This window comes from Haliotis cracherodii, unplaced genomic scaffold, assembly GCF_022045235.1.
Source record: "Haliotis cracherodii isolate W230 unplaced genomic scaffold, xgHalCrac1.p SCAF_14, whole genome shotgun sequence".
Lineage (NCBI taxonomy): Eukaryota > Metazoa > Mollusca > Gastropoda > Lepetellida > Haliotidae > Haliotis > Haliotis cracherodii.
Genome location: NW_027266269.1, coordinates 5,186,805 through 5,415,054, shown reverse-complemented (window position 1 = coordinate 5,415,054; position 228,250 = coordinate 5,186,805). Strand labels below are relative to the sequence as shown.

At 42.8% G+C, this 228,250-nt stretch overlaps 9 protein-coding genes and 2 pseudogenes across 9 annotated transcripts; 10 read left to right on the top strand and 1 right to left on the bottom strand.

Annotated features, from left to right (window-relative positions):
• The first annotated feature begins 2,581 nt into the window (after positions 1 to 2,581).
• Positions 2,582 to 11,766, top strand: LOC139460471 (BTB and MATH domain-containing protein 36-like). Its single transcript, XM_071241952.1, has 2 exons — positions 2,582 to 2,688; positions 10,576 to 11,766. The coding sequence occupies exons 1-2, from the start codon at positions 2,654 to 2,656 to the stop codon at positions 11,186 to 11,188; spliced, it is 648 nt and encodes a 215-aa protein (XP_071098053.1). The 5' UTR covers positions 2,582 to 2,653; the 3' UTR covers positions 11,189 to 11,766.
• Positions 11,767 to 21,816: 10,050 nt separating this feature from the next.
• Positions 21,817 to 22,833, top strand: LOC139461374 (BTB and MATH domain-containing protein 36-like). The gene is made up of 2 exons (XM_071242980.1): positions 21,817 to 21,964; positions 22,260 to 22,833. The coding sequence occupies exons 1-2, from the start codon at positions 21,936 to 21,938 to the stop codon at positions 22,831 to 22,833; spliced, it is 603 nt and encodes a 200-aa protein (XP_071099081.1). The 5' UTR covers positions 21,817 to 21,935.
• Positions 22,834 to 29,741: 6,908 nt separating this feature from the next.
• LOC139460470 (BTB and MATH domain-containing protein 36-like) lies at positions 29,742 to 32,571 on the top strand. Its single transcript, XM_071241951.1, has 2 exons — positions 29,742 to 29,770; positions 31,998 to 32,571. The coding sequence occupies exons 1-2, from the start codon at positions 29,742 to 29,744 to the stop codon at positions 32,569 to 32,571; spliced, it is 603 nt and encodes a 200-aa protein (XP_071098052.1).
• A 3,942-nt stretch (positions 32,572 to 36,513) lies between these two features.
• Positions 36,514 to 38,554, top strand: LOC139460469 (BTB and MATH domain-containing protein 36-like). The gene is made up of 2 exons (XM_071241950.1): positions 36,514 to 36,559; positions 37,899 to 38,554. Exons 1-2 carry the CDS (start codon positions 36,531 to 36,533, stop codon positions 38,470 to 38,472), a joined length of 603 nt encoding a protein of 200 aa, XP_071098051.1. The 5' UTR covers positions 36,514 to 36,530; the 3' UTR covers positions 38,473 to 38,554.
• A 1,833-nt stretch (positions 38,555 to 40,387) lies between these two features.
• LOC139460468 (BTB and MATH domain-containing protein 36-like) lies at positions 40,388 to 42,606 on the top strand. Its single transcript, XM_071241949.1, has 2 exons — positions 40,388 to 40,450; positions 41,919 to 42,606. The coding sequence occupies exons 1-2, from the start codon at positions 40,416 to 40,418 to the stop codon at positions 42,481 to 42,483; spliced, it is 600 nt and encodes a 199-aa protein (XP_071098050.1). The 5' UTR covers positions 40,388 to 40,415; the 3' UTR covers positions 42,484 to 42,606.
• Positions 42,607 to 49,149: 6,543 nt separating this feature from the next.
• On the top strand, positions 49,150 to 50,387 carry LOC139461373 (BTB and MATH domain-containing protein 36-like). The gene is made up of 2 exons (XM_071242979.1): positions 49,150 to 49,178; positions 49,426 to 50,387. The coding sequence occupies exons 1-2, from the start codon at positions 49,150 to 49,152 to the stop codon at positions 49,991 to 49,993; spliced, it is 597 nt and encodes a 198-aa protein (XP_071099080.1). The 3' UTR covers positions 49,994 to 50,387.
• Positions 50,388 to 55,619: 5,232 nt separating this feature from the next.
• LOC139461372 (BTB and MATH domain-containing protein 36-like) lies at positions 55,620 to 57,687 on the top strand (annotated as a pseudogene).
• Positions 57,688 to 63,883: 6,196 nt separating this feature from the next.
• LOC139460467 (BTB and MATH domain-containing protein 36-like) lies at positions 63,884 to 64,775 on the top strand. The gene is made up of 2 exons (XM_071241948.1): positions 63,884 to 63,950; positions 64,198 to 64,775. The coding sequence occupies exons 1-2, from the start codon at positions 63,922 to 63,924 to the stop codon at positions 64,748 to 64,750; spliced, it is 582 nt and encodes a 193-aa protein (XP_071098049.1). The 5' UTR covers positions 63,884 to 63,921; the 3' UTR covers positions 64,751 to 64,775.
• Positions 64,776 to 68,209: 3,434 nt separating this feature from the next.
• LOC139461371 (BTB and MATH domain-containing protein 36-like) lies at positions 68,210 to 69,192 on the top strand (annotated as a pseudogene).
• A 5,263-nt stretch (positions 69,193 to 74,455) lies between these two features.
• LOC139460978 (cilia- and flagella-associated protein 337-like) lies at positions 74,456 to 203,636 on the top strand. Its single transcript, XM_071242439.1, has 29 exons — positions 74,456 to 74,727; positions 78,910 to 78,988; positions 79,873 to 79,968; positions 80,496 to 80,650; positions 82,859 to 82,928; positions 85,409 to 85,565; positions 87,417 to 87,504; positions 89,485 to 89,618; positions 101,082 to 101,195; positions 103,296 to 103,413; positions 103,971 to 104,006; positions 104,551 to 104,615; positions 105,746 to 105,810; positions 107,044 to 107,203; positions 108,142 to 108,320; positions 112,336 to 112,500; positions 113,325 to 113,440; positions 114,801 to 114,873; positions 119,740 to 119,922; positions 124,934 to 125,071; positions 125,918 to 126,083; positions 128,051 to 128,185; positions 137,288 to 137,439; positions 138,639 to 138,704; positions 139,852 to 139,981; positions 142,727 to 142,845; positions 195,724 to 195,844; positions 201,384 to 201,478; positions 202,978 to 203,636. The coding sequence occupies exons 1-29, from the start codon at positions 74,636 to 74,638 to the stop codon at positions 203,125 to 203,127; spliced, it is 3,417 nt and encodes a 1,138-aa protein (XP_071098540.1). The 5' UTR covers positions 74,456 to 74,635; the 3' UTR covers positions 203,128 to 203,636.
• Positions 154,804 to 164,656, bottom strand: LOC139460977 (uncharacterized). Its single transcript, XM_071242438.1, has 2 exons — positions 164,502 to 164,656; positions 154,804 to 157,122 (listed from the first exon to the last, which is right to left on the bottom strand). Exons 1-2 carry the CDS (start codon positions 164,520 to 164,522, stop codon positions 155,008 to 155,010), a joined length of 2,136 nt encoding a protein of 711 aa, XP_071098539.1. The 5' UTR covers positions 164,523 to 164,656; the 3' UTR covers positions 154,804 to 155,007.
• Positions 203,637 to 228,250: the final 24,614 nt, after the last annotated feature.

Below are 228,250 nucleotides of genomic sequence, written 5' to 3'. Positions count from 1 at the left end.
TATAAATAGAGGGGTAGGTACCCGGGTACCCCTGTAGGGTTGGGTAATAGAGGGGTGGATACCCAGGTAGGGTTGGGTAAAAGAGTGGTGGGTACCCGGGTAGGGTTTGGTAATAGAGGGGTGGGTACCCAGGTAGGGTTGGGTAATAGAGGGGTGGGTACCCGGGTAGAGTCGGGTAACAGGGGGTGGGTACCCGGGTAGAGTCGGGTAACGGGGTGGGTACCCGGGTAGAGTCGGGTAACAGGGGATGGGAACTCGGGTAGAGTCGGGTAACGGGGGTGGGTACCGGGTAGAGTCGGGTAACAGCAGGGTGGATACTACCCGGGTAGGGTCGGGTTTTGTTTGTTGTTTAACGCTGTACTCAACAATGTTCCAGCCATAAAACTGCGGTAGTTCATCACCAAATTATATTCTAATCAGTCTAACCCTGCATACAATTGTGTATTTAATCCTCTTTATGAGGATCTGTACAGTAAGAAGTCCTCTCTTATTCCGCCTCTCGGAATAAGAATAAAACCTTTAATTTCTGCTGCCGATATTAAACTAGAAATTATATCTCCTTTCCGCCTGCTTTCGTCTCCTCCTTGGCAATTGGTAAAGCCACAGATGGATATTACCCTATCTAAACTAAAGAAATCTGACACTAATCAATTACAATATCAACAAGAATACAATCAGTTAAGGTGTGAATATGATACTTATAAATCTATTTTTACTGATGGATCCAAGGACGGTGTTGCCAGCGCCACCGTCATTGGATCCAGAACTATATCAACTAGATTACCGGATGAATCTTTAATTTTTACAGCTGAATCAAAAGCCATATTATCTGCTTTAGAATATATAAATAAACAATCTAAACATAAAGAATTTATTATTTGTTCAGACTCATTATCCTGTCTTCAGGCTATTAAAAATAATTCGTGTCAGCATCCAATTTTACTCGACATCATAGAACTACATAATAACCTTGCGACTGGCCAATATGACATCGTCTTTTGTTGGTTACCCAGCCATGTTGGAATTGTTGGTAATATAATGGCTGCTGCTGCTGCAAAAGCAGCACTCAACAAATCTGTGACACCACTTCTGATACCATACAGTGATTTTAAACCTGTCATTAGATGTTTCATCAGAGATCCACGCATTTGGGATACGATGACATGCATCAAACACGTCAGCGAACAACACCCGATCACGTCAGGCAATAAATATTTTCTTTTCATGCAAATGGTGTTAATGGCGGGCGCGACCGAGAGGGCAGGAATGCTTGCCCTTTTCGCGAACACCTGGTGTCATCACTGATTTTCAGTGGTCGATTCACATAATTTTCACAGCTATTAATTAATAACAAACACTCAATATGTTTCCAATTTATAATGAAGAATTTAATGTGGGTAATTTATTCGGAATAGAACATGGTAATAAAAGTGTATGAGTATGGTTTTACCCCGCTTTTAGCAATATTCCAGCTATATCACGGGGGGGGGGGACACCAGAAATGTGCTTCACACATTGTACCCATGTCGGGAATCGAACCTGGGTCTTCGGCGTGACGCTTTATCCACTAGACTACCCGACCGCCCCTGGTAATATAAAGCTCACATTTATTATGGTTCACAACAATAATATAAACTAAATCATATTCCGCATTTATATCGCCAAACATGTTACAGTTAACCGAAAGCATTACCGCAGTAAATGAGGTTTTATGAAATTGTGGACTGCTAATCCCAGTTCTGGTTGTATCCAAGTTCACTCCCCTACCCAGAGTTCTGTGCGATCAGCATGGTACCCCTGCCACAGGTCAGCGCCATGTGACGATTCGTCACATCTTACACAGCCATTCAAGATATTGCATATGTTTTTCATCTGTTTCATTTTTGACAAGTCTACATATCTAGATAAACACATGTCGTAGAATTGTTAACTTTTATTGAGAAAATATACTAAATGGCGAAAAACTATTTCCATTTGCGTAGTTATCCTATGTTTACATTGGTTGTACGGCTCCACGTGCTGTCATCGAAGCCCAACGGAGATCTAGCGATACGGTCACTTTGATGTATAAATATTAATTGTCATGCAACTCACTGTCGCAGTTGTAGAAGCATATCTATATAATTATGAAAATCAATATTAAAGCGCCTCTCCCCACACCCATACTTGCATTAGTCGGTTCTAGTCTGATTTCTGAATAGGGCGCGTTTGTTTACAAACAAGAGAAAAAAGTCCGGTCACGTGATATGCAAATTAGCCTGTTCCAGAGGTGTTATGTTAAGTCACCACTGCGCCGGAGTGTGATCCACTGAAATAGTGGAAATTGGGGACTGTTTAACTGTGTAGCGTTCAAAGCATATATGTAGCTTGATAGCTTGAATACACTCCATGAATGAATGGCGCCACGTCACAATAAGATGCGTGAAAAAGGCTCGTGAGTTACCTCCCTTACCGCCAGTGAGTCCAAGCTCCTATCCAGCGCGTGACACCTTCGTTGCACTCCCGGTAACATAGAGAGCTCCGCGAACGGGCTATCGCTGTGAGGAGCTTGCAGTGAGTCAGCATTCATTGAAAACGAAAATACAAACAGGACAGACCTGGGCCACAGCCATTTCCTGGTGTACGTTCTTCGTTTAACAAGTAACAGTCGACGATGGCCAGCGATACTTCCTCCGTTGCAATTGAAAGGTACATATTTGTGTTGTTAGGTACACATTTAGGATAAAGTTTAACTGACATTTTTATGACAATTTCTGATGATGCATTTATTACTAAGGGGATCAGACGAATCTGAGAGGTCACCCAAACAAGTGACAGTGTCATGACGCTTGATACACATATTTGGGGGGAGGTCACCCTAAACAAGTGACAGTGTCATGACGCTTGATACACATATTTGGGGGGAGGTCACCCTAAACAAGTGACAGTGTCATGAAGCTTGATTCACATATTTGGGGGGAGGTCACCCTAAACAAGTGACAGTGTCATGACGCTTGATACACATATTTGGGGGGAGATCACCCTAAACAAGTGACAGTGTCATGACGCTTGATACACATATTTGGGGGGAGGTCACCCCAAACAACTGACAGTGTCATGAAGCTTGATACACATATTTGGAGGGAGGTCACCCTAAACAACTGACAGTGTCATGAAGCTTGATACACGTATTTGGGGGGAGGTCACCCTAAACAAATGACAGTGTCAAGAAGCTTGATACACATATTTTGAGGGAGGTCACCCAAACAAATGACAGTGTCATGACGCTTGATACACATATTTGGGGGGAGGTCACCCTAAACAAATGACAGTGTCAAGAAGCTTGATACACATATTTGGGGGGAGGTCACCCTAAACAAATGACAGTGTCATGACGCTTGATACACATATTTGGGGGGAGGTCACCCTAAACAAGTGACATTGTCATGAAGCTTGATTCACATATTTGGAGGGAGGTCACCCAAACAAGTGACAGTGTCATGAAGCCTGATACACATATTTGGAGGGAGGTCACCCAAACAACTGACAGTGTCATGAAGCTTGATACACATATTTGGGGGGAGGTCACCCCAAACAACTGACAGTGTCATGAAGCTTGATACACATATTTGGAGGGAGGTCACCCTAAACAACTGACAGTGTCATGAAGCTTGATACACATATTTGGGGGGAGGTCACCCTAAACAAATGACAGTGTCAAGAAGCTTGATACACATATTTTGAGGGAGGTCACCCAAACAAATGACAGTGTCATGACGCTTGATACACATATTTGGGGGGAGGTCACCCTAAACAAATGACAGTGTCAAGAAGCTTGATACACATATTTGGGGGGAGGTCACCCTAAACAAATGACAGTGTAATGACGCTTGATACACATATTTGGGGGGAGGTCACCCTAAACAAATGACAGTGTCATGACGCTTGATACACATATTTGGGGGAGGTCACCCTAAACAACTGACAGTGTCATGACGCTTGATACACATATGTGGGGGAGGTCACCCTAAACAAATGACTGTGTCATGAAGCTTGATACTAGTATTTGGAGGGAGGTCACCCAAACAAAAGACAATGTCAGGACGCTTGATACACATATTTGGGGGGAGGTCACCCAAACAAATGACAGTGTCATGACGCTTGATACACATATTTGGAGGCAGGTCCCCCAAACAAATGACAGTGTCATGACGCTTGATACACATATTTTGGGGGAGGTCATCCAAACAAATGACAGTGTCATGAAGCTTGATACACATATTTGGGGGGAGGTCACCCAAACAAATGACAGTGTCATGAAGCTTGATACACATATTTGGGGGGAGGTCACCCTAAACAAAGGACAGTGTCATGACGCTTGATACACATATTTGGGGGAGGTCACCCTAAACAACTGACAGTGTCATGAAGATTGATACACATATTTGGGGGGAGGTCACCCAAACAACTGACAGTGTCATGAAGCTTGATACACATATTTGGGGGGAGGTCATCCAAACAAATGACAGTGTCATGAAGCTTGATACACATATTTGGGGGGAGGTCACCCAAACAAATGACAGTGTCATGAAGCTTGATACACATATTTGGGGGGAGGTCACCCTAAACAAATGACAGTGTCATGAAGCTTGATACACATATTTAGAGGGAGGTCACCCTAAACAAATGACAGTGTCATGATGCTTGATACACATATTTGGAGGGAGGTCACCCTAAACAAATGACAGTGTCATGAAGCTTGATACACATATTTAGAGGGAGGTCACCCAAACAAATAACAGTGTCATGAAGCTTGATACACATATGTGGGGGAGGTCACCCTAAACAACTGACAGTGTCAAGAAGCTTGATACACATATTTGGGGGGAGGTCACCCTAAACAAATGACAGTGTAATGACGCTTGATACACATATTTGGGGGGAGGTCACCCTAAACAAATGACAGTGTCATGAAGCTTGATACACATATTTGGAGGGAGGTCACCCTAAACAACTGACAGTGTCATGACGCTTGATACACATATGTGGGGGAGGTCACCCTAAACAAATGACTGTGTCATGAAGCTTGATACTAATATTTGGAGGGAGGTCACCCAAACAAAAGACAATGTCAGGACGCTTGATACACATATTTGGGGGGAGGTCACCCAAACAAATGACAGTGTCATGACGCTTGATACACATATTTGGAGGCAGGTCCCCCAAACAAATGACAGTGTCATGACGCTTGATACACATATTTTGGGGGAGGTCATCCAAACAAATGACAGTGTCATGAAGCTTGATACACATATTTGGGGGGAGGTCACCCAAACAAATGACAGTGTCATGAAGCTTGATACACATATTTGGGGGGAGGTCACCCTAAACAAATGACAGTGTCATGACGCTTGATACACATATTTAGAGGGAGGTCACCCTAAACAAATGACAGTGTCATGATGCTTGATACACATATTTGGAGGGAGGTCACCCTAAACAAATGACAGTGTCATGAAGCTTGATACACATATTTGGAGGGAGGTCACCCAAACAAATAACAGTGTCATGAAGCTTGATACACATATGTGGGGGAGGTCACCCTAAACAAATGGCAGTGTCATGAAGCTTGATACACATATTTGGGGGGAGGTCACCCTAAACAACTGACAGTGTCATGACGCTTGATACACATATTTGGGGGGAGGTCACCCAAACAAATGACAGTGTCATGAAGCTTGATACACATATTTGGAGGAAGGTCACCCTAAACAAATGACAGTGTCATGACGCTTGATACACATATTTGGGGGAGGTCACCCTAAACAACTGACAGTGTCATGAAGATTGATACACATATTTGGGGGGAGGTCACCCAAACAACTGACAGTGTCATGAAGCTTGATACACATATTTGGGGGAGGTCATCCAAACAAATGACAGTGTCATGAAGCTTGATACACATATTTGGGGGGAGGTCACCCAAACAAATGACAGTGTCATGAAGCTTGATACACATATTTGGGGGGAGGTCACCCTAAACAAATGACAGTGTCATGACGCTTGATACACATATTTAGAGGGAGGTCACCCTAAACAAATGACAGTGTCATGAAGCTTGATACACATATTTGGGGGGAGGTCACCCAAACAAATGACAGTGTCATGAAGCTTGATACACATATTTGGGGGGAGGTCACCCTAAACAAATGACAGTGTCATGATGCTTGATACACATATTTGGAGGGAGGTCACCCTAAACAAATGACAGTGTCATGAAGCTTGATACACATATTTGGAGGGAGGTCACCCAAACAAATAACAGTGTCATGAAGCTTGATACACATATGTGGGGGAGGTCACCCTAAACAAATGGCAGTGTCATGACGCTTGATACACATATTTGGGGGGAGGTCACCCTAAACAAATGACAGTGTCATGACGCTTGATACACATATTTGGGGGGAGGTCACCCAAACAAATGACAGTGTCATGAAGCTTGATACACATATTTGGAGGAAGGTCACCCTAAACAAATGACAGTGTCATGACGCTTGATACACATATTTGGGGGAGGTCACCCTAAACAACTGACAGTGTCATGAAGATTGATACACATATTTGGGGGGAGGTCACCCAAACAACTGACAGTGTCATGAAGCTTGATACACATATTTGGGGGAGGTCACCCTAAACAAATGACAGTGTCATGACGCTTGATACACATATTTGGGGGAGGTCACCCTAAACAACTGACAGTGTCATGAAGCTTGATACACATATTTGGGGGAGGTCACCCTAAACAACTGACAGTGTCATGACGCTTGATACACATATTTGGAGGGAGGTCACCCAAACAACTGACAGTGTCATGACGCTTGATACACATATTTGGAGGGAGGTCACCCTAAACAAATGACAGTGTCATGAAGCTTGATACACATATTTGGGGGGAGGTCACCCAAACAAATGACAGTGTCATGAAGCTTGATACACATATTTGGGGGGAGGTCACCCTAAACAAATGACAGTGTCATGATGCTTGATACACATATTTGGAGGGAGGTCACCCTAAACAAATGACAGTGTCATGAAGCTTGATACACATATTTGGAGGGAGGTCACCCAAACAAATAACAGTGTCATGAAGCTTGATACACATATGTGGGGGAGGTCACCCTAAACAAATGGCAGTGTCATGACGCTTGATACACATATTTGGGGGGAGGTCACCCTAAACAAATGACAGTGTCATGACGCTTGATACACATATTTGGGGGGAGGTCACCCAAACAAATGACAGTGTCATGAAGCTTGATACACATATTTGGAGGAAGGTCACCCTAAACAAATGACAGTGTCATGACGCTTGATACACATATTTGGGGGAGGTCACCCTAAACAAATGACAGTGTCATGACGCTTGATACACATATTTGGGGGAGGTCACCCTAAACAACTGACAGTGTCATGAAGCTTGATACACATATTTGGGGGAGGTCACCCTAAACAACTGACAGTGTCATGACGCTTGATACACATATTTGGAGGGAGGTCACCCAAACAACTGACAGTGTCATGACGCTTGATACACATATTTGGGGGAGGTCACCCTAAACAACTGACAGTGTCATGAAGCTTGATACACATATTTGGAGGGAGGTCACCCTAAACAACTGACAGTGTCATGAAGCTTGATACACATATTTGGGGGGAGGTCACCCTAAACAACTGACAGTGTCATGACGCTTGATACACATATTTGGGGGGAGGTCACCCAAACAAATGACAGTGTCATGAAGCTTGAGGAAGGATCATGAAGAAATGGTGATTTTGTATTATGTATTTTCAGGCAGGGACATGAAACACGTGCAAGGATACATGTTTATGCATATTGAAAGAAATAGAAATTGCATTATTTCAAGTAGTTGGGTCAACTGAAATACTGAAAGTATTGACGAAAATTATTATCTATTCATAGCATGGTTACAGTCATGAGTACGTACATGGAGAATATTCGTGCATGTCATCATATCAAAATTACGTGGATCGATGCTCATGATGTCAATCACTGGTTTGTCTGGTCCAGACTCGATTATTTTCCGACCACCGTCATATATTAAACAACAAACAAAAACATATATAGAGTGTATGTCATTATGTACCCTTTTGTAATCCTTTTGTGTTTTAATGGTTACACAAAGTGTACGACCTGTGAAGATCCGGGGTAGACTAGGTCTTCAGCAACCCATGCTTGCAGTTAAAGGCGACTATGCTTGTCGTAAGAGGCGACTAACGGGATCGGGTGGTCAGGCTCACTGACTTGGTTGATGCATGTCATCGTATCCAAATTGCACGGACCGACTATTTACAGACCGCCGTCATATAGCTGGAAAATTGCTGAGTGTGACGTAAAACAACCAGCCAACGACGGTGAAGCAGGTAGGGGAAGGGTTGTTAAGGGTCATTACATGATCTTTTCAAGCTGTATTTGAACCTATGACATATATATTTAGCTGATAGCAACATGTCATGCGTTCGACTATCAATGTCGGGGATAATGTAATCTGATCGTGGCTGTCATAATCCTGAACAGGGACGTGGCAACTATGTACACCCATGTCTACTGTATGCATATCGTCGTCTTGCATCTTCCCGAGGCAAGGCAGGGGGGGGGGGGGGGGGGGGGGGGGGGGGGGGCACACTGGTGGCCTAGTCGTGTAAGGCGCCGCGATTCGCTGTGCAGAGTTGCATCCCTTGGGCACGCCAGAAACCTATGATTGTGGGTTCGAATCCCGGTTCACCCCGATTATGTTTCTAGGTTTGTCAGCACCATACCCGTGCTCGTGGGTTTCAACGAAGTGTTAAACGTCTGAGACCTGCATCACTTCAGGCTTTCCTCCCACTCCTAAAAACCCAACTCACTCACTCACTCCCGGGGCAAGGGAGTTAACTGACTTTAAAAGTCCAGTTTCCACCCTTGCCGAACTAGGCTGGTATTATGGTGTTACGTTTTGGCTGGACTAACAAGTCTATGCATAGTCCAATCAAAATCGCGCTCCGAAATCGAAGTCCGGTTCGTAAACTGTCATGCAGAGTTCGGTCGATTGCAGGATTTGCAAAGCATGTACACCGCCATCTCGTTGTCAAAAGATATTATCCAAATCTTTTCAAGTTTTCAATCAAGATGCTCACGTGATTTGATGCACTTCCCGTTTTATCACAACATAGATCTTGATTGTCGATCAGATCGTCTTGTCTTTGCGCCGACATTTTGTTTGAAACAAATGCAAGTGATACGAGAGGTGGAATCTGATTGGTCCATAGAATAGGCACAGAAGGGACATAACTCGTAACAGCCACTGGTGGCGCTACAATCGAGCCCAGGAATTCCAGCCTAGTTCGGCAAGGGTGGAAACTGGACTTTTAAAGTCAGTTAACTATCTTGCCTCGGGAAGATGATCGTCTTGTGACTGTAAACTTGCAAATAAGGTTCTCCTCAGAATATATCCTGTTTTGCTCACTCCTAAAGACATCATTCTTAAACCTTCATGTTGTATACATAGCACAATGATCAAGTCAAGTAGGAGAATATCTAATGTCCCGGTAAAAACAATACTTGTAGTGCTAGAATCCTACGTTCGTGGACTGGAATCCTGGTAATGTTTCTTGTTTTTTCAGCACCATATCTGTGTTGTAGGGTTACAGCTGAAGTTTTACGAAATTGTGGACTGTTTAACTATATAGCTTGCAATGATATATATGCATGGGAACTGGCAGAAGCTACTCATTACCGTATTCGACGTAATAAGCGCCCAGGGCGCTCTCAAAATTATATATAGGGGGCTCTTATTATTATTATTATTATTGGTGGAAAAAACAGAGTTGAAAGTAAATTTCGTGGTTAATGCTGACAGCCTGAAATGTTTATATACGACAGATATATATTTCCAGAATTTAATTGCCCATAATTAAGGGTGCATATAACACACGAGTGCGTATTATACGCGAATAAATAAGTCTTGTGTACATTGATCAATCGGAAGGGGTGCTGATTGTGATTGTTCTCTAGCCAATATGTTAGCAATTATCGCCGTGGGGGCTTATTAGAGCGGGGCGCTTATTACATCGAATACGGTATTTAAACTTGAATACAGTCCGTGAATGAATGGTGTCACGTATTTATTTCAACCATAAGGGGCGTGAAACAGGCTCATGAGTTACCTCCCTTACCGCCATTTTGTAAACATTATCCATATTTGGTGTTGTGGGGTTTCAACAAAGTTGTAAATTCTAAGACTTGTATAATTTCGCTATACGTCATGATATAGCTGGGGCGGGCGGGTAGCCCTGTGGTTAATGCGTTAGCTCGTCACGCCGAAGACCTGGGTTCGATTCCCGACATGGGTACAATGTGTGAAGCCCATTTCTAGTGTCCCAGGCCGTGATATTGCTGGAATATTGTTAAAAGCGGCGTAAAACCATACTCACTCACTCCCTCACTCATTCATGATATAATTGTGAAAAGCGAAGTAAAATCCAACTCTCCAACTCAAAGTTTGACTAATTTTCTACCGTTGTGTTCTTTTCTGTCAGGAACACATCTGTGTTTGACGAACCCTCCGACAAGTCTGACGTTGTTCTGGTTGTAGAGGGCAGACATCTCCACGTCAACAAAACGATCCTAGCATCGGCGTCGAATGTCTTTGACAAAATGTTTAATGGGGACTTTAAAGAAAAGCAAGGGGGTGAAATTCCTCTTCCAGAAAAGTCGTATGATGACATTGTGGATCTGCTTCTCTGTATTTACCCATCAGAACTCCGACCTGTTACTGAGGACACGGTGGACAGACTGCTGGAAATGGCTGACGAGTACCAAATGGATGGCTTGAAACGTTGCTGTGAGGAGTTTCTTCTTGACCGCTGTGATCGCTATAAACTGAAAGTAGAGGCGTATCGCATATCCAGGGATGACATAGTACACTTCTTATATCTGGCTGATAAGTATGGATTGGACAACTTGTTGGAGAAAACAACAGACATAGCGTCACAATATGCCATGAATAAAACAAAACAATATGAATTTTATGTAGCAGCCCATGTAGACTATGTGAATATTTCATCTGCGGCTTTGAAAAAACTATTCGAGAAGCGTTTACAGTTCATTGAGGAAGTGTTTAAGTCATCCCATCAACACATATGCAAATAGATTCAGACTTGTTACACAATGGCTCAATGTAAATATGCTACTCAGTCATTGAAAGGGATAGTGAGATATTTCACTACATGTACATACACAGACAGACATATTTCCCAGTTACAAGCCCAGCAGTAGACACAGACTTTATACTTTCAGTCATGTTAAAACAGGAGGATCAAACTGCTAAACTGATCCTCTACCACATGGCGTAGTTTCTTTAGAAGATGGGCGGTAGGTAGCCTAGTGGTTAAAGCGTTCGGTCGTCACGCCGAAGACCCGGGTTCGATTCCCGATGTGTGAAGCCCATTTCTGGTGTTCCCCGCCGTGATATTGCTGGAATATTGCTAAAAGCGGCGTAAAACCATACTCACTCACTTCATTAGAAGACTATGCCCCATGATACGTTGTTCATTTCCATGTCGTTAGTGTCACGTGTGAAATTAAGACATTGTCGTTTTTAGTGTTATCAGTAACTGGTACATGGACATGCACATTTTTAACACTTTTTAAAAATGTATTGTTGATAAGTGTTTTATGTCGTCTGCTGTTTATAGATGTGTCTGTTTCAGTAAATCATGAATCTGTTACGTCTTTCTCTATTCCTTGATAATAAAGAAAAAGTAAAAAGATGTCATTTCTTCCAGGAGAGCATTTTATTGTATATCCGCATATGTATTTTTCTGACAATACCCGCCCAAACAACAATCTGCAAGTACTTGACTTCTGTGTGTAGTTCCCCCAATTGGGCTGTAATTAGAGTCTATACGAATAACCAAAACAGTATTGCTTTCAGCAGTGTCCAATAAAAAAACATATGTTACTGAATGAGATGTTAGCATCGGTTTTACAGTCCAATGCATTATTTTTATATTCAGCCTACTTGTGTCCTACATATCAATGCTCATGTTGTCTATCACTGGATTGGACCGCCTCCGTGGTCTAATGGTAGAGCGTCCGCCCGGAGAGTGGAACGTCAGGGGTTCGATCCCCAGCCGCGTCATACCAAAAGACGTTAAAAGATGGTATTTGTTGTTACCCTGTCTGGCGTTCGGCATTAAGGGGCTAAAACAAGGACTGGTCGGCTCGGAGTCAGTATACTGTGTCTGAGTGGGGTATTCATGTTAAACTGCGGCATGGTATCTCAGTGAGCTAGCACTATAAATCGGCATCAGTCCGGACTAGTACAATCAGCCACACAAACACACACACACGTACATGCACGTCGCTATATAAGTGCAATAATCTTGGACGCGACGTTAAACCCCATTTCACCTCACCTCACCTATCACTGGAATCGATTATTCACAAACAGCCGTCATATTGCTGAGAGGGGCATTAAACAACAAACAACGGGAACTACTTCAAACATGACAGAAAACTCTTCTTAATGTAGGTGTTACAGCAACCCTGTTGCCTGTTTTCCTGTTGAAACAATATTGCACCTCTTTATTTTGACATATCCTTTTGAAAGACATGTATATTTGGTAAGCAATTCAACTCAAGTTATCTTTTATTTGCAATTTAATAAAGAAAACGGACAAGACGAAAGTGGTTTTCGGTTTTATAGAATTTCTACAACGAATGTCTCGCACATATTCAGTTAACACTGGAACCGTGAAGATCCGGGATAGAATAGGTCTCCACTCTCCAGCAGTTTGGAAGCAGGAGAGTCTGTCCAAGATGTTGCCCGTCATCACAACGTTAACATAACCACAATTTACCGTCTCCTGCATCGATACAATGCTACACCACAGATGACCTTCCTCGGAGCGGTCGTCCTAGGGTCACAACATCTCGACAGACCCGTGAAGATCCGGGGTGGAATAGGTCTTCAGCAACCAATGCATATCGTAAAAAGGTGACTATGCTTGTCGTAAAAGGCGACTAACGGGATCGGGTGGTCAGGCGCGCTGACTTTGTTGATACATGTCATCGATTCCAATTGCGTGGTCAGGCTCCCTGAATATTGCAGAGTGCGGCGTTAAATAACAAACAAACAAACAAAACAAACGGTTTACAGTGGCAATGCTGTCTATTCCTTCCCTGGACGGACAGTCATAACAGATAGTACACACGTTATGTGTATTCATCACAATAACATTATGAAGGAATTTCATATCTACCATGTCAAGAGATGTATAGATTACTTTTAAACATAAACCAACAATTTAGTATGACTATTTTAATATTTAAGCCCCGTGGGGGTTTTGAAACAACCTCTGCTAGGTGTGAGAGGCGTCTTGGATGGTCACACTTGTCAACATGACCCGTGAAGATTTTGGGGTAAATAGGTTTTCTGCAACCCATGCTTGCCGTAAAAGGTGACTATGCTTGTCGTAAAAGGCGACTAACGGGATCGGGTGGTCAGGCTCGCTGACTTGGTTGATGCATGTCATCGATCCCAATTGCGTGGATCGATGCTCATGATATCAATCACTGGATTGTCTGGTCCAAACTTGATTATTTACAGACCGCCGTCATAAAGCTGGAATATTGCTGAGTGCGGCGTTAAACAACAAACCAACCAACCAAAAGCTTTTATGCGTGCCATCGTACCCTGAAGGTATGAATGGTTTCATGCAATGTCAGCTGCTGGTTATTTGGTCAAGTCTCAATTATGTACGAGCAGTCGTCATGTCGGTGACGCTGATTTTAGTACGGCGTTAAACAAATATACTCGCTTTTACAATAATACGTAATAGACAGTGGCGGTATATACATCGCTACGATTTCGCGGTTGTATCGGCGCGGACAGGCGAGGAATACCTCCTATGGCAACAAACATTGGCTTAAGCCCCAAGTGGCCACATTCACATTATTCACATTCTGCGTTCATTTGTAATCAATAGCGCATCCTATAAATAAACGAGTTGTTGAATGGAAACGCGAGAACCTGGCATGCGAGTTACCGCCTATTACTGTTTGTCTATTGTTGAAATCGAAACTAAAAACACAAGCGGGTATGCTTTCCGATCAGGATCTCGTTTCTTGTCCGTGTGGTAGCCAATTCTACTGCAAGCTGAGAATGGCCACTCATGTATCCCTGAAGAGAAGGTGAGTACCCGAGACTCCAGTGTATACGTCCGCGTGAGACCCCTGAGGATCCGGGGTAAAATAGGTCTTCAGCAACCAAAAAGGCGACTATGCTTGTCGTAAGAGGCAACTAACGGGATCGTGTGGTCAGTCTCGCTGACTTGGTTGATGCATGTCATCGATCCTAATTACGTGGATCGATGCTCATGATGTGAATCACTGGATTGTCTGGTCCAGACTCGATTATTTACAGACCGCCGTCATATAGCTGGAATATTGCTGAGTGCGGCGTTAAACAACAATCCTCGGACTTCAGTGTAACGAGCAACGCGGCTATTCCAACGCCCATCCTTTTTTCTCTGATAAGTGTGAGAAGATAAAAAATAATATGATTGTGATTTATGAGGATTCACAGTGCCACTGTTTCCTGTCAGATGAACCGAAGTGAGAATCGGTCACCTGCTATCTGATTTTGAGTGACAATTGGTACATCTTATATGGACTTTTTTCCAGGGATTTGTTATACCCAAATGACATGTGACCTTTTTGTTTTCCATCAACATACCTGTGTTGTGTTGCCGTTATTGACAAAGTGTGTGTATTTATAGACGACGTAAGATTACAAAAGCTGTGTAGATTTAGAATTCTGAACATTTCTGATATGTCCTCACACTGTTTAGACGTTTTGTATGCGATCTTTTGCTAAAATAAATATTCCCTTTATTTCAAAACGTGTTTTATAATAGTTTTACGTCCTCTTCATGAATAACAGACGAGTGCCAGTAAGTTGTTCTGTGATGAGGTTACTATGTCAACTGGTACTGTGGCTAGGGCCGATACGTGTGTGTCATCAAGCACTGGTCAGTTCGCATTTGGAGAGGTCAATTGGCACTGTAGTGAGAGCAGATTTGTGTGTGTCATCAACCACTGGTCAGCTCACATTGGGAGAGGTCAACTGGCACTGTGACAGCTGGTTAGTGTGTCATCAAGCACTGGTCAGCTCGCACTGGGAGACGTCAACTGGCACTGTGAGAGCTGGTAAGTGTGTCATCAACCACTGGTCAGCTCGCATTGGGAGAGGTCAACTGGCACTGTGACAGCTGGTTAGTGTGACATCAAGCACTGGTCAGCTCACACTGGGAGAGGTCAACTGGCACTGTGAGAGCAGGTTGGTGCGTCATCAAGCACTGGTCAACACACATTGGGAGAGGTCAACTGGCACTGTGAGAGATGGTTAGTGTGTCATCAAGCACTGGTCAGCTCGCACTAGGAGAGGTCAACTGGCACTGTGAGAGCAGGTTAGTGTGTCATCAAGCACTGGTCAACACACCTTGGGAGAGGTCAACTGGCACTGTGAGAGTAGGTTTGTGTGTCATCAAGCACTGGGAGAGGTCAACTGGCGCTGTGAGATGAGGTTAGTGTGTCATCAACAACTGGTCAGCTCGCATTGGGAGAGGTCAACTGGCACTGTGAGAGATGGTTAGTGTGTCATCAAGCACTGGTCAGCTCGCATTGGGAGAGGTCAACTGGCACTGTGAGAGATGGTTAGTGTGTCATCAAGCACTGGTCAGCTCGCACTGGGAGAGGTCAACTGGCACTGTGAGAGCAGGTTAGTGTGTCATCAAGCACTGGTCAGCTCGCACTGGGAGAGATCAACTGGCACTGTGAGAGCAGGTTAGTGTGTCATTAAGCACTGGTCAGCTCGCACTGGGAGAGGTCAACTGGCACTGTGAGAGCTGGTTAGTGTGTCATCATGCACTGGTCAGCTCGCAAAGGGAGAGGTCAACTGGCACTGTGAGAGCTGGTTAGTGTGTCATCAAGCACTGGTCAGCTCGCATTGGGAGAGGTCAACTGGCACTGTGAGAGCAGGTTAGTGTGTCATCAAGCACTGGTCAGCTCGCACTGGGAGAGGTCAACTGGCACTGTGAGAGCAGGTTAGTGTGTCATCAAGCACTGGTCAGCTCGCATTGGGAGAGGTCAACTGGCACTGTGAGAGCTGGTTAGTATCTCATCAAGCACTGGTCAGCAAGCACTGGGAGAGGTCAACTGGCACTGTGAAAGCTGGTTAGTGTGTCATCAAGCACTGGTCAGCTCGCATTGGGAGAGGTCAACTGGCACTGTTGCAAGTGCGTGAATCGATGCTCATGACATTAATCACTGGATTGTCTGGTCCAGGCTTGATTATTTACAGACCGCCATCATATAGCTGGAATATTGCTGAGTGCGGCGTTAAACAACAAGCGAACCAACAAACCAACCCAAATACCAAATAAATCAGGACACGTGGAAGTGCTTGGTAAATTCTGTCTCACTCCCAAATACCAGGCCCTCGAAAATTCGGGGTAGAATAGGTCTTCAGCAACCCATGCCTGCCGTAAAAGGCGACTACGCTTGTCGTAAGAGGCGACTAACGGGATCGGGTGGTGAGGCTCGCGAACTTGGTTGATCCATGGCATCAATCCAAAGCACGTGGATCGATGCTCATGATGTCAATCACTGGATTACAGACCGCCGTCATATAGCTGGAATATTGCTGAGTGCGGCGTTAAACAACAAACCAGCCAACAAACCAACCCAAATACCAAATACAACAGGACACGAGGAAGTACCAGGTAAATTCTGTCTCACTCACAAATACCAAATAAATAAATCAGTATACCTAAAGTCCAAATGAATCAGGAGACATATAATTGTCAAGTAAATTCTGTCACACGGAAAAAGAAATCAGGACACGTTTTAACGACGTCAGGTTCGAACCCACACGACCCTAACCATCCGACCCATTACAGCTTAAGTATTGATATTTCAATCTCAATTTGTAAGAAAGAAAAACCAAGCGAGTTACCTCCCTTAGGTCTACTGCTTCTCAGAAGTGTCAAATCGAAAGTGAAACAAGGGTTTTGCTCATCAAGTTACCGTGTTCGCTGTGGTCTCGTCACCTGACAATTATTATCATCATACAATCACGGTGCAGTAACTTCCTGGTGACAATGGCTACTCCTAAACATCCCAAGAATGAAATAAGGTAACAATCAGTATATTTGAAACTGGAAATTGAGCGTGACCAGAGACTGGGCTACCGTCTGCAAGGACAGCTAAATAAACTTGGAGGCTGGAGGCAATATTTGTTTTACTCATTTTTGCATAAACACTGATTGGTTAACTGTAAAGATTTCGACAAAGGGCGCATGTTAATTAATTTCTTCAGCCTAAACAAACAGACAAAAAGAACGACGGAGCTCATCGGATGTCGTCATTTGGAAATACCCTAGATGGTTATAGTTTAATACTAAAAAAGTACCCATGCAGTGAAAGCATTTTCGGATTTCCGATTGCGTCGATAATACAATTACTACTCCATTGTTGTCATTCACGTTTTCTCTTATAACCCTACACTAGTGTATTTGTCGTCATTCACTTGATGCTCAGTTAATGAATTTATTACAGGTACAATTAGTGGTAGCACCACTTAGATTACCAGACAAAGGTTCCCATTTGGCATTTATTGTGTCTGGGGTAATTATTCAATCTAAATCAAGGTTTGAAGTGAGATGAAATGTGTGTTATGTAATATGCACGTGGCAGCCCAGCAACAGATGAATGATCAGTTGATTTACTTTTTTTTGTAAATCAACGGATCGTTCCTAGTCATCAAAGGATTAACAGAAAATACGTTGATTGATTAATCACTGTTATCTTGCACAGTGGATATGTCAAAAGTGAGTGTTTACATTGTCTAGGTTTACTAAAACAAAGGGAATACACTCACATCATGGCGTGAAGTGACGATGTAAAAACAACATACTTTGTTCAAAGGGTTAACTGATAATACGTTGATTGATTGATTATTGTTATCAATCACTCAATGGATTTTTTAGGAACCGTGGACGTTATGAAAATAGTTGTCACGTGGGCTTTCTCAGCCGACCTTTGAGACTTGACACCTATGTGAAACACCTGAAACAATCCAAGTGATCAGTTTAGAAACGAACACGGGTTATAATATCCCGAAACGATATATATCTTTTAAAATATTTGATTGTTACTGAGACACGTGACATCGAATAAGTTTCTTTGTACAGCTGCAGACGAGTGGGATGTTGTTCCTTTGTGTGGATATTCACGGATACATTCCTCGAACACGGAAGCTGCTTAAAATTTATACACATAAATTTGGTAGGTTGTAATTATGGTATTTGCATTTTGTTTTCCTTCATTTGAACCGATTCGTTCTTGTTTCTCTACGTCTTGGTTGGGAAATTCTTCAATGCGCGATAGGCGTTGTTTTCACAGGTCTTTTCCTTTGTAAGCGTGTATATATTACCGTCAATTTGTAAAATGTGATTCTCTCAGGGTATTTATAAAATGTGTAAATATTTCAGTCATTTTGACAAAAATATCTGTCCATATTGATTAAGACGATCAAAAGGGCCTACAAACATTACAGATTATTATGTAGGATTAGAAGCCAAACAACATAGAAATGTACTTTTCAACGTAACATTTTCAGTTACGTTATCATAACAATACAGATGGAAATGTTTTTGAGTCACTTTGTAAAATAACTGAATATTTTGACGTTTAATAAATTTGTTACACATTTTGACAGTAAAAAAATATACACACTATAAAAAAAGCAATGCTCAGGTGAAATATTTACTTTGTGTTGCAAGTCGAAATAGTGTAAACAAAAATCGCAAAATTACCACGCAAGTGACTTATCAAAACTTCGTCACCATTACAGATGCTACCCACAAAGATACCTACATTTCCTTATTATCTCGAAAACTGTATTTCATTTTGTTGATCAATGTGACCATACGCCCTTATTACTACCCATAAAAGTGACTAATGCGCTTACGAATGGCGCAGCAGAGGTCGCGAACTAGTCTAGATTTCTGCTATACATCCGGGTACTCACTGGGAAAAAACAATAACAAAGGCAACAACCAGTCCCGGGGAATTGCGTTAGATCAGTGCCCCTTTAACTTCCCGGTACCGCAGACATTCGCAACTTACCATCCTGGTAACCACGTAAACAATATAACATATTATCCGGGGCTAGAGTTACTTCCCTTACGACCAGCGACAATCCAATGAAATGACGTTTCTTTGCATTACAAAGCAAATGATAATTTCATAATACAAGTATTTCATATAATGGATTTTGATTTTTACATGACGATTTCTTAAATACACAATGTAAGTAGTACCTTAATCATATTTACATTATCATAAGTGTGTTTAGTCACAGATCATACAGATCATAATTCATGTTTACAGGGCATAACATAATATAAAAAAATAAATGTAGTCATGATCAATACTCAAATCTAAAGAAGAAGACAAATATAATCCGCTCCAGTGTAACCATGGTTACATCTACATCTACATCTTAAATCTACACTACTGTATTAACACCGCCTCCTTCCTGTATAAATACTTGTCAGCCATACTATGTACTAGTTTGATGACAGTGTTAGAACCTACACCGAAACGTCGTTCCTGATTGCAATAAAGAAGTTGTTCATCCATATACCTTCTCCTTACTTTGCACTGTAGTGAGTGAGTTTGATTTTACGCCGCTTTTAGCAATATTCCAGCAATATCACGGCCGGGGACACCAGAAATGGGCTTCACACATTGTACCCATGTCGGGAATCGAACCCAGATCTTCGGCGTGATGAGCCAATGCTTTAACCACTAGGCTACCCGACCGCCCCACTTTGCACTGTAGGAAATACGAGATGATTGGGATTGATGACATGCATCAACCAAGTCAGCGAGCCTGACAACCGGATCCTGTTAGTCGCCTTTTACGACAAGCATGGGTTGTTGAAGACCTATTCTACCCCGGAATCTTCACGGGTCTCCCCCGATTGGGCTGTAATCAGAGTATATACGCATAACCAAAACATTATTGCTTTCAGCAGTGTTCAATAAAAAAAACCATATGTTACTAAATGAGATGTTAGTATCTGTTTTGGGGCGGTCGGGTAGCCTAGAGGTTAAAGCGTTCGCTCGTCACGCCGCACATCCGGGTTCGAATACCGACATGGGTACAATGTGTGAAGCCCATTTCTGGTGTCCCCCGCCGTGATATTGCTGGAATACTGCTAAAAGCAGCGTAAAACCATACTCACTCACTCTTATTAATGTAGGATTTTCAGCAACCCTGTTGCCTGTTTTCCTGTTGAAACAATATTGCACCTCTTTATTTTGACATATCCTTTTGAAAGAAATGTATATTTGGTAAGCAATTCAACTCAACTTATCTTTTATTAACAATTTAATAAAGAAAACGGACAAGACGAGGGTGGTTTTCGGTTTTATAGAATTTCTACAATGCATGTTTCGCACACATTCAGTTAACTGTGGTACCGTGAAGATCCGGGATAGAATAGGTCTCCACTCTCCAGCAGTTTGGAAGCAGGAGAGTCTGTCCAAGATGTTGCCCGTCATTACAACGTTAACATAACCACAATTTACCGTCTCATGCATCGATACAATGCTACACAGACCACAGATGACCTTCCTCGGAGCGGTCGTCCTAGGGTCACAACATCTCGACAGACCCGTGAAGACCCGGGGTCGAATAGCTCTTCAGCAACCAATGCATATCGTAAAAGGTGACTATGCTTGACGTTAGAGGCGACTAACGGGATCGGGTGGTCAGGCTCGCTGAATATTGTAGAGTGCGGCGTTAAACAGCAAACAAACAAACAAACAAAACAAACGGTTTACAGTGGCAATGCTGTCTATTCCTTCCCTGGACGGACAGTCAATACAGATAGTACACACGTTACATGTTATGTGTTTTCATCACAATAACATTATAAAGGAAATTCATATCTACCATGTCAAGAGATGTATAGATTACTTTTAAACATAAACCAACAATTTAGTATGACCATTTTAATATTTAAGCCCCGTGGGGGTCACACTTGTCAACATGACCGGTGAAGATTCTCAGGGTAGAATAGGTCTTCAGCAACCCATGCTTGCCGTAAAAGGTGACTATGCTTGTCGTAAAAGGCGACGAACGGGATCGGGTGGTCAGGCTCGCTGACTTGGTTGATGCATGTCATCGATCCCAATTGCTTAGATCGATACTCTTGATATCAATCACTAGATTGTCTGTTCCAGACTCGATTATTTACAGACCGCCGTCATATAGCTGGAATATTGCTGAGTGCGGCGTTAAACAACCAAAAGCTTTTATGCGTGCCATCGTACCCTGAAGGCGTGAATGGTTTCATGCAATGTCAATTGCTGGTTTACCTGGTCAAGTCTCAATTATGTACGAGCAGTCGTCATGTCGGTGACGTTGATTTTAGTACGGCGTTAAACAACACACAAATATACTCGCTTTTACAATAATACGTAATAGACAGTGGCGGTATATACATCGCTACGATTTCGCGGTTAGTGTGGGCGCGGACAGGCGAGGAATACCTCCTATGGCAACAAAACAACAAACATTTTACTTAAGCGCGAAATGGCCACATTCACATTATTCACATTCTGCGTTCATTTGTAATCAATAGTGCATCCTATAAATAAACGAGTTGTTGAATTGAAACGCGAGAACCTGGCATGCGAGTTACCGCCCATTACTGTTTGTCTATTGTTGAAATCGAAACTAAAAACACAAGCGGGTGTGCTTTCCGATCAAGATCTCGTTTCTTGTCCGTGTGGTAGCCAATTCTACTGCAAGCTGAAAATGGCTACTCATGTATCCCTGAAGAGAAGGTGAGTACCCGAGACTCCAGTGTATAGGTCCGCGTGAGACCCGTGAAGATCCAGGATAGAATAGGTTTTCAGCAATCAAAAAGGCGACTATGCTTGTCGTAAGAGGCAACTAACGGGACCGGGTGGTCAATCTCGCTGACTTGGTTGATGCATGTCATCGATCCTAATTGCGTGGATCGATGCTCATGATGTAAATCACTGGATTGTCTGGTCCAGACTCGATTATTTACAGACTGGAATATTGCTGAGTGCGGCGTTAAACATGCGTCATCTGATAATTTCGTATTCGTTGCAGGCCATCAGTCTTTGATAAACCCACAGCTAAATCTGATGTTGCGATTGTGGTGGAGGGAAGACGTCTCTACGTCAATAAACTGATTCTGTCAATGGCGTCAGATGACTTTGACTGCATGCTTAATGGCTACTTCAAAGAACAGCAGCAGGCTGAAATTCCACTTCCAGGCAAATCTCGCGATGACATTGTGGACATGCTGCTATGTATTTACCCATCAGAACTCAGGCCTGTCACCAGGGAAACTGTGGACAAACTGCTAGAACTGGCTGACGAGTACCAGATTGTTGGCCTGAAGAGGAGGTGTGAGGAGTTTCTATTGCCATTATGTAAAACGTCTATATATGAACATGTACATGACTGTAACGACACAGTGCACTTCTTATACCTGGCCGATAAGTATGAATTGGAAACTTTGTTAGAGATAGCAACAGACACGTTATCTAACGTTTCAATAAATCAGATTAGATATGGCTTCTCAATAGCGAACCATGAAGACTATACGAAACTTTCATTGAGAAGCCTTGCTAAGCTACTTCGTAAGCGAATAGATTGCCTTGAAAAAATAAAACACTAAAATGGGATATTGAGCTGATTTTCACTGTAGGCATGTGGGCAATACATCCTCGGACTTCAGTATAACGAGTAACGCCTTAACAACACGGCTATCCCAACGCCCATCCTTTTTTTCTCTGATAAGTGTGAGAAGATAAAAAATAATATGATTGTGATTTATGAGGATTCACAGTGCCACTGTTTCCTGTTAGATGAACCGAAGTGAGAATAGGTCCCCTGCTATCTGATCTTGAGTGACAATAGGTACATCTTCTATGGATTTTTTTCCAGGGATTTGTTATACCCAAATGACATTTGACGTTTTTGTTTTCCATCATGTTGTGTTGCCGTTATTGACAAAGTGTGTGTATTTATATTTATGTCCTCACACTGTTTAGACGATTTGTATGCGATCTTATGCTAAAATAAATATTCCCTTTATTTGAAAACGTGTTTGATAATACTTTTACGTCCTCTTCATGAATAACACTGTGGCTAGAGCCGATACGTGTGTGTCATCAAGCACTGGTCAGCTCGCACTGGGAGAGATCAACTGGCACTGTGAGAGATGGTTAGTGTGTCATCAACCACTTGTCAGCTCGCTCTGGGCGAGGTCAGCTGGCGCTGTGAGAGCAGATTGACGTGTGTCATCAACCACTGGTCGATTCGCATTGGGGTAGGTCAACTGGCACTGTGAGAGCTTGTAAGTGTATCATCAAGCACTAGTCAGCTCGCACTGGGAGAGGTCAACTGGCACTGTGAGAGCTTGTTAGTGTGTCATCAAGCACTGGTCAGCTCGTACTGGGAGAGGTCAACTGGCGCTGTGAGAGCAGATTGACGTGTGTCATCAACCACTGGTCAGCTCGCATTGGGAGAGGTCAACTGGCACTGTGAGAGCTGGTTAGTGTGTCATCAAGCACTGGTCAGCTCGCATTGGGAGAGGTCAACTGGCGCTGTGAGATGAGGTTAGTGTGTCATCAACAACTGGTCAGCTCGCATTGGGAGAGGTCAACTGGCACTGTGAGAGATGGTTAGTGTGTCATCAAGCACTGGTCAGCTCGCATTGGGAGAGGTCAACTGGCACTGTGAGAGATGGTTAGTGTGTGTCATCAAGCACTGGTCAGCTCGCATTGGGAGAGGTCAACTGGCACTGTGGCAAGTGCGTGAATCGATCCTCGTGACATTAATCACTGGATTGTCTGGTCCAGGCTTGATTATGACCGCCGTCATATAGCTGGAATATTGCTGAGTGCGGCGTTAAACAACAAGCGAACCAACTAACCAACCCAAATTCCAAATAATTCAGGACACGTGGAAGTGTTGTGAAAATTCTGTCTCACTCCCAAATTCCAAATAAACCAGGACTCGTAGAAGTGCCAGGTAAATTCTGTCTCACTCCCAAATACCAAATAAACCAGGAAACTTGGAAGTGCCAGATAAATTCTGTCTCACTCCCAAATTCCAAATAAACCAGGACTCGTGGAAGTGCCAGGTAAATTCTGTCTCACTCCCAAATACCAGGCCCGTGAAAATTCGGGGTAGAATAGTTCTTCAGCAACCCATACTTGCCGTAAAAGGCGACTACGCTTGTCGTAAGAGGCGATTAACGGGATCGGGTGGTCGGGCTCGCAAACTTGGTTGATGCATGGCATTATCCCAAGTACGTGGATTGATGCTCATGATGTCAATCACTGGATTAAAGACCGCCGTCATATAGCTGGAATATTGCCGAGTGCGGCGTTAAACAACAAACCAGCCAACAAACCAACCCAAATACCAAATACATCAGGACACGAGGAAGTACCAGGTAAATTCTGTCTCACTCACAAATACCAAATAAATAAATCAGTATACCTAAAGTCCAAATAAATCAGGGGACACATAATTGTCAAGTAAATTCTGTCACACGGAAAAAGAAATCAGGACACGTTTTAACGACGTCAGGTTCGAACCCACACGACCCTAACCATCCGACCCATTACAGCTTAAGTATTGATATTTCAATCTCAATTTGTAAGAAAGAAGAACCAAGCGAGTTACCTCCCTTAGGTCTACTTCTCAGAAGTGTCAAATCGAGAGTGAAACAAGGGTTTTGCTCATCAAGTTACCGTGTTAGCTGTGGCCTCGTCACCTGACAATTATTATCATCATACAATCACGGTGCAGTAACTACCTGGTGACAATGGCTACTCCTAAACATCCCAAGAATGAAATAAGGTAACAATCAGTATATTTGAAACTGGAAATTGTAAATCGGGAAACTCGAATCAATATCTGCGTAGAATGTTATGTGTGTGCTTGCTTTTGCTTCAATTCCCGCATGTTTTTCAAGACTGACATAACATAAACCACTGAGCGTCACTGGCATGGAAATGATATAACCCGACAGGCCAACACCCCTCTGTTAAAGGGGCACTGATCTAACGCAATTCCCCGGACTGGTTATTTGTTATTGTTTTTTTCCCCGTGAGTACCCGGATGATACGCAACGCAACTGAGCGTGACCACAGACTGGGCTACCGTCTGCAAGGACAGCTAAATAAACTTGGAGGCTGGAGGCAATATTTGTTTTACTCATTTTTGCATAAACACTGATTGGTTAACTGATTGGTTAACTGTAAAGATTTCGACAAAGGGCGCATGTTAATTAATTTCTTCAGCCTAAACAAACAGACAAAAAGAACGACGGAGCTCATCGGATGTCGTCATTTGGAAATACCCCAGATGGTTATAGTTTAATACTAAAAAAAGTACCCATGCAGTGATAGCATTTTCGGATTTCCGATTGCGTCGATAATACGATTACTACTCCACTGTTGTCATCCACGTTTTCTCGCATAACCCTACACTTGTGTATTTGTCGTCATTCACTTGATGCTCAGTTAATGAATTTATTACAGGTACAATTAGTGGTAGCACCACTTAGATTACCAGACAAAGGTCCCCATTTGGCATTTATTGTGTCTGGGGTAATTATTCAATCTAAATCCAGGTTTAAAGTGAGATGAAATGTGTGTTATGTTATATGCACGTGGCAGCCCAGCAACAGATGAATGATCAGTTGATTTACTTTTTTTTGTAAATCAACGGATCGTTCCTAGTCATCAAAGGATTAACAGAAAATACGTTGATTGATAAATCACTGTTATCTTGCACAGTGGATATATCAAAAGTGAGTGTTTACATGTCTAGGTTTACTAAAACAAAGGGAAAACACTCACATCATGGCGTGAAGTGCCGATGTAAAAACAACTTACTTTGTTCAAAGGGTTAACCGATAATACGTTGATTGATTGATTATTGTTATCAATCACTCAATGGATTTTTTAGGAACCGTGGACATTATGAAAATAGTTGTCACGTGGGCTTTCTCAGCCGACCTTTGAGACTTGACACCTATGTGAAACACCTGAAACAATCCAAGTGATCAGTTTAGAAACGAACACGGGTTATAATATCCCGAAACGATATATATCTTTTAAAATATTTGATTGTTACTGAGACACGTGACATCGAATAAGTTTCTTTGTACAGCTGCAGACGAGTGGGATGTTGTTCCTTTGTGTGGATATTCACGGATACATTCCTCGAACACGGAAGCTGCTTAAAATTTATACACATAAATTTGGTAGGTTGTAATTATGGTATTTGCATTTTGTTTTCCTTCATTTGAACCGATTCGTTCTTGTTTCTCTACGTCTTGGTTGGGAAATTCTTCAATGCGCGATAGACGTTGTTGTCACAGGTCTTTTCCTTTATAAGCGTGTATATCTTACCGTCAATTTGTAAAATGTGATTCTCTCAGGCAATTTATAAAATGTGTAAATATTTCAGTCATTTTGACTAAAATATCTGTCCATGTTGATTAAGACGATCAAAAGGGCCTACAAACATTACAGATTATTATGTAGGATTAGAAGCCAAACAACATAGAAATGTACTTTTCAACGTAACATTTTCAGTCTCTTGGTGATGACATTAAACCTCAAAATGTTGGAATTCGTTATCATAATAATACAGATGGAAATGTTTTTCAGTCTCTTTGTAAAATAACTGAATATTTAGACGTTTAATAAATTTGTTACACATTTTGACAGTAAAAAAATATACACACTATAAAAAAAGCAATGCTCAGGTGAAATATTTACTTTGTGTTGCAAGTCGAAATAGTGTAAACAAAAATCGCAAAATTACCACGCAAGTGACTTATCAAAACTTCGTCACCATTACAGATGCTACTCACAAAGATACCTACATTTCCTTATTATCTCGAAAACTGTATTTCATTTTGTTGATCAATGTGACCATACGCCCTTATTACTACCCATAAAAGTGACTAATGCGCTTACGAATGGCGCAGCAGAGGTCGCGAACTAGTCTAGATTTCTGCTATACATCTGGGTACTCACTGGGAAAAAACAATTACAAAGGCAACAACCAGTCCCGGGGAATTGCGTTAGATCAGTGCCCCTTTAACTTACCGGTACCGCAGACATTTGCAACTTACCATCCTGGTAACCACGTAAACAATATAACATATTATCCGGGGCTAGAGTTACTTCCCTTACGACCAGCGACAATCAAATGAAATGACGTTTCTTTGCATTACAAAGCAAATGATAATTTCATAATACAAGTATTTCATATAATGGATTTTGATTTTTATATGACGATTTCTTTAAATACACAATGTAAGTAGTACATTAATCATATTTACATTATCATAAGTGTGTTTAGTCACAGATCATACAGATCATAATTCATGTTTACACGGCATAACATAATATAAAAAAATAAATGTAGTCATGATCAAAACTCAAATCTAAAGAAGAAGACAAATATAATCCGCTCCAGTGTAACCATGGTTACATCTACATCTACATCTTAAATCTACTCTACTGTATAAACACCGCCTCCTACCTGTATAAATACTTGTCAGCCATACTCTGTACTAGTTTGATGACAGTGTTAGAACCTACACCGAAACGTCGTTCCTGATTGCAATAAAAAAGTTGTTCATCCATATACCTTCTCCTTACTTTGCACTGTAGTGAGTGAGTTTGATTTTACACCGCTTTTAGCAATATTCCAGCAATATCACGGCCGGGGACACCAGAAATGGGCTTCACACATTGTACCCATGTCGGGAATCGAACCCGGATCTTCGGCGTGATGAGCCAATGCTTTAACCACTAGGCTACCCGACCGCCCCACTTTGTACTGTAGGAAATACGAGATGATTGGGATTGATGACATGCATCAACCAAGTCAGCGAGCCTGACAACCGGATCCTGTTAGTCGCCTTTTACGACAAGCATAGTCACCTTTTACGACAAGCATAGGTTGTTGAAGACCTATTCTACCCCTGAATCTTCACGGGTCTCCCCCGATTGGGCTGTAATCAGAGTATATACGCATAACCAAAACATTATTGCTTTCAGCAGTGTTCAATAAAAAAAACCATATGTTACTAAATGAGATGTTAGTATCTGTTTTGGGGCGGTCGGGTAACCCATTTCTGGTGTCCCCCGCCGTGATATTGCTGGAATACTGCTAAAAGCGGCGTAAAACCAAACTCACTCACTAGTATCTGTTTTAAAGCCCAATGCTTTATTTTTATATTCATCCTACTTCTGTCCTACATATCAATGCTCATGTTGTCTATCACTGGATTGTCTGGTCCAGACTCGATTATTCACAAACAGCTGTCATATTACTGAGAGGGGCATTAAACAACAAACAACGGGAACTACTTCAAACATGACAGAAAACTCTTATTAATGTACAGTGTGTGAAGCCCATTTCTGGTGTCCCCCCGCCGTGATATTGCTGGAACATTGCTAAAAGCGGCGTAAAACCATACTCACTCACTCTTATTAATGTAGGCGATACAGCAACCCTGTTGCCTGTTTTCCTGTTGAAACAATATTGCACCTCTTTATTTTGACATATCCTTTTGAAAGAAATGTATATTTGGTAAGCAATTCAACTCAGCTTATCTTCTATTAACAATTTAATAAAGAAAACGGACAAGACGAGGGTGGTTTTCGGTTTTATAGAATTTCTACAATGAATGTTTCGCACATATTCAGTTAACTGTGGTACCATGAAGATCCGGGATAGAATAGGTCTCCACTCTCCAGCAACCCATGCTTGCTGTAAAAGGCGACTATGCTTGTCGTAAGAGGCGACTGACGGGATTGGGTGGTCAGGCTCGCTGAATATTGCTGAGTGTGGCGTTAAACAACAAACAAACAAAACAAACGGTTTACAGTGGCAATGCTGTCTATTCCTTCCTTGGACGGACAGTCATAACAGATAGTACACACGTTATGTGTATTCATCACAATAACATTATGAAGGAATTTTAAACATAAATCAATAATTTAGTATGACCATTTTAATATTTAAGCATGCTGAGTGCGGCGTTAAACAACAAAACAACCTTTTATGCGTGCCATCGTACCCTGAAGGCGGGAATCGTTTCTTGAAATGTCAATTGCTTGTTTACCTGGTCAAGTCTCAATTATGTACAAGCAGTCATGTCACACTCAACACTCAAATATACTCGCCTTTACAATAATACGTAATAGACAGTGGCGGTATATACATCGCCACGATTTCGCGGTTGAATCGACGCGGACAGACGAGGAATACCTCCTATGGCAACAGACCAGCAAACATTTCACTTAAGCGCGAAGTAGCAACATTCAGACACCAATAGTCGTTTTATGCGTTCATGTGTAATCAATAGTGCATCCTATAAATAAACTAGTTGTTGAATGGAAACGCGAGAACCTGACATGCGAGTTAACGCCCATTACTGTTTGTCTATTGTTGAAATCGAAACTGAAAACACTAGCGGGTGTGCTTTCCGATCAAGATCTCGTTTCTTGTCAGTGTGGTAGCCAATTCTACTGCAAGCTGAAAATGGCCACTCCTGTATCTCCAAAGAGAAGGTGAGTACCTGAGACGGGGAACGGGAAACAGGGACCCAGAGCCCATACTCCAGTGTATAGGTCCGCGCGACTTTGATAAATGTCATCGATCACAATTGCGTGGATCGATGATCATGATGTAAATCACTGGATTGTCAGGTCCAGACTTGATTATTTACAGACCGCCGTCATAAAGCTGGACTATTGCTGAGTGCGGCGTTAAACAACAAACCAACCAACCAACGTCCGCGTGACCTTACTGACTCACATTTCAACCAGAATGAAGTTGTCTGAATACCAACAATCTGGTAGTTGGGTGTTGTATGAATGAAGTCACGGATAAGTTACCTTTTTCCCTCATATGTTTTTTTTATCATATGTGACTACTGGGCTTTCCGATCAAGATCTCGTTTCTTGTCCGTGTGGTAGCCAATTCTACTGCAAGCTGAAAATGGCCACTCGTGTATCCCTGAAGAGAAGGTGAGTACCTGAGACGGGGAACGGGAAACAGGGACCCAGAGCCCAGACTCCAGTGTATAGGTCCGCGTGAGACCCGTGAATATCTGGGATAGAATAGGTCTTCAGCAACCAAAAGGCAACTATGCTTGTCGTAAGAGGCAACTAACGGGATCGTGTGGTCAGTCTCGCTGACTTGGTTGATAAATGTCATCGATCCCAATTGCGTTGATTGATGATTTGAGACCAATAATAGGATAACATTTGTCTGAAAGCCTACAAAAATCTAGAGTTGTGGTGTAATTATTTCGGAAAAATTCAGATTTAGTCGCATTTCTGGAGTCAAAATCAGAAATTTCGCGACCGCCCTATATTTGGCAAACAAAATGTTAACATATCTCCTTTTTATACAAACTCGGTAACCAATGACTTTCATTGCGAACTAGTGGCCGTTCTTTGCATTGTACACATGTTGGAATCGAGCGCTGATGCCATATTATAACAGCATTTCTATATCAATCTCCGAACAGGGAAAGGTTGGTGATTAGTTGTAAACAATTAGTGATTTAGTCACACGAAGCTGACTTGATTATTTAGTATTTTTACGCAACCATATTATTTTCATTTGACCCCACTTCTCCACTGTAAATGTATAATTACAATATTTAAGAGAGGAACGAGCCTCTCGTTTGTGTATATACAAAGACGAACGTGTGAAATATAAGCTCAAACGTAGCACCAATGTGTTTTCTAAGTATTTATACAGGTAGGAGGCAATGTTTATACAGTAGAGTAGATTTAAGATGCAGTTTATATGCTTCTCCGCTCCAGTGTTACCATGGTAACTACATCTTAAATCTACTCTACTGTATAAACGCTGCCTCCTACCTGTATAAATACTTCTCAGCCATACTCTGTACTAGTTTGATGACGGTGTTGGTATTCATCCATATATCTTCTCCTTACTTTGCACTGTAGTGAGTGAGTTTGATTTTACGCGGCTTTTAGCAATATTCCAGCAATATCACGGCCGGTGTACACCAGAAATGGGCTTCACACATTGTACCCATGTCGGGAATCGAACCCGGGCGTGACAAGCGAATGCTTTAACCACTAGGCTACCCGACCGCCCCACTTTGGACTGTAGGAAACACGAGATGACATCATATATAATATCCCTTACCTTAGTGGTTCTGTGATGCGCTGTGTTTCAGTAGATTACTTGGACTTATTTTCCTTAAGACCTCTGAAGATCCGGGATGAGAAGGTCTTCAGCAACCCATGCTTGCTGTAAATGGCGACTAAGTTTGTAGTAAGAGGCGACAGACGGGATCGGGTGGTCAGGCTCGCTGACATGGTTGATGCATGTCATCATACCCTAATTGCGTGGATCGGTGCGTATAATGTCAATCACTGGATTGTCTGGTCCAGACTCGATTATTTACAGACCGCCGTCACATAGCTGGAACATTGCCGATCACGGAGTTAAATGATAAACGAACAAACAAACAAACAAAAACCTTCCTTAACTTATAATTTGTCCAACAAGGTAGCCATTACACGAACTTTGAAAGATAAATAGGGAATTCAGCACACACTCTCGTTAGATACCATTTTTACGAAACGAGTGGACTTTCTATGGTATCTGACGAAGCGAAATGTAATGACGTAACTTACGTTGTTATGACAATGTCAAGATATGAAACACAAGTGTAGTGACGGGTATGTATTGTAACGATCTTGTTTTGTCTGATGTAAAGTGACCCATGGACTTGATCTTCTATGCTGGCAGGTCATCTGTGTTTGACGAACCCTCTGACAAGACTGATGTCGCTCTGGTTGTAGAAGGGAGACGTGTTCACGTCATCAAAGGGGCACTTTCAGCAGCATCGGATGTTTTTCACAGGATGTTTAATGGAGACTTTAAAGAAAAGCGGCAAAGTGAAGTCCCTCTACCGGGAAAAACATATGATGACATTGTGGACTTGCTTCTCTGTATTTACCCATCAGAACTCAGGCCTGTCACCCAGGTAACGGTGGACAGACTGCTGGAACTGGCTGACGAGTACCAGATGGATGGCTTGAAGCGGAAGTGTGAGGAGTTTCTGTTAACACTCTGTCGTGACGAATCTACTTTAAAAAGAGAGGTTCTTCACGCTTTATATCTGGCAGATAAGCACAGCATGCCTAAACTCCTGAATGCTGCAATACAAATTGCGAAATCGTTCAGATTTAGAAACCCAGATGGTTATGCGTTTGACATTTATCTTGAGGAGCAACAGGACTTTGTGAATCTTGGGAATGAAACCAAGTTTAAGCTGATGGCTGAAATGATTGACTGCTTTCAATCAGTGTTGTCGTTCTAACAAGTTCAGTTCCTTAAGTGCATTTTGATTCTTAGCAGAAATGATCGATTTTGTTATATTTGTTTTAGGGGTGGGTTTTGGATGTTTCAAGTGTATCACAATATTTCACAGTGCACAAGGACGTATTGCGATACGTATCACAATGTTTTGTATGATTCAAAATTGTGAATTCAGAAGCAATTTGAAACATCAATCAGGAATAGAAGTTTATAAATGGAACAAAACAAGATGCTGGGACATTCAATAATTACGCAAGGATGCACGCTCCGGGATAGTGATGACTTGGTGCTACATCATGCCACAGAAGAACTCCAGATTGTGAACTTGCATTTTGGAATTACGGAAACATAATGCAGATACATGTATTTGGCAAGTTAATACCATTAAACACATGATAAAAATCGGTATTTGAAATCATCTGATATTGTGATACGCATCATGCAAAGAATGAACCTCAATTTACCGATATACCGGTAAAACTGTCCACTCTTATCTTTTTTTGCTGATTCTGAATAAAATTTAAAGTCTGTAGTTGCAGAACTGTGAAATTTCATAATTTTTTTAAAAATCTGATTTTTTTACTCCGATGATGATGAACATGATGATGATGATGATGATGATGACGATGTTCGGGGATGTAAATTACATCATTTATTATATGTACATTATTGACAAGCGACGGGTGATAGAATTTGATCATCTTTTCGCGAACACCTGGTATCATCACAATTTGATAGTGATTCATAAACACATTCATGCTCATTATGTAGTTAATAAATGATCTTTTAATATTGGTAGAATAAATTGGATAACTAAGATTGTCAGTGGCTGTACCTCGAAGGGGGTTGAAGTAGTGTAAAAGGATTGTCCCCCGGAGATGGTATGTAAGTCCACGTCATTCACAGTATATTTATTACTACCACGTTTTTAATCGCAGAATATATGTTCTTTTAATTCGGCTAAATTGACAATAATCGCCAACCACTGAAGGGATGGTGTAAATCCTGCTGGGGTCCATGTAGGTAGCAAAAGTACTGTAAGTCCCCATGGATCCTAGCGTGGTGATCTACCTTCAGTTGTTGGCGATCTATAGCCTGTTTTTATATTGTGTTGCAAAATGATAGTATATTTTAACATGCTCTCTAACTAGTTTTATGTAAATCTGTGATATTCTAGTTATTATACTGCCCTTCGTCGGCAGAATTTTATACATTTTAAAATATATTGTAAATGTCAAATTTTGTTTCGTCACGATATGGCTGAAATATTGCCGATATGACGTTAAACTTTAATTCACTCACTCATCATTATACAGTCGGAACGTACAATCGACTGTTTCTGGCAGTAATTTCTCATGAATATGGAAAGAATTTTGACGCTTTTATTATGATAGGTGCAGGTGCGGTGAGGTGAAATTGGGTTTAACTTTGCGTCCAAGATTATTGCACTTATATAGCGACGTGCATGTACGTGTGTGTGTTTGTGTGGCTGCTTGTACTAGTCTGGACTGATGCCGATTTACAGTGCTAGCAGACTGAGATACCTTTTTCGCAGTTTAACATGAATACCCCACTCAGACACAGTATACTGACTCTGAGCCGACCAGTCCTTGTTTAAGCCCCTTTATGCCGAGCGCCAGACAGGGTAACAACAAGTACCATCCTTTAACGTCTTTTGGTATGGCGGGGATCGAACCCCGGACCTTCCGCTCTCCGGGCGGACGCTCTACCACCAGACCACGGAGGCGGTCGACGATAGACAGACGAACGCAAAGTGTGGGGGGGATAAATGGTAATTATAGTAATGGGAGAAACGACGTGAAGCATTCACTGGCCAAAAAGCTCGTAGCACTTTCGGGGCGGTCGGGTAGCCTAATGGTTAAAGCGTTAGCTCGTCACGCCGAAAACCCGGGGTACGATTCCCGACATGGGTACAATGTGTGAAGCCAATTTCTGGTGTCCCCCGCCGTGATATTGCTGGAATATTGGTAAAAGCGGCGTGAAACCATAATCACTCACTCACTCGTAGTACTTTTGGAAAAGGTGTTTTAATCAGTTTCTCGAAATGGTCCAAGGATGGTGCCAGTTTGATTTCTAGCGGGAGTTTCTTCCAGAGAAGTTCTGTGCGTAAGCTGAATTATAACTGGCCAAAGAGTTCGGTTTCCTCCTGGGAACAGTTAGTTGATGTCTGCTTATTTTGTTTATTTGTTTGTTGTTTAACGCCGCACTCAGCAAAATTCCAGCTATATGACGGCAGTCTGTAAATAATCGAGTCTGGCCCAGACAATCCAGTGATTAATATCATGAGCATCAATCAACGCAATTGGGATTGATGACATGCATCAACCAAGTCAGCGAGCCTGACCACCCGATCCCGTTAGTCGCCTTTTACGACAAGCATAGTCACCTTTTACGGCAAGCATGGGTTGTTGAAGACCTATTCTACCCCGGAATCTTCACGGGTCTCCCCCAATTGGGCTGTAATCAGAGTATATACGCATAACCAAAACATTATTGCTTTCAGCAGTGTTCAATAAAAAAACATATGTTACTAAATGAGATGTTAGTATCTGTTTTGGGGCGGTCGGGTAACCTAGTGGTTAAAGCGTTCGCTCGTCACGTCGAAGATCCGGGTTCGAATCCCGACATGGGTACAATGTGTGAAGCCCATTTTTGGTGTCCCCCGCCGTGATATTCCTGGAATATTGCTAAAAGCGGCGTAAAACCAAACTCACTCACTCACTCACTCACTAGTATCTGTTTTAAAGTCCAATGCTTTATTTTTATATTCAGCCTACTTGTGTCCCACATATCAATGCTCATGTTGTCTATCACTGGATTGTCTGATCCAGACTCGATTATTCACAAACAGCCGTCATATTGCCGAGAGGGGCATTAAACAACAAACATGACAGAAAACCCTGTTGCCTGTTTTCCTGTTGAAACAATATTGCACCTCTTTATTTTGACATATCCTTTTGAAAGAAATGTATATTTGGTAAGCAATTCAACTCAACTTATCTTTTATTAACAATTTAATCAAGAAAACGGACAAGACGAGGGTGGTTTTCGGTTTTATAGAATTTCTACAATGAATGTTTCGCACATATTCAGTTAACTGTGGTACCATGAAGATCCGGGATAGAATAGGTCTCCACTCTCCAGCAACCCATGCTTGCTGTAAAAGGCGACTATGCTTGTCGTAAGAGGCGACTGACGGGATTGGGTGGTCAGGCTCGCTGAATATTGCTGAGTGTGGCGTTAAACAACAAACAAACAAACAAACAAAACAAACGGTTTACAGTGGCAATGCTGTCTATTCCTTCCTTGGACGGACAGTCATAACAGATAGTACACACGTTATGTGTATTCATCACAATAACATTATGAAGGAATTTTAAACATAAATCAATAATTTAGTATGACCATTTTAATATTTAAGCATGCTGAGTGCGGCGTTAAACAACAAAACAACCTTTTATGCGTGCCATCGTACCCTGAAGGCGGGAATCGTTTCTTGAAATGTCAATTGCTTGTTTACCTGGTCAAGTCTCAATTATGTACAAGCAGTCATGTCACACTCAACACTCAAATATACTCGCCTTTACAATAATACGTAATAGACAGTGGCGGTATATACATCGCCACGATTTCGCGGTTGAATCGACGCGGACAGACGAGGAATACCTCCTATGGCAACAGACCAGCAAACATTTCACTTAAGCGCGAAGTGGCAACATTCAGACACCAATAGTCGTTTTATGCGTTCATGTGTAATCAATAGTGCATCCTATAAATAAACGAGTTGTTGACTGGAAACGCGAGAACCTGGCATGCGAGTTAACGCCCATTACTGTTTGTCTATTGTTGAAATCGAAACTAAAAACACTAGCGGGTGTGCTTTCCGATAAAGATCTCGTTTCTTGTCCGTGTGATAGCCAATTCTACTGCAAGCTGAAAATGGCCACTCGTGTATCCCCAAAGAGAAGGTGAGTACCTGAGACGTGGAACGGGAAACAGGGACCCAGAGCCCATACTCCAGTGTATAGGTCCGCGTGAGACCCGTGAATATCTGGGATAGAATAGGTCTTCAGCAACCAAAAGGCGACTATGCTTGTCGTAAGAGGCAACTAACGGGATCGTGTGGTCAGTCTCGCTGACTTGGTTGATAAATGTCATCGATCCCAATTGCGTTGATCGATGATTTGAGACCGATAATAGGATAACATTTGTCTGAAAGCCTACAAAAATTGTGTTGTGGTGTAATTATTTCGGAAAAATTCAGATTTAGTCGCATTTCTGGAGTTAAAATCAGAAATTTCGCGACCGCCCCATATTTGGCAAACAAAATGTTAACATATCTCCTTTTTATACAACTCGGTAACCAATGACTTTCATTGCGAACTAGTGGCCGTTCTTAGCATTGTACACATGTTGGAATCGAGCGCTGATGCCATATTATAACAGCATTTCTATATCAATCTTCTCCTTACTTTGCACTGTAGTGAGTGAGTTTGATTTTACGCGACTTTTAGCAATATTCCAGCAATATCACGGCCGGGGTACACAAGAAACGGGCTTCACACATTGTACCCATGTCGGGAATCGAACCCGGGTCTTCGGCGTGACAAGCGAATGCTTTAACCACTGGGCTACCCGACCGCCCCACTTTGCACTGTAGGAAACACGAGATGACATCATATATAATATCCCTTACCATAGTGGTTCTGTGATGCGCTGTGTTTTAGTAGATTACTCGGACTTACCTTCCTTAAGACCTCTGAAGATCCGGGATGAGAAGGTCTTCAGTAACCCATGCTTGCTGTAAATGGCGACTAAGTTTGTAGTAAGAGGCGACAGACGGGATCGGGTGGTCAGGCTCGCTGACATGGTTGATGCATGTCATCATACCCTAATTGCGTGGATCGGTGCGTATAATGTCAATCACTGGATTGTCTGGTCCAGACTCGATTATTTACAGACCGCCGTCACATAGCTGGAACATTGCCGATCGCGGAGTTAAATGATAAAACGAACAAACAAACAAACAAAAACCTTCCTTAACTTATAATTTGTCCAACATGGTAGCCATTACACGAACTTTGAAAGATAAATAGGGAATTCAGCACACACTCTCGTTAGATACCATTTTTACGAAACGAGTTGACTTTCTATGGTATCTGACCGAGCGAAATGTAATGACGTAACTTACGTTGTTATGACAATGTCAAGATATGAAACACAAGTGTAATGACGGGGAAAGTATTGTAACGATCTTGTTTTGTCTGATGTAAAGTGACCCATTGACTTGATCTTCTATGCTGGCAGGACATCTGTGTTTGACGAACCCTCTGACAAGACTGATGTCGCTCTGGTTGTAGAAGGGAGACGTCTTCACGTCATCAAAGGGGCACTTTCAGCAGCATCGGATGTTTTTCACAGGATGTTTAATGGAGATTTTAAAGAAAAGCAGGAAAGTGAAGTCCCTCTACCGGGAAAAACATATGATGACATTGTGGACTTGCTTCTCTGTATTTACCCATCAGAACTCGGGCCTGTCACCAAGGTAACGGTGGACAGACTGCTGGAACTGGCTGACGAGTACCAGATTACTGTCTTGAAGCGGAAGTGTGAGGAGTTTCTGTTAACACTCTGTCGTGACGAATCTACTTTAAAAAGAGAGGTTCTTCACGCTTTATATCTGGCAGATAAGCACAGCATGCCTAAACTCCTGAATGCTGCAATACAAATTGCGAAATCGTTCAGATTTAGAGACTCAGATGCTTATGCGCTTGACATTCATCTTGAGGAGGAACAGGACTTTGTGAATCTTGGGAATGAAACCAAGTTTAAGCTGATGGCTGAAATGATTGACTGCTTTCAATCAGTGTTGTCGGTCTAACAAGTTCAGTTCCTTAAGTGCATTTTGATTCTTAGCAGAAATGATCGATTTTGTTATATTTGTTTTAGGGGTGAGTTTTGGATGTTTCAAGTGTATCACAATATTTCACAGTGCACAAGGACGTATTGTGATACGTATCACAATGTTTTGTATAATTCAAAATTTTGAATTCGGAAGGAATTTGCAACATCAATCAGGAATAGAAGTTTATAAATGGAACAAAACAAGATGCTGGGACATTCAATAATTACGCAAGGATGAACGCTCCGGGATAATGATGACTTGGTGCTACATCATGCCACAGAAAAACTCCAGAATGTGAACTTGCATTTTGGAATTACGGAAACATAATGCAGATACATGTATTTGGCAAGTTAATAACATTAAACACATGATAAAAATCGCTATTTGAAACCATCTGATATTGTGATACGCATCATGCAAAGAATGAACCTCAATTTACCGATATACTGGTAAAACTGTCCACTCTTATCTTTTTTTGCTGATTCTGAATAAAATTTAAAGTCTGTAGTTGCAGAACTGTGAAATTTCATTAAATTTTTAAAAATCTGATTTTTTTACTCCGATGAGTGAGTGAGTGAGTGAGTTTGGTTTTACGCCGCTTTTAGCAATATTCCAGCAATATCACGGCGGGGGACACCAGAAATGGGCTTAACACATTGTACCCATGTCGGGAATCGAACCCGGGTCTTCGGCGTGACGAGCGAACGCTTTAACCACCAGGCTACCCGACCGCCCTTACTCCAATGATGATGAACATGATGATGATTATGATGATGATGACGATGACGATGTACAGGGATGTAAATTACATCATTTATTATATGTACATTATTGACAAGCGACAGGTGATAGAATTTGATCATCTTTTCGCGAACACCTGGCATCATCACAATTTGATAGTGATTCATAAACAAATTCATGCTCATTTTGTAGTTAATAAATGACCTTTTAATATTGGTAGAATAAATTGGATAACTAAGATTGTCAGTGGCTGTACCTCGAAGAGGGTTGAAGTAGTGTAAAAGGATTGTCCCCCGGAGATGGTACGTAAGTCCACGTCATTCACAGTATATTTATTACTACCACGTTTTTAATCGCAGAATATATGTTCTTTTAATTCGGCTAAATTGACAATAATCGCCAACCACTGAAGGGATGGTGTAAATCCTGCTGGGGTCCATGCAGGTAGCAAAAGTACTGTAAGTCACCATGGACCCTAGCGTGGTGATCAACCTTCAGTTGTTGGCGATTTATTTTATCAAGGTGGTTAAAACGACATGTACAATAAGTTGTCAACTGTCACTGAGGAAGGAGCGCGTGCACATTCCTTATTTCTAATAGACCTATGGCGGAAGTTATCCGGTATTCTAGCAGTGAATTTTTTTGCCTTTATTCACTACTGGAAATAATATTACAACCTGAAAGGACGTTCTGTTCATTCTGAAGTGAGCCCTGAACAGGGGGTCCCTGTATCGAGGCACGGTAGCCTCTACATAGTCCTCTATGCGTACTGTGCCAAGTGGGGCTTGGATCCCTCTTCTGTCTTGTGATAAAACACCGAGAGCAGTGTGGGCATAATCTAAATAAGTGGCATCCATTGCCTCCGCCGGCCTTGATAATTCCTCTAACGCCAACTCGAGTAGAGCAGTCCCGACACCCGGCGACGCCATTTTGAATGCTGTGCCGCGAGAGCGAGTTCGCGCCTTCCGTTCAGGAAGGCGTTATAGTGTCTCGCTGTTCGCTCGCGCGAGCGCCCGCCCTCCTGAACACGTCTCGGATGGAGAGCTCCGCGAACGGGTATCGCTGTGAGGAGCTTGCAGTGAGTCAGCATTCGTTAAAAACGAAAATACAAACAGGACAGACCTGGGGCACAGCCATTTCCTGGTGTACGTTCTTCGTTTAACAAGCAACAGTCGACAATGGCCCTCGTAATTATCTCCGCTGCAATAAAAAGGTACATCATTCTGTTGTTAGGATAAAGTTTAACTGACATTTTTCTGACAATTTCAGATCCACTTATTATTTGGGGAGGATCATGAAGATACCCAATATCATGGCGGGGGACACCAGAAATGGGCTGCACACATTGTACCCATGTCGGGAATCGAACCCGGGTCTTTGGTGTGATGAGCCAATGCTTTAACCACTAGGCTACCCGACTGCCCCACTTTGCACAGTAGGAAATACGAGATGACATCAAATATAATACCTTACCTTAGTGGTTCTGTGATGCGCTGTGTTTCAGTAGATTACTCGGACTTACCTTCCTTAAGTCCCGTGAATATCCGGGGTAGAATAGGTCTTCAACAACCCATGCGTGCTGTAAATAGCAACTATGTTTGTCATTGGAGGCGACTAACGGGATCGGGTGGTCAGGCTTGCTGACTTGGTTGATGCATGTCATCATACCCCATTTGCCTCGGCCCGCCTCAGTGGTCTAGTGGTAGAGTGAGTAAGCGAGTTAAAATTTTACATCGCATCGGCAATATTGCAGCCATTTTGCGATGAAAACAAGTTTATTATGATTAAATACCCGTCGATCTAGTGGAAGAGCATCCGCCCAGGGTGCGGAAGGTCCGGGGTTCGATCCCCGGCTGCGTCATACCAAAAGACGTTAAAAGATGGTACTTGTTGTTACCCTGTCTGGCGCTCGACATTAAGGGGCTAAAACAAGGACTGGTCGGCTCGAAGTCAGTATACTGTGTCTGAGTGGGGTATTCATGTACTGCGGCATGGTATCTCAGTGAGCTAGCGCTATAAATCGGCATCAGTCCGAACTAGTACAGGTAGTCACACAAACAGACACACGTACATGCACGTCGCTATATAAGTGCAATAATCTTGGAACGACGTTAAACCCAATTTCACCTCACCTCACCTCACCTCACCTCACCTCACCTCACCTCACCTCACCATTTGCGTCGATCGATGCTCATGATGTCAATCACTTGATTCTGGTCCAGGGGCCCGTTCCACAAAGTGATCTTAGCGTTACGACTGTCATAAGCTTATGTTAAAGTATGGAACTTACAATCAACTTAGAGCTGAGATCGCTTTGTGGAACGGGGCCCAGACTCGATCATTTACAGACCGCCGTCATATAGCTGGAACATTGCTGAGTGGGGCGTTATACAACAAACAAACAAAAACCTTCCTTAACTTATAATTTTTCCAAAATGGTAGCCATTACACTAACTTTGAAAGATAAATAGTGAACTCAGCACACATTCTCGTTAGATACCATTTTTACGAAACGAGTGGACTTTCTATGGTTTCTGACCGAGCGAAATGTATTGATGTAACTTACGTTGTTATGATAATGTCAAGAAATGAAACACAAGTGTAAAGACGAGTATGTATTGTAACGATCTTGTTTTGTCTGATGTTACGTGACCCATGGATTTGATCTTCTATGCTGGCAGGTCATCTGTGTTTGACGAACCCTCTGACAAGACTGATGTCGCTCTGGTTGTAGAAGGGAGACGTCTTCACGTCAACAAAGGGGCACTTTCAGTAGCATCGGATGTTTTTCACAGGATGTTTAATGGAGATTTTAAAGAAAAGCAGGAAAGTGAAGTCCCTCTACCGGGAAAAACATATGATGACATTGTGGACTTGCTTCTCTGTATTTACCCATCAGAACTCCGGCCTGTCACCAAGGCAACGGTGGACAGACTGCTGGAACTGGCTGACGAGTACCAGATTGATGTCTTGAAGCGGAAGTGTGAGGGGTTTCTGTTAACACGCTGTGTTGACAAATATATTTCACAAAGAGAGGTTCTTCACGCTTTATATCTTGCAGATAAGCACAGCTTGCCTGATCTCCTGCATGGTGCAATACAAATTGTGAAATACTACCAATTTAGATGTCCAGCGTATAACCCGAAGAATACCATGTATCTGGAGAACGAACAGGACTTTGTGAATCTTAGGAATGAAACCAAGATCAAGCTGATGGCTGAAATGATTTACCACTTTCAAAAGTGATATGCACGGCATTGACTCCACCTGAACACCATAACAATACTTGCCCCCTCTCTACGTGTTTTAAACTAATGTTTAACTTCATTGTTAAAAAACAAAAATCACCTGAACACCATAACAATACTTGCCCCCTCTCTACGTGTTTTAAACTAATTTTTTAACTTCATTGTTAAAAAACAAAAATCACCTGAACACCATAACAATACTTGCCCCCTCTCTACGTGTTTTAAACTAATGTTTAACTTCATTGTTAAAAAACAAAAATCACCTGAACACCATAACAATACTTGCCCCCTCTCTACGTGTTTTAAACTAATGTTTAACTTCATTGTTAAAAAACAAAAATCACCTGAACACCATAACAATACTTGCCCCCTCTCTACGTGTTTTAAACTAATGTTTAACTTCATTGTTAAAAAACAAAAATCACCTGAACACCATAACAATACTTGCCCCCTCTCTACGTGTTTTAAACTAATGTTTAACTTCATTGTTAAAAAACAAAAATCACCTGAACACCATAACAATACGGAGACATGTAGTTTTTGTTCAAATAGTATAGAATCTGTTTCCCATGCACTGGCAGACTGTAGCAAAGTGAAACCCATATGGCAAAAACTGGAAGAGTGGCTATCAGATGAGATTCAAGTTAAGCTCACATTAACAAGAAAAAACATTCTGCTTGGATTTCATCAGCAACACAACGATCCTATAAATGTAATTATCTTACTTTGCAAATTCGTACTTTTTAAATATAGATATAAAAAAAAAGGTACCGAACTTCCAGTTTTTAAAAAAAGAGATTTACAAATATTACATGCTTACAAAATACACAGCTCTCATAAGTAATAGTATCGATAAATTCTACAGATTTTGGTCATCTTGTCATCTTTTGTTTCCCACACAATAATTCTGTTCTCAACTTTTGTTTACTGCCTATGTATTACATTGTATAACCCATGTGTAAAAATGCAACAGAAATAAAAAGTTATAATAAAAAAAATAACAATACTTGCCCCCTCTCTACGTGTTTTCAACTTATGTTTAACTTCATTATTGAGTAGGTGTGAGGGTACCATTGCACTCACAGCTGAAAGGATTCTCGTTGTAGAACATCTGTGATCTATAAATATATGCGTTGTAGCTCTGACATGTTCAGTCCCTCAAAGTCAAATAAATCAAACGATATTTGATTCTTAGCAGAAATGCTCGATTTTGTTATATTTGTTTTAGGGATGGGTTTTGAATGTTTCAAGTGTATCACAATATTTTACAATCCACAAGGACATATTGCGATACGTATCACAATGTTTTGTATAGTTCAAAACTGTGAATTCAGAAGCAATTTGAAACATCAATCAGGAATAGAAGTTTATAAATGGAACAAAACAAGATGCTGAGACGTTCAATAATTGCCCAAAGGGTGCACGCTCCGGGATAGTGATGCCACAGAAAAACTAAAAAATGTGAACTTGCATTTTGGAATTACGGAAACATAATGCAGATACATGTATTTGGCAAGTTAATACCATTAAACACATGATAAAAATCGCTATTTGAAATCATCTGATACTGTAATACGTATCATGTAAAGAATGAGCCTCAATTTACCGATATACGGGTAAAACTGCCCACCCTTATCTGTTTTGCTGATTCTGAATAAAATTTAAAGTCTGTAGTTGCAGAACTGTGAAATCTCATTAAATTTTTAAAAATCTGATTTTTTACTCCGATGATGATGAACATGATGATGATGATGATGATGATGATGATGATGATGATGACGATGTACAGGTGGTAAATTACATAATTTATTATATGTGCATTATTGACAAGCGACAGGAGATAGAATTTGATCATCTTTTCGCGAACACCTGGTATCATCACAATTTGATAGTGATTCATAAACACATTCATGCTCATTTTGTAGTTAATAAATGACCTTTTAATATTGGTAGAATAAATTGGATAACTCAGATTGTCAGTGGCTGTACCTCGAAGGGGGTTGAAGTAGTGTAAAAGGATTGTCCCCCGGCCATGGTACGTAAGTCCACGTCATTCACAGTATATTTATTACTACCACGTTTTTAATCGCAGAATATATGTTCTTTTAATTCGGCTAAATTGACAATAATCGCCAACACCTGGTGATGGTGTAAATCCTGCTGGGGTCCATGCAGGTTGCAAAAGTACTGTAAGTCCCCATGGACCCTAGCATGGTGATCTACCTTCAGTTGTTGGCGATCTATGGCCTGTTTTTATATTGTGTTGCAACTAGTTTTATGTAAATCTGTGATATTCTAGTTATTATACTGCCCCTTGTCGGCAGAATTGTATACAGTTTAAAATATATTGTAAATGTCAAATTTTGTTTCGTCACGAAATGGCTGAAATATTGCTGATGTGACGTTAAACTTTAACTCACTCACTCACTCACCATTAAACAGTCGGAACTGTTTCTTGCAGTGATTTCTCATGAATATGGAAAGATTTTTGACGCTTTTATTATGATAGGTGCAGGTGAGGTGAGGTGAAATTGGGTTTAACGTCGCGACCAAGATTATTGCACTTATATAGCGACGTGCATGTACGCGTGTGTGTGTGTGTGGCTACTTGTACTACTCCGGACTGATGCCGATTTATAGTGCTAGCACACTGAGATACCTTGCCGCAGTTTAACATGAATACCCCACTCAGACACAGTATACTGATTCCGAGCCGACCAGTCCTTGTTTAAGCCCCTTTATGCCGAGCACCAGACAGGATAACAACAAGTGCCATCTTTTAACGTCTTTTGGTATGGCGCGGTCGGGGATCGAACCCCGGACCTTCCGCTCTCCGGGCGGACGCTCTTCCACTAGACCATGGAGGCGGTCTACGATAGACAGACGAACGCAAAGTGTGGGGGGATAAATGATAATTATAGTAATGGGAGCAACGACGTGAAGCATTCACTGGCCAAAAACCTCGTAGCACTTTCGGGGCGGTCGGGTAGCCTAATGGTTAAAGCATTGGCTCGTCACGCCGAAAACCCGGGTTCGATTCCCGACATGGGTACAATGTGTGAAGCCAATTTCTGGTGTCCCCCGCCTTGATATTGCTCGAATATTGCTAAAAGCGGCGTGAAACCATACTCACTCACTCACTCGTAGTACTTTCGGAAAAGGTGTTTTAATCAGTTTCTCGAAATGGTCCAAGGATGGTGCCAGAGAAGTTCTGCGCGTAAGCTGAATTATAACTGGCCAAAGAGTTCGGTTTCCTCCTGGGAACAGTTAGTTGATGTCTGCTTATTTTGTTCATTTGTTTGTTGTTTAACGCCGCACTCAGCAAAATTCCTGCTATATGACAGCGGTCTGTAAATAATCGAGTCTGGCCCAGACAATCCAGTGATTAATATCATGAGCATCAATCCACGCAATTGGGATTGCATGCATCAACCAAGTCAGCGAGCCTGACCACACGATCCCGTTAGTCGCCTTTTACGACAAGCATAGTCACCTTTTACGGCAAGCATGGGTTGTTGAAGACCTATTCTACCCCGGAATCTTCATGGGTATCCCCCGATTGGGCTCTAATCAGAGTATATACGCATAACCAAAACATTATTGCTTTCAGCAGTGTTCAATAAAAAACCCATATGTTACTAAATGAGATGTTAGTATCTGTTTTGGGGCGGTCGGGTAGCCTAGTGGTTAAAGCGTTCGCTCGTCACGCCGCAGATCCGGGTTCGAATCCCGACATGGGTACAATGTGTGAAGCCCATTTCTGGTGTCCCCCACCGTGATATTGCTGGAATACTGCTAAAAGCGGCGTAAAACCAAACTCACTCACTCACTGGTATCTGTTTTACAGTCCAATGCTTTATTTTTATATTCAGCCTACTACTGTCCTACATATCAATGCTCATGATGTCTATCACTGGATTGTCTGGTCCAGACTCGATTATTCACAAATAGCCGTCATATTGCCGAGAGGGGCATTAAACAACAAACATGACAGAAAACCCTGTTGCCTGTTTTCCTGTTGAAACAATATTGCACCTCTTTATTTTGACATATCCTTTTGAAAGAAATGTATATTTGGTAAGCAATTCAACTCAACTTATCTTTTATTTACAATTTAATAAAGAAAACGGACAAGACGAGGGTGGTTTTCGGTTTTATAGAATTTCTACAATGAATGTTTCGCACATATTCAGTTAACTGTGGTACCGTGAAGATCCGGGATAGAATAGGTCTCCACTCTCCAGCAACCCATGCTTGCCGTTAAAGGCGACTACGCTTGTCGTAAGAGGCGACTGACGGGATCGGGTGGTCAGGCTCGCTGAATATTGCAGAGTGCGGCGTTAAACAACAAACAAACAAACAAACAAAACAAACGGTTTACAGTGGCAATGCTGTCTATTCCTTCCTTGGACGGACAGTCAATACAGATAGTACACACGTTATGTGTATTCATCACAATAACATTATGAAGGAATACCATATCTACCATGTCAAGAGATGTATAGATTACTTTTAAACATAAATCAACAATTTAGTATGACCATTTTAATATTTAAGCCCCGTGGGGGTTTTGAAACAACCTCTGCTAGGTGTTAGAGGCGTTTTGGATGGTCACACTTGTCAACATAACCCGTGAAGATTCCGGGGTAGAATAGGTCTTCAGCAACCCATGCTTGCCGTAAAACCAACCAACCAAAAGCTTTTATGCGTGCCATCATACCCTGAAGGCGTAATTGGTTTCATGCAATGTCAATGTCAATTGCTGGTTAACCTGGTCAAGTCTCAATCAGTCGTCATGTCGGTGACGCTGATTTTAGTACGGCGTTAAACAACACACAAATATACTCGCTTTTACAATCCTACATAATAGACATAGGGGTTATATATATTGAACCAAATTAAAAACTTCACTATCCTAAAATTTTAACATTTTGACCAGTTATCATTGTGGGCCCTTATTGTGTATTTAAACAGTAATGGCCACGTGTTGTCTTCAGATAACACCCGTTTTTAGTGCAGGTGAATCGATCAAAATCATGTGCACAGCACTATAGCAACTGGTCACGTGGCCATAATACCGCACGTGTTTTCAGCCATACTTGTTAGCAGTCATTAACAATAAAAGAAAACCACAAGAAAACAAAATTCTTTACGGCCATTTGTCATGCCACGCCTTTCAAATGTGCAACGTGAACGTGCCATCGGCATGTTGCAGACGGGAACGTCCGTAGCTGAAGTCGCAAGGACGATGGGTTGTAGTCGACGGACTGTTTATGATTTACAGACGCGTCTGCAGCAAACGGATACCACCGTTGATCGCCCTCGGCCAGGTCAACCACGTGTGACGTTACATGCAGATGATCGTCAGATTGTCTTACGTCACCTCCGTAACCGATTTTTGACGGCTACATCAACCAGAAATGAACTGTTTAGGGGTAGACTGAGTGTGCAAACTGTTCGAAACCGTCTGAGAACTGCTCACCTTCGGCCATACTGCGGGCCGATTCTGACTCAATTACTCAGACGTCATCGTCAATTGTGGGCACAGCGACACTTACGATGGACTCAGAGGAATTGGAATCAAGTCGTCTTAAGTGATGAATCCCGATTTAATCTTCGATTTGCTGATGGTAGGGCGAGGGTGTGGAGGCGCCGTCATGAACGTTACGCCCAGTGTTGCGTACAGGAAGTTGACAGATTCGAGGCGGAAGTGTCATGGTGTGGTGTGCTTTCTGTGGCAATGCACGTTCCAGGCTGGCACCAGAACTTTTTATGGCAGCACATGGACCCGGTTTGATCTTCCAACACGACAATGCCAGACCCCACACAGCAATTTTGACAAGGAATTTCCTTCAGAATGCGGGAGTCAACGTCATGGACTGGCCGTCAAGGTCTCCCGACCTCAATCCCATCGAACACGTCTGGGATGCTCTTGGCAGAAGTCTGCGCACTCTCCAGAACCAACCACAGAATTTGCAAGATCTTGACACCATTTTGCAGCAACAATGGCGTCGTCTTCCCAATCACGTGTTCACAAGCATCACAAGCATCACAAGGTCCATGCGGAGGCGTTGTGTGGCAGTTGTCAACGCACATTGTGGCCATACACGCAATTGAACTTGTGTGCCATCAGATTCTTGTGCTTGGGACTTATGATTTAAACTGTTGATGTTATTTCCGAATACCGTAGGTGCTTGGAACAAATTATGGTTACCACCGTTAATTAACATCCTTCTTTGGACATTAATGATTAAAAATTACCTTCTCTGATACATTTGTCCGTTTTATATCATATACGGGATTACTTTTAAAAATGTGAAGTTTTTAATTTGACTCAGTATACATCGCTACGATTTCGCGCTTAGTGTCGGCGCGGACAGACGAGGAATACCTCCTATGGCAACAAACCAACAAACATTTGACTTAAGCGCGAAGTGGCCACATTCTCACACCAACAGTCGTTTTATGCGTTCATGTGTAACCAGTAATACATGCTATAAATAAACTAGTTGTTTGATGGAAACGTGAGAACCTGGCATGCGAGTTACCGCCCTTTACTGTTTGTCTATTGTTGAAATCGAAACTAAAAACACAAGCGGGTGTGCTTTCCGATCAAGATCTCGTTTTTTGTCAGTGTGATAGCCAATTCTACTGCAAGCTGAAAATGGCCAACCGTGTATTCCTGAAGAGAAGGTGAGTACCTGAGACGGGGTATGGGGAACAGGGACCCACAGCCCATACTCCAGTGTATACGTCCGCGTGAGACCCGTGAAGATCCTGGATAGAATATGTCCTTAGCAGCCAATGCTTGTCGTAAGAGGCGATTAACGGGATGCGTGGATCGATGCTTATGATCTTAATCACTGGATTGTCTGGTCCATTATCGATTATTAATGGGTGACAGTCATGACGTCATCTGATAATTTCGTATTCGTTGCAGGCCATCAGTCTTTGATAAACCCACAGCTAAATCTGATGTTGCGATTGTGGTGGAGGGAAGACGTCTCTACGTCAATAAAGCGATTCTGTCAACTGCGTCAGATGTCTTTGACTGCTTGCTTAATGGCTACTTCAAAGAACAGCAGCAGGCTGAAATTCCACTTCCAGGCAAATCTCGCGATGACATTGTGGACATGCTGCTGTGTATTTACCCATCGGAACTCAGGCCTATCACCATGGAAACGGTCGACAAACTGCTAGAACTCGCTGACGAGTACCAGATTGTTGGCCTGAAGAGGAGGTGTGAGGAGTTTCTATTGCCATTATGTAAAACTGATAAGTTTCGTGTTGTAAAAAACTGTAACGACATAGTGCACTTCTTATACCTGGCCGATAAGTATGAATTGGAAACTTTGTTAGAGATAGCAACAGACACGTTATCTAACGTTTCAATAAATCAGATTAGATATGGCTTCTCAATAGCGAACCATGAAGACTATACGAAACTTTCATCGAGAAGCCTTGCTAAGCTACTTCGTAAGCGAGTAGATTGCCTTGAAACAAGGTAAAAAAGGAAAAGGAGATATTGAGTTGATTTTCAGCGGACCCATGGCGGGGGACCAGAAATGGCCTGCACTGTAGGCATGTGGGCAATACATCCTCGGACTTCAGTGTAACGAGCAACGCGGCTATTCCAACGCCCATCCTTTTTTCTCTGATAAGTGTGAGAAGATAAAAAATAATATGATTGTGATTTATGAGGATTCACAGTGCCACTGTTTCCTGTCAGATGAACCGAAGTGAGAATAGGTCCCCTGCTATCTGATCTTGAGTGACAATAGGTACATCTTATATGGACTTTTTTCCAGGGATTTGTTATACCCAAATGACATGTGACTTTTTTGTTTTCCATCAACATACCTGTGTTGTGTTGCCGTTATTGACAAAGTGTGTGTATTTATAGACGACGTAAGATTACAACAGCTGCGTAGATTTAGAATTCTGAACATTTCTGATATGTCCTCACACTGTTTAGACGATTTGTATGCGATCTTTTGCTAAAATAAATACTCCCTTTATTTGAAAACGTGTTTGATAATAGTTTTACGTCCTCTTCATGAATAACAGATGAGTGCTGAAGAACTTTCAGAGACTTCAGTCGTTTTTGAAAGAGGTTCCGTTCAGTGCCAGTTAGTTGTTCTGTGATGAGGTTACTATGTCAACTGGTACTGTGGCTAGGGCCGATAAGTGTGTGTCATCAAGCACTGGTCAGTTCGCATTTGGAGAGGTCAACTGGCACTGGGGTGAGAGCAGATTTGTGTGTGTCATCAACCACTGGTCAGCTCGCATTGGGAGAGGTCAACTGGCACAGTGACAGCTGGTTAGTGTGTCATCAACCACTGGTCAGCTCGCACTGGGAGAGGTCAACTGGCACCGTGAGAGATGGTTAGTGTGTCATCAAGCACTGGTCAGCTCGCATTGGGAGAGGTCAACCCCCACTGTGAGAGATGGTTAGTGTGTCATGAAGCACTGGTCAGCTCACACTGAGAGAGGTCAACTGGCACTGTGAGAGCAGGTTGGTGCGTCATCAAGCACTGGTCAACACACATTGGGAGAGGTCAACTGGCACTGTGACAGTAGGTTAGTGTGTCATCAAGAACTGGTCAGCTCACACCGGGAGAGATCAGCTGGCACTGTGAAAGCAGGTAAGTGTGTCATCAAGCACTGGTCAACACACCTTGGGAGAGGTCAACTGGCACTGTGAGAGCTGGTTAGTGTGTCATCAAGCACTGGGAGAGGTCAACTGGCGCTGTGAGAGCAGGTTAGTGTGTCATCAAGCACTGGTCAGCTCGCATTGGGAGAGGTCAACTGGCACTGTGAGAGATGGTTTGTGTGTCATCAAGCACTGGTCAGCTCGCATTGGGAGAGGTCAACTGGCACTGTGAGAGCTGGTTAGTGTGTCATCAAGCACTGGTCAGCTCGCACTGGGAGAGGTCAACTGGCACTGTGAGAGCTGGTTAGTGTGTCATCAAGCACTGGTCAGCTCGCATTGGGAGAGGTCAACTGGCACTGTGGCAAGTGCGTTGATCGATGCTCATGACATTAATCACTGGATTGTCTGGTCCAGGCTTGATTGTTAACAGACCGCCGTGATATAGCTGGAATATTGCTGAGTGCGGCGTTAAACAACAAGCGAACCAACAAACAAACCCAAATACCAAATAAATCAGGACATGTGGAAGTGCTTGATAAATTCTGTCTCACTCCCAAATACCAAATAAATCAGTAAAATTGGAAGTGCTTGGTAAATTCTGTCTCACTCCCAAATACCAAATAAATCAGGATACGTGGAAGTGCCAGGTAAATTCTGTCTCACTCCCAAATACCAGGCCCTCGAAAATTCGGGGTAGAATAGGTCTTCAGCAACCCATACTTGCCGTAAAAGGCGACTACGCTTGTCGTAAGAGGCGACTAACGGGGTCGGGTGGTCAGGCTCGCGAACTTGGTTGATGCATGGCATCAATCCAAAGTACGTGGATGGATGCTCATGATGTCAATCACTGGATTACAGACCGCCGTCATATAGCTGGAATATTGCTGAGTGCGGCGTTAAACAACAAACCAGCCAACAAACCAACCCAAATACCAAATACATCAGGACACGAGGAAGTACCAGGTAAATTCTGTCTCACTCACAAATACCAAATAAATAAATCAGTATACCTAAAGTCCAAATGAATCAGGAGACACATAATTGTCAAGTAAATTCTGTCACACGCCAAAACAAATCAGGACACGTTTTAACGACGTCAGGTTCGAACCCACACGACCCTAACCATCCGACCCATTACAGCTTAAGTATTGATATTTCAATCTCAATTTAAAACGAAGCGAGTTACCTCCCTTAGGTCTACTTCTCAGAAGTGTCAAATCGAAAGTGAAACAAGGGTTTTGCTCATCGAGTTACCGTGTTCGCTGTGGCCTCGTCACCTGACAATTATTATCATCATACAATCACGGTGCAGTAACTACCTGGTGACAATGGCTACTCCTAAACATGCCAAGGATGAAATAAGGTAACAATCAGTATATTTGAAACTGGAAATTGTAAATTCGGAAACTCGAATCAATATCTGCGTAGAATGTAATGTGTGTGCTGGTTTTTGCTTGCAATTCCCGCATGTTTTACAAGACTGACATAAAATAAACCACTGAGCGTCACTGGCATGGTAATGATATACCCCGACAGGCTGACACCCCTCTGTTAACCTCCCGGTACCGCAGACATTCGCAACTGGCCATCCTGGTAACCACGTAAACAATATTACATATTATCCGGGGCTAGATTTACTTCCCTTACCCAAGATTTCCCTGACTACGACCAGCGACAATCCAATGTAAAGGACATTTCTTGGCATTACAAAGCAAATGATAATACAAGTATTTCATATAATGGATTTTGATTTTTATATGACGATTTCTTTAAATACACAATGTAAGTAGTACCTTAATCATATTTACATTATCATAAGTGTGTTTAGTCACAGATCATACAGATCATAATTCATGTTTACACGTCATAACATAATATAAAAAAATAAATGTAGTCATGATCAATACTCAAATCTAAAGAAGAAGACAAATATAATCCGCTCCAGTGTAACCATGTTAACTACATCTTAAATCTACTCTACTGTATAAACACCACCTCCTACCTGTATAAATACTTGTCAGCCATACTCTGTACTAGTTTGATGACAGTGTTAGAACCTACACCGAAACGTCGTTCCTGATTGCAATAAAGAAGTTGTTCATCCATATATCTTCTCCCTACTTTGTACTGTAGTGAGTGAGTTTGATTTTACGCCGCTTTTAGCAATATTCCAGCAATATCACGGTGGGGGACACCAGAAATGGGCTTCACATATTGTACCCATTTCGGGAATCGAACCCGGATCTTCGGCGTGATGAGCCAATGCTTTAACCACTAGGCTTCCCGACCGCCCCACTTTGCACTGTAGGAAATACGAGATGACATCAAATAAAATACCCCTTACCATAGTGGTTCTGTGATGAGCTGTGTTTCAGTAGATTACTCGGACTTACCTTCCTTAAGACCCGTGAAGATTCGGGATGAGAAGGTCTTCAGCAACCCATGCTTGCTGTAAATGGCGACTATGTTTGGCAACAGACGGGATCGGGTGGTTAGGCTCGCTGACATGGTTGATGCATGTCATCATACCCTATATTGCGTGGATCAGTGCTCATGATGTCAATCACTGGATTGACTGGTCCAGATTGGATTATTTACAGACCGCCGTCATATAGCTGGAACATTGCCGATCGCGGAGTTGAACAATAAACGAACAAACAAACAAACAAAAAATTTCCTGAACTTATAATGTGTCCAAAATGGTAGCCATTACACTAACTTTGAAAGTGAGTGAGTGAGTTGGGTTTAACGCCGCTTTTAACATTATTCCAGTTATATCACGGCGTGTCAGCTTAATGTGGGAGGAAAGCCCGAAGTGATGCAGGTCTCAGACGTCTACCACTTCGGTGAAACCCACGAGCACGGGTATGGTGCTGACAAACCTAGAAACATAATCGGGGTGAACCGGGATTCGAACCCACAATCATAGGTTTCTGGCGTGTCAAGGGGACGCAACTCTGCACAGCGAATGGCGGCGCCTTAGACGACTGGGCCAACCGTGCCCCCCTAACTTTGAAAGATAAATAGTGAATTCAGCACACACTCTCATTAGATACCATTTTTACGAAACGAGTGGACTTTCTATGGTATCTGACAAAGCGAAATGTAATGACGTAACTTACGTTGTTATGACAATGTCAAGAAATGAAACACAAGTGTAAAGACAGGTATGTATTGTAACGATCTTGTTTTGTCTGATGTAAAGTGATCAGAATGTGAACTTGCATTTTGGAATTACGGAAACATAATGCAGATACATGTATTTGGCAAGTTAATACCATTAAACACATGATAAAAATCGCTATTTGAAATCATCTGATAATGTGATACGTATCATGCAAAGAATGAACCTCAATTTACCGATATACCGGTAAAACTGCCCACTGTTTTGCTTATTCTGAATAAAATTTAAAGTCTGTAGTTGCAGAACTGTGAAATTTCATTCAATTTTTAAAAATCTGCTTTTTTTACTCCGATGAGCGAGTGAGTGAGTTTGGTTTTGCGCCGCTTTAAGCAATATTCCAGCAATATCACGGCGGGGGACACCAGAAATGGGATTCACACATTGTACCCATGTCGGGAGTCGAACCCGGGTCTTCGGCGTGACGAGCGAACGCTTTATCCACTAGGCTAACCGACCGTCCCTGGTAATATAAAAAGGCTCATATTTATTATGGTTCACAACAATAATATAAACTAAATCATATTCCTCATTTATATCGCCAAACATGTTAGAGTTAACCGAAAGCATTACCGCAGTAAATGGGGTTTTATGAAATTGTGGACTGCTTTCACAGTTCTGGTCGTATCCAAGTTCATTCTCCTACCCAGAGTTCCGTGCGACCAGCATAGTACCTCTGCCACAGGCCAGCGCCATGTGACGATTCGTCACATCTTACACAGCCATTCAAGATATTGCATATATATCTGTTTAATTTTTGACAAGTCTACATATCTAGATAAACATATGTCGTAGAATGGTTAACTTTCATTGAGAAAATGTCCTAAATCGCGAAAATCTTTTTCCATTTGCGTAGTTATCCTTTGTTTACATTGGTTGTACGGCTCCACGTGCTGTCGTCGAAGCCCTACAGAGAGCTAGCGATTACTTGCATTGGTCCGTTCTAGTCTGATTTCTGAATAGGGCGCGTTTGTTTACAAACAAGAGATAAGTCCGGTCACGTGATATGCAAATTAGCCTGTTCCAGTGGTGTTATGCTAAGTCACCACAGCGCCGGAGTGTGATCCACTGAAATAGGCTTGTGAGTTAGCTCCCTTACCGCCAGTGAGTCCAAGCTCCTATCTAGCGCGTGACACCTTCGTTGCACTCCCGGTAACATAGAGAGCTCCGCAAACGGGCTATCGCTGTGAGGAGCTTGCAGTGGGTCATTTTTCATTGAAAACGAAAATACAAACAGGACAGACCTGGGCCACAGCCATTTCCTGGTGTACGTTCTTCGTTAAACAAGTAACAGTCGACAATGGCCAGCGATACTTCCTCCGTAGCAAATGAAAGGTACATAATTATGTTGTTAGGATAAAGTTTAACTGACATTTTTCTGACAATTTCAGATGATCCATTTATTATTAGGGGTCATGAAGCTTTATATACATATTTGGGGAGGATCATGAAGATACCCAATATCACGGCGGGGGACACCAGAAATGGGCTTCACACATTGTACCCATGTCGGGAATCGAACCCGGGTGTTTGGTGTGATGAACCAATGCTTTAACCACTGGGCTACCCGACCGCCCCACTTTGCACTGTAGGAAATACGAGATGACATCAAATATAATACCTTACCTTAGTGGGTCTGTGATGCGATATGTTTCATTAGATTACTCGGACTTACCTTCCTTAAGACCCGTGAAGATCCGGGGTAGAATAGGTCTTCAGCAACCCATGCTTGCTGTAAATGGCGACTATGTTTGTCGTAGGAGGCAACTTACGGGATCGGGTGGTCAGGCTTGCTGACTTGGTTGATGCATGTCATCGTACCCCATTTGCGTGGGACCGCCTCCGTGGTCTAGTGGTAGAGCATCCGCCCAGGGTGCGGAAGGTCCGGGGTTTGATCCCCGACCGCGTCATATCAAAAGACGTTAAAAGATGATACTTGTTGTTACCCTGTCTGGCGCTCGGCATAAAGGGGCTAAAACAAGGACTGGTCTGCTCGGAGTCAGTATACTGTGTCTGAGTGGGGTATTCATGTTAAACTGCGGCATGGTATCTCAGTGAGCCAGCGCTATAAATCGGCATCAGTCCGGACTAGTACCAGCAGCCACACAAACACACACACGTACATGCACGTCGCTATATAAGTGCAATAATCTTGGAATCGACGTTAAACCCAATTTCACCTCACCTCACCTCACCTCACCTCACCTCACCTCACCTCACCTCACCATTTGCGTCGATCGATGCTCATGATGTCAATCACTCGATTCTGGTCCAGGGGCCCGTTCCACAAAGTGATCTTAGCGTTACGACTGTCATAAGCTTATGTTAAAGTATGGAACTTACAATCAACTTAGAGCTGAGGTCGGGGATTGTGGAACGGGGCCCTGACTCGATTATTTTACAGACCGCCGTCATATAGATGGAAAATTGCTGAGTGGGGCGTTAAACAACAAACAAACAAACAAACAAAAACCTTCCTTAACATATAATTTTTCCAAAAAGGTAGCCATTACACGAACTTTGAAAGATAACTAGTGAATTCAGCACACATTCTCGTTAGATACCATATCATTTTTACGAAACGAGGGAACTTTCTATGGTATCTGACCTACAGAAATGTAATGATGCAACTAACGTTGTTATGACGATGTCAAGAAATGAAAAACAAGTGTAATGACGGGTATGTATTGTAACGATCTTGTTTTGTCTGATGTAAAGTGACCCATTGACTTGATCTTCTATGCTGGCAGGTCATCTGTGTTTGACGAACCCTCTGACAAGACTGATGTCGCTCTGGTTGTAGAAGGGAGACGTCTTCACGTCATCAAAGGGGCACTTTCAGCAGCATCGGATGTTTTTCACAGGATGGAGATTTTAAAGAAAAGCAGGAAAGTGAAGTCCCTCTGCCGGGAAAAACATATGGTGACATTGTGGACTTGCTTCTCTGTATTTACCCATCAGAACTCAGGCCTGTCACCAAGGTAACGGTGGACAGACTGCTGGAACTGGCTGACGAGTACCAGATTACTGTCTTGAAGCGGAAGTGTGAGGAGTTTCTGTTAACAAGCTGTAGGGACAAATCTGCTTTACAAAGAGAGGTTCTTCACGCTTTATATCTGGCAGATAAGCACAGCATGCCTACACTCCTGAATGCTGCTATACAAATTGTGAAATCATTCAGATTTAGAACACAAAATAATGCGCGGTATTCCTTGCATCTGGAGAAGGACTTTGTGAATCTTGGGAATAAAACCAAGTTTAAGCTGATGACGGAAATGATTGACTACTTTCAAATGTGTTGTAGGTCTGACAAGTTCAGTTCCTTACGTGAAACCATTCCGGATTTTGATATTGAAATATTGCAGTAATGATCGATTTTGTTATATTTGCATTAGGGATGGGTTTTGGATGTTTCAAGTGTATCACAATATTTTACAATGCACAAGGACGTATTGCGATACGTATCACAATGTTTTGTATGATTCAAAATTGTGAATTCGGAAGCAATTTGCAACATCAATCAGGAATAGAAGTTTATAAATGGAACAAAACAAGATGCTGGGACATTCAATAATTACGCAAGGATGAACGCTCCGGGATAATGATGACTTGGTGCTACATCATGCCACAGAAAAACTCCAGAATGTGAACTTGCATTTTGGAATTACGGAAACATAATGCAGATACATGTATTTGGCAAGTTAATACCATTAAACACATGATAAAAAATCGCTATTTGAAATCATCTGATATTGTGATACGTATCATGCAAAGAATGAACCTCAATTTACCGATATACCGGTAAAACTTCCCACTCTTATCTGTTTTGCTTATTCTGAATAAAGTTTAAAGTCTGTAGTTGCAGAACTGTGAAATTTCATTCAATTTTTAAAAATCTGATTTTTTTACTCCGATGAGTGAGTGAGTGAGTTTGGTTTTACGCCGCTTTTAGCAATATTCCAGCAATATCACGGCGGGGGACACCAGAAATGGGCTTAACAAATTGTACCAATGTCGGGAATCGAACCCGGGTCTTCGGCGTGACGAGCGAACGCTTTAACCACTAGGCTACCTGACCACCCTTACTCCGATGATGATGAACATGATGATGATGATGATGATGACGATGACTATGTACAGGGATGTAAATTACATCATTTATTATATGTACATTATTGACAAGCGACAGGAGATGGAATTTGATCATCTTTTCGCGAACACCTGGTATCATCACAATTTGATAGTGATTCATAAACACATTCATGCTCATTTTGTAGTTAATAAATGATCTTTTAATATTGGTAGAATAAATTGGATAACTAAGATTGTCAGTGGCTGTACCTCGAAGAGGGTTGAAGTAATGTAAAATGATTGTCCCCCGGAGATGGTACGTAAGTCCACGTCATTCACAGTATGTTTATTACTACCACGTTTTTAATCGCAGAATATATGTTATTTTAATTCGGTTAAATTGACAATTATCGCCAACCACTGAAGGGACGGTGTAAATCCTGCTGGGGTCTATGCAGGTAGCAAAAGTACGTTAAGTCCCCATGGATGCTAGCGTGGTGATCTACCTTCAGTTGTTGGCGATCTATAGCCTGTTTTTATATTGTGTTGCAAAATGATAGTATATTTTTACATGCTCTCTAACTAGTTTTATGCAAATCTGTGATATTCTAGTTATTATACTGCCCTTCGTCGGCAGAATTTTATACAGTTTAAAATATATTGTAAATGTCAAATTTTGTTTCGTCACGATATGGCTGAAATATTGTCGATGTGACGTTAAACTTTAAGTCACTCACTCACTCACCATTATGCAGTCGGAACTGTTTCTGGCCGGGATTTCTCATGAATATAGGTGCAGGTGAGGTCATCATCATCATCATCATCATCATCATCATCATCCCTTGTATGGGTGAGGTGAGGTGATGTGAAATTGTGTTTAACGTCGAGTCCAGGATTATTGCACTTATATAGCGACGTGCATGTACGTGTGTGTGTTTGTGTTGCTGCTTGTACTAGTCTGGACTGATGCCGATTTACAGTGCTAGCAGACTGAGATACCTTGCCGCAGTTTAACATGAATACCCCACTCAGACACAGTATACTGACTCCGAGCCGACCAGTCCTTGTTTAAGCCCCTTTATGCCGAGCGCCAGACAGGGTAACAACAAGTACCATCTTTTAACGTCTTTTGGTATGGCGGGGATCGAACCCCGGACCTTCAACTCTCCGGGCGGACGCTCTACCACCAGACCACGGAGGCGGTCGACGATAGACAGACGAACGCAAAGTGTGGGGGGATAAATGGTAATTATAATAATGGGAGAAACGACGTGAAGCATTCACTGGCCAAAAACCTCGTAGCACTTTCGGGGCGGTCGGGTAGCCTAATGGTTAAAGCGTTCGCTCGTCACGCCGAAACCTGGGTTCGATTCCCGACATGGGTACAATGTGTGAAGCCCATTTCTGGTGTCCCCCGCCGTGATATTGCTGGAATATTGGTAAAAGCGGCGTGAAACCACACTCACTCACTCACTCGTAGTACTTTCGGAAAAGGTGTTTTAATCAGTTTCTCGAAATGGTCGAAGGATGGTGCCAGTTTGATTTCTAGCGGGAGTTTCTTCCAGAGAAATTCTGCGCGTAAGCTGAATTATAACTGGCCAAAGAGTTCGGTTTCCTCCTGGGAACAGTTAGTTGATGTCTGCTTATTTTGTTTATTTGTTTGTTGTTTAACGCCGCACTCAGCAATATTCCAGCTATATGACGGCGGTCTGTAAATAATCGAGTCTGGCCCAGACAATCCAGTGATTAATATCATGAGCATCAATCCACGCAATTGGGATCGATGACATGCATCAACCAAGTCAGCGAGCCTGACCACCCGATCCCGTTAGTCGCCTTTTACGACAAGCATAGTCACCTTTCACGGCAAGCATGGGTTGTTGAAGACCTATTCTACCCCGGAATCTTCACGGGTCTCCCCCAATTGGGCTGTAATCAGAGTATATACGCATAACCAAAACATTATTGCTTTCAGCAGTGTTCAATAAAAAAACATATGTTACTAAATGAGATGTTAGTATCTGTTTTGGGGCGGTCGGGTAGCCTAGTGGTTAAAACGTTCGCTCGTCACGCCGCACATCCGGGTTCGAATCCCGACATGGGTACAATGTGTGAAGCCCATTTCTGGTGTCCCCCGCCGTGATATTGCTGGAATACTGCTAAAAGCGGCGTAAAACCAAACTCACTCACTCACTCACTCACTAGTATCTGTTTTAAAGTCCAATGCTTTTTTTATATTCAGCCTACTTCTGTCCTACATATCAATGCTCATGTTGTCTATCACTGGATTGTCTGGTCCAGACTCGATTATTCACAAGCAGCTGTCATATTGCTGAGAGGGGCATTAAACAATAAATAACGGGAACTACTTCAAACAAAACTCTTATTAATGTACAGTGTGTGAAGCCCATTTCTGGTGTCCCCCCGCCGTGATATTGCTGGAATATTGCTAAAAGCGGCGTAAAACCATACTCACTCACTCTTATTAATGTAGGCGTTACAGCAACCCTGTTGCCTGTTTTCCTGTTGAAACAATATTACACCTCTTTATTTTGACATATCCTTTTGAAAGAAATGTATATTTGGTAAGCAATTCAACTCAACTTATCTTTTATTTACAATTTAATAAAGAAAACGAACAAGACGAGAGTGGTTTTCGGTTTTATAGAATTTCTACAATGAATGTTTCGCACATATTCAGTTAACTGTGGTACCGTGAAGATCCGGGATAGAATAGGTCTCCACTCTCCAGCAACCCATGCTTGCCGTAAAAGGCGACTATGCTTGTCGTAAGAGGCGACTGACGGGCCCGGGTGCAGAGTGCGGCGTTAAACAACAAACAAAGAAACAAAACAAACGGTTTACAGTCGCAATGCTGTCTATTCCTTCCATGGACGGACAGTCATAACAGATAGTACACACGTTATGTGTATTCATAACAATAACATTATGAAGGAATTTTAAACATAAATCAATAATTTAGTATGACCATTTTAATATTTAAGCCCCGTGGGGTTTTCGAAACAACCTCTGCTAGGTGTGAGAGGCGTTTTGGATGGTCACACGATTCCGGGGTAAAATAGGTCTTCAGCAACCCATGCTTGCCGTAAAATCAACCAACCAAAAGCTTTTATGCGTGCCATCATACCCTGAAGGCGTGAATGGTTTCATGCAATGCCAATGTCAATTGCTGGTTAACCTGGTCAAGTCTCAATCAGTCGTCATGTCGGTTACGCTGGTTTTAGTACGGCGTTAAACAACACACAGGTATACTCGCTTTTACAATCCTACATAATAGACAGTGGGGTTATATATACTGAACCAAATTAAAAACTTCACTATCCTAAACTTTTAACATTTTGACCAGTTATCATTGTGGGCCCTTATTGTGTATTTAAACAGTAATGGCCACGTATTGTCTTCAGATAACACTCGTTTTAAGTGCAGGTGATCAAAATCATGTGCACAGCACTATAGTGGCAAAAGTGGTTTTTCACGTGCAACTGGTCACGTGGCCATAATACCGCACGTGTTTTCAGCCATACGTGTTAGCAGTCATTAACAATAAAAGAAAAACACAAGAAAACAAAAGTCTTTACGGCCATTTGTCATGCCACGCCTTTCAAATGTGCAACGTGAACGTGCCATCGGCATGTTGCAGACGGGAACGTCCGTAGCTGAAGTCGCAGGGACGATGGGTTGTAGTCGACGGACTGTTTATGATTTACAGACGCGTCTACAGCAAACGGATACCACTGTTGATCGCCCTCGGCCAGGTCGACCACGTGTGACGTCACATGCAGATGATCGTCAGATTGTCTTACGTCACCTCCGTAACCGATTTTTGACGGCTACATCAACCAGAAATGAACTGTTTAGGGGTAAACTGAGTGCGCAAACTGTTAGAAACCGCCTGAGAACTGCTCACCTTCAAGCACGACGGCCATACTGCGGGCCGATTCTGACTCAATTACTCAGACGTCAACGTCAATTGTGGGCACAGCGACACTTACGATGGACTCAGAGGAATTGGAATCAAGTCGTCATCAGTGATGAATCCCGATTTAATCTTCGGTTTGCTGATGGTAGGGCGAGGGTGTGGAGGCGCCGTCATGAACGTTACGCCCAGTGTTGTGTACAGGAAGTTGACAGATTTCGAGGCAGAAGTGTCATGGTGTGGTGTGCTTCCTGTGGCAATGCACGTTCCAGGCTGGCACCAGAACTTCTGCCTTTTATGGCAGCACATGGACCCGGTTTGATCTTCCAACACGACAATGCCAGACCCCACACAGCAATTTTGACAAGAAATTTCCTTCAGAATGCGGGAGTCAACGTCATGGACTGGCCGTCAAGGTCTCCCGACCTCAATCCTATCGAACACGTCTGGGATGCTCTTGGCAGAAGTCTGCGCACTCTCGAGAACCAATCACAGAATTTGCAAGATCTTGGCACCATTTTGCAGCAACAATGGCGTCGTCTACCCAATCATGTGTTCACAAGCATCACAAGGTCCATGCGGAGGCGTTGTGTGGCAGTTGTCAACGCACATTGTGGCCATACACCCAATTGAACTTGTGTGCCATCAGATTCTCGTGCTTGGGACTTATGATTTAAACTGTTGATGTTATATCCGAATACCGTAGGTGCTTGGAACAAATTATGGTTACCACCGTTAATTAACATCCTTCTTTGGACATTAATGATTAAAAATTACCTTCTCTGATACATTTGTCCGTTTTATATCATATATGGGATTACTTTTAAAAATGTGAAGTTTTTAATTTGACTCAGTATACATCGCTACGATTTTGCGGTTAGTGTCGGCGCGGACAGACGAGGCAACAAACCAACAAACATTTGACTTAAGCGCGAAGTGGACACATTCACACACCAACAGTCGTTTTATGCGTTCATGTGTAACCAATAATACATGCTATACATAAACTAGTTGTTAGATGGAAACCTGAGAACCTGGCATGCGAGTTACCTCCCATTACTGTTTGTCTATTGTTGAAATCGAAACTAAAAACACAAGCAGGTGTGCTTTCCGATCAAGATCTCGTTTCTTGTCAGTGTGATAGCCAATTCTACTGCAAGTTGAAAATGGCCAACCGTGTATTCCTGAAGAGAAGGTGAGTACCTGAGACGGGGTATGGGGAACAGGGACCCACAGCCCATACTCCAGTGTATAGGTCCGCGTGTGACCCGTGAAGATCTGGGGTAGAATTAGGTCTTCAACATGCATCAACCAAGCCAGCGAGTTTGACTCACCATCACTGACTAATGTTACTGAGCTTAAACCTCGACCCAGTTCATGTAAATGTCGTGCGTCAAAGCCTGTTCATGTGTAATCAACAGTACATCCTATAAATAAACTAGTCGAATGGAAAACTGAGAACCTAACATGCGAGTTACCGCCCATTACTGTTTGTCTATTGTTGAAATCGAAACTGAAAACACTAGCGGGTTTGCTTTCCGATAAAGATCTCGTTTCTTGTCCGTGTGGTAGCCAATTCTACTGCAAGCTGAAAATGGCCACACATGTATTCCTGAAGAGAAGGTGAGTACCTGAGACGGGTAATGGGGAACAGGGACCCACAGCCCATACTCCAGTGTATAGGTCCGCGTGAGACCCGTGAAGATCCTGGATAGACTATGTCTTCAGCAGCCAATGCTTGTCGTAAGAGGCGATTAACGGGATGCGTGGATCGATGCTTATGATCTTAATCACTGGATTGCCTGGTCCATTATCGATTATTAATGGGTGACAGTTATGACGTCATCTGATAGATTCGTATTCGTTGCAGGCCATCAGTCTTTGATAAACCCACAGCTAAATCTGATGTTGCGATTGTGGTGGAGGGAAGACGTCTCTACGTCAATAAAGCGATTCTGTCAACGGCGTCAGATGTCTTTGACCGCATGCTTAATGGCGACTTTAAAGAACAGCAGCAGGCTGAAATTCCACTTCCAGGCAAATCTCGCGATGACATTGTGGACATGCTGCTGTGTATTTACCCATCGGAACTCAGGCCTATCACCATGGAAACGGTCGACAAACTGCTAGAACTGGCTGACGAATACCAGATAGTTGGCCTGAAGAGGAGGTGTGAGGAGTTTATATTGTCATTATGTAAAACTGATAAGTTTTATGGTGTACAAAACTGTAACGACATAGTGCACTTCTTATACCTGGCCGATAAGTATGAATTGGAAACTTTGTTAGAGATAGTTATAGACACGTTATCTAAAGTTTCAATTAATCAGATTATAGCGAACCATGAAGACTATACGAAACTTTCATCGAGAAGCCTTGCTAAGCTACTTCGTAAGCGAGTAGATTACCTTGAAATAAGGTAAAAAAGGAAAAGGAGATATTGAGTTGATTTTCAGCGGACCCATGGCGGGGGACCAGAAATGGCCTACACTGTAGGCATGTGGGCAATACATCCTCGGACTATTCCAACGCCCACCTTTTTTTTTTTGATAAGTGTGAGAAGATAAAAAATAATATGATTCTGATTTATGAGGATTCACAGTGCCAATGTTTCCTGTCAGATGAACCGAAGTGAGAATAGGTCCCCTGCTATCTGATCTTGAGTGACAATTGGTACATCTTATATGGACTTTTTTCCAGGGATTTGTTATACCCAAATGACATGTGACCTTTTTGTTTTCCATCAACATACCTGTGTTGTGTTGCCGTTATTGACAAAGTGTGTGTATTTATAGACGACGTAAGATTACAAAAGCAGTGTAGATTTAGAATTCTGAACATTTCTGATATGTCCTCACACTGTTTAGACGATTTGTGTGCGATCTTTTGCTAAAATAAATATTCCCTTTATTTGAAAACGTGTTTGACAATAGTTTTACGTCCTCTTCATGAATAACAGATGAGTGCTGAAGAACTTTCAGAGACTTCAGTCGTTTTTCAAAGAGGTTCCGTTCAGTGCCAGTTAGTTGTTCTGTGATAAGGTTACTAAGTCAACTGGTACTGTGGCTAGGGCCGATAAGTGTGTGTCATCAAGCACTGGTCAGTTCGCACTGGGAGAGGTCAACTGGCACTGTGAGAGCTGGTTAGTGTGTCATCAAGCACTGGTCAGCTCGCACTGGGAGAGGTCAACTGGCACTGTGGCAAGTGCGTGGATCGATGCTCATGACAGTAATCACTGGATTGTCTGGTCGGGGCTTGATTATTTACAGACCGTCGTCATATAGCTGGAATATTGCTGAGTGCGGCGTTAAACAACAAACGAAACAACAAACCAACCCAAATACCAAATAAATCAGGACGCGTGGAAGTGTTGGGTAAATTCTGTCTCACTCCCAAATACCAAATAAATCAGGAAGCTTGGAAGTGCATGGTAAATTCTCTCTCACTCCCAAATACCAAATAAATCAGGAAACTTTGAAGTGTTTGGTAAATTCTGTCTCGGGGTAGATCCGGGGTAGAATAGGTCTTCAGGAACCCATGCTTGCCGTAAAAGGCGACTACGCTTGTCGTAAGAGGCGATTAACGGGATCGGGTGGTCAGGCTCGCGAACTTGGTTGATCCATGGCATCAATCCCAAGTACGTGGATCGATGCTCATGATGTCAATCACTGGATTACAGACCGCCGTCATATAGCTGGAATATTGCCGAGTGCGGCGTTAAACAACAAACCAGCCAACAAACCAACCCAAATACCAAATACATCAGGACACGAGGAAGTACCAGGTAAATTCTGTCTCACTCACAAATACCAAATAAATAAATCAGTATACCTAAAGTCCAAATAAATCAGGAGACATATAATTGTCAAGTAAATTCTGTCACACGCCAAAAGAAATCAGGACACGTTTTAACGACGTCAGGTTCGAACCCACACGACCCTAACCATCCGACCCATTACAGCTTAAGTATTGATATTTCAATCTCAATTTGTAAGAAAGAAAAGCCAAGCGAGTTACCTCCCTTAGGTCTACTTCTCAGAAGTGTCAAATCGAGAGTGAAACAAGGGTTTTGTTCATCGAGTTACCGTGTTAGCTGTGGCCTCGTCACCTGACAATTATTATCACGGTGCAGTAACTACCTGGTAACAATGGCTACTCCTAAACATGCCAAGGATGAAATAAGGTAACAATCAGTATATTTGAAACTGGAAATTGTAAATCGGGAAACTCGAAACAATATCTGCGTAGAATGTAATGTGTGTGCTTGCTATTGCTTCAATTCCCGCATATTTGACAAGACTGACATAAAATAAACCACTGGCATGGAAATGATATACCCCGACAGGCTGACACCCCTCTGTTAACTCCCGGTACCGCAGACATTCGCAACTTACCATCCTGGTAACCACGTTAACAATATAACATATTATCCGGGGCTAGAGTTACTTCCCTTACCCAAGATTTCCCCGACTAGGACCAGCGACAATCCAATAAAAAGACGTTTCTTGGCATTACAAAGCAAATGATAATTTCATAATACAAGTATTTCATATGATGAATTTTTATTTTTATATGACGATTTCTTTAAATACACAATGTAAGTAGTACCTTAATCATATTTACATTATCATAAGTGTGTTTAGTCACAGATCATACAGATCATAATTCATGTTTACACGGCATAACATAATATAAAAAAATAAATGTAGTCATGATCAATACTCAAATCTAAAGAAGACAAATATAATCCGCTCCAGTGTAACCATGGTTACATCTACATCTACATCTTAAATCTACTTTGTACTGTAGTGAGTGAGTATGATTTTACGCCGCTTTTAGCAATATTCCAGCAATATCACGGTGGGGTACACCAGAAATGGGCTTCACACATTGTACCCATGTCGGGAATCGAACCCGGACCTTCGGCGTGATGAGCCAATGCTTTAACCACTAGGCTTCCCGACCGCCCCACTTTGCACTGTAGGAAATACGAGATGACATCAAATAAAATATCCCTTGCCATAGTGGTTCTGTGATGAGCTGTGTTTCAGTAGATTACTCGGACTTACCTTCTTTAAGACCCGTGAAGATTCAGGATGAGAAGGTCTTCAGCAACCCATGCTTGCTGTAAATGGCGACTATGTTTGTCGTAAGAGGCAACAGACGGGATCGGGTGGTCAGGCTCGCTGACATGGTTGATGCATGTCATCATACCCTAATTGCGTGGATCGGTGCTCATGAAGTCAATCACTGGATTGACTGGTCCAGATTGGATTATTTACAGACCGCCGTCATATAGCTGGAACATTGCCGATCGCGGAGTTGAACAATAAACGAACAAACAAACAAACAAACAAAAAACCTTCCTTAACTTATAATTTCTCCAAAATGGTAGCCATAACTTTGAAAGTGAGTGAGTGAGTTGGGTTTAACATTATTCCAGTTATATCGCGGCGTGTCAGCTTAATGTGGGAGGAAAGCCCGAAGTGATGCAGGTCTCCGACGTTTACCACTTCGGTGAAACCCACGAGCACAAGTATGGTGCTGACAAACCTAGAAACATAATCGGGGTGAACCGGGATTCGAACCCACAATCATAGGTTTCTGGCGTGTCAAGGGGACGCAACTCTGCACAGCGAATCGCGGCGCCTTAGACGACTGGGCCACCCGTGCCCCGCTAACTTTGAAAGATAAATAGTGAATTCAGCACACATTCTCATTAGATACCATTTTTACGAAACGAGTGGACTTTCTATGGTATCTGACCAAGCGAAATGTAAAGATGTAACTTACGTTGTTATGACAATGTCAAGAAATGAAACACAAGTGTAAAGAGGAGTATGTATTGTAATGATCTTGTTTTCTCTGATGTAAAGTGACCCATGGACTTGATCTTCTATGCTGGCAGGTCATCTGTGTTTGACGAACCCTCTGACAAGACTGATGTCGCTCTGGTTGTAGAAGGGAGACGTGTTCACGTCATCAAAGGGGCACTTTCAGCAGCATCGGATGTTTTTCACAGGATGTTTAATGGAGACTTTAAAGAAAAGCGGCAAAGTGAAGTCCCTCTACCGGGAAAAACATATGATGACATTGTGGACTTGCTTCTCTGTATTTACCCATCAGAACTCAGGCCTGTCACCCAGGTAACGGTGGACAGACTGCTGGAACTGGCTGACGAGTACCAGATGGATGGCTTGAAGCGGAAGTGTGAGGAGTTTCTGTTAACACTCTGTCGTGACGAATCTACTTTAAAAAGAGAGGTTCTTCACGCTTTATATCTGGCAGATAAGCACAGCATGCCTAAACTCCTGAATGCTGCAATACAAATTGCGAAATCGTTCAGATTTAGAAACCCAGATGGTTATGCGTTTGACATTTATCTTGAGGAGCAACAGGACTTTGTGAATCTTGGGAATGAAACCAAGTTTAAGCTGATGGCTGAAATGATTGACTGCTTTCAATCAGTGTTGTCGGTCTAACAAGTTCAGTTCCTTAAGTGCATTTTGATTCTTAGCAGAAATGATCGATTTTGTTATATTTGTTTTAGGGGTGGGTTTTGGATGTTTCAAGTGTATCACAATATTTCACAGTGCACAAGGACGTATTGTGATACGTATCACAATGTTTTGTATAATTCAAAATTGTGAATTCGGAAGCAATTTGCAACATCAATCAGGAATAGAAGTTTATAAATGGAACAAAACAAGATGCTGGGACATTCAATAATTACGCAAGGATGAACGCTCCGGGATAATGATGACTTGGTGCTACATCATGCCACAGAAAAACTCCAGAATGTGAACTTGCATTTTGGAATTACGGAAACATAATGCAGATACATGTATTTGGCAAGTTAATAACATTAAACACATGATAAAAATCGCTATTTGAAATCATCTGATATTGTGATAGCATCATGCAAAGAATGAGCCTCAATTTACCGATATACCGGTAAAACTGCCCACCCTGTTGTGTTTTGCTTATTCTGAATATAATTTAAAGTCTGTAGTTGCAAAACTGTGAAATCTCATTAAATTTTTTAAAATCTGATTTTTAACTCCAATGATGATGATGATGATGATACTGTTGTGTTTTGCTTATTCTGAATATAATTTAAAGTCTGTAGTTGCAAAACTGTGAAATCTCATTAAATTTTTTAAAATCTGATTTTTTACTCCAATGATGATGATGATGATGATGACGATGACGATGACGATGTCATGTAAATTACATCATTTATTATATGTGCATTATTAACAAGCGACAGGAGATAGAATTTGATCATCTTTTCACAAACACCTGGCATCATCACAATTTGATAGTGATTCAAAAACACATTCATGCTCATTTTGTAGTTAATAAATGACCTTTTAATATTGGTAGAATAAATTGGATAACTAAGATTGTCAGTGGCTGTACCTCGAAGGGGGTTGAAGTAGTGTAAAAGGATTGTCCCCCGGAGATGGTACGTAAGTCCACGTCATTCACAGTATATTTATTACTACCACGTTTTTAATCGCAGAATATATGTTCTTTTAATTCGGCTAAATTGACAATAATCGCCAACCACTGCTGGGGTCCATGCAGGTAGCAAAAGTACTGTAAGTTCCCATGGACCCTAGCATGGTGATCTACTTTCAGTTTTTATATTGTGTTGCAAAATGATAATATATTTTTACATGCTCTCTTACTCGTTTTATGTAAATCTGTGATATTCTAGTTATTATACTGCCCTTCGTCGGCAGAATTTTATACAGTTTTGTATCATCACGATATGGCTAAAATATTGTCGATGTGACGTTAAACTTTAACTCACTCACTCACTCACCATTATACAGTCGGAACTGTTTCTGGCAGGGATTTCTCATGAATATAGGTGCAGATGAGGTCATCATCATCATCATCATCATCATCATCATCAATCTTCCCTTGTAGAGGTGATGTGAGCTGAGGTGAAATTGTGTATAACGTCGCGTCCAAGATTATTGCACTTATATAGCGACGTGCATGTACGTGTGTGTGTGTTTGTGTGGCTGCTGGTACTAGTCCGGACTGATGCTGATTTATAGTGCTGGCTCACTGAGATACCATGCGGCAGTTTAACATAAATACCCCACTCAGACACAGTATACTGACTCCGAGCCGACCAGTCCTTGTTAAAGCCCCTCAATGTCGAGCGCCAGACAGGGTAACAACAAGTACCATCCTTTAACGTCTTTTGGTATGACGCGGCCGGGGATAGAACCCCGGACCTTCAGCTCTCCAGGCGGACGCTCTACCATTAGACCACGGAGGCGGTCAACGAAAAACAGACGAACGCAAAGTGTGAGGGGATAAATGATAATTATAGTAATGGGAGCAACGACGTGAAGCATTCACTGGCCAAAAACCTCGTAGCACTTTCGGGGCGGTCGGGTAGCCTTGTGGTTAAAGCACTGGCTCGTCACGCCGAAAACCCGGGTTCGATTCCCGACATGGGTACAATGTGTGAAGCCCATTTCTGGTGTCCCCCGCCGTGATATTGCTGGAATATTGCTAAAAGCGGCGTGAAACCATACTCACTCACTCACTCGTAGTACTTTCGGAAAAGGTGTTTTAATCAGTTTCTCGAAATGGTCCAAGGATGGTGCCAGTTTGATTTCTAGCGGGAGTTTCTTCCAGAGAAGTTCTGGCCAAAGAGTTCAGATTCCTTCTGGGGTCAGTTAGTAGATGTTTGTTTGTTTTGTTTGTTTGTTTGTTTGTTTGTTTGTTTGTTGTTTAACGCCGCACTCAGCAATATTCCAGCTATATGACGGCGGTCTGTAAATAATCGAGTCTAGACCAGACAATCCAGTGATTATTATCATGAGCATCAAGTCAGCGAGCCTGACCACCCGATCCTGTTAGTCGCCTTTTACGACAAGCATAGTCACCTTTTACGGCAAGCATGGGTTGCTGAAGACCTATTCTACCCCGGAATCTTCACGGGTCAGTAGATGTTTGTCAGCAGATCGTAAGGCTCTCGGTGGAGAGTGCTTGCTTGTGAGTCCGTTAGGTAATCTGGGCACATATGGGGTAACACTGAACCGCAAGAGTTAAGATCCTATGTTCAGTTTCGATATGATACCTTTCTGTGTGAAGATCTGACGAAACATCCAGTGGTCATCCACAGGTCACTTCTGGTGAACCATGAGTGACCTTTGACCGCCAAATCAAAATGAAGGATGCGTGGTTTCTTGAGCCAATCAGATGTCAGTTTTCTAACACAGCTCAGATTTATGTCATTTATTAACAAAAGGAAACCCACACAGAACACAAATTGTATATCCCTTCTATGGATCTCCCGTTCGGGTGTAGAGTTGGGTGTTTGGTGGCGCTCAGAAACGACATTGTGTGTAAAATGTCCACATCAGTTATAGCAGTAATAGCGCGGTCTTATTTATTTACATTCAATTCCCTCCTTGGAGTTATGTACAAGCAGTCTGGTCAAGAGTGAGTGAGTGAATGAGTGAGTGTGGTTTTACGCCGCTTTTAGCAATATTCCAGCAATATCACGGCGGGCTGATGAAGAGCAAGTGATGTGGACAGATTCAGTATGTATTACACAAATACCTGTGACAATTTAACAATTATCTGTGACAATTATCTGTGACAATTACAGAATCACTTGTAACAATGACACAATCACTTGTGACAATTTCACAATCACCTGTGGCAAATACACAATCATCTGTGACAATCACAGAATCACTTGTGACAATCACAGAATCACTTGTGACAATCACAGAATCACTTGTGACAATTACAGATTCGCTAATGCCTAGACACAATAACTTGTGACAATCACAGAATCACCCGTGACAATTACACAATCACTTGTGACAATTACAGGATCGCTAGTGACAATGACACAATAACTTGTGACAATCACAGAATCACTTGTGACAATGACACAATCACTTGTGACAGTTACAGAATCACTTGTGACAATGACACAATCACTGATGACAATAACACAATCACTTGTGACAGTTACAGAATCACTTATGACAATAACACAATCACTGATGACAATGACACAATCACTTGTGACAGTTACAGAATCACTTGTGACAATAACACAATCACTTGTGACAATTACAGAATCAACCGTGGCAATTACAATAAAAAGGAGAATTACACAATCACATGTGATAATTACAAAGTCAGCTGGCGACAGTTATATAATCACATGTGGCAATGACAAAATCATCTGGTATCAATGGCACAATCAGACAATTAGACAAATACTCTAGTGACAATTATACAATAATTTGGTGACAATTACACACCCATCTGGTGATACCTAAACATTCACCTGTGGCAATTATACAAAGCGGGGGATTTTACGTACGCTTTGTGTACCAAAGAGCATTTCCACTTCACTGCACCCCAATCTATGCAACAAGTATAAACCTGAAGATCCGGGATAGAATAGGTCTTCAGCAACCCATGCTTGCCGTAAAAGGCGACTATGCTTGTCGTAAGAGGCGACTAACGGGATCGGGTTGTCAGGCTTGCTGACTTGGTTGATGCATGTCATCATATCCCAACTGCAACCCATGATTGCCGTAAAAGGTGACTATGCTTGTCGTTAAAGGCGACTAACGGGATCGGGTGGTCAGGCTCGCTGACTTGGTTGATGCATGTCATCGATCCCAATTGCGTGGATCGATGCTCGTGATATCAATCACTGGATTGTCTGGTCCAGACTCGATTATTTACAGACCGCCGTCATATAGCTGGAATATTACTGAGTGCGGCGTTAAACAACCAACCAACCAACCAACCAACCAATTGCATGGATGATGATCATGATGTCAATCACTGGATTGTCTGGTCCAGACTCGATTATTTTTCAGACCGCCGTCATATAGCTGGGATATTGCTGAGTGCGGCGTTAAACAACAAACAAACAAACAAAGTATAAACTCTACTTCAAACTACGAAAGCATACGAGGGCAATAATCTCTCCATAGTTTTATAAAGCGAATATGTATATTTTCAATGATATTAGGGAAAAGGGTTCTCCATAATTAATACACTTCCAGAAAGAAGAATGATACATTTTATGAAGTTTTCAAAGGTTATATGTAGTTTGATTTAAAAAACATGGCACTGAATGTCAGCATTTAGCAAAACGGTTGAATAGATTTAAGTTCTCCAAGTTTGAGAGTTACACACTATTTTAATTTATGGTCCTTTAGTTTTCTTACAGTTGTAAATTTAGTTACTTTTGAATTGGTTAATTGGCGAATTAGAGTTCAAATTTGATTGATCTTTTCAATTAGATTGATTATTTCTAATTATTTCAAAATTTGTTTATTTAAAATGTTGTTTCAAATTTTCATGTTCAATTAATTTATTCTATTTGATTAATAATCTTATATCAGAGACCATACATATCATCAAGATATTTAATCTCATTAAAATCAGATCTTAGTTCTAGCTACCGCTAAACAAATGTTTAGCTGCAGCGCGAACTAAGATCTGATTTTAATGAGATTGATAGATATTCTGCGTGTCGATCATTTATTTGTATACTTATAATATATCACAGACTGCAGTTACAGGCGCTACATCTTTGTCAACACACATTTCATATTTTTGTTTATAAGTTTCTTACAATGATTTTTTTTGTTTTTACCAAATTTATCAGATCGTTTTGGACGTATAATACCTTATCAGCGTTATTCTGTTATTTTCAAGATATGAATTATTTAATTTATGTTCAGCGTATTCAGCTATTTGTGTAAATTGTCGGTACCTAACTGATTATCATTGGAATACTGGTTACGATACGATAAATAAATCCACATTCGGCATAAAAACAGAGCCTCTCACTCACGAAAGCGCAACTTCGGGCACCTGTTTACACAAGACGCAACTACTTACAGTTTATTCACCAGCATTTACCTAAACTGTTTTTTTCCTTACATATTATACGTTGCAAATAAAAAAATAAATTGTATCCTCAATACGTTGTTTTAATAACTAATATTACAACATAAATAACGCGAGATTATAGAATATTGTGTAATTATTTGAAATTAATTAACAGCAGTTGTGCCACAAACAGTATTCGGTGCACCTGGCAACACGGAAGATTTACAAATGGCGACGGCCGCTATTCAATCATTGAAAGAACGGGAACACTGACAGTGTAAACAAACCAACATGTGACATGCCCTGTGCGATTGATACGAGGTAGATACCATCTCGAGATACTTAGATGACATAGAAGACGGGCGTCCAGGTGGGAGAATATCTAGCCGTACATCGGGAAGATGAGTGAAACGGCCAGAATGTCGACCAACTCAAGTCCGACACGGTCAACTAAAGACATGGACTCAAGCAAGAGCCCGGAGAGACAGGAAAGGTAGGTGGAAGCGTAATAACAGTTATGATGACGCTTTGCATTTGTTTCATTCAATCGACAGATGTCTTTGCGCATAAATAAAGTGTTGTTTCATTGTACCACAGGACCATGTAACTAATAATAATAACAAAAAAACTCGCAGACGAGGCCAAGAGCCTTTGGCCTCCACTGCGATTTTTTTGCGAGTTTTGATATTGTTATTATTAGTTACATGGTCCTGTGATTGTACATGCCAACATGGGCCTATTGCAACATACTTTTTCTATGACCATGTTAATAAATGGACGTTACAGGGAATGCCACTTCCAAAATGTGTAGGCCTACTTGTTAGGGGACGTGTCACTATTCCTCACTTATATTTTTCCTAAAAATATTTATGTTTGTAAGAATATTTATTAAAGTAGAATCTAAATAGTCTTTATGATTTTGGCTCAGTAAATTCTCTTGTCATCGGCAGAATACCCGAAGCAGTTAAGTTGGTTGTCATCACACACATTAATTCTACATGCCAGTTCGTTCACCCTGCCATAGCTTTTGGGTTCTGTGTAACAAAACAATCTATTTGTTTTAAATTCATATCTGCATCCAAAAAGATTGAAAATGATGTAGGGATGAATAAATCCAGGTTAGGTTGTGAAATATTCACATTTCAGTTATACCTGATGAAATATTTGAAATGACTACAGTTGGTTTGTTGTTTAACGCCGCACTCAGCAATATTCCAGCTATATGATGGCGAGCTGTGAATAATCGAGTCTGGACCAGACAAATCCCGTGATTGACATCAGGAGCATCGATCCACGGATTTGGGATACCATGACATGCATCAACCAAGTCAGCGAGCCTGACCACTCGATCCCGTTAGTTGCCTTTTACGACAAACATATCCACGCACACTGACCAACTTCTTGAACAATCTTCAAGAAATCGTTATGAGTGCCCACTACAAAGATAGAAAATGTACATGACGACCTGTCAGTGTTTGCTTTAATAACTAAATACAACACCAAACACTAATTGGTAGTAGTGAAAATTAGTGGTGAAAACTAGGGCTGCAACGAATACACTATGAGGCGAATACGATTCATATCTCAAATATAGGGTAACGAATACGAATATTAATTAACAATTACCATAACAAGTCAGCAGTTTATGTATTATTTATTATATTCAGAGAAACAATAACAACATAATTTATTTGACATGGTTTGTTAATTATTAATAAATTATACATTTATATACTGCACTTATCCAGGTACTAGTATCTGCTCAAATGCGACAATGACCAGTGAAAACAATACTATCAAATTAAATATTATGAGAGTGTTGTCATTGAAATAATCTATGCATATAATATGTCGTTATGGATATTTTTAGGTACAGGGTATGTAAATATATATGATAGCATATTCATCAATATTCGATTCTAGTGGCTATGTATAATTAATTCAATTCATGAATGGTTACGGTTCGATTCACCTAATACGCGAGTGAATCATAACAGCCCTAGTGAAAACGTAAGTTTTTTCATCCATTGTGCCATACTTGACGCTGCCAAATGTAAATCATCAGTTTGCCACATATTTGGTCATCCTGTCTATGAAAAAAAATTAGCCTCATCTCGGATCACGAGGAACCATTGTGATACGTATCGTATCGTACATTTGGTGTATCGTCCAAGCCCAAGTTTGATTTTACTGATTTTGTTACAGAAAATGGGCACATAAATGCCTTGTGAGATTTTATTGAAAAATGTTTAAGCTACATTTACATTTCAACTAAGTTGTGACTAACGGGATCGGGTGGTCAGGCTTGCTGACTTGGTTGAAGCATGCCATCAATCCCTATTGCATGGATTGATGCTCGTGATATCAATCACTGGATTGTCTGGTCCAGACTCAATTATTTACAGACTGCTGTCATACAGCTGGAATATTGCTGAGTGTGGCGTTAACCAACCAACCAACCAACCAACCAACCTATGGAGTCCGACAGGGTTGTATGTTAAGCCCTTTGTTATTTATATTCATTATAAACCAACTTGCTATAGATTTAGATAATAGTGTATACGGAAGGTATTTTTGTGAATGATATTATTGATGAAATCAATTGTTGCTTTTTGCGAATGACATTGTCTTAGGAGCTTACTCTGTAATTAAGTTACAGAGAAAATTAGATAAATGGGGAATCTTTTTGTGATACTTGGTTTCTGGAAGTCAATATGGACAGAGCTCCAGATAAGCTGCGTAACTGCGTAAAATACGCATCAGAAATGCAGAAATACACAGTAAAATATAATCCAAGCGTATCAAATACGCAACGAACATTACAGATACGCTACAAAAATAAAACTTGTGCGTATCATCAAAATATTGTGAAGTAACCCTGCGTATTCGATTAGCAAATCAGCAACCTATTTTGAAAAAAACGGGCATTCCCTCAACCTTGCCAAACTCCACGATGACAGTTACATCATGATCATTTGCCATCACACTTTCTTGTGGAAGTATCCTGGTATTTTTGAGTCCTATAAAGCTCTCGAACCCACACGACACCAGTTTGCAGGGACTAAATGAATAGTGTTTTAAAATATTTAACTTAAATACCCACATGTGTAAAAACTAGTGGGTAACAGAAATTTGAATACGCAGACAGAATTACTGATACCCAATGATTTTAAAATGCATGGGTAAAATACCCACAGCACCAAAAGCTTATCTGGAGCTCTGATGGATAAATCAAATATAATTGTATTCCGAAATGGTGGTGTTATTAAACGAATTGAAAATTGGTACAATAAAATACAGAAATGAAAATAGTAACGTATTATAAATACTTGGGCATTGTCTTTTCATCACATCTTCTGTGGTCAAAGGCCTGTAAAACTCTAGCGATACCAACCAACCACTACCGCTCAATCTTTGTGATCAGATTTAATTCTGTGTATGGCATTAGTAAGCCCCCACCCTTAGCCGTTTGTAATGGTGAATACGGTATATGGAATTCAAAGAACATATTATATTAGAATTTATCTCAGAATTCATGGTGGACATCAGCAGCCAAGTATCTTTCCAGATAATGTAAAAATATGTTAACATGTGTGATGTTTTGAAGGATATTTTACTTGATACCTCAAGAGACTTATGTACAATCAAGGCTGTTATATAAATTAAGCCTGTCTCAGCTCTACGACTGGCATGAGTCAGTGGTAACATAGGGAGTTACGATCGTCTTTGCACCAATATTGGCTTGTAGAATGGGGCCCAGAGCTCTATTATAAAGGCTCTTTCAGCCCTACGACTGACGTAAGTCAGTGGTAACGAAGGAAAGATATGATTGTCTTAGCGCTAAGATTGCTTTGTGGAACAGGGTCCAGAGCTGTTTAAGAAAGGCTGTCTCAGCTCTATGGCTGTCGTAAGAAAGGCTGTCTCAGCTCCATGGCTGTCGTAAGTCAGTGGTAACGTAGGAACGATATGATTGTCTTAGCGCTAAGATTGCTTTGTGGAACAGGGTCCAGAGCTGTTTAAGAAAGGCTGTCTCAGCTCTATGGCTGTCGTAAGAAAGGCTGTCTCAGCTCCATGGCTGTCGTAAGTCAGTGGTAACGTAGGAACGATATGATTGTCTTAGCGCTAAGATTGCTTTGTGGAACAGGGTCCAGAGCTGTTTAAGAAAGGCTGTCTCAGCTCTATGGCTGTCGTAAGAAAGGCTGTCTCAGCTCCATGGCTGTCGTAAGTCAGTGGTAACGTAGGAACGATATGATTGTCTTAGCGCTAAGATTGCTTTGTGGAACAGGGTCCAGAGCTGTTTAAGAAAGGCTGTCTCAGCTCTATGGCTGTCGTAAGTCAGTGGTAACGTAGGAAAGATATGATCGTCTTATCGCTAAGATTGCTTTGTGGAACAGGGTCCAGAGCTGTTTTAGAAAGGCTGTCTCAGCTCTATGGCTGTCGTAAGTCAGTGGAAACGTAGGAACGATATGATTGTCTTAGCGCTAAGATTGCTTTGTGGAACAGGGTCCAGAGCTGTTTTAGAAAGGCTGTCTCAGCTCTATGTCTGTCGTAAGTCAGTGGTAACGTAGGAATGATATGATTGTCTTAGCGCTAAGATTGCTTTGTGGAATGTGACTCTATAACTTGACAGTTGTTCTTTGTCCTCAAAGTGATGTGTGTGTTGCTATGGTTACAGGAAGGTGATACCCCAGGATCAGAAGCTGGAGAACAGGCTGAACATGAAGGACTTGGAGCGTCTCCAGGGAAACTTCATGGTAGACCATCTTCATCTCAATACACAACAGTAACAAGATGCTAATAAGACTGACTTGTTGTCAGTGTTTCATATAAAAAAAGGGGGGTCTAAGGTGCCGCGATTCGCTGTGCAGAGTTGCGTCCCTTGGGCACGTCAGAAACCTATGATCGTGGGTTTGAATCCCGGTTTGCCCCGATTTTGTTTCTAGGTTGTCAGCACCATACCCATGCTCGTGGGTTTCACCGAAGTGGTAAACGTCTGAGGCCTGCATCACTTCGGGCTCTCCTCCCACATTAAGCTGACACGCCGTGATATAACTGGAATACTGTTAAAAGCGACGTTAAACCCAACTCACGCACTCACTCATTTAAAATATGTACATTATAAGTTGTAGCAGGATCACGAGGGATACACAGTGTTTAATATGAGCCAGAGATGATTGGTATAAGACCTAACGAGGGACACATGTTTTGATATGACCTTACAAAAGAATACAACAAATTCAAAATTGATAGAAAACAGATATTCGATTGAGCTGAGATTAACTTGCTCTATATCACGTGACTTCCATTGTGTCGGGAAATGCGGCCATCTTTTTGCTTCAAAACGGAGCATAAGGGATTTATTCTGTCAGAAATCAACATGCAGCCTGACTTGCTCATGGCGGGGTATAAGGGATTTATTCACCCTCTAAACAATTTATTTCCCTCCAAGACGAGATACATATTATTTTATCACATGGACCAAACAGATCTCATCATTCTGACATGGAGGTGAGATAATAATAAGAATACTACCGGCATATGGATTTGATACAATATTTGGTATAAAGTAGGTCTTGTATATCTGCATAACGAATGAAAGGACATGGTTATGGTGAATATAATGTTGTGTTGTCTGCAGATGGAGGGCGAGGGTTACGACAACCGTCTCAGTCTCAACAAGGCCCAGTTCTGTGAGGCTCTGTCTCTCCTGCTGAGGAAGGGGTCGAGAGAAGAGGTAAGTGTCTCTCTGTATCACTCTCGAGCTGATTAAGGGTCTCTCTCTATCTCTGCCTGCCTGCCTCCCTCCCTCCCTGCCTCCCTCCCTCCCTGAGTGATGCCCATTTCTGATGTCCCCGGCTGTACTATTGCTGAAATATTGCTAAAATCAGCATAGAACCCAATAGACTCACTGCTATGACCGACCCAAGAAGATCCGGGGTAGAATAGGTCTTCAGCAACCCATGCTTGCTGTAAACGGCGACTACGCTTGTCGTAAGATCAATCAATGATGTCAATCACTGGATTGTCAAGTCTAGACTCAATTATATACAGACCGCCGCCATGTAGCTGGAATATTGATGAGTGCAGCATTAAACAACAACAAAAAACAAAAAAAACCTGCTCTGACCCTAGCTGGATTTCCTTTGTAACAAGTGACCCGTCCACCAACCACTAGCAGATTGGAGTTACAACTCTGGGATGTTGAGTAGTTGTAATTCATCTCTACAGAGCTGTCAAGTGTGTGATGTCTGTGTGTTTCAGTATGCGGAACTGTTTGACAAGATCGACGTGACACGGGAGGGGACGGTGGACTGGGACAAGTTCGCCTCTCACATGCTGCTGGAGTTCTACGAGCGCGACGACCGCGTCAAGTCCACGCAGGTGCCCCAGTGGAGGGATCTCAAGTCTCTGCCCAGGTAAAGCCGGGGTGCTAGGAACAGGGTTAGAAATAGCTGCCCCAGTGGAGGGATCTCAAGTCTCTTCCCAGGTAAGCCCAGGTGCTAGGAATAGGGTTAGAAATAGCTGCCCCAGTGGAGGGATCTCAAGTCTCTTCCCAGGTAAAGCGCAGGTGCTAGGAACAGGGTTAGAAATAGCTGCCCCAGTGGAGGGATCTCAAGTCTCTTCCCAGGTAAAGCGCAGGTGCTAGGAACAGGGTTAGAAATAGCTGCCCCAGTGGAGGGATCTCAAGTCTCTGCCCAGGTAAAGCCGGGGTGTTAGGAACAGGGTAAGAAATAGCTGCCCCAGTGGAGGGATCTCAAGTCTCTGCCCAGGTAAAGTCCAGGTGCTAGGAACAGGGTTAGAAATAGCTGCCCCAGTGGAGGGATCTCAAGTCTCTTCCCAGGTAAAGCCGGGGTGCTAGGAACAGGGTTAGAAATAGCTGCCCCAGTGGAGGGATCTCAAGTCTCTGCCCAGGTAAAGCGCAGGTGCTAGGAACAGGGTTAGAAATAGCTGCCCCGGTGGAGGGATCTCAAGTCTCTGCCCAGGTAAAGTCCAGGTGCTAGGAACAGGGTTAGAAATAGCTGCCCCAGTGGAGGGATCTCAAGTCTCTTCCCAGGTAAAGCCGGGGTGCTAGGAACAGGGTTAGAAATAGCTGCCCCAGTGGAGGGATCTCAAGTCTCTTCCCAGGTAAAGCGCAGGTGCTAGGAACAGGGTTAGAAATAGCTGCCCCGGTGGAGGGATCTCAAGTCTCTGCCCAGGTAAAGCCGGGGTGCTAGGAACAGGGTTAGAAATAGCTGCCCCAGTGGAGGGATCTCAAGTCTCTGCCCAGGTAAAGTCCAGGTGCTAGGAACAGGGTTAGAAATAGCTGCTCCCATTAAGGCCGTAATGAAATTATTGTTACCTTCACAGCCACTTTTTTTCCAAAGTAGGAGGGATGCTTTTTATTCCTTTTTATCCCACGTCCAACAAAGTTGGCGGGGGATATAGAAACGGGCTTCGTCTGTCCGTCATGTTTCGTTTCCGGAGCTAAACTCATAAACCGTTCAATATCTTGGATGGACAATGCAAGATTGACTTAGGTTTTGTGAAGGTAGGGTTCGTTTCCAGAGCATAAACCAGAAACCGTTCGATGTTTTTTCATCAAACTTTGCAGGTCTGTCAGGTCCATGCTGAACTGGTGCCTTTTGCTATTTAGAAATTTTAGAATTTTTTTTTTTTTAGGTTTCCATGGCAGCAAGATGGACTCAGGTTCCAAACTCTTCTTTTTTTTGCCATTTCCATAACAAATTCCACCTCGGTTAAAAAAGGTTAGGGTTTGTTTAGATTTATTTATGTCATAAATTCTGCACTGGGCGGGGGATATAGCCACGTTTGTGGCAAACTCTTGTCAAAATAGCGAGCACGCACTGAGAGTTGCTTGTAGACCAGTTTACAGCTGTAGTTGTGAGTTGGACAGGGATGATAATCTAGCAAATCAATTTTTATCGCCTAACCAAATGCCAATGACTTTTGATATGGCCCGACTGTTTAGTTGAAAATGTTTATTTCTACGAAACAGTTAAGGTGCTATTTAATGTCAAAGTCTGTTGCCATTGTAGTTATATTTCTTAGTTTATCGGAAATCCACACAAAGAAGTACCGTATTCAACGTCATAAGTGCCCAGGGCGCTCTCAAAATTAGAAAGAGGGGGCACTTATTAGAATAATATTTTGAGTTGAAAGATGGTAAATTTTGTGGTTTATGCTAACAGCCTGAAATGTTTACATACGACAGATATGTTTCAAGAATTGAATTGCCCATAATTAAGGGTGATATAACACACGAGTGCGTATTATACACGAATAAATAAGTCTTGTGTACATTGATTAATCGGAAGGGGTGCTAATTGTGATTGTTCACTTGCCAATATATTAGCAAATATCGCCATGGCCGCTTATTAGAGTGGGGCGCTTATTATGTCCAATACGGTATAGTATTAACCCTGTGTGGAGTCAGGGTTAGAATTTTAGTTATAAAAGGGTTCTCTCGTCATGTGGAAGACTCTGGTTCGATTCCCACATGGGTACAATGTTGGAAGCCCATTTGTGGTGTCCCCCGATGGGATATTTGTGGAATATTGCTAACAGCGTGTAAAACGCAACTCCCTCTCTTATAAATGTATTGACCTCTGTGTTTTCTTCTGCAGCCCTCACAAGGACGTGATACAGCGAGTTGCATACTTCAAGAACACCCACAGATACATCGCCATCAGCAAGGTAGGGATGGAGCTTCCGCACCGGCACGCGGAGTCAGTCACACTCCGGCACAGTGCTGCCTCAGCATAACACCACCGCCACAGGCTAATTTGCATATCACGTGACCAGACTTTTCCCTTGTTTGTAAACAAACACGCTTTTTCAGAAATCAGTATAGAACGGACTAAAGCAAGTATTTGGGGCGATTTACATGTTGCTTTGCATAATTATATAGATATGCTACTACAACTGCGACAGTGAGTTGCATGACAATATATACTACTCAAAAGAAGTTAAGGATCACCTGATTCTTTCATATTACTATAGTTAATCTCTTATGTCATGACAGATTAACTTTACCATTATGAAAGAATCGGGTGATCCTTAACTTCTTTTGAGTAGTATATATTTAAACATCAAAGTGACCGTATCGCTAGCTCTCCGTTGAGCTTCGATGACAGCACGTGGAGCCGTACAACCAATGTAAACAAAGGAAATAGATTTTCACGTTTTAGGATACTTTCTTAATGAGCCGTAACCATTCTTTGACATTTGTTTATCACAATGTGAAAGCTTGTAAAAAATTAAATGGACGAAAAGCACACGCAATATCTTGAATGGACTGTGTAGGATGTGCCGGCCGCATGGAACTCTGGGTAGGAGAAGGGGAATCAGTCTGTATCACCAGGGGACCCTAGGATATCGTCCTAGAGCCTTGTACCATGAGTCGTTTATTTCTTATATAAGATATCAACATCTTTAAGGAAAAAATAAAATTAACAATCTTTAGCAGTAGACAGCTTAGAATAAAATCCAACCTCGGCAATGTCGGACAATTTCATTTACCTGTAACCTGTGGGGATCGCTAGCCATTTATGACGGTTGTGAGAGGTGACCATCGTTGCTGGGTGACGCTCGGTGTCATCGCAACGTAACAGCGTGGATTGTTGCGTACAATATCAGTCATTGGATTGTCTGGTCTGGACTCGATTATTTACGGGTCGCTGTCAAAAAGCTGGAGTATTGCTGAATCTGGCCTCAAATGTCAAACAAACAGACAAACGTTAACTAACCTTATTCTTGTCACATAGGGGATTAAAACAATTAAAATCAGGTGGGGATCACCATTTCACCTCACAGAAGATGTAAAGGTTTATGAGGGATGGGTATTTTCAGGTTAGTGGGTTTGTTGTAAAAAGCAAATGTCACAGGATAAAAAATAGCCTCCTGATGTTGCTGGAATCAGTGTCTGAAATAACTGCCTGTCCGCCTGCCCATGGCTGGTAACTTTTCTCTCAGGCTGAATGAAATTTTCCCTCACCTGCACGACTGTCTGACAGATACTTTTGAGACGACTTACATATTCAGTTTTGTCATATAAGGCCCCGCGATTCGTTGTGCAGAGTTGCGTCCCTTTGGCATGCTAGAAACCTATGATTGTGGGTTCGAATCCCGGTTCGCCCTGATTATGCTTTTAGGTTTGTCAGCACCATTCCCGTGCTCGTGGGTTTCACCGAAGTGGTAAACGTTTGAGACCTGCATCACTTCGGGCTTTCCTACCACATTGAGCTGACACGCCGTGATATAACTGGAATACTGTTAAAAGTGACGTCAAACCCAACTCGCTCACACTATTGTACAGTCTCCAGTACCTGTTTCAAGTGAATCAAGATGTGATCTGTATCTTATTTTTTGCGATTTTTTCAATATTTATAATATCTGCCCAAAGTCTTGTTGGGTTTACTGGAAATCTAATTAAGATCAGATCTTAGTTCTCGCTATTGCTGAACAAAGATCTGAGGACATCCCATTACGGGTCATGTCAGAACGACCTTTCATCCGACCAATCAAACCGTTGCTTACCAGATCATGAAAGTGACAGTCGGAATGACAACCTCGAAAGTGTTAACACGGGGTATTCCGATTGTCAGTTACGGCCGGTATGGCTGATTCCGTCAAAATCTCTCGCTTCCGTAAACATTTGAAAGGAGGAGGCGTTGAAGAGTACGTGGGAAGCACTGCAAGACGATCTCAAACATATATTAGACATTCCAGAATGTTCGTTTGTTCAGTTTTCCAAATTTTAATCGAGAACTGTGTCAACATAATTTTCAAGCGTTGTCTTAAATGGAAGTCGCCAGCTTGAAACGAGTGCCGTAAAGCTCGAGAAAGCTGCTTTCTAATTGGCAGATGTCGACTTCTTGTTAGTCATTTCAGTGGTCGGGGTCGGTCAAAGTTCGCGACATGTCCCTCTGACGCGACCCGTAATGGGATGTCCTTAGATCTTTGTTTAGCAGCAGCGAGAACTAAGATCTGATTTTGATGAGATTGGGTTTACTGGCTAGAATATTTCTGACAGTGGCGTTAACAAACAAACAAACAAACAAACAACATGTTAGGGAAATGTTTGTTTCTATCAGGTCCAGTTGATTAGTAAATGTTGCATGATAGTGGGTATCCTTGATTACCTCCCTTTGTTACCCACAATGCCTTGTTTGCAGGAAGGGTCGATCTCCATGTGGGGTATGGACCTACGGAGTCAGCGCACCATCAAGACTGGCACCGACTCGTGTAAAGCCCGAGACTTGTGGGTCACGCACTTCGTGCCTCTGCAGAACATCAACAAAATAGCCCTAGCTTTCACCAGCAAGGAAATAGGTAAGGCCAATAGATTGGTTGGTTGGTTGGTTTGTTGTTTTACGCTGCACCGAGAAACAAGAAGCCTTGACCCTGATTTGTTTATTTGTTGATTTACGCAGCACTCCATATTCCTATATGACGGGGGTCTGTAGATAATCAAATCTTGACCAGAAAATCCAGTGATCGACATCATGAGCATCGATCCACGAACTTGGGATCGATGACATGCTTCAACCAAGTCAGCGAGCACCGAGAAGGAAGAAGCCTTGACCCTGATTTGTTTATTTGTTGTTTGCCTCATCTCAACTCAACCATGAACATTCCGGGGTAGAACAGGTCTTCTGCAAACCATGCTTGCCATAAGGGACGACTATGCTTGTCGTAAGAGGCGACTAATGGGATCAGGTGGTCATTGTGTCCCTATTGCTCATGATATCAATCACTGGATTGTCTGGTGCAGACACAATTATTTACATTGTAGACCAACGTCAATTATCATCCAAAACTGGCTCCCACAGGAGTTGATAAAGGTGGAAAAAATCCTCGGCAAGCCTCTGAGTTTTTCCACTTTTATCAACTCGTGTTGATATATTTGATATCAAAAGACACAAGGGTGAGATTCTCTATATAGTTGTAATATTGCTGAGTAAACACCACAATTTGAACTGTACTGATGAATATGTACTAAAATACATTCGGAATATTGGTATATTGCTTTTTTCAAAATTATGTGTGCCATATCCTACATCATAAGTGCCCAGGGCGCCCTCAAAATTAGAAATAGGGGGCTCTTATTAGAATATAATTTTGGTGAGAGAAAAAACAGAGTTGAAAGATCGTATATTTTGTGGTTTATGCTGACAGCCTGAAATGTTAGAAAGGAAATGTCTGTGACAGATATATTTTCCAGAATTTAATTGTCCATAAATAAGGGTGCATATAACACACGAGTGCGTATTATACATGAATAAATAAGTGTACATTGATCAATCTGAAGGGGTGCTAATTGGAATTGTTCACTAGCCAATATTTTAGCAAATATCGCCGTGGGTGCTTATTAGAGTGGGGCGCTTATTGCGTCGAATGCGGTATTTTCATTCTGTTGACTAAGTTGACAAGACATGCAGTTTGGAGTAGGTGATCTGAGGGTGAAATCTGATGTATGGGCCATTTCAGACTAAAAAAGAAAACATGATCAGAAAATTAAAGACAACATCACAGTGTGCAAACACAGTGACTCTTTTGTGCAATATGGGATTGGGTAGTCTGGCTCCCTGACTTGGTTGATGCTCATGATGTCAGTCACTTGATTGTCTGGTCCAGACTCGATTATTTACTGACCACCGTAATACAGCTGGAATATTGCTGAGTGCGGCGTTAAACAACAAACAAACAAACAAACAAACAAAACTTGAACGGGGCAATCCATTGAGTGGAAGATCAGCGCAATAAACAAACAAACAAACAAACAAACAAACAGACAGACAGTTACTATATATCACTTATTGCCAATTTTAATTTCATTTTGTTTATAAGTTAGGCATAGTGTGGACCCAAATCAGCTTCATGTAAGATGTTTTGAGAGACATTCAGAAAGTTTGGTACCTCAAAACTCATGGGGGTGTAATTGTTCATCTATTACCCCTGCTTTCGCTTGGGAAATACAAGGATTCTGACACTGTTTTTTTTAAATCAGGATGACACAAGTGCTTGTATAATACTCTCTGTACATGAATACTAACTATAATGTGTCGCCAGAGCCAGGACAGACAGATTCCTGCCACACCACCAGACTTCCCTAGTCTCAACATGGAAGTCATGTGAGGAGGTTTTTTCAGGTGAAATGACTTTTTCCGTTTGTTTTTTCAGCCATTTATGACCTGAGCAGCAAGATTGAGTTCAACTGTCAGTACAAAGTGCAGGACCTGCCCTACACGCCGCTGTGTCTGGACTACTGGTAACTACACACGCACTCAGACACACACACTCAGACACACTCATGCTCAGACAGGCAGACACTCAGACACACACATGCTCAGACACCCACAAGCTCAGACACGCACATACTCAGACACACACACACATACTCAGACACACACACGCTCAGACACACACATACTCAGACACACACGCTCAGACACACATACTCAGACACACACACTCACACACACACTCAGACACACACACTTAGGCTCACACACTCTCTCACACACACTCACACACACACACTCTCTCACACACACTCACACACACACACTCACATACTCAGACACACACACGCTCAGACACACACATACTCAGACACACACGCTCAGACACACATACTCAGACACACACACACACAGAAACACACACTCTCACACACACTCAGACACACACACACACACACTCACTCACACACACACTCAGACACACACACACACACTCAGGCTCACACACTCACACACTCAGACTCACACACACACTCTCACACACACACACACTCAGGCTCACACACTCAGACACACACACTCAGGCTCACACACTCAGACTCACACACACACTCACACACTCAGACACAAACACACTCTCAGACACACACACTCACACACTCAGACACACACACTCTCTCACACACACTCAGACACACACACTCACACACACACACTCAGACTCACACACACACACACTCAGGCTCACACACTCAGACACACACACTCAGGCTCACACACTCAGACACACACACTCAGACTCACACACACACTCACACACACACACTCTCTCACACACACTCACACACTCAGACACAAACACACTCTCAGACACACACACTCACACACTCAGACACACACTCTCTCACACACACTCAGACTCACACACTCAGACACACACACTCACACACACACTCTCTCTCACACATACTCAGACACAAACACACTCTCAGACACACACTCACACACACACACTCAGGCTCACACACACACTCACACACACTCAGACACACACACATACACTCACATTCAGACACACATACACACACACACACATTCAGACACACACACACACTCAAACACACACTCACACACTCAGACACACACACTCAGACACACATCATTTGTTTGTTAAAAATAAGAATCATAAGTTCTTATTTTCCTAAATTCAAGGGTTTTTTCACATTATATTTAAACAAATCATTCCATACAATATTGACCCTGCAGTCAGAGAAACATGACTTTGTGCCTCTACAAAACTATAACATACGTTATTACCATAATAGGAGAAATTTGGGAATGTTTCATTCTCATTGGGCAGTTTTTATTGACATTGCATGATAGTTGTACTGTGACCTGAGCAGGTCAAGACATGCACTGCATGATAATTGTACTGTAACCTGAGCAGGTCAAGACATGCACTGCATGATAGTTGTACTGTGACCTGAGCAGGTCAAGACATGCACTGCATGATAGTTGTACTGTGACCTGAGCAGGTCAAGACATGCACTGCATGATCACTCTAATGGTGAGGTGAGGTGAGGTGAGGGGAGGTGAGGTGAAATGGGGTTTAACGTCGCGTCCAAGATTATTGCACTTATATAGCAACGTGCATGCACGTGTGTGTGTGTTTGTGTGGTTGCTTGTACTAGTCTGGACTGATGCTGATTTATAGTGCTAGCACACTGAGATACCATGCCGCAGTTTAACATGAATATCCCACTCAGACGCAGTATACTGACTCCAAGCCGTCCAGTCCTTGTTTTAGCCCTTTAGGACGAGTGGCAGACAGGGTAACAGCAAGTACCATCTTTTAACGTCTTTTGGTATGACGCGGCCGGGGATCGAACCCCGGACCTTCCGCTCTCCAAGCGGACGCTCTACCACTAGACCACGGAGGCGGTCTCATTCTAATGGGACCTGAGCAGGTCAAGACAAAGCACTGCATGATGGTTCTCATCTTACAGGTCCAACCCTAACAACGTGAACGAGTCGATCCTGGCCTGGGGAGACGTGGGCGGCTTCATCAACATCCTCTTCTTCAGCTCCGCCAACATCGCCCTGTTTGAACGTCCACCAGCCCCAGCTGGGGAGAAGCAAGGTAGAGTTGTCTCCCTTGGAACATGAGCAATTCACTCTGCAGCACTGTCAATAATTTACTTTTCTGTTGAGACAGAATTAAAATTCATTTCAGTAATTGTTTGGAGCTGAATTTTGAAAAATAAGTTGATGTAATTGTTTTAATTTTCACAATAGGACATACATGTATTCTCATACTTACAACATATATCAAGACATGTAGAGTTCTAATGTTTGATTTCATGATTTGTTTAACATTTGTTTAATTCATTTAACATAGATGTGACGTGAGACTTTGTTTTAGATAACATTGGCTTGTTAATAACAGGATTCCATCTGACCAGTGTAGGATACTTGTGTGAGCTTGTTAATACCATGTAGGTGGCCCAGTCGTCTAAGGCGCCGCGATTCGCTGTGCAGAGTTGCGTCCCTTGGGCACGCCAGAAACCTATGATTGTGGGTTCGAATCCCGGTTCGCCCCGATTATGTTTCTAGGTTTGTCAGCACCATAACCCTGCTCATGGGTTTCACCGAAGTGATAAACGTCTGAGACCTGCATCACTTCGGGCTTTCCTCCCATATCAAGCTGACACGCAGAGATATAACTGGAATACTGTTAAAAGCGGCGTTAAACCCAACTTACTCATTCACTCACTCACTCACTCACTCACGAATACCATGTAGCTTACCTGTGAAGATCCGGGGTTGTATATGTCTTCAGCAACCCATGCTTGCTGTAATACCAACTATGCTTGTCGTAAGAGGCAACTAACAGGATTGGGTGGTCAGGCTCGCTGCCTTGGTTGATGCATGTCATCGAATCCCAGTTGATCAATACTCATCATGTCAATCACTGGATTGTGTGGTCCAGAATCGATTATTTACAGACCGCCGCCACATAGCTGGAATACTGCTGAGTACGGCGTTAAACAACAAACAAACAAACAAAACCTGACCATATAACTTGTATCCAATCTCATCATATAAGATCTTTTACTCTGATATGTTGCCTCTGATCTTGAAGATCTGATGACACCTTCAGGGATCAGCCAATCAGCATCAAGGGCATCAATCCACGCGATTGGGATACGATGACATTCTTCAACTAAATCAGCGAGCCTGACAACCTGATCTAGTAAAAGGCAACTAGCTGGATCGGGTGGTCAGGCTTGCTGATTTGGTTGATGCATGACATCGTAACCCAACTGCGTGGATCGATGCTCATGATATCAATCACTGGATTGTCTGGTCCAGACTCGATTATTTATAGACTGCAGTCATATGGCTGGAATATTGCTGTGTGCGGCTTTAAACAACAAACAAACAAACAGGGTCAGGGCTTCTAGTTTCTCGGGGCGGTCGTGTAGCCTAGTGGTTAAAGCGTTTGCTTGTCACGCTGAAGAACCAGGTTCGACTCCTGACATGGGTACAATGTGTGAAGCCCATTTCTGGTGTCCCCCGCCGTGATATTGCTGGAATATTGCTAAAAGCGGCATAAAATCATACTCACCCACTCACTCACTCTAGATTCTCGGTAGGAGTGAAGCATTCAGAGCAGTGATTTCTGTAACTGGAAATTGAACTTACACATCCAGTTCCAAATGTGCTTAATGAAGGCGTCAAAAACCTAAATGTGGAGTACCACTGAAGTAATATTTGTCTCCTGTGGGTTTTCTTTTGAAAGAAAGAATAGAAATTTGATTTTGAAGAAATGATGCCAAAATGTTTTAGAAAGCTGACATCTGATTGGCTAAAGGGCTCACACATATTGTCTCCGCGAATAGCTGCAAGATTGCTGACACAGTGTTATGCAATAATCACTTTCTCATTTAGATTGGGGGGTCAAAGGTGACTCAGCATTCTGTGAAGACAGACTTTCTCCTAGTCTAGCAGACCGCCTCCATGGTCTGGTTGTAGAACGTCCGCCTGGAGAGCGAAAGGTCCGGGGTTCATTCCCCGGCCGCGTCATACCAAAAGACGTTAAAAGATGGTACTTGTTGTTACCCTGTCTAGCGCTCGGCATTAAGGGGCTAAAACAAGGACTGGTCGGCTCGGAGTCAGTATACTGTGTCTGAGTGGGGTATTCATGTTAAACTGCGGCATGGTATCTCCGTGTGCTAGCATTATAAACAGCATCAGTCCGGACTAGTACAAGCAGCCACACACACACACACACATGTGCATGCATGTCGCTATATAAGTGCAATAATCTTGGACGCGACGTTAAACCCCATTTCACCTCACCTAGTCTAGCAGGAGTTTTGTGATGCTCTAGTGTTGACCTGTGGACTTTGCTTATATTTACAGCATGGCAGGGTGAGTGATGGTAACGGCTAGATGCTCGACTGTCCGCTGTCAGCTGCCGCAGCGCTCATAGGACTGACCGTGACAATCATCCTCGGTTACCCCGTGTATTGTCACTCTGTACAATCAATACCCTCGACCCATCAGGCCACATGTTTTGTGAACCTTTTAATGAAAGGCATTTTTTTATTCTCTTGACTCGAAAGAAGTACTTAGTTAAAAAATTCATTTACTGCTGTCAATACCCTCGACCCATCAGGCCACATGTTTTGTGAACCTTTTAATGAAAGGCATTTTTTTATTCTCTTGACTCGAAAGAAGTACTTAGTTAAAAAATTCATTTACTGCTGTCAATACCCTCGACCCATCAGGCAACATTTTTTGTGAACCTTTTTATGAAATACATTTTTTTATTCTCTTGACGTGAAAGAAGTATTTAGTTAAAAAACTCATTCACTGCTGTCAATATAAAATAAATTGTTGAATAATTATCTTAAAAACTTCAAAACACAACAGGGGCGGTCGGGTAGCCTAGGGTTTAAAGCGTTCGCTCATCACGCCGAAGATCCAGGTTTGATTCCCGACATGGGTAAAATGTGTGAAGCCCATTTCTGGTGTCCCCCGACATTGCTGGAATATTGATAAAAACGGCGTAAAACCATACTCACTCACTCAAAACACAACGCATTATGATAAATCATGGCATAGATGTAATGAAAAGGAGTTCTAACATTTAATATGTATTCCTCCAGCCCCACATTGTTTCCTTACCAACTTAACATCTTGAGGAATTGAAAATTATATTTTAACTTTGAAATTAAAAAAGATTTTTTACTAAATTTTGGGCCAGAAATCTGTAAATTAAAAAGAAGAAAGTCAGGCCTATTACAACAGGAAGTGATGGCAGCATCATCGTCTTTTGTTTCAGTAACCATGCACTGAATTTCTCTCTTAAATGAGTAAACTGACTGGAAATATAGTGGTGAATGTGCCCAGGGTATTTAGCTGAACAGAATGGAGATATAACACCCTGGATTATCGAGGATGATGTCACCATGATCCAGAACCCAGCACAGATGTAATGGAATGAAATTGTGTCTTGTAGTATCACTTTATATCATGCTGAAATTGAGAAAACAAAAAATCTTAAAAAATATCGTTCTAAATTAATTCCGAAAATGCTTGAGAAATTACACAAAGGAAAGAGAGGTTTACTTCAACCTGTTTTTTAGATACTTTGTTCCGGAGGTTTTTATCTACTTGGCCTGTGTAAAGTGTGATGCTCTAACAGTGGAACTGTTTGTGTGATCGGTTTCTTTCAACCAATCAATGTGTGCCAGGTAATCGTCATGGATACAGTTTGTGAATGATGGCTGTTTTCATCAGCATTTCACACTTCTTCCTATCAGCGCTGATGCAATGACAATATCTTACCAGGTGCATTCTGCAATACAATTTTTCTTCTTTTTTTTTCGTCCTCAAAATGTTTTTATTCGTTTCAATTTCATTTGCTTTTTGGATCAGCATTTTGTTCAGACTTGGATTGAAAGTTTGTCATTTTTGTCCCAATATTCATCTATTTTAAAGTGTTTTTATCTTATTGTGTAGATAGTTTGATATGACGCTCTAACTAGTCAGATTTGGTGATAAGATCTGTCTTTCTTAAGGCTTTGATATGGGTCATAGTTAGATTTAATTTTAAGATTGAATAAAACAAATAGTTCTAAAAGATAAATGTTGGATTTTTTAATTTTGTTGATAAAAAATGTATATGGTACCCAAAAAAGGATTTATCAAAACAAAACAAAAACAAAAAAACAAGACATCTGTTCAGTATGTAGGTTCTATATAATAGTTATAAAAAATTGCCATTTAACGAAATGCTTTGAAAGTTTGTCTCAGTATGTTGCATTGTATGGACTATTGGTCCTGAAAGAGCCGCTGTTTGCAGAGCTATGTAGAGTTGCTTCCCTTGGCCATGCTATGATCCGCTGTAAGCCTGCATTTATCCTGGTTATATAGCTGTTTGCCTGTCACCGTACACATCAGTAGTGTCATGGACGTAGACCCACAGGGCCTGTCTGATTTAGTTGTCAAAAGTTAGTTGTGGACTGTCCCCCGTATAAAGAATCTGGCGCCAAGTTATTCACCATGTCCGCCAGTAGGCTGCTTAGTATTTGGCTACAATCTAACAATGAACACAATGTACAGATGAAAATCATGACACGTTTTTCCTGTGCTTGTTTGGTCTTCAATGTTCTTTGGTTGTAGTATTCAGAATGCAGCTGTAGTCGACTTAGCCTGGTGTAATATTCAGTGTTTATTTCAGACGTTCAGCCTCATCTTGAACTTCTTCCATCACTTGTGTCGTCTCCCTCTCTCTGTTCATTTCTCCTACATAGTGAATACAGATATTAAAACCATATACATAATACTGTATACAGAACCATGTCCTAATGCAAAATATAGGCTAAGTAATGCATTAAATGTTGTCTGCTAGTATATGATTTCTAGTCGGATCAGGGGCACGGGTGGTCCAGTCGTCCAAGGCGCTGTCTTTTGCTGTGCAGAGTTGCGTCCCTTGGGCCAGAAACCTATGATTGTGGGTTCGAATCCCGGTTCGCCCCAATTATGTTTCTAGATTTGTCAGCACCATACCCGTGCTCGTCGGTTTCACCGAAGTGGTAAACGTCTGAGACCTGCATCACTTCGGGCTTTCCTCCCACATTAAGCTGACACGCCACGATATAACTGGAATACTGTTAAAAGCGGCGTTAAACACGACTCACTAACTCTAGTCTGATGAACCAATACTGTTGATGTTTGTTAGTATTTATGGAAATGGTTGGGTAGCCCAGGGGTTAAGGTGTTTGCTTGGATGCTGAAGTCCTGGGTTTGATTCCTACATTGTTGGTGTGCTTCTATGGCGTTTGTTGTCAGGTGCAGCACTCCTGATAAACTGTTTTCGTACAATAGGCCAAATAAATCACAGTTATTTCTTTATGACCCCATGGAGATTCCGGGTAGAATTGGCCCCGAGCAACCTATGCTGGTTGTAGGGGCGACTTGATGGATCGGTGGGCAGAATTGGTGACTTGGTTGATAGCATGTCATTGTACCCTGTCTGTGTGGATAAATGCTCACAATATCAATCACTGGATTGTCTGATCCAGACACGATTATTTACAAGCTGATCATATGGCTGGTTGGTTGGTTGCTTGGCCGTACTCAGCAATATTCCAGCTATATGGCAGCGGTCTGTAAATAATCGAGTCTGGCCCACACAATCCAGTGAATAATATCATGAGCATCGATCCACGCAATTGGGATCGATGACATGCATCAACCAAGTCAGTGAGCCTGACCACCCGATCCCGTTAGTGGCCTCTTACGACAAGCAAAGTCGCCTTTTATGGCAAGCATGGGTTGCTGAAGACGTATTCTACCCAGGACTCTTCACGGGTCTCATATGGCTGGAATATTGCTTTTTTCATCAAAACCATACAGATTAGCCCTGCTACTGATAATTTTATATATTAATTTTAGACAGATGCTAATTGCTTTAGTTTGGGTGGGCATAGTAGATAGTGGATTTGATTAGCTAGTTTTGTTAGCTGTACGTTGCTTGTTAGCGGATATATTGGCGCTAGTCGGGGGTTTAGTTGTAGATAGGCTTGGGTATGGGTCTAGGGTGCCGTTGTACAAAGCGATCTTAGCGCTAAGGTGATCGTAACTCCCATACCTTAACATAGATTATATTGGACCTCTCCCTTTTACAAATGATGGATCTGCTCTTGCAACTAGTTTTGTCAGTCACAGAGTGGCAATTTTACTGTAAAAATTGTATTTCTACATACACTGACACATTATAATGACAAGTTAATTGTCAGTTATCCCACACCTTCCTATAATCTGGCTTGTAAATAGTAGCTGTCCGGCAAAACATTTAGAGTCTACTCGCCCAAACTTGGCTACAAGCATTTCAGGGTTCACGCTAGGAGTTTTCTGACATGGGCCCTTCATGTGAAAATTTCAAATATTCCAGAGGTACACCCACACTTGCCCATACAGCACAATGTTAAAATGTCCCATTGTATTTGAAAATGTGAGCCTTTTTTTTTCAAACGTAGGGGCTAAAAGCACAAGACCCCACCCTAGAATTATCCCTGGCATTTGATGACCCGTGAAGATTCCGGGCTAGAATAGGTCTTCAGCAACCCATGCTTGCCGTAAAAGGTGACTATGCTTGTCGTAAAAGGCGACTAATGGGACTAACGGTCAGACTCGCTGACTTGGTTGATGCATGTCATCGATCTCAATTGCGTGGATCGATGCTCATGATATCAATCACTGGATTGTCTGGTCCAGGCTCAATTATTTACAGACCGCCGCCATATAGCTGGAATATTGCTGAGTGCGGCGTTAAACAACCAACCAACCAACCCTGGCATTTGATGCTAGTTTGATGTTATTATTAGACAATTTCTAGACAGAATTTTACTAGACTCCAGCTTCTGACTTGCACCTAACATTAAAGACTGCGCTAGAGCCAGGTAACCCTCAGTCATGAGGTATTAAAACGCTGTTTGATTAAACTAATTTTGGCTTCACAACTGATCCTGTTATATATAGGTTGGGGGATCTGGGAGATCAAGACGGTAGGTAGATTGTTGTATATTGTTGACTTACTAATCATAGCATTACAGAAATTTTTTTCAGGATTACAAAATTTAAAACTTTTATATTCTTGTCTATATGTTTTTACTTTAGCATTGTATAGGATTGAAATATTTTGTAGGAAATAGTTGTAGCTATTCAGAGATTTGGTGATAAGATCTGTCTTTCTTAAGGCTTTGATATGGGTCATAGTTAGATTTAATTTTAAGATTGAATAAAACAAATAGTTCTAAAAGATAAATGTTGGATTTTTTAATTTTGTTGATAAAAAATGTACATGGTACCCAAAAAAGGATTTATCAAAACAAAACAAAAACAAAAAAACAAGACATCTGTTCAGTATGTAGGTTCTATATAATAGTTATAAAAAATTGCCATTTAACGAAATGCTTTGAAAGTTTGTCGCAGTATATTGCATTGTATGGACTATTGATCCTGAAAGAGCTGCTGTTTGCAGAGCTATGTAGAGTTGCTTCCCTTGGCCATGCTATGATCCGCTGTAAGCCTGCATTTATCCTGGTTATATCGCTGTTTGCCTGTCACCGTACACATCAGTAGTGTCATGGACGTAGACCCACAGGGCCTGTCTGATTTAGTTGTCAAAAGTTAGTGGTAGACTGTCCCCCGTATAAAGAATCTGGCGCCAAGTTATTCACCATGTCCGCCAGTAGGCTGCTTAGTATTTGGCTACAATCTAACAATGAACACAATGTACAGATGAAAATCATGACACGTTTTTCCTGTGCTTGTTTGGTCTTCAATGTTCTTTGGTTGTAGTATTCAGAATGCAGCTGTAGTCGACTTAGCCTGGTGTAATATTCAGTGTTTATTTCAGACGTTCAGCCTCATCTTGAACTTCTTCCATCACTTGTGTCGTCTCCCTCTCTCTGTTCATTTCTCCTACATAGTGAATACAGATATTAAAACCATATACATAATACTGTATACAGAACCATGTCCTAATGCAAAATATAGACTGAGTAATGCATTAAATGTTGTCTGCTAGTATATGATTTCTAGTCGGATCAGGGGCACGGGTGGTCCAGTCGTCCAATGCGCTGTCCTTTGCTGTGCAGACTTGCGTCCCAGAAACCTATGATTGTGGGTTCGAATCCCTTTTCGCCCCAATTATGTTTCTAGGTTTGTCAGCACCATACCCGTGCTCGTCGGTTTCACCGAAGTGGTAAATGTCTGAGACCTGCATCACTTCGGCCACATTAAGCTGACATGCCGCGATTTAACTGAAATACTGTTAAAAGCGGTGTTAACCCAACTCACTCACTCTGGTCAGATCAGCCAATACTGTTGATGTTTGTTAATATTTAAGGAAGTTGTTGGGTAGCCCAGGGGTTAAGGTGTTTGCTTGGATGCTGAAGTCCTGGGTTTGATTCCTACATTGTTGGTGTGCTTCTATGGCGTTTGTTGTCAGGTGCAGCACTCCTGATAAACTGTTTTCGTACAATAGGCCAAATAAATCACAGTTATTTCTTTATGACCCCATGGAGATTCCGGGTAGAATTGGCCCCGAGCAACCTATGCTGGTTGTAGGGGCGACTTGATGGATCGGTGGGCAGAATTGGTGACTTGGTTGATAGCATGTCATTGTACCCTGTCTGTGTGGATAAATGCTCACAATATCAATCACTGGATTGTCTGATCCAGACACGATTATTTACAAGCTGATCATATGGCTGGTTGGTTGGTTGCTTGGCCGTACTCAGCAATATTCCAGCTATATGGCAGCGGTCTGTAAATAATCGAGTCTGGCCCAGACAATCCAGTGAATAATATCATGAGCATCGATCCACGCAATTGGGATCGATGACATGCATCAACCAAGTCAGTGAGCCTGACCACCCGATCCCGTTAGTGGCCTCTTACGACAAGCAAAGTCGCCTTTTATGGCAAGCATGGGTTGCTGAAGACGTATTCTACCCAGGACTCTTCACGGGTCTCATATGGCTGGAATATTGCTTTTTTCATCAAAACCATACAGATTAGCCCTGCTACTGATAATTTTATATATTAATTTTAGACAGATGCTAATTGCTTTAGTTTGGGTGGGCATAGTAGATAGTGGATTTGATTAGCTAGTTTTGTTAGCTGTACGTTGCTTGTTAGCGGATATATTGGCGCTAGTCGGGGGTTTAGTTGTAGATAGGCTTGGGTATGGGTCTAGGGTGCCGTTGTACAAAGCGATCTTAGCGCTAAGGTGATCGTAACTCCCATACCTTAACATAGATTATATTGGACCTCTCCTTTTTACAAATGATGGATCTGCTCTTGCAACTAGTTTTGTCAGTCACAGAGTGGCAATTTTACTGTAAAAATTGTATTTCTACATACACTGACACATTATAATGACAAGTTATTTGTCAGTTATCCCACACCATCCTATAATCTGGCTTGTAAATACTAGCTGTCCGGCAAAACATTTAGAGTCTACTCGCCCAAACTTGGCTACAAGCATTTCAGGGTTCACGCTAGGAATTTTCTGACATGGGCCCTTCATGTGAAAGTTTCAAATATTCCAGAGGTACACCCACACTTGCCCATACAGCACAATGTTACAATGTCCCATTGTATTTGAAAATGTGAGCCTTTTTTTTTCAAACGTAGGGGCTAAAAGCACTAGACCCCACCCTAGAATTATCCCTGGCATTTGATGACCCGTGAAGATTCCGGGCTAGAATAGGTCTTCAGCAACCCATGCTTGCCGTGAAAGGCGACTATGCTTGTCGTAAAAGGCGACTAACGGGATCGGGTGGTCAGGCTCGCTGACTTGGTTGATGCATGTCATCGTTCTCAATTGCGTGGATCGATGCTCATGATATCAATCACTGGATTGTCTGGTCCAGACTCAATTATTTACAGACCGCCGTCATATAGCTGGAATATTGCTGAGTGCGGCGTTAAACAACAAACCAACCAACCCTGGCATTTGATGCTAGTTTGATATTATTATTAGACAATTACTAGACAGAATTTTACTAGACAGAATTTTACTAGACTCCGGCTTCTGACTTGTACCTAACATTAAAGACTGCGCTAGAGCCAGGTAACCCTCAGACATGAGGTATTAAAACGCTGTTTGATTAAACTAATTTTGGCTTCACAACTGATCACGTTATATATAGGTTGGGGGATCTGGGAGATCAAGACGGTAGGTAGATTGTTGTATATTGTTGACTTACTAATCATAGCATTACAGAATTTATTTTTCAGCATTACAAAATTTAAAACTTTTATATTCTTGTCAATATTTTTTTACTTTAGCATTGTATAGGATTGAAATATTTTGTAGGAAATAGTTGTAGCTAAAGAATGGGATGAAAAAGTATTGAAATTTGTTTCTGATAAAATTACGTCCCAAATTCTTGTACCTGAATGACTTCACCTTAGAGACATAAGAACCCTAGGGAGGACAGGTTGCCCAGTCGTCTAAGGTGCCACAATTCGCTGTGCAGAGTTGCATCCCTTGGATGTGCCAGAAACCTATGATTGTGGGTTCGAATTCCGGTTCGCCCCAATTATGTTTCTAGCTTTGTCAGCACCATACCCGTGCTCTTGGGTTTCACTGAAGGGGTAAACGTCTGAGACCTGCATCACTACGGGCTTTCCTCCCACATTAAGCTGACACGCCGCGATATAACTGGAATACTGTTAAAAGCGGCGTTAAACCCAACTCACGCACTCACTCACTCACTCTGCTACCTGATGGTTTTTAATGTTTTGGGGAATCTGGTTCAGCATCTTTGTTGATTGCCTGTCATCCTACCTGACAGTGTAGGACATGACTTGTAATATCAATCACTGGTTTGTCTGGTCCAGACTTGATTAGGCTTCAAAAAATAAAAGAATTGGATCTCAGGCAACGACTTTTGAAAATATAGTGGGTGGTGTTTTTTTTTTTTGCTTGTTCAAACTAGTATGTAACCCGATATACAGTTGTGTACCATCAACCTGGGAAAGGGCCTCCCTACATAAACAAGCATACAAAGTCCTATTGCTGCCATGACCATAACACAAGATACGCAGTAAAGCAGTGCGATGTAAAGATAAGTAACGGTGTGCTATACTGGATTGCGTTTTTAAGAATTTGAATTTTTTCATATTTTTTGTAAATGGAAATAAAAACGAAACGAAACGAAACGTGCAGCAGAATTTATGATGATGTGGGGGTTGCCTGAGAACCAAGACTATTATTTTTTTGGCCTTATGTACAGGCCATAGCATTTATCTGAGTTTGCCTTAAAATTGCCGTCATGACCATAACACGAGATGCACAGCAAAGCAGTGCGCATGTAAAGGGAAGTAACTGTGTGCTATATTGGATCGTGTTGTTTTTAAGTATTAGGATTTTTTTTTTAAAATTTAAAAATGGAAATAAAAACAAAACATGCGGCAGACTTTAAATGCTGCGGGCTGTGTCTGAGAGCCAAAACTATTATTTTTTTAAGCCTAAGTGTGGCGTTTGTCTGATGTGTTACTGAATGTTTTCCAGAGCCGTGTCTGAACGTGCGGCTGGCGGACATCTTGGGTGGTCGCTACAAGAACGCAACTTACACCAAGTACGAGGGACATCGAGAGAAGGCCAAGGGCGAGTGGGTCCGAGAAGGTCAGTGTCACACGTCAGGGTTTCTTAAGATGCTGGGGGCATGGGTGGCCCAGTCATCTAAGGTGCTGTGGTTCTAAGTTGCGTCACTCGGGCACGCCAGAAACCTATGATTGTGGGTTCGAATCATGGTTCGCCCCGATTGTTTCTAGGTTTGTCAGCACCATACCCATGCTCGTGGGTTTCACCGAAGTGGTAAATGTCAGAGACCTGCATCACTTCGGGCTTTCCTCCCACATTGAGCTGACATGCCGCGATTTAACTGGAATACTGTTAAAAGCGACGTTAAACCCAACTCACTCACTCACTATTTAGATCCATGGTGAGAAAGGGGCATGGGGGGGCTAAAGTCACCATGCAGAGTTGCCTCCCTTCAGACCATGTGACTGAGTCAGTTGACTGAAATCATTGCTTATAGCGGCCCAGTCTTCTTAAACGACTCAATTTGCCGTGCAGGTTTGTCAAAAACCTATGATTGTTGGTTCGAATCCTGGTGGGCGGTGGGGAGTCCTACTGGTGCAAGCATTCGCTCGTCACGCCGAATACCTGGTGTTGATTCCCCACATGATAACTGACACTCAAATGCCAAAACAATAGCGAACAACTGACAAAAAACATTAAATTTAATTTAATTAACAAATAGGTGAAAAAAGGGAACTTTCATTAAAACAGTATGACTGTAAAAAACAACAACATACTGCAAGATGCATGGTTGAGTGAGTTTGAATGGGCGGAAATGAACGTAGGTGGCAGGGACTCAGAATTATTTTGTACTGTCTGCCGTAATTAATAACTGAGAACATAAAACTTTATGGAATTTAACAGGGCAAGTGAAAGTATTGCAGGCTTAAAGACATTTTTCAAGCCCTGTGGTTGAAGCATTGCCTCGTTACATCAGACCCATGTTCCGAGGCAAGTGAGTTAACTGTAGGGCGGGGATGGGTAACTCAGGTACCCGGGTCGGAAGGGTACTGAGTAGGACCCGGAGACCCACTGGACTACCCGGCCCCATGGTTAGTCACATGATATATTGTCTAATGACTAAAATTATCTGGAACTCTATAGTTATATTACAAGTCATTAATGTTCGCATTTCTTTCTGACTGTGCACCCATTCCTTCTGATTTTTCATATGGTTGAATAAAGATATAACTTAAGTCAACTTCAGTGTATGAATGACCAGATTGTTGAATACATGTATCTAAATACGTTTTGCCAGGGCTATGCTAAAACAGTTTCCAATCAGACATTTTAAGGCATCTCCCGAGACCTAGAGCGGGTACCCGGGTAGTAAATTTGGACTCGTCCCAGCCCTATTTAACTGTCTATAAAAGTCCAGTTTCCACCCTTGCCGAACTAGGCTGGTATAATGGAGTTACATTTTGGCTGGACTAACGAGTCTGTGCATTGTCCAATCAAAATCCCACAAAGAAATCGAAATCCGGTTTTTAAAGCGTCATGCAGTTTTCGGTCGATTGCAGGATTTGCAAAGCATGTGCATCGCCAACTCGTTGTCAACAAATATTTTCTTAATCTTTTCATGTTTTTAATCAAGGTGCTCACGTGATTTGAAGCACTTCGCGATGTAAGACTCGTTTTATTGCAATTTAGATCTTGATAATCGAACAGATCGTCTTGACTGGGCGCGCTATTTTGTTTGAAGCAAATGCAAGTGATACGAGAGGTGGAATCTGATTGGTCCATAGTAGAGGCTCAGAAGGGACATATCTTGTAAGAGCCACAGGTGGCACTACGGTCGAGCCCAGGAATACCAGCCTTGTTCGGCAAGGGTGGAAACTGGACTTTTGAAGTCAGTAAACTCTCCTGCCTCGGGGTGATGCATCAGACCATGGGTCAAGTTCCCAAATGGCGTGAGGCTTGTTCTTGGAGTCTCCTACACAATCATTGCCAAAAGTGGCATCAATTTCCCCTCACTCACTTGACCATTGCCTGACTGGAAGTATATGTGCTCTACACCTGGGCCCACTTGCACAAAGCCATCTTAGCGCTAAGATGATCTTAACTCCCATACTTTAACATAGACTGACGATAGTCTTAGCGCTAAGATCGACTGAAAGATTTCATATGTTCTTGTATTTTCAGTTCGGTACTCTCAGTATCTGGAATGTTTCATCAGCTGTGCGACCACCACCTTGAATGCTGTTGTGATTGGCTGGATGGAGAAACATACATCTGTCAATCAAAACATTGAATTGATGAGGTGAGTTGTGATTGGTTGGATAGAGAAATATACGTCTGTGCCCGACACCTATGTCTGAGAGCTTTGCTGTCTGTACGCCCGACACCTGTGTCTGAGATCTCTGCTGTCTGTATGCCCGACACCTGTGTCTGAGATCTCTGCAGTCTGTATACCCGACACCCATGTCTGAGATCACTGCTGTCTGTACGCCCGACCCCAATGTCTGAGAGTTCTGCTGTCTGTACACCTGACACCTGTCTGAGATCTCTGCTGTCTATACGCCCGACACCTATGTCTGAGATCTCTGCTGTCTGTATGCCCGACCCCTATGTCTGAGATCTCTGCTGTCTGTACGCCTGACACCTATGTCTGAGAGTTCTGCTGTCTGTATGCCTGATACCTCTGTCTGAGAACTCTGCTGTCTGTACACCCGACCCCCATGTCTGAGATCTCTGCTGTCTGTACGCCCGACACCTCTGTCTGAGATCTCTGCTGTCTGTATGCCCGACCCCATGTCTGAGATCCCTGCTGTCTGTATGCCCGACACCTCTGTCTGAGATCTCTGCTGTCTGTTTCAGGGGTGCACAGCCAAACAAGAAGGAGATTCAGAGACAGTAAGTCAGTCGAGTTCATCTTCATCCCCAGCATCTCATGAACAACACAGACATCTTGATAACATTAGGCCAGACTTTTTTCTTATTTCTTTCCCAGAGTTTGATAGTGAAAAATTTGGCTGATAAAATAATAAAATATAAATGCATTTTGGATTTTTGTAATCATCTTAAAGATTGATGAGGATTTCTAGGTGATTTAAAAAAAAATATCCTTGGCCTCGTTTGGGTCCTTATAAATATTATACCTAAATCTGACTGCGGCATTTGATTTTTGTTGTCAAAGCATCCTTTGCCGTCAGCTGTACAAAATATCTTGTCATTGTTATTTTTTTCTTTCTGATTTATTTATTTTTGAAATCGAATTCATAAATCAAGCAAAAAATATGTAAGGCCTAATAGCCAACTACAGATCAACTGACCTATACAAACAAACAGACAGACAGACAGACAGACATACAAACATACAAACAAACAGATTTATGCTTCACTATGTATGTGTTTCTATACTTAGTATTTGAGGAAGCAAATGCTTTTGTTTTTTCAGATCTGACTTTACTATATCTCAGGGTGTCAACTCGTTTGACTACAATGATCGTCTTAATCTCATTGGTGAGTAAATGTATGCTCAGAGTTCACTGGTTGTATGCCATCACTCATCCCTAAACCTTTGTACATTCGATCGGACCCGTGAAGATCCGGGGTAGAATAGGTCTTCCGCAACCCGTGCTTGCCGTAAAAGGTGACTATGCTTGTCTTAATGGGAAACTAACGGGATAGGGTGGTCAGGCTGGCTGACTTGGTTGATGCATGTTGTCGTATACCAGTTGGATGGATCGATGCTCACTGAATTGTCTGGTCCAGACTCACTTATTTACAGACCGCTGTCATATAGCCGGAATATTGCTGAATGCAGCATTAAACAACAAACAAACAGTGGTCTGGACCAGGCTTCATTATTTATAGACTGATTATTTAAATCTGGAAAACTTGTAGACTCCAAGTTAAGCAACAAACGAACAAACAAACACCATCAAATCCCTTGTTATTTGTGAGTTTATGAGGAGGCAGCGTACTCTTAATATTTCTGATAAATGGTACTTTTATTTTTGGAGATGAAATGTGTCTTTATTGTAAGGTACATCCTGAAACAATAATTGCATAAAAACACACATGATGAAGACAAAACTATTGAATGCATGCTTTAACCATGGAATGACTTTCATGAAAGTATTTCATATGAGTAATGACTTCAATGTGTTTCATCACGTTGTTTCATCATGTTGTTTCTTCACGTTGTTTCATCACGTTGTTTCATCACGTTGTTTCTTCACGTTGTTTCGTCAGGTTGTTTCTTCACGTTGTTTCATCACGTTGTTTCTTCACGTTGTTTCATCACGTTGTTTCTTAACGTTGTTTCTTCACGTTGTCACATCACTTTGTTTCATCAGGTTGTTTCTTCACGTTTCTTCACATTGTTACATCACTTTATTTCATCACGTTGTTTCATCACGTTGTTTCTTCACGTTGTTACATCACTTTGTTTCATCACGTTGTTTCATCATGTTTCATCAGGTTGTTTCATCAGGTTGTTTCATCACGTTGTTTCATCAGGTTGTTTCTTCACGTTGTTTCATCACGTTGTTTCTTCACGTTGTTTCTTCACATTTCATCACGTTTCTTCACGTTGTTTCATCACATTGTTTCATTTCATCACATTGTTTCATCACTGTGTGTTCCAGCTACGGCGGGTGTCAACAACCACGTGTGTCTGTGGAACCCCTACGTCGTGTCCAAGCCAAGTGGCGTAAGTGCTCAAGTGTATAACCAAATGATTAATATGGCTGGAGTTTTGTTGAAAATTATTTAAACTCCATTAGATGTCCCGTATAAACTCTATTCAAATTGTTTTATTCATTGCAAACTGAAAGACCATAGGCCCATAGTTCCACATATTTACAAGGTATGGGTGTTTCTTCTAACTAACAATGCATGAGGTATGTAAAATGCAATATTTTGTAATAAAGTAATATTTGAAGTTGACATGAGTATGCAAAATAAATTTATATTTGGGTAAGTTATATACTTGTTTCTTAATTGACAATAGAGTTTACACACAAGCATAAAATGATACTCATTTTCTACAACATTAAGGTTACAAGATGTACAGATATTGTTAGACTTTTTGAATATACCTTTATAGATCTTTAAATCATGATATCCTGCTCTGAACTGTGCTAGGGATATAAAGTATAAACTCTACTAATGGCAACCTCTCGGTATGAGCTCAGCTCACCACTCACTTGATCAAACCAAACTCACTGACTCCTCCAGGGGTGGTCGGGTAGCCTATTGGTTAAAGCGTTGCTCATCTGGCAAAAGCCCTGATTCGATTCCCGCATTGGAATGTGTGAAGCCGATTTCTGGTGTCCCCCGCTGTGATATTGCTGGTATATTGCTAAAAGCGGCGTAAAACCATACTCACTCATTCTGGTGTCCCCGCCATGATATTGCTGGAATATTTCTAAAAACGATGTAAAACCATACTCACTCACTCTGGTGTCCCCGCCATGATATTGCTGGAATATTTCTAAAAGTGGCGTAAAACCATACTCACCCACTCTGGTGTCCCCTGCCGTGATATTGCTGGAATATTGCTAAAAACAATGTAAGACCATACTCACTCACTCTGGTGTCCCCCTCCGTGATATTGCTGGAATATTGCTAAAAGCCGCGTAAAACCATACTCACTCATACTCACTCACCCACCCACTCATTCAACCACCCACCCACTCACTCACTCACTCACCCACCTACCCACCCACCCACCCACTCACTCACTCACTGACTGACTCACTCACTCACCCACTCACCCGCCCACTCACTCGCTCACTCACTCACTCACTCACTCACCCACTCACCCACCCAAACACCCACTCACCCGCCCACTCACTCGCTCACTCACTCACTCACTCACTCACCCACTCACCCACCCACCCACTCACTCACTCACTCACTGACTGCGTCCTCCCCTGTGCAGGTGCTCCGGGGTCACATGGCGAGCGTGGTGCAGGTGCAGTTCATCACCAGCAGGGGCCAGCTCATCAGCTTCTCCAAGGACAAGGTGCTGCGAGTGTGGGACGTGCAGCTGCAGGTGTGCATCCAGCGCCTGGCCGGCATGTTCCCCAAGGGGCCTGAAGGTGAGAGACAGACGAACAGAACAAGCCAGAACGAAATACTCTAAATCTGGAAATTAATGCGTCTTTAAATTATTGTCTGGAAGGTAATTTAAGGTACCGACGTTTACTACAATATCTGAAAAACTATCGGACCTACTCCAGTGCAAAAAATGCAAAAAGTGCGAGTGGTCTTTGCTCGCATTAATCAACTTCGCATTTATGTCCCCAAAATGACAGTCAACAATAAGACAGCCTTACAGCACGGTTTGGATAGCGGAAATACCAACTTGAATATAAAAACAATTCGGTTTATTGAGCAGCAGTTTTGGAGAGTCGCATTAATATTAAGTTGCATTTTTGGCTAGGGGTCAGCAGTAGTATTATAGTATGGAAGGTAATTTAAGGTACTGACATTTGCTTCAATATCTGAAAAAATATCTGACCTACTCCAGTCAAAGTTGGTATGAGATTATTAAACAGTCATACATAACTGGATGTTACATTTTAAAAACAATCAGTGCATGAATAAGCACGAATACGGTGTTAGTGTTGGGCGTCTCAACATGCGTGATTCCTGTGCACCCTTTCGAGTTAATTGGTTCAACTGTATCATATGGCCCTGTGACGCAGGGGTAGCATTATTCAGATGGCTGTTACAATGAAAGCCTGTATAAGTCAACTATGCTTAGAGGCGACTAACGGGATCGGGTGGTCAGGCTCGCTGACTTGGTTGATGCATGTCATCGATCCCAATCGCGTGGATCGATGCTCATGATATCAATCACTGGATAGTCTGGTCCAGATTCGATTATTTACAGACGGCCATCATATAGCTGGAATATTGCTGAGTGCGGCGTTAAACATCAAACCAAACCAAAACCATGGAATCAAAGAAATCAACAAAAATTTAGATTTCCGAGAATCATTTAGATTCTACCCTTTCATGGATCTGCTTCCAGTGCAGAGTACCCTGTTCTTTGACGAGGGCAAGGACCGCAACGGGAACGACCGAAGTCGTCTTTTCATCACCTTCAACTACCAGCTGACGGCCATGGACATGAAAGTCGAGATCCGAGACCGCATCATGTCCCATGAGAAGCCCATCGTAGCTGCCCTGTACAATAACACGTACAACCAGGTGAGTGTGTTCTCCTAGCATGAGAGACCACATGTCCCACAAGAAGCCCATCGTAGCTGCCCTGTACAATAACACGCACACCCAGGTGAGTGTGTTCTCCTAGCATGAGAGACTGCATCATGTCACACGAGAAGCCCATCGTAGCTGCCCTGTACAATAACACGTACAGCCAGGTGAGTGTGTTCTCCTAGCATGAGAGACCACATGTCTCACGAGAAGCCCATCGTAGCTGCCCTGTACAATAACACGTACAACCAGGTGAGTGTGTTCTCCTAGCATGAGAGACCACATCATGTCCCACGAGAAGCCCATCGTAGCTGCCCTGTATAATAACACGTACAACCAGGTGAGTGTGTTCTAGCATGAGAGACCACATGTCCCACAAGAAGCCCATCATGGCTGCCCTGTACAATAACACGTACAACCAGGTGAGTGTGTTCTCCTAGCATGAGAGACCACATGTCACACGAGAAGTCCATCGTAGCTGCCCTGTACAATAACACGTACAGCCAGGTGAGTGTGTTCTCCTAGCATGAGAGCACATGTCACACGAGAAGCCCATCGTAGCTGCCCTGTACAATAACACGTACAACCAGGTGAGTGTGTTCTCCTAGCATGAGAGACCACATGTCACATGAGAAGCCCATCGTAGCTGCCCTGTACAATAACACGTACAACCAGGTGAGTGTGTTCTCCTAGCATGAGAGACCACATCATGTCCCACGAGAAGCCCATCGTAGCTGCCCTGTACAATAATACGTACAACCAAGTGAGTGTGTCCCCTAGCATGAGAGACCGCATCATGTCCCAGTAGAAGCCCATCGTAGCTGCCCTGTACAATAACACGTACAACCAGGTGAGTGTGTTCTCCTAGCATGAGAGACCACATGTCCCACGAGAAGCCCATCGTAGCTGCCCTGTACAATAACACGTACAACCAGGTGAGTGTGTTCTCCTAGCATGAGAGACCACATGTCACACGAGAAGCCCATCGTAGCTGCCCTGTATATTAACACGTACAACCAGGTGAGTGTGTTCTCATAGCATGAGAGACCACATCATGTCCCACGAGAAGCCCATCGTAGCTGCCCTGTACAATAACACGTACAACCAGGTGAGTGTGTTCTCCTAGAATGAGAGACTGCATCATGTCACACGAGAAGCCCATCGTAGCTGCCCTGTACAATAACACGTACAACCAGGTGAGTGTGTTCTCCTAGCATGAGAGACCACATGTCCCACGAGAAGCCCATCGTAGCTGCCCTGTACAATAACACGTACAACCAGGTGAGTGTGTTCTCCTAGCATGAGAGACCACATGTCACACGAGAAGCCCATCGTAGCTGCCCTGTATAATAACACGTACAACCAGGTGAGTGTGTTCTCCTAGCATGAGAGACCACATCATGTCCCACAAGAAGCCCATCGTAGCTGCCCTGTACAATAACACGTACAACCAGGTGAGTGTGTTCTCCTAGCATGAGAGACCACATGTCCCAGTAGAAGCCCATCGTAGCTGCCCTGTACAATAACACGTACAACCAGGTGAGTGTGTTCTCCTAGCATGAGAGACCACATCATGTCCCACGAGAAGCCCATCGTAGCTGCCCTGTACAATAACACGTACAACCAGGTGAGTGTGTTCTCCTTGCATGAGAGACCACATCATGTCCCACGAGAAGCCCATCGTAGCTGCCCTGTATAATAACACGTACAACCAGGTGAGTGTGTTCTCCTAGCATGAGAGACCACATGTCCCACGAGAAGCCCATCGTAGCTGCCCTGTACAATAACACGTCCAACCAGGTGAGTGTGTTCTCCTAGCATGAGAGACCACATGTCCCACGAGAAGCCCATCGTAGCTGCCCTGTACAATAACACGTCCAACCAGGTGAGTGTGTTCTCCTAGCATGAGAGACCACATGTCCCACGAGAAGCCCATCGTAGCTGCCCTGTACAATGACACGTACAACCAGGTGAGTGTGTTCTCCTAGCATGAGAGACCACATGTCCCACGAGAAGCCCATCGTAGCTGCCCTGTACAATAACACGTACAACCAGGTGAGTGTGTTCTCCTAGCATGAGAGACCGCATCATGTCCCAGTAGAAGCCCATCGTAGCTGCCCTGTACAATAACACGTACAACCAGGTGAGTGTGTTCTCCTAGCATGAGAGACCACATGTCCCACGAGAAGCCCATCGTAGCTGCCCTGTACAATAACACGTACAACCAGGTGAGTGTGTTCTCCTAGCATGAGAGACCACATGTCACACGAGAAGCCCATCGTAGCTGCCCTGTATAATAACACGTACTACCAGGTGAGTGTGTTCTCCTAGCATGAGAGACCACATCATGTCCCACAAGAAGCCCATCGTAGCTGCCCTGTACAATAACACGTACAACCAGGTGAGTGTGTTCTCCTAGAATGAGAGACTGCATCATGTCACACGAGAAGCCCATCGTAGCTGCCCTGTACAATAACACGTACAACCAGGTGAGTGTGTTCTCCTAGCATGAGAGACCACATGTCCCACGAGAAGCCCATCGTAGCTGCCCTGTACAATAACACGTACAACCAGGTGAGTGTGTTCTCCTAGCATGAGAGACCACATGTCACACGAGAAGCCCATCGTAGCTGCCCTGTATAATAACACGTACAACCAGGTGAGTGTGTTCTCCTAGCATGAGAGACCACATCATGTCCCACAAGAAGCCCATCGTAGCTGCCCTGTACAATAACACGTACAACCAGGTGAGTGTGTTCTCCTAGCATGAGAGACCACATGTCACATGAGAAGCCCATCGTAGCTGCCCTGTACAATAACACGTACAACCAGGTGAGTGTGTTCTCCTAGCATGAGAGACCACATCATGTCCCACGAGAAGCCCATCGTAGCTGCCCTGTACAATAATACGTACAACCAAGTGAGTGTGTCCCCTAGCATGAGAGACCGCATCATGTCCCAGTAGAAGCCCATCGTAGCTGCCCTGTACAATAACACGTACAACCAGGTGAGTGTGTTCTCCTAGCATGAGAGACCACATGTCCCACGAGAAGCCCATCGTAGCTGCCCTGTACAATAACACGTCCAACCAGGTGAGTGTGTTCTCCTAGCATGAGAGACCACATGTCCCACGAGAAGCCCATCGTAGCTGCCCTGTACAATAACACGTCCAACCAGGTGAGTGTGTTCTCCTAGCATGAGAGACCACATGTCCCACGAGAAGCCCATCGTAGCTGCCCTGTACAATGACACGTACAACCAGGTGAGTGTGTTCTCCTAGCATGAGAGACCACATGTCCCACGAGAAGCCCATCGTAGCTGCCCTGTACAATAACACCTACAACCAGGTGAGTGTGTTCTCCTAGCATGAGGACCTGTGAACATTCCGGGGTAGAATAGATCTTCAGCAACCCATGCTTGCAGTAAAAGCCGACTGTGCTTATCATAAGAGGCGACTAACGGGATTCGGTGGTGAGGCTCACTGACTTGGTTGATGCATGTCATCGTATCCCAATTGTGTTGATCGATGCTCATGATGTCAATTACTGGTTTGTCTGGTCCAGACTTGATTATTTAAAGACCCCTGGCATATAGCTAGAATATTGCTGAGTGCAGCGTTAAACAACAAACAAACAAACACACAAGTGCATGAGAGACTGCGATCCCTGGCCGCGTTATACCAATAGACGTTAAAAGATGGGAATTGTTGTTACCCTGTTTGGTGCTCGGCATTGAGGGGCTATTGTCAGTATACTGTGTCTGAGTTGGGGATTCATGTTAATCTGCGGCATGGTATCGGAGGAGGTTAGCACCATGTAATCTGCATTAGTCCAGTACAAGCAGACACCACATGCACGCACGCATGCACGCACACATACACACACACACACATCCACATTGCTATATAAGTGCAATAATCTTGAATGTGACGTTAAACCCCATATCACCTCACCTCACCTCACCTCACCTCACCCACCAGACTGTAGAACTAAGCTGTCCATTGTTCCAGGTCGTCAGTGTGTGTCAGGCGGGGAGCATCATCGTCTGGCTGATTGACACGGGTCAGAAGGTCAAGCAGTTCAACAGTTCCCATGGCAACTCGGAGGTGACCTGCATCACTCAGGACCCGAGTGAAACCCGCCTGTACACAGGCAGCACGGACGGCACCGTCAAGGTAGGCTCTGCTCTTCAGGGCAGTCGGGTAGCCCAGTGGTTAAAGCTCTGCTCTTCGGGGCAGTGGGGTAGCCCTGTTGTTAAAGCTCTGCTCTTTGGGGCAGTGGGGTAGCCCTGTGGTTAAAGCTCTGCTCTTTGGGGCAGTTGGTTAGCCCAGTGGTTAAAGCTCTGCTCTTCAGGGCAGTCGGGTAGCCCTGTTGTTAAAGCTCTGCTCTTCGGGGCAGTGGGGTAGCCCTGTTGTTAAAGCTCTGCTCTTTGGGGCAGTGGGGTAGCCCTGTGGTTAAAGCTCTGCTCTTTGGGGCAGTTGGTTAGCCCAGTGGTTAAGGCTCTGCTCTTCAGGGCAGTCGGGTAGCCCTGTGGTTAAAGCCATGATCTTCGGAGCAGTGGGGTAGCCCAGTGGTTAAAGCTCTTGCTCATCACATTGAAGACCTGGGTTGGCTTTCTGACATCGGTACAATATGGGAAGCATTTTCTGGTGTCCCTCAATGTGATATTGCTGGAATATTGCTGAATGTGAGTCAAAACCTCACCACTCACTTACTTCATACGATCACAGGAAGCTTGGACCTTTGGCTGATATAGGTTATTGTTAAATGATGTTGATGATAATTGCAATGGGGACAACGATGATGGCAAGGATGATGATGATGATGATGATGATGATATGTGCTCTGAGGTGTTGACTTCAATGGTGATGATGATGATGTATAAAGGTGTGAGATTAGATGATGACGATGATGATGAGGAGGAGGATGAGGATGATGATGATGATGGTGAGGATGATGATGATAATGATGATGACGATGCTGACGCTTCTGTCTCTAGGTGTGGGACTTCAATGGTCACTGCTACCACAGCCTGGAGTGTTCTGGAGGGCAGCCTGCAGATGTTGGCCAGATCCTGGTCCTGAAGAGATCCGTGCTGGTGGTGGGCTGGGCCAAGTGAGTCCTTGTCAAACAGGCGGTCACATGTCACACTGGCCATCACATGTCACATAGGCCTTCACATGTCACACAGGCTGTCACATGTCACACAGGCAGTCACATATCACACAGGCAGTCACATGTCACACAGGCGGTCACATGTCACACAGGCCATCACATGTCACACGGGCTGTCACATGTCACACAGATGGTCACATGTCACACAGGCCGTCACATGTCACACAGGCCGTCACATGTCACACAGGCGGTCACATGTCACACAGATGTCCTCCGTTCAAATGTTTATCCCATGGAAGCGAGAGATAGACAATAATTTTGAAGGAATCAGTGGTACGGGCCGTAATTGTCGTTCGGAATATCCCGTGTTAACGTTTTGGAGTTTGCATGATTAGAAAACGCATTCCGACTGTCACTTTCAGGATCTGGTAAGTGATACTTTGATTGGTCGGGTGAAAGGTTGCTCTGACGTGACCCATAATGGGATGTCCTCAGATCTTTGTTAAGCGATAGTGAGAACTAGGATCTGATTTTAATGAGATTGTAAAATCAATAAACCCCAAAGTCTATTCTTCTTCTGGAATCAGCCGATTCAAATGATTTGTCCGACTTGAACCATGTTATATTTGATATATAATTTCTCTGTAATTTTAAATAAAACCTACAGTTGAGTCAATGGCCTGTGAATTCACCTGCAACCACAATAGCGTGATATCAGCATAATGGTTTGTCAGTGTACAGATCTCTGTCAATATTTCATAGATATTATTAAAGATATGTTTATTGTAGTGTTGTCGTCATGAATTGCATTAATTATGTATAAATTTGTTATGTAGATTCTGTATCAATACAAATTAATGAATATCGTTATATATGAATATCTTCAGCAACACATGCTTGCTGTAAAAGTTGACTATGCTTGTCATAAAAGGCGACTAACGGGAACGGGATCGGGTGGTAAGGCTCACTGACTTGGTTGATGCAGGTCATTGATCCCAATTGTGTGGATCGATGCTCATGATATCAATCAAAGGATTGTCCGGTCCAGACTCGATTATTTACAGACCGCCGTCATATAGCTGTAATATTGCTGAGTGCGGCATAAAACAACAAACCAACCAACATAGTTTGGATTTTACTTATTAATTGCGTGTCTACTTGGGTATTTGTTATCTATACACACACAGAATAATTAATTTTATGATTAATCAATATATTAACACAAAAAATTCCTATTTTGGACTTGGGATATTTTTTTACTTACAAAGGTTCAGTCAAATTATGCGAGGAGGGAAATGAGGGGATGAAATGAAAAATGAGATTTGTTCCTGTCGTACAGCAACTTGTTTTCTTGTTTCAGGTTTGTGACTGTGTTCCGTAACAGCGCCTTCCGTGACTACCACGTGCAGCCGTCTGACTGGAAGGGAGGTCAGGTGAGTGAGGAATGCAGAAGACAAGGAATCGGTCAAAGACGGATTGGATCACTCATTTACCGTATTTGACGTAATAAGCGCCCCGCTTTAATAAGCGCCCACTGCGATAATTGCTAACATATTGACTCGTGAACAACCCCAATTAGCACCCCTTCCGATCGATCAATATACACAAGACTTATTTATTCGCGTATAATACACACTCGTGTGTTATGTGCACCCTTAATTATGGGCAAAGAAATTCTGGAAAAATATATCTGTCGTACATAAACATTTCAGGCTGTCAGCATAAACCACAAAATTTATCTTTCAACTCTAATGATATTCTAATAAGAGCCCCCTATTTCTCATTTTGAGAGCGCCCTTGGCGCTTATTACGTCGAATACGGTATTAGATCAATCAATATATCAGTCAGTCAGTCAGTCAGTAAATGAATGAATGTTGGATTTGATAATTGCGTGTGTAGATCGTGTTTGTTTTGTTTTGTTTAACACCGTACACAGCAATATTTCAACTTTATGACGGCGGTCTGTAAGTAATCAAGTCTGGACCAGACAATCCAGTGATTGACATCATGACCATCTATCCACGCAATTGGAATACAATGACATGCTTCAACCAAGTCAGCGAGCCTGACCACCCGATCCCGTTAGTCGCCTCTTACGACAAGCATGGGTTGCTGAAGACCTATTCTACCCCGGATCTTCATGGGTCGAGTGGTAGATAAATGAATTGATGAGTGGTTGATCATTGACTGAATCAGCTTCTATAACACGTTGATCAGAGAATCAGATCAGTGATCTATGAAGTACTGAATGAATACATACTGATTGAATTCATCAGTGAACAAACCGATAAATTTATTATGAATCAATCAAGTATTGATTCCATCACTGAATCTATGAATGGATCTGTAAAATTGAGTAAAACAAGGTTTGCCCGTTCAGTGTATACAAGTTGTGTAAAATAGATTTGTGACTTTGTGAATGAATGTAAAAACATCTGTCAATGCCATCCCTGGTTAATCAGTTTGATGCAGTTCTGATTTTAGTTTTGGCTTTTTGTTTTTTGGGTGGTTGTAAAGACTGCAATCTGTATATTCTACTCTTTGACCCAGAGTCACCAAACTAGCCATTTTGTGTGTCAATACCATTATCTTCGTTATCGTGTATTACTACCCTGACCTCTGTGTTTCGTTTCACTACCCTGACCTCTGTGTTGCTTTTCACTACCCTGGCCTCTGTGTTGCTTTTCACTACCCTGACCTCTGTCTTGCGTTTCACTATCCTGACCTCTCTGTTGCTTTTCACTACCCTGACCAGTGTTGCTTTTCACTACCCTGACCTCTGTCTTGCGTTTCACTACCCTGACCTCTATTTTGAGTTTCACTACCCTGACCTCTGTCTTGCTTTTCACTACCCTGGCCTCTGTCTTGCTTTTCACTACCCTGACCTCTGTCTTGCTTTTCACTACCCTGACCTCTGTCTTGAGTTTCACTACCCTGACCTCTGTGTTGCTTTTCACTACCCTGACCTGTGTCTTGCGTTTCACTACCCTGACCTCTGTCTTGTGTTTCACTACCCTGACCTCTGTCTTCTGTTTCACTACCCTGACCTCTGTCTTGCTTTTCACTACCCTGACCTGTGTCTTGCGTTTCACTACCCTGACCGCTGTCTTGCGTTTCACTACCCTGACCTCTCTGTTGCTTTTCACTACCCTGACCTCTCTCTTGCTTTTCACTACCCTGACCTCTGTCTTGCGTTTCACTACCCTGACCTCTTTGTTGCTTTTCACTACCCTGACCTCTGTGTTCCTTTTCACTACCCTGACCTCTGTCTTGCTTTTCACTACCCTGACCTCTGTGTTCCTTTTCACTACCCTGACCTCTGTGTTGCTTTTCACTACCCTGACCTCTGTCTTACGTTTCACTACCCTGACCTCTCTGTTGCTTTTCACTACCCTGACCTCTGTCTTGCTTTTCACTACCCTGACCTCTGTGTTGCTTTTCACTACCCTGACCTCTGTCTTGCGTTTCACTACCCTGACCTCTATTTTGAGTTTCACTACCCTGACCTCTGTCTTGCTTTTCACTACCCTGACCTCTGTCTTGCTTTTCACTACCCTGACCTGTGTCTTGCGTTTCACTACCCTGACCTCTATTTTGAGTTTCAATACCCTGACCTCTGTCTTGCTTTTCACTACCCTGACCTCTGTCTTGCGTTTCACTACCCTGAACTCCCTGTTGCTTTTCACTACCCTGACCTCTGTCTTGCTTTTCACTACCCTGACCTCTGTCTTGCTTTTCACTACCCTGACCAGTGTTACTTTTCACTACCCTGACCTCTGTCTTGCTTTTCACTACTCTGACCTCTGTCTTGCTTTTCACTACCCTGACCTCTGTGTTGCTTTTCACTACCCTGACCTCTGTCTTGCGTTTCACTACCCTGACCTCTCTGTTGCTTTTCACTACCCTGACCTCTGTCTTGCTTTTCACTACCCTGACCTCTGTGTTGCTTTTCACTACCCTGACCTCTGTCTTGCGTTTCACTACCCTGACCTGTCTTGCTTTTCACTACCCTGACCTCTGTGTTCCTTTTCACTACCCTGACCTCTGTGTTGCTTTTCACTACCCTGACCTGTGTCTTGCGTTTCACTACCCTGACCTCTATTTTGAGTTTCACTACCCTGACCTCTATCTTGCTTTTCACTACCCTGAGCTCTGTCTTGCTTTTCACTACCCTGACCTCTATCTTGAGTTTCACTACCCTGACCTCTGTGTTGCGTTTCACTACCCTGACCTCTGTGTTGCTTTTCACTACCCTGACCTGTGTCTTGCGTTTCACTACCCTGACCTCTATTTTGAGTTTCACTACCCTGACCTCTGTCTTGCTTTTCACTACCCTGACCTCTGTCTTGCGTTTCACTACCCTGACCTCTGTCTTGTGTTTCACTACCGTGACCTCTGTCTTGCGTTTCACTACCCTGACCTCTGTCTTGTGTTTCACTACCCTGACCTCTGTCTTACTTTTCACTACTCTGACCTCTGTCTTGTGTTTCACTACCCTGACCTCTGTCTTGTGTTTCACTACTCTGACCTCTGTAATGTGTTTCACTACCCTGACCTCTGTCTTGCGTTTCACTACCCTGACCTCTGTCTTGTTTTTCACTACTCTGACCTCTGTCTTGTGTTTCACTACCCTGACCTCTGTCTTGCGTTTCACTACCCTGACCTCTGTCTTGCTTTTCACTACCCTGACCTCTGTCTTACTTTTCACTACTCTGACCTCTGTCTTGTGTTTCACTACCCTGACCTCTGTCTTGTGTTTCACTACTCTGACCTCTGTAATGTGTTTCACTACCCTGACCTCTGTCTTGTGTTTCACTACCCTGACCTCTGTCTTGCTTTTCACTACTCTGACCTCTGTCTTGTGTTTCACTACCCTGGCCTCTGTCTTGCGTTTCACTACCCTGACCTCTGTCTTGCGTTTCACTACCCTGACCTCTGTCTTACTTTTCACTACTCTGACCTCTGTCTTGTGTTTCACTACCCTGACCTCTGTCTTGTGTTTCACTACCCTGACCTCTATCTTGCTTTTCACTACCCTGACCTCTGTCTTGCTTTTCACTACCCTGACCTCTATCTTGAGTTTCACTACCCTGACCTCTGTGTTGCGTTTCACTACCCTGACCTCTGTGTTGCTTTTCACTACCCTGACCTGTGTCTTGCGTTTCACTACCCTGACCTCTATTTTGAGTTTCACTACCCTGACCTCTGTCTTGCTTTTCACTACCCTGACCTCTGTGTTGCGTTTCACTACCCTGACCTCTGTCTTGCGTTTCACTACCCTGACCTCTGTCTTGTGTTTCACTACCCTGACCTCTGTCTTACTTTTCACTACTCTGACCTCTGTCTTGTGTTTCACTACCCTGACCTCTGTCTTGTGTTTCACTACTCTGACCTCTGTAATGTGTTTCACTACCCTGACCTCTGTCTTGCGTTTCACTACTCTGACCTCTGTCTTGCTTTTCACTACCCTGACCTCTGTCTTGTGTTTCACTACCCTGACCTCTGTCTTGCTTTTCACTACTCTGACCTCTGTCTTGTGTTTCACTACCCTGACCTCTGTCTTGCGTTTCACTACCCTGACCTCTGTCTTGCGTTTCACTACCCTGACCTCTGTCTTACTTTTCACTACTCTGACCTCTGTCTTGTGTTTCACTACCCTGACCTCTGTCTTGTGTTTCACTACCCTGACCTCTGTAATGTGTTTCACTACCCTGACCTCTGTCTTGCGTTTCACTACCCTGACCTCTGTCTTGCTTTTCACTACCCTGACCTCTGTCTTGTGTTTCACTACCCTGACCTCTGTCTTGCGTTTCACTACCCTGACCTCTGTCTTGTGTTTCACTACCCTGACCTCTGTTTTACTTTTCACTACTCTGACCTCTGTCTTGTGTTTCACTACCCTGACCTCTGTCTTGCTTTTCACTACTCTGACCTCTGTAATGTGTTTCACTACTCTGACCTCTGTCTTGTGTTTCACTACTCTGACCTCTGTCTTGTGTTTCACTACCCTGACCTCTGTCTTGTGTTTCACTACCCTGACCTCTGTCTTGAGTTTCACTACCCTGACCTCTGTCTTGTGTTTCACTACCCTGGCCTCTGTGTTGCGTTTCATTACGCGGACCTCTGTCTTGTGTTTCACTACCCTGACCTCTGTCTTGTGTTTCACTACCCTGACCTCTGTCTTGAGTTTCACTACCCTGACCTCTGTCTTGTGTTTCACTACCCTGGCCTCTGTGTTGCGTTTCATTACGCGGACCTCTGTGTTGTGTTTCACTACCTTGACCTCTGACCTCTGCAGGAGCACGTGGAGGACATCCTGTGCGGGTCCTTCCAGAGCCCGAATGTCCTGGCGACTGGGTCGTATGACGGGGAGGTCGTCGTGTGGAACACCAACTCGGAGCAGGCGTCGCGGCACCTCAACCAGCGTGCACGCAAGAAGAACCTCACCAGGGGGAAGTCCATGATGCTGAAGGACAAGGAGGTCAGTGTGCAGCGAGTGGTGTGTCAGGGGGTCAGTGCGAGAGTGGTGTGTCAGGGGGTCAGTGCGAGAGTGGTGTGTGAGAGTGGTGTGTCAGGGGGTCAGTGTGAGAGTGGTGTGTCAGGGGGTCAGTGTGAGAATGGTGTGTCAGGGGGTCAATGTGAGACTTGTGTGTGAGGGGGTCAGTGTGCAGAGAGTGGTGTGTGAGGGGGTCAGTGTGAGAGTGGTGTGTGAGGAGGTCAGTGTGAGAGTGGTGTGTGTGTGTGAGGGGGTCAGTGTGCAGAGAGTGGTGTGTCAGGGGGTCAGTGTGAGAGTGGTGTGTGAGGGGGTCAGTGCGAGAGTGGTGTGTGAGGGGGTCAGTGTGAGAGTGGTGTGTGAGGAGGTCAGTGTGAGAGTGGTGTGTGAGGAGGTAAGTGTGAGAGTGGTGTGTGAGGGGGTCAGTGTGAGAGTGGTGTGTGAGGAGGTCAGTGTGAGAGTGGTGTGTGAGGAGGTCAGTGTGAGAGTGGTGTGTGAGGAGGTCAGTGTGAGAGTGGTGTGTGAGGGGGTCAGTGTGAGAGTGGTGTGTGAGGAGGTCAGTGTGAGAGTGGTGTGTGAGGAGGTCAGTGTGAGAGTGGTGTGTGAGGAGGTCAGTGTGAGAGTGGTGTGTGAGGGGGTCAGTGTGAGAGTGGTGTGTGAGGGGGTCAGTGTGAGAGTGGTGTGTGAGGAGGTCAGTGTGAGAGTGGTGTGTGAGGGGGTCAGTGTGAGAGTGGTGTGTGTGTGTGAGGGGGTCAGTGTGCAGAGAGTGGTGTGTGAGGAGGTCAGTGTGAGAGTGGTGTATGAGGGGGTCAGTGTGAGAGTGGTGTGTGAGGGGGTCAGTGTGAGAGTGGTGTGTGAGGAGGTCAGTGTGCAGAGAGTGGTGTGTGAGGGGTCACATTGAGGTCAGTCTGAGAGTGGTGTGTGAGGGGGTCACATTGAGGTCAGTGTGAGAGTGGTGTGTGAGGGGTCACATTGAGGTCAGTGTGCAGAGAGTTGTGTTTGAGGGGTCACATTGAGGTCAGTGTGAGAGTGGTGTGTGAGGGGTCACATTGAGGTCAGTGTGCAGAGAGTTGTGTTTGAGGGGTCACATTGAGGTCAGTGTGAGAGTTGTGTGTGAGGGGTCACATTGAGGTCAGTGTGCAGAGAGTTGTGTGTGAGGGGGTCAGTGTGAGAGTGGTGTGTGAGGGGGTCAGTGTGTGAGTGGTGTGTGAGGAGGTCAGTGTGAGAGTGGTGTGTGAGGGGGTCAGTGTGAGAGTGGTGTGTGAGGGGGTCAGTGTGAGAGTGGTGTGTGAGGGGGTCAGTGTGAGAGTGGTGTGTGAGGGGGTCAGTTTGAGAGTGGTGTGTGAGGGGGTCAGTGTGAGAGTGGTGTGTGAGGAGGTCAGTGTGCAGAGAGTGGTGTGTGAGGGGTCACATTGAGGTCAGTGTGAGAACGGTGTGTGAGGAGGTCAGTGTGAGAGTGGTGTGTGAGGGGGTCAGTGTGTGAGTGGTGTGTGAGGAGGTCAGTGTGAGAGTGGTGTGTGAGGGGGTCAGTGTGAGAGTGGTGTGTGAGGGGGTCAGTGTGAGAGTGGTGTGTGAGGAGGTCAGTGTGAGAGTGGTGTGTGAGGGGGTCAGTGTGAGAGTGGTGTGTGTGTGTGAGGGGGTCAGTGTGCAGAGAGTGGTGTGTGAGGAGTTCAGTGTGAGAGTGGTGTATGAGGGGGTCAGTGTGAGAGTGGTGTGTGAGGGGGTCAGTGTGAGAGTGGTGTGTGAGGGGGTCAGTGTGAGAGTGGTGTGTGAGGGGGTCAGTGTGAGAGTGGTGTGTGTGTGTGTGAGGGGGTCAGTGTGCAGAGAGTGGTGTGTGAGGAGGTCAGTGTGAGAGTGGTGTGTGAGGGGGTCAGTGTGAGAGTGGTGTGTGAGGAGGTCAGTGTGTAGAGAGTGGTGTGTGAGGGGTCACATTGAGGTCAGTGTGAGAGCGGTGTGTGAGGAGGTCAGTGTGAGAGTTGTGTGTGAGGGGGTCAGTGTGAGAGTGGTGTGTGAGGGGGTCAGTGTGCAGAGAGTGGTGTGTGAGGTGGTCAGTGTGAGAGTGGTGTGTGAGGGGGTCACATTGAGGTCAGTGTGAGAGTTGTGTGTGAGGGGTCACATTGAGGTCAGTGTGCAGAGAGTTGTGTTTGAGCGGTCACATTGAGGTCAGTGTGAGAGTTGTGTGTGAGGGGGTCAGTGTGAGAGTTGTGTGTGAGGGGGTCAGTGTGAGAGTGGTGTGTGAGGGGGTCAGTGTGAGAGTGGTGTGTGAGGAGGTCAGTGTGCAGAGAGTGGTGTGTGAGGGGTCACATTGAGGTCAGTGTGAGAGCGGTGTGTGAGGAGGTCAGTGTGAGAGTGGTGTGTGAGGGGGTCAGTGTGTGAGTGGTGTGTGAGGAGGTCAGTGTGAGAGTGGTGTGTGAGGGGGTCAGTGTGAGAGTGGTGTGTGAGGGGGTCAGTGTGAGAGTGGTGTGTGAGGAGGTCAGTGTGAGAGTGGTGTGTGAGGGGGTCAGTGTGAGAGTGGTGTGTGTGTGTGAGGGGGTCAGTGTGCAGAGAGTGGTGTGTGAGGAGTTCAGTGTGAGAGTGGTGCATGAGGGGGTCAGTGTGAGAGTGGTGTGTGAGGGGGTCAGTGTGAGAGTGGTGTGTGAGGAGGTCAGTGTGCAGAGAGTGGTGTGTGAGGAGGTCAGTGTGCAGAGAGTGGTGTGTGAGGGGGTCAGTGTGAGAGTGGTGTGTGAGGGGGTCACATTGAGGTCAGTGTGAGAGTGGTGTGTGAGGGGTCACATTGAGGTCAGTGTGCAGAGAGTTGTGTTTGAGGGGTCACATTGAGGTCAGTGTGAGAGTGGTGTGTGAGGGGTCACATTGAGGTCAGTGTGCAGAGAGTTGTGTTTGAGGGGTCACATTGAGGTCAGTGTGAGAGTGGTGTGTGAGGGGTCACATTGAGGTCAGTGTGAGAGTTGTGTTTGAGGGGTCACATTGAGGTCAGTGTGAGAGTGGTGTGTGAGGGGTCACATTGAGGTCAGTGTGCAGAGAGTGGTGTTTGAGGGGTCACATTGAGGTCAGTGTGAGAGCGATGTCTAAAGGGGGTCTCATTGAGGTCAGTGTGAGAGTGGTGTCTGTGGCAGTCACATTGAGGTCAGTTTGAGGGTGGTGTGTGAGGGGTCACATTGAGGTCAGTGTGAGAGTGGTGTGTGAGAGGTCACATTGATGTCAGTGTGAGAGCGATAACTGTGGGGTCTCATTGAGGTCAGTGTTGTGTGAGAACGTTGCTCCTTGAGAATATTGTGAATATGAGAGTATTGTCTCTGTGACAGTATTGTGCATACCATTTATGACGTAATAAGCTATTTGCTAATATCAATGTACACAAGACTTATTAATTCGCGTATAATACACACTCATGTGTTATATGTACCCTTAATTATGGGCAATTAAATTCTCGGAAAATATATCTGCCGTAGATAAACATTTCAGGCTGTCAGCATAAACCACGAAATTTATCTTTCAACTCTGTTTTTTTCACCAAAGTAATATTTCAGTAAGAGCCCCCTATTTCTAATTTTGAGAGCGCCCTGGGCTCTAATTACGTCAAATACTGTATATCAAAGCGTTGTCCACGCGTGAGTAGAACCATCTTTGGAGCCTCTGTCGAAAGATCAGAAGGTCCATGGTTCGATTCCCAGGTAGTGTCATATTGAAATAAGAAAAGATGGTACTTTTTGTAACCCTGACTGGCGCTTAACATTAACGGGACATAACAAGGTCTGGTTGGCTGATTGTCAGTACACTGAGTGGGGTATCCATGAAAAACTGCTGCATTGTATCCCTGTGGGTCAGCACAACATTAGTCTGAACCACTACAGTGAGCCACACACACACATATGCATGCACCTCACTATGCATCTTCCCGAGGCAAGGAGACCGCCTCCATGGTCTAGAGGTAGAGCGTCCGCCCAGAGAGCGGAAGGTCTGGGGTTCAATCCCCAGCTGTGTCATACCAAAAGATGTTAAAAGATGGTACTTGTTGTAACCCTGTCTGGCGCTGGGCATTAAGGGGCTAAAACAAGGACTGGTCCATTCGGAGTCAGTAAACTACATCCAGGGTTTGATCACCGGTCGCGTCATACAAAAAGACGTTAAAAGATGGTACTTGTTGTTACCCTGTCTGGCGCTCGGCATTAAGGGGCTAAAACAAGGACTGGTCGGCTCGGAGTCAGTATACTGTGTCTGAGTGGGGTATTCATGTTAAACTGCGGCATGGTATCTCAGTGTGCTAGCACTATAAATCGGCATCAGTCCGGATTAGTACAAGCAGACACACACACACACACACACATAGACGTGCATGCACGTCGCTATTTAAGTGCAATAATCTTGGACGCGACGTAAATCCCCCTTTCACCTCACCTCCCAAGGCAAGGGAGTTAACTGACTGTAAACGTCCAGTTTGCACCCTTGCCGAACTAGGCTGGTATTATGGAGTTACATTTTGGCTGGACTGACGAGTCTATGCATAGTCCAATCAAAATCGCGCACCGAAATCAAAATCCGGTTCATAAACTGTCGTGCAGATTTCGATCGATTGCAGGATTTGCAAAGCATGTGCACTGCCAACTCGTTGTCAGCAGATATTTTCCAAATCTCTTTATGTTTTTGATCAAGGTGCTCACTTGATTTGATGAACTTCGCAATGTAAGACACGTTTTATCACAATATATATCTTGATTATTGATCAGATCGTACTGACTGAGCGCCACCATTTTGTGTGAAGCAAACGCAAGTGATACGAGAGGTGGAATCTGATTGGTCATCGGAGAAGCTTTGAATGGACATAACTCATAATAGCCACTGGTGGTGCAACGATCAAGCCCAGGAATTCCAGCCTAGTTCGGCAAGGTTGGAAACTGGACTTTTAAAGTCAGTTAACTCCCTTGCTTTGGGAAGATGCTCGCTATGTAAGTGAGGTAGTTTCGAATGCAACGTTAAGCCCCTTTTCACCTCCTTTCTTCAGCCCAGTCAGCTGGCTCCGGTTGCCGAACACTCCGACAGCAAGTCCACCGTCGGCTCCATCACATCGATGGAGGTCAGGCCCAAGTCTCGGCCCAAGTCCCGCGCCCTGTCTCGAGTCAGTCAAGGCAGCAGCGACCAGGTAACGTTACCCTGTAGGCTTGAATCAGCTGTGTGTTTTGTTTGTTTGTTTGTTTGTTTGTTTGTTTTTTTGTTTGTCTGTCTGTCTGTCTGTCTGTCTGTTTGATAATGCTATCCTTTAGTTTTAAACAGTAATGTGTCACTTAACACTAGTTTCACAGAAAACATATCTTATTATTTAATTTTACTGTAAGAAAAGATGTAAGGACGAACGTATTAAGCAAAATTCTTAAATATTTAAAGTTAAATATCGAATCAAGAGTAATTAGTGTTGCAAATGTATAATTAAATAGATATTTCCTCCCCTCATTAACTCACTTGAAATTTGCGAAGATCCGGGGTAGAATAGGTCTTTAGCAACCCATGCTTGTCATAAGAGGCGACTAACTGGATCGGGTGGTCAGGCTCGCTGACTTTGTTGATGCATGTCATTGTATCCCGATTGCGAATATAGATGCTCATGATATTAATCACTGGATTGTCTGGTCCAGACTTGATTATTTACAGATCTCCATCATATAGCTGGAATATCACTGGAATGTTTGGTCCAGACTTGATTACTTACAGACCGCCGTCATATAGCTGGAATATTGCTGAGTGTGGCGTTAAACAACAAACAAATAATAAGCTAGACCTATCTGAAGTTTGACCCTGTCAAACTCATCTGAAGAAGGTGTCAGATGAAGATCGATGCTGATGATGTCAATCACGTATTGTGAGTGTGAATCACCCCAATGTTAACCTTACGGCCGTAGAAATTGTCCTCAACTATCCAGTGACCTTGACCTTGTGTTTTATCCTGTGACAGAGATGAAGGTATGAATGACCTTGACATTCTAACCCACAGAGTGAGTTCAGTATGGCTGTTGCTAAGCTGCTGTTCCTGGAGACAAGGAACGGTAATTCTGCAGGGGGCGGCGCCAACCTGGTGTCGTGTGGCGGCAACGGATGGGTGCGTTTCTGGAACTCGTCCAAGAACGTCTTACTGGCTGAGTTTGTTGCTCATCTCCACGGTGAGACTTGGAACCTCATGAAAAGCAGATGTTGTGATGTATTTCTTGGGTAGCTTAGTGGTTGAAGCGTTTGCTCGTCACGCCGAAGACCCGGGTTCAATTCCCGACATAGGTACAATGTGTGAAGCCCATTTCTGGTGTTCCCCGTCATGATGTTGCTGGAATATTGCTAAAAGTGGCGTAAAACTTCACTCACTCACTCACTCACTCACTCACTCACTCACTCACTCACTCACTCACTTTGGTAAAGACAACTTCAAATGTTAGCCCTTGGGAATTCTGGGTCCCCGGCAAACTGTGCTTATAGTATGAGTAAAAGACAGTCTGCTAGGGAACAATCCAGTGATTGATATTATGAGCAACGTCTACATCATCAGGGTATGACATGAAATCTAAATAATGTGGTCATTCTCGACGACATGGCTGATTGCATGTCATCTTACTTTGACGGCATGGCTTGTTGCTCATGATATCAATCACTGGATCGTGTGGTCCAGACTGGAATATTTACAGGCCACTGTCATTTTGCTGGAAGAGTGTCGTGTTAAATAACCATCAAACGTTAAAATATGTCTTTCTGTATCCCATGATTGTATCAATATTGTTAACACAAAATATTTTCAAATTTTACATACAAGGCCAATACCGTATTCGACGTAATAAGCGCCCCGCTCTAATAAGCGCCCACGGCGATATTTATTAATATATTGGCTTGTGAACAATCTCAATTAGCACCCCTTCCAATTGATCAATGTACACAAGACTTATTTATTCGTGTATAATACGCACTCGTGTGTTATATGAACCCTTAATATGGGCAATTAAATTCTGGAAATATATATCTGTCGTATATAAACATTTCCGGCTGTCAGCATAAACCACAAAATTTATCTTTCAACTCTAGTATTTTGGTGAAAAAGAAACATTCTAATAAGGGCCCCCTATTTCTAATTTTGAGAGCGGCCTGGGCGCTTATTACGTCAAATACGGCAGTTTAATTCTCACATTCATGAAGCTAACTAGGAAAAAAATCACAGAATATAGTAGTGTGTTTATCATGGGTCATTTGGTTAAGTATCGATGATTTGGTTCATGGTGGGTCATTGTACCTTGACTGTGGGATTGTTGCTCATAATATCAATCACTGTTTTGCCTGACCAAAAACTTTGTTAGGCTACACACCACCAAATGTTTTCCCACAGACTTCTATAGTAACGTTATATATTTTTTAAAAATAACTAAGCATTCAACAGCTATTACCTGTAAGTGTGTGCACAGTTTGGTCTTAGAGCAGCAATAAAAACAAAAAAAATGACTAGCTTAGCCAGCTCCTTATCCGAGTACAGGAAGCTAAACACACCACCCCCAGTTTCGCACCAAATGTCACCTCCTTGAAAATAGCTGTGGTCACATTCAGCATAAGTCATCATGTTGAAAAAGACAGTACTAAATAAAGAAAAACATGGTCAGTTTTAATAACTGGATGGATGTACATTTAAAAGACATAAAAATCTTATACAATATCCTCCAATCACAGCCTGCAGATATCTCTCGATCTGCACTGAAGGCTCCCTACGAAAAACGCACTGTCCCAACTGGTTCTGATTTGGTGTAGTAGAACCATTATTTACAGGGTGCCATCATATAGCTGAAACTTCTTTGATAGGCATTTACCAGTTGGAGTACTATGTAAGGATAGGATTTATACAACTTCTTTATTACAATTGAGAATGATGTTTTAGTGTAAGTTCTAACACTGTTATCAAGGTTCTTACACCGTTATCACTTGCTTGATAACAGTGGTAGAACCTTCATGGAATGTCGCTCTTAATTGTAATAAAGAAGTTGTTCATCCATAAATCCTATCCTTATTTATGTAGCTTGAATGTTGCTGAATATGGCTTATACCAACAAGCATACAAAACGTAATTTCACTCCTGATTCTGAATGTGCCTGTATTTCCTCAGCTGGCAGTATCATAATGGCGACTGACAAGAAGAATCAGTATCTGGTGACGGGCGACGTCGACGGCCTGGTGAAAGTCTGGGAGATCAGCGAGTACTGTACTCACCTTGTAGACAAGCCGTTACAGACACCTCCCCGTGAGTAGAGCTACACTTATACTGTACTCACCATGTAGACAAGCCGTTACAGACACCTCCCCGTGAGTAGACCTACACTGTTATACGGTAACAGCATGTAGAGAAGCCGTTACAGACACCTCTCCGTGAGTAGAGCTACACTTATACTGTACTCACCTTGTAGACAAGCCGTTACAGACACCTCCCCGTGAGTAGAGCTACACTTATACTGTACTTACCATGTAGACAAGCCGTTACAGACACCTCCCCGTGAGTAGACCTACACTGTTATACGGTAACAGCATGTAGACAAGCCGTTACAGACACCTCCCCGTGAGTAGAGCTACACTTATACTGTACTCACCTTGTAGACAAGCCATTACAGACACCTCCCCGTGAGTAGACCTACACTGTTATACGGTAACAGCGTGTAGAGAAGCCGTTACAGACACCTCCCCGTGAGTAGAGCTATACTTATACTGTACTTATCATGTAGACAAGCCGTTACAGACACCTCCCTAGAGCTACCCTTATACTGTACTCACCATGTAGACAAGCCATTACAGACATCTCCCCGTGAGTAGAGCTACACTTATACTGTACTTATCATGTAGACAAGCCGTTACAGAAACCTCCCTAGAGCTACCCTTATACTGTACTCACTATGTAGACAAGCCATTACAGACATCTCCCTGTGAGTAGAGCTACACTTATATTGAACTCACCATGTAGACAAGCCATTACAGACACCTCCCTGTGAGTAGAGCTACACTTATACTGTACTCACCATGTAGACAAGCTGGTACAGACACCTCCCCGTGAGTAGAGCTACACTTATACTGTACTCACCATGTAGACAAGCTGGTACAGACATCTCCCCGTGAGTAGAGCTACACTTATACTGTACTCACCTTTTAGACAAGCCATTACAGACACCTCCCCGTGAGTAGAGCTACACTTATACTGTACTCACCATGTAGACAAGCCATTACAGACACCTCCCCCTCACCATGTAGACAAGCCATTACAGACACCTCCCCGTGAGTAGAGCTACACTTATACTGTACTCACCTTGTAGACAAGCCGTTACAGACACCTCCCTGTGAGTAGAGCTACACTTATACTGTACTCACCATGTAGACAAGCCGTTACAGACACCTCCCTGTGAGTAGAGCTACACTTATACTGTACTCACCATGTAGACAAGCCGTTACAGACACCTCCCTGTGAGTAGAGCTACACTTATACTGTACTCACCTTGTAGACAACCTTGTACAGACACCTCCCTGTGAGTAGAGCTACACTTATACTGTACTCACCATGTAGACAAGCCGTTACAGACACCTCCCCGTGAGTAGACCTACACTTATACTGTACTCACCATGTAGACAAGCCGTTACAGACACCTCCCCGTGAGTAGAGCTACACTTATACTGTACTCACCATGTAGACAAGCTGGTACAGACACCTCCCCGTGAGTAGACCTACACTTATACTGTACTTATCATGTAGACAAGCCGTTACAGACACCTCCCTAGAGCTACCCTTATACTGTACTCACCATGTAGACAAGCCATTACAGACATCTCCCTGTGAGTAGAGCTACACTTATACTGTACTCACCATGTAGACAAGCCATTACAGACACCTCCCTGTGAGTAGAGCTACACTTATACTGTACTTACCATGTAGACAAGCCATTACAGACACCTCCCTGTGAGTAGAGCTACACTTATACTGTACTTACCATGTAGACAAGCCATTACAGACACCTCCCCGTGAGTAGAGCTACACTTATACTGTACTTATCATGTAGACAAGCCATTACAGACACCTCCCTAGAGCTACCCTTATACTGTACTCACCATGTAGACAAGCCGTTACAGACACCTCCCCGTGAGTAGAGCTACACTTATACTGTACTCACCATGTAGACAAGCCATTACAGACACCTCCCCGTGAGTAGAGCTACACTGTTATACGGTAACAGCATGTAGAGAAGCCGTTACAGACACCTCCCCGTGAGTAGAGCTACACTTATACTGTACTTATCATGTAGACAAGCCGTTACAGACACCTCCCTAGAGCTACCCTTATACTGTACTCACCATGTAGACAAGCCATTACAGACATCTCCCTGTGAGTAGAGCTACACTTATATTGAACTCACCATGTAGACAAGCCATTACAGACACCTCCCCGTGAGTAGAGCTACACTTATACTGTACTCACCATGTAGACAAGCCATTACAGACACCTACCCATGAGTAGAGCTACACTTATACTGTACTCACCATGTAGACAAGCTGTTACAGACACATCCCTGTGAGTAGAGCTACACTTATATTGAACTCACCATGTAGACAAGCCATTACAGACACCTCCCTAGAGCTACCCTTATACTGTACTTACCATGTAGACAAGCCGTTACAGACACCTCCCCGTGAGTAGAGCTACACTTATACTGTACTCACCATGTAGACAAGCCGTTACAGACACCTCCCCGTGAGTAGACCTACACTGTTATACGGTAACAGCATGTAGAGAAGCCGTTACAGACACCTCCCCGTGAGTAGAGCTACACTTATACTGTACTTATCATGTAGACAAGCCGTTACAGACACCTCCCTAGAGCTACCCTTATACTGTACTCACCATGTAGACAAGCCATTACAGACATCTCCCTGTGAGTAGAGCTACACTTATATTGAACTCACCATGTAGACAAGCCATTACAGACACCTCCCCGTGAGTAGAGCTACACTTATACTGTACTCACCATGTAGACAAGCCATTACAGACACCTCCCCGTGAGTAGAGCTACACTTATACTGTACTCACCATGTAGACAAGCTGGTACAGACACCTCCCCGTGAGTAGAGCTACACTTATACTGTACTCACCATGTAGACAAGCTGGTACAGACATCTCCCCGTGAGTAGAGCTACACTTATACTGTACTCACCTTTTAGACAAGCCATTACAGACACCTCCCCGTGAGTAGAGCTACACTTATACTGTACTCACCATGTAGACAAGCCATTACAGACACCTCCCCGTGAGTAGAGCTACACTTATACTGTACTCACCTTGTAGACAAGCCGTTACAGACACCTCCCTGTGAGTAGAGCTACACTTATACTGTACTCACCATGTAGACAAGCCGTTACAGACACCTCCCTGTGAGTAGAGCTACACTTATACTGTACTCACCATGTAGACAAGCCGTTACAGACACCTCCCTGTGAGTAGAGCTACACTTATACTGTACTCACCTTGTAGACAACCTTGTACAGACACCTCCCTGTGAGTAGAGCTACACTTATACTGTACTCACCATGTAGACAAGCCGTTACAGACACCTCCCCGTGAGTAGACCTACACTTATACTGTACTCACCATGTAGACAAGCCGTTACAGACACCTCCCCGTGAGTAGAGCTACACTTATACTGTACTCACCATGTAGACAAGCTGGTACAGACACCTCCCCGTGAGTAGACCTACACTTATACTGTACTTATCATGTAGACAAGCCGTTACAGACACCTCCCTAGAGCTACCCTTATACTGTACTCACCATGTAGACAAGCCATTACAGACATCTCCCTGTGAGTAGAGCTACACTTATACTGTACTCACCATGTAGACAAGCCATTACAGACACCTCCCTGTGAGTAGAGCTACACTTATACTGTACTTACCATGTAGACAAGCCATTACAGACACCTCCCTGTGAGTAGAGCTACACTTATACTGTACTTACCATGTAGACAAGCCATTACAGACACCTCCCCGTGAGTAGAGCTACACTTATACTGTACTTATCATGTAGACAAGCCATTACAGACACCTCCCTAGAGCTACCCTTATACTGTACTCACCATGTAGACAAGCCGTTACAGACACCTCCCCGTGAGTAGAGCTACACTTATACTGTACTCACCATGTAGACAAGCCATTACAGACACCTCCCCGTGAGTAGAGCTACACTGTTATACGGTAACAGCATGTAGAGAAGCCGTTACAGACACCTCCCCGTGAGTAGAGCTACACTTATACTGTACTTATCATGTAGACAAGCCGTTACAGACACCTCCCTAGAGCTACCCTTATACTGTACTCACCATGTAGACAAGCCATTACAGACATCTCCCTGTGAGTAGAGCTACACTTATATTGAACTCACCATGTAGACAAGCCATTACAGACACCTCCCCGTGAGTAGAGCTACACTTATACTGTACTCACCATGTAGACAAGCCATTACAGACACCTACCCATGAGTAGAGCTACACTTATACTGTACTCACCATGTAGACAAGCTGTTACAGACACATCCCTGTGAGTAGAGCTACACTTATATTGAACTCACCATGTAGACAAGCCATTACAGACACCTCCCTAGAGCTACCCTTATACTGTACTTACCATGTAGACAAGCCGTTACAGACACCTCCCCGTGAGTAGAGCTACACTTATACTGTACTCACCATGTAGACAAGCCGTTACAGACACCTCCCCGTGAGTAGACCTACACTGTTATACGGTAACAGCATGTAGAGAAGCCGTTACAGACACCTCCCCGTGAGTAGAGCTACACTTATACTGTACTTATCATGTAGACAAGCCGTTACAGACACCTCCCTAGAGCTACCCTTATACTGTACTCACCATGTAGACAAGCCATTACAGACATCTCCCTGTGAGTAGAGCTACACTTATATTGAACTCACCATGTAGACAAGCCATTACAGACACCTCCCCGTGAGTAGAGCTACACTTATACTGTACTCACCATGTAGACAAGCCATTACAGACACCTCCCCGTGAGTAGAGCTACACTTATACTGTACTCACCATGTAGACAAGCTGTTACAGACACATCCCTGTGAGTAGAGCTACACTTATATTGAACTCACCATGTAGACAAGCCATTACAGACACCTCCCCGTGAGTAGAGCTACACTTATACTGTACTCACCATGTAGACAAGCCATTACAGACACCTACCCGTGAGTAGAGCTACACTTATACTGTACTCACCATGTAGACAAGCCATTACAGACACATCCCTGTGAGTAGAGCTACACTTATATTGAACTCACCATGTAGACAAGCCATTACAGACACCTCCCCGTGAGTAGAGCTACACTTATACTGTACTCACCATGTAGACAAGCCATTACAGACACCTCCCTGTGAGTAGAGCTACACTTATACTGTACTCACCATGTAGACAAGCTGTTACAGACACATCCCTGTGAGTAGAGCTACACTTATACTGTACTCACCATGTAGACAAGCCATTACAGACACCTCTCCGTGAGTAGAGCTACACTTATACTGTACTCACCATGTAGATAGCCGTTACAGACACCTCCCCGTGAGTAGAGCTACACTTATACTGTACTCACCATGTAGATAGCCGTTACAGACACCTCCCCGTGAGTAGAGCTACTCTTTTTTACTGTATGCACCATGTAGACAAGCCATTACAGACACCTCCCCGTGAGTAGAGCTACACTTATACTGTACTCACCTTGTAGACAAGCCATTACAGACACCTCCCCGTGAGTAGAGCTACACTTATGCTGTACTCACCTTGTAGACAAGCCGTTACAGACACCTCCCCGTGAGTAGACCTACACTTATACTGTACTTACCATGTAGACAAGCTGTTACAGACACCTCCCCGTCAGTAGAGCTACACTTATACTGTACTCACCTTGTAGACAAGCCATTACAGACACCTCCCCATGTAGAGCTACACTTATGCTGTACTCACCTTGTAAACAAGCCGTTACAGACACCTCCCCGTGAGTAGAGCTACACTTATACTGTACTTACCATGTAGACAAGCTGTTACAGACACCTCCCCGTGAGTAGAGCTACACTTATACTGTACTTACCATGTAGACAAGCCGTTACAGACACCTCCCCGTGAGTAGACCTACACTGTTATACGGTAACAGCATGTAGAGAAGCCATTACAGACACCTCCCCGTGAGTAGAGCTACACTTATACTGTACTCACCATGTAGACAAGCCATTACAGACACCTCCCCGTGAGTAGAGCTACACATATACTGTACTCACCATGTAGACAAGCCATTGCAGACACCTCCCCGTGAGTAAAGCTACACTTGTACTGTACTCACCATGTAGACAAGCCGTTACAGACACCTACCCGTGAGTAGAGCTACACTTATACTGTACTCACCATGTAGACAAGCCGTTACAGACACCTCCCCGTGAGTAGAGCTACACTTGTACTGTACTCACCATGTAGACAAGCAGTTACAGACACCTCCCCCTGAGTAGAGCTACACTGTTATACTGTACTCACCATGTAGACAAGCCATTACAGACACCTCCCCGTGAGTAGAGCTACCCTTATACTGTACTCACCATGTAGACAAGCCATTACAGACATCTCCCTGTGAGTAGAGCTACACTTATATTGAACTCACCATGTAGACAAGCCATTACAGACACCTCCCCGTGAGTAGAGCTACACTTATACTGTACTCACCATGTAGACAAGCCATTACAGACACCTCCCCGTGAGTAGAGCTACACTTATACTGTACTCACCATGTAGACAAGCTGTTACAGACACATCCCTGTGAGTAGAGCTACACTTATATTGAACTCACCATGTAGACAAGCCATTACAGACACCTCCCCGTGAGTAGAGCTACACTTATACTGTACTCACCATGTAGACAAGCCATTACAGACACCTACCCGTGAGTAGAGCTACACTTATACTGTACTCACCATGTAGACAAGCCATTACAGACACCTACCCGTGAGTAGAGCTACACTTATACTGTACTCACCATGTAGACAAGCCATTACAGACACATCCCTGTGAGTAGAGCTACACTTATATTGAACTCACCATGTAGACAAGCCATTACAGACACCTCCCCGTGAGTAGAGCTACACTTATACTGTACTCACCATGTAGACAAGCCGTTACAGACACCTCCCCGTGAGTAGAGCTACACTTATACTGTACTCACCATGTAGACAAGCTGTTACAGACACATCCCTGTGAGTAGAGCTACACTTATACTGTACTCACCATGTAGACAAGCCATTACAGACACCTCTCCGTGAGTAGAGCTACACTTATACTGTACTCACCATGTAGATAGCCGTTACAGACACCTCCCCGTGAGTAGAGCTACACTTATACTGTACTCACCATGTAGATAGCCGTTACAGACACCTCCCCGTGAGTAGAGCTACTCTTTTTTACTGTATGCACCATGTAGACAAGCCATTACAGACACCTCCCCGTGAGTAGAGCTACACTTATACTGTACTCACCTTGTAGACAAGCCATTACAGACACCTCCCCGTGAGTAGAGCTACACTTATGCTGTACTCACCTTGTAGACAAGCCGTTACAGACACCTCCCCGTGAGTAGACCTACACTTATACTGTACTTACCATGTAGACAAGCTGTTACAGACACCTCCCAGTCAGTAGAGCTACACTTATACTGTACTCACCTTGTAGACAAGCCATTACAGACACCTCCCCATGTAGAGCTACACTTATGCTGTACTCACCTTGTAAACAAGCCGTTACAGACACCTCCCCGTGAGTAGAGCTACACTTATACTGTACTTACCATGTAGACAAGCTGTTACAGACACCTCCCCGTGAGTAGAGCTACACTTATACTGTACTTACCATGTAGACAAGCCGTTACAGACACCTCCCCGTGAGTAGACCTACACTGTTATACGGTAACAGCATGTAGAGAAGCCATTACAGACACCTCCCCGTGAGTAGAGCTACACTTATACTGTACTCACCATGTAGACAAGCCATTACAGACACCTCCCCGTGAGTAGAGCTACACATATACTGTACTCACCATGTAGACAAGCCATTGCAGACGCCTCCCCGTGAGTAGAGCTACACTTGTACTGTACTCACCATGTAGACAAGCCGTTACAGACACCTACCCGTGAGTAGAGCTACACTTATACTGTACTCACCATGTAGACAAGCCGTTACAGACACCTCCCCGTGAGTAGAGCTACACTTGTACTGTACTCACCATGTAGACAAGCCGTTACAGACACCTCCCCCTGAGTAGAGCTACACTGTTATACTGTACTCACCATGTAGACAAGCCATTACAGACACCTCCCCGTGAGTAGAGCTACACTTATACTGTACTCACCATGTAGACAAGCCATTACAGACACCTCCCCGTGAGTAGAGCTACACTTGTACTGTACTCACCATGTAGACAAGCCGTTACAGACACATTCCCGTGAGTAGAGCTACACTTATACTGTACTCACCATGTAGACAAGCCATTACAGACACCTCCCCATGAGTAGAGCTACACTTCTGTGTTTGGAGATGACCCTATTGTGTTATTGTTGTGGTGTTGGCAGATGACCTCATTGTGTTATTGTTGTCATGTTGGGAGATGACCTCATTGTGTTATTATTGACATGTTGGGGGATGACCTCATTGTGTTATTGTTGTCGTGTTGGGAGATGACGTCATTGTGTTATTGTTGTCGTGTTGGGAGATGACCTCATTGTGTTATTACTGTCGTGTTGGGATATGACCTCATTGTGTTATTGTTGTCGTGTTGGGAGATGACCTCATTGTGTTATTACTGTCGTGTTGGGAGATGACCTCATTGTGTTATTGTTGTCGTGTTGGGAGATGACCTCATTGTGTTATTACTGTCGTGTTGGGATATGACCTCATTGTGTTATTGTTGTCGTGTTGGGAGATGACCTCATTGTGTTATTACTGTCGTGTTGGGAGATGACCTCATTGTGTTATTGTTGTCGTGTTGGGAGATGTCGTCAGTGTGTTATTGTTGTGGTGTTGGGAGATGACCTCATTGTGTTATTGTTGTCGTGTTGGGAGATGTCGTCAGTGTGTTATTGTTGTGATGTTGGGAGATGACCTCATTGTGTTATTGTTGTCGTGTTGGGAGATGTCGTCAGTGTGTTATTGTTGTGATGTTGGGAGATGACCTCAATGTGTTATTGTTGTCGTGTTGGGGGATGACATCATTGTGTTATTGTTGTCGTGTTGGGAGATGACGTCATTGTGTTATTGTTGTGGCAGCTCTGAAGTGCCAGTACCAGCCTCACCACGATATGATCAACTCACTGGACCTGTGTGAGCGCAACGACCGCGCCCTCGTCATCTCAGCCTCCTCGGACTGCAGCGTTGCGGTCTGGGACGTCCACGGCAACAAGCTGGGAGTCTTCGGTCAGGTAGGTTGTGTGGATAACCTGGACAGATGTCCAATATTATCATGATATGGTCAGGTAGGTTGTGTGTATAGCCTGGACAGATGTCCAATATTATCATGATATGGTCAGGTAGGTTGTGTGGATAGCACGGACAGATGTCCAATATTGTCATGATATGGTCAGGTTGATTGTTTGAATAACGCGGACAGATGTCCAATATTGTCATGATATGGACTTACATGGAAATCTCAAAATGCCCTATGTCATAACCCTAATGTTAAAACGTAAGATTTAAGGGCACTTATTTAGAAATAAACGGCCAGTGGGAGTTGTTTATCGTACAAAAAGACACTGCCGGGAGAATAAACAAAGAGGGCGCGTCCTGGAGTCGTTTATTCTCCCTGCAGTGTTTTATTGTATGATCAACATTATGCTCAGCCTCTTAAAGGATGTTGATAAAATGTGCAATCTTTAAAAATAGTTACCTTTATTTTATTAATGATGACTCCGACCTCGGCAATGTCGCACAAGTCCATTTTACGAACAGGTGGGTTAAGTTTGGTATTTCCTGCATATTCTCACAATCCTCACGTCAATTATCTGAAAAAAAATTCCAATACCGATCGTTATATCTCTCCCACTTTTGGATGCGATCGTTCGGCCACTGTGTTTATCTACGTAGCCCGGCTACATCTAACTCGCCACTTCCATCTCAAGAATAACATCATCCAAGTTTGTACAGGCATCAAGTTAGGAGCACCTGTTCAAATCTCCAGAAATGACGTCATGATAGAACAATGTTTTATCGTAAAAATAAGACCTGTGAAGATCCGGGGTAGACTAGATCTTCAGCAACCCATGCTTGCCATAAAAGGTGACTATGCTTGTCGTAAAAGGCGACTAACGGGATCAGGTGGTCAGGCTCGCTGACTTGGTTGATGCATGTCATCGATCTCAATTGCGTGGATCAATGCTCATGATGTCAATCACTGGATTGTCTGGTCCAGACTCGATTATTTTACAGACCGCCGTCATAGAGCTGGAATATTGCTGAGCGCGGCGTTAAACAACAAACAAACAAACAAACAAAAAGACTTGAATAATAAAAACAGATGCATGGTAAGGAAGTATTCCTACTCTGCAATTAGCCTTACAATATTTGAGATGTAACTCTGGATGAGTGATACTGAAGATGGCTGTCCTCTGTGTGTTGTTTCCAGGAGGAGCATTGGAAGATCGAGCCGTACGACCCCACAGCCGAGGAGGAAGAGGAAGACACGAAACAGGTGAGTCCCCCTTCCCTCCCTCCTTCCCCCTCCCTCCTTCCCCCTCGCTCATCCCCCCTCCCTCACCCCTTCCCTCATCCCCCTCCCTCATCCCCCTCCCTCACCCCCACTCCCTCATCCTCTCTCCCTCACCCCCATCCCTCACCCCCCTCCCTCACCCCCCTTCCCTCACCCCCCTCCCTCATCCCCCCTCGCTCATCCCCCTCCCTCACCCCCATCCCTCACCCTCCTCCCTCCTCCCCCCTCGCTCATCCCCCTCCCTCACCCCCTTCCCTCACCCTCCTCCCTCATCCCCCCTCGCTCATCCCCCTCCCTCACCCCCACTCCCTCATCCTCTCTCCCTCACCCCCATCCCTCACCCCCCTCCCTCACCCCCCTTCCCTCACCCCCCTCCCTCATCCCCCCTCGCTCATCCCCCTCCCTCACCCCCATCCCTCACCCTCCTCCCTCCTCCCCCCTCGCTCATCCACCTCCCTCACCCCCTTCCCTCACCCTCCTCCCTCCTCCCCCCTCGCTCATCCCCCTCCCTCACCCCCATCCCCCCTCGCTCATCCCCCTCCCTCACCCCCTTCCCTCACCCTCCTCCCTCCTCCCCCCTCGCTCATCCCCTTCCCTCACCCTCCTCCCTCATCCCCCCTCGCTCATCCTCCCTCCCTCACCCCCTTCCCTCACCCTCCTCCCTCATACCCCCTCCCTCATCCTCCCTCCCTCACCTCCCTCCCTCACCCTCCTCCCCCCTCCCTCCTCTTTCATCCCCCTTCTTGGTCTGTGCATAGACTCATTAGTCCAGTCAAAATGTAACTCTGGAATTCCAGCCTAGTTTTGCAAGTGGAGAAACTGGACTTTTATTGTCAGTTAACTCCCTTGCTTTGGGTGACGCGAAACAGTGACAGAAATTCTAAGAGTCTCTCTAACATGCTATGCACTCTTGATACAAGGGGTGGTCGGGTAGCCTAGTGGTTAAAGCTTTCGCTCGTCACGCCGAAGACCCGGGTTCGATTCCCGACATGGGTACAATGTGTGAAGCCCATTTCCGGTGTCCCCCGCCGTGATATTGCTGTAATATTGCTAAAAGCGGCGTAAAACCATATTCACTCACTCACTCACTCACTCTTGATACAAATCTCCTCCCATGTTGCGATGCCAGGACGTTGCTGCTGAGAAGCTGGACATTGACCTTGTCGAATCGGATGATGAGAGTCAGTGGGAGCCGGACGAGTCCGCAATATACCAGCCCCAGGACTACCGCCTCAACACATGGAATAACACAGTCCTCGGTAAGATTCTATGCACAGAGCTCCAGATAAGCTTTGGGTGTTGTGGGTATTCTACCCATGCATTTTAAAATCATTGGGTATCAGTAATTCTATCTGCGTATTCAAATTTCTTTAACCCACTAGTTTTTACACATGTGGGTATTTAAGTTAAATATTTAACAACACTATTCATCTAGTCCCTGCAAACTGGTGTTGTGTGGGTTCGAGAGCTTTATAGGACTCAACAATACCACAATACTTCCACAAGAAAGTGTGATGGCAAATGATCATGATGTAACTGTCATCGTGAAGTTTGGCAAGGTTGACGGAATGCCCGTTTATAATTTCAAAATAAGTTGCTGATTCGCTAATCGAATACACAGGGTTACTTCACAATATTTTGATGATACGCACAAATTTTGTTTTTGTAGCGTATCTGTAATGTTCGCTGCGTATTTGATATGCTTGGATATTATTTTACTGCGTATTTCTGCATTTCTGATGCGTATTTTACGCAGATATGCAGCTTATCTGGAGCTCTGTTTGTGCAAAACTGCGTCATCGTATTCTGCAAAGATCCGGGGTAGAATAGGTCTTTAGCAACCTATGCTTGCAGTAAAAGACAACTATGCTTGTTTTAAGAGTCGACTAACGAGATTGGGTGGTCAGGCTCGCTGACTTTGTTGATGCATGTCATCGAATCCAAATTGCGTCGATTGATGCTCATTATGTCAATCCCTGGATTGTCTGGTCCAGACTCGATTATTTACAAACCGCCATCATGCAGCTGGAATATTGGTGAGTGGGCATTAAACAACAAACGTGTAGCGACAGCACCATAGCCATGCAGAGTTATGCCCCTTATTTAGACACTAGTTTTAAAATCGAAACTGTGATACTCTTGTTATTATACTGTCCATCATTGACAGCTTTTTATTCAATATCAATATAAATATTATAACTGTTTCGTCAAGATATGGCTGAAATATTGCTGATGTGACGTTAAATTTCACTCATTCTTTCACACCTTATAGAGACAGCACTGTAGCCATGCAGAGTTATGTCCCTTTATAGACAGCATGCTATACCGAATTCGACGTGATAAGCGCCCCGCTCTAATAAGAGACCACAGCGTTATTTGCTAATATTTTGGCTAGTGAACAATCCCAGTTAGCACCCTTTCCGATTGATCAATGTACACAAGACTTATTTAAATATATCTATTGTGTATAATACACACAGATTCTTCTTTCATATCATTTCAGGCTGTCAGCATAAACCACAACATATACAATCTTTCAACCTTGTTTTTAATCTCACCAAAATTATATTCTAATAAGAGCCCCCTATTACTAATTTTGAGAGCGCCCTGGGCGCTTATTACGTCGAATACAGTATGTTTAATTCTCACATTCATGAAGCTAACTAGGAAAAAAATCACAGAATATAGTAGTGTGTTTATCATGGGTCATGGCATCTTCCCGAGGCAAGGGAGTTAACTGACTATACAAGTTCAGTTTCCATCCTTGCCGAACTTGGCTCGAATTCCTGGGCTCGATCGTAGCGCCACCAGTGGCTATTACGAGTTATGTCCTTTCCATGCCTCTCCTATGGACCAATCAGATTCAACCTCTCGTATCACTTGCATTTGCTTCAAACAAAACAGTGGCACCCAGTCAAGACGATTGATAATCAAGATCTATATTGTGATAAAATGAGTCTTACATCGCGAAGTGCATCAAATCACGTGAGCATACTATTCAAGGCGGCATAAAAACGAACTCACTCTCTCCCTGGTTGGTCTACCTGCCTCAAGGATCACATCAGAACTATATGGGTGCCTGAGTTACAACAGCCCCAGAGGACGATTTCTGGTTGTTTGAGGTGCCAAAATTGCATTCAGTCTCATTAAAATCAGACCTTAGTTCTCACTACCGCTAAACAAAGATCTGAAGACATCATATTAAGGGCCACGTCAGAACGACCTTTCATCCGACCAATCAGTGCGTCGCTTACCAGATTATGAAAGTGACAGCCGGAATGTGATTTCTAATCATGCAATCTCGAAAACTTTAACATGGGGTATTCCGAACGATAGTTACGGGTTTAACGACTGAATCCCTACAATCTAGACCATCTATTAGCCATTCCAGAATGGTTTTTTTTTTTTTCAGATTTCAAATTTGTAATCAAGAATTTGTCCAAATATGTTTCGAAGCGCAGTCGCCAATTTGAAATTTGTGCCGTACAGCACGAGAAAGCTTCCTTCTGATTGGTCATTCCATAGGTCGGTCAAAGTTCGCTCAAGGGTGGTCTGACATGACCCATTATGGGATGTCCTCAGATCTTTGTTTAGCGATAGCGAGAACTAAGATCTGATTTTAACGAGATTGAAATTGCATTGGGTGATCAAGCTTGATTTCTTGTTGATGTTCGCCATGCCCCGAAAATTAATTGTTACTCGTGTTTTCACTCATGGTTTGACTCGTCAAGACCCTTTCGTCCTTGACTGTGTCATAAAACAACATTCTCTCACAGCCACGTTACATCCCTCCCCCCTGAGGGGTGGTCGGGTAGCCTAGTGGTTAAAGCGTTGGCTCATCATGCCGAAGACCTGGGTTCCATTCCCGACATGGGTACAATGTGTGAAGCCCATTTCTGGTGTCCCCCGCCGTGATATTGCTGGAATATTGCTCAAAGCGGCGTAAAACCAGACTCACTCACTCACTCACTCTCCCCCCTGACGCCCTGTGACCCTCTCTCCAGGCAAAGACTACCAAGAGCTGCGGGTGCGGAAGCGAGAGCGGCGCCAGCCCGGCACTATCCCCAACCTGCCGTACCTGCACTGGGAGCGGACCGGAGCGCCACCTGCTGGGCCCTACTCCGTGAGTAACTCTTGCTATGCTTCTGTACATGTACAATGGGACGGCCATTTTGGTTTCAGGAGCGTAATGGAGAAATATGTTTATCTACTTTGGGATGAAACAAAATCAAGATTCTATATCTTTCAGGGATTCCACTGATTTCTTTGTTCCTCCTGGTCGTGTTAAAAAACTTTAATCAAACAAAAATAGAACATTTAGAAAATATTTGGTCTTCAGTGAAAACCCCAGGTCCCCTAAAATCACAGTGGTCAGTTCCAATCTCATGTTGTCACTTAACATGTCTCATCATCACACTTATTTATATTGAATATTGTAGGTCTTATGTTTAATAATTCCTGCGATTTTCCTACCTCAACCACATCACAGAAAAAATACAGGATTATGGCAGTCACCACACTATGACAAATCTTTACATTGTCAACAGAAGTCTTCTTCACTGTCACCTATCCATAATCAGTCGTATGGATACTAGTCTTCTTCTACCCAGTACATTTTTCGGCATGCGTAAACAAGGAAACCTCACTTCTTTCCTGTGTGTGTTAGAGTCAACATCTGGGAAAGAATCAGCGTTAGAAATTGGCACTAGTCCTTTAGTCCTTGCCAAACTGCCCAATGGTAAAGGTATCATAAGGACTAGTAGAAATTTGCCCTTTCGAGGGTTTTGCTATATGTTATCATTATAAGGACTAGTGGACGAAAACTGTTAGTTTCTAACCCTGAAAATTCTGAGTATTTTCTACTGAGAACGTTCAGATCTGCCCGGGGCAGACATCATGATAATTACATGCCTGGCGCAGTGGAAGACTAAACTCAGATCAACTAAACATGAACTTACCTTGCAATCAACTAAACGTGAAATCCCCTTGCAATCAACTAAACGTGATATCCCCTTGCAATCAACTAAACGTGAAATCCCCTTGTAATCAACTAAACGTGAAATCCCCTTGCAATCAACTTAACGTGAAATCCCCTTGTAATCAACTAAACGTGAAATCCCCTTGCAATCAACTAAACGTGAAATCCCCTTGTGATCAACTAAACGTGAAATCCCCTTGCAATCAACTAAACGTGAAATCCCCTTGCAATCAACTAAACGTGAAATCTCCTTGCAATCAACTAAACGTGAAATCCCTTTGCAATCAACTAAACGTGAAATCCCCTTGCAATCAACTAAACGTGAAATCCCCTTGTAATCAACTAAACGTGAAATCCCCTTGTAATCAACTTAACGTGAAATCCCCTTGTAATGTAATAAACAGTGAAAATGTAATAAGATAAATGAAATGGATTTGAAACTTAAAGTAAAGTTGCTGTTTAATTAGCGTATGTTAACAATGTAAATGGGTAACTCTCTCAACTATTTCAATTCTATTCTATTCTATTCTATTCTATTCTATTCTATTCTACTCTATTCTATTCTATTTCTGTACTATTCTAATTCACTATTTTGTAACTTAGAGAGAGATGTCCATTTACTACTTGCACATATGAATGCCAAAAGCCAACTGAAATACACTGCGCATGCGCATGCTCATATTGCGCTCATCCAACAAGAAGCATGTGCTGCATGCCAACTTTAACACTTTCCGCGAAGCTGTTGTTTTACCCATGAAGCCACCACTGTGTCCAGGAACATGACACTTGTTCCCTTCAGAACATGCCCCCTTCCATGATAGACCCCTGTCTATCATCTATTTGGAACAATACTTCATCAAAACAACCCAGTTGACAAACTACCTTATAATTTTGAAACCTTTCGATGAAAATATTATAAGTAATTTATTGTGGCCGAACTTCATAGATGGTGAATACTTGTTAAACATATGTTGAATAGAGCTGTGACATGAAACACCATGACTGTTTACAGTTGTATCAGGTGACCGTTATTAAGAAGTATATACCGTATTCGACGTAATAAGCGCATCACTCTAATAAGCGCCCACAGCGATATTTGCTAATGTTTTGGCTAGTGAACAATCCCAATTAGCACCCCTTTCAATTTATCAATGTACGCAAGACTTATTTATTCGTGTTTAATACGCACTCTTGTGTTATATGCACCCTTAATTGTAGGCAATTAAATTCTGGAAAAATACATCTGTCGTGTATAATACACACAGACTTTTATTTTGTATCATTTCAGGCTGTCAGCATAAACCGCGGAATTTACGATTTTTCAACTCTTTTTTCTCACCCAAATCATATTCTAATAAGAGCCCCCTATTTCTAATTTTGAGCACACCCTAGGTGCTTATTACATCGAATACAGTAATACTAAATTTAAAGCTTAAGTCTTGTAATCCGATGCTCAACCAATATTGAGCAACGTGTAATAAAAGGCTGTATTGAGCTGGACAATTGAGCAGCAGCTACCCCTTGAGAACTCAGGATTGTGTAAATATTAAACTCTTATATGACTAGCCGTTGCCTGAGATTCAGGTGCATCCTTGTTATTGTACAAAGCAAAGAAACTGCCTCGGTTGTTGTCAGAAACTTAATTTTTTTATGACTGTCCCTGTGTCCAAAATGGTGGAAGTAGCGTCTTGGTCTGAGCAAATATAGCTTTGTAAAAGATCTACTGTGGTGTTTTGTGAGATCTTCACGACTAGGCATCACTTTAAATTTGAAGCCTTTAATCTGAATAGGCGTTAGGCAGTTGGGAGACATGAATACATGACACTTTTTATTGAAAGCAACTTCTTTTATTCTTTGTCATGACATTTCAGAGCTACATAATATGGAGCAAGAAGTTCTGAAACATCGTGATGAAGAATAAAAGAAGTTGCTTTCAATAAAAAGTGTTATCTATTCAATATTTATTTTTCATAAATGTAACCCGGGTTGGTAAACGAACATGGCTTATGTAAATACCACTCAGGAAAACGTGGAACAGCTGGGGTTGAGTATAAATGTACAGTAGGTGACATTAATCTATAACAGAGAGCTTGAGCTAATGGTGTCCGAGCAGAGGGAGTGCTGTGTCACAATATCAATATTTTATGCCGAATTTATATCTGTTATACCGTACGTATATTTTGCTTTTGACAAACGCCGAAGACCCCGGTTCGATTCCTGATGTGAGTACAATGTGTGAAGCCCATTTCTGGTGTCCCCCACCCATATTGCTGGAATATTGCTAAAAGCGGCGTAAAACCATACTCACTCACTCACTCACTTTTGATAATAAAAATGCGAATTTATGTAAAAATGTTGATTACGTCCCTTTATTATATATGAGGGTAAACGTATCGGGGTTAATAATAATCATATGTGCTCTTGGGTCATTAGACTAACATCTAGTCTCTGAAATGAACATATTGTACAGAAAAAAAAAGTTGTTCAGTTATCTTAATAAAAATATAATAAAAGGGAGCTCAGTGACTCTCTTCAGATACTGCAGTAATCTAGACTTGCCAAACATTATAGACTTGCATGGGCTGTATTTGATATATATTTGTATCAGGGTCTGTAAGACAGACTATAGGGTCATATCACATCACAAGACAACAGTGTATTGTTTCCGTCATCCGGATGCATTGTTGACGTCATTCGAATCTTATAGTGCCATGAGCTCGGAATGGCGTCACACTAGAAACGACGAATAGCTGAAGATTGTTGACATCATTTCACAAATTGTGGTTCCGCTGCTGTTGCAACTTGTAAACACAAAAATTCGTCTCTGTATGTAGACATCTTCTTCAGTAATAAATAGAACATTGTATTTGGGTTCATGACCCGTAATGGGATGTCCTCAGATCTTTATTTAGTGGTAGCGAGAACTAAAATCTGATAGGTTGTTCTCTGACGCCTCGGTTGACATCCGTTGTCAGCCAATCTCGAGGGGTATACTTCACACAATATGCCCGAGGGATTGGTTGACGACAACAGACACGAAATATATGTCCGTAGTTTCAAGGAAAACACTTTGATTCAGCCATTTTGGCTGTTAGCAGATGACGCTGAGAACTTCCCTTTACCGAATGCATCGGATAAACATCGGTTCATATCAGCTCAGCCATACTTACGCGAGATACACAAGTTACCTGAGGTGTGCTCCGATTGATTTCTCAATGGGGTATATTGAAAATAATTACCTGCTCCTTAACCAATCAGAAGCTAGTATTTTATTGTCAGGTGAGATAAGGGTGGATGTACCCTCTACGCTAGTTGGTGTTCCCCTGGCTCGAGCATAAACAACCATCAGCCCATGTCCCCCATGAGACTAGTGGACAACTTATGTCTTACTTCCATTCCAGTAGTATTTTAGGTCTTCAGCAACCCATGCTTGGCGTAAAAGGTGACTATGCTTGTCGTAAAAGGCGACTAACGGGATCGGGTCGTCAGGCTCGCTGACTTGGTTGATGCATGTCATCGATCCCAATTGCTTTGATCGATGCTCACGATATCAATCACTGGATTGTCTGGTCCAGACTCGATTATTTACAGACCGCCGTCATATAGCTGGAATATTGCTGAGTGCGGCGTTAAACAACAAACAAACAAACCAACCAACGATAGTATTTTCTTGTCCTGGGGAGCAGAATTCCACCTGCCATGCAAAGCTTTGATAAAAAATAAATAAAGACAATTTAACTTTTTTATTTATTTTTTTATCATAAAACAAGATAAATGATGTCAAAGTTCACTGCATAATCTTCCAATGATTGACAGTGACAACTAGCTGGTGAAAATAACAAACATGGCCCTTGTTTAAAAATGTTAAGACATGCCTGGGACATACTTGGTCCATAGCTGGGAAATATCTGACACATGTGAGGGATAGATCTCACATATTTCTCAGATACATGTGAGATATAAATGAGATATATCTGAGACTTATGTGGGATATATACAAGATATATATGAGACATGTGAGATATATATCTTAGGTGCCATATCTAAGGTATATATAACACACATTTGAGAGATATATGGGGCATATAACTCATATATGACAGATATGTCACATGTCTGACACATGTGACACATATCTGAGATATATGACACATTTGAGATATATGACACATCTGGGACATATGACACATTTGAGATATATGACACATCTGGGACATATGACACATTTGACACATATCTGGAACATATCAGACACATATCTGGGACATATGGCACATTTGACACATATCTGGAACATCAGACACATATCTGGGACATATGACAGATTTGACACATATCTGGAACATTTCAGACACATATCAGACACATATCTGGGACATATCTGAAACATATCAAACACATATCTGGGACATATGACACATCTGACATACCTGGGACATATCAGACACATATCTGATACACTTGGGACATATCAGACACACATCTTGGACACATCTGGGACATATCTGACACACTTGGGACATATCAGACACATATCTTGGACACATCTTGGGACATATCAGACACATATTATAACTAACTCACATCCAAGACACATCTGGGACATATACTACTGAAGAGAAGCTGAAGAACACCCGATTTATTCACATAACTATAGTTAATCTGACATGACATGACATGACATGACATGACATGACGAATTAACTATGGTCACATGAAAAAAAACGGATGTTCCTCAACTTCTTTTGAGTAGTATATATGACCGAAACATGAGACACACATTTGACACATATATCAGACACATATCTGAGCCATCAGACACATATGTGACACATATCAGACACTCACACACACTGCATCCACCTCAAGGTGCCTGTGTTACAACACCCTGATCCTGTATACCGAGTTCCAGACCCGTGAAGATCCGGGGTAGAATAGGTCTTCAGCAACCCATGGTTGCCGTAAAAGGTGACTATGCTTGTCGTAAAAGGCGACTAACGGGATCGGGTGGTCAGGCTCGTAGACTTGATTGATGCATGTCATCGATCCCAATTGCGTGGATCGATGCTCATGATATCAATCACTGGATTGTCGAGTCCAGACTCGATTATTGACAGACCGCCGTCATATGGCTGGAATATTGCTGAGTGTGGCATTAAACAACAAACCAACCAACCAACCAACCCTATAATTTTGAAAGCGCCCTGGGTGTTTATTACGTCGAATACGGTAGTATTGAAGTCTGCAAGGTGGAATACATGTGTCACAAACAGATGCACCACATGCACAACACGTGCACAACAGCATCCAGAAACATGCTCTCAAAAACTGGAAATACTTCTATGGAATTGTCACACATGGTTTCTTCTGTCAAGATTGATGAGTATTTACACACGCAATGGCAGAGTTTTAAAAAGGGGTGGATGAGTGGATGGGCGATCACAATTGTGAAAATACCACCCTCAGTTGGGCCTTATCACTGTTATGAATAATACGACCTACAGTTAGGGGTGGGGATTGGGGGTAATACGACCTACAGTTAGGGGTGTGGATTGGGGGTAGTACGACCTACAGTTAGGGGTGTGGATTGGGGGTAGTACGACCTACAGTTAGGGGTGTGGATTGGGGGTAGTACGACCTACAGTTAGGGGTGTGGATTGGGGGTAGTACGACCTACAGTTAGGGGTGTGGATTGGGGGTAGTACGACCTACAGTTAGGGGTGTGGATTGGGGGTAGTACGACCTACAGTTAGGGGTGTGGATTGGAGGTAGTACGACCTACAGTTAGGGGTGTGGATTGGGGGTAGTACGACCTACAGTTAGGGGTGTGGATTGGGGGTAGTACGACCTACAGTTAGGGGTGGGGATTGGGGGTAATACGACCTACAGTTAGGGGTGTGGATTGGGGGTAGTACGACCTACAGTTAGGGGTGTGGATTGGGGGTAGTACGACCTACAGTTAGGGGTGTGGATTGGGGGTAGTACGACCTACAGTTAGGGTTGTGGATTGGGGGTAATACGACCTACAGTTAGGGGTGTGGATTGGGGGTAGTACGACCTACAGTTAGGGGTGTGGATTGGGGGTAGTACGACCTACAGTTAGGGGTGTGGATTGGGGGTAGTACGACCTACAGTTAGGGGTGTGGATTGGGGGTAGTACGACCTACAGTTAGGGGTGTGGATTGGGGGTAGTACGACCTACAGTTAGGGGTGTGGATTGGGGGTAGTACGACCTACAGTTAGGGGTGTGGATTGGGGGTAGTACGACCTACAGTTAGGGGTGTGGATTGGGGGTAGTACGACCCACAGTTAGGGGTGTGGATTGGGGGTAGTACGACCTACAGTTAAGGGTGTGGATTGGGGGTAGTACGACCTACAGTTAAGGGTGTGGATTGGGGGTAGTACGACCTACAGTGATGGGTGTGGATTGGGGGTAATACGACTCACTGTTAGGAGTGTGGTTTGGGGGAAATACGACCCACAGTTAAGGGTGGGGATTTGGGTTGAAGAGGGCTCACTTATATGAACAATACGACCAGTTAGGCGGTAGTGGGGGGATTGCATTTTGCAATTTAATTTTCAATCGGTTCGGGAGGGCGCACGACAAGCTGGGGTACTTGTGGAAGCTACATAAAAGTTTAGAGAAGTCATAAAGGGAGATCACTCTGGTGTACTACATAGGAACACAATGAGGTTCACAACTCACACTCAAGTGAAGCACATGTTACATGTAGGAGTTGAACGCTGCGGAACAGATGAAATGAATACATGAACGATGCAAGTTGAGCTTTGACAGAGTACAGGTGTATATAGAGATAGTATAGTCACATCTTCCTGAGGTTAGAGAGTTAACTGACAATAAAAGTCCAGTTTCCACCCTTGCCGAACTAGGCAGGTATTCTGGATTTAGAATTTGGCTGGACTAACGAGTCTATGCATAGTCCAATCAAAATCGTGCAATGCAATCGAAATCCGGTTTGTAAACTGTCATGCAGATTTTGGATATGCAGATTTGTAAAACATGTGTACCGCCAACTTGTTGTCAACAGATATTTTCCATATCTTTTCTTGTTTTTCAAGGTGATTTGATGCACTTCGCGAAAGAACTGTTTGATCACATTATAGATCTTGATTATCGATCAGATCGTCTTGACAGGGCGCTGCCATTTTGTTTGAAGCAAATGCAAGTGACACTGTGAGATGGAATCTGATTGGTCCGTAGGAGAGGCATAGACGGGACATAACTCGTAATAACCACTGGTGGCACTATGAATAATTGATTGAGCCCAGTAATTCCATCCAGCCTAGTTCGGGCAAAGGTGGAAACTAAGTTAACTCTCTTGCCTCGGGAAGATGGTATACCATATTCGACGTAATAAGCGCCCAGGGCGCTCTCAAAATTGGAAATAGGGGGGTCTTATTAGAATATTATTTTGGTGGAAAAAAAACAGAGTTGAAAGATAAATTTTGTGGTTTATGGTCCTGACATGTTTATGTACGACAGATATATATTTCCAGAATTTAATTGCCCATAATTAAGGGTGCATATAACACACAAGTGCGTATTATACACGAATTATTAAGCCTTATGCACATTGATCAATTGGAAGGGGTGCTAATTGGGATCGTTCAGTAGCCAGTATATTAACAAATATCGCTGTGGGCACTTATTAGAGCGGGGCGCTTAATACTTCGAATACGGTAGTTCTAACCAACGAAACACAAAGGCTAGAGTGATGCACCAGCGGGATCAATGTGGTCATTGGGGATATATATGATACAGGAAGCACCTCTCTCAGCATCAGCTGTTTCGGGAGGCACTCTACTAAGGATGCAATCTCATTAAAATCAGATCTTAGTTTTCGCTATCGCTAAACAAAGATCTGACGACATCCCATTACGGGTCACGTCAGAACGACCTTTCATCCAAACATGGGTGTATCATACAAATATGGGTGTATCATACAAACACAGGTGTATCATACAAACATGGGTGTATCATAAAAACATGGGTGTATCATACAAACACGGGTGCATCATACAAACACAGGTGTATCATACAAACACGGGTGTATCATACAAACACGGGTGTGTCATACAAACACGGGTGTATCATACAAACACGGGTGTATCATACAAACACGGGTGTATCATACAAACAAGGGTGTATCATACAAACACGGGTGTATCATACAAACACGGGTGTGTCATACAAACATGGGTGTATCATACAAACACGGGTGTATCATACAAACACAGGTGTATCATACAAACATGGGTGTATCATACAAACACGGGTGTATCATACAAACATGGCTGTATCATACAAACATGGGTGTATCATACAAACACAGGTGTATCATACAAACATGGGTGTATCATACAAACACAGGTGTATCATACAAACACGGGTGTATCATACAAACACAGGTGTATCATACAAACACGGGTGTATCATACAAACACAGGTGTATCATACAAACACAGGTGTATCATTCAAACACGGGTGTGTCATACAAACACGGGTGTATCATACAAACATGGGTGTATCATACAAACACGGGTGTATCATACAAACACAGGTGTATCATACAAACATGGGTGTATCATACAAACATGGCTGTATCATACAAACATGGGTGTATCATACAAACACAGGTGTATCATACAAACATGGGTGTATCATACAAACACGGGTGTATCATACAAACACAGGTGTATCATACAAACATGGGTGTATCATACAAACACAGGTGTATCATACAAACATGGGTGTATCATACAAACACGGGTGTGTCATACAAACACGGGTGTATCATACAAACACGGGTGTATCATACAAACATGGCTGTATCATACAAACATGGGTGTATCATACAAACACAGGTGTATCATACAAACATGGGTGTATCATACAAACACGGGTGTATCATACAAACACGGGTGTATCATACAAACACAGGTGTATCATACAAATATGGGTGTATCATACAAACACAGGTGTATCATACAAACACGGGTGTATCATACAAATATGGGTGTATCATACAAACACAGGTGTATCATACAAACATGGGTGTATCATACAAACATGGGTGTATCATACAAACACGGGTGTATCATACAAACACGGGTGTATCATACAAATATGGGTGTATCATAAAAACATGGGTGTATCATACAAACATGGGTGTATCATACAAACACGGGTGTATCATACAAACATGGGTGTATCATACAAACATGGGTGTATCATACAAACACAGGTGTATCATACAAACATGGGTGTATCATACAAACACAGGTGTATCATACAAACACAGGTGTATCATACAAACATGGGTGTATCATACAAACATGGGTGTATCATAAAAACATGGGTGTATCATACAAACATGGGTGTATCATACAAACATGGGTGTATCATACAAACACAGGTGTATCATACAAACATGGGTGTATCATACAAACATGGGTGTATCATACAAACACGGGTGTATCATACAAACACGGGTGTATCATACAAATATGGGTGTATCATAAAAACATGGGTGTATCATACAAACATGGGTGTATCATACAAACACGGGTGTATCATACAAACATGGGTGTATCATACAAACATGGGTGTATCATACAAACACAGGTGTATCATACAAACATGGGTGTATCATACAAACACAGGTGTATCATACAAACACAGGTGTATCATACAAACATGGGTGTATCATACAAACATGGGTGTATCATAAAAACATGGGTGTATCATACAAACATGGGTGTATCATACAAACATGGGTGTATCATACAAACACAGGTGTATCATACAAACAGGTGTATCATACAAACACAGGTGTATCATACAAACATGGGTGTATCATACAAACACAGGTGTATCATACAAACACGGGTGTATCATACAAACACGGGTGTATCATACAAACACAGGTGTATCATACAAACACAGGTGTATCATACAAATATGGGTGTATCATACAAACACAGGTGTATCATACAAACACGGGTGTATCATACAAACACGGGTGTATCATACAAACACGGGTGTATCATACAAACACGGGTGTATCATACAAACACGGGTGTATCATACAAACACGGGTGTATCATACAAACATGGGTGTATCATACAAACACAGGTGTATCATACAAACACGGGTGTATCATACAAACACGGGTGTATCATACAAATATGGGTGTATCATAAAAACATGGGTGTATCATACAAACATGGGTGTATCATACAAACACGGGTGTATCATACAAACATGGGTGTATCATACAAACATGGGTGTATCATAAAAACATGGGTGTATCATACAAACATGGGTGTATCATACAAACACAGGTGTATCATACAAACATGGGTGTATCATACAAACACAGGTGTATCATACAAACACAGGTGTATCATACAAACACAGGTGTATCATACAAACATGGGTGTATCATACAAACACAGGTGTATCATACAAACACAGGTGTATCATACAAACATGGGTGTATCATACAAACATGGGTGTATCATAAAAACATGGGTGTATCATACAAACATGGGTGTATCATACAAACATGGGTGTATCATACAAACACAGGTGTATCATACAAACACAGGTGTATCATACAAACACAGGTGTATCATACAAACATGGGTGTATCATACAAACATGGGTGTATCATACAAACATGGGTGTATCATACAAATATGGGTGTATCATACAAACATGGGTGTATCATACAAACATGGGTGTATCATACAAACACAGGTGTATCATACAAACATGGGTGTATCATACAAACATGGGTGTATCATACAAACACAGGTGTATCATACAAACATGGGTGTATCATACAAACACAGGTGTATCATACAAACATGGGTGTATCATACAAACATGGGTGTATCATACAAACACAGGTGTATCATACAAACACAGGTGTATCATACAAACATGGGTGTATCATACAAACATGGCTGTATCATTCAAACATGGGTGTATCATTCAAACATGGGTGTATCATACAAACATGGGTGTATCATACAAACATGGCTGTATCATTCAAACATGGGTGTATCATACAAACATGGGTGTATCATACAAACATGGCTGTATCATACAAACATGGGTGTATCATTCAAACATGGGTGTATCACTACAGCCTTATAGAGTACACAGAGTAAAGCAAATAGCATAACAAATACTTCAACAGTCATATCACAATTGTATCGACAACATCACCATGGTTACAGTTATTGCCATAGAAACACACACTGTTGCTGTGGCAACACTATGTATCCGGGTAGGGCATGATTATATACAGTTGAGATGGGGAGATATTGGCCTGGGGGCACTTCCTCGTCGCCGCCCAGTATTCCTCCAGCAGTTCCGGGGGAACCTGGTGTGACGTCATCACACCGTTTCGGTAATGACAGGCGTCAAACTCTTGGAACATGTTGCTGAAACCCATGATGTTGATTGGCAGGATGCCATATTTCTGAAGACACAGCGCAACGTACACATCCTCCAAATGAAAAAACGGAACGTTCCGGGACGAGAACAGCATGGAACGCACAACATCGATACTCATGATGTACCCAGTTCCTGAACACATCGGGGGGAACTTAGGTTTATGGAAACTTTTAAATGAAACGAACCATTTGGATGAAGTGTCCCTGTTGGGGTTTGAAGTCCCCCAGCACGAACCCCCCATGAACTTCCTCTGCGGTGCTGCTTGCAGCATAACGGGGATGAGTTCGGTGTTAACGTACATGTCGTCGTCCGTCTTCATGATGTAGTTGGCGTTGTAGCAGTGTTTGGAAGCCCACTTTAGGGAGGACACTGTTTTGTAGGTCAGGTTCGAGTACGAGTCTTTGAACCCGATCTGTAATATATCTCGATGGTGGTCGTTTTCAAGTAGAATTTTGTTGTTGTCTTCGGCTGACGAGGCCCGGCCGACAACAAACAAACACTTCATTGAATCTGATTCCCGGCACCGGGCACCCCAGGTCTGGCGTATCGTTGTCCGGGCCTGGTAGTTTCCTGGCGCGGAGGATATCAGCATCAATAGCTGCAGGTTTTGCGAGCGGCCAGTATTTGATTTGCATAATCCCTCTTGGTTTATCATTATCGGGAAATTGAAGTCGAAACATCCAGCACAGTAGTCCGGCCTCTGGGTCCCGTCGACTTCTGGGTCCATCTCCCCGTTATCTTGGAAGTTCATGGAAAATGTCGGATATTTCCGTTTCAGTTCATCGAATAATGAAAGGTCATATTTTGTCCGACTTTTGGTAGCTTTCTGGGTCACAGTATTAGTAGGTGGTGATGAGATGCGTTCATTCAATTCGGACGTCTGTTCTTTATTACTTGTTAAATTTGCAGTTTTAGATTTACTCATTTCAAATCTTTCTTTCAGAAATAGCAAATATTTTTCTCTTTGTTTCCATTTCTGATCTGTTTTGTTGCCAGGTGCTGTTTGTTGATCACCCCCCGAAATTCTTGACTCGGAAATTAAATTTTGATTTTCTTCACGGGCAACCTTGACCTTGTCATCAGTTCGACCTTTGACCTCTGAATTATTTTGTATACGATGTCTGTCAGTATTATCCTTGAGTCTCTCACTGGGTCTGCTTCTTCCCTGTGTTGGCAAGTCAACGTGATCTGCAGACGAGGCTAGTAACGGCGTGGAATGGGGATTGTCGTGTGAGACATGAACAAATTTGGTGATTTCATTTCTGCCTGTGTCACCTGTGTGCACTGAACGCCTCACGGATTCATCATCGAACCTCTCTTTGCCAGGAGACAGAGGAACAGTCCCATACCCTCTCGGAGTTTCTCTCGCTGTTGCCCTTTCTCTTTCCGAAGTCTGTTCTCTCTCTGATGCTTGCTGTCTCTCTGATGCACTCTCTCTCTCCGATGCACGCTCGCTTTCCGATCCTCTCACACCAACCAGTGTCCTTTCACTCTTCCTTTCTAACATTTTAACTTCCGGGGACTTTGCCAATACCCTCAACTCTGAACTGTTTCTGAAGGATCCACGATGTTGCCATGACAACAGCTTCTCCTGGACTTCTGAAGCCGACAATCCAAGTTCATGAATTTTCGACAAAATACTTCCGATTTCATCTTTTGTGAAGGGCTTACTTCCATTCTGACCTTTGTCCATGACGTCCGATATGACTTCTGGGACGACCTTAACTGAGCTTGACCTGGTTAGATTTTGAGCAATTTCTTTGAATCGTCGTAGTGGTGTCTTGGAGGCGTACGGCTTGAGTCCAGAGGAGTCGTAAGTGTTGTAAAGTAGTCGCCAGGAGAACGTCAACAGGAAGCCGCACATTAGTAGGCAGATGACCACAAAGTAGCCTTTGGTCCGCGTCAGCAGCGACATGGTCGGGCACCGGTCACTCTGAAACAAAGAATTCAAGGTTTAGATTCGTACTCCAACTTTGAAGATCCTGGGTAGAATAGGTCTTCAGCAACCCCTGCTTGCCGTAAAAGGCGACTATGCTTGTCATAAGAGGCGACTATGCTTGCCGTAAAAGGCGACTATGCTTGCCGTAAAAGGCGACTATGCTTGCCGTAAAAGGCGACTATGCTTGTCGTAAAAGGCGACTATGCTTGCCGTAAAAGGCGACTATGCTTGGCGTAAAAGGCGACTATACTTGCCGTAAAAGGCGACTAACGGGATCGGGTGGTCAGGCTGGCTGACTTGGTTGATGCATGTCATCGTATCCCAGTTGTCTGGATCGATGCTCATGATATCAGTCACTGGATTGTCTGGTCAAGACGTGATTATTTACAGACCGCTCTCATATAGCTGGAATATTGCTGAGTGTGGCGTTAAAATACAAACAAACAAGCATAACATCGGTGTTTTGATTGCATAATGTGCACTTTGATTGGTCCTCTATTCTTCTTCATAGTGCAATAATAAGTATCTCACTATGGAGTTCGGGAATTTGTTTAAAACTTTAAAAGTTTTGAACCTTGTGAAACTATTTGGAATGTAGGTAACGTAAAACAACATTTTGCATTACATCAGTAAAAATATCAATACAGTCCTGATACATCAGATGTACACACCACGCCAAGCTCAGCACAAACCAATTTCAACACGTTAAGGTGATTATAATGTAGATGTCACCCCCAGCGCAATCACCTCCGTCCGCTAAGTGCATTAGACCATAATGTCTACCCACATACCATGCAACGCGCCGGGAATAGTACCAGACGCCTCAATCACTTACTTGTCAATATCATTGCAAGAGTACGTAATCCGCTAACTACCGTATTCTACGTAAGAAGCGCCCCGCTCTTGTAAGCGCCCACAGCGATATTTGCTAGTGAACAATCCCTATTAACATGTCGGCCTTCTTTCAGAGAAAACAATAGTATATCGTGAAGCACTGACTGAATTTTTTTATTTCCTGATCGCCTTTTTGTCTTGCCGATGGCTCCAATGCAATATTTCCTAGCCGTCTATTCAGGTGCCCATTCCATGAGAGACAAATTGAAATTGATTTAATGCCAGGTTTTTAGACTGATGTTTCTCGGATAGCAGGGACATGTAACGACCTGTCAACTGTTATTCAGGAGGCGTCAGCTGAATTCAGAAAAATTATCGATTGAAATCCGAGGATTTGAAATACCTGTGGCCATCTGGGTTTTTGTCATGAATCATGGCGACTAATGTACTAACTCAACTCTCACTCACTCACTCACTCACTCACCCACCCACCCACTCACTCACTCACTCACCCACCCACCCACCCACCCACTCACTCACTCACTCACTCAAAAACCCACTCACTCACTCACTCACTCACTCACTCTCACTCTCACTCTCTCTCTCTCTCTCTCTCTCTCGATGGTACTTGTTGTACTTGCCTGACATTCTCGACATTATGGGATAGACAAGGCCTGGTTGGCTGGCTGTTTACCCGCTGCAGGGTGTACCATCATCACAACCAGCCTCACAAGTCTCAGACTTTGAACGTTATGTCAACAACAATTTCACCATTTGTCACTGGGTTGCAGGAAGACGGATACAAAATTTCATGCCATGTATTTCTATGTGAGATAAAACACGTCAGAGATCTAAAGCCCGAATCCAAGCGGGGTCAGCCCTGGCGTTTTATCCCAAGGAAAAGGGTTTTAGATCTCATACAAAAACAAGGGTAAGTGTTTTATCTAAAATACAAACCGAAAAATTGAAACTTACAACATTTATAAACATTTTTATGTTTCGAACATACTTTCAATGAACCTTAGGAAAAGGGCGTAAAATATCTGTAGCTGGCGTAATTACTTGAAAAAGACATTCTATACAGCATTGGGATTTATCCGCGCCTCTGTAGCCTAGTGGTACACACATTGGGATACAGACACGATGTTGCGTGTTCGATCTTTGGGAATATGAAGAAAACATTTGTCATTTGATTTTCTATTTCATTACACTGTGTTCAAATGCAAAATAAATTCTACTGAGAGACATTCCTATGCTACAATGTAAACAGAATTTTTATTGATTAAATTCTGGGATATTAAATATAAAATCCCATGGAAAATCATATAAAATCACATGGAATATTATGTTAATTCCCTGAAATATTATATAAATTCCCTGGAATATTATATAGAATCCCGGGACTATTATATTAATTGCCGGGAATGTTATATAAAATCCCATGGAATATTATATAAAATCCCATGGAATATTATATAGAATCCCATGGAATATCATATAAAATCACATGGAATATCATATAAAATCACATGGAATATTATGTTAATTCCCTGAAATATTATTCAAATTCCCTGGAATATTATATAGAATCCTGGGACTATTATATTAATTGCCGGGAATGTTATATAAAATCCCATGGAATATTATATAAAATCCCATGGAATATCATATAAAATCACTTGGAATATCATATAAAATAACATGGAATATTATACAAATTCCCTGGAATATTATATTGAATCCTGGGACTATTATATTAATTGCCGGGAATGTTATATAAAACCCCAGGAATATTATATTAAACCCTAGGGACATTACAACGTCCCTGTTTATGATATTTAACTCCACTGGAGAACAATAGGATGACATCACTGAAGGTTTATAAAGTTGAGAAGAAATCAATGAACACCTAAAAGTAAATCAAACACCGCTATGACAACCAGTATATGTTTCCACATTTTATGACCGTTATTAAAACTCCTCTGTATTTGTCATGTGACGAAGCAAATGTGTAGACAAGAGCTTTCAGCTGGGGAAAGGGATTGGTGCATCATAAAATAGACTTGAACATGATTTGATCTGCCATACAGGGTGTAGCTGGTCTCTCATGTCAACATTGACATTTCGATGTGGAGATTATCAGCTCAGGTCAAGACAACACCCTGGGCTATTGAACACAACCCGCAGGCCTCAAATTCACGACTAAAATGGTTGCCAATGCGACCTAATATTCAATTTGTCCACTGTCTAAAATTCAGACGTAGCCAAATGACTACTTGGAAATATCTTGTGGTGACTAAATTCTATTGCTACACATGTGAAGACACAAAAATAAATAAAAGCTGATCTTTGAAAAAATGTCTGCTAGTAATTGTACCGTACTCACAAATAATTCCTCCTAATTCGAGAGTGAACCAAAATACATAAATATTAATGTAATTCGTACAAGCCTGTCATAAATAGTAATAATAGTATATAATCTAGTAACATAAATTGCATCATTGCTCGAGTCACAAATAAAAATCAAGTACAGTTTCCAATATTTATTCCAGTATTTAATATTTTTTGGACTCAAACCAGAGCAAGGTTAATTTTTTCATTTACCTAGTGAAACAAAAAAGACTTATAAAGTAAGACTATTAAAAAAATCTACAAAGCATTGAGAATAGACATACCAATACCAAACAACTTTTTAATTACATGTATCAAAATCCATAAATAAAGCAAAAGATATGAGAGAATAATACAATGTACCTTGCTTAGCGACAGTTAATACTGACTATATTAAGAGGGTAATACTATAACATTGTTTCAAGAAAGTTACAATGTACCTTGCTTAGCGACAGTTAATACTGACTATATTAAGAGGGTAATACTACAACATTGTTTCAAGGTAGTTACAATGTACCTGGCTTAGCGACAGTTTATATTTAGGCTCAATATGTTAAGAGGGTAATACTACAACATTGTTTCAAGGTAGTTACAATGTACCTTGCTTAGCCACAGTTAATACTGACTATATGTTAAGAGGGTAATACTAAAAGATTGATTCAGAGCTGATAGAAGGTTAACATACCTTGCTTGGTGACTGTATATTCAAAAGTGATAAGAGCTGAAGTAAGTGGGTCAATGCATTTGAACAGATTTTTCCCCCGTAACCTGATATCAACTGGTAATATCAGTTGAGGCAGCCTGACTGCTCTTACTGCATGTCTTTCATGCTTGTTTGAACAAGCATACTTCAAGTCTGTTGATTTTTGTAAGCTTCTATATTTTTACTTCACTGAAAGACCCGTAAAGATTCTGGGGTAGAATAGGTCTTCAGCAACCCATGCTTGCCAAAAAAGGTAACTATGCTTGTTGTAAGAGGCGATTAATGGGATCGGGTGGCCAGGTCTGCTGACTTGCAATAAAATTCACAAAGTATTTAATATTTTCAATTTCAATTCAATGTTTATTTGATTGATGACAACATAAATTATGCAGTAATCTGAGGTCATATTCTACATCTTCCCTACTTTGGATTTTTTGGTTTGGTTTGTTGTTTAATGCCACACTCAGCAATATTCCAGCTATATGACGGTGGTCTGTAAATAATCGAGTCTGGCCCACACAATCCAGTGATTGACAACATGAGCATAGATCCACGTAATTGGGATCGATGACATGCTTCAAGCAAGTCAGCGAGCCTGACCACCCGATCCCGTTAGTCGCCTTTTACGGCAAGCATAGTCGCCTTTTACGGCAAGCATGGGTTGCTGAAAACCTATTCTACCCCGGATCTTCACGGGCCTCATTACTTTGGAGAAGAGGTATTCTACTGTACAAGCAGCATGGCCTTGTATTTACCAGGTAAATAATCAGGCAATTCTCCCTTCTTTTATTTATCATGGTGTCAAATCACAACAGTTAGATTACAGCAATCGATACAGAATCACTTTTCAGTTAAGCTTTCTTCCTTCTTTTACAAACCTCCCTCCCTAATCAATACATGTGCTTGTTGGGTTGGTGAAAAAAGAGGACTTGAAAGGATGCGGATCAGGGTTGTTTCTTTTGCTAATTCGATCAGTGACAGGCTATGGCTGGTTGCAGTGCCACGTCAGCTCAAACATTTCACAGCAAATGTTAAACGCCTTCTGACTTTAAATCAATATTTTTAATTTCAATGTCGCCTTGTAAACAGAAGCTTCAGAGCAGGCTTTTGTTTCCTAATATAATGAAACCCCATAAACAGACTTTGCAAGCAAGGAATAGCATCAAACGATAATTACAGTTTCTCTCTTACTAGAAGCAGAGTTGCTGATCAGATTTCATCCCCATCTTTGTGATGCGGAGGCGAGAGGCCGTTGTTATTACGGTTGGGATGAGTCCAAATTTACTATCCGGGTACCCACCACGCTATTACCCGACCCTACCCGGATACCCGCTATCTTGGGGTGTAAAATGTCCGATTGGGAATAGTTTGACCGTAGCCCTGGTGAAATGTGGTCTGGTCATGCATACACTGAAGTTGACTGAAGTTTTATCTTTATTCAAACCTATAAAGGTCAGAAGGCATGGGTGCATCGTCAGAAAGAAATGCGAACATCAGTGACTTGTAGTGTAACCATAGAGTTTTAGATATTTTTTGTCATTAAACAATATATCACGTGACTAACCATGGGTCCGGGTAGTCCTTTGGGTGCCCGGGTCCTACTAAGTCCTGCCCGACCCGAGTACCTGAGTGACCCGTACCAGCCCTAGTTGACAGGCTTTCCAGAGATTATATTTTACAGGAAATGAACATTATAAGAGAAATATGCGGTTAGACATACTTATTAGTTGTGGGAAGATACATTGATGCATCGGTCGATCGCAATTTTTTACTTCTCGATTCAAGTATCGATCACAGTCGCACATTAAGTGAAAGTATTGATTCTTACCTTAAATGTAACTACTAGTGAAAATGAGAAGTGAAAACGTAAATGTGTTCATCCATTGCGCCATACCTGACACTGCTAACTGTTAGTTATTAGTGGTGCCAGGTATTTGGCAATCATGTCCATCAAAATGATGGCTTACGCACCACAGATCAGTGCACAAGGAGTATTATGGAATTATTATGGTTCTGTTCGGATGAACAAAACCTTCCAAATGGATTGCTGGTTTTCTTGGGGGAATTAGTCAGCAAAGAGCCGGAGTCGTATTATTATTATGGAATTATTATGGTATGGTGAACCGTGGAATATATTTATTTTATGAAAAAAAAATAATCCAGAAATGCATACGAAAGCAAGTCTAGCCAGCTCAAGCTAGCTCTATTCAACAGCATAGGGATTTTTTTTATATTTTTAGAGTCAAGAATGATATTGTGTAATATAAGATTTCAATGACTAGATGTTAGTCTACTGAGTCTCAAGCATACACAAGTATTGTCAAGCATACACAAGTATCACAAACGTTGCCTGTGTTCCTTACTTACTTACTTACTTACTTTGGAGATTTAACGTGCGCTTTCCGACTGATGCGTATTTCACACACGGTTGTGTTCCTGGAATGTGCACAATTATATCCCCGGTACTGTGTCTCAAGGTCAGAGGTCTAAGTCAGTCAGATCACAACAACATGCTCCAGAGCTCCACGACAAAACAAACACCACATATTACGTAATAATGGGCTCAGTGAGCACATGTTTTCCCAAGGTCAATTTTGATTTGATCACCGTGTTTGTAAATACTGATAGTAGAATAGAGCTGACCTATTTCTAAGTATATTTCTCTGTAAGTGACCGCAAAGGAATTTGTTTTTTATCTGTTTACCCCTTGCTACCCCTTGCTGATAAAGAAGTTATTTGAAGTAGCTTGAACTAAGCAGTGGTGTTGTCAGTCTTGAAGCCGACCAGAAAATAGATGATGATGATGATGATGATGATGATGATCCATCCTACCTCCATCTTTTCCCCCTCCCTCCCTGCCTCCTCCTTCTGTCCTTCCCCCCTCCCTCCATCCTTCCCCCCCTCCCTCTATCCTTCCCTCCTCCCTCCATCCTTCCCCCCCTCCCTCCATCCTTCCCCCCTCCCTCTATCCTTCCCTCCTCCCTCCATCCTTCCCCCCTCCCTCCATCCTTCCCTCCTCCTTCTTCCATCCTTCCCCCCTCCCTCCCTCCTTTTCCCTTCCCTCTGTCCTTCCCCCCTCCCTCCAACCCTGCCTCCTCCCTCCATCCTTCCCCCCTCCCTCCATCCTTCCCCCCTCCCTCCATCCATCCCCCTACCTCCATCCCCCTACCTCTGAAAAAAAATAATCTAGAAATGCATACAAAAGGAAGTCTAGCCAGCTCAAGCTTAACTCTTAGAGTCAAGAAGGATATTGTGTAATTTAGATTTCAGAGACTAAATGTTAGTCTACCTTCCCCCCTCCCTCCATCCTTGCCGTCTGAGGGGGATACTGACATCTGTGTGTTTCACAACAACTTTCAAAACTTGTGTAAAATTTCACGACTTCCTGGAGAACCATTCCCAATCCCCAATCTGCTGGCATGCAGCAATCTCAGACAGAACTCACCAACATGGCCACTCCTCCCATGGTGAAGTCACAGTCCACCTCCTCCTCCTGACGATGGGTGGTCAGCCCAACGGATGGCCTGACACTGTCCCTCACTGTCCCACAGTGGAGGAGGTCAGCTGGCACAGATCTAGCATCTCCCAGGTCACAGTGACCTCACAGATGCTGCTCCACTCCAACAGGGCTTCCAGCTCTTACTTCGTGCCCCCCTACTGGTTATAGAAGGGAATCCAGCCACACATACAGGGCTTCCAGCTCTTACTTCCAGCCCCCTTACTAATTATAGAAGGGAATCCCAGCCACTGCAGCATCCCACTCTGGTCAGATTGGCTCAGTGACATCTGAGACCTGACATCACTACCTAACGACCCCATGAAGATCCCGGGGGGGGGGGGGGGGGGGGGGGGGGGGGTAGAATAGGTCTTCAGCAACCCATGTTTGCCCTAAAAGGGGACTAAGATTGTTGTAAGAGGAGACTTATGGGATCAGGTGGTCAGGCTCGCTGACTTGGTTGATGCATGTCATAGTATCCGGATGGCCTGGATCAATGCTCATGATGTCAATCACTGGATTGTCTGGTCCAGACTCGATTATTTACAGACCGCCGTCATATAGTTGGAATATTGCTGAGTTTGGCTTTAAACAACAAACAAACAAACCAAAAGCAAGGGGTAGCTTTCTCGGCATGATAAAGTAAACAGATAAAAACACATTCCTTTGTGGTCACTTACAGAGAAATATGCGAAGAAATAGGTCAGCTCTATCCTACTATCAGTATTTACAAACACACAGCAATCAATTAAAATTGACCTTGGGGAAAACCAAACAAAAAAATACTGTCAAATAAGGATATTCCAATACTAAATTAATCATTTCGGGTCAGTATTGCAGCCATATACATATGATTTATTTCTTACGATTGAAAACTAAAAACAGAAACGACAACAGCAACAACCTCCATATACTTCACTGGACTGATGATGATGATGGTTTGAAGGGCAGTCGGGTAGCCTAGTGGTTAAAGCGTTCGCTCGTCATGCCGAAGACCCGGGTTCGATTCCCGACATGGGTACAATGTGTGAAGCCCATTTCTGGTGTCCCCCCGCCGTGATATTGCTGGAATATTGCTAAAAGCGGCATAAAACCAAACTCACTCACTCACTCACTCTATCCTATTAATCTCTTTGGCTTATCATCATATTGTGTTCTTCGAACATCAATCTTCTGAGTTTATATATAACCTCAAAAGAAACATCACCATGGATAGATATATGAGAAACCTTATTTGTCCAAACACTGTAAACATACTCTGAGACATATCAAAAAGATGAAACTTGGCAAAACTGATCATCAAGGTTGAAATAAAAGTGTCAAATGTTCTTAAAGAGAAAATAATTAAATTTTCTTTGTGTTCATTGAAATTCCTGCATTCTGATAAGCTGAATTGGTCACGTGCACACGACATTTAGTGACATTCATGCATATTCATTGTCCAAACTACCCTTTGAAATCAAAAGCCGAGAAGGAATGAAACAGCAAACGTGCAGACTTGCTCGACTGTTTTTCATGACTTCGGGTTTCAGTTCTAACTAGTATTTTTCTGACTGTGTCTTCCCGTTCTCAGGGAATAAATATTTGAAACTGGTGGCAACTGACCATGTCATTTGAAACAGCCGCCTTCTCAGGCATATTTTTCCGAGTGTCCGAGTATCACCTCTTGCCTTTATTAACAGGTCCAATGAAATTTGTTTGGATTCTACACTCCGTTGATTGGCTCCTGACTTTGAGGGCGTGTCACGTTATGTGCATAAATTAAATGATCACCTGATTCATGTAACGCCACGGTATGTATTCCTACACCTGGAATGTTTATCAACCTCATCATTTTTGACTGCTTTGATATTAACAACTGTTTTTGGTTAAACTATTGTCTGTTTTCATTGTCGAATCTAATTATTAGCATTGACTGTGTATTTTTTTCGGTTCATTGAGGTATGACTCGAAAAACTGATGTGCAAACTTTTGTAAGAATCCGCTTCACGGATTCATACGGTTTTGTACATGCGTTTTTGGTACCTACCCTTGTTTTTGTGTGGTGCACCGTGCGACGACATTCACTGCCCTATATCACTGTCCCTTGTCACGTACATCTGGAATAAGAATAAGAATGATGATGATAATGATGATGATGAGAATGATGATGATGATGATGATGATAAATTGACGGCTGTCAGCACATTGTCAGTGGATGCCCAGCTTTGGCACAAACACAGTATCTTAAGCGACATGATGGAGTGGCTCGATCCTTTGTGGTTCACTTCCTTGGTGTACAAAACAACATCAGCCTTACAAGTTTATGTTAAGGTTGGGGGGCAGTCGGGTAGTCTAGTGGTTAAAGCGTTCGCTCGTCACGCCGAAGACCCGGGTTCGATTCCTGACATGGGTACAATGTGTGAAGCCCATTTCTGGTGTCCCCTGCCGTGATATTGCTGGAATATTGCTAAAAGCGGAGTAAAACCATACTCACTCACTCACTCAATCTCATTAAAATCAGATCTTAGTTCTCGCTTCCGCTAAACAAAGATCTGTTAAGGTTGGGGACTTACACCTTAGTGCTAAGATCGCGTTGTTCACCCTGCAGTGTTGGCTGATGACATGTGCAATGACGAATCAAGATTCTTAGTGACCAAGTGAAGTGGCCTTGAACCCCTTGAGTTTGTTATTGTCAGTCACCTTGACCTTAAGTGTCTACTCCTGTCAATCCCTGAATTCAGTCAACCACTTGTGTCCCCAAATCTCACAATACATATGGAGAATCTCACCCAGGTGTCTTTTGATATCAAATATATCAACACGAGTTGATAAAAGTGGAAAAAATCTTGGCAAGCCTCAAAGTTTTCCCACTTTTATCAACGAGTGTTGATATATTTGATATCAAAAGACACTTTGGTGAGATTTTATTTATCATCCAACATCCTTCTTCCAACTTCTTCAGTTTGTAGACAGTAATAAGCAGTGTCTTAAGTGTAAGAAGTACTGCTAACAGCTTCAGTAGCAGAGGCATTAGTGATGTCATTTGATTGTGACGTCATGGTAACCAGTGACGTCACAATGGTCTGCAAAGCATTGTGATGTAATTTCATTGCAGTGATATGTACAGTGTAGATATCGCTTGATCTCACCCAAGCATATCTCTTGTGGGAGCCAGTTTTGGATGATAAATCGCAGTTCACATACCTGTCTCAATACAGAGCTCCAGATAAGCTTTTGGTGTTGTGGGTATTTTACCCATGCATTTTAAAATCATTGGGTATCAGTAATTCTAGCTGCGTATTCAAATTTCTGTTACCCACTAGTTTTTACACATGTGGGTATTTAAGTCAAATATTTAAAAACACTATTCATCTAGTCCCTGCAAACGTGTCGTGTGGGTTCGAGAGCTTTATAGGACTCAAAAATACCACGATACTTCCACAAGAAAGAGTGATGGCAAATATCATGATGTAACTGTCATCGTGGAGTTTGGCAAGGTTGACGGAATGCCCGTTTATAATTTCAAAATAAGTTGCTGATTTGCTAATCAAATACGCAGGGTTACTTCACAATATTTTGATGATACGCACAAGTCTTATTTTTGTAGCGTATCTGTAATGTTCGTTGCGTATTTGATACGCTTGGATTATATTTTACTGTGTATTTCTGCATTTCTGATGCGTATTTCACGCAGATACGCAGCTTATCTGGAGCTCTGCTCAATATATTGGTAGTTCAATTTCTTTGCCAATACACAGCCGGAATGAATAGATATGAATTGCACGGTAAATACGTCCATCTCTACTACAAGAAAGTAACGTAAGAAGAACAGTTCAGAAGTAATGTCAGCATTACCTTGAAATTGGGTGGAAGTTTGGCTTTTGGTTTGGTTTGTTGTTTAACGCTGCACTCAGCAATATTCCAGCTATATGACGGCAGTCTGTAAATAATCGAGTCTGGACCAGACAATCCAGTGATTAATATCATGAGCATCGATCCACGCAATTGGGATTGATGACATGCATCAACCAAGTCCGCGAGCCTGACCACCCGATCCCATTAGTCGCCTTTTACGACAAGCATAGTCACCTTTTACGGCAAGCATGGGTTGCTGAAGACCTATTCTAGTAGATGTACGGTGATCACAGTCAGTTGCCATTGGCTTCTGATTCTACTCAGCAATTCTCAACAACATACTTGATGGGCTTCCTGTCAGGATTTCCCTGTAAGAATGTACTGACTCAGGACGGACTCCTCACTGCAGCCAGTGTAGACAGTAGGGCTGAGACCAGTCCAAATTTACTACCCGGGTACCCACCCTGCTATTACCCGACCCTACTCGGGTACCCACCCCCCTATTACCCAACCTTACACGGATACCCACCCTCCTATTACCCGACCTTACACGGATACCCACCCTCCTATTACCCGACCTTACACGGACACCCACCCTCCTATTACCCGACCCTACCCAGGTACCCACCCCCCTATTACCCGACGCTACCCGGGTACCCACCCCCCTATTACCTGACCTTACACAGGTACCCACCCCCCTATTACCCGACCCTACCCGGGTACCCACCCCCCTATTACCCGACCCTACCCGGGTACCCACCCCCCTATTACCTGACCTTACACGGATACCCACCCTCCTATTACCTGACCTTACACGGATACCCACCCTCCTATTACCTAACCTTACACGGATACCCACCCTCCTATTACCCGACCTTACACGGATACCCACCCCCCCTATTACCCGACCTTACACGGATACCAACCCTCCTATTACCCCACCTTACCCCGATACCCACTGTAGGTCTCAGGAGATGTCTCATAACGTCTGATTGGGAACATTTTTAGCATAGCCCTGGCAAAACGTATTTAGATACACGTATTAAACAATCTGGTCATTCATGCACTGAATTCGATTTAAGTTATATCTTTATTCAACCGTATGAAAAATCAGAAGGAATGTGTGCATAGTCAGAAAGAAATGCAAACATTGTTGACTTGTAGTTTAACCATAGAGTTCTAGATAATTTTTGTCATTAAACAATATACCCGGGTCCTACTCAGTACCCACCCGACCCGAGTACCCGAGTTACCCGTCCCAGCCCTAGTATCAATCCTGACCCAGCCCTAGTAGACAGGGTTGTGAATATACTGACACAGGACAGACTCCTCACTGCAGCCGTTGGGTTGTGAATATGTAAAGAGAACTGCTCCGCTAGGATTAAAATGACCTGCACAACGATGAGAAACATTTCCTTGTCTGTTTTTAGCCTCACATTAATATTTGTAACACACCATGTGGAGAATTCATCTGCAGGTCAAACATATCCGAGGCGTTTCATGAGATTTAAAACCCTTTCCTCGGGATAAAACTGAGGGGATTTAAATCTCGAAAAATCCCAGGGTAAGTGTTTTATCTAACATATAAACTGAAAAAAGAAATTTAGAACAACATTATTTTATCAACATTTGTATGTTCCATGAAACTTAGGAGAGCGTACTGTCACTGTGTGTGCAATAATCTTGAACACGTTTTTCCACATTTCACCTCACCTCAGAATTTGATACCAATAACATTATGCAGCTATGAAAAGGACCCCTTGAGTTTCACACTTAATGTCGAAGAACCCAATTTCAGTAAATGCAGATCTTTCACTCTGACGAATACCCCTTTGCTTCAATAGCAGTGTAAAAGATTGGATTTTAATGAGATTGAGTACCTGTTAATCTGTTCATGTGACAAAAAACACAGGCAAATATCAGTTTGGCCTACCTTTGAGTGATATTGTAGAAATAATGTCGTGTTGTAAGAGATGTAACTGCCTGTCCGACATGCAGGCAAACACAAGCCTTGTTGGTCGTCCTTTGAAAAGGATTAACCCTATTTGTGTTAAGTATCATATTTCATGCTTGGGTTAAGGTTCATATTTATTGCAGGGGTTGTGCTCTGTAAGATGTGTTTGTTGTTTAACGCCACACTCAGCAATATTCCAGCTATACGACGGCGGTCTGTAAATAATCGAGTTTGGACCAGACAATACAGTGATTGACATCATGAACATTAATCCACGCAATTGGGATGCTGTGTAAGAAGTTATAAGGATATTATGAGGACTATAGACTTTGATTTAATGGTTTGCAGATAGTTTTGCTGACCAATAAGATCGGTAGGTCAATTGAAATGATAACAGCATCATTTGTTTTTGATTTGGCCTGCAGTTGTTTGAGGCATGTGGGAAATATAACATGGTGGAAATATTATGTGTGGGAAATATTACATGGGGGAAATATCACATGGTTGAAATGTTACATGGAAATATTACATGGTGGGAAATATTACATATGGGAAATGTTACATGGTGGGAAATATCACCTGGTGGAAATGTTACACAGAAATATTAAGTGGTGGGAAATATTACATGGGGGAAATATCACATGGTTGAAATGTTACATGGAAATATTACATCTTGGAAATATTACATGGTGGGTAATATTACATGTGGGAAATATTACTTGGTGGAAATGTTACATGGATAATCATATATTACATGTGGGAAATATTACATGATGGAAATATTTTTATGTGGGGAAATATTACATGTTGGGAAATATTACATGTGGGGAAATATTACATGATGGAAATATTATATGTGGGGAAATATTACATGTGGGGAAATATTACATGTGGGGAAATATTACATGATGGAAATATTATATGTGGGGAAATATTACATGTGGGGAAATATTACATGATAGAAATATTATATGTGGGGAAATATTACATGTGGGGAAATATTACATGTGGGAAATATTACATGTAGGGAAATATTACATATGGGGAAATATCACGTGGGGAAATATTACATGTGGGAAATATTACATGTGGGGAAATATTATATATGGGGAAATATTACATGTGGGGAAATTTTACATGTGGGGAAATATAACATGTGGGGAAATATTACATGTGGGGAAATATTACATGTGGGGAAATATTACATGTGGGGAAATATAACATGTGGGGAAATATTACATGTGGGGAAATTTTACATGTGGGGAAATATAACATGTGGGGAAATATTACATGTGGGGAAATATTATATGTGGGGAAATATTACATGTGGGGAAATATTACCTGTTGGAACAGGAAGTTAAATGTCTGTGCAGCATAAAGGTATTTGCCTCAGTAGGAGAATTCATTTCATTAGTTTTTGCTACTCGTTATAGTTTTACTTTGTAATTCTGAATCCGTCAACGATAGAGCGGTCAGGAAAATTAAATAATTTATACACATTTATGTTGTTTTCATTTAGCTTTGGATAGAACAATTTAAATCCCGACCACGTTCTAATTTCAACTGTGGAATATGTGTAATAGGCCAATGTTATCAGGTAATAGATGACAGGCAGTAACAGGGGTTAACTAAAGCTGTTTTCCTCACAACTTGTTGGTCAGGAAAATCTACAGTCACAAGCGATATTTCACAGATATGGTGACTGCCATGGATATACCAGATGTTGCCAGAGCTTGACATTCTATGCACACATGGAGTGGCAGTCAATGTGCTAGCTTAGCCTCAATTTTGTAATTGATACCCCCCCCCCCCCCCCCCCCCACACACACACACACACACACACACACACACACACACACACCGTAAAAACGGAGCCTCATTTTCAATAGTCCTGCACCATGACCGTTTTATGAAAAATGATAATCTAGAAATGCATACAAAAGCAAGTTTAGCCAGCTCAAGCTAGCTCTATTCCACATAGGGAATTTTATTTTATTTCACCTACCCCAAAACACACCCCAAACCCCAAACCTCCAGCCTCACTCAGACAGCACAATATGCCCCCGGCACCCTTTGCTTGAAATGAAAGGCGATGTGATGGAATGGGTGGTCATGCTCCGTGGATTGTTACGAGCTGACTCGCCACCTGCACATCATGGCTTCTATACAGATCGTTAACAATTGAATCACCAACCCTTCATGCTGTCACATCCCTGGAGCCATCTGTCTGAATCTGCACTGTTCGTCTGAATCTGCCACGTTCAGTAACAACACTAGGCTCTGACAGATACACTGAGCGCCCAAGTGACGAGGATTCAGATATATACACAGTCAAGTCTCCTTAATCCGACACTCGTTATTCCGACATTCGGCTTTATCCGACACAAATAACTGGAACCTATTAAATCAGTGCTATTTAGACCCGTTAATCTAACAATCTCCCTCTGACTCCGACATACCTAATTTGCAACGAATTACCGAAATCACTCATTAATCAGTCTCGTTAATCCGGGACAGTGATCAGCGTATGTTATCTGCCCGCGAGTAAACAGCCCGTGTTTTGATGCGAGACGAGTCTTAAGCTTTGCGGTACCAGTTTCAAACTTGCAACCTCCATTCCAGACTGTTTTTTAAAGTATTTTGAATAAGTCATACAGTCCGTAACAGTTGTTTTGTGTTGAGCTTTAGAGGTTGCATGATTAGAAAACATATTCCGCTAACAATGTAACAAAACAATATGAATATTTCATTTTCATTTTTTTATTACGTGTTTGTATCGTTATCTATCGTGTAGTTGTCCGATTTTCGATCACGAACGTTGATACTAAATTTTGTTTATCCGACATACATGTCTCAAAATTAGAATTAGGGGGCTCATATTAGAATATTATTTGGGTGAAAAAAACAGTTAAGGGATAAATTTCGTGGTTGATGCTGACAGCCTGAAATGTTTAAATACAACAGATAATTTTTGCAGAATTTAATTTCCCATAATTAAGGATGCATATAACACACGTATTATACACGAAAAAATAAGTCTTGTCTACATTGATCAATCGGAAGGGTGATAATTGGGATTGTTCACTAGCCAATATATCACCAAATATCGTGGGCCCTTATTAGAGCAGGGTGCTTATTATGTCGAATACAGTATATATAAATTTGATAATGATTCATGGTGCAGGACTATCTTTCAGTACCTGTCTACCACCTAGCCCAACTGTCATGCCAAAAAAACCTCCCAGGTTTAAATTGAGGCCCGTCAAAGGCACAGTGTTTGTTTGAGGTCCGGCCTTTAATCGAAGTCGAGACTGTTATGAAACTAAAATGAGGTCTTTGTTTAACTAAGATAAACGGATAAACATAAAACTCCAGCTTATGAACAAGGAAAGAGACTTTTTCCTGACCTTCACCTGAGTCATGGCTCAGTGGGCATGTTCGCCAACTTCGGTACTTAAACATCACAGAGTCGGAATTGTTGCATCTTGAAGATTTATAATGATGATGTCAGTATGACTGACAACTGACACTGGGTCACACTTGTGGTTGATGGTCAGGGGGGGAGAGTGTCAACAGGGGGGATTGTGGGATTAGTGATGTAGTGTGTACATGGATGTGATCACACTGAGCGTGTCCGGGAGGCACTGTGGCAGATTAGGGTGGGGTGTGTGTGTGTGTGTGTGTGTGTGTGTGTGTGTGTGTGTGTGTGTGTGTGTGTGTGTGTGTGTGTGTGTGTGTGTGTGTGTGTGTGTGTGTGTGTGTGTGTCTCTCTCTCTCTCTCTCTCTCTCTCTCTCTCTCTCTCTCTCTGGCTCTCTGGGTCTCTGTGTGTGTGTGTGTGGGTGTCTTTGTGTCTGTGTGGGTGGGTGGGTGTCTTTGTGTGTCTGTGTGTGTTCCTTTGTGTGTCTGTGTCTGTCTCTTTGTGTGTCTGTGTGTGTGTGTCTGTGTGTCTGTTTCTTTGTGTGTGTGTGTGTGTGTGTCTCTCTCTGTCTCTTTGTGTGTGTGTGTCTGTGTCTCTTTGTGTGTCTGTGTGTGTCTGTGTTATATTATTCTTTTCTCATCCCATCTTCCTGAAGCAAGGGAGCTAACTGACTGCAAAAGTCCAGTTTCCACCCTTGCCAAACTCGGCTGAAATTTCCTGGCTCGGTCACAGCACCACCAGTGTCTATTACAAGTTATGGCCCTTCTATGCCTCCATTTTGACCAATCAGATTCCACCTCTCGCATCACTTGCATTTGCTTCAAACAAACTGGTGGTGCCCAGTCAAGACGATCTGATCAATAATCAAAATCTATATTGTGATAAAACGGGTCTTTACTTAAGGAAGTGCATCAAATCAGATGAGCACATTGATAAAAAATATGAAAAGATTTGGAAAATATCTGTTGACGCTAAGTTGATGGTACACGTTTTGCAAGTCAGGATATCGACTGATATCTGCATGCCTGTTTACTAACCAGATGTCGATTTCATTACACTATTTTGATTGGACTATGCATAGACTTGTCCAGCCTCAATGTAACTAAAATATTCCAGCCTAGTTCGTCAAAGGTGGAAACTCGACTTTGATAGTCAGTTAACCTTGTCTTGTCATGCTCTTGTGGCTGCAGTCCATGTACTGGTGTCAGATCACCTGTAATATCCAATCTAGAATACTTCATAAAGATCCGGGGTAGAATAGGTCTTCAGCAACCCATGCTTGCCGTAAAAGGCAACTATGCTTGTCGTAAAAGGCGACTAAGGGGATCGGGTGGTCAGACTCGCTGACTTGGTTGATGCATGACATCATATCCCGATTGCGTGGATCGATGCCCATGATGTCAATCACTGGATTGTCTGATCCAGACTCGATTATCTACAGACCGCCGTCATATAGCTGGAATATTGATGAGTGCGGCATTAAACAACAAACAAACAAATACTTCACATGTCTGTTTTAGGGAGCGCCACGTTCTTCTCTCTCAGGAATTTTATTGACTTTTTCACTTTGGTAATTTCAATTCAGGAATTGCTTTAATTCGAACTTGAAATGATTATTAAAGCAATTTTCTCGCATCTTCTATCTCCATGTTTCTTGCCGATAATGAATTCTATTCTTGGTGTGAGGCGCGATGATATTGCCAAGTGTTCGCAATGCTAATGATGATACGCTGTTAATGTTGCTGTGATGTTGATGTGGCTGTGTGGTTGATGCTGTTGCAATGTTGATGCTGTTGCAATGTTGATGTGGTTGATGTTGATGCAGCCTCTCAGTGTTTATTGATCCGATCAGTACACTGACAACCCCACTGATCGCCCTCATCTCCCATCATGCATTATGTAAGATTTAATCAGTGTTTATCGATATCCAATCACAGCTCGTTAAGAAGTCAGTGCAGTCATGTGACTACACGCACAGTGAGTTAGGGGGACAGGGGGTGGCTGTATACTGATAGTGGGACGGAACTGCGTTCTCTTGGGGAGGGATTTCTGGGTCTGGCAGGCCACATGGGTGGCAGGTAGGGGTGAAGTACCCCCATTCTCTAACTCCACAGTCCGTGAGTTAGCACACCCCTAGTGGAGTGGGGATGGAACTGCGTTCTCTTGGGGAGGGATTTCTGGCTCTCGCAGGCCACATGGGTGGCAGGTGGGGGTGAAGTACCCCCATTCTCTAACTCCACAGTCCGTGAGTTAGCACACCCCTAGTGGAGTGGGGGGAGAGGGGGTGGCTGTACTCTCATAGTGGGACGGAACCGCTTTCTCTTGGGGAGGGATTTCTGGGCCTGGCAGGCCACATGGGTGGCAGGTAGGGGTTGTTGCGCAGTGGAAGGCGACGACGTTCACGTGTATACCTTTCGGCTTTTCTACTGCACTGGAAATTATACGATTAATGGGGAACTAAACATGATTCTCTTCCTATGACGTGTGGGGAACTAAACATGATTCTCTTCCTATGACGTTGGGAACTAAAGATGATTCTCTTCCTATGACATGTGGGGAACTAAACATGATTCTCTTCCAATGACGTGGGGAACTAACGTGATTCTCTTCCTATGACGTTGGGAACTAAACGTGATTCTCTTCCTATGACGTGGGGAACTAAACGTGATTCTCTTCCTATGACGTGGGGAACTAACGTGATTCTCTTCCTATGACGTGGGGAACTAAACATGATTCTCTTCTTAATGTAAAACAAAGAAACTATGCAAGGTCCATGACCACGAATGCAGGAATGAATAGTTGACTATAGGAGCAAGTACACACTTTACGTTTCTAAGGGCCACGGATATTGTCCCATCTAGTTTATACCAAGACCACGAATATTGGTCCAACGATAACTAGTTCCCCAACGAGCGAAAAGCCTACACTGACGATTGCAATGCATCACGTGCCAGCATTCATTTTCTCCACATAAAACGAATGCCACGATCTGATTTCCACGAAGCATGTTGCGTTTGTGCTAAATGTTCTTGTAACATGAACAGAAACAATGTTTGTTTTGTTTTTATTATATTTTCTCCCCAACAGGGGTGAAGTATCCCCATCTCCAACCCCACAGCCCCACACCGCCTCTATGGTCTACTGGTAAAGTGTCGGCCAAAATAGCGGAAGGTCCGGGATCCATCCCCAGCCTCGTATCCAAAGACACCTAAAGATGGTCCTTGTTGTTACCCTGCCTGGTGCTCGGCATTAAGGGGCTAAAACAAGGACTGGTCGGTTCAGAGTCAGTATATGTGTCTGAGTGGGGTATTGATGTTAAACTGCTGCATGATATCTCAGTGAGCTAGCACTATAAATCGGAATTAGTCGGGACTAGTACAAACAGCCACACTCACACATGCGTGCACGTTGCTATATAAGTGCTGTAATCGCGACGTTCAACCCCAGGTTCTTCCGCTGGTTAATTTGAGGTTTTGGTTTCAATTATTCACAAGACCGTGGTCCAGAGGGTGGTGAGATGCTTTTTACACTGATGCAGCATCCCTGGAGGCAGGGGAGACTGGTCCAGCTCATTACCTCGTCACCTGCACTCACTTGATGCTTCAAACCCTGGCAGACATTAAAAGTCTTGCCCTTGACCAACATGCGTCCATTGTTCTCAGACGAGGTTGTTTTATTAGATGGTCACTCACTCACTCACTCACTCACTCACTCACTCACTCACTCACTCACTCACTCTATTGTCACTTGCTTGCTCAATCACTGTCACTCACTACTCAATCAGCCCCTTTCAACCAGTGAAGATCCGGGGTAGAATAGATTTTCAACAACCCATGCTTGTCGTAAAAGGCGACTATGCTTGTCATTTATAAGAGGCGACTAACAGGATCGGGTGGTCATGCTCGCTGACTTGGTTAATGCATTTCATCGAATCCCAGTTGCGTGGATCAGTGCTCACAGATTATTTACCGCCGTCATATAGCTGGAATATTGCTGAGTGCAGCGTTAAACAACAAACAAACAAACAAACAAACAAACACTCACTCTTAGATTGCGCCATGTTGGTTTCCATACATCATTTGTGACTGGGACTACGTATCAGTGTAAGGAAGAAGAAATTGAAAGTTCAACAAGAGATTTGGCTGTGTGCTACAGTACCTGTGTGTACACCAGAAGCTGACCTCGGAGCCCCGCCACACAACACTGACTTACAGACCCTGAGACACTCACAGCTGGTTATCAGCGTTTGCCAAACTGCCCAATGGTATTCTAAGTCCTATATCCTCCAGTGGTCAGAATGTGCTCGGTATCCTAAGTCCTGTATCCTCCAGTGGTCAGAATGTGCTCGGTATTCTAAGTCCTATATCCTCCAGTGGTCAGAATGTGCTCCGATCTGAGCAGAGATTGTGGAATTTCAAGATACAAAATGACATTCCATTAACAGACTGACTCAGTGCTGGTCCTTTAGTCTATCTTACAGACCCTGATACAAAAGTATATCAAATACAGCCCATGCAAGTGTATAATGTTTGGCAAGTCTAGATTACTGCAGTATCACTAGCTTCCAGTGGGAGGGGGGGGGGTGTTTGGGGAGATGTGGTGTCACACACACTTTCATTGGCATGTGAGTGATAGGATCATTTACATGTGTCGTAAAATTCCAAGAAATTTTACCACTGCAGATTTGTTTAGTCGCTGAAAATGAAGAGAGTCACTGGGCTCCCTTTTATTATATTTTTATTAAGATAACTGAACAACTGTTTTTTCGGTACCATATGTTCATTTCAGGGATTAGATGTTAGTCTACTGGTCCTTGAGCAGAGACTTATCTTGGAGACATTTAATAGAGATAATACTCAACAAAAGCCACTGTGTTACAAAATATAAGGACTAGCTGAAACTTGCCGTTTTTAACGGTTTTGCTACATGGTATCAGTATAAGGTCCAGTGGACTAAAACTGTTGCTTTCCACCGCTGGTTATCCTTGTGATAATGCTGGTCATAGAGGGTTGGTTGGTTGGTTGGTTTGTTGTTTAACGCCGCACTCAGCAATATTCCAGCTATATGACGGCGGTCTGTCAATAATCGAGTCTGGACCACACAATCCAGTGATTGACATCATGAGCATCGATCCACGCAAGTGGGATCGATGACATGCATCAACCAAGTCAGCGAGTCTGACCACCCGATCCCGTTAGTCGCCTCTTACGACAAGCATAGTCACCTTTTACGGCAAGCATGGGTTGCTGAAGACCTATTCTACCCCGGATCTTCAAGGGTAGGTCATAGAGGGAGTGGGGGGGACATTTACCGGGGGCAAAGAGAGAATGGGGGTGGGGGTTTTGTGTTTTGGGGTAACTGTTGGGGAGAAGGGATATTGTGTAGAATGGTGTGTGTTGGTTGGGGGCAGAAAGGCTTCCACTCAGTCAGTCCTCACATTCACTCAGCGGACAGTCAGTGGCCAAGACTTCCTGCTAGGTCATCACGACCTGGTGCAGGTGCTGACACAAGCGAGGTCAGAGAAATACAGGATGCAGCGTTCACACTGTGGCACACAGGACACAGGCACCTGTACTGTAGGAGATCTTTAACTAGGCCACAACGGACCCCATGTGTGATAGTGAAGGCACCACATTGACACTGATATGTAACAGTAAATATAGCACATCCAACACTGACATATAACAGTAAATATGGCACATCCAACACTGATATATAACAGTAAATGTAGCACATCAACACTGATATAAAACAGTAATTGATGCGCATCGACACTGATAATTAACAGTAAATGTAGCACATCAACACTGATATATAACAGTAATTGTTGCGCATCAACACTGATATATAACAGTAAAAGTTCCACATCAACACTGATATATAACAGTAAATATAGCACATCAACACTGATATATAACAGTAAATGTTCCACATCAACACTGATATAGAACAGTAAATGTTCCACATCAACACTGATATAGAACAGTAAATGTTCCACATCAACACTGATTTATATAACAGTAAATGTAGCACATCAACACTGATATATATCAGTAAATATAGCACATCAACATTGATATATAACAGTAAATGTTCCACATCAACACTGATATATATCAGTAAATATAGCACATCAACATTGATATATAACAGTAAATGTAGCACATCAACACTGTGACATATAACAGTATTTAAATGGACCACATCAACACTGGGACATATAACAGTATTTAAATGGACCACATCAACACTGGGACATATAACAGTATTTAAATGGACCACATCAACACTGTGACATATAACAGTATTTAAATGGACCACATCAACACTGTGACATATAACAGTATTTAAATGCAGCACATAAACACTGTGACATATAACAGTAAACGTCTGGCTGGTAACCAGTCGTGTAGTCAGCCTGATTAACAACTTACATTGTGCACTGCCTGCAACAGCGGGCCTCTTGTTCTGTGTGGTGCCGGTGCTGAGTGGAAGCAGTAATTACTGGACAGCAGTGGGTGGCCACAGCCGCCAGACTCATTGTCCGGCCACTTCCCACAGTGTGAAGCCAGATGATGGCCAGTAATCAGACAAGATGGTCGCAATCCTATCTGTGTAGGCATCCATTGTAATGTGTACGAGGGTCTGGGAGGTACGCTACCTGTGCGTAACAGTTACGGTCTTATCAGCATCCCTTGGGCTGACCGTTATCTGCTAAACAGCATGGTACTGGGCAGTGCTGGGTGATAACGGCCCTACTCCGGTCAGGAATTTAATATTGGACATATCTACCTCTGAGGGATGTCGTCATATGTGCACCACAGGAAAATATCAGACTTGTCTGATAGATAGTGTAATGGTTTATTACTGGACATGGTAGACTGGTATATAACCTCCATGGTATACTGCTCTATTACCTACATGGTATACTGCTCTATTACCTACATGGTATACTGCTCTATTACCTACATGGTATACTGCTATATTACCTACACGTGATATACTGCTCTATTACCTACATGGTATACTGCTCTATTACCTACATGGTATACTGCTATATTACCTACATGGTATACTGCTATATTACCTACATGGTATACTACTATATTACCTACATACTATACTACTATATTACCTACATGGTATACTTCTATATTACCTACATACTATACTGCTCTATTACCTACATGGTATACTGCTTTATTACCTACATGGTATACTGCTATATTACCTACACGTGGTATACTGCTTTATTACCTACATGGTATACTGCTATATTACCTACACGTGGTATACTGCTTTATTACCTACATGGTATACTGCTATATTACCTACACGTGGTATACTGCTATATTACCTACATGGTATACTGCTTTATTACCTACATGGTATACTGATATATTACCTACATGGTATACTGCTATATTACCTACATGGTATACTACTATGGTACCTACATGGTATACTTCTATACTACCTACATGGTATACTACTATACTACCTACATGGTATACTGCTATATTACCTACATGGTATACTGCTATATTACCTACATGGTATACTGCTATATTACCTACATGGTATACTGCTTTATTACCTACATGGTATACTGCTATATTACCTACATGGTATACTGCTATATTACCTACATGGAATACTGATATATTACCTACACATGGTATACTGCTATATTACCTACATGGTATACTGCTATATTACCTACATGGTATACTTCTATATTACCTACATGGTATAATGCTTTATTACCTACACGTGGTATACTGCTATATTACCTACATCGTATACTGCTATATTACCTACATGGTATACTGCTATATTACCTACATGGTATACTGCTATATTACCTACATACTATACTGCTATATTACCTACATGGTATACTGCTATATTACCTACATGGTATACTGCTGTATTACCTACATGGTATACTGCTATATTACCTACATGGTATACTGCTATATTACCTACATGGTATACTGCTATATTACCTACATGGTATACTGCTATATTACCTACATGGTATACTACTATGGTACCTACATACTATCTGCTATATTACCTACATACTATACTGCTATATTACCTACATGGTATACTACTATGGTACCTACATGGTATACTGCTATATTACCTACATGGTATACTGCTATATTACCTACATGGTATACTGCTATATTACCTACATGGTATACTGCTATATTACCTACATGGTATACTTCTATATTACCTACATGGTATACTGCTAAAGTACCTACATGGTATACTTCTATATTACCTACATGGTATACTGCTATATTACCTACATGGTATACTGCTATATTACCTACATAGTATACTGCTATATTACCTACATGGTATACTACTATATTACCCACACGTGGTACACTGCTATATTACCTACATGGCATACTGCTATAGTACCTCCATGGTATACTGATATATTACCTACATGGCATACTGCTATATTACCTCCATGGTATACTGCTATATTACCTCCATGGTATACTACTTTATTACCTACATACTATACTACTATATTACCTACATGTGGTATACTGCTATAGTACCTACATGGTATACTGCTATATTACCTACATGGTATACTGATGTATATCCCACATAATGTCTGCTATCAGTCTGTGACCTTAATCAATAGTCCCAAACCAGGGTCTAATATAATGGTAAGTTCACTTTGTAACAGTGAATATAATGACACTAAAATAGACTGAAAATTATGTAAAGAGCCAATTCAGACCGGTAAGCTGAAATTCTTTTGGCACTGACTGCACTATTATATTACAAGGACGACCAACTGCCCCAGTTGTAGGACATCCGGCGACATGAAAGCCTTACAGCCAGCTTGATGTTAGACATGCGGGATCTGTGAGATCAATATGGCCCAAGGCCAGTGACAAATTCCCCCATCACACCACCAAGAGGCAGTGGGGTCACTTGTTACCAAGAGCATATTTGATGTTAACCCTTCAGCATAGGATACATTAACCCCTCATTTTTGAGGTCTCAGTTTTGATGCCTTCATCATCATCACCGACAAAGTCCATTTAGTGCCTTTGTTCCTTGGGTAAAGCTTACTGCCCTTCATGTTGCACTCTGATGTTACAGCACGAGCTGAACATGTCAATTAAGAGTTATTTATTCCCCTATCCTGCTGTGCACTTGAACCAAACCCTCTGATGATAACGGGCTATTTGTAGATGGGGCATCACTAACAGATTTTGTATTGTAGTAGATGGCTTTGATGCTTGGATGATTAAACGCTCTAAGGTTTAAGTTCATGTCAAATTTGCCAAAATGCAAAAATGGAATTTGTGATTGGGGTCAGTCCCAAGGAATCATGGATATTGATGTTGGTTCAGCTGTGGACATCTAACACTGCTTTTTGTACTGAACAGGGTGGTTGAAACATGATGAAGATATTCCTGAGGTATTGTTCTGAGATATTGTTCTGAGAGAAAGAGGGGGTTGCTGTGATATTGTTCTGAGAGAGAGGGGGGGTTGCTGTGATATTGTTCTGAGAGAGAGAGAGTGGGGGTTGCTGTGATATTGTTCTGAGAGAGAGAAGGTTGCTGTGATATTGTTCTGAGAGAGAGAAAGGGTTGCTGTGATATTGTTCTGAGAGAGAGAAAAAGAGAGAGGGTTGCTGTGATATTGTTCTGAGAGAGAGAGAAAGAGAGAGGGTTGCTGTGATATTGTTCAGAGAGAGAGGGTTGCTGTAATATTGTTCAGAGAGAGAGGGTTGCTGTGATATTGTTCTGAGAGAGAGAGAGAGAGAGGGTTGCTGTGATATTGTTCTGAGAGAGAGAGGGTGGCTGTGATATTGTTCTGAGAGATAGAGGGTTGCTGTGATATTGTTCAGAGAGAGAGAGAGAGGGTTGCTGTGATATTGTTCTGAGAGAGAGAGAGAGAGAGGGTTGCTGTGATATTGTTCTGAGAGATAGAGGGTTGCTGTGATATTGTTCAGAGAGAGAGAGAGAGGGTTGCTGTGATGTTGTTCAGAGAGAGAGAGAGAGAGAGGGTTGCTGTGATATTGTTCTGAGAGAGAGAGAGGGTTGCTGTGATATTGTTCTGAGAGAGAGAGGGTTGCTGTGATATTGTTCAGAGAGAGAGGGTTGCTGTGATGTTGTTCTGAGAGAGAGAGAAAGAGAGAGGGTTGCTGTAATATTGTTCAGAGAGAGAGGGTTGCTGTGATGTTGTTCAGAGAGAGAGAGAGAGAGAGGGTTGCTGTGATATTGTTCTGAGAGAGAGAGAGGGAGAGGGTTGCTGTGATATTGTTCTGAGAGAGAGGGTTGCTGTGATATTGTTCAGAGAGAGAGGGTTGCTGTGATATTGTTCTGAGAGAGAGGGAGAGGGTTGCTGTGATATTGTTCTGAGAGAGAGAGAAAGAGAGAGGGTTGCTGTAATATTGTTCTGAGAGAGAGGGTTGCTGTGATATTGTTCAGAGAGAGAGGGTTGCTGTGATGTTGTTCAGAGAGAGAGAGAGAGGGAGAGGGTTGCTGTGATATTGTTCTGAGAGAGAGAGGGTTGCTGTGATATTGTTCAGAGAGAGAGGGTTGCTGTGATATTGTTCTGAGAGAGAGGGAGAGGGTTGCTGTGATATTGTTCTGAGAGAGAGAGAAAGAGAGAGGGTTGCTGTAATATTGTTCTGAGAGAGAGGGTTGCTGTGATATTGTTCAGAGAGTAGGAGAAAAAGGGTTGCTGTGATGTTGTTCTGAGAGAGAGAGAGAGCTAGGGTTGCTGTGATATTGTTCTGAGAGAGAGAGAAAGAGGGTTGCTGTGATATTGTTAAGAGAGAGAGAGAGAGTTGCGGAGATATTTATCAGGATTTCTGAGATAGACATGCTGAGTTACTAGCCAGGTTGTTGAGATATTGCTGTCATATTACTTACATGCAGTTGAGACCGAGGTGAGCTGCCTTGCTATGTCATCAACAAGGATAATGAAACATGTGTTGCACAATCCTGGGGTCAGCCAACGTTCCCCCTTCATTACCCCCATAACTCTGCCATGGCCAGGGCTGTGGTACATACCAGCTGACAGATAGTTGAGGCAGGTCTTCACTAGTACAGCACTAGAAGTCAAACAGGGTTAGTCTGCCATAGGATAGCAGAGAGAGGCACCCATCACTAGTACAGCACTAGAAGTCAAACAGGGTTAGTCTGCCATAGAAGGATAGCAGAGAGTCACCCATCACTAGTACAGCACTAGAAGTCAAACAGGGTTAGTCTGCCATAGAAGGATAGCAGAGAGTCACCCATCACTAGTACAGCACTAGAAGTCAAACAGGGTTAGTCCGACCCGCCTAGTGTGTCAGTAGTTACAAATTAAATAGCTAGGATAGGTTAGGGTTTGAAAAATTCATAAAAATATGGAAAATTAATAAAAACATTTTTTTTCTTTTGACTGCACCCCTCCATATGACACAGATTATATGTACTAAGTTTGAGATGAATCCACTGAATAGTTTAAGAGAAATCGCGCGGACAAAGTTTTCGGACGAACGTTAGGGTTTGAAAAATTCATAAAAAATGGAAAATTAATAAAAACATTTTTTTTCTTTTGACTGCACCCCTCCATATGACACAGATTATATGTACTAAGTTTCAGATGAATCCCCTGAATAGTTTAAGAGAAATCGCACGGACAACGTTTTTGGACGGACGAATGGAACCTTGGTATAACTATATACCCCCGACATTTTGTCATGGGTATAAAAATAATCTAGAAATGCATACAAAAGCAAGTCTAGCCAGCTCAAGCGAGCTCTATTCCACAATCAGCATAGGGAATTTATTTATTTTTTAATGTCAAGAATGATATTGTGTAACATAAGATTTCAGAGACTAAATGCTAGTCTACCATCACTAGTACAGCACTAGAAGTCAAACAGGGTTAGTCTGCCATAGAAGGAGAGCAGAGAGAGTCACCCACTTGTAGACCAAATTGACATGAATTTGAACTTTATTCTTTCTATTCAATTTTACGATACAGGTGTTTGTTTGTTTGTTTGTTTGTTTGTTTGTTTGTCCGGGGTAGCATAGGTCGCCAGCAACTTGCCATAAAAGGAGACAGGATCGGGTGGCCAGGCTCGCTGACTTGGTTGATGCATGTCTTGGTATCCCAATTGCGTGGATTGATGCTCATGATATTAGTCACTGGATTGTCTGGTCCAGATTGGATTATTTACAAACTGCTATCAGAGCTGGAATATTGCTGAGTGCAGCGTTAAACAACAAACAAACAAACATAACCTAGTCCTGTAGACTCGTCTACATTGCCATATAACTCCCTTGGGCTTTTCTTTTTGGGGAAGGGGTGGTAGCCTAGTGGTTAAAGCGTTCGCTCGTCACGCCGAAGACTCGGGTTCGATTCCCGACATAGGTACAATGTGTGAAGACCATTTCTGGGGTCCCCCACCGTGATATTGCTGGAATATTGCTAAAAGTGGCGTAAAACCAAACTCACTCACTCACTCTTTTTTGGGAAGACTGCCCACCAAGATATGCTAGTCATAAGAGGCGACTAATTGGATCAGGGTGCTGTTGATCAAAGCGATCTTAGCGCTAAGGTGATCGTAACACCCGTACCTTAACATAGACTTACGACAGTTCTAGAGCCAAGGTTGTTTTGTACCCAGGTGGTCAGGCTCAGGTTGATTGTGTCAACGTACCCTGACATCTTGGATTGTTGCTCATAATATCAATCACTGGTTTGTCTGAGGCTCGATTATTCACAGACCATTATCATATAGCTGGAATATTGCCGAGTGCGGCGTTAAACAAACACAGCTATTTTATCCCTGTTTTGAGAGCTAAATTGAAATGAGATGCCGATATTCCACACTCATGGAGGACGAAGTAGCTGGTCAACTATTATGTGGTTATTTCTCTGCCCCCCTGAGAACAGATTCTGTGTTTATTGCCTGCAAATGTGATTAGCTTTGTCCGGCGCCATGCCTAGCTTGCTGGCTGCACGTTTGGCACAGTTTAAAAATGGTGAAATGTGAATGGATTCCTGTTGAATATCGCTGCTGGAGAATGTTCGACCTGGACCCACAGAGACGGAACATGTTCTGTTTCATGTGGTTCTTGGAAAAGCAGCCTTTGACCTGGGTTCTGCCCTTGCCAATACACACAAATTGTGGGGACGTCCTCGTTATAACACCAAACCGCCAGGCTAACACGCTAACTCTGACATTTGTTTCGTGATTTTTCCTCATACCTCCACAAACCTCACACTCCAGGTCCAGCCAAAACAAGGATTCCTCCCCTCGTTATACAGCAGGAACTCTCTACCACTGGCAGCGCTATAACGAGACAACATCAGGACTTACCATGCACTTTGGCTAACTGTCTTGGAGGGAAGAGAACACTGCCGATTGAGGTCCATATTGAATCCAGCCAGAAATAGTTCCGTGTGCCAGGATGTGTGATCTGTGACTGCTATATCCAGACTGACCGATGAACTGAAGCAGTTCCTCTCCGCATCTTCTGTCACAGACAGGGGCATAGTCTGGACCAGTCCATTATTGTCCAGGGGGACCAGGTGGCCTTTAAGTTTCTCGTTGGTCCTAATTACGAGCACTCCTCACAAGATATTCAGGAGATACTGAATTTCCTTTCAGCGGGAAATCAATTTTGTATCTCTCTTTTTGTGAATGGGTTTTTAAGAAGAATCGTTATGGATTTTTTTCGTTGTTGACGGCCTCTGTTAAGTGCTTTTGCGAAACAGATTTGTTCCGTGATAATTGCAGCATTGTAATGGTAAAATGTTTCCTGGTTATTGATTGGTGAAATGGTGCACAGATGTTTCAATGATGCTGGTGAGAAGTGTTTTAATTATCATTCATAATTTTAAACAAACTGTTGACGACATCTGTGTGATGCTCTCCACGACCTTTTGATACTCTGTTTTGTTTGTTTGTTTGTTGTTTAATGCTGCACTCAGCAATATTCCAGCTATATGACGGCGGTCTGTAAATAATGAAGTCTGGACCAGACAATCCAGTGATTGACATCATGAGCATCGATCCATGCAATTGTGATCGATGACATACATCAACCAAGTCAGCGAGCCTGACCACCCGATCCCATTAGTTGCCTCTTACGACAAGCATAGTTGCCTTTTACGACAAGCATGGGTTGCTGAAGACCTATCCTACCCCGGATCTTCAGGGAATGGGGACCTGGGTTAAAAAAATGATGAAAAAAAATTACTGTAAATCGGGAAATTAATGCATCTCCAAATTAATACGACTACAGACCCCTGTCTAAAAATGTGACTCAATATCAATGCAACTACTACTACGCCTACCCCCCCCCCCCCCCCAATCCCCACCATCCCCAGTGGAATGATACATATCCTTACCTTGATCAACTTCCATCAAACAGTGGAGAGCACTTTCCCGTAAAAACAATAAACAGTGTTTTCCTAAAAACAACACACAGTTTATATGTTTAGTCTGTTGACTGGCATTAAGGAAGTTAAACTGTTAATTGAACCAACAACAGGTCACTGATTGGTATGCGGAGAAGGTGTCAACAAGCTTGACACGAGTGGGTAGAACTCTTGACCCCAGCAGTGATAACTCACCGGATGCCCATTGTGTAATTCCTATTCTTTGAATGACATGGTTATATACTTGTTACAACTGCCACTCAATAGGCTGTGTTTGTGTGGACATTCAAGTTGGTATTTCCGCATCCAAAGTGTGCAGTTAGGCCATCTTATCATTGATGGTCATTTAGAGACATAAATAAATTAAATAAATAAATTAAAAAAACAAATTATTATCTCATTAATACGAAGTTAATCAATGCGAGCAAAGACCCGTCGCATTTTTTACATTTAATTCACGATCGCGTTAATTTCAAGATTTACTGTATTTTATTTCAGGTTTACAAAAAAATTGAAATTGTTCACTTGACATGTGGATCTTTCAGAAATTTAATGTGTTGGGGGGAAATAATTGCCATATTTATAGATTATAGATAATAGATTTATTTTTTATTTATTAAATGGACCAGCAGTAATGGATGGGAGGAAGATGAAAGATGAAAACTTCATTGGATTCAAGTTGGTGGGTGAGGTGGAATGGGGTTTAAAGTCGCGGTCGTTTTATTGCACTTACATAGTGACGTCCATGCGTGTGTGGCAGCTTGTATACGCCCACGGATATGAAATTACCACTAGCCTGGACCTGTTTTGTTAATGTGCTGTCAGCATAAACCACAAACTTTATCTTTCAACTCTGTTTTTTTCACCAAAATAATATTCTAATAAGAGCCCCCTATTTCTAATTTTGAGAGCACCCTTGGCGCTTATTACGTCGAAAACGGTAATTCCTAATAGTCTGAGACCAGTACAGTTCAGGAAGGACCAGTGACATTTCCTTGTGGACAACCAGTTTTACCATGAGGTAGATGGCAATTCTGTAGCAGATCATTTTTACAGCCTTGTGAAAATATGAATTGATTTTAAACCTGTAGTTGGTATCCAAGTATAATATTTTTAATAACCATTGCAGATACTTCTATGAAATATCAATATTAATATTGTCACAATCTGATGTATTCTCCATAAATCTGTCAGAATAAACCACGAACTTATCTTTCAACTCTGTTTTTTTTACCAAAATAATATTCTAATAAGAGCCCCCTATTTCTAATTTTGAGAGCGCCCTGGGCGCTTATTACGTCGAATACGGAGTGTCTACATGCACCCAGCATGTTGAAATAATTCAATTTTGTGTCTGACCTTTACTTGTCCACACAACAGCGATCTTTGAACACACTCAATACCTCTATGTCTTAATTACCATACTACGTCACTAATTCCTGTGATGTAATTCTTGACACAGAGATCTTTTTTTTTACTGTAGATTGTTGCAGCTCCGTCTGCCTACTACAAATCATCTTCCCGAGGCAAGAGAGTTAACTGATTATAAAGTACAGTTTCCACCTTTGCCAATCTAGGCTGGTATTATGGAGTTACATTTTGGCTGGACTAACGAGTCTATGCATAGTCCAATCAAAATTGTGCACCGAAATCGAAATCCGGTTCATAAAGTGTCATGCATAGTTCGGTCAACTGCAGGATTTGCAAAGCATGTGCACCGCTAACTCGTTGTCAACAGATATTTTCTATATCTTTTCATGTTTTTAATCAAGGTGCTCACGTGATTTGATGTACTTCGCGATGTAAGACTCGTTTGATCACAATATAGATCTTGATTATCAATCAGATCGTCTTGACTGGGCGCCACCGTTTTGTTTAAGCAAATGCTAGTGATACGAGAGGTGGAATCTTATTGGTCAATAGGAGAGGCATAGAAAGGACATAACTCGTAATAGCCACTGGTGGCGCTACGATCGAGCCCAGGAATTCCAGCCTAGTTCGGCAAGGGTGGAAACTGGACTTTTAAAGTCAGTTAACTCTCTTGCCTCGGGAAGATGACTACAAATGAGGTCAACTATTCTGTTTTCTGAGTCTTGTAGGGGTGGTGGGGTAGCCTAGTGGTCAAAGCGTTTGCTCGTCACACCGACGACCCGGGTTCGATGAGTGAGTTGGGTTTAACGCCGCTTTTAACAGTATTCCAGTTATATCATAGCGTGTCAGCTTAATGTGGGAGGAAAGCCCGAAGTGATGCAGGTCTCAGACGTTTACCACTTCGGTGAAACCCACGAGCACGGGTATGGTGCTGACAAACCTAGAAACATAATCGGGATGAACCGGGTTTTGAACCCAGAATCATAGGTTTCTGGCGTGCCCAAGGGACGCAACTTTGCACAGCGAATCGCGGCGCCTTAGACGACTGGGCCACCCGTGCCCCCCAAACTTGAGTCAAGTATATTTCTATTTGGTCCAGTAAACTCAGCTAATAATCACTCCATAGAATAAGAGTGACTGAGTGAGCGAGTGTGGTTTTACGCCGCTTTTAGCAATATTCCAGCAATATCACAGCGGGGGACACCAGAAATAGGCTTCACACATTGTACCCATGTGGGAATTGAACCAGGGTCTTTGGCATGACGAGCGAACGCTTTAACCACTAGGCTACCAGACCGCCCCTATCAAACTTGAGTGAGGTTAATTTATGGAGGCATTATTTAATCCAGCCTTGAGTGAGTGAGTGTGGTTTCAGCTGCTTTTACCACTATCTCAACAATATATGACAGAATCAGAATTTAATTACTGTAAGCAAATTTTTCCAGAATGTTCATCGATAGATATCCAAATATTCTGTCCTGAGTGTCATAAAAATAATGTTTTACCGTATTTGACGTAATAAGCGCCCAGGGCGCTCTCAAAATTAGAAATAGGGGGCTCTTATTAGAATATTATTTTGGTGAAAAAAACAGAGTTAAAAGATAAAGCCTGACAGCCTGAAATGTTTATACACGACAGTGAGTGAGTGAGTGAGTTAAGAATTAACGTCACGTCGGCAATATTTCAGTCATATTTATATACGACAGATATATTTTTCCAGAATTTATTTGCCCTTAATTAAGGGTGCATATATCACACAAGTGCGTATTATACGCGAATAAATACGTCTTGTGTACATTGATGAATCGGAAGGGGTGCTAATTGGGTTCGTTCACTAGCCAATATATTAGCAAATATCGCCGTGGGCGCTTATTAGAGGGGGGTGCTTATTACGTCGAATACGGTTAAATATATTTTTCTGGTTTGTTTTTTACAAAATATTGTGTAAAATATCAGCTGTCTTTTGTCACATTCAAATTAACAGCTTGATTCTATAAATCACACTAGTTCATTCTCTGAACTGAAATACAACCCACCCACCCCTCATTGCCATAATGGACTGGTCCAGCTTCCTGCAATCCAACAACACACATTAAAGTGGAGGCTGAGGAGCACTTCCAACTTCATACAGATTCAGGGCCCTTCTTATTCCGCTTCAGGCCAGAACATGGATATAGTGCAGTGTTTATCCCGGCCAGTGACAACACATCGTCTGTTGACATGGCTTGAGGAAGTCGTTTGAAATGTTTGTTTAAATGAAGATTTCACCTCGATTTTGTCGTACAGACAAAAATTGCATGCAAGTTGTTGATATTGGTTAAAGAGAAGAAAAATATCAATGTTGATTTATTTAGTGAATGCACTTTTGGAAATTTGGAAGTCGGTGATGTATGTTGATATAAAACTTCAGAGTTGTTTAGTATCAGCAAGACAAGGGCCATTTTATTATTTTGTTTAAGAATTTTCACTGACAATCAATTTTAGATACGTTGAAATAGACAGAAACATCAACATTCTTTGTTTTAAGGTGAATTATTGTTTTATTTTTAATTCAGTTTTGATATATTGCAATATAAACAAATATAAAATTATGTACTTGGATGATTTTTTGGTTTGTTTTACAGAAAAATGTGCCAATTATTTTCTTTGGAGATGATTGTCTTTACAGAAATAAGTGAGTGAGTGAGTATGGTTTTACGCCGCTTTTAGCAATATTCCAGCAATATCACGGCGGGGGACACCAGAAATGGGCTTCACACACTGTACATGTCGGGAATCGAACCCGGGTCTTCGACGTGACGAGCTAACGCTTTAACCACTAGGCTACCCGACTGTTAGAGAAGACTTTTATCATTTAATAGGTGAATAAAGTGCATTGTTTGGAGACTACATCTGTTATTGACAATTCAGTGTTGGCATATTGAAATAAAATATAAAATTGGGGCTTGAATAATTTTGAGGTTGATTTTGCAGAACATATTGTGGGTTTTTCTCGTTGTGTGTGTTTGTGTGTGTGTGTGTGTGTGTGTGTGTGTGTGTGTGTGTGTGTGTGTGTGTGTGTGTGTGTGTGTGTGTGTGTGTGTGTGTGTGTGTGTGTCTCTGTGTGTGTCTGTGTGTGTCTGTGTGTGTCTGTGTGTGTGTGTAGGGTGGGGGTGGGAGTACATGCTAACCTCACAATTTGGTTTAGCACTGGAGGCAGGCATTGAGTTTTTGTTTGTTTGTTTGTTTGTTTGTTTGTTTGTTTAACACCTCTCTCAGCAATATTCTAGTTATATGACGGCGGTCTGTAAATAATCAAGTCCTGACCAAACAATCAAGTGATTGACATCTTGAGCATCGATCCACGCAATTGGGATGCGATGACAAACATCAACCAAGTCATCCCGTTAGTCGCCTTTTACGACAAGCAAAGTCGCCTTTTACGGCAAGCATGGGTTGCTGAAGACCTAGTATTTTAACCGGGATATTCATGAGGCCGCAGGCCTTGTGCTGTGCTGTGTTGTAATGTGAGAGTTTGTGCACCACTGCATTTGACATGCATCTGTGTCATTTTGCTGAGTCAGCTCAGTCTCATGTTGTCGTGTCAGTCTAGACTAACATCTTGTCTCTGAAATGAACATATCGTACAGAAAAAAACAGTTGTTCAGTTATCTTGATAAAAATATAATAAATAGGAGCCCAGTGACTCTCTTCATTTTCAGATACTGCAGTGATCTAGACTTGCCAAACATTAATAGACTTGCATGGGCTGTATTTGATATATATTTGTATCAGGGTTTGCAAGACAGACTAGTGTCAGTCATGCTTACTGGTGAATTACACACACAGGGGGCAGGCAGGATTGTCAAACAATCCCTGAAAAAATGTATTGTTGATCTTTTTTTAACCCATGCTTCACAGATATACGGAAGCTCTTTGGGGCCATTTTGGTTTTTTTGGTTTTTAAAAAAAAATAATTTAAAGTTAATTTCTTAAAATTTCAACTTATATTCATGAAATTTAATTTCAAGGAACAAATCTGGACAAGGGGGCAAGGGCCCAGAGCTGATGATGAGCCTCACCAGACTGTGCCAGGATCACCCAGACCCTCTTTGCTTCATTTCTTATTTTAATCTGTAAATAATAATAATAATGATAATAATAATAATTATACCGCATTCGACGTAATAAGCGCCCCGCTCTAATAAGCGCCCGCTGCGATATTTGCTTAAAGAGGCTAGTGCACAATCCCAATTAGCATGATTAGCCCCCTTTCCGATTGATCAATGTACACAACACTTATATATTTGCTTATAATGCACACTCGTGTGTTATATGCACCCTTAATTATCAGCAGTTAATTCTGGAAAAATATATCTGTCATATGGAAACGTATGTAAACATTTCAGGCTGTCAGCAAAAACCACAACATTTACGACCTTTCAACTCACCATTTTTTTCACCAAAATGATATTCTAATAAGAGCCCCTATTTCTAATTTTGAGAGCACCCTGGGCGCTTATTACATCGAATACGGTAATAATTTTCCATATTCATATGAAATGTGTTCAAAAAGCAAAATCTATTTTTTATTCAGTGTTGACAGCAGGTGTTGGCACCCATCACAAAAAACATCTTCCCTGAAAAAAGGTCACAATAGCCATAGGAAATTGGATCAGACATTTTTTTATCCCTAATGCATCATCAATAAAACCTGACAACATTAATTTCTGTAGCTCACAGCTCGTGACACAGCTGGTATTGTGCGATCACGTTAAAATCCAATCAAGCCTGGCAGAACTAATAGATCATGATTATATTCGGGCGGTCGGGTAGCCTAGTGGTTTAAGCGTTCGCTCGTCAGGCCGAAGACCTGGGTTCGATTCCCCACATGGGTACAATGTGTGAAGCCCATTTCTGGTGTCCCCTGCCGTGATATTGCTGGGATATTGCTAAAAGTGGCGTAAAACCATACTCACTCACTCACTCACTCACTCACTCACTCACTCACTCACTCACTCACTCTTGATTACATTCAAGTTCTATGATTGGGCAGATTAGGCAAGACATGTTTTATTTGATTTACAGATTTTGTAAGTGAAAAAGTTGGTAGGTAGGTAGGTAAATTTTTTTAACAAAATGCATTTTTTGTACCGGATTTTTCTTATCATCTTAAAAGTTTAATTTGGATTGGTAGGTGATTAGAAAACAATAGACAGAGCTCCAGATAAGCTTTTGGTATTGTTGGTATTTTACTCTTGCATTTCAAAATCTTTGGGTATCAGTAATTCTATCTAGGTATTCAAATTTCTGTTACCCTCTAGTTTTTACACATGTGGGTATTTAAGTTAAATATTTAAAAACACTATTCATCTAGTCCCTGCAAACTGGTGTCGTGTGGGTTCGAGAGCTTTATAGGACTCAAAAATACCACGATACTTCCACAAGAAAGTGTGATGGCAAATGATCATGATGTAACTATCATCGTGGAGTTTGGCAAGGTTGACGGAATGCCCGTTTATAATTTCAAAATAAGTTGCTGATTCGCTAATCGAATACGCAGGGTTACTTCACAATATTTTGATGATACGCACAAGTTTTATTTTTGTAGCGTATCTGTAATGTTCGTTGCGTATTTGATACGCTTGGATTATTTTACAGATTATTATTATTTTACAGATACGCAGCTCATCTGGAGCTCTGAATAACTTTATTCGTTCGATGATACTGGGATACAAAACGTCCCCTTGCTCCGTGATTTGGTTCACTGCATGTTGTGTACAATGCTCATGACTTCATCCAACCCGTGAAGATCCGGGGTAGAATAGGTCTTCAGCAACCCATGCTTGCCGTAAAAGGCGACTATGCTTGTTGTAAGAGGCGACTAACGGGATCGGGTGGTCAGGCTCGCTGACTTGTTTGAGGCATGTCATCGTATTCCAATTGTGTGGATCGATGCTCATGATGTCAAATACAGGATTGTCTGGTCCAGACTTGATTATTTACAGACCGCCGTCATATAGCTGGAATATTGCTGAGTGCGGCGTTAAATAACAAACCAACCAAATCTATCTCACTCACTCACTCACTCACTCACTCACTCACTCACTCACTCACTCACTCACCCATTCACCCATTCAACTCACTCACTCACTCTCCCACTCTCTGTGTGCAGGCCTTGGAGACGAAGGAGTTGGATGACGTTCGCCCACTGGTCAAACCTGATGCTGAGAAGTACTTCCAGGAGAGGCCTGGCAGCTCCGACCTTATTCCCAAACTCCCAGAGTTAGCTGACAGTAAGTAGACTAGATTCCAAAACGGGTAGCCTAGTGGTTAAAGCATTCGCTCGTCACGCCGAAGACCCAGGTTCGATTCATGACATGGGTACAATGTGTGAAGCCCATTTCTGGTGTACTCCACCGTGATATTGCTGGAAAAGAGGCGTAAAACCATATTCACTCACTCACTTAGACCGCCTCCGTGGTCTAGTGGTAGAGCGTCCGCCCGTATAGCGGAAGGTCAGGGGTTTGATCCCAGGCCGCGTCATAACAAAAAATGTTAAAAAATGGTACTTGTTGTTACCCTGTCTGGCCCTCGGCATTAAGGCGCTAAAACAAGGACTGGTCGGCTCGGAGTCAGTATACTGTGTCTGAGTGGGGTATGCATGTTAAACTGCGGCATGGTATCTCAGTGAACGAGCACTATAAATTGGCATCAGTCCGGACTAGTACAAGCAGCCACACACACACACACACACACACACACGTACATACGTCGCTATATAAGTGCAATAATTTTTGACGCGACGTGAAACCCAATTACACCTCACCTCACCTCACCTCACCTCACCTCCAAAACCTTAGGAGACCTCAGTGACCCCAGTGACCCCAGTTCACCCAGAATCTCGAACACTGTCTACTGGTCCTGCTACTTGTCTAGTAGACCAACATGTGCAGTCTGGGCCAAAAACATTCAAGACTGCTAGCCCAAACAAAGCCCTTAACATCTTTTTCCTGTTGATTCTAGACTTATTCTATGAGAGCGGTCGGGTAGTCTGGTGGTTAAAGCGTTCGCCCGTCACGCTGAAGACCCGGGTTCGATTCTCGACATGGGTACAATGTGTGAAGCCCATTTCTTGTGCCCCGCCGTGATATTGCTGGAATATTGCTAAAAGCGGTGTAAAACCACACTCACTCACTCAGTCACTCTTATTCTATGGAGTGATTATTAGCTGAGTTTACTGGACCAAATAGAAATATACTTGACTCTGGCTTTGGACTAGTGGCAGAAGTCGCAGACGGTATGTGGGTGAAGTAACACATGGCGTTATTATACCCCCGACCGTCTGTCCGTCTGTCAATCCGTCCGTCCGAAAACTTTGTCCCCGCGAACTCTCTTAAACTTTTCAGTGGATTCATCTCAAACTTAGTACATATAATCTGTGTCATATGGAGGGGTGCAGTCAAAAGAAAAAAATTGTTTTTATTAAATTTCCATTTTTTTTATGAATTTTCCAAACCCTAACCCTTTCCATTATTTAATTTGAAACTACTGACACACTAGGCGGGTCGGGGGTATTAGTGAGCCACGCTCACTTTTGCCCTTGTTAATGCTTGTATTAATTAGGAGATAAACATACTGTGTTTTCAATGTAGAGCTAGGTTACCTGTAGATTTAACCCCGCTAAATTGAATTTGGAACCGAACTATTATGACGTCATATCGCTCATTGTGACGCAAAAGATGACGTCACAGTCGTATATAGAAAAGCGCCAAAATTCCAAGCTCTCTGTTGTCTCCAAAACGTAAATACATTCCCTTTGTTGATTTCTGTCGTGTTTTTCTGCACGAAATGTATTGCCACACATTCTTTGAATATTGTAGTAACCGCATCTGTGCATTTTGTAACCTGTAATTGTAGATATAATTATTTAAATATGCCTACCGACAATGACTGAAAATAGTACTATTCTACGAATATAAGCTTCCGCGGTGATGCGGCCGTCAAACCAGCTGTTTCAATCAGAGGGGGTTTATTGTGATTTAATAGCCTCTGATTGACCAATCAGAATCGAGTAAATTCCAAATTCATTGTAGAATAATTAATAATTAGCGCATACAGGGCACCAAACTTAGAATTGACAGTGTTTGTTAAAAAAGTGGGTTTTGAAGTGGGCTCAAAGAGCAGGGATTGAAGGAGATAATTTCACATTATTTGGTAGGGAGTACCATAGAATCGCTGCGGAATAGGAGGTTCTTTTGCCAAAAGTGGATGTTCTGATTTTGGGAATAAAAAATAGTTGAGATCGGAGAGTTCTCTGTGGAGAGTAGAGTGGTAAGAGTTCAGTGAGATATTTCGGGGCAAACATTTGTATGCATTGAGAATTTTCTTGTTTTCAATGCGAGCTGAAACAGGGAGCCGGTGGAGTTCTCCGGTGTTGCTGTTGTGTTGCTGTTGCATGGACTGCAGCTGTGTTGCTGTTGTGTTTGTGTCGGTGCTGTGTTGCTGTTACAGTTGTGTTGTGGTTATGTCATGGTGGTGTTGCTGTTGGACTGCAGCTGTGTTGCTGTTGCAGTTGTGTTGTGGTTATATCATGGTTGTGTTGCTGTTGGACTGCAGCTGTGTTGCTGTTGCAGTTGTGTTGTGGTTATATCATGGTTGTGTTGCTGTTGGACTGCAGCTGTGTTGCTGTTGCAGTTGTGTTGTGGTTATATCATGGTTGTGTTGCTGTTGGACTGCAGCTGTGTTGCTGTTGCAGTTGTGTTGTGGTTATGTCATGGTTGTGTTGGACTGCAGCTGTGTTGCTGTTACAGTTGTGTTGTGGTTATGTCATGGTAGTGTTGCTGTTGGACTGCAGCTGTGTTGCTGTTGCAGTTGTGCTGTGGTTATGTCATGGTGGTGTTGCTGTTGGACTGCAGCTGTGTTGCTGTTGTGTTGTGGTTATGTCATGGTGGTGTTGCTGTTGGACAGCAGCTGTGTTGCTGTTACAGTTGTGCTGTGGTTATGTCATGGTGGTGTTGCTGTTGGACTGCAGCTGTGTTGCTGTTGTGTTGTGGTTATGTCATGGTGGTGTTGCTGTTGGACAGCAGCTGTGTTGCTGTTACAGTTGTGTTGTGGTTATGTCATGGTAGTGTTGCTGTTGGACTGCAGCTGTGTTGCTGTTGCAGTTGTGTTGTGGTTATGTCATGGTGGTGTTGCTGTTGGACAGCAGCTGTGTTGCTGTTACAGTTGTGTTGTGGTTATGTCATAGCTGTGTTGCTGTTGGACTGCAGCTGTGTTGCTGTTACAGTTGTGTTGTGGTTATGTCATAGCTGTGTTGCTGTTGGACTGCAGCTGTGTTGCTGTTGCAGTTGTGTTGTGGTTATGTCATGGTAGTGTTGCTGTTGGACTGCAGCTGTGTTGCTGTTACAGTTGTGTTGTGGTTATGTCACTGTTATGTTGCTGTTGGGCAGCAGCTGTGTTGCTGTTACAGTTGTGTTGTGGTTATGTCATAGCTGTGTTGCTGTTGGACTGCAGCTGTGTTGCTGTTACAGTTGTGTTGTGGTTATGTCACTGTTATGTTGCTGTTGGACTGCAGCTGTGTTGCTGTTGCAGTTGTGTTGTGGTTATGTCATGGTTGTGTTGGACTGCAGCTGTGTTGCTGTTGCAGTTGTGCTGTGGTTATGTCATGGTGGTGTTGCTGTTGGACTGCAGCTGTGTTGCTGTTGCAGTTGTGTTGTGGTTATGTCATGGTTGTGTTGCTGTTGGACAGCAGCTGTGTTGCAGTTGTGTTGTGGATATGTCATGGTTATGTTGCTGTTGGACAGCAGCTGTGTTGCTGTTGCAGTTGTGTTGTGGTTATATCATGGTTGTGTTGCTGTTGGACTGCAGCTGTGTTGCTGTTGTGTCAGTGGTAACCTCGTTCTTGGTGTGTCTGTGTAGATTCTGTACATGCTGATCTGGTAATGAGTTCTTCATGTCTTTCCGCTAATAGAAGTGTCTGGTCTGTCCTCATGCCTGTGTGCATGCTGCGTGATCGGCGTGTGTAATGCCTAATCTCAGACTTGATTAGCTGCCTCCACGTTTATGAGGCACTGACGGTTCTTAATTGGAGCAAATTTGATTTCTGCCTTAATGAGTTTTGTGTTAAATAAATCAAGAATCTGTCTGGGCTGATGTGTGCCAGCCTGTCTTAGTGCATTTGGAGCGTCATCTGACACACACCCCGTCCCCCCTCAACATGACAATCACACGCCCCACAAGCCAGCCACCAACCCACCTTTCCCACATCAGCAGCTATCCACCCCTCCCACATGCCACTTACACACTCACCCATCAAATCACCCACCCATGCACACACCCAACCATCTGCACATGCACGCTCACACATCCACACACCGATCCACACACACATCCACACACACACGCATGCACACACGCACACACATCCACACACTACACACCGATCCACCCACTAATCCCCTCACCCATCAACACACCCAACCATCCACACACACACACACACTAATCCACACACCACACACCGATCCACACACATCCACACACACAAACACACACACACCCAACCATCCACACACGCACGCACACACATCCACACACCCAACCACACACCACACACCCATCCACACACACACGCATGCACACACGCACACACATCCACACACTACAAACCGATCCACCCACCAATCCCCTCACCCATCCACACACCCAACCATCCACACACGCACACACACTAATCCACACACCACACACCCATCCACACACATCCACTCACACAAACACACACACACCCAACCATCCACACACGCACGCACACACATCCACACACCACACACCCATCCACACACACATCCACACACACACGCATGCACACACGCACACACATCCACACACTACAAACCGATCCACCCACCAATCCCCTCACCCATCCACACACGCACACACACTAATCCACACACCGATCCACCCACATCCACACACACAAACACACACTCAAACACACACACATCCAGACACACACACCCTCAAAGAAGTGTCTGGGTTTAGGCTCTCGATTGTTTGCTGCAAGAGACAATAAAATGGATTGGAATTCAGGATCTGTGATTTGGTTGACTGCGTGTCATCACAACAGCATGGATCGTTGCTCATAATATCAATCACTGGTTTTTCAAATCAAGACTCAATTACAGGCAGCTGTGATATAGTTGGAATAATGATAATAAATGCTCATAATATCAACCACTTGTTTGCCTGGTCCAGACTTGATGTTTTGCAGGCAGCTGGAACGTGGCTGACTGTAATTTAAAACAACAAACAACAAACAACAAACAAAAGTTAGCCTCAGAGCTGATTCCAGCATCCGTGAAGATCCGGGGTAGAATAGGTCTTCAGCAACCCATGCTTGCCGTAAGAAGTGAACCCGTGAAGATCCGGCTAGAATAGGTCTTCAGTAACCCATGCTTGCCGTAAAAGGCGACTATGCTTGTTTTAGAGGCGACTAACGGGATCAGGTGGTCAGGCTCGCTGACTTGATTGATGCATGCCATCGATCCCAATTGCGTGGATCGATGATCATGATATTAATCACTGGATTGTCTGGTCCAGACTCGATTATTTACAGACCGCCGTCATATAGCTGGAATATTGCTGAGTGCAGCGTTAAACAACAAACCAACCAACCCAATTGCGTGGATTGATGCTCATGATGTCAATAACTGGATTGACTCGATTATTTACAGACTGCCGTCAAATAGCTAGGATATTGCTGAGTGCTGCGTTAAGCAACAAACAAACAAACAAACAAAACAGCATCTCACCCATGTGTTGTTGTTTCAGCGCTGAAGACTGCCTACGATGAGAAGTCTCTGTTTCCACGGTACATCCTGGACTATGAGAAACGCTTCCACGAGATGCGGAGAAACCCATCCCAGGTGACCATCTTCTGTAAATCATTCAGTTAACAGAAACTGTAGGGTCAATGAATTTGTGTCACTGTATTTGACGTAATAAGCGCCCAGGGCGCTCTCAAAATTTGAAATAGGAGGCTCTTATTAGAATAATATTTTGGAGAAAAAAAACCTGAGTTGAAAGATTGTAAATTTCGTGGTTTATGCTGACAGCCTGAAATGTTTATATATGACAGATGTATTTTTCCAGAATCTAATTTCCCATGATTAAGAATGCATATAACACACGTATTATACATGAATAAATAGGTCTTGTGTACATTGATCAATCGGAAGGGGTGCTAATTGGGATTGTTCACTAACCAATATATTTGCAAATATCGCCGTGGGCGCTTATTCGAGTGGGGCGCTTATTATGTCGAATACGGTATTAAAAAAATATCATCCAAATCTGGCTTCCACAGAAGATGTCGCTGGGTAAGAACAAGATTTTTGCATGGATTTGGTTAAAAAATAAGAACAGTACATTGTTTTATCATACCTCAAAGTCAGAGCGATGAGACCGATTGGTTCAAGTGATCTATGTATACCGCCTGGGAGGGAAATACATTTCTGAGCGGGAGAATGAATCCCTTATACCCCGCCACAAAGAACTGATCATCAACTGATGCTTGAGAGGAGGGGGGTCGCATTCATATTGAGTCGCATTTTTGGCTAGGGGCCAGTTGTCGCATTCTTTTGGAGACGCATTAATTTCACGATTTACAGTATTTTGACTGACAAGAAGGGGTGTTCTCTTTCTTCGTTAACCTACTTTGAATTTGATTCATTTCGGTTTAAATCTTACTGGGACAAAGAAAACATAGTTTGGTCCAGCAGAACGAAACACCTAGTAGGAGATTCTAAATCTTAATTTGATAATAAGATGAGTGAGTGAGTGAGTTGGGTTTAACGCTGCATTTAACATTATTACAGTTATGTCACGGCGTGTCAGCTTAATGTGGGAGGAAAGTCCGAAGTGATGCAGGTCTCGGATGTTTACCACTTCGGTGAAACCCACGAGCACGGGTATGGTCCTGACAAACCTAGAAACATAATTGGGGCGAACCGGGATTCGAACCCACAATCATAGGTTTCTGGTGTGCCCAAGGGTCGCAACTCTGCACAGCAAATTGCGGCGCCTTAGACAACTGGGCCACCCGTGCCCCGATAATAAGATGAAGATTGTCAGTAAGGAAATAAGGACTATTATATAAATGAAATTGGAGGCACAATCCCAGTTGTGGTTAGGGGCGGTCGGGTAGCCTAGTGGTTAAAGCGTTCACTTGTCACTCCGAAGACCTGGGTTCGAATCCCGACATGGGTACAATGTGTGAAGCCCATTTCAGGTGTCCCCCGCATTGATATTGCTGTAATATTGCTAAAAGCGGCTTAAAACCAAACTCACTCACTCACTTAATTGTGGTTGTGTTTAGTTGTGTTTAGTTGAGTTTAGTTACTGTAGCTCACCTTACCCTTTCCAGGTCAACCACAGGGTTCTGCGCACCAACTTCCAGACAATCGGAGTCGGCATGGGTCAGATGGCCAAGCAATCACCGCGGAAGAGTAAAGGTCAAAGGTTAAAACCCCTGCAGACACGGAAGAGTTCGGTCAGTGTCAGCGTCCACGACTGAAGCTTGACCACAGTCACAGAAGTCCTCCTGAAGATGTTGTATTAACTGCGGTTTATCACCAGGTATCGAGCATGCTGTGCCCCACCTAGGTTCAACATGTCAGCCTGTGTTTTTCAAGGGGCGGTTGCATAGCCTTGTAGTTAAAGCGTTCTCTCGTCACGCCGAAGACCCGGGTTCGGTTCCCGACATGGGTACAATGTGTGAAGCCTATTTCTGGTGTCCCCAGCTGTGATATTGCTGGAATATTGCTAAAAGCGGCGTAAAACCGTACAATCACTCACTGTGTTTTTTGTCATACCTGGGTGTCTTCTCGGTTAGAAAACAGAATACTGGATATCTTCTACTATATTGATAAGGAATGTGTACAAGCTTTTTAAGCTGCCTTGCTAAAATAACAGGGTTCAACAGCTTCATCCCTCAATATTTTAGGGGCGGTCGGGTAGCCCAGTGGTTAAAGCGTTCGCTCGTCACGCCGAAGACTGGGGTTCGATTCCAGACGTGGGTACAATGTGTGAAGCCCATGAGACACACATGGGTATACAGTATTGTATAGGTGGATCGTCTCTTTGCAATACAGGCTGGTCGGGTAGCCTAGTGGTTAAAGCGTTCACTCGTCACGTTGAAGACCTGGGTTCGATTCCTGACGTGGGTACAATGTGTGAAGCCCCGCGGTGATATTGCTGCAATATTGCTAAAAGCGGCGTAAAACCATACTCACTTTGCAATACAAGGAGGTGCATAGCCCAGTTGATGCAGGGCTCTGTGTGGAGTTACATCCCTTAGGCATACCAGGATCCGATGACTGATTCTGATTCTTGGTTTGTCAGCTCATGGGTTTCATCAAATGTCGGGTACCCTGACATGAAGGGATACGACTGAAATGATGTTCATGCAGTGTTTGATCCATAAAACAATAATAAAAAAATAATCCCCTATAAAAAATCAAATATTTTTTGTGGTGGTGACATGTCCGTGTTCGGTCCCCCACTATAATACAATTCTGAGTTGGAGGTCCCCAGAAAACTATGCTGGTCGTAAGAGGGTACCAAGTAGTTTGGGCTCGGTGAGCTGGTCGATTGGGTGTCATTGTCCCCCAACGACGTGGATTGTTACTCACAATATTCATCACTGGATTGTCTGGTCTGACATCAAATGGCTGAAATATTGCCAAGTGCAGCGTTAAACAACAACAAACACAAACCAGTCCAGCCCAAATTCAAAAGTGAAGTATTTTCATGAAGCTATTTTATATTTGTCTGTGATATTTTGTGTGATATTTGTCTTTTGACAATGTATATACTATTTACTGTAAATATATGTATGCGTTTTATATATCTAGATGATATACCAGAGTCAGAACTGTGAGCCATGTAATGAGTGATCTATTGTATGAAATAAACTTCAGTCAGTGAGATTATGCATATTGTTCTCTATGCCAGTGAAGTCACGGGCACAGGGGCACAGGGGCACAGCGAAACAGGGGCACAGCGAAACAGATACACAGGGACACAGATACACAGGGACACAGATACACAGGGACACAGATACACAGGGACACAGATACACAGGGGCACAGATACACAGGGGCACAGATACACAGGGACACAGATACACAGGGACACAGATACACAGGGACACAGATACACAGGGACACAGATACACAGGGACACAGATACACAGGGACACAGATACACAGGGGCACAGATACACAGGGACACAGATACACAGGGACACAGATACACAGGGACACAGATACACAGGGACACAGATACACAGGGGCACAGATACACAGGGACACAGATACACAGGGGCACAGATACACAGGGACACAGATACAGAGGGACACAGATACACAGGGACACAGATACACAGGGACACAGATACACAGGGACACAGATACACAGGGACACAGGGGCACAGATACACAGGGACACAGATACACAGGGGCACAGATACACAGGGACACAGATACACAGGGACACAGATACACAGGGGCACAGATACACAGGGACACAGATACACAGGGGCACAGATACACAGGGACACAGATACACAGGGACACAGATACACAGGGGCACAGATACACAGGGACACAGATACACAGGGGCACAGGGGCACAGATACACAGGGACACAGGGGCACAGATACACAGGGACACAGATACACAGGGGCACAGATACACAGGGACACAGATACACAGGGGCACAGGGACACAGATACACAGGGACACAGATACACAGGGACACAGATACACAGGGGCACAGATACACAGGGACACAGATACACAGGGGCACAGATACACAGGGACACAGATACACAGGGACACAGATACACAGGGGCACAGGGACACAGATACACAGGGACACAGATACACAGGGACACAGATACACAGGGACACAGATACACAGGGACACAGATACACAGGGGCACAGATACACAGGGACACAGATACACAGATACAGAGGGACACAGATACACAGGGACACAGATACACAGGGACACAGATACACAGGGACACAGATACACAGGGGCACAGATACACAGGGGCACAGATACACAGGGGCACAGATACACAGGGGCACAGATACACAGGGGCACAGATACACAGGGACACAGATACACAGGGGCACAGATACACAGGGGCACAGATACACAGGGACACAGATATACAGGGGCACAGATACAGAGGGACACAGATACACAGGGGCACAGATACACAGGGACACAGATACACAGGGACACAGATACACAGATACACAGGGACACAGATACACAGGGACACAGATACACAGGGGCACAGATACACAGGGACACAGATACACAGGGGCACAGATACACAGGGGCACATGTACACAGGGACACAGGGGCACAGATACACAGGGGCACAGATACACAGGGGCACAGATACACAGGGACACAGATACACAGGGGCACAGATACACAGGGACACAGATACACAAGGACACAGATACACAGGGACACAGATACACAGGGACACAGATACACAAGGACACAGATACACAGGGGCACAGATACACAAGGACACAGATACACAGGGACACAGATACACAAGGACACATATACACAGGGGCACAGATACACAAGGACACAGATACACAGGGACACAGATACACAGGGACACAGATACACAGGGGCACAGATACACAGGGACACAGATACACAGGGGCACAGATACACAGGGACACAGATACACAAGGACACAGATACACAGGGACACAGATACACAGGGACACAGATACACAAGGACACAGATACACAGGGGCACAGATACACAAGGACACATATACACAGGGACACAGATACACAAGGACACATATACACAGGGGCACAGATACACAAGGACACAGATACACAGGGGCACAGATACACAGGGACACAGGGGCACAGATACACAGGGACACGGGGGCACAGGACACAGATACAGAGGGACACAGATACAGAGGGACACAGATACACAAGGACACAGATACACAAGGACACAGATACACAGGGACACAGATACACAGATACACAAGGACACAGATACACAAGGACACAGATACACAGATACACAAGGACACAGATACACAGGGGAACAGATACACAGGGGCACAGATACACAGATACACAGGGGCACAGATACACAGATACAGAGGGACACAGATACACAGGGGCACAGATACACAGGGGCACAGATACACAGGGGCACAGATACACAGATACAGAGGGACACAGGGACACAGATACACAGGGGCACAGATACACAAGGACACAGATACACAAGGACACAGATACACAGATACAGAGGGACACAGATACACAGGGACACAGATACACAGGGACACAGATACACAGGGACACAGATACACAGATACAGAGGGACACAGATACACAGGGACACAGATACACAGATACAGAGGGACACAGATACAGAGGGACACAGATACACAAGGACACAGATACACAGATACAGAGGGACACAGATACACAGGGACACAGATACACAGGGGCACAGATACACAAGGACACAGATACACAGGCACACAGATACACAGATACAGAGGGACACAGATACACAGGGACACAGATACACAGGGACACAGATACACGGGGACACAGATACACAGGGACACAGATACACAGGGGCACAGCGACATAGGGAAACAGATACACAGGGGCACAGATACACAGGGACACAGCGACACAGGGGCTTCAGATACACAGGGGCACAGCAAAACAGATACACAGGGACACAGATACACAGATACACAGATACACAGGGGCACAGCGACACAGGGGCACAGGGAAACAGATACACAGGGGCACAGGGAAACAGATACACAGGGGCACAGGGAAACAGATACACAGGGGCACAGGGACACGGGGACAGGGACAGTACAGGGGCACAGCGACAGGGGCATAGCGACATAGGGGCACAGCGAAACAGATACACAGGGGCACAGCGACACGGGGGCACAGCGACACTGGGACAGGGACACAACAACACAGGGACAGTACAGGGGCACAGAGACACAGGGGCACAGCGACATAGGCACAGCGACACAGGGGCACAGGTGCACAGTGACAGGTGCACAGCGACAAGTGGCACAGCAACACGGGCACAGCAACACGGGCACAGCAACAAGGGCACAGTGACATGGACACAGGGGCACAGCGACACAGGGGCATGGGGGCATGGTACTCTAGGGCACTGCAATTTTTTACATCCCTTGGGCACGCTAGAAACCTATAATTGTGGATTCAAATCCCGGTTTCGCCCCGATTATGTTTCTAGGTTTGTCAGTTCCATACTCGTTCTAATGGGTCTCACCGAAGTGGTAAACGTCTGACGCTTCTTACGTCCTTATTTCCTTACTGACAATCTTCATCTTATTATCGGGGCACGGGTGGCCCTGTCGTCTAAGGCGCCGCAATTTGCTGTGCAGAGTTGCGACCCTTGGGCACGCCAGAAACCTTTGATTGTGGGTTCGAATCCCGGTTCGCCCCAATTATGTTTCTAGGTTTGTCAGCACCATACCCGTGCTCGTGGGTTTCACCGAAGTGGTAAACATCCGAGACCTGCATCACTTCGGGCTTTCCTCCCACATCAAGCTGACACGCTGTGTATAACTGGAATACTGTTTAAAACGAGGAAAAACTCACTCACTCACCCACTCACTCCAGTGAAACCTTATTATTCCAGAAACCTCCTTGAAATGATTATTAGCTCACCAGGTCCGAAGGACCAAGGTGAGCTTATGCCTTACCGTGGCGTCCGTCCGTCCATGGTCTGTCCGTCGTCCATATGTCAACTCAACAATTTATTCAAATGACTTCTTCTTCTGAACCACTGATTGGAAATTAACGAAATTTGGTTGGAGCATTATCCTGAGTTGAGGATTCAAAATTGTACATGGTGGGGCTGACCCACAAGGGGCTGAGTGGCGGGGCCAAAAATGGTAATTTGGCTATAATGCTTTGAGTGACTTCTTCTGTGGAACTAGGAAATAGATATCAACCATATTTGGTTGGAACCATCCCTAGGTGGTGGGGATTCAAAATTGTACAGATGGAGGGGCAGACCCCCGAGGGACTGAGAGGCGGGGCTAAAAATGGTAATTTGGCTATGTTGCTTAAAACCACTTTTTCTCTGGAAGTAAGAGATGGACATCAACCATATTTGGTTGGAAGTATTCCATGGCCTCAGGGGCGGGGCCAAAATGAGTTTAGAACTTGGGCAGAGTGGAAGCAATGAATTCTACCGGTAGATTTTTTCATCTTGCCATTCTACGCTCACTCAACCCGCGGATTGTTTACAGCGCGTAGATGATCCCAGACAACGCGACTGTTGCATGAAGTCAAACTTATAAGAAAAGTGAATGTTGAGGAAAAAGCCACACGTAGATATTACTTTCCGTTTTGTGGTCAAATATAACCAACAAATACGTAAACAAAATTCTGTAAACTGCAACTCAATATATTACTGGCTGTCACAACCTATCTTTGTTTGACCGTTCATCTCTGATATTGCTTGCAATTATAGAAGCAGGGAGGGGCGGTCGGGTAGCCTAGTGGTTAAAGTGTTCGCTAGTCACGCCGAAGACCCGGGTTCGATTCCAAACATGGGTACAATGTGTGAAGCCTATTTCGGGTGTCCCATGCCGTGATATTGCTGGAATATTGCTAAAAGAGGCGTTAAACCAAACTCACTCACTCACTAGAAGCAGGGAGGCTAATTGTATGATAAATAGTCAGATGGAAGTGTAACAGAATACTACATATTATCCCGCACAGTTATGTTTCAATGTGTATTTTCAATTCAGGAAAAGGTACTTAAAAGGCGTTATGTCAAATTCAATTATTACTTTAGTTAAAATCATTAGAAAACGTTCAGACGTAGAAGCGGTCAAAGAATAAGAAATATATATACTTTGAAACAGTTATTTGGAACTTCGTACAATTTAGTGAATGATAAGTCATTATATTCAAACGAAATATTACACTTTAGTTGAAATATGGTAATACTTGCAGGCTATAACAACTTATGTCAACAAGATATCATATACAGTGTGACCAGCCTATAAGGTTCCTCCCCACGAACCGCCTCCGTGGCCTAGTAGTAGAGCGTCGGTTTGGAGTCAGTATACTGTATACTGACCGCCGCCATGGTCTAGTGGTAGAGCGTCGGTTTGGAGTCAGTATACTGTATACTGACCGCCGCCGTGGTCTAGTGGTAGAGCATCCGCCCGGAGAGCGGAAGGTCCGGGGTTTGATCCCCTACCGCGTCATACCAAAAGACGTTAAAAGATGTTACTTGTTGTTACCCTGTCTGGCGCTCGGCATTAAGGGGCTAAAACAAGGACTGGTCGGCTCGGAGGCAGTATACTGTGTCTGAGTGGGGTATTCATGTTAAACTGTGGCATGGTATCTCAGTGAGCTAGCACTATAAATCTGCATCAGTCCGGACTAGTACAAGCAGTCACACAAACACACTCACGTTGCTATATAAGTGCAATAATCTTGGACGCGACGTTAAACCCCATTTCACCTTACCTAACCTCACACGTAACACAAATAATTAAGGCCTCGACCTGACACTTATGAAACGACGTGCGAGATGAGGTCAGAGTGAGCGCTTCCCAACCCGTTACCAACACTGAAGACAGCCTTATTCCTGGGGTACTTTCACCACATGTATACACAAAGCACTATGCGCCAGGTCTGTACATACCGTATTCGATGTAATAAGCGCCCCGCTCTAATAAGCGCCCACGGCGATATTTTCCAATATATTGGCTAGTGAACGATCCCAATAGGCACCCTTCTGACTGATCAATGTACACAATTCTTGTACATTTATTCGTGTATAATACGCACTCGTGTTATATGCACCCTTAATTACGGGCAATTAAATTCAGGAAAAATATATCTGTCGTGTACAATACGCACAGACTTTTCTTTTGTATCATTTCAGGGGGCGGTCGGGTAGCCTAGTGGTTAAAGCGTTCGCTTGTCACGCCGAAGACCCGGGTTCGATTCCCGACATGGGTACAATGTGTGAAACCCATTTCTGATGTCCCCCGCCGTGATATTGCTGGAATATTGCTAAAAGCGGCGTAAAACCATACTCACTCATTGTATCATTTCAGGCTGTCAGCAGAAACCATAAAATTTACGATCTTTCGACTCTTTCACGAAAATTATATTCTAAAAAGAGCCCCTATATCCAATTTCGAGAGCGCCCTTGGCGCTTTTTACGTCGAATACGGTACTGGTAGTAGTGGTGGAGTTGGTATTCTGGAGGAACTTGCCTAACCCAAGCTTGTCTAAGACTGATAATGTTTAGTTACAGGAGCGTCCAAAAAAGGACAGAACAACCGGAATTGCTGAGGCAGAAGGCGACCTCCCATACACACTAAAACAACAACACCAAGTGAGGTGGTCTCAATCTTATTTTTTGGGGGTTGTTGATTTTTGGGTTTTTTTCTTTTGTTTTGTTTGTTGTTGAACGCCGCACTCAGCAATATCGTAAAAGGCGACTTAGGGGATCGAGTGGTCAGGCTCGCTGACTTGGTTGATGCATGCCATCGATCCCAATTGCGTGGGTCCATGCTCATGATGGCAATCACTGGATTGTCTGGTCCAGACTCGTCCAGACTGCCATCATATAGCTGGGATATTGCTGAGTGCGGCGTTTAACACCAAAAAAAAAAATGAATAAGACTGAGACCACCTCACTTCATGTTGTTGATTTTTCTGTGTATTGTATGTTTTTTTGTTTATTGTATGTTTTTTTTTGTGTGTATTGTATGTTGTTTTTTTTGTGTATTGTATGTTGTTTTTCTGTGTAAGGCCAACAGTCCAAACTCGCGACTCAGCAACATATCCGATTACACTGCCCCAGGATGACCCAAGCGAGTTTCCGTCACTTCTCCATGCGATTCTAACACCGTAGTCTGTCCCCTCGTCCTGCGCCATGACTGTGGAATTCATATTTTTTAGGTATATTTTTTACTAAAACCCGACGTAAACCAATCTAGTTTGTTGATTCCAAAACAAAAGAAGAGGAAAGGTTCTTTCGAATGAGAAATACAATTATTTTCAATAAATGTTTTCATTGACTAAGTGTTAGTCTATCCATCCTCCAGATCCTAGAAAATAGAATTTGAAACAGACTCTAAGTCTAATGATTTGGCAAGTCTAGAGTGCCTCAGTTCTGGTCCAGAAATCAAGCATTGTTCTGCCCTGCTTTTGGATTCTATTAAGTAGACCACGGACTTGTATAGGTCCGTGAGTAGATTTATAATTTTAACTACGAAAATTGTATTTCTCGGATGTTGATTGATTTCGATGTAGGTATTTAAAGATAACAAAATAATATGAAATATATATAATTTCTGATGATGCTAAGGTATGTGCATGTGTAAAAACTGTATTTTGTAATCAGCCAAAGAAGATCCTCAGCACCTTATATTGTATATTGTTTTGAAATGACCCAGTCCTCTAAGGCGCCGCGATTCGCTGTGCAGAGTTGCTTTCCTTGGGTATATCGGAAACCTATGATTGTGGGTTCGAATCAGCACTTCTATACCTTTTTTTTTTTTATCTCATAACCAGGGGGAACGGGTGGCCCAGTCGTCTAAGGCGCCGCGATTCGATGTGCAGAGTTGCGTCCCTTGGGCACGCCAGAAACCAGATTGTGGGTTCGAATCCTAGTTCGCCCCGATTATGTTTCTAGGTTTGTCAGCACCATACCTGTGCTCGTGGGTTTCACCGAAGTGGTAAACGTCTGAGACCTGCATCACTTCGGGCTTTCCTCCCACATTAAGCTGACACACCGTGATATGACTGGAATAATGTTAAAAGCGGCGTTAAACCCAACTCACTCACTCACTCACTCACTCACTCACTCACTCAATATTGTATTCAATTCTACACAACATTTATATATTCTGCCTGTATACGACAGCTACATGGGCAAGTATAACGGTAAACACAAATGTGTGTTTGTTTAACATTTTTGTTTGTTAAAACATGTGTTATTTTATAGGGAAATATAAACATTTAGTCTGTTCAGGCAAATAATTCTAAATATTTCCTGAATAAAATATTATTTGGAACACATTAGCTTACCTCTTGGTAAAATGTGTTGCCTGGTCAATATCAAATAGCTATGACAAAAGAAAACAAGACACTATTTTATTTAGTGGTACGTAGCACCAGATGTTATCAACTAATACTCATGTCGAGGACAACCATAGAAATATAATACTAGAGAATAACCAATTTCATTTTTCCAACAAAACAAATTCCATTTGGCGCAAACATTAACAATAGCGGTAAAAGTATAATAATGAATCACTGAATATCAGTGATGATGCAGTTGTTTGCACAAAGAAGCTGTTGCATCAGATGAACAGATGAAGTTTTGCCGAAACAATAAGCTTTTAGAACTCTCTGTTTGCGAGCAGGGACCATGTTGATGTACCATGTTTGAAATTTATGTACATGTTGAAAGCTGTGACAGAGAGTATTGCTGTCTGGAACGGTTTCTGTAAACGAAGTAGACATTTATGCGCACGATGTTGTTTCGTTTATCAAAATATGTCCGTGTTTGTTTGTTCGTTTGTTTGAAGGGAATATATTCTCCACCGACTTTGCTGCTGGCTTCTATGCAGGGTTTGAGTACACAAAGACTATTCAGAGACATTCAAATTCAAATCGCTGAAATTATTGTAAACATTATTATACCCCCGGCATATAATGCGGGGGGATATAGCGATCAGCCAGTCTGTCTGTCTGTCCGTCCGTCTGTCTGTCCGTCCGTAATCATTTCCTTTTCCGGGGCAGAATTCGAAAACCATTCAGTGTATTTGATCGAAACTTGGCATATCTATCAGGCACATACTGAAGTGGTGCCTTACTGATATTTTTTTTTTTTTTACGAAATTTTTATTTTTATGGAAAGAAGTTGGACCTAGACTCCATTGGGGAACGGGTTCGTTTCCGGGCCAGAATTCGAAAACCATTCAGTGGGTAAACAATGTATACTTCTTAAAGAACATTCAACTGTTGACTCATTACATACAGAATTGCACATTTACTAGTGGTTACTTTACAGACAGCTGCCGGGGGGATATGTCATCTTTCTGATGACTCTTGTTATAATTATTGAATGAAATATTGAATAATATTAATCAAATATATTGCAAACTCTAGTCCAGATAAACAGTGAACAATTTTTTTTATTACCAGATATTATAATGATAGGATTAAATTGCGTACTTCAGTTCGGATTTGTTGACTGGTATTTCCGGTGTTACGTGATTGCGGTGATCAGCTGATAATGTTTTCTGAGATGGGGGAAAACATCGTGTCATTGGAAAACTTGAGTTTATTAAAAATGTTAGTAAATTTTGGGAGCCATGCTTTACCACGCGCTATAACCGAAGCGCTCAATAACGAGGAAACACTTATGTAACAACTTGTAATGTGTGTGAAAAGTCATACGAAAATACGCTATTTGAAGGGGGCGTGGCCTAAATGCAAATGTCCGATTTGGATTTTAAGGACCCCTGCATTCAATTCAATTAATTAATCAATGCTTAACTACCAGTGCTAATAATGAGATGAAATCGGATTTAACGTCGCGTCCAAGACTATTGCACTTATACAGTGACGTGCATGCACATGTACGTGTGGCTGCTTGTACTAGTCCAGACTGATGCCAATTTATAGTGCTAGCACACTGAGATACCATGCCGCAGTTTAACATGAATACCCCACTCAGACACAGTATACTGACTCCGAGCCGACCAGTCCTTGCTTTAGCCCCTTAATGCCGAGCGCCAGACAGGGTAACAACAAGTACCATCTTTTAACGTCTTTTGGTATGACTCAGATAGAACCCTGGACCCTCTGCTCTACAGGCGGACCCTCTACCACTAGATCACGGAGGCTGTCCAAGCTGTTAATGGGTACCAGGTAGGAGGAAATGGTGATTTGACTGTTACCCAAGAACCTCACAGGCTGTTTTGGTTATATACTCCCCAGGGAGCTGAGAATTTAAATTGAGTGCATATTCCAGTGACTGGGGTAAAACGATCTATTATAATCTAATGGATGTTTTTTTTTATGTGATAACCAATCAATATACTTGGTATCTGTATCTGATAAATATGCAAATGAGGTCACCCAACAGGAACTACTTTCAAGATCCATACATCATTGCAATGCCTGTTTGCTCAATAAACTAATACCGTATTCGACGTAATAAGCGCCCCGCTCTAATAAGCGCCATCGGCGATATTTCGTCATATATTGGCTAGTGAACAATCCCAATTTGCACCCCTTCCGATTGATCAATGTACACAAGACTTATTTATTCATGTATAATACTTGTGTTATATGCATCCTTAATCATGGGAAATTAAATTCTGGAAAAATATATCTGTTGTATATAAACATTTCAGTCTGGCAGCATAAACCACGAAATTTATGATCTTTAAACTCTGTTGTTTTTCACCAAATTTATATTCTTCTAAGAGCCCCCTATTTCTAATTTTGAGAGCGCCCTGGGCGCTTATTATGTTGAATACAGTAACAAACAGAAAAGATATGGGTTAACGGAAGGGTATGTGTTTCTGTAGACAAACATGGCTACCAATCATTTGGCACTATATGATAAATGGACGATTCACTCACACATTGTATTCATTCACAATTGTTTTATGTTACTTCATTGAGCGAAATTACATTGTAAACATTCATTATTCTAAGAATGAGAGTATATATTACCCTTGTATGTTTCTGGATCATACAAATAAGAATCCTGTTTTCATATTTATTGGGTCATGATACCATGTTTATTAAAGTGGTCAGTATATAATAGTGGTGGGATGATACACTGATGCTGGATCGCGATTATCGATAACAGTCGCACACAAGTAAAAAATATTGATTATGACCTTAAATGTTGGCTTTAATAACTGTAATCAGTAGTGTGAGTTAATAGTGAAAACATAAATATTTTCATTTGTTGTGCCTTACTTAACACTGCCAACTGTAAATCGTCAGTGTGCCATCCTGTCTATGAAAAAGATGGCTTACGCACCCAGATAAAGGCATATTGGATCTCACAGTTGGTGTATCGTCCCAGCTCTGGTACATAAGGGTTATTAATGTCCAATACATACCAACCTGATGGCGCATTGGTGTTTTACTATAGTATTGTACACACATGGAAATTTGTGAGGCAAGACACTATATACTCAGACCGGGCAGCTTTAATGAACTAGTGCATGAAATAACATGAATACCCCACTCAGACACAGTATACTGACTCTGAGCCGACCAGTCCTTGTTTTAGCCCCTTAATGCCAAGCGCCAGACAGGGTAACAACAAGTACCATCTTTTAACATCAACTAGTGCAAGAAATGTGTAAAGGATTTCCACACCAAATAAATTATTGAATGAAAAGAAAGGTTTGAGGAGGAACATAGCCAAGATTACCATGAAATAATGTGGGTGTTTTTAGATGTTACAGATTTGGAAAATGACTTAATTTCATCCAAAAAAGACGAATTTCACTTTTGATGCACAGACTTAACTGTCAGTACCATGCATATTTCTGGTTCATGGAACCGAAGAACAATGTCCTGCAAGTCCAAATATTGACCTCATCAGTATCTTGTGTAACCTCCCTGAACCCGAACAACTGCTTCAAGACGCCTCCTCATTCTGTGGATCAATCTCTGGATTTGATTCTGAGGAATTCTGTCCCATTTCCCATGCAAAGCAGGAGTCAATTCATTGAGCGATGGACAGGGCTTGCCGTCATCTGACCTACACCTTGTATGGCCTTCACTAAATACAAATGGTTACTTCCACACCCCTGTTGTGTAGAATGGTACTGTCCATTAACCCATTAATGATTCAGAATTTACATTCTGTTATCTTGTTGGGAGAGTTCATTTTACTTAAGGGATAAGGGGACAAGTGTGATATGCACTCATTCATAAATTTGTTTTGATAGTAGTGTAGGCGATATGAGGTGTAGGACAGGCCATGGACAGGCGGGTCTCTTTGTCGAACATGACGGCCTATAAAGGGACAGAATTTTCTTTGGGTATGGATATCGTTTACACATTTCATGCACTAGTTCATTTAAGTTGCTCAGTCTGTGAATATACAGGTGTTGCTTAACTAATTTCCATGTGTATATATGGGCCTCTCAGTACAAAAAAGAAGAATTGAATTGACATGCAGTCTACCAAGTCATCAAACGTGATTCATTTAGTCGCCATTCCCATCCAGGTTGCTGGGGATGTATAGTCTTGACGGGGCGGTCGGGTAGCCTAGTGGTTAAAGCGTTCGCTCGTCAAGCCGAAGACCCAGGTTCGATTCCGACATGGGTACAATGTGTGAAGCCCATTTCTGGTATCCCCTGCCGTGATATTGATGGAATATTGCTAAAAGTGGCGTAAAACCAAACTCACTCACTATAGTCTTGCCTGGATTCCCCATTGGTCATTATACCAGTGAAGATCTGGGGTAGAATAGGTCTTCAGCAACCCATGTTTGCTTTAAAAGGTGACCATGCTTGTCGTAAGAGGTGACAAATGGTATCGGGTGGTCAGACTTGCTGACTTGGTTGATGCATGTCATCGATCCCAACTGTGTGGATTGATGCTCATAATGATCACTGGATTGTCTGGTCCAGACTTGATTATTTACAGACTGACGTCATAGAGCTGGAATATTGCTGAGTGTGGCATTAAACAACAAACCAACCAACCAACCATTGGTCATTAGACTATCATAAGAACCAGTAAATGAGTTGGGTTTAACGCCGCTTTTAACAGTATTCCAGTTATATCGCGGCGTGTCAGCTTAATGTGGGAGGAAAGCCCTAAGTGATGCAGGTCCCAGACGTTTACCACTTCAATGAAACCCACGAGCACAGGTATGGTGCTGACAAACCTAGAAACATAATTGGGGCGAACCGGGATTTGAACCCACAATCATAGGTTTCTGGCGTGCCCAAGGGACGCAACTCTGCACAGTGAATCGCTCATATGAACCAACTCAAGTGGGTGCACAGACTTTGTGACTTGGCGGTTGTCTTACCGTGACTTCATGAATAGGTGCTCTTAATATCAATCACTGGTTTGTCTGATCCAGAGTTATTTAAAGGTCGCAGTCGTAAAGCATGCACGTGTATGTGTGTGGCTGCTTGTACTAGTCCGGACTGATGCCGATTTATAGTGCTAGCCCACTGAGATACTATGCAGCAGTTTAACATGAATACTCCACTCAGACACAGTATACTGACTCCGAGCCAAACAGTCCTTGTTTTCGCCCCTTAATGCCGAGCGCCAGACGGTAACAACAAGTACCATCTTTTAACGTCTTTTGGTATGACGCGGCTGGGGATCGAACCCCGGACCTTCCACTCTCCAGGCGGACACTCTACCATTAGACCACGGAGGCGGTCAGTTTAACACAGTATACGGACTCCAAACCAACCAGTCCTTAGTTTATGCCCTTGATGCCAAGTGCCAGGCAGGGTAACAAAAAGTACCATCTTTTAACATCATCATATGACACGGCCAGGATCAAACCACCATCTTTCCTCTCGCCAGCCAGATGCTCTAACCACGACATGAACGTGAGCAAAAACGTTCAATAATCACCTCGTAAAATAAGCAAAACTGACACTCGAGGAAATCGAAAATAATTCTGTCAAAGACAAGATCTGTAAATTAACAACAAAACATTCATCAATTCATGTTACTTTATTTTGAACTTTAAGTGTTTTCACTGGCAAAAATTGTACATTGCAAGGGCAGGTAATTATTCTAGCTAAAAGTTTGCATACCACAAAACTAAGATAACAGGCAATCTGTCCAGGCAGCGTCCTGTTCACAGCTGAAATCTCCTACAGCTGTTATGCTCTAGCTAAACAGGTCAAAAAACATCTAAAGCACTTCTAAAAGAGAATAAATTAATACATATCACAGTTGATTGGGGAAAGACAGATATTATTATACAATATACTCTCAAGTAGGAACAACTGGGAATAGGCACTTAAAACAGAAAACAGAAATGAATCTAAGAACTAAATATCCTGCGTACTGGAGAAAATATGTGTCAAATATGTGGAGGGACTTCGCCCTCCTCCTCTTAGTGCTCGGCTTCTGAGATATCTTAACATTAAACATAGACCTGATTGCTAAGATATCTTAAGACTAGTCTTGGCTCCTGACATATCTTAGTGTGAGCCCTGGCTTCTAAGATATCTTAGACCTGATTGCTAAGATATCTTAACATTAAACATGCTAATCTTAGACCTGATTGCTAAGATATCTTAAGACTCGTCTTGGCCCCTGACATATCCTAGTGTAAGCCCTGGCTTCTAAGATATTTTAACATTAAACCTGATTGCTAAGATATCTTAACATTAAACATGTTAATCTTAGACATGATTGCTAAGATATCTTAAGAATAGTCTTGACTCCTGACATATCTTAGTGTGAGGCCTGGCTTCAAAGATATCTTAACAATAAACATGTTAATCTTAGACCTGATTGCTAAGATATTATGAGACTAGTCTTGGCCCCTGACATATCTTAGTGTGAGCCCTGGCTTCTAAGATAGCTCAGTAGCAATAACTCACACTAAGATATGTTAATGCTAGACCCAGCTAGAAAGATATCTCCGTGCTAGCCGGCCTGTTAAGATATCTTAATGCCCTTCATGCTGCTGAGGTATGTTAATGCCCATACTAATTTATAATTCTTGAAACTAAGATATCTGAAATCCGGCCTGGCTGCTAAGATATACCGGGGTACCGTATTCGACGTAAGAAGCGCCCAGGGCGCTCTCAAAATTAGAAATAGGGGGCTCTTAGAAGAATATTAATTTGGTGAAAAACAACAGAGTTGAAAGATAAATTTCGTGGTTTATGCTGACAGCCGGACTGTTTATATACGACAGATATATTTTTCCAGAATTTAATTTCCCATGATTAAGGGTGCATATAACACACGAGTGCGTATCATACACGAATAAATAAGTCTTGTGTATATTTATCAATCGGAAGGGGTGCTAATTGGGATTGTTCACTTGCCAATATATTAGCAAATATCGCCATGGGCGCTTATTACGTTGAATACGGTATTGATGCTAGTCTTCACTTCCTAGATATTATTTGCTCCACTGATGTACCAGTGCATCATAACATCAAACTAGTCACTACTATATATACTACTCAAAACAAGTTAGGGAACACCCACCAGCCATGCTAGGGGTACTATAGTCATACAGAAGAGTGAGTGAGTGAGTTGGGTTTAACACCGCTTTTAACAGTATTCCAGTTATATCGCGGCGTGTCAGCTTAATGTGGGAGGAAATCCCGAAGTGATGCTGGTCTCAGACGTTTACCACTCCGGTAAAACCCACGAGCACGGGTATGGTGCTGACAAACCTAGAAACATAATTGGGGCGAACCGGGATTCGAACCCACAATCATAGGTTTCTGGCGTGTCCAGGGGACGCAACTCTGCACAGCGAGTCGCAGCGCCTTAGACGACTGGGCCCCCCGTGCCCCCGTAGAGGCAGAGAATTAGTGATGGTCTGCAAAGCATTGCGCTGCAGTTTCATGGCAGCCATATCTCCGTTGAAGCCAGTGTTGGATGATAAAATGACACACGTCTCAAATAAGTCAAAATCTAAATGCAGGTTCAATATTTGACACGACAATCTTTCTCCCAATGAATGACCAGGAAATGTGACAAATTTAGACAGGAGTTCCTCCCCTGAAGCGAAGACATCACGAACAGCACACAGGACTCACGCCTGTCACAGAAAAGTCTCTAGATTCTTACAAAGGATAACGAACAGATCTGTTACCATGGTAACCAAGTGAACAGTGACTTTCAGATATAAAATTTGCAACAACCAATTACAGTCAACTTGAGATACAACAAAGTCAGATTTAACAAATTATTGGTTATAACAATCGCAAGCACTTAATAGAAGAGCGAGTTTCAATCTTGTCAAGAGCAAATTTTGGACACAAGGGTGTATTTCATACATATGGCCGACTCGATGAATTACTTGTTTCACGGATACTCGAGGCCCTGTTTCACAAAACGATGTTAGTGCCAAGACGATCGTAACTCCTATACTTTAATATAGGCTTACGATAATTGTAGTCCTAAGCTTGTCGTAGGAGGCGAGTAACGGGATCGGGTGGTCAGGCTCGCTGACTTGGTTGATGTATGTCATCGTATCCCAACTGCTCATCGTATCCCAACTGCGTAGATCGATGCTCATGATGTCAATCAGTGGATTGTCTGGTCCAGACTGGATTATTTACAGACCGCCATCATAAAGCTGGAATATTGCTGAGTGCGGCGGTAAACAACAAACAAACAAAGTTTAGAAGAACGATGCCCTGGTAATTTTTGAGGCATTATTTAAAAACCTAAACATTCTGTAAAGGGAAGTTTGTTTGTTTGTTTGTTGTTTAACGCCGCACTCAGCAATATTCCAGCTACATGTCTGCGGTCTGTCAAATAATTGTGTCTGAACCAGACAATCCAGTGATTGACATCATCAGCATCGATCCACACAATTGGGATACGATGACATGCATTAACCAAGTCAGCGAGCCTGACCACCCGATCCCGTTACTCGCCTCCTACGACAAGCATAAGCATAGTCACCTTTTACGGCAAGCATGGGTTATTGAAGACCTATTCTACCCCGGATCTTCACGGGTTGTTAAACAAGTAATGCAGCTAGTCTGGCCAAACTAACAAGTTTTAATTGTAAGGTTCCATTATAACCAAGTTGACTGTATTCAACCATGACAAATTAAAAGAAAGAACTACAAATAACAATAAACAAAAATCATGTCTCAAAATAATAAAAATATCTTTTTTGAAAAGATATCGGACAGAAGAAATGGCACTTGTCTCGCGAGTAGTGTTGTGCTCCTAGGCCTTCAAAATATACACACATAATATTACATGAAATTTACACTCCATAATATCAACAATAAGTCTCACTGTGGGGTTGGTAAAGGCCCAGCATGCGTACTATAAAATACATTGTTAAAGACCACATGATTCTTTGATATTTGTTACCTCGTTAATCTGTCATGCCATTGAGTGAGTGAGTGAGTGAGTGAGTGAGTTGTATTGTACTCCACTTTTAGCAATACCGTAATCGACGTAATAAGCGCCCAGGACACTCTCAAAATTAGAAATAGGGGGCTCTTATTAGAATATTATTTAGGTGAAAAAAACAGTTGAAAGATAAATTTTGTGGTTTATGCCGACAGCCTGAAATGTTTATGTACGACAGATCTATTTTTCTGAAATTGAATTGCCAATTATTAACGGTGCATATAACACACGAGCGCGTATTGTACGCGAATTAATAAGTCTTGTGAACATTGATCAATCAGAAGTGGTGCTAATTGGGATTGTTCATCCGGCAATATATTAGCAAATATTTCCGTGGGCGCTTATTACGTCCAATACGGTAATTTAAAAAGTGTGCTATGACGCACTCATAAAGATGTTCCGATGTGCTGATGGAATTTTAGTGTGCCAGTCACAGCAACGCCTTTCATCCATCCTCGATCCAGAGATAGTCCTTTCACCATCAATTTGTTTGCCCCTTCCTTCATTGAAAGGGGCGGTCGGGTAGCCTAGTGGTTAAAGCGTTCGCTCGTCACGCTGAAGACCCAGGTTCGACTCCCGACATGGGTACAATGTGTGAAGCCCATTTCTGGTGTCCCCCGCCGTGATATTGCTGGAATATTACTAAAGGTGGCGTAAAACCATATTCACTCACTCACTCACTCCTTCATTGAAAAAGTCCCGAAGATTATTCTGTGATCCTACTGTCCTGTGTTTGTCCAGTTTACTTTTGTGACAACAACCCTCCCCTGAATTCCAAAAACTATCTAATTTTTCACACTTTGCTCACCCATGAATCATGAATATTACCGTATTCGACGTTATAAGCGCCCCACTCTAATATGCGCCCACGGCGATATTTTCCAATATATTGGCTAGTGAACAATCCCAATTAGCACCCTTCGTGTATAATACGCACTCACGTGTTACATGCACCCTTAATTACGGGCAATTAAATTCTGGAAAAATATATCTGTCGTGTTTAATACGCACAGACTTTTTTGGAGTATCATTTCAGGCTGTCAGCAGAAACCATAAAATTTACGATCTTTCGACTCATTCACCAAAATTATATTCTAATAAAAGCCCCCTTTTTCTAATTTTGAGAGCATCCTGGGCGCTTATTAATTCGAATACAGTACTTAACGAATATCTCAAAAAACATTGAGAAGGGTGAAAATTACAAAAAAAAATAATTATATGAAGGACTTTTTTTACATACATGATTTTTATTTTAATGTCAAATGTGAGTACCAAATATGATCTTATTTGCATCACATGACCACAATGCTGAGTCCTGAATACCCTGTTAAAAGGCCCCTGAATCCCGCATCCCAAAAGGGGATGGCAGCCTCATCTATTCCTGGCTTCATATAATATACATTTTTTAATTAAAAAGCCAATATTAATAAATGTGCCCTTTTGGCACCAGGAACTTGTTTATCTGTGCTACTGGCTCTGTAATCGGAATTTCAAACCTGATAGTTGTAGGTATCGAGTAGGGCTGGGACGAGTCCAAATTTACTACCCGGGTATCCACCACCCTATTACCTGACCCTACCCGGGTACCCGCTGTAGTATTTAGAGATAAGTACAAACTGTCCGATTTGGAAAAGTTTGACTGTAGCCCTGGCAAAATGTATTTAGATACATGTGTAAAAGGATCTGGTCATGCATACACTGAAGTTTACTGCATGCAGTTTTATCTTTATTCAAACATATAAAAGTCAGAAGAAATGGGTGCATAGTCAGAAAGAAATGGGAACATTTGTGACTTGTAGAGTAACCATAGAGTTTTAGAGAATTTTGTCAATAAACAATATATCACGTGACTAACCACGGGTCCGGGTAGTCCTGTGGGTACCCGGGTCCTACTCAGGAACCACCTGATCCGAGTACCCGAGTTACCCGTCCCAGCCCTGGTATCAAGTGGGGGAAGAGGCCAAGACGTCAAGGTCATGTTAACGAACAGATGAAAATAGTATCTCTGTCTGGGTCAAGTCTGACAATTATGTCCTCTGTATGTATGGTTACTGGACAATCGGAGAGTATCTGAGTTACTTCCCTTTACAACACTCTATATACATCACATGTATATTAACATACACCAGATCAGAGGGGTCTCACTTCCAAGGGAAGTAACTCTATGAGAGTTACCTCCCTTAGGCCATTTTGTCCTTGTGCAGAATGGGAGGGAGGTTTGTCCAGATTTGTACCAGTTATGTTGCAACCTCACAAAATTGGTTGGGAAAATGTCTTTCACAAACTTTATCGTGATAACCAACAAATTAACCAAGCAGAAACAGACAGAACCGAGAAGACAGAATCTTTCTAGAACATGGTGATGGAGAGATTGAGGGGGGTCTGGAGTAATGGCTTTTTGGGGCCAACTGGAATTGTAAAATATTTAATTTGTGTAAATATATTGGTCATTTTCAGAGAATTGACAACTACCCTTTTTCCTATTTCAGTTGTACATGTGACAATTCAGACAGCCTAAGTTACTGGTGATGTCTTGTTTAAACCAATTGAAATGTATTTCACTTGATCCACATTAAGGGAGGAATTGGTTCTGAATGCCATGGCCCATGTGCCAAAAGTGTAAATCTCGGTACTCTACTAGGAACTGAAACAAGACACCTGGATTACATCTCTGTGAAATGGAACACTTTCTGTACAAGTCAACTATGTCTGCACCAAAGCATGACATACAGGGACAAGCCACGTACAGGGTCAAGCCATGTACAGAGACACGCCACGTACAGGGTCACGCCACGTACAGGGTCACGCCACGTACAGGGTCAAGCCATGTACAGCGACAAGCCACGTACAGGGTCAAGCCACGTACAGGGACAAGCCACGTACAGGGACAAGCCACGTACAGAGACACGCCACGTACAGCGTCACGCCACGTACAGGGTCATGCCACGTACAGCGTCACGCCACGTACAGGGTCACGCCACGTACAGCGACAAGCCACGTACAAGGTCAAGACACGTACAGGGACAAGCCACATACAGGGTCAAGCCACGTACAGGGACAAGCCACGTACAGGGTCAAGCCACGTACAGGGACAAGCCACTTACAGGGTCACACCACGTACAGGGACAAGCCACGTACAGGGACAAGCCACATACAGGAACAAGCCACATACAGGGACAAGCCACGTACAGGGACAAGCCACATACAGGGTCAAGCCACGTACAGGGTCACGCCACGTACGAGGTCAAGCCAAATACAGGGACAAGCCACATACAGGGTCAAGCCACGTACAGGGTCACGCCACGTACAGGGACAAGCCACGTACAGAGACACGCCACGTACAGCGTCACGCCACGTACAGGGTCCAGCCACGTACAGCGACAAGCCACGTACAAGGTCAAGACACGTACAGGGACAAGCCACATACAGGGTCAAGCCACGTACAGGGACAAGCCACGTACAGGGTCAAGCCACGTACAGGGACAAGCCACTTACAGGGTCACACCACGTACAGGGACAAGCCACGTACAGGGACAAGCCACATACAGGAACAAGCCACATACAGGGACAAGCCACGTACAGGGTCAAGCCACGTACAGGGTCAAGCCACGTACAGGGTCAAGCCACGTACAGGGTCAAGCCACATACATGGACAAGCCACGTACAGGGTCAAGCCACGTACAGGGACAAGCCACGTACAGGGACAAGCCAGATACAGGAACAAGCCACGTACAGGGACAAGCCACGTACAGGGTCAAGCCACGTACAGGGTCAAGCCACGTACAGGGTCAAGCCACGAACAGGGTCAAGCCACGAACAGGGTCAAGCTACGTACAAGGTCAAGCCACGTACAAGGTCAAGCCACGTACAGGGACAAGACACGTACAGAGACACGCCACGTACAGAGACACGCCACGTACAGGGTCAAGCCACGTACAGGGTCAAGCCATGTACAGGAACAAGCTACATACGAGGTCAAGCCACGTACAGGGTCAAGCCACGTACAGGGTCAAGCCACATACAAGGTCATGCCACGTACAGGGTCACGCCACGTACAGGGACAAGCCACATACAGGGTCAAGCCACGTACAGGGTCAAGCCACATACAGGGTCAAGCCACATACAGGGTCACGCCACGTACAGGGACAAGCCACGTACAGGGACAAGCCACATACAGGGTCAAGCCACGTACAGGGTCAAGCCACGTACAGGGTCCAGCCACGTACAGGGACAAGCCACATACAGGGACAAGCCACGTACACATCAGCATACTAAGCTTTCTGTCTATGCAACATACTATCTACACTACAGCATACTAGCATCCTCCCTGGGATATACCCTCTCATACAACCCTACCTCTCATACAGTCTGACTTCTGTATGCTGTTTCCCTTCTACTAGTCTACAGCTCGATGTATCCAATGCTTATACATGGCCGTTGGTACATTATCATGATCATGTTTAGGGCAATGTATGACCCTTACAACATTCCTACTACAGCAGCCTACATCACTACATCCTGTCATCACTGCTGCATAGATCATCACTACATCCAGTACACTCGAGCATCACTGCTGCATAGATCATCCCTACATTCAGTACACCCGATCACCACATCACTAAAATCAGTAGACTAGTACATCCGCCATCACTTCACCGCATTCTGTAGACTTGTTCATCTTTCATCATCGCATTCCTCTAGGCCAGGCACCACAGATCTAGTGCTGGGACAATACATCAATGCATTGCTGGATCACAATTTTTTACTTCTCGATACAAATATCGATCACAATCACAAGTTGCTGCATAGATCATCACTACATTCAGTACACTCGAGCATCACTGCAGCATTTAACATCACTTCTTCACTACATTCAGTACATCCAGTACACCCGATCACCACATCACTAAAATCAGTAGACTAGTACATCCGCCATCACTTCACTGAATTCTGTAGACTTGTTCATCTTTCATCATTTTACTACCATCACTGTTGCATTCCTCATCATCGCATTCCTCATAATCACATTCCTCATCATCCCATCCATCATCACATTCCTCATCGCATTCATCATCACTGCATTCCTCATCACTGCATTTCTCATCATCGCATTCCTCATAATCACATTCCTCATCATTGGATTCCTCATCATCGCATTCATCATCGCATTCACCATCACTGCATTCCTCATCATCGCATTCCTCATCATCGCATTCCTCATCACCACATTCCTCATCACTGCATTCCTCATCACTGCATTCCTCATCATCGCATTCCTCATCATCTCATTCCTCATCGTTGCATTCCTCATCGTCGCATTCCTCATCATTGCATTCCTCATCATCGCATTCCTCTAGGCCAGGCACCACAGATCTAGTTCTGGGACAATACATCAATGCATTGGTGGATCGCAATTTTTGACTTCTCGATACACGTATCGATCACAATCACAAGTAAAAGGTACTGATTCTTACCTTAAATGTATTCTTAAATAAATGTTACACCAAACACTAAATATAGTGAAAACAATTTAAGCCATTCTGCCATACTTAACACTGCCAACTGTAAATCGTTACTGTGCCAGGTATTTGGCCATCCTGTCTGTGAAAAAACTGGTTTACCCACCACAGACAGGAGCACATGCAAGTATCGTGATACATATCGGCTCGTGAACAAGGTATCGTGATACATATCGGCTCGTGAACAAGGTATCGGATCACACAGTTGGTGTATCGCCCCAGCCCTACACAGATCATCACCTGATTCAGTCGAGGCATCACAGATCATCACTCATCACTACGATCAATAAGACATGCAAGCATCACTGCTGCAGAGGCAAGGGAATGTGTGTACAGTATCCCCCGTTAGCTTCATCAGAAGATGGGCCTTCCTACAACACGTGACTCTACCAGCTCGTCTACTACATGCAAGCAACTACTTCTTGATTGTCTCTTTGTATAACATGCATCCCGAGGCAAGAGAGTTAACTGACTATAAAAGTCCTACTTCGACCCTTGTCAAACCAGGCTGGAATTTGTGGGCTTGATCGTAGCGCCGCCAGTGGCTTACGAGTTATGTCACTTCTATGTCCCTCCTGTTGACCAATCAGATTCCACCTCTGATATCACTTGTATTTTCATCAAACAAAATGGCCGCGCTCAGTCAAGACGATATGATTGATATTCAAGATCTATATTTTAATAACACGGGTCTTACTTCGTGAAGCATCAAATCACTTGAGCATCTTGATTAAAAACATTAAAAAATTTGGACAATATCTGTCAACGGCCAGTAAGCGGTACCATGCTATGCAAATCCTGCAGTCGACCGAAATGTTTAGTTCGACACGCAATTTTGAAGGGACAATGCATAGACTAGTTAGTCCAGTCAAAATGTAACTCCGGAATTCCAGCCTAGTTCGTGAAGG

Excerpts from the sequence above, each read along its gene's own strand:
- LOC139460470 (XM_071241951.1), top strand. The coding sequence starts at position 29,742 with ATGGCCACTCCTGTATCTCCAAAGAGAAG. Across the intron at positions 29,771-31,997 it reads CCTGTATCTCCAAAGAGAAG|GTCATCTGTGTTTGACGAAC; the intron begins GTGAGTACCTGA and ends CTATGCTGGCAG.
- LOC139460469 (XM_071241950.1), top strand. The coding sequence starts at position 36,531 with ATGGCCACTCGTGTATCCCCAAAGAGAAG. Across the intron at positions 36,560-37,898 it reads CGTGTATCCCCAAAGAGAAG|GACATCTGTGTTTGACGAAC; the intron begins GTGAGTACCTGA and ends CTATGCTGGCAG.
- LOC139460977 (XM_071242438.1), bottom strand. The coding sequence starts at position 164,522 with ATGGGAGGAGTGGCCATGTTG. Across the intron at positions 157,123-164,501 it reads TGGGAGGAGTGGCCATGTTG|AGTGACCGGTGCCCGACCAT; the intron begins GTGAGTTCTGTC and ends TCTTTGTTTCAG.
- LOC139460468 (XM_071241949.1), top strand. The coding sequence starts at position 40,416 with ATGGCCCTCGTAATTATCTCCGCTGCAATAAAAAG. Across the intron at positions 40,451-41,918 it reads ATCTCCGCTGCAATAAAAAG|GTCATCTGTGTTTGACGAAC; the intron begins GTACATCATTCT and ends CTATGCTGGCAG.
- LOC139461374 (XM_071242980.1), top strand. The coding sequence starts at position 21,936 with ATGGCTACTCATGTATCCCTGAAGAGAAG. Across the intron at positions 21,965-22,259 it reads CATGTATCCCTGAAGAGAAG|GCCATCAGTCTTTGATAAAC; the intron begins GTGAGTACCCGA and ends TATTCGTTGCAG.
- LOC139461373 (XM_071242979.1), top strand. The coding sequence starts at position 49,150 with ATGGCCAACCGTGTATTCCTGAAGAGAAG. Across the intron at positions 49,179-49,425 it reads CGTGTATTCCTGAAGAGAAG|GCCATCAGTCTTTGATAAAC; the intron begins GTGAGTACCTGA and ends TATTCGTTGCAG.
- LOC139460467 (XM_071241948.1), top strand. The coding sequence starts at position 63,922 with ATGGCCACACATGTATTCCTGAAGAGAAG. Across the intron at positions 63,951-64,197 it reads CATGTATTCCTGAAGAGAAG|GCCATCAGTCTTTGATAAAC; the intron begins GTGAGTACCTGA and ends TATTCGTTGCAG.
- LOC139460978 (XM_071242439.1), top strand. The coding sequence starts at position 74,636 with ATGAGTGAAACGGCCAGAATGTCGACCAACTCAAGTCCGACACGGTCA. Across the intron at positions 119,923-124,933 it reads TGATGCTGAAGGACAAGGAG|CCCAGTCAGCTGGCTCCGGT; the intron begins GTCAGTGTGCAG and ends TCCTTTCTTCAG. Across the intron at positions 139,982-142,726 it reads ATGGAATAACACAGTCCTCG|GCAAAGACTACCAAGAGCTG; the intron begins GTAAGATTCTAT and ends CCCTCTCTCCAG.
- LOC139460471 (XM_071241952.1), top strand. The coding sequence starts at position 2,654 with ATGGCCAGCGATACTTCCTCCGTTGCAATTGAAAG. Across the intron at positions 2,689-10,575 it reads TCCTCCGTTGCAATTGAAAG|GAACACATCTGTGTTTGACG; the intron begins GTACATATTTGT and ends CTTTTCTGTCAG.